At 44.6% G+C, this 259,558-nt stretch overlaps 7 protein-coding genes across 9 annotated transcripts in view; 4 read left to right on the top strand and 3 right to left on the bottom strand.

Moving 5' to 3' along the window:
• Positions 1-20,339: 20,339 nt before the first annotated feature.
• On the bottom strand, positions 20,340-23,628 carry LOC129836190 (mRNA decay activator protein ZFP36L2-A-like). The gene is made up of 2 exons (XM_055902045.1): positions 23,314-23,628; positions 20,340-23,068 (listed from the first exon to the last, which is right to left on the bottom strand). The coding sequence occupies exons 1-2, from the start codon at positions 23,362-23,364 to the stop codon at positions 21,884-21,886; spliced, it is 1,236 nt and encodes a 411-aa protein (XP_055758020.1). The 5' UTR covers positions 23,365-23,628; the 3' UTR covers positions 20,340-21,883.
• Positions 23,629-26,033: 2,405 nt separating this feature from the next.
• Positions 26,034-128,892, bottom strand: thada (THADA armadillo repeat containing). The gene is made up of 38 exons (XM_055902044.1): positions 128,738-128,892; positions 127,868-127,947; positions 127,664-127,773; positions 123,213-123,346; positions 122,750-122,904; positions 122,628-122,660; positions 122,455-122,503; positions 122,012-122,205; positions 121,613-121,707; positions 121,233-121,456; positions 120,352-121,070; positions 118,920-119,068; positions 117,035-117,190; positions 116,765-116,872; positions 116,523-116,646; positions 116,240-116,388; positions 115,713-115,944; positions 115,379-115,514; positions 115,164-115,300; positions 114,858-115,010; positions 114,377-114,537; positions 105,707-105,816; positions 102,201-102,333; positions 101,031-101,153; positions 100,508-100,630; positions 100,253-100,344; positions 96,528-96,617; positions 92,636-92,767; positions 88,993-89,161; positions 68,102-68,205; positions 62,715-62,797; positions 56,755-57,176; positions 53,483-53,607; positions 47,212-47,284; positions 46,965-47,115; positions 46,489-46,611; positions 26,991-27,160; positions 26,034-26,785 (listed from the first exon to the last, which is right to left on the bottom strand). Exons 2-38 carry the CDS (start codon positions 127,938-127,940, stop codon positions 26,444-26,446), a joined length of 5,856 nt encoding a protein of 1,951 aa, XP_055758019.1. The 5' UTR covers positions 127,941-127,947; positions 128,738-128,892; the 3' UTR covers positions 26,034-26,443.
• Positions 128,893-129,077: 185 nt separating this feature from the next.
• On the top strand, positions 129,078-200,949 carry plekhh2 (pleckstrin homology domain containing, family H (with MyTH4 domain) member 2). Of its 3 annotated transcripts, none has more exons than XM_055902043.1 (30): positions 129,078-129,251; positions 146,102-146,251; positions 173,118-173,180; positions 173,938-174,087; positions 174,324-174,407; positions 174,641-174,722; positions 174,808-174,987; positions 179,886-180,766; positions 180,847-180,922; positions 181,030-181,124; positions 181,257-181,437; positions 181,640-181,773; positions 188,095-188,208; positions 188,711-188,797; positions 188,969-189,127; positions 189,642-189,722; positions 189,829-190,008; positions 191,569-191,677; positions 191,850-191,962; positions 192,170-192,349; positions 192,941-193,038; positions 193,174-193,351; positions 193,877-194,032; positions 194,622-194,719; positions 194,838-194,979; positions 195,354-195,499; positions 195,836-195,965; positions 197,450-197,536; positions 197,655-197,804; positions 198,013-200,949. In XM_055902043.1, exons 2-30 carry the CDS (start codon positions 146,129-146,131, stop codon positions 198,196-198,198), a joined length of 4,443 nt encoding a protein of 1,480 aa, XP_055758018.1. In that variant the 5' UTR covers positions 129,078-129,251; positions 146,102-146,128; the 3' UTR covers positions 198,199-200,949. The 3 variants fall into 3 exon arrangements, with proteins under 3 accessions (XP_055758018.1, XP_055758015.1, XP_055758017.1); XM_055902040.1 differs by having other exon boundaries at positions 181,637-181,773; XM_055902042.1 differs by lacking the exon at positions 129,078-129,251 and having other exon boundaries at positions 145,939-146,251; positions 181,637-181,773.
• A 5,448-nt stretch (positions 200,950-206,397) lies between these two features.
• Positions 206,398-211,124, bottom strand: LOC129836187 (tumor-associated calcium signal transducer 2-like). Its single transcript, XM_055902039.1, has 7 exons — positions 210,821-211,124; positions 210,210-210,311; positions 208,001-208,259; positions 207,700-207,765; positions 207,449-207,611; positions 207,058-207,297; positions 206,398-206,879 (listed from the first exon to the last, which is right to left on the bottom strand). Exons 1-7 carry the CDS (start codon positions 210,876-210,878, stop codon positions 206,856-206,858), a joined length of 912 nt encoding a protein of 303 aa, XP_055758014.1. The 5' UTR covers positions 210,879-211,124; the 3' UTR covers positions 206,398-206,855.
• Positions 211,125-214,381: 3,257 nt separating this feature from the next.
• si:ch73-105b23.6 (fibrillin-1) lies at positions 214,382-237,718 on the top strand. The gene is made up of 25 exons (XM_055901622.1): positions 214,382-214,399; positions 216,816-216,867; positions 217,050-219,137; positions 219,442-219,564; positions 219,740-221,776; positions 222,968-223,101; positions 224,119-224,286; positions 224,401-224,580; positions 224,765-225,368; positions 225,536-225,685; positions 226,131-226,345; positions 226,550-226,625; positions 227,465-227,764; positions 228,158-228,391; positions 229,496-229,648; positions 229,853-230,031; positions 230,207-230,405; positions 230,654-230,773; positions 232,109-232,228; positions 232,373-232,393; positions 232,522-232,589; positions 232,811-232,997; positions 233,350-233,478; positions 233,765-233,927; positions 236,632-237,718. Exons 1-25 carry the CDS (start codon positions 214,382-214,384, stop codon positions 236,789-236,791), a joined length of 7,878 nt encoding a protein of 2,625 aa, XP_055757597.1. The 3' UTR covers positions 236,792-237,718.
• An 11,846-nt stretch (positions 237,719-249,564) lies between these two features.
• Positions 249,565-254,168, top strand: calm2a (calmodulin 2a (phosphorylase kinase, delta)). Its single transcript, XM_055902036.1, has 6 exons — positions 249,565-249,673; positions 250,632-250,662; positions 252,913-253,056; positions 253,135-253,241; positions 253,321-253,456; positions 253,547-254,168. Exons 1-6 carry the CDS (start codon positions 249,671-249,673, stop codon positions 253,573-253,575), a joined length of 450 nt encoding a protein of 149 aa, XP_055758011.1. The 5' UTR covers positions 249,565-249,670; the 3' UTR covers positions 253,576-254,168.
• Positions 254,169-258,985: 4,817 nt separating this feature from the next.
• Positions 258,986-259,558, top strand: part of LOC129836183 (protein STPG4-like) — a 9,216-nt gene continuing 8,643 nt past the window's right edge. The window contains exon 1 of the mRNA XM_055902034.1: positions 258,986-259,307. Within this exon, the coding sequence (XP_055758009.1) occupies positions 259,233-259,307 (75 nt within the window). The 5' untranslated portion in view covers positions 258,986-259,232. The remainder of the gene's footprint in view (positions 259,308-259,558) is intronic.

The following is a 259,558-nucleotide window of genomic DNA, read 5'->3' as shown; positions in this document are numbered from 1 at the left end:
TGTTTTGTCTCTGCTTTCTCTATAGTAATAACTCCCACATCCACGTGAGCTGTGTTCCATTACCCAGACACATGAGTATGGATAATGTGGTGCAACACAATTAATAATCATGCATTGTAGCAAGACATGAATAACTTAACAGATTACGAGTGTTGGAGGACAGGGTCAGACAGGGTCAGATAGACCCAGACCAATGCTGTTGGAACACTGCGACGAATACCGTGGAAGCTTGTCTCGATCACTGAACTCCAGACAGACCCTTCTGAGGAAACGTAGGCCACGTAGGTGAAGAGGTGACTTTCTGTCTGCAGCTGTGCAGATGCCCCAACCGTACAGGATGAGATGAGTCAGAGCTGAACGGACTAACCACGTCAACTCCCCCCGAGACAGTTTCAGTGTGTGTTGCGCGCTAACACAATCCAAACACACATACAGTATATATGAATAGACCTGTCTGACGTCATGCCATGTCAGACACTGCACAGCCACGGCTGGTTAACACATCATGATGTGGAAAGGGTGGGAAATGGGTTTGCATAACACAATTTCTCTTCTCTCTATCTCTCTCACACACCTTTATGCACACACACACACCAGTGGAGGCTGCTGAGGGGAGGACGGCTCATATTAATGGCTGGAACGGAGTGAATGGAATGGCATCAAACACCTGGAAACCATGTATTTGATGTATTTGATACCATTCCACTGATTCCGCTCCAACCATTACCACGAGTCAATCCTCCCCAATTAAGGTGCCACCAACCTCCTGTGACACATACACATATCACCACCACAAAGATGATTCTTTATCTGCATTTTTCTTATAGTAGAATATGCACACGCACCCACACACACACTGGAAACACTGCCACTCATATGTTGCATGGCCCATGGGTCAGTGACAGGGGTCATTTCGGGTCGTAGTCTAGATATGGGGTGGTCTATGATCACTAGCCTGTCTTTGTACTGTACTGTAGCACCCAGTTAAAAAGATTAAGCACAGTGTCCACCAGTGGTGTAAAGTACTTAGGTAAAAATACTTTAAAGTACTACTTAAGTAGTTTTTTGGGTAGCTGTACTTTACTATTTATATTTTTGACAACTATTACTTTTACTTCACTACATTCCTGAAGAAAATAATGTACTTTTTACTCCATACATTTTCCCAAAAGTACTTGTTATATTTTGAATGCTTAGCAGGACAGGAAAGTGGTCCAATTCACACACTTATCAAGAGAACATCCCTGATCATCCCTACTGCCTCTGATCTGGCAGACTCAATAAACACACATGCTTCGTTTTTAAATGATATCAGAGTGGGGATTTTTAACAAGAAAATGGTACCTTCTGGTTTGCATAGCCCTTTGCGGCAGTCAAATAACCTAGTGGCCTCATGGGTGGAATGGTATTAATATTTTACATAATTTCAAAATTAATTAAAATAAAATAAAACACGCTGAAAATCCAGTGTTCTTTGTTTACGGTTTTGTTATATTTCAGTCTTCTGTGATGTATATAAAGTGTAATATTGGGATGCAACTCAAAATGTAAAACATTTGAACTGTATATATGACATGGTACAGGTGTCTTATTTTTGTTAAGCCATGTGTGTGAGGTGTATACTTTTGTTTGAAAGTAGATTTGTTTAAGACTACCAAAGAATACTTTGTGTGACCCTGATTTAGCACACTACAGTAAAAGGTTATTAATATAAGGAATTTGAAATGATTTATAATTTTACTTTTTGATACTTAAGTATATTTTAGCAATTAAATGTACTTGATTTACAAATAAAAATACTACAGTTTACTAATAGAATACTCTAGCACTATAGTACTTGGAATACTATACTTCACACTGTTGTATCCCTCAATCGTGTGTAATACTTACTACAGAGTTATGTAGTATACTGTAGAACACTATACTATACACTGACTGTAGTATACATTGATCATGTAGTGCTTACTATAGAATTTTGTAGTATACTGTAGAATAAGTCATTATCTTCAACATTGTGAACTTCCATTATAGAGCTTTGCGTTGGTGTGGATTTAGGCCAATACAGTTTTCCTACATTATATTCACCTTTCATTATTTCTATTGTGGATTGTGTTTCTGTGCGCCAATGGAACGCCTACAGAACTATGAGCAAACCTTTGTATTGAATACAGGGAATTCGATTGTGATCCTGCAGGAATAATATAAATTTGATGTGTATGAAATTGTTTGGTGAAATATGCATAAAAGGAGAGTAATTGAGAGTAAATCTGCACCTTTGGATAGTTGTACTTCCAATTTTGATCATCATCATTTTTAAGAAAATGTATTTATCTACTGGGATTTTTAAAACACAGACTAACGTTCTGTTTTGTCTGCTTGGACTCTTTTGATGAATGTATTTGTATTTTTGATGGTATAATATCTTTTTTTATGAAGCTATTTATGTTTTGAGAAGGCAATTACATTTTGAAAACGCATTTGCTGTTTTGCAATATACCACATAGTTCTGTGTCTTGTCAAGTAAAATAAGATGAAATTCATCACACGTTTCATAGACTACAGGTGTAGGCTAACAGTGAAATGCTTACTTACAGATTATTTTCCATCAATTGCAGAGTTAAAGATAAAAATAGAAAATAATGAAACAAGGAATAAATTGTGAACAACTAATAACAATAACGAGTAAAAAATAACATGGCTGTATACAGGGAGGACCAGTACCGGGTCAATGTGCAGGTGTACAAGTGTCACGCCCTGGCCTTAGTTATCTTTGTTTTCTTTATTATTTTAGTTAGGTCAGGGTGTGACATGGGGAATGTTTGTGTGTTTTGTCTAGTCTAGGGTGTTTGTATTGTATAGGGGGTTTTGTAGAGTTCATGGGGTTGTGTTCATTGTAGGTGTTTATGTAAGTCTATGGTTGCCTAGATTGGTTCTCAATTAGAGACAACTGTCTATCGTTGTCTCTGATTGGGAGTCATATTTAGGCAGCCATAGGCATTAGGCAGGTTGTGGGTAATTGTCTATGTTTGACGTTAGTAGCGTGTGTCTGCACTTTCGTTTGTAGCGTCACATTTTTTGTTTAGTTTGTATAGTGTTTGTTTTTTCATCTTCTCTAATAAAAGAAGATGTATCTATATCACGCTGCGTCTTGGTCCTCTCTTTCACCTAAAGACGATCGTGACAAGGTAATTGAGGTAGCTATGTATATATAGGCAGGGTTTTTGTGTGTGTCTGTGTCTGCACAGAGTCAGTGTAAGAGTTGATGCAAAAAAAGGGTCAATGCAGGTATGGCCTGGCGGCACAAACTGTTCAGGATCCTGTTGGTTCTAGACTTGGTGTACTGGTACCGCTTGTCATGCGGTAGCAGAGGGAACAGTCTATGGCTTGGGTGGCTGGAGTCTGACAGTTTTTTCGTCCCTTCCTCTGAAACCACCTGGTAGAGGTCCTGGATGGCAGGGAGCTCGGCCACCATGATGTACTGGGCCGTACTCACCACCCCGTGTGTGTGGACCATGTTATTTCCTTAGTGACGTGGACACCGAGTAGTGGACTCCGTTTAGAAGATCGACGTTGTTCCTAAAAATGCTTGTACAGAAAAAACATTTTTTATAGCACTTACTATACAATTTTATACTACATTGTAATAGACGGTCCCATAAGAAATTTTACCATAGTATACTGTAGTATGTACTATAGTTTACTACAGAATAACTCGTAAAAATGATACTGTCTTTTATACAATGTTAGGCTTACAAATAAATGTGTGTACTGTGGTAACTTTGTGAATAATGGCATTTATTCATCCATATTACTCTAATGTGCAATGGCCATCATGTACACAAGTAATGTGATGTACATCACTAATGTGTTGACCTTAACAAGGGCCCCAGGACCAGTGGATGCAAAATAGTCCCATAACATCACAGATCCACCACCCTATTTTACAGTAGTTATCGAGGTATTTTCTGCATGCACGTGCATCTTTCTTTCGACACCAAACCCACCACAGAGGGTAGTGCGTACGGCCCAGTACATCACTGGGGCCAAGCTTCCTGCCATCCAGGACCTCTATACCAGGCGGTGTCAGAGGAAGGCCCTAAAGATGTGCCAAAGACTCCAGCCACCCTAGTCATAGACTGTTCTCTCTGCTACCGCACGGCAAGCGGTACTGGAGCGCCAAGTCTAGGTCCAAAAGGCTTCTTTACAGCTTCTACCCCCAAGCCATAAGACTCCTGAACAGATAATCAAATGGCTACTCATTTACACTGCTGCTACTCTCTGTTTACTATCTATGCATAGTCACTTTAATAACTCGACCTACATGTACGTATTACCTCAATTACCTCAACTAACCTGTGCCCCCACATATTGACTCTGTACCGGTACCCCTGAATATAGCCTCGTTATTGTTATTTTACTGCTGCTCTTTTAACTGATCTATTTTTTACTTAACACTTATTTTTCTTAAAACTGCATTGTTGGTTAAGGGCTTAAGGGCTTGTAAGTAAGCATTTCACTGTAAGGTCTGTTGTACCTGTTGTATTCGGTGCACATGACAAATACAATTTGATTGATGTGCGTGGCCAAAGAGCTCTATTGTCATCTGACCACAGCACCGCCTAAAGTTTGTTAAATGGCATTGGCACTGGAATTGGAACCGGTGCTATGATCAGATTACATGAAGATAGAGCTCTTTGTCCATTCACACCAGTGGGCTGACACTTGGCTGCAAGTGGATCTTCCAGCAAGACAATAACTCCAAGCACACATCCAAATCCACAGATAAATGGTTAATTGACCACAAAATCAACATTTTGCAATGGCCATCTCAGTCTCCAGACTTGAACCCCATTGAAAACCTGTGGTTTGAATTGAAGAGGGCAGTCCATTAGAGCAGACAATGATATCAAGGATCAGGAAAGATTCTGTATGGAGGAATGGTCTAAGATCCATCCCAACTTGTTCTCCAATCTCATAAAACATTTTCAAAACAATTGTGGCACCGATCTTTTATAGATAGTTCAAAATAAAACATCTTTCTCTGAGCAATAGTATTAGTATTAAATAATACAATATCCATTTTATTTTGCATACAGTTGTAGCGGGGTGCGTAATTGGCGGTAGAGAAGTCAGGCGCAGGAGAGCAGAACTGAGTAATAACCGGATATTTACTAAGCAAAACATACAGAACAACAAGATAAATGGGAACAAAAATAACCCGTCGTGCGCTCACGGGGAACGTGCACAAGCACAACAATAAACAATCCCACACAAAGACATGGGGGGGGGGGGGGGGCAGATGGTTAAACACACAACAAGTAAATGAGGGAATTGAAACCAGGTGTGTGGAAAAACAAGACAAAACAAATGGAAAATGAAAGGTGGATTGACGATGGCTAGAAGACCGGCGACGCTGAGCACCACCCGAACGAGGAGGGGACCTGACTTCGGCGGAAGTCGTGACAACAGTATAGCTCAGTATTTGCATTATTTATTTTATAAAGTATTTTTTGTTCATCTTAATCTGACTGTATATTGACAGTGGGCTAGTTGTTACTTTTAGATGGCCTCTTTAAAAGCTACATTCAGGTTGGCAACAAGGCACTCTACACAGGAGATTTACAGTATGTCTGCTGATTATATATATAATATGACTCTGTTGCATGTTATTGTCTATTCTCTTTGGAAGCAGTGCAGGGTGTCTGTGTGTAAGAGACCAGGAGACTAAAAGTCTAATGAGTTTATAACACAAACTAAATTACAACCTGTAATTTAAATGGATTTTTATTTGGATTTCATGTAATGGACATACACAAAATACTCCAAATTGGTGAAGTGAAATGAAAAAAAAAATACTTGTTTCAAGAAATTCAAAAAAACTAAAAATGCAAAAGTGGTGTGTGCATTTGTATTCACACCCTTTGCTATGAAGCCCCTAAATAAGATCTGGTGCATCCAATTACCTTCCAAAGTCACATAATTAGTTAAATAAAGTCCACCTGTGTGCAATCTAAGTGTCACATGACCTGTCACATGATCTCAGTATATGTACACCTGTTCTGAAAGGCCCCAGAGTCTGCAACACCACTAAATAAGGGGCACCACCAAGCAAGCGGCACCATGAAGACTAAGGAGCTCTCCAAACAGGTCAGGGACAAAGTTGTGGAGAAGTACAGATCAGGGTTGGGTTATAAAAAAAATATCAGAAACTTTGAACATCCCACAGAGCACCATTAAATCCATTCTTAAAAAATGGAAAGAATATGGCACCACAACAAAACCGCCAAAAGAGGACAGCCCACCAAAACTCATGGACCAGGCAAGGAGGGCATTAATCAGAGGCAACAAAGAGACCAAAGATAACCCTGAAGGAGTTGCAAAGCTCCACAGCATAGATTGGAGAATCTGTCCATAGGACCACTTTAAGCAGTACACTCCACAGAGCTGGGCTTACAGAAGAGTGGCCAGAAAAAGCCATTGCTTAAAGAAAAAAATAAGTAAACATGTTTGGTGTTCGCCAAAAGCATCATGCTGTGGGGATGTTTTTCATCGGCAGGGACTGGGAAACTGGTCAGAATTGAATGAATGATGGATGGCGCTAAATACAGGGAAATTCTTGAGGGAAACCTGTTTCAGTCTTCCAGAGATTTGAGACTGGGATGGTGGTTCACCTTCCAGCAGGACAATGACCCTAAGCATACTGCTAAAGCAACACTCGAGTGGTTTAAGGGAAAACATTTAAATGTATTGGAATGGCCTAGTTAAAGTCTAGACCTCAATCTAATTGAGAATCTGTGGTATGACTTCAAGATTGCTCTACACCAGAGGAACCCATCCAACTAGAAGGAGCTGGAACAGTTTTGCTTTGAAGAATGGGCAAAAATCCCGGTGGCTAGATGTGCCAAGCTTATGGAGACATACCCCAAGTGACTTGCAGCTGTATTTGCTGCAAAAGGTGTTGTCACGTTCCTGACCTGTTTTCTGTTGTTTTGTATGTGTTTAGTTGGTCAGGGCGTGAGTTGGGGTGGGCATTCTATGTGTTGTGTTTCTATGTTGGGGTTAATGTGTTGCCTGATATGGTTCTCAATTAGAGGCAGGTGTTTGACGTTTCCTCTGATTGAGAACCATATTAAGGTAGGCTGTTCTCACTGTTTGTTTGTGGGTGATTGTTGCTGTGTCTGTGTATGTCGCAACACACGGTACTGTTTCGTTTCGTTCGTTCGTTCGTTCTTTTCTTTCTTTTCGTGTGTTCCTTCCTGTTCGTGCGTTCATGTTATATGTTCTCTCGTTCAGGTTTGGTCACATCGTTTATTGTTTTGTAGTTCAAGTGTTCTTCGTGTTTCGTCTTTGTTTAAATAAATCATCATGTATTCATCACCCGCTGCGCCTTGGTCCGCTCATTCACCACAAGACGACCGTTACAGGTGTCTCTACAAAGTATTGACTTTGGGGGAGTGAATAGGTATGCAAGTTTTCAGTTTTTTGTATTATTTCTTGTTTGTTTCACCAAAAAAAGTATTTTGCCTCTTCAAAGTGGTAGGCATGTTGTGTAAATCAAATGATACAAACCCTCCCAAAAAAATCTATTTTAATTACAGGTTGTAAGGCAACAAAATAGAAAAAATACCAAGGGGTGTGAATACTTTCACAAGCCCCACTGTACGTGCTTCAGTACCTGTCGGTCCCGTTCTGTGAGATTGTGTGGCCTACTATTTCACGGCTGAGTCGTTGTTGCTCCTAGACGGTTCCACTTCACAAGAACAGCACTTAGAGTTTACCGGGGCAGCTCTAGCAGGGCAGACATTTTATGAACTGACTTGTTGGAATGGTGGCATCCCTATGACAGTGCCACGTTGAAAGTCACTGAGCTCTTCAATAAAGCCATTCTACTGACAATGTTTGTCTATGGAGATTGCATGGCGGTGTGCTCGATTTTATACACCTGTCAGCAACGGGTGTGGCTAAAATAGCAGAATTGTCTTGTATATACAGTGTATCTCACCGGACAAAGCATTCAAGCGAGCAAAACAGTGCCCCTCTGTCTCTGTATGTGTAAGCCATCTATCTGATGCTGTCTGGTCATAAATAGTATGACATTGTTGCAGCCCATAGCGTTGAATGCAAAGGAAGCCAGCGTGCATTTGGCCTCCCTTAATAAAAAAAAGCATAAAATAGCCAATCAGCGTTGAGCTAAACTGAGTGAGCTCAACTGTGAATGATCCTGGAGCACCCCAAAAAATTGTCATAAGGAAGCCAGTTTGGATTTGGCTTCACTTCAATCACATTGCATCAAGAGAAATACGTCATTGACAAAAACAACTTGAATTGTTACATCTCGTTGTGTTGTTGTCCTCCGGTGGCTAGCTAGCTAAAATTGTGCCTTTCCTAAATTAGCCATGGATGGAGATAGGGATTTGGACATGTGGTTTTACTTAATTCTCTGTACTGCCCCAATGATTATAACAGCGATTCAACCATGAATTCATACATAGTGCCCATGGACTGAGAGGATGGAAGTTCAATACGCACCTAGATGTAGAAAGTGTACACATTGCCCATGAAAGCAGGTTAGGCTAGCGAGCAAGCATTTTATCCTGGCATCCTCGGACAGAGTCATAGACCGTTTCGTCAACATGAAAGAGAGGATAATGGCATTGTCGTTTCTCTACAAGTAGTGTGAGTCTACATGCTTTTTCTACTTGCACGAACACACGCACACACACACACAAATCAGTACAATGGAAAGCCACATCATATTTAGCTTACGTTGATTGGACTAAATAGTTTTTGGTGTCTTTTAATTGTTACTGTATTAGACTAAGCATAGATGATTTGATGATGTTAAATTGTTGAAGTTGAAATGGTGCTGGAATAGAGGAGGCAGCTTGTTTTCGTTGCGACGTGGGGTAACTCTCTGTGGTTCTAAATCAATAGTTGTTTAGTAGTCCGTAAAAACTCGCTTGACCACGCTGTAGGTCATGTAACTGTTTGTTACACGCAATATGCTTTGTGGACTTCAGCGGACAGAGGTTGCTTTCTGGTTTGTCATTTAACAAAGGTGTGGTTGAATTTATTCTAACACTGTGTCTTCTTATTGTCTCGGCCTTTAGGCCTATATATCACAGTGTCAAGGCATATGAACTAACAGGTTATAGAGCAAACAACACAATTATCACCACACATAGGTTGTAATATGGCTATTTTTCTGACTTGTTTTCCTCAGTGATTGTATCCACGCACCGCTACTGAATGCACTAAGGCCTGCTGTTCCTCCAGCCTGACCCCTCCTGTGTTTCCATGGTCTCATGATCAATTAAAACACAGTGGGCCAGAGAGCGGTGGCCTGGTAGTGACGTCCACCCTGACATGGGGTTGTCATGGTAATGTCTGGCGCAGCCTTTGAGTTTTTTTTGCCTGAACGGCGATTGAGAGTGGTTGAACGTTGAGCCGTGCTGGCTGCTTAGTCAGAGGGAGAGGGAGAGGGAGAGGGAGAGGGAGAGGGAGAGGGAGAGGGAGAGGGAGAGAGAGAGAGAGAGAGAGAGAGAGAGAGAGAGAGAGAGAGAGAGAGAGAGAGAGAGAGAAAAAGAGAGCGGAGAGAGAGAGAGAGAAAAAGAGAGCGGAGAGAGAGAGAGAGAGAGAGAGAGAGAGAGAGAGAGAGAGAGAGAGAGAGAGAGAGAGAGAGAGAGAAAAAGAGAGCGGAGAGAGAGAGCTCTTCAAAGTATCCCAGGTCCATGTTTGCTCTGCGTCAGTCGGTGTGGTGTAGATCATGTGCTTGGTGTTTATGGAGAAGCGATGCGGTCAAATGATGTTCAACACCTCTTTATTCAACAGAGCACCTCACCTCTGACTGACTTATGACACAACAAGCTCCATTATGACACAGCCACCCAGTGTTACATCATTCCAGTTATCATTATACGGTGATTTAGAGCTTTTCAGAGTGCATTTAGCAGTTTAACCCATGCATCCATCTCTCATAGATCCCATTAGCAAAACAAAACAGGTTTCTTTCTCATCTCTCCCTCGCTGTCTCTGTGTCTGCCCTCATGATGTTTACTCCCAGTTAGGCCAACAGCTTGGCTGCCTTAAGCTGTTGCTCAATGTTTGTCCATGTTTCCTGCCTGCTGAGAAAAGAAAGGGGGAAAAGAAAATGTGTGTGTGTGTGTATCTTGAGGTGACTAAATTGCTGTGTGCAGTGATCAGCTGTGGCCCTGTGGCTAGGAGGAATTCCTCTGAGGTTGCACAGCTCTGCCTGGCTGCCCCTCTTTCTCTTTCTCTCAGTCGGATGAACTCTCTCACCTCTCTCACGCCACTGCGGCACGTCACAACGCCACGCAAGGTCCTTGGGGTGACAGGAGGGGACAACATGGCAATGAGGGGGACTGAGGTGACGTGGAGTGGGCCCCTATCAGGTGGCAGGGCCCCTGGTGGAGGTCTGGGGTCTGGAGGGGTTCTGGAGGTGGTGGCTGACAGGCTGGCTAGATTCCAGAGACGATGGTGTTTACCCAGGATGCACCAGGCCTTGTGTTTTTATAGTGGCGACAGCTGCATGGGGTCTCCTGTTAATCCACTTCTCTGAACCCTCTGAAATACCACATGCTGCCTGCCTCTCTGACGTGAATGGAAAGTGTGTGTTTGGGTTTGTGCGTGTGTGTGTGTGTGTAAGCCACGCAAACCATTTAGGGACTGGATGCCCATTCAGACTAAAATAACACATTAACACCACATTGCAAGATTCATGCAATTCTCTGTAACAGCCATTTGTTCTACTGCAGGAACACTTAATCTTGATGGTCCCATGGGCAGAGGTGGACGGAGAATGCAGTGTCACCCGGTGAGTAAACAGGATGGGTCCTTCTGTGCTCAGGCAGCTCTCAGACACAAACTAAGTCTCCCAATCTCTCTCTTTCTCTGCTGGCTCCGTGCTGCAAACTTCCTTCCCCGAAGCGGCACTAACCAAAATAAAACGCTGAGAACAATCGCTGGCTCTGACAACACTGGGCGCCTCCGGGAAACGTTTCATTGTCCATGAGCACAGGGCCGCTGTCAACTGTGAAATCTCCACAGATAGGTGGAGAGAGAGATGTCCCCTGCAAGTGATAGTGAAACCCAGTGGTCCCGAGGACATTGATGAGTAGATTTGTAACATTAAAGACGAAGATGACATCACCAAGTGAGGGAAATAGATTAGTTCCCTGATAAAGAAAATGAAAAAGCGCCGGTAAACATATGTTTGGGGTATGCATATCACCCTCCTGATTTCCATAGCAAATTGTAAACCTAGTGTAGAAAGTAAAACAACGACAGTACACAAATACAGCACGAATACTGCAATGTAGCCAATTCTATTTCTAATGGGTAACGTACAGGCAACTGTATCTGGCTAGCAATGGCATGGAAGGGTGCAGCAAGGCTATGGGTGAGAGGTCAGGGTCGAGGTAGTTGCTGTGACGTTAGAGAGGCAGGATAGTGTAGGTGTGAGGGACGGGGGGCGTGTCTCCAGATGTTTCCATCTGTTCTTGTTCCCTACCTGGCGCCCAGGTTATTGGGGGAGGAGTCAGCCTAATGATACACACACACACTGGGCCCTGACATCATAGGCGGTCATTTATCACCGACGCACTGGCTTATGTTCTTTACTCCTGCACACACATTATTTATACGCTCAAATATAACAAAGACATACACACAAAGAGAGTGTCACGGTTTTCTTGTGGTGAATGAGTGGACCAAGGCGCAGCAAGAGAGAAATACATCTTCCTTTTATTAGACGAAGACGTAACACGAAAACGAAACACTCTAACAAAACTAACAAAACAATAAACGATCGTGAAGCTATAAACGAAAGTGCACACACAAGCTACTAACGTTCAACATAGACAATTACCCACGAAAGCCTACTGTCTATGGCTGCCGAAAATATGGCTCCCAATCAGAGACAATGAATGACAGCTGTCTCTGATTGAGAACCATTCAGGCAACCATAGACTTGCCTAGACAACTATACTAAGCCCAACCCCATACACTCAACAAAACCCCCTATACAATACAAACACCCTAAACTAGACAAAACACACAAACATCCCCCATGTCACACCCTGACCTAACTAAACTAATAAAGAAAATCAATATAACAGAGGCCAGGGTGTGACAGAGAGACTGCAGTGTTTAGATAGGTTCAGATAAAGCTCCTCAGGTCACTGGCTGAACAAGACTAAGCCTGTGCTGAATCACACATCCCACTCAAACATGATGCCCTTGGGTTCGAGTCCAGGCTATGTCGCAGCCGCCCGCGACCGGGAGACCCATGGAGCGGCGCACAATTGGCCCAGCGTCTTCCGGGTTAGGGGAGGGTTTGGCCGGCAGGGACGTCCTTGTCCCATCGCGTACTAGCGACTCCTGTGGCGGACCGGGCGCAGTGCACGCTGACACGTTCGCCAGGTGCATGGTGTTTCCGCCGACACATTGGTGCGACTGGCTCCCGGGTTGAGTGGGCATTGTGTCAAGAAGCAGGGTTATGTTTCGAGGGGACGCACGGCTCTCGACCTTCGCCTCTCCCGAGTCCGTACGGGAGTTGCAGCGATGAGACAGGACTGCAACTATCAATTGGATCCCACGAAATTGGGGAGAAAAAGGGATAAATAAATAATAAAATACATGATGCCCTTAAACCAACTCAACCGTGTGTGTGCGTGCGTGCGTGCGTGCGTGTGTTTACCATCAGTAGGAATGTACAATATTTGGTCATGTGAAAAGGAACCTTAGTGGTTGAGGTGCGTACAAACACACTCCGTTTTATGGGATGGAACAGAGATTCCAGTGAGTACACACAGGCGGTAGTGCCGGAATTGACTTAGTACCCTAACCCCCAGTCCAAGTCCTTCACATTCAGTAGTATTGGGCAAGACTATTGCTATTTGGATGTTGCCGTGTTATCTTTCGATAACTAGGCCTATGACTCGAGGCAAGATAGTAACCCGTTTGTCGATATTGAGATTAGATTTTCACTAATCCATCCATGGGAAAGGTGATAACAGCTTTATCTCCTGAGGTATTATCCTATTTTTCATTACTGGCAGATAAAGTACAACCTATTTGCAACCTGACTAAACACAAACCTGAACTGATGAGAAAGTGAGTGAAAATGAGTGTATTTGTATCCAGTACATAGTAACTTCATATCTTCCAATTCAATCATCTGAATTGATGCAGTACGAGTTAGTGTGTAGCCTTGTTATTTCCCGGAGTGCCTGGCCAGAATGGTGTTGTGTGTTGCTTGTGTAATGTTTACTATTACTACCTGTCAGGGCAATGAGATTTTGACTGTAACCTCATTTAAATATCTTGGAATTTCAATTGATGATGGCCTTTCCTTTAAATTGCATATTCAACAACTTACAAAAAAATGAAGCTGTAGTTGGGATTTTATTTTAGGAATAAGGCCTGTTTTTCTTTTGAAGCCAGAAGGAGGCTAGTATCAGCTACATTTATGCCTTTACTAGACTTTGGGGATATTTTATTTATGAATGCTTCCGCTCAGTGTTTGAGATCAATTGACACCCTTCACCATGGCACTATGAGATTTATTTTAAACTGCAAAACCCTTACTCACTTCACCACTGCACTTTGTATACCAGGGTTGGCTGGCCTTCTCTAGTCACTTTTAGGCTCAGTCACTGGTATACTTTTATTTATAAAGTCATTTTGGGTTTACTACCATTTTATTTTGGCATTTTTATTGTTCAGAAATGTGGTGGGTACTCTCTTCGTTCGCTGGACTTTATCCTGCTAACTGTTCCAAATGTCCAAACTGAATTTGGTAAAAGGGCTTTTATGTACTCTGCGCCATCGTTTTGGAACGCCTTACAAAATACTTTTAAACTGGAAGAACTTGTTCCGATTGGTGTGTTTAAATCACTGATGAAGGATTTTGAGACAGATTCCCTGACCCGTCAATGTTTATGATTTTGTTATACTCTTGTGAATTCTATGGTTTTTACTAGATTACTTGAAGTTTTTCATGTTGTTTGTCTGTAATTGTGTAATGACTTGGTGCTGCCTATCTTGGCCAGGACGCTCTTGAAAAATAGATTTAAAATCTCAATGAGCCCTTCCTGTTTAAATAAAGGTTAAATAAATAAAAATAAAAATACCTATCCTCTCATTAAGCCTGATAGAGGGAGCAAGAAAACAACTTTACCAGTCCTAGTAGAAGACCTGTTTGGTAGGTCAGAACAGGCCCGAGCTGCTATCTCGTCCTCCGCCGCGGGGAGAAGTAGGTCAGTGTCGCAACCCCCAAGGTCTAGCTGCTGCAGGTGAAATATTGACACAGAGATGAAGAAGGGAACTCACTCAACAGGTAACCTGGTTACCACACCGCTCCGGGTTGTCAGGGCAACGCTGAAGGCTATTGTACATCATGAGGCGAGATAATCCCTCTAAATACCACATGGGATGGAGAGAGAGAGAGACAGAGAAAGAGAGAGAGACAGACGGAGAAAGAGAGACAGACGGAGAAAGAGAGACAGACGGAGAAAGAGAGACAGACAGAGAGAGAAGACAAGAGAAGAGATTGAGAAATAGAAAGAAGAGAAATAGAGAATGAGGGAAAGAGGGAGTGAGACTCACAGCGAGAAGAGGAGAGAGAAAAAGAGGGAGTGAGATCGCGGTGCAAGAAAAAGACAGAGAGAGAATGAGAACCATAAATGAAATGGAGACAGAGAGAAAGAGAGGCTGATGAGTTTAACAGTCAGGCCAAGGAGGTGAAGATAAGCGAGATAGTGAGTTGACTACTCTTCCTCATGACTCACACAGCGAACTTGTTCACAGATCATACTGTTTTCCCTTAGAGACCAAGGTGCTGACAACCAGGCCTCTTCTCAAACTAGGACTATGTGTTTCGCCCTTCTCCAGGAGAATAAAACCCTGTAAAGCCACTGCCATGGAAACGACTCCCATGAACATGACTCTATATCTGAGATATTTGACAGGAATTAATGTTGACCGAAACCAGCCAAAACACTCCACCTGTAAAGAATCAGATCATATACTTTTCCAGAAATAAAAAAGCAGGAGCATTTTCATAAACAGTTTATCTAACTCTTCTCTCATAAACACCAAACTGAATGGCAAACTGAATTACTTCCAGCCTTAAAATGTAAGTAATCTGAAACACATCGCTGGGGCTCGACAGCCGTGTAACGTGCAGTTAAAAAAACATACTGACAGGTTGGAACTTATCGAGGGAGAAATCTTAACCTCTCATTTCCTTAGGCGCCTCAGGAGTCCTTTTGGACCGAACCACTGGGGGGGATCAATCAGGAGTCCTTTTGGACCGAACCACTGGGGGGGATCATTCAGGAGTCCTTTTGGACCGAACCACTGGGGGGGATCAATCAGGAGTCCTTTTGGACCGAACCACTGGGGGGGATCAATCAGGAGTCCTTTTGGACCGAACCACTGGGGGGGATCAATCAGGGGTGATTTTTGGACTGAACCACTTTGAAAACAAGGGAAGGGGGGCAAGGTAAATATGCTTTTTGGCCTTCGGTTGAAACTGAACTAACTCTGTGGTTAGAAATGGTAATAGCCTACAGTTTAGTCCTTGTTACAATCTTACAGTGTCTGCTTTGAACAGTCGAGACACGTGACTCCTAGCTGACTAAGGCCATTAACTTCAGTGAGTAAATGGGTTATAGACTCTAAAAACAGTCTGCCAAGCAATTAGACCTTACATACGGTCTGGCTGTAGGTAAATAGATCATGCACTGTACTGTACACTGATACAAAACGTGAGAGATCCTCTGATTCAGGTCAATGCATCTGTGAATCACAGTCTAACATTACCACAACGTTAAACAAATGTTCCAAACTCCCTCTTACTCAGTCGACCTGGCGCAATACGACGGCTGTGAACATTTCCCAGTAACCCCTAAATTATTAATTGAACAAGTCTAGTTCTCAGTCTGCCCCCAAAGCTAAACAAAAGAGCAATTCTTCTCCAGAAGTGATGTAATGTGAGAATACATGGGAGTGTATGTTAGCGGGCCACACAGCACTGTGTATTTGACCCACTTTGAGCCATCAGAGATCACACACTGTCCTCGTGAGGAGAGGGTGAGAGTCATCTTTACTCTGACCTCCCATGTATTAGAAGGCACAGTGGCACACACCCATTGGCCAAGGACCCATATTGTACATGCTACATAGACATGTTATAAACTGTCTGACATAGCAGTGGTATGAGAGTACATGTAAATGTTGAGGGGAGTATAGTTTGTTTTAGCGATTGAATTTCACTTTAATGTGAGTTCTGTTTTCTATGTGAAATGTATCTTTATTGACAGTATAGTTCTGTGATGTTAGTGTGTGTGTGGTTGTGTCTGTGCGTGTGTGTACATGCGTGTACTCATTGAGAGTGTGCAGGCAGCTAAAGGTGGGCTGAGTTCGAGTCCACAGATGGGGGGTTTATTTGCTCGGTCCACGGCCGGGCGTGTGTGAGCACACAGAGGCCGCTCAGAATGTGTGCGCCATGGAGTGTGTGTGTGCTCTCCTGCACTGCTCCCATGAATGAGCAGCCTGAACGTGTAGGATAAAGGTGGTCTGTGCCTGGACTCTGCCCCTGGTCCTCTGACCCTTAAAGGCCTTATTGATGGAGGTGCAGCAGTAAGGCTTAGATGAGCTGAACGGCCAAGGGCAGAAGGCTCCATGTAAGGGAAGAGACTCTGTCTGAACCACACAAACTAGAACTAGACGTCCCAGCCAGAGGGGGTGGTCGTGTAATACCGGTAGTATCTGTTTAATAACACAACGTGTGTGATAGACACAGTCCAAAACGTGACTCAGATTACAACAATCTGGTTAGTGGTACGGTGAAGGCCGAATGGTGACACCCCCACTATACCGATGATGACTCGTGCCTTTCTCAAAATTCAACACGCTTTATATTGTACGGGGGTAACTCACCCCACCACGGCCAATGTGTAGCACCCATTTGGGCAGTGGTGTTGTAGAGGGTAGACACTTCTCCAGGCACCACTACTCCACTGCATTTTGGTGATGCAAGGCAGCCATAGTTCACCAAAACACTCACCACATTGTGGGTCCAAAGATAAATATTAGTTAGGCGGATATGGATTTTCCAAATCCACAGACCTGACCACAAAAAAAAGAAAGTGTTTATATGAATGCTCAACCAGTGTGTGCATGGGTATGCAAAAGCCTAACATAATACTAGCCTATACGTGTGGTTAGGTAGAAAAATGGGACATACCAAAGGAAAAACAGAGAGAATTAGGAAGAAATATAACATCATTAGCATGTACAAACAGTCATTTCCTGCCCTCTGTAAGGAGATTGTATCAACACAGCCTTTGTTTAAAACCCAGTGATATGAAATATGGACGTGAGTAAAAGCACCGCCCTCTCTCTACCAAGCAGTCGGTCAGTCTCCCCAACCAACATCCGTCTGTAGACAACCTTTGACCCCTTTAACTTCCTCCCAGATGCAGGTAAAACCTCAAAGGCTGTCTCGCCCCTTTTTATAGAACCGTCTCTCTGTGGCCCTCGTAAAATATACCTTTCCAGCTGCATGACAATTCCACACAGCCTGCCTGGGTAATCACTGAGCGGGAACACTTCTTCACGATGAGGCTCTCCTATACCACACCACCGCCACCCATCATAGCTACACTATTTGTACAGTATAAACATTTTGGATGATTATATGTAATTACTAGTGATGCATAAACACACATCCACGGATGCACACACACACACACACACACACACACACACACACACACACACACACACACACACACACACACACACACACACACACACACACACACACACACACACACGGATTTCTGTTCCATGCTACAAACCCTTTCCTCAGTAATATCGTTAAGTGAAAGGAGTCATGGACTTAAACGCTGCCAAGAACTCCCCCATATGAACACCACTCATTAAATATTTTCAACTAACACTTAAGGTGCTATTCCACTTAAGGTGCTATTCCATAATTCTAGTGTGTGTTTGTCTCAGTGTGCTCAGTCCACAGCAACCATAGTCAGGGTTAATGTACTGAAACAGCACGTATTACCTGCCTCCTGTTCATTGCTCTCTAGTTCAATACGGGCCTAAGGATGTGCACAAGACTTCATAATGAACATAAGTGGATCCTACATTCACACTCACAGTGGCATTCCTTTATAGACCACACACCCTGTCAGCTCACTGACACCTGCATATCGCCATGCTCGCAGATGTCAATCACGTGTGAGCCACAACCAATCGAAGTGAAGCTTCACTGAGGTGGATAGGCCATGTCACATTTTACAGCTTCACCAAATACCCAAGGCCGTGACCCTCCCTTCTCTGTGAGATTCACACATACCCATCATGTTTGGCTGTTATTTGTACATGTGTTAAGACAACATGAATAGAACACAGATAGGGGATTATTTTACATTTACTCTCATATTGGGTCTCTCCATACAGCGAACCATGCTGTGTAACTCATACGGGCTATATCATTTGGACTGTTGGGTAATCTGGAGTATTGGTAGCAGAGGGGTGGTATAGAGCCCTTTTAATCGGTTATGAAAAGCCAACTGACATTTACTCCTGAGGTGTTGACCTGTTGCACCCTCGACAACCACTGTGATTATTATTATTATTATTATTTGACCCTACTGGTCATCTATGAACATCTTGGCCATGTTCTGATAAAATCTCCACCCGACACAGCCAAGAAGAGGGCTGGCCACCCCTCAGAGCCTGGTTCCTCTCTAGGTTTCTTCCTAGGTTCTGGCCTTTCTAGGGAGTTCTTCCTAGCCACCGTGCTTCTACGCCTGCATTGCTTGCTGTTTGGGGTTTTAGGCTGGCTTTCTGTACAGCACTTTTGTGACATCAGCTGATGTAAGAAGGGCTTTATAAATAGATTTTATTGATTGATAATAGATGTTGTCAGCGCTCGATCTGCTCCATCCTCAGTAAACACTACCCTCTCTCAGATGTTCTGGAAATAAGTTCCATGGTAATTAATAGTCATGATGTTGCTCACGCCTTACTGAGCATGACAAAAACAATGCCAGGACAAGCCAAGCTGCTCTCAAGCAACGCACTGCTACAAAAATAGGAACCTTTAGAAGCAGCCATCCAACGGACCGGTCAGAAGGAAAATAAAAGGATACGAACAGCAGGGGAGGTGAGGAACTGGGCTCTTCCTGCCGTAATCAGAAGTCAGAGTGTTTCCTGTCATTGTAGGAGCATGCACCCCCCCCCACCACACACACGCCACCACACACAGGTACGTGAACCCTACTTGGCGCATGCATTGTGGACCCTTAAGCTCTCTTCTTCATAAACACTTCATTATGAAAACCTGAGGACTCTGTATATATTTGCTCAGCCTTATCACCCTCCCTTATCTTGGCGTGAACTTTCCGCACTACATGGCTTCCAGGGCTTTATTTTCTTAATGACTTTGTGGGTTCTGATAACTACAAAGAATAGGCAATTGAAAATGGGTGGAGCGTTCCTTGAGGGGCTCCTGAAAAACAAATAGTGCTGCAATACCTTGTAAATGGGTTAACAACTCTCACTTACCCTGCCCGTTTGACTTTTATCTACCTGCTCCAGACCTGGCAAACAGGTGTGAGAGACCTCTGCAGATTTATTTCAAGACTAAATCATAAGAGGTTATGGCTACTCTCATCCATACAGATGAAACATACCATGTGGGGATGACATCCACATTTGGTATGATCATCCTAATTTGGCATCCTATTAGTGAAGTATGCATGGAGACTGCTTTATCACTTAACACTACGCCCTACCTACTTACAATTCAGATTTGGTCCAAGATCTGACAAGTATAATAAAACGAAGTCACATAAAAGGCAGGATCCTCAGCCTCACCTCCCACTAGTGTCGGGGTTGGTGGTTGTGCTGTACTGTGGAGGGTCTACTCTAGTCAACACAAAGCCCCATTGGCCCCTAGCCAAGACAAAGTCAGAGTAGGCCTCCGAGGCCAGCCATTTGGTAGAGCTATGCCAGAGATGGGTGCGTTCACTAATGACTCAGACCTTTCCCCCCTCAATAATGCTGGGTGAGTCAATGGGGGGAGAAAGTGATTTATTACAGTGTTTTTGTCAGGAGCATGGCAAAGCTGAACATGCTAGTGTCTTTAGGAGGCAGTATCCTTCCTGTAGTATGAATGATTGAGAGGGTGTAGTGTCGAAAACAGATGACACTAGAGAAAGATCTTCCCAGAAATTCCAAGACCCTTGCGTCATTCATTCTGTGAAGGATAAGACCAAGCAGCACAAGACTCTTTTCAAAATCATTTTATTGGGAGAACTACAAAAGAAACTGTACAGTACAAAGTCTCACACTCAATTTGTAGTGAACTGACTCTCCAAAAATAATTATATTACAACTCAGGTTGTCTTTTTGTCCGTTTTAGTTACATTCAAAAAGCTTTACTTCTGATAAAAGTAGTCAAAAAAATACATAGTGCGCATCCCCTGAACTAGTCAATATCAAACAAAATCAAAAGTAGAGGAATGGGGAATAAAAAAAAAAGTATGGTTGTCCCAGGGTCTTATGATAAGTGGTAAAAACCTTCAAAAGTAATTCAGCTCCAACACTACATTCAATTAAACTTGTGGAAAAGATACATGTAGGAAAAATACTTTATTTGGTTAATATTAAGGCATGTAAGATGGTGAACCCTGTAGGCACTACACAATAATACTGGGAAACAAGGGATTGCTACATTCTTTAGCGCGTGGCTGGAATCACAGTGTGACCTCGTACAAACAGAAAACAAAAAATACTTTTTTGGTTAATTTATTTACTTGGGTTCTTTGTCACCGAGTCTGATCTATGAAAAAAAAAATGAAAAAAAGCAAGGCTAGCTCAGGTTTGGACGGTCTGCACAACCACATTGTTTATACATTCTACAGAAACATCTAGATAAGGATTCTCAATACACCTTCCACAGCTCTTACAAGCAACCTCAGAACAGCAAATCACGCAAACTTGTTTTAATAAACGTAAACAAAATTTAGGAAATAAATATCACATACGTTCTCTTAAATTAAGATTTCTTTTTTTTTTTTTACTAATTTACAATAAAAATAACCAAGTGAAGTTACAAAAGGAGACCAAAAACAATATATATATATATTACTGTGAAAAGGACATACACTCCACTTTCTGCAGATTAATAATGGCGATCATAATTTAAACATAAAAGAATATAGATCTATTGCTTCATCATACTTGATAAATACAGTATGGACAAATTACCAACATATAGCCTATACTTTTCACAAGATAATAAATAAGTTAAATATTTCATAGCCAGTTACGCACTGCTATGTAAATCACTCAAAACAGCTAAAAATATTGAAATATATTTTCAACCATCTGCAGTGATTTCCCCAAACAAACCTAACTCAGAGTGCCTCAACTAAGCAACAAACTATACTACTCAAACAAACCACTGCGTGGCGCTGTGAAAAAAAGATTAAAGTTCTGGAATGGAAGTTTAAGCTTTCAGAAAGGAACACATACTTAGAAGAAGAAAACTTTTTTTTTTTTTTTTTTTACATTGTATCAAGGCATTTCTTGGCAGGATGGAGGAAATCTGAAACTGCTTTACAGTCTCGTGTCAAGTTTTGTACACATCTATCCCAGGGAAGTGTGGCTTGCCTGAGACAAATACTGCCCTTACTTGCAGCTCAAACGTGTAAGTCACCGATGGAATGCCTTCTGTTGATATCTACTTCTATACAACCATCATTACAAAAAGGAAAAACTAATGCCATGTCAAGGACAAATTTGATCCATTGAAAATAACATGGGATGTTTAGTCATCAGAAATCGACAGCCTGCTGAAGATTGGCAAACGTTTCCCAGCATCCAAACTCGGAGACTCAGAGCCGCTAAGACTCCCAGAAGAGCTGAGGGACCCGCTCGCATAACTCTCCCGGTCTGAGAGGGAGTCGGGCGGGCTAGAAGGGGAGTCGAACACCGGTGATTCGTTGAGGCGGCGCAGGGACTGCAAGTGGCTCATGTTGTATGAGGGGGGAGAAGGGGGGCACATGTTGGCATGAATGTTCCCGTAGTAGGCACCATTGAAATGGTTGTTGCCATAGCCGTTTTGCGTATGCAAGGCCAGGGGAGCAAGTAAGGCTTTCAGGTCATGTCCAGGAAAACTGAATGCACTGTTCACACAAGACATGGAGTTGGGAGACCGTATGTCCTCATAATAGTTGAGAGAGCAAGAGGAGTTTGAGGGGGGTGGTGGTGTGCGCGACGTGGGGCTCTCGAGTAGTGGCGACTCAAGTCCGTGGTGGCTGGAAAAGCCTGAAAAACTCAGGCTGTGGTGAAGCTTTGGTCTGTCCCTGTTGTACCCAACTTGCTGCTGCACATCGCCGCTTTGACCATAGCCGCAGAGCTCGTGAGCTGATTTGGGCTCCCCCTGCACGTTGGCGTTGCTTGGAGCGGGTCTGCGCTCATCAGCGTTGTGGATAAAATGACAGCGGGGACCGTAGGGGCAGAAGCCAATAGTGTGGAAAGTGCGACAGGGCTCGGTTTTATACTTAGGGTGACGAGACAAATTTCTCAGCTCATGGTAGCCGTGCGCGAACTGGCATTTCTCTCCGTATTTGCACGCTCCGTTCTCCTCGAAGGGCCTGCAGAGTTCGGTCTTGTAGCGGGTGGAGTTGATCTGGGAGCCTGGTTTCTGCTGCACAATCTGCAGCTGCTGGCTGCGGTCCCCATTCTCGCTGTATGTCCGGTCGCGGAACTTGTTCTCCTTGTTCATAATGGCAGTGCTGCTGCTCGTCGCGTTCTCCATCAAATTACTGTAGGAGTTGGCAGAGTACTTGTTGCTGTTGTTGGTCATTGCTTCCATGTTGGTGGTCGAGTTTCTACGGAAAAATCCCGTCGCGAAAGAACTATTGGAGCTATGTGTGTTCACTGGAGAACCCACCGCTTTCTTGTCCAGTATGCTATTGATGTGATTCACAGCGTTCATGTTCATATCTTGCTGTTGAGAGAAAAGACAAATTAGCAATGCATTTCCAATAACGCGCTTTGACGAATACATGCATTCGGATAAAACAAGACTGCAAACGTACACTTTGTTACAAGTAAAAACTGTATGCGCGTGCCAGTAGCATGTTATTGCTTACTATATGTAGTTGTAACCTACTGAAAATGTATGTTTCAAGTTAGCTATCCATCAAAACTGGTAAAACATATTTTCCAACTCCAAACAATGGGGAAACTTACCTTGTAAAGCATGTCGATATCGTAGAAAGCGGACAAGATGGTTGCAGACATCTCTTTTTCGGAAGTTCTGTCGCAGTAACGTTACAGTAGCTCTCATAGAGGACCAAGCAGGATCCTTCAATGCACGAGGCAACTGTTGTAAATGGTGCCACGACTGGTTTTTTAGAGCGTTAAAGAAAAAAACGAATGTGCAATTCCAGTGGTGGAGATTAATCAACAAGTAGGTGAACGTTCCTTGTGTGTTGCAGGTTCTTCCTTAGAGAAGCGCTGAGCCAGACTGCTTCACTAACTGCTTTTCCTCTGCACATGGATATAAATGCTTCGCGGTGGCTCACGTGGGTGGAGTTTTCTGAAGTTGTAGCAAAGTTTTTTTTGCAGGGCACGCCCCCGGTATTCAATAGTCACTGGTTGGCCGCCATTATCATACAGCCGCCTTGAAATTGTACCCCTCCAAAATTCTATCACACCACGAAATTGTGTAAAGTTCCATAGATTTACTAATTAGAATCCTAATACTGGTAATTTAATAGGAGCTCTATGCTTGAATCTAGCAATAGCGTACAGTAGTAGTTGCTAGAAAAGTAATTTCTTTGTACGGGTTTAGGCAAATACAAAGGACCACTGCTCTCTCTCTCGCACGCTTGAGAGGGACAGCAAGCTTTTGGCGAATCGTATGAATGAATGCAGCCAGAATACAATGTATTTTTTGTTTAGATTTGTTCCCGAGTGGTTGCATAATGATAATCCACACCCCCGAATTTATGCCCCAGTTCAGGGCTCTAAAACCATGTTCCTGGAAAACTATTGTCCTATAGATTCACTTCATCGCTAATTTCTAGCGCACCTGATTCAAATAGTAACTTGATTCCGTTTATCAACAAGCTAACAACTGGGATTGGAGATGAAACCTACAGCTCTCCTGGATCAGGGTTGGGGACGCCCTGTGCCTAGTCTCTTACGAATTACAAAATATCATTTTCCACTCCAACGTGGACTCAAAAAAATACATTACATAAGTTTTCAATTGTTGTGCAGCACAGTTCATTTACACATAATATGGCTAATTGAAATATAACAAGGACACACGAGCTCAAAGTAGCACTCATGGAAGCCACTCGTTATACACAGAGAGTTCAGCCATCGATTCTATACTGTGGCTCAACCGCACACAACCTCAGAATACTGCACTGAGACTTGACTGAAGGAATGTGAATCTCTGTAAAAAAAAAAGCAGTGAAACACTGCCCCCCTGAGAGCAACGCTCAAAATGAATTTACAGACTTGAGCGCCACCTGCTGAGGTGCAAGGCATGATTTAAATTTAAAATAGCCTATTTTGTCAGTGTGATGTAACAAACACTAACACCATCTGAAAGCTATGAAAGTGTTAAAATGAAAATACTCTAATTTGGAGCCAAACCAAGTTCACAGCCACACCATAGAAAGACTGCATAATTAGCAACGAAGTGCAGAGCAGCAGGGCTATACTAGGGTCCCACAAGGGATATATTTTTGTTTGGAGTATGTTACAATTCTGTAGAAAACATATCACCAAAAATTGCAGGTTTCTGTGACACCAGTTACCATCAAGTCTTTCCCAATTGCCCAAATCTGAAAGTGCATCATTTAATAGTCATGCTGAGAGCTGGATAAAAAAAAAAAAACTAGCAACAGCCGAAAACAAATGACAACGGGTTGGAATCTACTACTACGAACCTTTACATTTGAGCGTTTATGATAACTAGTCCAATGCCAAGGCAAGCCTCGTACTGAGAAATCCCCATGTCCTCATCCGCAAAAAACACTCTCCCATCACACAGTGCTGTTTTTATTGGGGGATGTTCAAGCGTTCCAAAAACATGACAGAATTCTTACAGTAACAGGGAGCGCTGCCAGTACTACAGAGCGAGACTGCCCAGCTGTCTGCACGGGTCGCAGGCACGGGACAGTGGACCATTGTATTGCCCTCCTAATTACGTAACCTAGGACACCAAGGGGGCATAAAAACCTAATCAAATGGTGGAGAAGAGTCCACTGGAAAACGTGTTAAATATATGAAAATGACCTATCTTACAACATATCCGAGGACAGCTGTAAACAGAACAAATTGAATTACGAGGGTAATTTAGGGTAAACATCTACGTTAGCAACCCCATGCATTGTCAACAGATTTACTCCCTCCTTCCCATTAAAACCACACTGTTGGTGCTTCTGTTTTTGAGGCCCTTATGACTCCGGACATTTGGATTAAATCACCACAACATCCGAAGTGCACAACATCCTTGGAGGCAATGTTTATGTAGGGTAGAGTGCTCTGTATACATGTCACTGGTTCGAATCCCCAAGGCCGGCAAGGTGTATACATTTGCCGTTCTGCCCTTGAGCAAGACAGTTGACTGCTCCGCTGGCGCCGATGACGAGGACATCGATTAAGGCAGCCCACACCTCTCAGATTCAGAGGGTTTAGGTTAAATGCAGAAAACACATTTCGGTTGAATACATTGTTTATTCAACTGACTAGCCCTTTCCCTTTCCATGTTACAGTGTAGTGTATATGAGAACAGTACATGAAGTGTTCTTTTTCACATGTACAGCTAAAGGAATACTATGTCCCAGCACATAGGTTGAAGCCTCAGTGCTCAGTCCTGTTGTACAAGTTGCTGTGAGGACACATACACACACATAACGCCATGTGGTTGTTTTCAAAAATTACGAGGCACATGAATTACGCATCTTTAATTTGAAACACAGAAACAAAACTCGATCATAAACACTTTTCCGCAGTACATTCCCTTCTAAAACAAATACATCCGCCGCTGATTAAAATGCTAGTCGTTAAAACGTGTACTGCTTGCATAATTGGTCAAATCAAAATATGTATTGGAGTAGCGAGACCGTTGATGCATTTCCAGGCACTAAGTGATGTCTCATAGCTAAAAAATGTAATTCCATAACTGTGGTTAATAGATCATACTCCACCCCCCTTTTCACCATCAGTTATCTTGACAAGTGAAGACTTGACAGAACTCCAACCTGCATATCTATCGAGATGGTTCAATCTACAATACCAAATCCACCTTTACTCTGGTCTTGACCCCGGAAACCCACCAAGAATGTTAACTTACTAGTGGCTATGGTGTCTTAGACCAACATTGATCTTCCCTGGTCCTCAGCCTCCCCAGTATAGCCAGAGCCAGTGTGGCCCTCTCCTGCTGTAGGGCCAGCCGGGCATGCTCTATGGTGCAGGAAAACTGGGGCAGGGCTGGGAGGCCCTCTAGAGCCTGCTGGGTGGCCAGGGATAGGGCCTCTGTCTGGGCTGAAAGTCTGAGCAACTCTGCCTGGTTCTGGCTCAGAGCCGTCAACCCTGGGGCCTTGAAGAGGACACCCAGGTGTCTGTGTAGTAGCCGTGCCCACTGGACAGGCTCGGCCCAAAGGTTCAGATCGCCCTTCTCAAACAGGAAGTCCTCTTCATCCTGAGCAGAGGAGATGAGAGTGAATGGAAGAGGGGAACTATTGTGTTCAAATGGAACAGGGTAATGGTTGAATGAAGTACATTTTATTCTTTAATGCATTTCAGAGATTGGGATGAAGAAGATACTCTGCCAAAGGGCATAGACTCCAACTCATCTTATCCAGTCGAATCCCAACTCTTCGGGAGGTGTGTGTGTGTCTCCTTACCAGGCCAGTTGCCTCTGCTGTGGATGTCTCTTGCTCCTGGTCTCCCAGCAGCCACTCTGTCAGGGTGAGGATGCCCATTGGCACCTGCCCCCACAGCTGGAACAGCTGGCATAGCAACCCCACACCCATGTCCAGGGCAACAGGTGGGCACACCGAGACACAGGCCACATCTAGGGACACAGGGGACAGAGTCAACAACATGAGGTTGGGGGTTACATACATACTTTCCCATTCTGAGAATCTGGAGAGAAGAGAGAGGGGTAAAGTATGGTTTGGAGAGCAGGGGAGTCTTTAGGGGTAACAGGCACCAGAACGAGAGGCACTGTACTAGTACAGCAGCACTGACGACGCTACAATGTGGATGTTCTTTAAGCTCATAGCATCCGTCACCATTAGGCCCAAAGAACACTAAATAAGGAACAGGAGAAGAAAAAAACAAGTCTGCTCCCAATCTGTTGTCTGACACAGGATCAATGCCAAGCTTTTACACAAGATTGATGCGCTTCTGTCTTTATGTTCCAGACCAAGTGTGCGTTCTCTTCTGAACCTGGAACCTATTATGGGAAAGACATTTTAAATAAAAACACACCAAGGATTGAGCTGGGAAATAGTATGGGAGAGAGCACAGGAAGAGCGTAAGTGAAGAGAGAAGAGACGGCACTTTAGGCGGGAAGACATGACAGTATTAACGCTCATCCAGCAACAGCCTCTAGCCCTAGATGTAATGATTCCACGCATCAATGTGAAAGCTCTCCGCAACTGTGTGCGTGTTCGTGCCTTATTATCCCTTGACCATGCCCTGCACAGCTGATACCTGGAGATAACAAAAGGGACTTTAAAAAGGGGGGCGTCACCTTAACCCCCATCAACATCCCCACACACCATCCCAAACCACTCCTTAACCACCACCATCCCAAACCACTCCTTAACCACCACCATCCCAACTGTGCTGGGGATAGTGGCTGTTCAGGAGGATTGGTTTTCCCTTCTAAAAGGGGGTGTCAAACCAAGGACTTGAGATTCAAGGAAACCCACTCCGAACCTAGGAAGTTGGTAATTGTACGGTATTGTCAGGGATTTTGTGTGTTGAGCCGGAGTGGCATGTTCTTTTCTCAAACCAAAGTGTTGTGCCGCCCCCTCTCTGGGTTGTCCAGGCTCTGGTGTCACCCCAGCCATTCATCCCAGAGGGGGAGAGAAGGTGACAGGCTTTACCGCTGGACCTGGGCCAGCGTGCTTCAAAACACAACCAGCCCCAAACATTAAGGCATAATGGGAAACTAGCCACTTTTCAATTGATTAACTTTTGGCAGGTTTCACACTTCACTAACACGATTTCCCCTGGTCTGTCATCGGCTTACAGTACTCAACATCCACTACAGTCTTCTCAGGGGATTGGCTTTCCCCTGCTATTAGTCATGTGTGTGTGTGGTGGGGCAAGAGTGTCTGTGTTAGAGTGTGTTGTTTATGTGAGTAATACTGTTAATCTAACAATCTTATCGGAGAGAAGACAGGGCAGTGCCACCATCTTCCTGTTGCTTAATGGGGCTGGCAGGGAGTGACTGACCCACCACTACAGTTGGCACACTAAGCCTGTTGGCATTCAGTGGATAGAATAGAAAAAGAGTGTGAAGAACAATCCAGGAGTATACACTATACAAAGTATATGGAGTCCTACAATTAAAAATCTCATCATAACCTGCTCAGTAAAACCATACCATGACACGATGAAAGGTACTGTAGGGCATTGTATGAGCTACAGCTGCACTGGAAATAGATTTAGACTCATTTCAGAGAGATCAATGCCTGTTCCAAGTACTGCCCTTCAGTCCCGTCAACGGTATTTCGGGGGGTGAATTTTTCCCATCCGCCTCGTTTCTGCACCGTTACACAGCCAGCAAGCTCTGTGCCATGTTTCGCTATGAAACAGAGCCAAATTCCGGCGGGAAAGGAGGATGTTTAACTCCTGAAATCAATATGTGGTGGGAGTCTTGGGCTGGAACTAATTAAAAAAAAAAAAAAAAAATGGAAATAAGGAAAGAGAGAGGGGAGCTTTGGTGTTCCGCAAATCCGGGACATAGCTTCTGCAGCTGGGGGGTGTCGGGTGTACCAATGACAGAGGGCTGTAATGATAGTGGTAAAATAAGAGATATTGGTGGACCCTCCTGCCTTCCTGGCGTCATCATACTGTGTGTTGGAGTGTGAGGGGGAGCTACACGCCCACTCCATTCCGCTGCTCAGCCACCCACATCAGAGAGATAGGGGGGCACAGTACGCCACTTCTATGCCCAGTTTTAATCCACCTGGACCCCTAACCTTGGGAACACACAGGCCCCTGCCCCAGCCCCCTCCACCTGCATTTCTAACAAGGCCCCGCTTAATCTTTCGCTTCTCACAGATCAGAGAAACACGTTTTCAGTGCTGATACACAAATGGTTAATATCTTGGTTTACTACGTTGTAGGCTTTTGTATACCTGTACCTATATGCTCACACACATTCACTGGCAGTAACACACACACACACCAGGGTTTCGTGACCGAGAAAATTAAAATTTACCGTCCATTTGAGAAATTTACCAGACCCATATATGCATTGGGTGTGTAATCCATTAGGGCATCCACCCAAGATGCTCAGAACAGCAGAAATTACACTTAGATTATGGTAATCTTAACAGAACATGCAACACCTGTAATGAAGCTGCCACTAAAGTGTCATTTTCAAACATTTTCCAAAATGCAATTCGCAGGGAAACACAATTTTAAACAACGCACCTGATGCAAGCGGTTCCATATGTGACAGAGATGAAAATCTGTTGTGAATCTAAAGCCGCATCAACTAGGACAGTTTGCTAATATGACTAGGGTTGTGCTTTTGGCTTCTGGACAACGAAATAAAGTTGATATGAAAACCAATAGAACAGGAGCGAGATGCTGGTTATGGCATATGAGGAGGTCTTTATGAAATAATTGCCTCCAGATTTCAAATGGTGGGATTTTGCCTCGGCTACTTTGAAGCAAGGTAAGATATGCTTCATAATATGAAGTAAAACGTTCAGGTTTCAAACAATTAAGTATCAGTTTTCAAAATGCATGCCTCCAGCTCACATTGCAAAGGGGTGGGTGATGCGCTGATAGCCTACCGTTTCCTATGTACATGAATGGTGAATAGAGGCCGCTTCAATTACCAGTTTAGAAATAAAAATGGTGGCCATCAAAACAAGTTAACATGTAAATTAAATTTAGAATTGCTGTGCAATGACTGGGATAATGTAAAAGCACGTTTCACTCCAGCAGCAATGAGGTGAGGAGCTGCAGCAGCAGCACTCACTGAGGTGATATTCCTCTCAGAATAGGCTCTTTATATTGTGCGCGTGTGACAAATAAGATACACTACATGACCAAAAGTATGTGGACACCTGCTTGTCAAACATCTCATTCCAAAATCATGGGCATTAATATGGAGTTGGTCCCCCCTTTGCTGCCACAGCAGCCTCCACTCTTCTGGGAAGGCTTTCCACTAGATGTTGGAACATTGCTGCGGGATTTGCTTCCATTCAGCCACAAGAGCATTAGTGAGGTCGGGCACTGATGTTGGGCGATTAGGCCTGGCTCGCAGTCTGCTTTCCAATTCATACCAAAGGTATTCGATGTGGTTGAGGTCAGGGATCTGTGCAGGCCAGTAAAGTTCTTCCACACCGATCTCAACTAAACCATTTCTGTAAGGAACTCGCTTTGTGCACGGGGGCATTGTCATGCTGAAACAGGAAAGGGCCTTCCCCAAACTTTTGCCACAAATTTGGAAGCACAAAATCGTCTAGAATGTCATTGTATGGTGTAGAGTTAAGATTTCCCTTCACTGGAACTAAGGGGCCTAGCCCGAACTGTGAAAAATAGCCCCAGACCATCATTCCTCCACCAAACTTTAGTTGGCACTATGCATTGTGGCAGGTAGCATTCTCCTGGCATCCTCCAGATTTGTCCGTCAGACTGCCAGATGGTGAAGTGTGATTCATCACTCCAGAGAACGCGTTTCCACTGCTCCAGAGTCCAATGGCGGTGAGCTTTACACCACTCCAGCCAACACTTGGCATTGTGCATGGTGATCTTTGGCTGCTCTGCCATGCAAACCCATTTTATGAAGCTCCCGACAAAGAGTTCTTATGCTGACATTGCTTCTTCCAGAGGCAGTTTGGAACTTGGTAGTGAGTGTTGCAAACGAGGACAGACGATTTTTTACGCTCTACGCGCCTCGGCGTCTTTTTCTGTGCACTTGTGTGGCCTACCACTTTGCAGCTGAGCCGTTGTTGCTCCTAGACGTTTCCATTTCACAATAACAGCACTTACAGTTCACCAGGGCAGCTCTAGCAGGGCAGAAATTTGACGACCTAACTGGTTGTCATCCTATGACAGTACCACGTTGAAAGTCACTGAGCTCTTCAGCAAGGTCATTCTATTGCCAATGTTTGTCTGTGGAGATTGCATGGCTGTGTGCTCGATTTATACACCTGTCAGCAAGGGGTGTGGCTGAAATAGCCAAATCCACCAATTTGATCACAAACTTGTGTATATAGTATACATGTAGACTAACGGAAATAAACGCGCCAATTTAGTTCCACTGAATTATGCAAATGACCGATACGCATGACGTCAAACGTATTTACATCTACTGGTATTTCCATCAGTAGCTAGGTTTCTATCCAATTGGGCGACAGATTTTCATGCGAATATTCAAAAATGTCCATCAAATTGACTTGTGGCAGATAAAAGGCCGTGCGTGATGACGTAGTGCACATAAAAATACCTTGTGTGGTTAAATTTCCATGTACCTTTTCCCCCTCATCATGTACCAACAAAGAAATACAAGTTAAACGGGTTTCCATCACATTTTCAACTCTACTGATGGTTTTCTCACAAAAAAAAGTGCGTTATGTAGCGAGTACACACTCTGGTATTGGGACATGCACTCTAGCCAAGAGCGCACTTTATCTGTGCACTGTTGGCTAGAGCGCACATTTAGCCTACTCGATATGACGGTTATTATATCAATATTTGCCCACCGACATGTCTCCCATAATTAATTTTAGACACAAAAAGATCCCAACTTGTCTAGTGTATTTTGTTTTGTCGACATTTGGAATGTTTCCCGAAAAATTTCATCGGGACTTTATCCGACATGTACTTCACCTGCATAAAAACGTTAGATGAAAACTTGGTTAATGAATAAAAAGCATTATTTTACAAAATGGCAGTGTTTTTTTCTCCCGTTCAATTTGGCCCGCAACAATTAAAATGTATCGGCTTTTCATATAATATTTTGCTAAAAGCCATCAAGGGAAACCCTGACACACACACTGGAGATTGTGCAGAGGTGCGGAGACCAGGACGTGTTGACGTGTGTGTGTGTGTGTGTGTCAGAGAGAGGGGTGTTGGTGTGTGAAATAAAAACACTTTAGAACACCAACTTCCTCCTATAGCTCAACGAGAACCAGTGTGAGAGATAAAGACCAAAGCCTCACAAGAGCCTCTACTCTAGTAATCAATAACAACAATCATGAACATATAAAGTCAGTTGTGTCACGCCAGTGCTGGTGGGACTATCTGGCCATCTCCAGACCAGTCTAAAGTAACACTGACACTCAGGAGTGATTTCAGTTCTAATTGTAGGTGATTTTTCTCTGCTTTGCGGTGACAACTACAGAATATTACTTCACCTCAAAGCTTTTTCTTCAGTCGTTGTCAGTAAACTAATCTGGGCCTCAGATTTGACAGAAGGGTGCTTCCAGGCTTAAAAATAAACTTGATAGTTACATATTGGGATGTTATTTTTTTATGATATATTGTATCGTTTTGACAATATACTTATTTTGCTAGTTGGCTTTACCTGAACCAAAACGCCAGTATTTTTCCTTCATAGCTTGTTCTCGTATTTCTTTCAAAATAGGCAGCCAATTTGTTTTGACCACTTTTATTTCCATGACTGATCAAAACTAGGTTCTCATGGATCTCTCTTGCCCCTCTGCAGCAGACATACGGTGAGCAATGTTTGAAACACCGATTTGCAATAAAATCACAGCATCGAATCGCAATACATATAGAAAGGGGAAGGGGATACATAGTCAGTTGAACAACAATGCAGTGGGGGGCTGACTTAATAGATATGCACATCATCGGCGCCCGGGGAGAAGTTGATGGGGGTTAACGGCCTTGCTCAAGGAATTGAAATACATATCGTATCGGCACCTAAGTATCGTGATAATATCGTATCGTGAGGTCCCTGGCAATTCCCAGCCCTAATGCATGCTCCATTCATAAACTACCAACCCAGGTTTAATGACTGAACGATTCCCAGCCCTAATGCACACTCCATTCATAAACTACCAACCCAGGTTTAATGACTGAACCATTCCCAGCCCTAATGCACACTCCATTCATAAACTACCAACCCAGGTTTAATGACTGAACCATTCCCAGCCCTAATGCACACTCCATTCATAAACTACCAACCCAGGTTTAATGACTGAACCATTCCCAGTTTAAACAGAAAACGTGGTTTAGAGGTGTAAAATCCTCTGCTACGTCTGCATATCCTCCTACCATCATGCTGCTGTAAATGATTGGACAGAGCGGCACACACACTACATAATATTGAAGTTAATATTGACATAGGCCGAGAGTGTGGATTCAATGATGGTTCATTGAGAATGGCCTAGATAAAAACAGACAGGTCAGCCTGTCTGCATAGCATGTTAAAATAAACTTCAGCTGGCTTTACATACAGTTGAAGTCAGAGTTTACATACACTTAGGTTGGAGTCATTAAAACTAGTTTTTTAACCACTCCACAAATTTCTTGTTAACAAACTATAGTTTTGGCAAGTCGGTTAGGACATCTACTTCGTGCATGACACAAGTCATTTTTCCAACAATTGTTTACAGACAGATGATTTCACTTATAATTCATTGTATCACAATTCCAGTGGGTCAGAAGTTTACATACACTAAGTTGACTGTGCCGTTAAACAGCTTGGAAAATTCCCAAAAATTATGTCATGGCTCTGGAAGCTTCTGTTAGGCTAATTGACCTCATTTGAGTCAATTGAAGGTGTACCTGTGGATGTATTTCAAGGCGTACCTTCAAACTCAGTGCCTCTGCTTGACATTAAAAAATAGATGGCATCATGAGGCAGAAAAATGATGTGGATATATTGAAGCAACATCTCAAGACATCAGTCAGGAAGTTAAAGCTTGGTCGCAAATGGGTCTTCCAAATGGCCAATGACCCCAAGCATACTTCCAAAGTTGTGGCAAAATGGCTTAAGGACAACAAAGTCAAGGTATTGGAGTGGTCATCACAAAGCCCTGACCTCAATCCTATAGAATTTTTGGGGGGCATAACTGAAAAAGCATGTACGAGCAAGGAGGCCTACAAACCTGACTCAGTTACACCAGCTCTGTCAGGTGGAATGGGCCAAAATTCACCCAACTTATTGTGGGAAGCTTGAGGAAGGCTACCCGAAACGTTTGACCCAAGTTAAGCAATTTAAAAGGCAATGCTACCAAATACTAATTGAGTGTTTGTAAACTTCTGACCCACTGAGAATGTGATGAAATAAATAAAAGCTGAAATAAATAATTCCCTCTACTATTATTCTGACATTCACATTCTTAAAATAAAGTGGTGATCCGAACTGACCTAAAACAGGGATTTGTTTTACTGGGATTAAATGTCAGGAATTGTGAAAAACTGAGTTTAAATGTATTTGGCTAAGGTGTATGTGAACTTCTGACTTCAACTGTAACTATTCAGACCCTTTACTCAGTACTTTGTTGAAGCACTTTTGGCAGCGATTACAGCATTGAGTTTTTTGGGGTATGACGCTACAATCTTGGGACACCTGTATTTGGGGAGTTTCTCCCATTCTTCTCTGCAGATCCTCTCAACCTGTCAGGTTGGATGGGGAGCGTTGCTGCACAGCTATTTTCAAGTCTCTCCAGATATGTTCAATTGGGTTCAAGTCTGGGCTCTGGCTGGGCCACTCAAGGTCATTCAGAGACTTGTCCCGAAGCCACTCCTGCGTTGTACTGGCTGTGTGCTTACGGTCGTTGTCCTGTTCACCCTAGTCTGAGGTCCAGAGTGCTCTGGAGCAGGTTTTCATCAAGGATCTCTCTGTACTTTGCGCCATTCATCTTTGCCTCGATCCTGACTAGTCACCCAGTCCCTGAAAAACATCCCCACAGCATGATTGTGCCAACACTATGCTTCACCGTAGGGATGGTGCTAGGTTTCCTCCAGACATGACACTTGATATTCAGGCCAGCGGGCTGTCATGTGCCTTTTACTGTGGAGTGGCTTCTGTCTGGCAACTCTACCAAAAAATGACTCATTGTTGGAATGCTGAAGAGATGGTTGTCCTTGTGGAAGGTTCTCCCATCTCCACAGATGATCTCTAGAGCTCTGTCAGAGTGACCATTGGGTTATTGATCACCTCCCTGACCAAGGCCTTTCTCCACAGATTGCTCAGTTTGGCCGGCTGGCCAGCTCTAGGAAGAGTCTTGGTGGTTACAAACTTCTTCCATTTAAGAATGATGGAGGCCAATGTGTTCTTGGGGATCTTCAATGCTGGAGAAATGTTTTGGTACCCTTCCCCAGGTCTGTGCCTCGACAGGATCCTGTCTCGGAGCTCTACAGACAATTCCTTCGACCTCATGGCTTGGTTTTTGCTCTGACATGCACTGTCAACTGTGGGACCTTATATAGACAGGTGTGTGCCCTTCCAAATCATGTCCAATCAATTGAATTTACCACAGGTGGACTCCAATCAAGTTGTAGAAACACCTCAAGGATGATCAATGGAAACAGGATGCACCTGAGCTCAATTTCGAGTCTCATAGCAAAGGGTCTGAATACTTATGTAAATAAGGTATCTGTATTTTGTCATTTTGGGGTATAGAATGTAGATTGCTGAGGATTTTTTATTTATTTAATCCATTTTGGAATAAGGCTGTAATGTATCAAAATGTGGAAAAAGTCAAGGAGTCTGAATATTTTCCGTAGGCACTGTATACAAAAGTATGTGGACACCACTTCAAATTTGTGGATTTGGCTATTTCAGCCAGACCTGTTGCTGACAGGTGTATAAATCAAGCACATAGCCATGCAATCTCCATTGACAAACATTGGCAGTAGAATGGCCTTACTAAAGAGCTCAGTGACTTTCAGCGTAACACCGTCATAGGATGCCACCTTTCCAACAAGTTAGTTTGTCAAATTTCTGCCCTGCTAGAACTGCACCGGTCAACTTTAAGTCCTGTTATTCTTAAGTGGAACAACAGCTCAGCTGCGAAGTAGTAAGCCACACAAGCTCACAGAACGGGACTGTAGAGTGCTGAAGTGTGTAAAAATAATCTGTCCTCGGTTGCAACACTCACTACCGAGTTCCCAACTGCCTCTAGTAGCAACAGTTATCTTGCCAAATTTTTAAGGAGTTTTGTTTACACACCTCCTTGACGGCATATATATATTTTTTAACAGAACTGTTCGTCGGGAGCTTCATGAAATGGGTTTCCATTGCAGAGCAGCCGCACACAAGCCGAAGATCATCATGCGCAATGCCAAACGTCGGCTGGAGTGGTGTAGAGCTTGTCGCCATTGGACTCTGAAGCAGTGGAAATGCGTTCTCTGGAGTGATGAATCACGCTTCACCACCTGGTAATCGGACGGACGGATATGGGTTTGGCAGATGCCAGGAGAACGCTACCTGCCCCAACGCATAGTGCCAACTGTAAAGTTTGGTGGAGGAGGAATAATGGTCTGGTGCTGTTTTTCATGGTTTGGGCTATGCCCCTTAGTTCCAATGAAGGGAAATCCTAACTCTACAGCATACAAAGATATTCTAGACGATTCTGTGCATCCAACTTTGTGGCAACAGTTTGGGGAAGGACCTTTCTGGTTTCAGCATTACAATGACCCCGTGCAGTAGCATAGCTTAATCATGATGGGCCCAGGTGCCCAAACAAATTACGGGCCCCTATCCCCACCCATATTTCCCTTAAAATTAAAGTAATTTTGCTGGTAAGGCTGTGTGGTAATATTACTAAACATTGTAACAGCAGAGTCGAACCTAATCTAAGGGCACATTTGAAGCAGTTACCAGAGAAGCCGCAATATAGCCAATACATTCAGCACCATGGACGCTGTCAGAAATTAACCCATGTAAGTCGATCAGCACCACAGAAAGCACAAAGCGGTCAAAAAACACCCGATTTTATCTGGGGAAAAAAATAGGCAATAGCCTATATTATAAAACATAAATATACAGATCAATCTCTTGACAGAAACACAGAAACATAGCCAATGACCCAGTACGTGCTCGCTGAAGTTATGCACGGCGGCAAAACTGACATACCGGTATCTCAAATGATCTGCCTCCCGCAAAGGCCTATAGCAGAAACACCAGCAAATCAATCAAGTGGACTATTCAAACAGATTGCTTAAATGGCAGCGTGCCTTTTAACAGTATGCAATGCGTATGTGCTTACTATTATTCTTATAGCCTAGTTAAACGTATAGACTATGATGACAACGATGTGGCTCAGTTTCCAAAGACAGATCTAGCATAGTCATAGATTGACAAGCAATGTAAATGAATCTCAATAAAGCTTGATTTATATAAGCTGTCTGGGTAGCCTACCCTGTAAAAAAATATAAGCTTACTCACTCATTTCATTGGCATTTGACGTGCCTTGCGCTCTGTGAAGTCGTTGACTACGGCATTCAAATCCATGGTCCTGGCCCTGGTGTTTTCAATGGACAGAATGTACAAGCCACTCAGTCTCTCCTGTCCCATGCTGCTCCTCAGGTATGATTTAATCATTTTCAGTTTGGAAAAGGCGTGCTCGTCACTGGCTACCGTTACAGGCAGTCATAAAAAGGAGCATCGCTGTAACTACGGTACTTCCCCAAATGTAGCAGTGACTGAATTGTAATCCACAATGAGCATCTTGGCCAGGTCTTTCACTGTAGTGTGCTTTGCTATTTCCTCCTTAAAACAGGCCCTGAAAGAGAGTAATTGGCCAGGGAAGCTTGCTGATATATCTTTGCTGTAATGTTCAGCCAGCCGGCTGGCGGTCTCGTAGAGCGCATCATCTGCGTTGGCCAGGGTAGTGGGATGGATGGAGTCAAACAGACTCAACGTTGCCCGCTGACTTTTAAATCTGTTTGACAGCTGGTGGATAATGATGTCAAGGTTTGCATTAAAGACATTGACACTAATACTACTCTCCCCATCAGGCAGTCGTTCGTCCTCGCATTGCTCATCAAAATGACGCCTCGCCTTCCTTCTCCGAGTGTCTTCAAATGTGTTCTGAGCTCCCCATTTATCGGCAAGGGTCTTTGCAGTGACTTTGGCCTTCTCAAAATCCTGTCGGGATCCAGACAGGACCTCTATAATGTCCTTGAGTAGGCTAACTGCCCTGTGCAGGTCTGTGTCTTCAGCCTGTAACATTTTGGAGACGACGTTCACATTTTCTAAAACCGTAGTCTGCAGAACGACGAAAAAAATGTCAGTGCTGCTGCATCATCCCTCTCGTTCTTCTTGTCACTTAAAAGCACAATCTTGGTGAGGGCCTTCATTACGTCCACATATCTGTATCTCAGGGCGGCAAGGGACTCATATCTAGATCACCAGCGGGTGGGACACAGTCGTTTTAGTGTTACATTTTCTTTTTCTGATGCAAAAACAAATACACCACTCAACATGGATCTCTTTATGCTATGCCCGGAGAAGGTGTATAACAGTTCAACAGTCTCATAAAACTGTTTAAACTCTGGCACATTTTTGACAGAGACGTTGAGCCAGGTTAAGATTGTGCGCTGCGCAATGCAGAACAGCAAGGGGCTCTTTTTCGGATATTCTGGCTTGCACACCCGAATAGACCCCGCTTATGTTAGCAGCTCATCATACCTCTGCCCAGGACATTTTGAAATATCCCACCCATTATCCTCTATGCTGCCCAGGACTTTATGTTGAAGCTCAGCCGCTGAGGTGTCAGCAGTCTCCAGAAATCCCCAAAACGACTCTGTGATGGTCAGATCTGTGGCGACATCATCTGCATCCCTTATCACTCTCACAAAGCGATGAACTTGGTTTAACTGGTCTACTTTGGATACATCCGGTGTGGTGTCCATAATAATAGAAAAAAAATGGGGCTTCCTGCATCTCTCCCTGAATGTCACACTTCATTCACTCGGTTAAGATATAAATCAGCTCATTTGGATTTGAGGACTGAGATAGTCAATTAACAGATCCTGCGGGGCATTCTAAAAGTCTTTCAGAACTGGGTCGTAAAATCACAGTTCAATTATACTGAGATGATTCCCACTGTTGGCCTGCCCCAACTTTTCACGATGCCCCTAACTATGCGCTCCAACACCTGTCGCCAGAAATGTGCTGCATTTCTGCGTCAATAACGCCATTGAGCTTCCATTGCTCATATACAAAAACAGGCACCCATGTGAATCTGGGATGTCTCATGACATGCTATTTTGTATGTTAGATGGCGCCAATCTCTCACCCCATTCACCCACGCATCAGAGAAGAAAGGGGCACTCCGATCTCCGAACAGCCAACAAGGCTCACAATACGCCCAATCTAGCTTGGCCGAATAACATAGCCATGTACGTGGTAATTTGATTCCAGCCTTGGTTGTAGTGGGGTAATACGACTCTGAAAAACACAGCCTTTCGTCATCTCTTGGGAATGGGCTAGAAGGCTTACACGAGCCTAATGCAATAACGTGCCGTTTAACCTTTGCATCCACATTTGTTGCATAATGCCCCCTGTCAGTTGGATAGGTTCAAAGGCCACCAGTCCCACTTCCACCTGTTTCCTCAGCCGCCACGATTCTAGCCCCGCCCTGCTCCTCTTCCTCCCTGCTCGGCCCAGGGATAGTTTGTCCGGCCTGGCTTGTGCTCAGGGTCATATCCGCCGATACCTGACACCCTGTATCCTCCTCTGTCAAAGTTGCTTCTTCTGGCACGATGGCCTTGACCCGCTAAAAGCTGCTGCTGGTGATGATAAACCTACATCCTCTTCTGGTCCTGCTACATTGCTTGTGTTGGCAATGGCTGCACTTGAACTGCATTTGAAAAAGGTATCTAATTTAACTCATTTTGATACCTCCTTTGTTTTCTCATTTTTGGCCTTCCTCTTTTGGGCTCCACTTTTGTGTTGATACATAGCTTTAAATCCTTAATTTTCTATTCTCGACTTTCTTAATTTCCTCCCCGGCCGTTGTCTCTTGATAGCTAGCTCAACCGTTGCTTTAAACAATGACAGAAACAACAAGGCATGGAGAGTATTTGCAAAATCCCAGAATGCATTTCATTATCTTAACATGGTATTGAAACTATTGAATAATATGATTTATTTATCAAATTAATTTGTCAACTATACACTAAAACATCATGCTGACTTTTTGTTGGTGAAACCATCAGTGGGATCATTTATCATATAGCCTATGTTAAAGAAAGATCTCCTCAACATATCTTAGAGGTGATGGACTCACGTCAACAATTAATACTTGGGCATGGTGGGGTGGTATTCAAATTACATAGGGGGCCCGCGGCTCCACAGAGCCGGGTCCACCGGCTGCACCGGCTGAAGCTACGGCACTGACCCCGTGCACAAAGCAAGGTCCATACAAAAATGGTTTGTCGAGACGGGTGTGGAAGAACTTGACTGGCCTGCACAGTGCCCTGACCTCAACCCCATCAATCACCTTTGGGATGAATTGGAACGGAGACTGCGAGCCAGGCCTCATCGCCCAACATCTGTTTCTGACCTCACTAATGCTCTTGTGGCTGAATGGAAGCAAGTCCCCCTGCAATGTTCCAACATCTAGTGGAAAGCCTTCCCAGAAGAGTGGTCTGTTATAGCAGCAAAGGGGGGACAAACCCCATATTAATGCCCATGATTTTGGAATGAGATGTTCACATACTTTTGGCCACTTAGTTTAACTGTATATACCAGTAACATTATTTGATACTCTCTCATACTTCTAAATGCATAACTAACTTGTAGGGGGGGAAAAGAGGTGCTGCTAGGATACAAAATAGTAGATCTTTGTAGATAGAGAATGTGCTCTTTGGTAAAAGGGTTAATAGATCATTAAAAAAAACGAGGACATGACTAACTCTCCAAGTCAATTGACCATCTACTGTGCTTGTGTTGACAATCGACCATTCCATCTATTGTACTACATTGTAAGTACACCCTATGTTTTTGGCTACCAACTCAAGCCCTCTTCCTTTATATACCACCCCTACGTTGAAATACGTCTGTGGATATGAAGTAGAGGTAGAATAGCTACTTGGGTCTACTGGGGCGAAGGGATGGTGTCTGATTCACTTCCATATCAAAAGGCAGAGAGCTGGTCATTACATGGCCTTGGTTTGACACCACCACTACTTTAACCTGCCACGTTAGGTCGTAAACATGCCCCCATCCCCATTACAGTACTCTGTAGGCAGACACGGTGGCTGGGCTGAATGTAGACACGACATCAACACACAGTGTCCCTTTGGACAGCAGAATAATGTACTCTCTGTAGAGTCCATGAAGAACTCTGACGCCCACACATCAGGGTTGAACTCTCAGGAAATGACTAGTGTGGTGAGGAGGGAGAAATGACAGGGGATCCCCAGGACACACACACACATACCAATTATGTTAATTTTATTCCCATCCTGTTGTAGCAAAAGCATATCAGTCTTAGTCATCTGGTTCGTATCTGACCCTGACCCCAACGTACACATTGTTGTATAGACGTGGATGTTCTTTTTATTAGAGAACAATGAGGTGATGTTATCAGTGGAGGCAGATGCAGGGACAATAAGGGTGGCTCCTGTGTTTTCACCAGGAGAAGAAGCTGAGAAAATAGAGGAAGTGTGTGTCTTGAGGAAAGAAAGTCACACTGAGCAGACAGATGTCAATACCAGAGGTTGGAGTCGGTTCAGGGAACAGAACAAAAACATGTTTTGTTTTTTTGAGGAACAGAATCAGAAACTGACAACGAAAGAGATCTATACTGTTCCGGAACAGAACAGTTATTTAAAAAGCGTGGAATCCGGTTTCATTTTTTTTTAATTCAACCTTTATTTAACTAGGCAAGTCAGTTAAGAACAAATTCTTATTTACAATGACGACCTAACTCGGCCAAACCTGAACGACGCTGGGCCAATTGTGTGCCGCCCTATGGGTCTATTTTTTTTTTTACCCAGTCCCACAAAAAAACGTTTAAAAAACTAAGCGCATATGTAAACCCTCACTGTCACTCAGAAACATATTCCAGTGTCTGCCTGCCTGCCAGCTGAAAATCTTTACCAGTGTGTGTGTAGACTACCTGTTCCTCCCCTCCGACCGTGAAATGAATGGTCTACTGTAGCTACTGATGTTACAGGCATGATTCAGAAATGAGGGAAAGAACATTTTTTATAAAGAGAACAACGGATACACTTTTTCAATGCTAGTTAATAACCCTTTAGAACCCATTGCGGCCGTCGACGGGCCTTTCTTTAAATTACTATAGCGGCTTCGAAAGGCCTTGTTTTTCTAACAATAATATCTGTGTCAATATCGCAAAATGTACTTGCTAACAATCTGTTGTGGTATTTGCGTGGCTGTTGTTATCAACCAGAAACCAGAAACAGGGTATTCTGTCATTTCACTTCTCACATTTTTTATTTATTTTTTTACTTCATTACTCAAAATGACGGCGCCAAAGCAGACACGACTTTTCACTGTGAAAGCGACTGTATCTATGTTGGTTGATAATACGGATTCGGCCCGTCCTTACACTTTGAGAAGATTTAAGATTTTTAGATTTAGATGCACTATTGTAAAGTGGCTGTTCCACTGGATATAAGGTGAATGCACCAATTTGTAAGTCGCTCTGGATAAGAACGTCTGCTAAATGACTTAAATGTTAAATGAGAAGCGATGATGTCGAGGTGAGTGAAATAAGTAAACAGCAGATATACAGGGCTGTGAAAAAGTATTTGCCCCCTCCCTGATTTCTTATTTTGTTGCACATTTGTTACACTTCAGGTTATCAAACAAATGTTAATATTACACAAAGATAACCCAAGTAAACACACAATGCAGTTTTTAAGTGATGATTTGATTTATTAAGGGAGAAAAGCTATCCAAACCTTCATGGCCCTATGTGAAAAAGTAATTGCTACACCTGCAATAACATCTGTTAAATATGAGTATATGTGACCAATACAATTAGATTTGATTTTGATTTAATGCTAACACTAAAGTGACAGTGTGAAATACAGTATGAATTTGTCCTACAAATCTTTTGTCTCTGAACAGTTGTGGTTTCGTTTGTTCTCTTTTTCGGTCTATCTAATACTTGTTGCATTCACTGAATTGTTAAAGTAGGCTGCTATTTCCACATTTTGTTTCAGGCCTTGGTCTGTACTAAATCTTCAATGAGAGTGGTTATGAAATATTCAAACAACTATTCAGAGACTTTTTACATTGTTACAGAAGTAAAAATCGTTGTCAATCCAACAGCCTACTTTGTGAGGGTTTTGAAATACTTCCTGAATATTGTCCTTTGGTCACATTTTGGATAATTGTATTTATATGTAAATAATATTTATAAGTGTAATATATTATACCTGGTACATTTTGAGTAAGTAATTTAGTCAAATGTACTACAATTGAAATACTCTAGGGTGTTTTGTTGTGTTGAGTGTTAATCGTTTGTTGATAGTGAGTGTCTTTACACAATGGAAGACAAAATGAATGTTATTCCTATTGACATGAATGTGGTGTCATATTAAAGAGGCTGTGCTCTTAAACTAAGTTAACTTGTTCTTTGTTTTTGAGATATGTCTGTTTGTTTGAAATGTGTGAGAAAATTAGCTTTTAAATTCTCAGTAATCTACAGCAGCATTCTAGAATTCTATTGGGGTCTAAAGGGTTAAGGATACTTAATACAACGGGTGGGTCTAATCCTGGATGGTGATTGGTTAAAATCGCATTCCAGCCGGTGTCTATTCCACAGGTTACCACCGGCTAAAGCTATGACGTTGAAAGGCCTATTTACTCTGTTCCATCTCACTGCCCAGCCAGGCAATTTATAAACTTGATCTCCACTATAAAAAGCATCAAGACATTTTCTCCCATTTCTTTTAGACTAGTATTTGATTTTCAACAGCGGAGATTTGTATAAACCTTGCAGTCTGTCCAACATTTGCAACATAGTTTTGTATTGAAATTCGATGTCCAGCTGGTCCATAGTAATGAATGCGTCGGGAGACGGGACGAGACAGACAGGCAGCTTTTTTCAGCCAGTCGAAATCATGAATCAGCTGGGATCATTTTTATGGATATAAACAATGAAATGTCAATAGAACACAGGTACAATGAAATGAAATGCAGCTAGTTTGCAGTCGTTCCAGCTTCAGTTTGAAGTGATTGTGTTGTTGGCTAGCACCTCTGAACAACAGTGTGCTGACGAGAGAGCACATCTTCTATGCCAGGCAAAATCACACCTCATTAGATCATTGTTATGGATGGATCCAAATAAATGTCACTAGAAGAAAGCTTAAACAAACGCAGCTACTTTGCTGTTATTCTGGCTCCACTGTTTGACGTGACTTTAACTTCGCCGTAGTTGGCTGGCTGGCTAGCAAGCAAGGGTTAAGAACGTTGCCAGCCAGTATGGCAATGGAACAATTAGAATGAACGACCGGGTCGCGTCCATAGATACAGAACAAAAATACTGAACGACTGGGTCGTGTCTCTGACAATCGAACTGATAGAACGAACAACCAGCTGTCTTGTGGAAGGATGAAATAGTATGAATAAATTCACCAAATTAACGTTAATGAAAAATGTCAACCATTATTTGAATAGGTTGGTAACCTGTTGTATAAAATTGATAATACCCTCGAAGCCGATGTTGGGTGGATATATTGGGCCTAACAACCGTGCAAATATATCCTCCAAACACAGGCTTCTCTTGCATTATCACTTAAATAGTTATCACGTTTCACATTGGATTTATTAACTACAAAATGGTAAGATGTGTTTTTATTTTAATTTGGGTGCCACTCTGCACACACAAGCTTGATAGCTAGCTAAGCTTGTTACCTATCTCTGGTCTAGCGCTCGAAAGCTCTAGGCGGCATTATGTGTAATGTAATGGAACTGAGAGTCATGATCAAGGGCTAGCTCTGGTCCAATGTTAGTTAAGACAACTCTCTGAAATGAAAAGACATTCAAAGTTCCTTCATAGAAGCCGCTCCTCCGTAGGCCTAATTCAGATAACGCATGTCATAACAACAAGATGCCAGCGCTCTCCTCAACCGCAAACATTTCAGCAGCATGTCACACCCTACACCACACTTGTCTCTCCAATACATGGACATAGCTTGCCTGCTCCATAAAGCTGCTCTATCGACTGGTGAAGTAATTTCATGTTGAGATAAATGTGAAATAAAATATATTCAGACGTTTAAAAAAACCCAAAAAAAACAGAAAGGAACGATATAAACTGCTAGTTTTTTTGTTTTGAACCGGTTCAGAACTTTATTCTGCTGGACGGAACAGTGGAACTGAACAAAAAAAAAGTGCTTCTGTTCACAACGAACCAATTGGAAAATAAGTTCAGTTCCAAACCCTAGTCAAAACTCCGGTGCTGTGAGTGCCTGCCTGCGCTACAAAAGGGGTGCTTTTGAGTGGTCTCATATTTCAGTGAGTGGGGCAGTGTGTGTGTTAGCCTGAGAACGCAATCTGGAGGCGAAGGAAACGCACACCTGTTTAGGCGAGGTGCTGGCTAGCGGAGTAAAACACTTGAAAAACAAAAGGAGAGCCGCGCACTCTAGGAGCTGAGATGCAATCATTTAATAACCTAATATCCAACGTTTCACCCGATGAAGACAGCTTGTCTGTCGAAACGTTGGATATTAGGTTATTAAATTACTGCATCTGAACTCCTAGAGTGTGCGTGCGGCTCTCCTTTTCAAGTTTGAGAGCGCATCCATGTCCCAAGAGCTGGAGTCACAAAATACTTTGCAAAACAAAGAACAAACGCTTCAGAGCTATGACGAATCACCACACACACAAATGATATCCAGCACCGGTGTACCCCCCCCCGCCAAACTAGATTTAGCACCCCTCATTCCGGGAACCCTCCCCAATCTTAGCGAGAAACAGCGTCAGTGCCCCTCCCCAACACATGTGTGTGTTTGACACTGTGACAGAGACGGTAATAGAAAGATTATGGGGTAACTGTATATGACCTCTATATCTAAAGCATTTACAACACATCCACAAGCGCTAACTAAACATGATGTAACAGCTGCATGTAGTGCTACTAAAGCACATTTCTTTGAAAATGTCGATTTCGAACCAGATGGAATTTGGTTAAGCAGCCCTTGTGTGTGTTTCAGTGCGTGTCTGTGCTGAGGTGCTGTGCGTACCTGGGTTCAGTAGGTGTGTAGGGAGGTTGGAGATGAAGTCAGCAGCTCTGTCTCTGACATCCTGGTCCTCGTCCTGCAGTAGAGTGAACAGACCTCTCCACAGTGACACTGTGTGGGACACACCTGGCACAATCAAAACTTCATTAGGACACAGACAGATGTATGAAAACATATTAAAACTGCATTCGCATTCGTCACAGTCCGTTTTTGCCTGTTTAAAGTTCAACTCATCTATTTTTATTTTTCGGACGGGTTGCATATGCACAAAGGTTTTTTTGGCGGACAATAATCGCCGTTGTCCAGCATCCTTCCGCAGATGACTCCAATTTAAAAAAGCATTGTCTACCTGTAATCTTCATACACACAATCTGTGTGGCTGTGTCCTTACAAACACAACCAGAAACTACCAACACAAACCAAAAACAAACAACTGTAGCTTCCACAAATACATTCAACTTCCATATAGGCCTACTCACCCAATGGTAGGTTGGGGCTGGTCAAAAGGGTGGGTGTGGCGTTGACCAGTACCTCTGCAGCCATCATCTTGACCTCAGCATTTTGCTCCACACCGCAGGACTGAGACACCAGCGCCCCCCAGCGCCCCAGACACGCTACTGCAGCCACACCCTGATCGGAGAAGGACATAAACACAGACAAACTTATGTCACTGCAGGGCATGGTAGACGCACACAATTTCCCAGCTGGATCATTGGTGGTTCTTACCTGAGGGTCACTGTGTACTAGGTGCACCACCAATCTAGAGGCCAGGGTCAGGGAAGCACAGTGCAACTCCACACTGGAATACAACACACAAACACATTATGACAACAGTAAAACACAAGGAGAGTGTGAGATCTTTACCAACGCAACACTGCAGTAACACACTGCACAAAGAAAACGAGCCCCTACACATCACCATTCAGTAAGCTGTGTGTAAAAACACACACACAGAGCTGACGTATCAAATATTTGTCACATGCGCCGAATACAACTGATGCAGACTTCACCGGGAAATGGTTGCTTAAGAGCCCTTCCCAACGACGCAGTTTAAAAATAATTCATAAAATAGTAACAAGAGGAATAAAATAAAAGACACAGAACAAAAATATAAACACAGCATGTAAAGTGTTGGTCCATGTTTCATGAGGTGAAATAAAAGATCAGAGAAATATTTAATATGCATATAATAGCTTATTTCTCTCAGGTGTGGCATATCAAGAAACTGATTAAACAGCATGATCATTACACAGGTGCACCTTGTGCTGGGGACAATAAAACGCCACTACAAATGTGCAGTTTTGTCACACAACGCCACAGATGTCTCAAGTTGAGGGAGCATGCAATTGACATGCTGACTACAGGAATGTCCACCAGAGCTGTTGCCAGAGAACTGATTGTTAATTTCTCGACCATTAGCCACCTCCAATGTCGTTTTATAGAATTTGGCAGTACGCCCAACTAGCCTCACAACCGCAGACCAAATGGCGTTGTGTGGGCGAGCTGTTTGCGGATGTTAATGGTGATGGGGTTATGATATGGACAGGCATAAGCTACGGACAACGAACACAATTGCATTTTATCTACGGCAATTTGAATGCACCGAGATGCCATGACAAGAACCTCATGTTTCAGCATGATAATGCACAGCCCCATGTCACAAGGATCTGTACACAATTCCTGGAGGCTGAACATGTCCCAGTTCTTCCATGGCCTGCATACTCAGACATTGGGGATGGTCTAGATCGACGTGTACGACAATGCGTTCCAGTTCCCGCCAGTATGCAGCAAATTCACACAGCCACTGAAGAGGAGTTGGACAACATCTCACAGGCCACAATCAACAGCCTGATCAACTCTATGCTACGCTGTGTCACGCTGGATGAGGCAAATGGTGGTCACACCAGATACTGTGATCCACACCCCTACCTTTTTTTAAAGTTATCTGTGACCAACAGATGCATATCTGTATTCCCAGTCATGTGAACGCCATAGATAGGGGCCGAATACATTTATTTAAATTGACCGATTTCCTTATATGAACTGTAACTCAGTAAAATCTTTGGAATTGTTGCATGTTGCATTACCAATCAATGTGCAGAGGTATGAAGTATTTGAGTTAGATACAGTTCCTTCAAAAAGCATTCACACCCCTTGACTTTCTCCATCTTTTTTTGTGTTACAGCCTGAATTAAAAAAATGGCACACGCACACAATACCCCATAACGTCAAAGTGGAATACTATTCTTTTTTTATAAAAAAATGTTTCATAACTTTTAGTTTATTTTTTACAAATGAATAAATACTGAAAAGCTGTAATGTCTTGAGTCAAGTATTCCAAGTATACCCCTTTGTTATGGCAAGCCTAAATAAGTTCAGGAAATTAGCTTAAGTCACATAATAAGATGCATGGACACACTGTGAGCAATAATAGTATTTAACATTATTTTTGAATGAATAACTCATCTCTGTACCCCCCCCCCAAACAATTATCTGTAAGGCCCCTCAGTCGAGCAGTGAATTTCAAACAGATTCAACCACAAAGACCAGGGTTGTTTTCCAATGCCTCGCAAAGAAGGGCACCTATTGGTAAAAAAAACAAGCAGATAATGAATATCCCTTTCAGCATGGTGAAGTTATTTATTACACTTTGGATGGTGTATCAACACACCCAGTCACTAAAAGATACAGGTGTCCAGAGGAAGGAAACAAGGGATCTCACCATGGTGACTTTAAAACAGAGGTGAATGGCTGTGATATGAGAAAACTGTGGATGGATCAACAATATTATAGCTACTCCACAATACTACCCCAAATGACAGAGTGAAAAGGATGCCTGTACAGAATACAAATATTCCAAAACTTGCATTCTGTTTGCAACAAAGCACTAAAGTAATACTACAAAACAATGTGGCAAAGCAATTCACTTTTTGTCCTAAATACAAACATTTATGTTTGAGGGCAAATCCAATACAGTACACTACCAATCTCCATATTTTCAAACATAGTGGAGGTTGCACCATGTTACGGGTGTGCTTGTAATCGTTAAGGACTTTGTAGTTTCAGGATAAAGAAAATGGAATGGAGCAAAGCACAGGCAAAATCCTAGAGCATAACCTGGTTCAGTCTGCTTTCCACCAGACACTGGGAGATTAAGTTCACCTTTCAATCACGTCCAGAAGCTCTTTTCGGTCATAAGAGATTGTAGCAGCAACATTATGTACAAAATGAGTTACAAACAATGCGAAAAAAATAACAAAATAGCACAGTTGGTTAAGAGCCCATAAAACAGCAGCCATCCCCTCCAGCGCCACTATTATAAGCAGGACAATAAGCAAAAACACAAGGCCAAATCTATACTGGAGTTTTGAAAAAGTATAAATAAAAACAAAACCCCCCCGGAAATATCACATTTACATAAGTATTCAGACCCTTCTCAGTACTTTGTTTTAGCACCTTTGGCAGCGATTACAGCCTCACATCTTCTTGGGTATGACGCTACAAGCTTGGCACACCTGTATTTGGGGAGTTTCTCCCATTCTTCCCTGAAAAACATCCCCACAGCATGATGCTGCCACCACCATGCTTCACCGTAGAGATGGTGCTAGATGTCCTCCAGATGTGACACTTGGCATTCAGGCCAAAGAGTTCAATCTAGGTTTCATCAGACCAGAGAATCTTGTTTCTCATGGTCAGAGTCCTTTAGGTGCCTTTTGGCGAACTCCAAGTGGGCGGTCATGTGCCTTTAGGGCTGTCATGTGCCTTTTACTGACAGGTGGTGTGCCTTTCTAAATCATGTCCCATAAATTGAATTTACCACAGGTGGACTCCAGTCAAGCTATAGAAACAGCTAGGATGATCAATGGAAACAGGATACACCTGAGCTCAATTTTGAGTCTCATAGCAAAGTGTCTGAATACTTATGTAAATAAGGAATGTCTTATTTTTTTTTTTAAATACATTTGTAAAATGTATTTTAATTTTTTTTCTTTGTCATTATGGGGTAGTGTGTGTGTAGATTGATGAGGCAAAAAATGATTAAATACATTTTAGAATAAGGCTGTAACGTAACAAAATGTGGAAAAAGGGGTCTGAATTCTTTCAGAATGCACTAGTCTATTGAGTGTGCGTCGGGTCACTGCAAGATAGTTTGGGTATCATTAAATGACTATTTAGCAATCTGGCTATTTAGCAGTAGTATGGCTCTGGGGGTAGAAGCTGTCTCTGTAGTGCTTTGCGGTCAAAGGCGGTGCAATTAGCCACACCAAGGGGTTTTTCAGGCAGTCAAGATGCTCTTGTTGGTGCAGCTGTATAACTTTTTGAGGATCCGAGAGCCCGTGCCAAATCTTTTCAGACTCCTGAGGGGAAAGTGGTGCTGCCGTGCCCTCTTCACGACTGTGTGGGTGTGTGTGGACAATGTTAAATCCTTAGTGATGTGGACGCCAGGGAACTTGAAGCTCTTGACCCACTCCACAACAGTTGCTGTCCGTCAGCCACAACATGCTTCATACAGATTGTGGCATGGTCATTTTATTATAATTATTTATTTTATTTTTTACAGAGAGGCAAGTCTTTGTAATTTAATCCTTATTCTCTTCTCTCACTGTTAAAACAGTGGTGTGTGTGTGTGTGTACAGAGGTGTGGGATGTCCCACAGGTACTGGGAGGGGGACACAATTCAGTCCCATTCAAAATCCTATTTTCCCTAACCACTAACCCCAAAACCTAACCTTAAAACTAACCCTAATTCTAACCATCACTCTAACCTTAACCCCCTAGAAATACCATTTGACCTTATGGGGACTAACAAAATGTTGTCAGTTGGTAAAAATGTTGTTCATTTACTATTCTTGTGGGGACCAGTAAACACGTCAACGCGCACACACACACACACACACACACACACACACACACACACACACACACACACACAGTCGGCCAGATCTCCACACCTGTCGCCAAGTGCACGGGCCAGTCGGGCAGCTAACATAAGACCCGGAGTGAAGGGAGAGCTGGGTAAGTCTATCTCCTTAATCCCCGGCTTTGGCTCTGAATACAGGAGTGGCATCCTCACAACCACAGGTATGTGGGTCCTTTCATAGACGGACAGAGAGCGAGAAGAGGGAAAGAAGGGAGGCAGCACCTCACCTACTGTGCTCCCACCTCTCCATTCTAGCCTGTACATCAATCATGGATGGCTTAGGCCTGTTTTGGCAGCAGGCTTTCACTGCTAGTCCACATCTGTTGTTTACAAAGCATGTGACAAATAACATTCAATTTGAGGACAGGGCACCATTACCAGCGGCCATTTTGAGGTCATTCCTAAAGTTACCTCCCCTATTTCCCAACGTCCTTATAACATAAAGTGCCTTACAAAAGTATTCAGACCCCTTGGATTTCTTCAATGTTATTGTGTTACAAAATGGGATTAAAATTGATTTGTCATTTTTTGTCAACAATCTACTAAAAAATATATATATAAAAAAAAAGATGAATACGTAACTATAATAGTCAACCCCTTTATTCAGGCAAGCCTAAATTAGTTCAGGAGTAAAATTTGGCTTAAGAAATCACATAGGTTATATTGACTCACTGTGTGAAATAATAAGGGTTGACACGATTTTTGAATGACTAACCCTTCCTCTGTCCCTCATACATTCATCTGTAAGGTCCCTTAGTCAAGTATTCATTTGAAACACAGACTCAAATACTAACACCAGGGAGCTTTTCGAAAGCTTCATAAAGAAGGGCAGTGATTGGTAGATGGTTAACAATAACAAATCAGACATTGAATACAATGGGTGTACAAAACATTAGGAACACCTTCCTAATATTGAGTTGTACCTCTTTTTCCCTGAGAACAGCCTCAAACGGGGCATGGACTACAAGGTTGTCGAAAGCGTTCTACAGGGATGATGGTCTATTTTGACTCCAATGCTTCCAACAGTTGTCTGGATGTGTTTTGTGTGGTGCACCATTCTTGATACACACGGGGAACAGTTGACCGTGAAAAACCCAGCAGCGTTGCAGTTCTTGACACACTCAAACTGTTGCACCTGTCACCTACTACCATACCCTGTTCAAAGGCACTTTGAATCTTTTGTCTTGTCCATTCACCCTCTGAATGGCACACATACACAATCCATGTCTCAACTGTTTCAAGCCTTAAGAAATCCTTCTTTAACCTGTCTCCTCCCCTTCATCTACACTGATTTGAAATGGATTTAACAAGTGACATCAAATAAGGAATAATAGCTTGCACCTGGAGTCACCTGGTCAGTCTATGTCATGGAAAGAATTCCTAATGTTTGTACATCTTTAAGCATGGTCAAGTTATTTATGCTATGGATTATGTATTAAACCACCCAGACACATCAAATTCAAATTCATCCTCTTTTCTATTGACTCAGGAAGCTGAATACTTATGCCATGACAAATTTCTATCAAAAATCTAATCTTCCACTTTGACAGAGTATTTTGTGTAGATTGTTGACAAAAATGTACAATTAAATCCATTGTAATCCCACTTTCTTACAATGAAATGTGACGAAATACAAGGGGCATGAATACTTTTGCAAGGCACTGCACAGCTGGAAGAGAGTGTGACCTGCTTATGTCACAAAGTCTCACAGGCTGGACTGGGAGAAGTTCAAGAGCACTATTGAAAGTAATGGAATCTTAGGCTGATGGGATAAGAAGAGAAAGCACTCAATGAGTCAGTGAGGTGGACGTGCTGTGGCTTTCTGACGGCGATCCTAACCCATCCTAAGCCCAACTTTTGTGTGCAGTTAGACCCGAATCACACTAGCGTGCCGAGTCTGCTGACCTGAACCATTACTGTGCTGGTTTTCCACATTGCCTTTCAAGCATGGCTTCAACAACTGTGGAGGTGGATGCGCAACCAGGCCAGCCTTGGCGTGATTGGCTTGACTCAGCTCAGTAGTGTGAAAAGGGTAACAGTGTATTGATGTTTCAGGCCCTTGGTGGGTGGGCTCACCTGTGGGCAAAGTCTTCAGCCAGAGTGAGAACCCGCTCCAGGACCTCTGCCTGGGTCAGAGTCCGCAGACCGTCCCTCCACAGCAGGTCAGAGTTCACGCTGAGGACAGACAGCACCTGCAGCACCTGAGGAGAGAGGGATAGAGAGGGAGAGAGAGCGAGAAAGAGGAGGAAAAGGAGAGAAATAGAGTAAGAGGACTGAGCAGCACCACATCTGAGTCCTCAAATACTCGATTCAAGGTTTGTATTCGATTACTAATAATTGAATACAAGTAATCGAAATTACTGGTTCAATCCCAGGCTGTGTCGTGACCGGGAGTCCCATAGAGCGGCGCACAATTGGCCCAGCGTCGTCTGGGTTTGGCCGGGGTAGGCCGTCACTGTAAATAAGAATTTGTTCTTAACTGACTTGCCTAGTTAAATAAAATAGAGGTGAAGTGAGAGCAGGATTTTTTCCTGACTAATGTCTAGTCTTGAACATGAACAACTGGGTCCTAGCTTCAGGCCCACAGCTCTGGTGTCTGTCCTGTGTGAGTTGGCACTCTGCCCTGGAGATATTTTTACCCCTCTGGATGTTCAGATCCTCCCAGCTAACCCAAACCACGGGCACACAGCTGACACACACACATCCTGTACCTCTGTGTGTGTTTCTGGCTTTCATCCCTTTCGCTCACTCTCTGCCTCATCGCTCGATCTGTCAACCCGTCTGTCCTTCTCTCCCTTTCCCCTTATCCACTTTCCAGGACCTGACTACATCTCCCTTCCTCCAGTCCCACCTCAACTGAGGGATCGGCCGAGCGAGTCGATGGAGGAAGGAGTTGTTTTCCCTCAGAAACCACAACACCTGTTGACATTCCTTCTGCATATTTCTTTGATGATCATTTATTTTTAAAGCATGGAGCTGTTATTGAAGCTTTAAAATGATCCCTGTATGGGGTTAGAAGGATAGCAGTGTGAGTGGGTGTCAGTCTGGGCGGGACGTGAGCAGGTTCTACGGCTTCTGTGGCCGTCAGCTTGTGAGAGTGCTGCCGTCTCAGACAAATATTAAAGTAGTACGATTTTTTGCCTCTGGTCTCTCTGCTGCTTCATGGCTTTTCATTTTTACTACCCCCTTTAATGGGCTCCTGTCTCACCATGTACTGAAATCACACACTCCTAAAACACACACATAGCCATAACAGCAACCTCCCTGACACACACAAACACACTAGGGAAGTGCACGGTTATTTGAATATCTGAACAGACGTTAGTGTGAGTACTTGTGTGTATTTATTTTTTATGTTAATTTTTAATGTTTATTATTTTTTATTTGACCCCCTTTTCTCCCTAATGCAGTTCCGATCTCATCTCATCGCTGCAACGGGCTCGGGAGAGGCGAAGGTCGAGTCATGCATCCCCCGAAACATGACCCGCCTAACCGCGCTTCTTAACATCCACCCGCTTAACCCGGAAGCCAGCTGCACCAACGTGTCGGAGGAAACACCGTTCAACTGATGACCGAAGTCAGCCTGCAGGCGCCCGGCCCGCCATAAGGAGTCACTAGAGCGTGAGCCAAGTAAAGCCCCCCGGGCCAAACCTTCCCCTAACCCGGACGACACTGGGCCAATTGTGCACCGCTCTATGCGACTCCCGGTCACGACACAGCCTGGGATTGAACCCGGGTCTGTAGTGACGCCTCAAGCACTGCGATGCAGTGCCACTCGGGAGGCCCTTTATAGGCCTATTTTAACACTGAAACGGCTGTTTCTAAATGAAATTAAAATATCCATGTGACACTGATACATACAAGGATATACCATGACATTATTAATTTTATAAAACAAACTTCTCAATATCGGTTTTATGACATGAGCCCCATACAAAAGGCCGGTAGCCGACATGTGTAGCTTGGCCAATCAAAGTAGCAAAGAGGCTCAAGTGGGTCGCAAGTGGAGTGAGAGTTCACTAACGCAACGCAAGATGGAATAACATTACGGAATTAAAAGTTACAGAAATGAGAAGTAGCAGGCTACAACGAGCAACTAACAGGTAGGCTGTTTTATCTGAAAGGGCTTGGGGAGAAAGCACAGCATGTGGCCTTCGTTAGCCTAGCTAGCTTCTCAAGGCAACTCCAGTCAAGACCGGCACTGTTATACGGGATGATAAACAACATTACAAGTTAGCTATTCTTGGCTGTAGCTGAGCAGCGTTGCTCTGCTCTGTCTGTCTGCTTGCTCCCATCTCAGCGCCACCTCCGTAGCTACAGCAAGAGCTCCAGCCTCACCCTCATCGCAGCAGTGCTCAGGTTAAAACCGAAAGTTAAAGTAACTGAACGTGTATTTTGAAGATCCAGATATCCGACAAAAACATTCATGATACTCTTCCGAATAGTGGAATTATTTCAAACCCTCATACCCCCCCCACACACACCTTACTCAGCAAATAGCAGTTCCGTCTGAGACTTTTAAAGCACTCTAAAGCTGTAAAGTGAGAAACTGGGCTGAGGAGGATTGCAGGTCAGTCTCACAGGAAGCTGAATGCCCTGCTCCTGCTCTTTTAAAGGCCAACAGATCCAACCCGCAGAGGAAGTCGGGCCCGAACGCAGTGTTTTCTTCCAGAATGCTTTACTGGAGCAGAGGGCTAGCCATGGAAACGGTGTCCTTGGCGTGGAGAGATGCGGCTTAACGGACCGGCTGGTTAAACATTAACGGCTGGGCAATAAAACAGCTTTCAATGAAACACACACATGCGCGCACGCACACACCATTCCCAGCAGTGACGAGTCTTGTCAACTCTTACACAGCTTCATGATAAGAATGGCAGGGCAAAGATTTGGGTAATGGATGGCTGTCCAGTGTTTGAGGAATTGAAATCTGATTCTAGCTGAAATAAACAGGTTGCCTTTTCACTTAAACCTCCACCGTGTGCAGGAGGTGCTGCCTGGTGGAGGAGTGGAAAGTTACCAAACCGAGGAGGGACCGAGGAGAGAGGAAGGGAGGGGGAGAGAGGTTCTCTTGGCGTAGCCATATGGCGCTAGAAGACTCTCACGCAATACTAAAGAAAACAGATTTCTACACGTAATCAATTTGTTATGTTTGTCTTGAGAGGGATGTTGAACACAATTGAGAAGGGTGGACTTGTAGGTTTGATTCCTCCCCAACAGGCTTCATAAAACACCAGCTACATGACTAACTACCGAATAACCATATCAACATGTTTAAGAGCCCTGGAGTTCATGCTTAAAACATGACCAGACCAGAGGGAAAAACTCTGGTCCTCCCCATGTTGTCTTACCTTGGCCAGAGACTGAGGGTGGGCCTCATGCAGGGCCAGGGTAGTGAGGTTTGAGATGATGGTCTCCTGGGGCCAGTGAGAGCTTCTCTCCCCCTCTCCATCCCTCTCCCCCTCATCCCTCTCTCTTTCCAGCCTCCTCAGGACCTCTTCCAGGGCCAGCTCACGGACTTCGTAGTGCGGGCACTGCAGCAGACACCCCAGGAGCAGGGGTCCTCGCGATGTGGTGCCATCCTCCCCCATGCCCCACAGCAGTGGGCTTTCCACGCTGGCGCTGAGTGCCAGGCGTGCCAGGCTGAGGAGATACTGGGTGGTGCCGGGGGGGCCTGAGGGACCACACACAGCAGAGGGGCCTCCAGGGGTCACCAGCTCAGAAGCCATCAGGAGTGCCAGCGTTTCCTCACGCAGCTCCTTTAGCTCGGAGTCTAAGGAGAGACGGAAAACAGGTAGAGGACATTCGCATGCACACAAACACACACACTTGAGGGAGGTGCTGCCAACCTCTGGGGTTGAGGTGTGACAGGTGACGGATGTCCCGCCTTGTTGTACTCTGTTGGCCTGACTCCTCATTGTGCCAGTCACTTCACACCTCCACACTCAGTCCGTCTGCCCTGTCTAGGCTCCAGTGGTTGATAGACGTACAATGACCTCACACGTACCCACACCAGTTCTCCCTGAAGCACAGCTTTACCGCGCTACCAGGACGTTTTTTGGTAAGTCAATATCTTTCTGTAGCTCCATCCCCAACCCCCTCCCCTACTACAATGCTTCAAAATCCAAGACACCTCACAGGGCCTCCTTTCACAGCCAGCTTAATATTAACACACACCACCTCACTCCACCCCCAAGAAGAAAAAAAAAACCTGGCCCCCGAGCGCCACTCAACATGGGCCAGACAAAAAGGGAAATGCTGCATTCCCCCGGGGACGGTCTAGGGTTACCGCGGAGATGGGCCGGGTTACCGTGGAACCAGATCCTCAAAGGGTCCGGCGGCCACATGAGCGGCCCGTAATGGCCATAATGGGAGGACAGTAATGACAACGAGACGAGAGAGGAGGGACCGGTGGGATGAGGATGACTGGAGACAAATGGGGGCTTGTCACACAGAGAGAGAGAGAGAGAGAGAGAGAGAGAGAGAGAGAGACAGAGAGAGACAGAGAGACAGAGAGACAGAGAGACAGAGAGACAGAGAGACAGAGAGAGAGAGAGACAGAGAGAGAGAGAGACAGAGAGACAGACAGACAGAGAGACAGAGAGACAGACAGAGAGAGAGACAGAGAGACAGAGAGACAGAGAGACAGAGAGACAGAGAGACAGAGAGACAGAGAGAGAGAGAGAGAGAGAGAGAGAGAGAGAGAGAGAGAGAGAGAGAGAGAGAGAGAGAGAAGAGCCGCATGTCTGCATTTGGGGTAAGGACACTGCAACCCTATCTGGGTGGTCAGGCCTTTCCTCTCAGTTAAACCCCATGTAGAAGTAGCCACACGTGCACAAACACTCAATCCAGATCTTACACAACTCTACCGTACCAGTGTTCCACAACCCCAGAGGCAGGACGGAGCAGCAGGGAGACGGCAACTACCCAAACAGAGCTGGAGGGAAGTGAAGCAAGTCAAACAGGGAGCAGCCCAAACTCCTGACTTCCCTTTCAACTAGGTCAGGAAACTGATGTTAGGGAGGGAGAGAGAGAGGGGGAGACAAATAGTGAGAGGGGGAAAACATAATTAGGCTGAGAGCAGCGCTGTTTTTATAATGACATTCATCAAAATAGGAGGGGGGGGCACAGCCGGGATTCAGTGAGGAAATTAAAGGCGTCCCACCACAAACTGGCTGTGTGTGTGTGTGTGTGTGTGTGTGTGGACACCGGATGCCAAAGGCCAGTATCTCTGTGTGTGTGTCTTTCTAACGACTTCTCACTTTCGTAACACATGACCAGACAGCAGTCAGAGGAAACACACAGTCGGTCCTACAGAAGAACCACAGTACGACAGTGGACCACACTCAAAAACAGGCCCGGGGCACATCGACTGACCACTGGTTCTAAAATGACCCAATAGCCTGTCCAGTTTGGCAGTGGGCCTTACAAATACTAAAACATAACACAATATAACAGAAATATCCATGATACAACACCATTCTTCACCATCATGATTTTCATTCAAAAACCAGCGTTGACAAACCTGAAACACACTGAACGTGGAAATGGGAGCGTTTGTGAGAGCGAGTACGTGAGAGAATTACATCGGCACTATGTGTGTGGGTCTACTCAAAACACGTCAAATATTTAAACAAAAATGAAACCACATTTGGTTTAAATAAACTTTGCCAGGGTAACACTGCACTGCTTTAAAACGTGTAAATATCCATCCGGCATGGTGTATTTAGACTAAAAGTAAACAAACTTTTCGCTGTGTAGACTTTCATAATCCAATCCAAGATGTATCGTAAACGCCCAGTCCAACTCACAAACCATTTCCTTTCGCTCCCTCTTAGAAAGTGTCTGTGTGAAAGCAAACTTGTGTGAGGCTGTGAGGTTATACGTGTTTGTTATGTTATGCACTGGGAAGGTATGTGTGTCAGAATAAATGATTGTGCTGGTGTGTGAGTGTCTGTGTTTGTGTGTGAGTGAAATATATCCTGATATATGCAAGCCCACTATGTAAGAAAGATGTCGGGGTGTGTACATACTGCTGGAGTCATGGCCCGTGCTGACCCTGTCCGGGGTGTGTATATACATTAGGAGCCTGGTTAAAACAAAGTTATGGATAGAGTACTGTGCTGACCCACTCAATACACTCAAAACGTGTGTGTGTGTGTGTGTGTGTGTGTGTGTGTGTGTGTGTGTGTGTGTGTGTGTGTGTGTGTGTGTGTGTGTGTGTGTGTGTGTGAGAGTATCTATGTATGGCCGTACTTCAGTTTCTTGAGTTTACCAGTACACATTCACAGCTGGATTTTACATCATTCTCCCCCGTCATTACCCAAACTGTGAAAAACAAACCCCAGACGGTGTGTGTGTGTGTGTCTCTGTCTGTCTGTGCTGCAGATGTGCTCTTTCCCATGATGGAGGAGCCTGTACAACCTGCTGGCATCGCTCCCTCTAATTACCTTACAGGCCCTAGGTGGGTGGGTGGCGGAGCATGTTTTTGAGACGGTTTGTGTCTATGGGAATGTGTGTGTTGACGTTGATGATTGGTGTGTGTGATGTGCACAACCTCTGATAATACAAAACACATGTGATTCAACACTAGGATCAGATCCAGATATGTGGCTGCTAACCACTTTTGAGTGTGTGTGTGTTTAACTGAGATCGTTTAAGGTGGATTGAGTCGTGTGAATAACCCATCTGAGAGGTAAGGATAGTGCTGGCCATGGAGTCAGTGGGGTTGGATTTCAGAAACAGACAGATCGAGAGACAGAGCGAGAGAGAGACAGAGCGAGAGAGAGACAGAGCGAGAGACAGACAGAGCAAGTGACAGAGCGCTCCTACAGACGGAGACAGAGCCAGAGGGAGAGAGAGCTCCTACAGACAGAGCCAGAGAGAGAGAGAGCTCCTACAGACAGAGCCAGAGAGAGAGAGAGCTCCTACAGACAGAGCCAGAGAGAGAGCGAGAGCTCCTACAGACAGAGCCAGAGAGAGAGCGAGAGCTCCTACAGACAGAGACAGAAAGAGAGCGAGAGCTCCTACAGACAGAGACAGAAAGAGAGCGAGAGCTCCTACAGACAGAGCCAGAAAGAGAGAGAGCTCCTACAGACAGAGCCAGAGAGAGAGCGAGAGCTCCTACAGACAGAGCCAGAGAGAGAGCGAGAGCTCCTACAGACAGAGCCAGAGAGAGAGCGAGAGCTCCTACAGACAGAGCCAGAGGGAGAGAGAGCTCCTACAGACAGAGCCAGAGAGAGAGCGAGAGCTCCTACAGACAGAGCCAGAGAGAGAGCGAGAGCTCCTACAGACAGAGCCAGAGAGAGAGCGAGAGCTCCTACAGACAGAGCCAGAGAGAGAGAGAGCTCCTACAGACAGAGCCAGAGAGAGAGCGAGGGCTCCTACAGACAGAGCCAGAGAGAGCGAGAGCTCCTACAGACAGAGCCAGAGAGAGCGAGAGCTCCAACAGACAGAGACAGAGCCAGAGAGAGAGAGAGCTCCTGCAGACAGAGACAGAGCCAGAGAGACAGAGAGAGCTCCTACAGACGGAGACAGAGCCAGAGAGAGAGAGAGCTCCTACAGACGGAGACAGAGCCAGAGAGAGAGAGGGCTCCTACAGACGGAGACAGAGAGAGAGAGCTCCTACAGACGGAGACAGAGCCAGAGAGAGAGAGAGCTCCTACAGACGGAGACAGAGCCAGAGAGAGAGAGAGCTCCTACAGACGGAGACAGAGCCAGCGAGAGAGAGAGCTCCTACAGACGGAGACAGAGCCAGAGAGAGAGAGAGAGAGAGAGAGCTCCTACAGACGGAGACAGAGCCAGAGAGAGAGAGAGCTCCTACAGACGGAGACAGAGCCAGAGAGAGAGAGCTCCTACAGACGGAGACAGAGCCAGAGAGAACTCCTACAGACAGAGCCAGAGAGAGAGAGAGCTCCTACAGACGGAGACAGAGCCAGAGAGAGAGAGAGCTCCTAACTCCAAAATGTGCTGCTGCTGTTTTTACTGGCTTGGTTGGAGCAGAGGAGGGGGGAGGGATCAACTGTGCCGCCGCCAAGAGCCCCCCCCACCCTTCTCCTTCACCCCTCAGAGATGTGTTGGTTACACAGCAATGTGACTGTCTGCAGGAACTGCCCAATACATTTCCAGTTCCTACTTAGTGGATGATGCCAGTAAAAGTGAAAAAGGATGATTCCCCCCCCACCCCCCCCAGGTAAACGGCACTCTAACCCATAACAGTCTAAGCCCTGTCTACGACAAGGGAGGGAGGGTTCTACGAAGCTAAATGGAATTGTTAAGGTCATACCAAGGACCATTTTGCTATTTGATTTTAAATTTTAAGACCTCTTGAAGTAACCCCAAAAATACATAAACATTTTTGATGAAAAAATTATTTTTGGTATTACTGCTATTAGCCCCTAAAAACGCACTGAATAACAGATTCATCACTACATGAACCAAGAGATAGTCCCCTACAAAAAATCAAAAGTATTTTATGGATTTTTGTATCATTATGCTAATTAGGTAGAGGAGGACAGAGGGATGGGGCAGTTGGGCTGAGAGGGGTTTGGAGGCTGCGGTGCATTTGTTATGTAAGGGCTGAATGCAGACTTGTTTTAAACAGCCGTAAACGTTTCCACTGGCCGGGACATGTGTTGAGCACATGGACCAAAAACACACACCCCTCCGCCTTCAACTGGGTCACAGGCACAATCCCGCCATCTGTCAGAGGCTCGCCTTCGGTTTCACATTCTTCCTTTGTGGAGACCCTGATCACGCAGACGAACACACACACGCGCACGCACCCACTTCCCTAAATCACCCAGGCCACAAACCAACCAACAGTTCTGTGAATCGGTCAAAATGGAGGACAGTTGGACAGGCCATGCCAACACACTTCAGTTATTAATATTATTAAGAAAATGGAGAGGTCATTCTAAGTGATCGAAGTGAACTCTCCAGACCAGAGAGATAAGCCAGACGTTTGTTATGGCACAACATTCACCAGGGTATAGAAATCACCTTCATGAAAGGCTTGGCCAAAAATGAGTTAACAAAACCGCATTTTACCGCTATTTTTACTCCAGGGGTTTCTTATGTCCCTCCCTCCATCTCAAACAAAACTTGTTTCCATATCAAACCAACTCAAATGTGTTCCCTGTCACACTTGGAATGGTCACATTCAGTTGGCATCAAAAGAGAGAAAACCGTTTGAAAACGAGGCAACAGTAAAACCTGAACTCGAAGCACTTTTCCATTTTCTCCATTGTCTTGCCTAACGAAGGAAGTGGGAGGCAGTGCCACACATCCGTTGTCTGTCTGGTTCACTTACCTCCAACAGGAGCAGCCAGGGGTCCACACACGGCCCCCAGCACGTCCACAAACACAGCCCGGGTCACTAAACACAGGTTCTGCCTGGAAACAGGAGGGAGATGTTGAGGAGGAAGAGGATGTGCGAGAGGATGGAGGGAGAAAAGAGAGAAGAGACCGAACAATCAGGTTTCACTGTTCTTTGACTTGAGGCGTATTTTCTGCTTTATTCAAAAGATACCCATAACATTACAAGTAATCTGTTGACAAAATCGAATTCTCACAGTCAGTTGTCTGTACAAAGGTGAGCGTTAGAACTGAGCATTGCGCTAGATGTGAGTCACTGTTATTTGGATAAAACCTTCAAAATGGTTACTTTAAACTAATTTATGACATTGCTGGGAGTGTGTAAACGATTTATTTTATTACCATGTAATTTTTGAATGTTCTCCATAGTTATGTACTTGAAAATGTATAAATTGACTAATTCGGCACATTTGGGCAAACTTGATAAAACATTTTGAACAGTAATACAATGGTTCATTGGGTCAGTCTAAAATTTGCATATACAATGCTGCCATCCAGTGGCCAAAATCTAAATTGCGACTGAACTCCTAAGTGACAAACTCAGAAAAAAAGAAACGTCCCTTTTCAGAACCCTGTCTTTCAAAGATAATTTGTAAAAATTAAAAAACTTCACATATCTTCATTGTAAAGGGTTTAAACAGCGTTTCCCATGCTTGTTCAATGAACCATAAACAATTAATGAACATGCACCTGTGGATCGGTCGTTAAGACACTAACAGCTTACAGACGGTAGGCAATAAAGGTCACAATTATGAAAACTTAGGACACTGAAGAGGCCTTCTACGGTTTCTGAAAAACACCAAAAGAAAGATGCCCAGGGTCCCTGCTCATCTGCGTGAATGTGCCTTAGGCATGAGGACTGCAGATATGGCCAGGGCAAAAAAATTGCAATGTCCGTACTGTGAGACGCCTAAGACAGCGCGACAGGGAGACAGGACGGACAGCTGATCGTCCTCACAGTGGCAGACCACATGTAGCAACACCTGCACAGGATCGGTACATCCGAACATCACACCTGTGAGACAGGTACAGGATGGCAACAACAACTGCCCGATTTACAACAGGAACACACAATTCCTCCATCAGTACTCAGACTGTCCACAATAGACAGAGAGGCTGGACTGAGGTGCTTGTAGGCCTGTTGTAAGGCAGGTCCTCACCAGACATCACCGGCAACAACGTCGCCTATGGGCACAAACCCACCGTTGCTAGACCAGACAGGACTGGCAAAAAGTGCTCTTCACTGACGAGTCGCGGTTTTGTCTCACCAGGGGTCAAGGTCGAATTCTCGTTTATCGTCGAAGGAATGAGTGTTACAACGAGGACTGTACTCTGGAGCGGGATCGATTTGGAGGTGGAGGGTCAGTCACGGTCTGGGACGGTGTGTCACAGCATCATCGGCCTGACTGTTACTTTTGATTTTGACCCCCTTTTTGTTCCGGGACACATTATTCCATTTCTGTTAGTCACATATCTGTGGAACTTGTTCAGTTTATGTCTAAGTTGTTGAATCTTATGTTCATACAAATATTTACACATGTTTGCGGAAAATAAATGCAGTTGACAGTGAGAGGACGTTTGTTTTTTTGCTGAGTTTATAATGGCCTCTTGCATTTCAAAGATAATTTTTTTTTAAATGTTTTTTTTCTTTGTATTATCTTTTACCAGATCTAATGTGCTATATTCTCCTACATTAATTTCACATTTCCACAAACTTCAAAGTGTTTGATTTCAAATGGTATCAAGAATATGCATATCCTTGCTTCAGGTCCTGAGCTACAGACAGTTAGATTCGGGTATGTCATTTTAGGCGAAAACTGAACAAAAGGTTACAATCCCTAAGAGGTTTTAATCGCTCAACACGTGCCACATGTGCGCGCTCCCTCAAATCATTTGGAGAAAATATCCTTTCAATTTTATTCAGCTCTGTTCATTTGTATTCGACATACTATAAAACAATACCGTGGAATTCTAAGCAAATCTTGTCTGCTAAATGAACTAGTGTAGCCCACAGCCATACGGCATAACCAGATCAGGGCCTAACATAAGAACAACTCAGAGTATGCTATTTTGTTCTTCTGAAATAGGAAACATGAAGAAAATGTAGTCTGAGACCGGTCTATTGTGATGGTGTAGGCTATATTACATAGATTTATTAGACTTTTAAAAATGGAACATCAGTGGCTTGTAGGCTATACATGGAAACCAGGAGATGCTTAATGTGTTTATGTTGATTAACAGTCAATTACCGTGACACCGGCAGTTATCTGCTTGACAATCACCGGCTGATGAAACTTCGTGACCGCCACAGCCCTATTCAGGAAGATGATGAAATCCCAGGATAGAGGCGGTCACATGAGATGCCAAAGGGCATACACAGTCCCATCGTCTCCATGGTGTGTGTAATATGTCCGTGAGTCACCAGAGAGACTTCTGCAAATATACATGAACGTAACTGTGTGTATGTCCAACAGACACCAGAGCAGCTTGTGTGTGTGTGTGTGTTCATCAAGCGTGTGACCACAGCGTTCGACCTCAGCGCTGCGAAAGACCACAAGCGCGTGTGTGAGAACAAGGGGGCTAGTGTGTGATGTTGACGTCACATTTTCATCACTCGGATATTAAAACACACACACACACAGGAAGAGAAGAGTGAGATTTAAGTGAGAACAGATTTGTAAAGGGATGAGCCTCATCCCAACCTGGCTGTTCCAGCACTGCGAAGCTTTATTTAAGATCCTGAAGTGTCAGGGTCCTGGGTGAGGCAGCGGTCAAAAGCACTGCACTGCAGTACTGGGGTACAACCGACAGGACCGGGAGACCCCATAGGACGGCAAACAGCACCACCCGGGGTAGGGGAGGGTTTGGCCCATGGCTTTCCTTGGCTCATCATGCTCTCGCGACTATTTGTGCCAGGGTCGGGTGCCTGCAAGCTGACACAGATAGTCAGTCCAATGGTGTTTCCTCTGACACATTGGTACAGCTGACATCCGGGGTTAAGCGAGCAGTAAAATAAAAAAGTAGGAGGCTAGGTGGGTCCTGTTTCAGAGGACACGTGACTCGACCTTCGCCTCTCCCGAGCCCATTGAGGAGTTGCAGAGGTGTGCCAAGGGACCTAGTTCAGGAAGATACGCTTGTGGCCATACCCAACTAAACACGCCTGTTCAGGGTTGGGCCTAGTAAAGCGACAGATGTCAAGCCAACAATGCACTCCATATGATCCTTAGGCATTAGTAATGGCCACATCCAGGTAACTGCCAAAATAAAGCAAACACCAACATAAAGTATCTTCATAGGGCGTTGGGCCTCCACTAGTTAGAACAGCTTCAATGCACCTTGGCATATATTCTACATGTCTGGAACTCTATTGGAGGGATGCAACACCATTCTTGCCTGAGAAATTCCATCATTTGGTGTTTTGTTGATGGTGGAAAACGTCGTCTCAGGCACCACTCCAGAACCTCCCATAAGTGTTCAGTTGGGTTGAGATCCGGTGACAGACGGCCATGACATATGGTTAACATTCTTTTCATGCTCATCAAACCATTCAGTTACTACTCATGCCCTTTGGATGGGGGAATTGTCATCCTATGGGGCCATAGCCATGGTAGCCAAAATAATGGCATGCCCAGCATTAATATACATGACCCTAAGCATGATGGGATGTTAACTTCAGGAACCACACCTGTTTGGAAGCACCTGCTTTCAATATACTTTGTATCCCTCATTTAAGTGTTTCCATTCTTTTGGTTACCTGTATGAAGACACTGGTATGGTAAACCATTAAAAAGTGTGTTAGTATGGGCCTCTGTAGTCAACGTTGAATACACTGGGAGAGCAGACAGCCATTTTGACGGTCAGTAGCCTAATGCTGACTCATTCTAGCATATGAAAACTTTAGGGACCGCAAGCCTAAAAAAATTGGAGGGTAACAACTGACTCAAGCTAGAATTCAATGGTTATGCAGTCATACATTGACATACCATGGAATTGTTTTACTTTGTGTGCACTTAAGGCGTTTTGAGCTATAATTTGACTCTATAAGTTATTTGTTACATTGTATTTTTTCCCCCAATTGGTCCAGTTGGTTTCACATTGCCAAAATAAACCCCACAAAATCCGTAGGCTTTCACACCAAATTGATTTGGTGCGTTGTTTCCAAACTCTGGTGCGTTTACCTCCTAAGTTCGGTTAGTTTGGACTGGCGCACTTAACGTGGTTCGCTCAAAAAGAGTTGTCTCGGTCCGATTCAATTGGCACTGTGGTGCGGTTCGCGGCAGGTAAGAAAGCCGTATGGACCAAACAGAGGAAATGAACCAGAGTCGCGCATTAATATTGGTTGTTTGACTGCAAACACTTTATGAAATGCACGCAGCATCATCTTGAGACATTCTGTGAGTAGCAGGGCATTTATGAGTTCATTAGGGGAGACGGGGGCTATACCAGAGATACAGGCTACTGATGGCCTATTCACGTCGCAGTTAGAGCAGCTATTGCACTGTTTCCTTCTGCATGTTGTTGGAAGACCAAAGTGAAAGTAAAATGAAGATTGGGACACAAAGTGATGCTTCATGATAATCATAAATGGATTTAACGTGAGCGTGAGCAAATGACTTGCATGGACAAGTGGTTTTGTCTAGGAATTTTTGTTTGTTTGACATTTGGCAATGTGAAACCAACCAGACGAAATGAAAGAAATGCAATGCTACAAATAGTGAAACTGATTCGAACTATAGCTCAAAACCATGCGTGTGAAAACGCCCTTAGAAGATTTGTTTGCGGTGTTTGAATTCCTATTTGACAATGCCCACATCGCAATCGCTAATGTTAGGTAAAGGATGCTTCAAATGAGCTCAGTTGTAGACTGCCCCTAGGACTGTTTCCACTAGGGTGGTGGGGGGGGGGGGTAGAGTCTCTCTGCCCCACCGCCAGCGTGTGCGTCCTGGATCTCTGCAGGGGGCTGTGAAGCGGCAAGCGATCAAACGGACAGATGGTGCAGCGCCTGAGCGAACAAGTATCCACCTCGGCATCTTAATAAGGAGTCACTGGGACCAAGCGCAGCAAGCTAGCTAATCCCCTCCACACCCCTCTGTGCTATCTCCTGCTTACCTGGTCAGGCCCTGGTTTGGGGCAGAAAGATTGGTGGTTGTGGTGGGGGAGGTTGCTTCCATTGAAATGGAAGCCTGTGTGGGGTGTGAAGGGAACTGAGCCAAAGAGGGGATGGGCAGTGGAAAAATAAGCTATTCTTAATATCAGGAACGGATGGTTATCTGTGTTGCGGTGTGTGTGTGTGCGTGAGAGAGCGAGCAAATGAGTGGTGACCTGGAGGCGAGCCACAGTCGTGGGCGCAGGGCTTGGCTGATGTCACTTCCTGCCGCCTGGGGTCTGTGTGTATCCGTCTGGTAGGAGCGCAGCAGGAACAGCACCTAGACCACACACACACACACACACACACACACACACACACACACACACACACACACACACACACACACACACACACACACACACACACACACACACACACACACACACACACACACACACACACACACACACACACACACACACACACACACACACACACACACACACACACACACACACACACACACACACGTCATTTCAACTGGTTAAGTAATAACAGTGTGTGTAGCTGAACGACCGAGGCGTGAAGTGCCGTGCGTTCAACTAGGAAAACAATCGCTGAGGTTTGGAGACGATCACAAACAAAGTCAAAGTAGTTTACATTGGCCTGAAAAACGTTGTGTGCAGTTACCAAGTGGCTGTTTGGGACCAAGAAAGACATAACATAACACAACGTTTTGTTACGTGCATTACAAAATGGCTGGATGATAATATTACTCAGTTGAGATTAGGGTTGCACATTGAGGAATATTAAGAGGTGGAAACTTTCCATGGGAATTAACGGAAATATATGGGAATTTATATTAATACCATTTAAATGTAGATGTTTCCAGCATTGGATATATTTAACATATCATATGGAGAGAGAAACAAAACACTTTTACCTTGTCATAAGTAGACATAATTGCAAATGATTAAATCCATCCAATAGAAATAAAAATATTAAAATGTAGTTATGAATTGAACTTTAATTAAACGAGTTGACTCTTCACATTGGATGATTTTACTGAACAAAATAAAGGGAATATTGAATGATCCAACGTTTTCAACATAGATCTGTAAAATGATAGTCCAGAAACGAAAGCTTTGGTTGTCATTCTCTCAGGCTTCCAAGTCTTCTCCCTGGACCGCCTCAATGTTCACCTCTTAAACATCAGACTCTGAGGTCTCATCTTCACTGTCACTTTCCAACCTTGTTGAGGATGTCTCGTTGTCAGGCTCAAAAAGCCTCAAATTCCCCGGATGGCCACCAATTTTTCAACCCTTGTATTGGTCAGCCTGTTGCATGCCTTAGTGTGTGTGCTCGCAAACAAGGACCAGTTGCGCTCTGAGGCGGCTGATGTTGGTGGGATTTGGAGGCAACAGGGGAAAGAGTCTCAAATAGACAAAGTCCCTTCCACCAGGTGGCTGATGCAATATGGCAGTCGTGCCAACATATCTCATCTCCATTCCAAAGCCCTTGCTTGGAAGTGTATTTCACCAGACTGCCAAGAACCTTGCCCTCATTCAGGCCAAGGTCATCGAAACACGGTAGTGATGACACCATAGGCCATGTTGATCTCTGCACCAGACAGAATGCTCTTGCCAGCATACCTGAGGTCCAACATGTACGCTGGGGCGTGTATGGGCTTCAGGCAGAAGTCGTCACGCTTTTTGATGTATTTCAGAACTGCAGTTTCCTCTGCTTGAAGCAACAGTGAAGTGGGCAGGGCAGTATGGATTTCTTCTCTGACATCTGCAAGCAGAGTCTGAACATCAGACAGGGTGGTATTGTCTCCCTCAATCCATGCAATGGATTGCTATAGGTTTCAGGAGTTTCAGGCTGCTTACCACTCTCTCCCAAAATACATCATCCAGGAGGATCCCTCTTGATGGGGCTGTCAAATCAAATCATATTGTATTTAATATTTATTTTCATTTTACCTTTATTTAACTAGGCAAGTCAGTTAAGAACAAATACTTATTTTCAATGACAGTGGGAACAGTGGGTTAACTGCCTTCAGGGGCAGAACGACAGATTTTTCCCTTGTCAGCTCAGGGATTCGATCCAGCAACCTTTCAGTCCCTAGTCCTACGCTCTAACCACTAGGCTACCTGCCGCCCCCTTATATTGGTCACATACACATGGTTAGCAGATGTTAATGAGAGAGTAGCGAAATGCTTGTGCTTCTAGTTTCAACAATGCAGTAATATCTAGTTAGATTATCTAAAGTATTCTAACAAACTCCGCCAATTTCTTGATAACAAACTATAGTTTTGGCAAGTCGGTTAGGACATCTACTTTGTGCATGACACAAGTAATTTTTCCAACAATTGTTTACAGACAGATTATTTCACTTATAATTCACTGTATCACAATTCCAGTGGGTCAGAAGTTTACATACACTAAGTTGACTGTGCCTTTAAACAGCTTGGGAAATTCCAGAAAATGATGTCATGGCTTTAGAAGCTTCTGATAGACTAATTGACATCACTTGAGTCAATTGGAGGTGTACCTGTGAATGTATTTCCAGGCCTACCTTCAAACTCAGTGCCTCTTTGCTTGACATCATTGGAAAATCTAAATAAATCAGCTAAGCAATTTCCAAACGTCTGAAGGTACCACATTCATCTGTACAAACAATAGTACGCAAGTTTTAACATCATGAGACCACGCAGCCGTCATACCGCTCAGGAAGGAGAAAAGTTCTGTCTCCTAGAGATGACGTACTTTGTGCAAAAAGTGCAAATCAATCCCAGAACAACAGTAAAGGACCTTGTGAAGATGCTGGAGGAAACAGGTACAAAAGTATCTATATCCACAGTAAAACGAGTCCTATATCGACATAACCTGAGGAAAAAGGGGGAGGCTTGCAAGCCGAAGAACACCATCCCAACGGTGAAGCATGGCTTTTTAACAGTCTGATGGCCTTGAGATAGAAGCTGTTTTTCAGTCTCTCGGCCCCAGCTTTGATGCACCTGTACTGACCTCGCCTTCCGGATGATAGCGGGGTGAACAGGCAGTGGCTGTTGGTCTTTGATGGTCTTTTTGGCCTTCCTGTGACATCGGGTGCTGTAGGTGTCCTGGAGGGCAGGTAGTTTGCCCCCGGTGATGCGTTGTGCAGACCGCACTACCCTTTTGAGAGCCTTGCAGTTGAGGGTGGTGCCATTGCCATACCAGGTGGTGATACAGCCCGACAGGATGCTCTCGATTGTGCATCTGTAAAAGTTTGTGAGTGTTTTAGGTGACAAGCCAAATTTCTTCAGCCTCGTGAGGTTAAAGAGCCGCCCGCTTCTTGCCCTTTCACCACTCTGTCTGTGTGGGTGGACCATTTCAGTTTGTCCGTGATGTGTACGCCGAGGAACTTAAAACTTTCACTTTCTCCACTACTGTCCCGTCGATGTGGATGGGGGGGTGTGCTCCCTCTGCTGTTTCCTGAAGTTCACGATCATCTCCTTTGTTTTGTTGACATTGAATGAGGTTATTTTCCTGACACCACACTCCGCGAGCCCTCACCTGCTCCCAGTAGGCCGTCTCATCGTTGTTGGTAATCAAGCCAACCACTGTAGTGTCGTCTGCAAACTTGATGATTGAGTTGGAAGAGTGCGTGGCCACGCAGTCATGGGTGAACAGGGAGCACAGGAGAGAAATGAGAACGCACCATTGTGGGGCCCCAGTGTTGAGGATCAGTGGGGTGGAGATGTTGTTCCTACCTTTACCACCTGGGGGCGGTCCGTCAGAAAGTCCAGGACCCAGTTGCACAGGGCGGGGTTGAGACCCAGGGTCTCGAGCTTAATGATGAGTTGAGGGTACTATGGTATTAAATGCTGAGCTGTAGTCAATGAACAGCATTCTTACATAGGTATTCCACTTGTCCAGATGGGATAGGGCAGTGGGCAGTGTGATGGCGATTGCATCGTCAGTGGACCTATTGGGGAGGTAAGCAAATTGGCGTGTGTCTAGGGTATCAGGTAGGGTGGAGGTGATATGCTCCTTGACTAGTCTCTCAAAAAACTTCATGATGACAGAAATGAGTGCAACAGGGCGATAGTCATTTAGTTCAGTTACCTTAGCATTCTTGGGAACAGGAACAATGGTGGCCATCTTGAAGCATGTGGGGACAACAGACTGGGATAGGGATTGATTGAATATGTCTGTAAACACACCAGCCAGCTGGTCTGTGCATGCTCTGAGGACGCGGCTAGGGATGCTGTCTGGGCCGGCATCCATGCGAGGGTTAACACGTTTAAACGTTTTAATCACATTGGCCACGGAGAAGGAGCCCACAGGCGTTGGTAGCGGGCTGTGTCAGTGGCACTGTATTGTCCTCAAAGCGAGCAAAGAAGTTGTTTAATTTGTCTGGGAGCAAGACGTTGATGTCCGCGACGGGGCTGGTTTTCTTTTTGTAATCCGTGATTGACTGTAGACCCTGCCACATACGTCTCGTGTTTGAGCCGTTGAATTGCGACTCTACTTTGTCTCTATACTGACGCTTTGCTTGTTTGATTGCCTTGTGGAGGGAATAGCTGCACTCTTTGTAGTCGGTCATGTTTCCAGTCACCTTGCCATGAATAAAAGCAGTGGTTCGCGCTTTCAGTTTTGCGCGAATGCTGCCATCAATCCACGGTTTCTGGTTAGGAAATGTTTTAAAAGTCACAGTGGGTACGACAACGCCGATGCACTTGCAAATAAACTCGTTCTCAGGTTAGCTTTGTTAAAATCTCCGGCAACATAAATGCAACATCAGGATGTATGGTTTCCAGTTTACATAGAGTTCAGTGAAGTTCTCTCAGGGCTGTGACTATAATCGAAGTCTTGGAAGATAATTCGGTCGGCATTTGATTGTAAGGAATTCTAGGTCAGGTGAACAAAGGGACTTGAGTTCCTGTATGTTGTTGTGATTACACCATGAGTCGTTAATCATAAGGCATACACCCCCACCCTTCTTCTTACCAGAGAGACCTTTGTTTCTGTCGGCGCGATGCATGAAGAAACCAGGTGGCTGTACCGACTCTGACAACATATCCCAGCCATGTTTCCGTGAAACAGAGAATGTTACAATCTCTGATGTCTCTTTGAAAGGAAACTCGTGCCCTAATTTCATCCACCTTGTTATCTAGAGATTGGACATTGGCGAGTAATATGCTCGGAAGCGGTGGATGGTGTACTTGCCTTCTGAGTCTGACCAGGCCGCTCCGTCCGCCTCTCCTGCGGCGACCGCGTTGTTTTGGGTCGGCCTCTGGGATAAGATCCCATGTCCAGGGTGGAGGTCCGAACAAAGGACCCGCTATGGGAAAGACGTATTCCTGGTCGTAATGATGGTAAGTTGACGTAGCTTTTATATCCAATAGTTCTTCCCGGCTGTATGTAATAAGACGTGAGAATTCCTGGGCTAACAATGTAAAAAATAATAAATAAAATAATACATAAAAAAATGACCTGAAGCGAGGCGACCATCTCTTTCGGCGTCATCTTGTCCATATCGGCAGACTGTGATATGGCCATTCCTTGGAGAGACTCCTTCCCCTCCAGGAGACTGTCAAACATGATGACAACACCAACCCAACGGGTGTTGCTGGGCAGCTTCAATGTGATGCTCTTATTCTTCTCACTTTGCTTGGCGAGGTAGATTGCTGCTATAACTTGATGACCCACATACCTAACCATTTCCTTGGCTCTCTTGTAGAGTGTATCCATTGTTTTCAGTGCCATGATGTCCTTGAGGAGCTGATTCAATGCATGAGCAGCACAGCCAATGGGTGTGATGTGATGGTAGGACTCATCCACTTTAGACCAAGCAGCCTTCATGTTCGCAGCATTGTCTGTCACCAGTGCAAATAACTTCTGTGGTCCAAGGTCATTGATGACAGCCTTCAGCTCATCTGCAATGTAGAGACCGGTGTGTCTGTTGTCCCTTGTGTCTGTGCTCTAGTAGAATACTGGTTGAGGGGTGGAGATGTAGTTAATTATTCCTTGCCCAAAAACATTCGACCACCCATCAGAGATGTTTGCAAAACAGTCTGCTTTCTCTATGATTTGCTTGACCTTCACTTGAACTCTGTTGAACTCTGCATCCAGCAAATGAGTAGATCAAGCATGTCTGGTTGGAGGGGTGTATGCTGGGCGAAGAACATTCAGAAATCTCTTCCAATACACATTACCTGTGAGCATTAGAGGTGAACCAGTTGCATACAGAGCTCAAGCAAGACATTCATCAGAATTTCTCTGACTACGTTCCTCCTTTGAGTCAAAAAAAACTCCTGGTTACAGGAGGACAATGAACTGTTGCTATCGATAAGGTGTCTGATTCATCATTTTCACCTCGAATAGAAGTAGAGGGAATTTTGTCAGAGGTTGCTTGTTGTGAGCACTGAGGGAACTTTATGCACTTGGGCAGATGATTCTACATCTTTGCATTCTTCACATATGATTTGGCACAGTATTTGCAAATGTACACAGCTTTTCCTTCTACATTAGCTGCAGTGAAATGTCTCCACACATCAGATAGTGCCCGTCGCATTTTCCTGTAAAGAATGAGATAAAATTATAATAAATACAATTCCATGTACAGATTAACAGTTAGATTAAACAACTCCTTTGTAAGAGAAATGTTTTAAAATGAAACATGTATGGAAACGGGTGAATTAACACTCCTCAGTTATCAGGCTCAAGCAAGCTAAAACCAACATGGTAGCAAAAACTAACTAGCAGAAATTGTTAACAAGTTAAAAATGATTTAAACACACTTTGCTGTAGGCTACTATTTACTAGTGAACAAAAAACAATGTATGTCATAAAATATATTCACCCCACCCAGTATTGTAATCAAAACTTACCAGAACGCATGTAGTCCTTGGCTCAGACAGTGTAGTAGTGTGGGCTCAATAGCATCTCATTCGTGTGCAAGATCTTGAGAATCAGCTGTACATGTGATGGAAGAATGCACTGTGCATGCAGAGGGTTGCAATTCCATTGAATTGGGGATAGTTTAACCAAAATATGCCACAAGACCTAGAATTGCCATGTGTACCACACAAAAAAGGTTCACTGTTATAAGCAACATTTTGATGAATTTAAGCAAAATTCCCCAAATTCCCGGGCTTAACCTACCATTGAAAATTTCCAGAAAAATTCTGGAAATTTACTGGAACGTTTCCGACCCTTGCAAACCCTAGTTGAGATATTGCCAACGTTACAATGGAGAGACCAAGACAGATATTCTGAGGCTAGGTCAGATGATGTGTAGTCTGAGGCTGTATTCTGACGCAGTGCCTGTGTACTCGGCATCCTCGGTCCTCTGTGTACTCGGTGTATTCTGGGCACTAGTAAGTATACTCTTTAGCTGGGCCACAGCCACAGTGGAGGAAGCCATTCATTACACCATGCAGGGAAGGCAACGGGGGAAAACCAGGCAGACCACGTAGCACCAGACCTGGCTCCCAGCCAACGCCCACTGGCTTTCACAAACAGCCCCCGCCACACCCCTCTTTTCTCCCTGTCGCCGTCGTTCCCTGCCCCCTCCAAACTCTGGACTGGGAAGTCCCTAGTGGGAGTCTCAGCCGGATTAATCCGGACTCGATCCGAGGAAACAGGAATATTTATAGAACCCAAACCGTCCTGCAAAAAAAGTATGAGACTGAGCAAAAACCAGAGGCGGGACGAGAAGGGAGATGGGATGAGACGGAGCTAAAATAAAGAAGCCCCAGTCAGATGAGATCCATAAAGCAGAAGGGTCATGGTCCGATGTTTTAGCACAGGGAGGAGAAGGCAGATGGGGGTGAGAGGTCACTGCTGTGTCCCTGCCTGGAGATGGAACCGTGGCGGAGGGGGACCAACGTTTGACCTGTCGTTTACCACCTCTTTGGGGAAACTTTATGGAATGGTTTGGCAACGTTTGAGATGACAAAACTAAATCAAACCCTCTTTGTAAGGGTTGTTTTTTGTGAGGCGTTTTACAGTCAGTGTTGAGTGTGTGTGTTGGGTGAGTGTGTCACTTTTAGCCCGGTAAAAATAGTGGTGGTGTAGGAGGACTCTTCAGAGCCTGTTATCAGGCTGCAGTCCCTCCCACATCCACAACCAGGGACTGACCACAGGGCACGGCTAGACACACACACAAACACACACACACACAAAAGTACAGCCTTACGCAAGGACCCACCAGAAAACAAACCACACACAAAAACTTACTGAATAAGATGCTTACAACAACAACAAAAAAATGAGCATACCCTCACTATTAATTGTCACATTCACACACAAGCATTCAAAAGACACACAAACAAAACTCAAAACCAATGACAAACATGGCACCACCGACACACACACACACGTTCTGAGACAAACAAGCCCTGTGGTGTGAACACCGACATCTTCAATGTTTAATCATGACGAGTCGGAGGTCAACTGCACCCCGGGGACGTGTTGGTTATTTCCATTTGTGCAGACGGTGGAGAGGCACATGAGCAGTATGTGTGTGGTGTGTTTTGAAGGGTCCGAGCAGAACGAGCAGCTGGGGTCGTTGTATTAGAACAGTGAGCCAGAGAGAGCATGGAGTGGTGACCTGTGTTCTCAATGATCAGTCACGCAAGTAGGCTTGGGCGGTATCTAGATTGTCATACCTTTATACCTACTCTACATGACTAAAAGTATGTGGACACCTGCTCGGCAAACATCTCATTCCAAAATCATGGGCATTAATATGGAGTTGGTCCCCCCTTTGCTGCTAGAACAGCCTCCGCTCTTCTGGGAAGGCTTTCTACTAGATGTTGGAACATTGCTGCGGGGACTTGATTCCATTCAACCACAAGAGCATTAACGAGTTCAGACATAGATGTTGGGCGATGAGGCCTGGCTCGCAGTCAGCATTCCAAATGATCCCAAAGGTCCTCGATGGGGTTGAGGTCAGGGTTCTGTGCAGGCCAGGCAAGTTCTTCCACACCGATCTCAACTAAACCATTTCTTGACCTATTGACCTCACTTTGTGCATCGAGGCATTGTCATGCTGAAACAGGAAAAGGCCTTCCCCAAACTGTTGCCACAAGGTTGGAAGCACAGAATCGTCTAGAATGTAATTGTATGCTGTAGAGTTAAGATTTCCATTCACTGGAACTAAGGGGCCCGAACGATAAAAAACAGCCATAACACCACTTACAGTTGACCGGGGCAGCTCTAGCAGGTCAGACATTTGACTAACTGACTTGTTAAAAAGGTGGCATCCTATGAAGGTGCCACGTTGAAAGTCACTGTGTGCTTCAGTAAGGCCATTCTACTGCCAATGTTAGACTATGGAGATTGCATGGCTTTACGCTCAATTTTATACATCTGTCAACAACAAGTGTGGCTGAAATAGCCGAACCAACTCATTTGAAGGGGTGTCCACATACTTCTGTATATATAGTGTACATTACACAATACCGGGACATTCGGTAATACCAGCACTGAACACAAGGGCTTTTTTCAAACCCCACAATCGTTCCAAGACGGCGTAGCAGTGTAGACGTCTTTGTCCTGTCCTGTCGTGTCCCGTGTCCCTTGTATATATCTTTTTACATATTTTTCTTCGCATATCTTTTAAAAATACTTTCTTAAACCTCAACTTCTAAATACTCTCCTGCAACCCGCCTCACCCAATGTGGCGTGGATCTGCTTTTTTCTAAAGTATTTCTATTTACTTCTGATCTGGAATCCATCTACTGAAGATAGCCAGCTAACTGCCTACCAGCTATCAGTTAGCAAACCATTGCTAGCGGTCATCAGCTAACCTTTAGCTCGGAAAGCTCTGCTCTCGCTAGTTCGAACAACGTGACTAAAACCAGAGCATAACGGACCTATTTCTCTCCATATCCCCGGATTCCTACCGCAAACTCTGAACATTTTCATCTGGATCTTCGCAACTAGCTAACCACAATCCCGGGTGACCACTCCTGGCTAGCGTTTCCATCCCGGAGCAGGCACCGGAGCAGGCACCAATTAGCCTGAAGCTAATTGGCTAGGGCTCCTGTGCTACCACTGAAGCCCACTCCTGGGCTACAAGACCCGGACCCATTTACTGCCGGTACGGAGCACGGAACCCCGCCTATCCTCTACGACTGGAATACCGACATAATCTGCCCGGCGACTCCAACAGGCCCCTCAGGCGTGACGCCCGCTGAAGGCCCATTCTGCTAACCTACTAGGCCTGTTAGCTACCTAGAGCTACCTGGAACCCTACTAATTCCACGACTGGTCTATCGACGTCACCGCACGAAGAGGCAAAAACAGACTTCCCCCCCATCGCGACGTCCCCCAAAGGCTAACTTGCCTGCCCCGGTCTGCTAACTGCTAGCTTATCTTGCAGCTAGAGCAGCTAGGAAGCTAGCACCAGTTAGCAAACACAATTCTACAATTCACAACCTCTCTTTCGCCATCGCTATCCGGCTTGGATTCTCTGTCGACACGACCACGTCTGGTTTGCAGACGTGCCCTCAACCGGTGCCCTCAACCGGCCTCCGTCTGAGCAGACCCCCTCCGTCTGAGCAGACCACCCCCCCGGGCTACTAACTTTAAACGCGTGCTAGCTTAGTGGAGGCCTCACTACTCCATCTACGGCTGCCCCCTGGACACTATGATCACTTGGCTACATAGCTGATGCCTGCTTGACTGTCCATTAATTCACGGTACTCCATTCTGTTTATTTGTGTTTTATCTGTCGGCTCTGTGCCTTAACTCAGGATCTGTGTGTAGTTAATCCGACCCTCTGCCCAGTCGTCGCCATTTTTACCTTCTGTTGCTGTGTTAGCTGACTAGCTGCTGTTATTTCACCTGCTGTTTTAGCTAGCTCTCCCAATCATGACCTGCAATCACTTTATGCCTTATTGTATGTCTCTCTCTAATATCAATATGCCTTACATACTGTTGTTCAGGCTAGTTATCATTGTTTTGGTTTGCAATGGACCCCGTAGTTCCACTCTCCGTACCTCTGATACCTCCTTTGTCCCACCCCCCACACATGCGGTGACCTCACCCATTGAGACCAGCATGTCCAGAGATACAACCTCTCTTATCATCACCCAGTGCCTGGGCTTGCCTCCGCTGTACCCGTGCCCCACCATACCCTGGTCTGCACATTATGCCCAGAATCTATTCTACCACGCCCATAAATCTGCTCCTTTTATTCCTTGTCCCCAACGCTCTAGGCGACCAGTTTTGATAGCCTTTAGCCGCACCCTCATTCTACTACTCCTCTGTTCCTCGGGTGATGTGGAGGTAAACCCAGGCCCTGCATGTCCCCAGTCACCCTCATTTGTTGACTTCTGTGATCGAAAAAGCCTTGGCCTCATGCATGTCAACATCAGAAGCCTCCTCCCCAAGTTTGCCTTACTCACCGCTTTAGCACACTCTGCCAACCCTGATGTCCTTGCCGTGTCTGAATCCTGGCTTAGGAAGGCCACCAAAAACTCTGAGATTTCCATACCCAACTATAACACTTTCCGTCAAGATAGAACTGCCAAAGGGGGAGGAGTTGCAATCTACTGCAGAGATAGCCTGCAAAGTTCTGTCATACTTTCCAAGTCTATGCCCAAACAGTTCGAACTTCTAATTTTAAAAATTAATCTCTCCAGAAATAAGTCTCTCACTGTTGCCGCCTGCTACCGACCCCCCTCAGCTCCCAGCTGTGCCCTGGACACCATCTGTGAATTGATCGCTCCCCATCTAGCTTCAGAGTTTGTTCTGTTAGGTGACCTAAACTGGGATATGCTTAACACCCCGGCAGTCCTACAATCTAAGCTTGATGCCCTCAATCTCACACAAATCATCAAGGAACCCACCAGGTACAACCCTAAATCCGTAAACATGGGCACCCTAATAGACATTATCCTGACCAACTTGCCCTCCAAATACACCTCTGCTGTCTTCAATCAAGATCTCAGCGATCACTGCCTCATTGCCTGTATCCGCCACGGGTCCACGGTCAAACGACCACCCCTCATCACTGTCAAACGCTCCCTGAAACACTTCTGCGAGCAGGCCTTTCTAATCGACCTGGCCCGGGTACCCTGGAAGGATATTGACCTCATCCCGTCAGTTGAGGATGCCTGGTCATTCTTTAAAAGTTACTTCCTCTCCATATTAGACAAGCATGCTCCGTTCAAAAAATGCAGAACCAAGAACAGATATAGCCCTTGGTTCACTCCAGACCTGACTGCCCTCGACCAGCACAAAAACATCCTGTGGCGAACTGCAATAGCGTCGAAGAGCCCCCGTGATATGCAACTGTTCAGGGAAGTCAGGAACCAATACACGCAGTCAGTCAGGAAAGCAAAGGCCAGCTTTTTCAAGCAGAAATTTGCATCCTGTAGCTCTAACTCCAAAAAGTTCTGGGATACTGTAAAGTCCATGGAAAACAAGAGCACCTCCTCCCAGCTGCCCACTGCACTGAGGCTAGATAACACGGTCACCACTGATAAGTCCGTGATAATCGAAAACTTCAACAAACATTTCTCAATGGCTGGCCATGCCTTCCACCTGGCGACTCCAACCTTGGCCAACAGCCCCGCCCCCCCCGCTGCTACTCGCCCAAGCCTCCCCAGCTTCTCCTTTACCCATATCCAGATAGCAGATGTTCTGAAAGAGCTGGAAAACCTGGACCCATACAAATCAGCTGGGCTTGACAATCTGGGCCCCCTATTTCTGAAACTGTCCGCTGCCATTGTCGCACCCCCTATTACCAGCCTGTTCAACCTCTCCTTCGTATCATCTGAGATCCCCCAGGATTGGAAAGCTGCCGCGGTCATCCCCCTCTTCAAAGGGGGAGACACCCTGGACCCAAACTGTTACAGACCTATATCCATCCTGCCCTGCCTAGCTAAGGTCTTCGAAAGCCAAGTCAACAAACAGATCACTGACCATCTCGAATCCCACCGTACCTTCTCCGCTGTGCAATCCGGTTTCCGAGCCGGTCAAGGGTGCACCTCAGCCACGCTCAAGGTACTAAACGATATCATAACCGCCATCGATAAAAGACATTACTGTGCAGCCGTCTTCATCGACCTGGCCAAGGCTTTCGACTCTGTCAATCACCATATTCTTATCGGCAGACTCAATAGCCTCGGTTTTTCTAATGACTGCCTTGCCTGGTTCACCAACTACTTTGCAGACAGAGTTCAGTGTGTCAAATCGGAGGGCATGTTGTCCGGTCCTCTGGCAGTCTCTATGGGGGTACCACAGGGTTCAATTCTCGGGCCGACTCTTTTCTCTGTATACATCAATGATGTTGCTCTTGCTGCGGGCGATTCCCTGATCCACCTCTACGCAGACGACACCATTCTGTATACTTCCGGCCCTTCCCTGGACACTGTGCTATCTAACCTCCAAACGAGCTTCAATGCCATACAACACTCCTTCCGTGGCCTCCAACTGCTCTTAAACGCTAGTAAAACCAAATGCATGCTTTTCAACCGTTCGATGCCTGCACCCGCACGCCCGACTAGCATCACCACCCTGGACGGTTCCGACCTAGAATATGTGGACATCTATAAGTACCTAGGTGTCTGGCTAGACTGCAAACTCTCCTTCCAGACTCATATCAAACATCTCCAATCCAAAATCAAATCTAGAGTCGGCTTTCTATTCCGGAACAAAGCCTCCTTCACTCACGCCGCCAAACTTACCCTAGTAAAACTGACTATCCTACCGATCCTCGACTTCGGCGATGTCATCTACAAAATAGCCTCCAATACTCTACTCAGCAAACTGGATGCAGTTTATCACAGTGCCATCCGTTTTGTTACTAAAGCACCTTATACGACCCACCACTGCGACCTGTATGCCCTAGTCGGCTGGCCCTCGCTACATGTTCGTCGTCAGACCCACTGGCTCCAGGTCATCTACAAGGCTATGCTAGGCAAAGTGCCGCATTATCTCAGTTCACTGGTCACGATGGCTACACCCACCCGTAGCACGCGCTCCAGCAGGTGTATCTCACTGATCATCCCTAAAGCCAAAACCTCATTTGGACGCCTTTCCTTCCAGTTCTCTGCTGCCTGCGACTGGAACGAATTGCAAAAATCTCTGAAGTTGGAGACTTTTATCTCCCTCAACAACTTTAAAAATCTGCTATCTGAGCAGCTAACCGATCGCTGCAGCTGTACATAGTCCATCTGTAAACTACCCACCCAATTTACCTACCTCACCCCCATACTGCTTTTATTTATTTTACTTTTCTGCACTTTTGCACACCAGTATCTCTTCTTGCACATGATCATCTGATGATTTATCACTCCAGTGTTAATCTGCTAAATTGTAATTATTCGATTTATTGCCTACCTCATGCCTTTTGCACACATTGTATATAGATTCTCTTTTTTCTACCATGTTATTGACTTGTCTATTGTTTACTCCATGTGTAACTCTGTGTGGTTGTCTGTTCACACTGCTATGCTTTATCTTGGCCAGGTCGCAGTTGCAAATGAGAACTTGTTCTCAACTAGCCTACCTGGTTAAATAAAGGTGAAATAAAAAAAATAAAAATAAAAATCTTTGTAATATCAAGGTTAGTAACAAGTATATGTAAACGTATGCGAACCCTTTGGAATTACCTGATTTATGCATAAATTGGTCATAAAATTTGCTCTGATCATCTTAGTCACAACAATAGACACAGTGCTTAAACTAATAAACACACAAATTATTGTATTTTTGTCGATATTGAATAGATAATTTAAACATCCACAGCGTAGGTTGGGGAAAGTATGTGAACCCCAAGGCTAATGACTTTCCCAAAAGCCAATTGGAGTCAAGAGTCAGCTAACCTGGAGTCCAATCAATGAGATGAGATTGGAGATGTTGGTTAGAGCTGCCCTGCCTTATAAAAAAACACTCACAAAATGTGAGTTTGCTATTCACAAGAAGCATTGGCTGATGTCACCCATGCCTCGAACAAAAGAGATCTCAGAAGACCTAAGATTAAGAACTGTTGACTTGCATAAAGCTGGAAAGGGTTACAAAAGTATCTCAAAAAGCCTCGATTTTCATCAGTCCACAGTAAGACAAAGTGTCTATAAATGAATAAAGTTCAGCACTGTTGCTACTCTCTCTAGGAGTGGCCGTCCTACAAAGAAAACTGCAAGGGCCTAGTCAATTAAAAAAAATAAAAGAGCACAGCGCAGAATGCTCAATGAGATTAAGAAGAATCCTAGTGTCAGCTAAAGACTTACCGAAATCTCTGGAACATGCTAACATCTCTGTTGACGAGTCTACGATACGTAAAACACTAAACAAGAATGGTGTTCATGGGAGGACACCACGGAAGAAGTCACTGCTGTCCAAAAAAAAACATTGCTGCACATCAGAAGATTGCAAAAAAAGCACCTGGATGTTCCACAGTGCTACTGGCAAAATACTCTGTGGACAGATGATACTACAGTTGAGTTGTAAAGGAACACATAACATAATGTGGGGACAAAAAGGAACATCAATACCTCAACCCAACTGTAAAGTATGGTGAGGCATCATGACTTACCCAACTCAAAATCATGCAAACAAAAATGATCACTGATGAAACACTATACTGGTCACAAAGACAACACACAATTGTATATTTAGTCACACTCACTCCATTATTTGTTCAACTGAACACTCACAGACTTACATGGTGACACTAAATAGGCCAATTGGGGCCCTTTAGTCAGTCTTTCTTACAGTTATGTGCACCGGGTGTAACTGCTGGTACGTTAACAGTTATGGTGGTAATATTTACAAAATCAAGAGAATGTAAGGCTATCAAATCAACTTTTATTAGTCACATGCGCCGAAAACAACAGCTTACTTACGAGCCCCTAACCGACAGTAAAGTTGAAAAAGAATATGGATAAGAAGAAGAGATAAAAGTAACAAGTAATGAAGAGGAGCAGTAAAAAAAAAGATATATATAAACAGGGGGGTGCCGGCACAGAGTCAATGTGCGGGGGCACCGGTTAGTTGAGGTGGTATGTACATGTAGGTAGAGTTAATTAAAGTGACTATGCATAGATGCCAACAGAGAGTGGCAGTGGTGTGGAGAGGGGAGGGGAGGGGGGGGACGACAATGTGAAAAGTCTGGGTAGCCATTTGACTAGATGTTCAGGAGTCTTATTGCTTGGGGGTAGAAGGTGTTTAGAAGCCTCTTGGACCTAGACTTGCCGCTCCGGTACCGCTTGCCGTGTGGTAGCAGAGAGAACAGTCTGTGACTGAGGTGGCTGGAGTCTTTGACAACTTTTAGGGTCTTCCTCTGACACCGCCTGGTATAGAGGTCCTGGATGGCAGGAAGCTTGGCCCCAGTGATGTACTGGGCCGTTCGCACCACCCTCTGTAGTGCCTTGCGGTCGGAGGCCGAGCAGTTGCCATACCAGGCAGTGATGCAACCAGTCAGGACGCTCTCGATGGTGCAGCTGTAGAACCTTTTGAGGATCTCAGGACCCATTCCAAATCTTTTCAGTCTCCTGAGGGGGAATAGGTTTTGTCGTGCCAGCTTCACGACTGTCATGGTGTGCTTGGACCATGTTAGTTTGTTGGTATGTGGACGCCAAGGAACTTGAAGCTCTCAACCTGCTCCACTGCAGCCCCGTCGATGAATGGGGGCATGCTCGGTCCACCTTTTCCTGTAGTCCACAATCATCTCCTTAGTCTTGATCACGTTGAGGGAGAGGTTCTTGTCCTTGCACCACACGGCCAGTTCTCTGACCTCCTCCCTATAGGCTGTCTCATCGTTGTCGGTGATCAAGCCTACCACTGTTGTGTCATCGGCAAATTTAATGATGGTGTTGGAGTCGTGCCTGGCAGTGCAGTCATAAGTGAACAGGGAGTACAGGAGGGGGCTGAGCACGTACCCGAGGGGCCCCTGTGTTGAGGATCAGCTTGGCGGATGTGTCGTTACCTACCCTTACCACCTGGGGGCGGCCCGTCAGGAAGTCCAGGATCCAGTTGCAGAGGGAGGTGTTCAGTTCCAGGGTCCTTAGCTTATTGATGAGCTTTGATGGCACTATGGTATTGAACGCTGAGCTGTAGTCAATGAATAGCATTCTCACATAGGTGTTCCTTTTGTCCAGGTGGGAAGGGGCAGTGTGGAGTGCATTAGAGACTGCATCATCTGTGGATCTGTTGGGGCGGTATGCAAATTGAAGTGGGTCTAGGGTTTCTGGGATGATGGTGTTGATGTGAGCCATGACCAGCCTTTCAAAGCACTTCATGGCTACGGACGTGAGTGCTACGGGTCGGTAGTCATTTAGGCAGGTTACCTTAGTGTTTATGGGTACAGGCACTATGGTGGTCTGCTTAAAACATGTTGGTATTGCAGACTCGGACAGGGAGTTGTTGAAAATGTCAGTGAAGACACTTGCCAGTTGGTCAGCGCATGCCTGGAGCACACGTCCTGGTAATCCATCTGGCCCTGCGGCCTTGTGAATGTTGACCTGTCTAAAGGTCTTACTCACGTCGGCTGCAGAGAGCATGTCCCCCAATTGTAGCTCAACAGAAGTTGGTTGATGCAACAGGACAACGACCCAAAACAGAGAAGTAAATCACCAACAGAATGGCTGGAACAGAAGAAAATACGCCTTCTGGAGTGGCCCAGTCAGTCCTGACCTCAACCCGATTGAGATGCTGTGGCATGACCTCAAGAGAGCGGTTCACACCAGACATCCCGAGAATATTGCTTAACTGAAACAGTTTTGTAAAGAGGAACGGTCCTAAATTATGCAGGTCTGATCCACAACTACAGAAAACGTGAGGTTGAGGTTAGTGCTGCAAAAGGAGGGTCAACCAATTATTAAATCCAAGGGTTCACCTACTTTTCCCACCCTGCACTGTGAATGTTTACACGGTGTGTTCAATAAAGACATGAAAACGTATAGTTTGTGTTATTAGTTGAAGCAGACCGTGAATGTCTATTGTTGTGACCTAGATTAAGATCAAATCAAATGATATGACCAATTTATGCCGAAATCCAGGTCATTCCAAAGGGTTCACACACTTTTTCTTGCCACTGTACTAAATGAGCAAACCAAATGTACAACTGCAGAGCATTGAGCACATTTTAGACTTAATAGTTGTAAGATATCCAGCTGGTAAACATTTAGTTGTGAAGTCCATACTGTAACTAGATCACCTGGCGCTCGCTGCACAACAGTGAGTGACTCACAAGGCTCCGGTCTCTCGTCGTTGTGTGCTTGTAAACAAACACCACGTGACTGGCTACTACTGGTAAGCTTCATAATGAAACATTTCGACAGCTGAAACATATTGCGCAAGTTAACCGCAGGTATTTACTTAAAAAGTAGCTACAAATATTCAAATGTATTAACAAACTGCAAATAAACCGTTTCAAAGGTATTGAAAAACCATCCCGTGACTATTTCCAAATACCCCAGTATATACAGTATACCGCCCAAGCCTACATACATGTACTACTCACTACCCACACGACAGACCCTGTCCAGCGACAGTACAGCCTGGTCCCAGATCTGTTAGTGCTGAACTAGTACTACTCGCTACAGACCCTTTCTAGCTATAGTCTGGTCCCAGATCTGTTTGTGCTGTCTTGCCAACTAACTAACTCCATGGTCAACCATAGGACTTGGTAAGACAGCACAAACAGGCCTGGGAACAGATTTACGTCTCCTACAGAATAGCGTCGAGGCTACAAAAATAAAAAATAAAAATCCATGGGTGAGTCCACAGTTCAACTCCGGATTTGTGTTGTGAAAATACACAAAGGATTAATTCCCCACCGCACAACCTCAAAACACTACTGACCGCGGCAAGCGTACTGGGTAGACAGGCCTACGTGGCGTCGCTGGAGCGTGCAGGGGCGGACGTCGTGTTGTGTTAGTGCTGGTCCGCCTGTTCCGCCTGAACCCGGGAGGTGGCGTCAACAGAAACGTACTGGGTAGACCGGAGCGGTGTTGGCGAACACGGTGTTCTGTGGTGCTTTAATCAAATACTCATCTCTCGAATAACTCTAACCTGCCTGCTGATGCACGATTCTCTGGGGACGGTCTCCTGGGGACACTGCAGGTCACACGGCTAGGGGTGTGGGAGAGAAAGCCAGCAAGAGTGGGTCAATGTACTAGTAGTGGGTATAGATGGGTCTCGGCAGGTATGCTGTATGCTTGTGCACTGCCAATGGAGGTGAGAAGGGGCATTCTGGATAGCAACAGAAGCTACGTTAAATCTAGGGAAGCAGAGACTGCCACATCTGCTACACACACCAACTGGCTCCCTGACAGTGGCCAGAACACATTAACATACATTAGCCATACCCTGCAGCTGAACGCACTGCCCTCGTCATTTCAGCAAAAACAGGCCCGCAATATGCTGTGAGCACACATCTCCTTTATCTAGTGGGCCCTGGGTGATGCTCCGGTGCACACGTACGCTCCATCTATCTCTACCTCTCTCCTCCACAGTGTTTACGCCTGCATACAACCCCGGCCCTCCTCTCCTCCCCCCCAGCCAAACACGACCCAGCATATCCAAACACTCCAGTTTATCTGGGGCGCATCACGGGAAAGACACCCCTGCGCATTCAGATATACCAAGCGGGAACTGACACGCTACATTCCTGCCCAGTCTGTATCTGTGGTGCATCGTCTGAAGTGAAGTGCCCGGCTGCAAAGAGGCAAGAGCAGGCACGCATGCAAACAGATAGATGCGGGTATGTAGCCCATCGCCTCTCTCTCTCCTCCCTGGCCACAGAGACAGGCCCCCCCCCTGTCATCCTCCACACACACAGAGACAGAGAGAGACAGAGAGAGACAGAGAGAGACAGAGAGAGACAAAGAGAGACACAGAGAGACACAGAGAGACAGAGACACAGAGAGAGACAGAGAGAGACAAAGAGAGACACAGAGAGACACAGAGAGACACAGAGAGACACAGAGAGACAGAGAGACAGAGACACAGAGAGACACAGAGAGACACAGAGAGAGAGAGAGAGAGAGAGAGAGAGAGAGAGAGAGAGACACAGAAAGAGAGAGAGAGACACAGAGAGACACAGAGAGAGCAACACACAGAAAGAGAGAGAGCGACACAGAGAGAGAGAGAAAGACACAGAGAGAGAAAGACACAGAGAGAGAGAGACAGAGACAGAAAGACACAGAGAGAGAGAGACAGAGACAGAGACAGAGAGAGAGACACAGAGAGAGAGACAGAGAGAGAGAGAGAGAGAGAGAGAGAGAGAGAGAGAGAGAGAGAGAGACAGAGAGAGAGAGAGAGGAGAGAGAGAGAGAGAGAGAGAGAGAGAGAGAGAGAGAGAGAGAGAGAGAGAGAGAGAGAGAGAGAGAGAGAGAGAGAGAGAGAGAGAGAGACACACAGAGAGAGACACACAGAGAGAGAGAGAGCCACACACAGAGAGACAGAGAGATCTGTGGAAGCTCCACATATGATCACCATGACAGGAAAGAAAACAAACCCTGCTCCTCCAAAGCCTCACATAAGCCTCTGGGAGTGCACTTCCCCTGCCATCCCTCACTTTCCATCGCTCTCTTTCTGGCTCCCTCTCTCCCTCCCTCTCTCTATCTCCCGCTCACCCACTCTAACCGTTTCCATCGCTCTCTCCCCATTCCTCTCCCTCTATCCCACAGACCTCCATGAAACCCAGCCAGTATTGAAGACAAGAAACCACTATCAAATCGCAACTGTCAGATCACGGAAAGAAAATACTAAACAAAGCTGTTCATTCCTCCCCCTGACTCTTCACCACCCCTGATTTGGGCCACACTGTCCCCCATGTCCCATTAGGAGTGAGTCCAGCACCAATGACTCATCAGTGTGTGTTGATATTACTGTGTGAGTGTTTGGTTGTGTTGTCAGAATGTGTTGATAGTACTAAATATGTATTTACCCTGGACTGTCACAGTGTGATAATGGGGCTGATAGGATGTACACTGTGTGTTGACAGGATGTGTTGAGAGCTGTGTGTGTGTGTGTGTGTGTGTGTGTGTGTGTGTGTGTGTGTGTGTGTGTGTGTGTGTGTGTGTGTGTGTGTGTGTGTGTGTGTGTGTGTGTGTGTGTGTGTGTGTGTCTTTTTTCAGTGTGTCGCCAGTATCAGAGAACGGAATTGGTTCTAGACCTGGAGCAGGGTTCCGTGGATGTGGTTCTGCTGGGTTCTAGGCCCGGGTTCCAGAGGCAGGTCCTCTAGTAGAGTCTGGATGGTGAAGGGGACCTGGGTTACCATGACGAACGGGACCAGGGCCCGGGCTGCCATCTCACGGGTCCGGTAGACCGCAGAACGACCACACCTGGAACACAGACAGGGCAGGTTAGAGAAGAAGGATTCTATAAAAAGCCCTACTAACTGCCCACACACCCCCGTGTGTTTGGGTGAACAGTATACTGTATGAGAATAACTCCAAACAAATGAGTGGATTGATGTCGGAGACTGAATAAACATCCGACCTGTTCAAATAGGTATCTAGCTCTCAGGGAAGCAGGACGACCCTCTTTCACACACACACGGTCCTCTACTGTACCGTACATGGAGGTGTCAGGGAATGTGGTCCCTGTTCAGTCACCCTTAACACCTGCTAAAATTAGCCTGGTTTACTAGTGACTGTCCGCCCGTCCCGCTCCAATGTCAAAGCTTGCATGGAAGCGGCGTGGGCTGGACATGGGTGAGACGTGTGAGGGAGGTGGGAATGAGGGCCTTTCGGTTGACAGACTGACTTACATTAACAGACAGACATGGCCCCTCCATGCATCGTCTGAATAGTGAGAAGCAAGTCTCACTGGGGCTTTTTCAGCATCTCTTTCCCCAGCCAACACTGGGGGGGTTGAGGAGGGAGGGGGAATTAAGAGGTGAGGGGTAGGAGAGTTAGGGAATGTAAGGGTGAGGTGACAGGGAGCTGCTGCTACGTTGGCTGTTTGCAGCCGGGGCCTGCTGTGTCGCACTGCGCGCGCGTGTGTGTGTGTGTGTGTGTTTACGGGGCCGCAGAGGAGCCGAGTGCTTTACGAGCGGCTCAAGCAAAACAAACAGCCTCTCGCCATGCCGCTCTGGAAACTCCAGAGGAGCGTCCATCCATCACCGCGGCGGCTTATGGAACAAATTGTCTCAATTAAGATGTTCTGCTGCTCTGAGAGTTAGTGTGGCCTGGAAGATACGTTACCAAATCCCACAACAGCCCCTCCCCCTTCTCTACCCATACACGAGAATCTCACACACACACACACACACCCCTTCTCCCTGACACACACTGTCAACAAATGGCCCTCCACCTGCTGTGTCATAACTCGCAGACCGACACACAAGAGGCCCTGTGTCAAGCAGATACAACAGTTATCATTCCTCTGCTCTGAACTGTCTCTCTCACACACACACACACACACACACCCTAATGAACAACCCCTCTGCCTGCTCCCTGCCTCATCAACCGCCCAGCCCCATATGTTAACTATCAGTGCTAATTTGTCCCATTAAAACTCTTTGTAGAGGAAATGACCGTTTGGAGGGGTGTAATTTTAGAAACAGGGCCGTCCGAAGCCGTCTCCAGGGGGTCAGGACACAGACTGGGGACGGGGAGGAAGGGGGATCTGCTCTAAACGCCAGCCCAGAGGAGGGGAGGGCTAGTGGGGGCATCTGGGGCTCATTTGGGTCCTGGCAGTCCAGTTTCCTCCCTAGCGACTGTCTCTGTTAACACTAAACTAGCTCCACTCTGAGCCGTAATGGAACCCGTTAGGGAGGAATGGATACTGACTGTTACAGTGAAATGAGATAGGCAGAGGAGACGAGACCACAGCGAGAAAGAGAGGGAGGAACAGAGGGAGGGAGGAAGACATGCACAGAGTCAGAGACGCTTGGTCTGGATAGTGGAAAAACGATAAACGGTATCAGGTTAGTCAGAAGCAGTGCCAGTCAGCCAGGGGCACAAAGAGAGGGAGAGAGATAACAAAAACAGTCTGTTCATCTTCCACAGATGGAGGGAGTCACGGTAGGGAGGGACGGGGGAAATATTGCGACCCAATCCCCCTTACTGACGAGGGCAAGGCTGAGCCGATAGAGGAACGCAAGAGATGGTGAGATCGGTCAGAGAGAGGCAAATCAGAGGAAGGGAGCTGGGATGAGATGGATGGCGGGAGATAGGGATGGAAAGGTGGATTAAGACTGCTGGGATAAGAGTGGGGATAAGTCCTGGAGGTAGGGGAGGCGGTGGCAGATCGTTATCACCCTCCCAGACACATCCACACGCGCCTGGGGGAGAGAGAGAGAGAGACAAGGCCTGAGCCAGAGCAGCCAGGGCCCTGCTATATTTAACATCCTCAACATGTGGGTTTCATTTGAGGGGGATGTGCACTGCATACCTCCACTGACAAGAACCAGCCAGCCAGCACTCTGGCCCTGGAGCGGTTAACCCCCACTGTACCAGACCAGCAATCCTCTATCCATCAGGCAACATAGGGAGTTGAGCCAGAGAGGTGACTGAGCACAAAGCAGACATTACATCGGGGGAAAAAAATAAATAGGGGTTTAAATCTTTCAGGACAAACACCATAAAACATACTAGAACACAACAAAGTGAGGCCCGACTCGCAGAGTAAAGCAGCTTGGTCAGGGTACGGTTGCATAACATCTTAGAGGGTATCATGTCTTCAGCCAGCTTTTTCCCATTCAGTGGTTATTACAGTGGAACTGTGTGCACTGAGTGTGTGTGTGTGTGTATCAGCTCCTCCGCTGAACGTTATCTGGCCGGTCACAGAGCATTCCAACCTCAAGGCCCTGTCCTCCCTGACCCTGTCCTCCCTGACCCTGTCCTCCCTCTGTCCCAGGCACCGAACACGCACAGCCCTCCTCTCCTCATCCTCCCTGCCTACTTATGGTCTAAGGCAGTGTTTCCCAGCTCTAGTCCTGGAGTAGCCCCAAAAGCACACATTTCTGTTGGAGCCTGGGACAAACATACCTCATTCAACTCATTTAGGGCTGAAGGAGAAGTTGAATAAGAGTACTTTTGGGGGGTACACTGGTCTAAGGGAGTACCTCTTCAAAAGAGCATCTTAAATAAGACATCTGTCTTATCCCCCCCATAAAACCATCGACTTGCACTTGTCTTTTCATACTAGCACAGATTTTGCTGAGTACTACTTTATTGGCAGAAAAATTCTTCATACGACTGTGATGTGGATGGGCGTGGCCTTCGGCTCCTGGGCGGTTTGCAGGTGCTGCGGGGGAACATGTTCCAATAATATTTTTACGCCTTTTCTTCCAAGAAAAGAATGTGCGAGCCGATCCGCAGTTTCCCATGAGTCTGCCCGAACCCCCCCCCCCCCCCCCCCCAACACGGTCAGAGCAGCAACGATAAGGGAGTGGGAATCTGGGAACGCCGTGAGACGTGGCGAGTACACGAGTACCCTCACACATGCATCCTTTGGCACGCGCACACACACACACTCTCACAGACAGGCACGCAGCCTCCACACCCGGCTAAACACTGTCCTTTATAGACCAGAAATGAGGTCTATTCTTGGCACCGTTAGGGTTAGGGTCAGCTATGTTTGGTTAGATGTAGATAAGACATTGTTCCGATGTGGTACCGTCTACTCACATATGCTAAAACATACTGGGTGACCTACCTTATTGTGTACAGTATCAACGAAACACAGTGGCCCATGTGTGATTCAAAAGAGTATGAATTTAGCTAATCAGTGGGATGAGAACAGTGAATGACAGCACCTCATGTGAGTTATAACATGCATCCAATAGTTGTGTGTGTGTGTCCCCTTACCTGATGATGAAAGGCATGAAGGGGGCTAGACCCATGGGGGAAGAAGACCCGTCCATGGGCGAGGGGAAGAGACGCCCCAACACCAGCAGCAACAGGAACAGGCTGGGGTGCAGAATCACCTGACCCCTGTCACTGGAACAGACATACAGAGAGTTCCAGTTATTATCCGCCATCTGTAATACTTGGGGTACACGGATTTAACAGCATTTAGTCTCTCGTGACAGACTGAAACATAAAAATGTTACGTCTTATCGGGCTGTGATCATCACAAAGATGAATCCGGTGTGCTGGTTTTGAGCTGGTTTGAGATGTCACAGACGTGCCCCCACAGTTGGTAACCATGGAATGTTTGGAAGGGGAAGGGCTTTTTTGGGGGGGCATTTTTTTGTCTTCACTCGCATTAGTCCCAAAGTAACGTCCTCCTGTCCCAGAAGCAAATCCAGTATGCAGACGCGAGGTTTGGTTTTGGCTTGCCGAGGTTAAACATTCGACTTCACCTTCATGCAAGAAGATGGACAGGGTGAGGGGGGGGGGGGGGGTCATTTTAAAAAAATAGATAAAGGAAAAACAAAGGAAAGGATCCCCTAGAATAAGGGGGGTGGCAGAAAGGGGGAGTCAGTGAGCTTCATTGTAATGCTTTACTTATCAATAACCCATCTGGAGTGACGGGCTCATTGTGCAAGCATGCTATTGTGTTCAGACAACCTTTATACACATCTATTGTAGTTTCTTCCCATTTCAATCCATCTCTCTCACTAGCCCCTGTATCTCTTCCACTCTAATCCTACATCTCCCTCACCCCCACCCTCACCCTAACTCCGAATAAAAACCGCCCCTGTGAGCCAGTGGTAACCGTTTCATGGTTGGCAATGTCAATCGGAAACACCTAGAGAGAGAGAGAGGAGAAAGTGGATGAAAGAAAGCAAAGGCCATAGAAGGTCCCAAACCAGAACCCCTTCCACGCCACTCTGCCAGCTGGGCCTTATGCTTTTCATTATTCCATTCAACAATACAACCCCCCCCGCCGGCTCCTCTGGCATGGCCTGGCCATGCATTAGGAAATGTTACAGTCCGCTAATTACGGCCCCTGCGTAATGTGTTTAGCATCCGATTTCAGTCAGGCACGGCCACGAGTGATGTCATGTAGCACCAGAGAGGAATTGTTAACATATGAGGCTCTGCTGGAGACGGAGGGAGAATCAGAGAGACCTGTTGCCACAAGGGCAACCAGTGAAGAACAAACACCATTGTAAATACAACCCATATTTTATGTCGATTTATGTTCCCTTTCGTACTTTAACTACTTGCACATGGTTACAACACTGTATAGAGACATATGACATCTGAAATGACTCTATTCCTTTGGAACTTTTGTGAGTAATGTTTACTCTTCATTTTACTTTTGTTTATCTATTTCCCTTGCTTTGGCAATGCAAACAAATGCTTCCCAATAATGCCATTTGAATTAAATATAGAGAAAGAGTGGTTCAGTACCAGAATTGTTTTTACATTTCGGTACTAATGTGTCTCAGAGAGCAAGCCTGTGTACCAGCGCTGCCGACCCCTTAATGTCGCCCGCACCGCACCGGCTCCACTTACTCATTTGCTAGCCGGCACTGGGATTCTGGGCTGCATCATGTTAGTTCCCCACTCATGCTGCACAAAGTTAACACACTTGAATAACGTGACACGGCACATCGCTAGGAAATGTTGAAACCGTTAATTACTGTTCGCAAAACATACATGGCAATGCAGGCTAGAAAACTTTACAACGCAAGAAGATACTGGTGGCGTCCAGCTTTGCAGGCTAACTTCCCTTGCTAGCTGACGGCTAAAGCTAACACCAATTCACCACCCTAGTACTTTCAAACCATCACGCAAAACATGCCGACTGCCACCAAAAACGTTATTAATCCACTTATTTCGGTCTCTCTCACGTCTCTCCCAAAGATGATCTATTATCTTAGCCACCTGACTGCGCCCCCGACGTGAACGACGTCATTACTTGTTAAGAGAAGTCCCAAATGGAAGGGAAACAGATTGTTTGTCATCTGTAGCCTCATGAATATCAGCCAAAACCAACCTCAATATATCAGAGATTTACCATTACAATACATGATTACCATTTTTGTTGTTGTGTAGTTAGATAGGTAAAAACACATTGATTGTATGAATGTATAATTGATTCATTAATGCATATACAGCTGTCTGAAAAATGTTGACATAATTCAAATGTAGTAATATTGAACTAAAAATCCCAGTGATTGAACAGAGTAGCAGCAAAGTTTTTGTGAATCAAGTGCCATTCTGTGACTTTGGCTAAAATGGCTTCTTTTTTTTGCGGGGGTATCTTTTTGCTATCGTTTCAGCATCGCCGTGGTATCGAGTATTGTGATACTAAACCTGGTATCGAAGTCAAAATTCGGGTGTCGTGACAACACTACAAGAGATGGAGGGATTGAGTGGGACAGAGAGGGAGTGATGGAGATGAAAGGTAAGGGGGATGATAAAAAAAGGAAGGATAACAGGAGATGAGAGGAAAGAGAGAGTGAGGGTAGAGGAGGGGGGGGTAAAAGAGTTCACGAGCCTCGCAATTACCCTGAGTAGGACTGACAAGCGGACAGGTTAACAGAAGAGAAGAGGGGAGATGTGTCTGGATGGAGTTGGGCCTGGGAAGCTCTGGGTTTGTCACGCCTCTTACTGTGAAGCACTGTACCACGCCCTATACGGGCTCCACAGAGCAGACGACCCAGCTCTGCTCCATCACCGACTGTATTATATGATCTAAACAGACGTTACACATCTGAGAGAAGTTTACAGCCCCAGTCTTTCTATTTGGAGGTTGAGGGGGCCGAGGTTTAGTTTCGTGGGAAACTTCATGACTTCTACGAGAGGCAATGGAGGGACTGGGAGTGAAAGGTGAGAGTGATAGAACAAGAGAGAGAACAATATAGAGGGAGGGAGGAAGAGATGGAGAGAGTCTGAAAACACATCCAATTAATTTGATCCATATTAAGATAACATTGACTGGAGGGCTTGTTCACAGTCCAAAAGCTTTTAGGGGGAAGCTAACTGGTAGAGATAAGGCCAAGACTCTTCCAGAGAGGAGTGAAGGAGTCTGCCCATTCCTCCTCCGTATCTCTCCATCTCTCCCAGGAAACTGTCCATCAGCCCGGCCAATAGACTTAACGAGCCTAATGAAGCAAGGGTTTCATTTAGGGTCCCACAGAAACCAGAGTAGGGTGAGAAGAGAAGACAAGGCTGCTGTGCTGTCCAATGGTGGGGGGGGGGGGGGTCCCACCTTCACCTCGGATGCCTGATTCACACTATACCTGGACTACAGCGAGCTCCAAAAGTACTGGGACAATGACACGTTTGGTTGTTTTGGCTCTGTACTCCAACACTTTGGATTTGATACAATGACTATGAGGTTGAAGTTCAGACTGTCAGCTTTAATTTGAGGGTATTTTCATCCATATCAGGTGAACTGTTTAGACATTGCAGCACACTACACAGTACACCAATTTTAGGGGACCAAAAGTTCACTTATGTGTATTAAAGTAGTCCAAAGTTAAGCATTTGGTCCCCTATTCATAGCATGTAATGATTACATCAGGTTTGTGACTCTACACATTTATTGGATGCATTTTCTGTTTGTTTTGGTTGTGATTCAGATTATTTACTGCCTAACAGAAATAAATGGTAAATAATGTGGAGCTCACAGTATACTATGCTGGCTTGTATATTGGATTTCCTTTCCATCAGATTCAAGTAACTGTCTGGTGGATGTGGACCCAGGCCAGTACAGCTCGGACTGTCCTCTCGGCATGGCCCTGTAGCGTGAATCAGACATGAACGTCCCTCTCGGTGCAGCTTGAACCCTAACTCTCACCTGTCCACTGACGCTGCAGCCTCCTCCAGCTGGCTCAGGAGGAAGGGATAGAGCGCCGGGAAACGAGTGAAGAACTCCCGGCCCGTCATCCTAGGGAGAAGGAAAGAGGGACGAGGAGGAGAGACGTTGTACAGGAGTATTTCAACTGACGTGTCCGTGTACAGTAAAACATCAGCCACATACTAGATACATCTACTGTCTTATTTGAACAGTTGTGTAACATCAGCAGTGGATGCGCCCTACCCAGCTCTGTAAACCATTTGATAATTACATAAGTTCCCTGTGCAGAGAAAAGCAAAAGGAGAGAGAGAGAAACACTTGTATAGAGAAAGAAAACAACCTCTCCAGCGCTGTCTGGCTTCTAAACCACTTCCTTCCATTTCAAAGCGTTACAAGCCAATAAAAAGCTAATTAGGAGCCGGCCAGCAGGGTCGGCTTCTCTGGAGGCTCATGCCAACTAGCAACCACCCCGGACCCAGAGGGAAGCACACTTCACTTCAGCCTGCATCGTTTGTTTATCCCCAAGACAGGCAAGGCAAGCAGCGTGTCTGGAAATAAATGATGTACTGTGGACACTAGTCTGACTTGGTCACTTTATGTGCGTGTTTGGAGGGGGGGTAGTGTGTGTGTGTGTGTGTGAGAGGGGGTGGGGGTAGTGTGTGTGTGTGTTTGAGGGAAAAAGTGTGTGTGCCTGCGTGTGAACAGCATACCATGCATAAACTGACAACATTGAACTTTGGCAGTGTAATCTCCAAAAGCTAAATGCCACCATTCACGTCAAGCCAATGTTTTTTTTTAAACTCCTAACATCTAAATCAATTGCCCTGAAACGTAAGGGGACAGAACAGCTAGAGTAGCCTGCAAAGCCAAACAGCATAACCCAACAGCGTAAAGAACGGAGCTCACATAAACTTCCGCCAAAACTGCGACAAATACTTTTTCCCCTGAAAGGGATACATCCCATCCACCCCACTCTCCTTTCCTTTCCTTTCAATTCCCTCTCTCCCTCCCCACCACTAACCATCCCGTCCCAGGCCTGGTCTGAGTGAGAGCCAGGGCACCGTCAAGGTAACGAGGTGTGTCTGTTCTGTCAGTGGAGCCCGCATGAGGCGGCAGCGTCAACGCGCGACACGGAAAACGCTCCCCCGATTGCGACTGGGGTGGGCCAACGGGGTAGCAGTTACATGTTGCACAAATACCACTATTCTTTCACTTAGGGTTAGCGTAGTCTTCCAGCCAGGCTAAACAGCTTGAGCACAGATAAAAACAGCAGAGCCGAGGAGGGCATGCCTACAGACCTGTCCATTACAGGCCTCTGAACTATGCCACGTAAATCACCTTTGACCCCTAGACACACGCACAAGCGCACACAGCTGCGCGAATGCACACACACTAACCCCTTGCCACGGTACGACTCGCCTTCCTTCTGTAAGCCCTTGAGGCTTTTCTAAGATGTCAGCTATCTCACAGGTAGATTAAACCCGACTACCTACAAGATTGACTTGCACTTCTTCCAAGAATTCAAAGAAGAGGGCCTTAGAGATGGCAGAGGACTGTAAAAGTAGACAAGACAGACCTCTCCTCTCCTCCCTCCATAATGAGGCCCTCGCAGTGGGACGTCTCACTCCTCCATTCGACCCTTCCATGGGGTCAGAGGTTAGAGGTCATGTCTGGGCAGATTAGCCAGGTCAGGGTCAGTGAGGGGGGTGAAGGTGTCTGAGGACAAGCCCCGTCTCGTCTGCCTGCCGGGGCCAGCAGGTCTCACAAAATAACAATGATTACGTAACAAACGCAGGAGAAGACTGAGGACACAGATATTCTGTAGCTGTTGGCTTGGGTTTGCAAAAGTCTCTTTATGAACTTTGTCTGTGTTATCCAAATAAAATCCAGACGCAGAACGGATGTAAGAAAAGAAACGAAGAAATAACCATATTATAAACACAACAATCACCTTCAGATTCAAACCTCGTACAATTAAATCTAACACACACACAAACACACACAGGCCAGTGGTCAGCTGGCCTGACGGGTCCGATACACTTCACCTCCACTGGAGCCATGGGAGCCAACCCAACACACATACACAGACATCACAGGCAAAACGCACACAGCAGTCTGACCAAACAGACCAGCAACCAGCCAGCCATTGGATTGGACAGCCTGTCACAACGCATCGACTGTTGCCAGAACACACAGCCAAATAATCACAGTAATAACACGAGCCAGACCAAGAACACACGAGCAGTACAGACACAGCACACACACACACACGTCTTTCTCGCTCCCCCACACACACACGTGCACACAGCAACAACATGAGACAGACTAACATACAACGACAAATAAAATAAAAACTCCAAAACAAGTGACTTCTTGCCACACAAGCTAATTAAACTAAATGAAAACTGTGCGGTTGGACGGGCCAAAACGACCTTGATTGGACTTCATCATGAGAAGGAAAAAATGTCTTCAGATCAACTCCTCTGCCCCCATGGGTATCTGTCACTGTGGATAAGAGCTCAAATAACCCTATCACACACACAGCATCTACACAGGAACAGGCTTTTAACCCGGGACTGTAAGACTATCACTGTAAACAAGCAATCAAACCCTTTCCTCTAAGCCTCAGCAAGTCTCTACCCACCCTTTTGCTCTCCCTCTCCCCCTCTCTCTCCCTCCAATCCCCACTCACTCCAGATGTGACCTCTCTGTCCATATCCACAATGCAGTGTTCTGTCGGGGCACTCGCTCGGCGCTGTCCTTGGCGGCTAATCTCGCCCTTCACGGGACAGAGTCGAGCGAGCGCCCCCGCTCTGTCCAAGCTCTGTATTGTGGGTATGGACAGAAAGGTCACATCTGGAGTGAGTGGGGATTGATGACAGTCGAGTAGGGCGGAGGGTGAACGGAGTGAGCGCTGCAGGGGGTCCTGTCAAAGACTACCCCCCCACACAGTAACAAACACACACACACACACAGGTCAGAGGTGAAGGCCAGCGGAGCAATGATTGGAGAGCGAGTAGGGGTGCGCGAGGTCGGTGCTAGACAACAGGAGCTTTGCTGTCAACTGGTGGAGGTGTGGGGCTGGGGGGAGTGAGAGAGAGAGAGCATGTCTGTTTTGTGTGATTGTGTGCCACTGATCGTGCATGTCCATTTGTAGATGGGTGTACAATGTAGCCTACATGCACTAGACTTGATTGAAACAAAATGTCAAAATCATTCCAGAGCCAAGACTCCTGGATATCAGTGAGAAAAAGTATGAGAGTGAAAGAGCAGAACGGAGGTAGAAGAAGAGAAGGAAAGCAGAAGGGGAGTTGGAGATTGCAGAGCATCTATCCTCTCTGAAGACCGTGTGAGAGTCTTGCAGGGAATAGCAGCATTCGACTATGCTTGAAGAGTATGGCAGGAACAAAGAGAACGAGAGAGTAGAGTAGGACTGAGGACTTTTGACTGGGGCCGAGGGGAGGCCTGGCTGGTGTGGACACACTGCCCCCTGCTGGTACGGGAGAGAACCCACAGGGCAGAGCACAACATACCAGTAGAGATCAAAGGTCAAATCATAACTCACAACACCCTTTGGCTATAAATGCCAACGGGAGATTTGCACTAAAATATGTTAGCTAAGGTCCAATAGAGAAGGACTGAGGGTGAGCAAGCAGGTGTGGGATACTGCTGCTTTACTATGGCAGTCAGAACTGTTGTCTAGGAGACTTGCGAGGGATCCAGACCTGTTCTCTTTGGAGTGCTCGTCCTTCCCTTTCTTCACTCCAAATATCCTCGTGATCAGAGTGCTGAAAAGTAGGGTGGAGGAGTTCCTCACCTAAGACGGAGAGAGAAGAGGAAGAGGAGAGATGACATTCATAAGACTATCGTCTTGCAGGACAGTAAGGACGAACAAAGAGCCAGAAGGGATGACGAAGAGGAGTGGGTGGTATCGTCTTGCAGGACAGATTCAGAGTGGAGAGAAAGGGGGGGGGACTCACAGCCCAGACGGGGGAGGTGAAGCCCAGGACAGCAGCCTGCATTCCCTCAGAGACAAAGGGAATGATGTTCTCTCCCAGACGAGTGTCTCTGTACAGAGCCCTCAGGATGTTGAGAGCATGAACCTAGAGAGACAAACAGGGACGTCACTATACTGCACGTGCAATCATACACGTAACCGCTACAATATATATTATGCAATATGACATTTAGCAGAGGCCTTTATCCAACGTGACTTAGTTACACGTGCATACGTTCTTCGTGTGGGTGTCCCCAGGGGGAACCGAAACCCACAACCCCTGGGTTACAGGACAGGCACTTAGCCTATAGTTACTGGACAGAGTCAGTGCTAGGCTCAGAAGCTCAGAACGGTTCAAATGTCACCCAGGGAGGATTCCAAATCCAACAAGCTCAGGTAGAGCCGAATTCAATTACAGCCACTTCCCCCGCCCATTGTAACGTGTGATCCCCCCCAGTAACCGTTGCCTCGGGTGACAAACTGTGTTCAGTCGTAGTGTTCAGTACCTGAGGGACAGTGGTCTGGTCAGTGGCTCCGTCAGGAGAGGGCATGGCCAGGGCGGTCAGCTCTCTCATGGTCATCTTCAGCAGGCTGCAGCTGGACGACTTGGGCTCGGATGACAACAGGGCCTGGACAGGAGACAAGACCGATGCAATGAGGCCAGACAGGCCACAGTGGTGCGTCAGCCTGCATGCCAATAGTCTGGACTCTAAACGCATCCTTTCCTTCAGCAGCGGCACTAATCAGGAAGTCACTGGTTCATGGAATAGCAGCCCTCTGATAGATCTCCACTATGTTACCATCGGTGCAGAAGAGGCAAAAGAGACAAGGAAAATAAGTCACTTGGGCTGCGTTTACACAGGCAGCCCAATTCTGAACTTTGTAAGACTAATTGGTCTTTTGACCAATAGATCAGCTCTTTTGCCCTTAATTAGGCAAAGGATCAGAATTGGGACCTCTGCCACTACACTGTCATTAGGTAACACAAGCCTTTGTGCAAAACACCTCTGGCGTGGTGACGTCATCCGCGTGCTGGCCGGCTGTAGGTGCTGATGAGAGACAGCTGTGTCTCTGGCCTGGGGGCAGAGGGTCTGGGCTGGTTCCTGTGACGTCTGTCCCAGGCCAGCAGGACCAGCAGCACACCGGCCAGCCCTTTCCGGATTTCACCGCAGGAATGGAATGCACAAGCCTGCCAAGGTGCAGAGATCAGCCTCCTCTCTTTACCCTCTCCTAATATCGCTCTCTTCTCTTGCTACCTCACAGTACCTACTTCATCTTCAATCTCTCTCTCTTCCTCTCCCGCAGTCCACGTCCTCCCTCATTCTCTCCCTCCCAACCACCGCTCTCCTTAAAGTTTCCCTCTCCCCCCTCTAATATGTGATCATGACAGACAGACAAAGAGAGACCGAGACAGAGAGAGACCGAGACAGCGAGAGACCGAGACAGCGAGAGACCGAGACAGCGAGAGACCGAGACAGACCGAGACAGAGAGAGACCGAAACAGAGAGAGACCGAAACAGAGAGAGACCGAGACCGAGAGACACAGAGAGAGACCGAGAGACACAGAGAGAGACCGAGAGACACAGAGAGAGACCGAGACAGAAGGATAACTGCTTTAGCGGCATGAGTGCTTTAGAGGCATGCCAAGAATTTCCTTTCCAAACATAAACACACACCTGGATGTAGAATGGGATACCTGCGCTGCGGCGTGTGGCACACAGTTTGGAGGAGGGGTCGCTGGACTTGACCTCCTGTAGGACCTCCGTGAGCCAGCGACCAGGCAGCTGCTGCAGGGTTCTGCTTCCACTCCTAAAAGAAAATAAAAAAACGCTCATTAGAGGCTCTTAATTAGCCACGGCTGAACGGCGATGTCAAAAACATTTACAAAACACATGCACTAACACATAATATTTGCAAATATCCTGTATGTGGCATTAAGCTGTATAATGCACTCACACAAAAACGTTGTTTCACTAAAATCCTAACAGCGACTACGTTGCGGTTCTCTAGTCATGTAACTCTCTCTGACAGAGTGTATTGCTGTTCCAGAAAAGTTTAGCAGACCTAACATTAATTCATATCACGATAAATGTCACTATTTTGTATGATAACAAACACAACAAAAAACATGTTTAACAGACAGTTAATATTTACGGCAGGGCTCTAGAGACATTTTTCCAGTGACAAGTTAGACAACTGAGATGGTAGCCTAGTGATTCAAAAAGTCAGCTATTTCATCCAACACATCCAGGTGATTGATATTTTGATGCTCGACCTGTCAAAACAGGACCCAGAATGACACGATTTAGGCTCGACTCGTCGGAGAATTTGCCGACATCTTTGTGCATACTGGCCTATAGCAGGGGTCTCCAACCTTTTCTAGCGCGAGAGCTACTTTTAAATTAGGAAACATGCCCTGAGCTACTCATTCATTTTCCCCTAGCATTCAAATAGGCACTCTTTGTATTTTCCCGAGATTCCGTTTTCTCAGTTGTATTTTTCATGGTTTTGGATGTTTTCGTTTTTCACTCTAAAAATGACAATTATTTATAGAGGAACAATTCCATTTCTGAGCCTATGTCAATGCTTAAATAACATCAGAAGACAATTTGAGGGCAAAATAAATAAATAAAAAACAACCCTTTAAATTGTGCATTTTGCAAGAGTTTGCAAACAAAAGCCCACCCGAATGATACAAACAAACATGATATTATTCTGTCAGGTACAGTTGACATTTAAATTGAGAAGGTTTTGGGGAAAGTCTGTCTACCCTGAAGACAGTTACCATTATCACTAACAGCCTACACAAAGTAAATGATAGACACACTAGAACCACAGACATAAAAGGGAAACATTGCTAGAAATTAATTGCAAGATGTGTTACTTTTTAATGTAATTGTGCTTAACTAGGGGTGCGATAATGTCAATGTGGATTTGATTGGATAGTAGGCGGGAGCTTAAGGTGTCTGATACTTGTGATATTTGTTCATGACAGTTTGCGGTGGAACACGTGAAATAAATCATGTTTTCCGAGCTACTCAGGTGGGCTGCGAGCTACTCGTAGCTAGTGATCGATCTGTTGGGAGACCCCTGGGTATAGGCTATATTATTCACCACCTGAGGAAGTGCCAACTCAAAACAATTCACTAGATTTCAAACGCTAAATACATTGTTGCTAGCCATGTAGGCTAATTGATTAAATCGATCAGTAAATGTAGATAATGTCCTACAAAAACTTTCCAGCTCTTGGCCTAGGCAAACAGTCAATAACACAATAGGAAAAAAAGTCTATATACAGTGTGTGTTAATGGCGAGAGGTAAGGCAATAAATAGGCCATAGTAGCGAAGTAATTACAATTTAGCAAATTAACACTGGAGTGATAGATGTGCAGATGATGATGTGCAAGGAGAAATACTGGTGTGCAAAAAATAAATAAAAACAATATGGGGATGAGGTAGGTAGATTGGATGGGCTATTTACAGATGGGCTGTGTACAGCTGCAGTGATGGGTTAGCTGATGTTTAAAGTTAGTGAGGGAGATATAAGTCTCCAACTTCAGCGATTTTTGCAATTCGTTCCAGTCATTGGCAGCAGAGAACTGGAAGGAAAGGCGGCCAAAGGAGGTGTTGGCTTTGAGGATGACCAGTGAGATATACCTGCTGGAGCACGTGCTACGGGTGGGTGTTGTTATGGTGACCAGTGAGCTGAGATAAGGCGGAGCTTTACCTAGCAAAGACTTGTAGATGACCTGGAGCTAGTGCCGAATATGTGAGGGGCAACCGACGAGAGAATACAGGTCGCAGTGGTGGGTGGTATATGGGGCTATGGTGACAAAACAGATGGCACTGTGATAGACTGCATCCAGTTTGCTGAGTAGAGTGTTGGAGGCTATTTTGTAAATGACGTCGCCAAAGTCGAGGATCGGTAGGATAGTCAGTTTGGCGGCGTGAGTGAAGGAGGCTTTGTTGCGAAATAGGAAGCCGATTCTAGATTGAATTTTGGATTGGAGATGCTAAATGTGAGTCTGGAAGGAAAGTTTACAGTCTAGCCAGACACCTAGGTATATGTAGTTGTCCACATATTCTAAGTCAGAACCGTCCAGAGTAGTGATGCTGGATGGGTGGGCAGGTGCGGGCAGCGATCGGTTGAAAAGCATGGATTTAGTTTGACTAGCGTTTAAGAGCAGTTAGAGGCCACGGAAGGAGTGTTGTATGGCGTTGAAGCTCGTTTGGAGGTTTGTTAACACAGTGTCCAAAGAAGGGCCAGATGTATACAGAATGGTGTCGTCTGCGTAGAGGTGGATCAGGCAATCCCCCGCAGCAAGAGAATGAATCAGCAGCCGAAAGCAAAACGGGGACAGGCAGATACTTTCATGGCAGGAATCAACATAATGTATAGTCTATTACTGTTGACCAAACTATGGTTTAAGAACAATCTGTAGGCCCGTTGTGTAGCTAAATCACCGGAAATTACAGACGTAAGCAAGATGCTTCGGAAAGAGGAAGGCAATGTCAGTGTCGGTCATTTTAAGTTTATCGTCCCAGCTCTATTCTATTTGTTTAAAAACTGCTCCCAGACCAGATCTCCTATCGGTTCGATTTTGTGCCATAGAGCGAAGCAATGAACCTGAAAAGCTTTGGAGAACATCTTGCCCTTTCAAAAGCAAAGCGTATATGCTAAATAAATACATCTAAATAACTGAGTGATTTGATGAGGGGAAGGTTCTTGTAGGTTGGTGTCGGAACTAGGGTGTGTGTGTGTGTGTGTGTGTGTGTGTGTGTGTGTGTGTGTGTGTGTGTGTGTGTGTGTGTGTTGTGAGCCAGAACGCTAGGGTGGAAACAGGAGTTTGGATTATATACACGGAGTAGGGTTTTGGGGTTGTTGGTTATGGGGTGCCTAACTGCACACCTTTTGAAGCTCAGTTTTGTTTCTGGGTTGGTATGTTCTACTGGGCTCTGGGATATGGCAGGGTGTGTGTGTGTGTGTGTCAGTCTGTGTGTGGTGTGTGTGCCTTGTCCTCTGCCCCTCCTACACAGTGGATTGTTTGATCTGGCCAGCTTGGTCCACTGCCCCTGGAAAAACAGCAGCCCTTTTCACAACAGGAGGGCACATTCCTCCCCAGCTGCACCTCCCAAGTGTGCGCTTTGGTATTGATATAGATAGAGTGTCTCTGTAACTCACCTGCACAGCATGTCGGTGAGGCGTACAAAGCCCACGTAGGCCAGCTCAAAGGCCCCTCGGTGACGAGACTGGAGGAGCTGCTGACGGAAGTACAGGCCCACCCCCTCCACCTGAGATAGGAGAGCGGTATAGAGCGACAGCGAGGTAGAGAGAGAGAGAGAGAGTGAGCGTAGAAGGGAAGAGAGGTATGAGAAGAGAGAGAGGGTGTGGCATATGGGAACATAACACATTTGTTCATTCCTCTGGATGATTTACAAGTGGTTAGGTAAACAAACATACAGAAGTTCGTCTTGATTGACATATTTCACTAGCATTAAAACAGATAAGTCAGTAATTAGCTACAACATAAAATGACATGTGGTCATGTAATTAACTAAACCAGCATAACGTTACAGCATATCAACACAGCCCACACGTGTTGCTGTAGTTAGTCAACATGTGGGGGTAAACCAGGTGAGGTAGAGCAGGGTGGAGCAGGCTGAGGTCTCCTCGCCCAGTCATTACACTGTGGCATCTGGACCCTGGCGCTATGCCAGCCTGGGGTGGCACAGAGGGCACAGGGAGGGACGGAGGGGTGGGGGGGCGCAGCTAAGGCTGTGGTGGCCATGACAATTTTGTCAGCCGGTAACTGTCACGCAAATAACTGCCAGTTCTCACAGCAATTGACCTTTAATTAGCATAAATACGTTTAGCACTTTCTGGGTCCACGCATAATCTACAAGCCACTGATGCGGTCATTTGGAAACCTACGTTTAAAAGAAGTCAAATGAAATCATTTAATATGGTCTACACCATCACAAAAGATCCATTCTTTATTTTCGGCAAATCTAAAGAAACAAGAAAATGTAGCCTATTTCAGAAGAACAGAATAGCATATTCTGAGTCGTCCTTATGTTAGGCCCTGATCTTGCTATGCCATATGGCTGTGGGCTACAAAAAAAAAAGTCAGTGCGGTTTCTTACCTTACGCCTCGATCACACCTACAGCGTCATTGCGCAAAATGGTACGCAGCATCTGGATATGTGTGCAACAAAAGTTCAACAATCACCTTCTGCTCCCATTTCTGTCAAGCCGTCTATACATACAGTTTGAAGCATACGTTCAATAAATCCAACGTATGCACCACACAGAACGCAACTGCCTCTGCAACGCAACACTGCAAGGCAAACACAGCGGTCCATTGGAAATGAATGTACTTCTGGTGTAGCAAAACGCAACGACGCTGCAGAGGTGTGATCGAGGCACACACTGGGCATCATTCACAAGTGCTAATATTCTCACCCATCAGACTACTCTCAATGTAATCTCATCTTTACATATACTAAATGATGTGTGTGAAGTTTTTAGTTTTTATCATGCACCGGTCAGAACAGGGGCAGGTGGTATTAAAGACTTGGCATCTGTATGCACTTGAATAGCGAACAGAGGACGCTTTTCCCACGGTCAATTTTCATGCCAGCCTGGTAAGCTACTAAGGTTTTAAAGCGAAGCAATGTGGTTAATATTAAGGAAGTTGAAAAATAAATATAGCAAGCCTGTAGAAAGCAGGTGGGATCCTCCTCTTTTTAATAGAGGCCATCAAAACTGTTTTCTTACGTAATTGCATAGCCTATAGAAATGTTGCGCAACATGGGCTTGGGCTTATAGGAACACTTATTTCAATCTATGCAGCAACCATCCATGATGAGCTGGCTCTCGCTGCAAAACAGGTGATCCTATTCCATTCAAACTCTTAATGCCAGGGCTCTCATGAAGTGTTTGATTTGATTGCATTGATGTCCAATCGATTAGGGGGACAAGAAAGCTGAGTACCAGGCCACTAGCAACTGGCCTTTGCAAGTTTGGTAGGCTACTAATGACCATCAGCGGCTCAGAACGCAGTGTGGAAGAAGCCCAGTAATAATGACTCAACGGTAACGTGGAATTTGACTGCGGTCATGACACATGACCGCCGGTGTGGCGGTAATAGTGTCACCATACCAGCCCTAGGGCCAGCTCTGTGGGAGTGAGAACAGGGTACTTCTAGAATTCCACACACCCTCTTGAGTTTCATCCACAACCTGGTTGGGCTTATCCCCTCTAAAGCCAGAGATTTGGACAGGCATCTTTTAGCACTGCCCCAAATAAGGACCCTAGTTCTCTCTCCTTTTCACACGTTTATAAAAACCAGACACACTACAAAATAACCCCCAACAACACGCCCTTTCATCCCAGGCCAACTTGTTTTTTCAAGTGTATTTTAAATGGCACGTCTCAACTGTGATAAACTAAGTTTCACACATCATCATAGCTCGAATATTTATCATCCAATATGATAAAGTAGTACTCCCGTCTTGACTGCATCAAACCAGGAGAAGCGAATTGGCTAAAATAGCTAGCTACGTTAGCTAGCCAAATTGAGTCTGCATGCACTTTCTTCCTCTCCTACAGTTAAATAAGAATACCTTTATTCAGATTTTTAAATAGCAGCCTAACTGTTGGTTCTTGTTCGTTGTAGCCTACAGTTATCATAAAACATTATATTCCAGACTTTTAATTCTATCTTCCATCGATTAGATGTTCTAACTTGCTTTGCCACACACGGAGGCCAACAACAAGCTCCACACGGCACTCTGCAGAGGCTATTCTCGTTGAGCAGTGGAAAACATACGGTTCACTTTTTATCCACAATCTGTGTCCATCGCAGTTGTAATCAAGTTGTGAAGCCAAAATGTTTCCAAACTTTAAACGATGGTTTAAATCGATCCCGCCACCTACAAAGTTTCCGGGTTGCACCTCACAAAAGGACAGTTTGAAATCCGCCAGTTAAAATGTGAATTTTGATTACATTGTGTGCATAGGCTGTAGTTGTTTCAACGGAATAGCCTACAAAAAAAAATTCCCAGCTCAGATTTACTCATGAGGCAATAGCATACAACGCAGTGTAGGCAGAGCCTATAGGCCTAGTGTTATGTATTCATTCGGGTTCAGTGAGAACAGAGGTCCCCGTAGCGAACAATTCAGTACGAATATGCGTAGCGTTACAGCCAATGTCAATGTTGAGTATTTCTTTGGTCTTACTTCCTTGATTGCTCTGCTCTCTTAGCCTGTTGCATAATCCCCACGGGCCCTCCAGTCAATGGCATCAGATCAACAACAGTAGCAGTAGCGCATCAGCTACAGTTTTCCCTCCTTAAGGCTCTCATACCCACCGCCAGTCCAGGCCCCAAGGCCCGGCAGCCTGCCCAGTCGTCAGGAGGAAAAGCAGCTATTTGGGTCACTGACACAGCCCTGTGTAATTAGGACGTTGGGAAACAAGGAAGCTTTTCTAAGAAATGGGCGCGTTGCAAACAGGAAGTGTCCCATCTAAATTAAGTTCCCCCACCAACCAGGAACCCCAGTGGAAATTTAACAATTACACAAACGCCTTGCACCTTAAATAGCTGCCCCACTCTCGGCCACAGCGAGGGCCCAGCTTAGCACCGCACGGCGGTTAGGTCACTGCCCTCCCTGAATGGCTTTCACTGGAGTTTTACTGCAGTGAGGTCAGCTCTGTCCTCAGGTTGCACTCTAGACTCAGGGTTGTGAATGAGTAGATCTGATGGGACACTCATTGGGTTCGTACTGCAGTGGTTACGTTGGTAATGCACTGCTATACAGCAGGGTGTAGGATCACAGTTTGGGGCAATGAGGTCAGATGGGTTGATGGCACATTCTTTTATTGGGTTTGTCATTCTTGGGTTGAGTTTTTTTTTAAAGTACATTTCAGTGAATGCGCATGATGGAGTAGATACAATGCTTTACACCAATGTCTTAGTGTGGAAAATATCCCACCAACTCTGTCCACAACATTTCCAGGAAAGCAAAGATAAATAACTCCCTTACCCTTACCCTTGTTCCTGTTTCTTATAAAAACGGTGTCTGGGGAAACATGAGCCACACAATAACAGATGTTATCAGCAATAGTAAAATGCTAAAAGAGAGAACGAGGGGAAGTGTCACAGTCCAGAGAGGCCACACTGATGGCTGTGTCTCCACTGAAGACCAAACTGTACATCTATTCCAGGCCAGGACAAACAAACACCACAGCTGTAAAACCACGGAGGACCTCAGATTCACACCGGCACCAAGCGCACAGAAAGACGAGCGGTTACATCACCACCAGGGTCCCGTCTCACAGAACACACATCTCTACAGACTACGGGGGCCTCCCAAGATGGAGGAGACGTATCCCAGAAGTCCTCCTGGCTCGGTGGACTGTCTCTGTCTACCATCTGAAGCCCAGGCAGTCCCATGAATATGAAGGATTAAACACCATCGGCCAGCCACTATGACTAACGTTTAAGTTGCTATGGTGCCGACCAGGCACAGAAACATCTGCCACGTCGCCGTGGCAACCGCAACGCAAAACAGTGCGGAGGTTAACTAAACGAGTGTTAGAAAGATTTATCAGACACACACACACAGTAGTATTGACTGAGCGTGCCAATCTCTGTGGCAGGTTAGACAGGGTTTCTGTCTGCGCAGACAAGACCCATTCTACAAACACAGAAAACTGGATTGAACTAGGCAATGTCCTAAAAATCTAGATTTTTTCAAACTTGTTGGCAATATTTCGCTCTCTCGGCTGTCCTTGACTAAAAATATATCTTGGTCCACCAAGAGTCGTCCTGTTCTTGACAGCGAGTGCCTGTGTGACTGGCGCATGTTGTCTCCCTCTACTCCCTACTGCAACAAAAAGGCACCACAGCGCAGCTAGTGTTTATTGCTCTGTCCATGCTGAAGCTGCTACATCATTTCAGCCATTTACTTTCTTACTTGTTTTGGACTGAAAAGTCCCATTTCCGAAATCCCTCATTTGTTAAGGAAAAAACATTCCCTAGTCCCTCAAGCCTTGCGCTCTTAACGTGAAAAACATTTACATGAATTGCGGTTCATTTATTGTTTAGGCTAATTATTCAAATCTATTATTTAATTTAACTAAAATGCTTGATTTCATTTCAAAGCATCAATGTCTACTATGCTGTGTGATGGCATGAACGAATGACTGATTGATTGATATATTGAAATAGGCCTAAGGAAGTTACGGTATTAAGACTAAACAGGACGGGCTCTTAGTCCTACAGCTCGAGGGTGGTTATAGAAGGATACTAATACCAAGCCTACTAATGATAACGACTGACCTTCATGTCTTAAAGTAATGGACTGTCATTTATCTTTGCTTATTTGAGCTGTTCTTGCCATAATATGGACTTGGTCTTTGACCAAATAGGGCTATCTTCTGTATACCACCCCTACCTTGACACAACACAACTGATTGTCTCAAACACATTAAGGAAAGAAAATCCACAAATTAACTGTTAACAAGGCACACCTGTTAATTGACATTCATTCCAGGTGACTACCGCATGAAGCTGGTTGAGAGAATGCCAAGAGTGTGCAAAGTTGTCATCAAGGCAAAGGGTGGCTACTTTGAAGAATCTCAAATATAAAATATATTTAGATTTGTTAAAAACCTCTTCAGGCTAGGGGGCAGTATTTTGACGTCTTGATGACAAGCGTGCCCAAAGTAAACTGCCTGTTACTCAGACCCAGAGGCTAGGATATGCATATATGCATATACTAAAATAATGTCTGTGAGTATAACATAACTGATATGCCAGGCGAAAACCCGAGGACAAACCATCCAGAAAACTAAAAACAAATTCAGCCCACCATTGATTCATATGGCTGTCATTTTTTATATGAAGGGAAAACCTCCCAGATTGCAATTCCTAGGGCTTCCACTAGATGTCAAAAGTCTTTAGAAAGAGTTTCAGGCTTGTTTTTGGAAAAATGAGCTAGAATTTGTAGTTTTTCTAAGTGGCTCCCATTTTGGCTGTAGTGTTTGTTTTTTTTGTTTTTTTTTATCCCATTTTCTCCCCAATTTTCGTGGTATCCAATCGCTAGTAATTACTACCTTGTCTCATCGCTACAACTCCCGTACGGGCTCGGGAGAGACGAAGGTCGAAAGCCATGCGTTCTCCGAAGCACAACTCAACCAGCCGTACTGCTTCTTAACACAGCGCGCCTCCAACCCGGAAGCCAGCCGCACCAATGTGTCGGAGGAAACACCGTGTACCTGGCCCCCTTGGTTGGCGCGCACTGCGCCCGGCCCGCCACAGGAGTTGCTGGAGCGCGATGAGACAAGGATATCCCTACCGGCCAAACCCTCCCTACCCCGGACGACGCTATGCCAATTGTGCGTCGCCCCACGGACCTCCCGGTCGCGGCCGGCTGCGACAGAGCCTGGGCGCGAACCCAAAGACTCTGGTGGCGCAGTTAGCACTGCGATGCAGTGCCCTAGACCACTGCGCCACCCGGGAGGCTTGCTGTAGTGTTTGTTACGCGTACTGGCGAATGTGCATACTTTGTTGTTTATCGCCAGTAATTCTCCATCTTCATTTTTATCGTTTATTTACATATTAGGGTACCTGAGGTTTGATTATAAACGTTGTTTCACTTGTTTGGAGAAGTTTATTGGTAACGTTTGGGATTCATTTTGTATGCATTTTGAAGGAGGGAAACCAGTGGATTATTGAATGAAGCGCGCCAGCTAAACTGAGTTTTTGGGGATATAAAGAAGGACTTTATGGAACAAAACGACCATTTGTGATGTAGCTGGGACATTTTGGAGTGCAAACAGAAGAAGATCTTTTAAGGTAAGTGATTAATTTTATCGCTATTTCTGACTATCGTGGCGCATCTACCTGGTTGGAAAATGTTTTTAATGCTTGTGTGTGCTGGGCGCTGTCCTCAGATAATCGCATGATGTGCTTTCTCCGTAAAGCCTTTTTGAAATCTGACACAGCGGCTGGATTAACAAGAACTGTGTTACTGTTTCACTCTCGCCAACAAGAAGTTAAGCTTTTAACTGATGTATGACACTTGTATTTTCATGAATGTTAAATATTAACATTTCTGTAATTTGAATTTCGCGCTCTGCAATTTCACCGGAAGTTTTCGAAATGGGACGCTAGCATCCCACTGATCTGCAAGAAGTTAACTATTTTTTGGTTACTACATGATTCCATGTGTTATTTCATAGTTTTGATGTCTTCACTATTATTCTACAATGTAGAAAATAGTAAAAATAAGGAAAAACCTTTGAATGAATAGTTGTGTCCAAACTTTTGACTGGTACTGTATATTTAAGCAATAATGCACGAGGGGGTGTGGTATATGCCCAATATACCACGGCTAAGGGCTGTTCTTATGCATGACGTAATGTGGAGTGCTGCATCAGATGACCTGGCCTCCACAATCCCCGATCTCAACCCAATTGAGATGGTCTAGGATAAGTTGGAACACAGAGTTACGGAAAAGCAGCCAACAAGGGCTCAGCATATGTGGGAACTCCTTCAAGACTGTCTGAACAGCATGCTAACCTGTCCACTTCAGATTTCAAAATCAAGATGCCTACATTTTGTCTCAGAATGTGGAGGTACCAAGTCCTTACATTTATAAAACACATACTAGACAGCTAGTATAACAGTATTTGGCTAAAATGCTGCTAGGGGTAGATGGAACCGCAATGCTGCGGGCCACAACCTAAGCATTCATTTTCCAGAATCAATGTTCATTAAAACTTGTTTTAGTAGTGTCTGCTCTGCGCACTATTTGAGGAGCTGAGACAAACAGTTTATCACTAGAAAGTGTGTCTTCTCATCTATAATAGTAAAATAATGCCTCAATGTGTTTCAGTGCCCATGTGACCGATTCTGTTGGACCAAGCCTCAAATGCAAGTAGCGAGTTGAAACCGCTCGTCAGAGAGGAAGAAGTGATCTCTCAACTTTGTTGGCGTGAGTGGCAGGGGCAGGGACTTGGTGTGTGTGTGTGTGTGTAAACTGAGAGGAAAAAAGCAAAGCGAGAAGTTTCACTCTCGCCAAAATCTGTCTAAAATAAGTCCAATGTGTTTCTTTGGGCTTGCTTTGGACCTAAGCTTGTCGCCTGCATTCCCGCCTTTGGGATGACTCCCATTGTTAGGGCTGAGACATGAGCATCTCTTCATTATATTCAGATCTCTGGTGTAAATGGGAAGGTGCACACAGCACAGAAGGAGACGAGACCAAAAAGAGACAACATGAGATCAAGCGGACATAAACGGGGACATAAACGCTACAGCCTATTTGACAGTGCTGGCCTGGGGTAAGGGAGTGAGGTAAGGGGTGTCTGAGCACTGAGCAGGCTGTCTGTTGGTGTTTTGCTATGTGGCCAGAGAGAACAGGGGGGTGGGAGTGGTTTTAGCGTTTTATCTATTCAGGAGAGGGTCGGGCGGTAGTGGAAGTGATTTGGAAAGAATGCGAGGAAAGTTGGGAACCGAGGCAATCGTGGCCGTTAAACAGCAGGTCGTCCTAAAATGAAAGCGTTCCGCTAATGAGGGCGGATGCTAATTGAAGATTTTCACTACAGTAAACATGCGTTGCCATCCCCAAACACATCCTCCAGGCCCACGTCCATGCTGGGAAAAGCGGAGTGTGTTAACGTGTGTATGTGTCTGGATGTAAACAACAACACACAGTTAAACTGGGAGTGTGTGTTTTACTGGTATTTTGTTCAAGCATGTATTCACTGGGTGTCAGGCTGTCTTTACATGCTAGGGTAAAAGAGATGGCATTGAGTTCACGTTTAAGTGCGTGTCCGTCTCTCACCTGCTCCTCGGTGATGAGCCCCTGGTCAGAGTTTTTGCTGGAGGTCTGTAAGGGGAGGCTCTGACACACTTGACCCAGCACCATGGACACCTCCTTCATACTCCTCCAGCAGCACACCAACACCATCTGAGCGGTCACCCTGTAGCCAACACCACTACCACCTACAACACACGCAGATGCGCACTGAAAATACACTGGACACCACAACACACAACCCAACCAAAAGCTTTCTGGAATGGGTTCTGCCAAACAAATAGTATTTTCACTGTTTGTTGTATCCACTATTAGTGCATAACGCCTGTCCCAGCAGGTGAGGGGTGGTGAAACACAGATGGCTGTAGTATCGGTTCTGTCCTGATGGGGGCAGTGTTTCACCCCTCATCTGCTGTGTTTGATAGAACACAAAAGACACAGCAGCAGCACAACATATTGACATGATATATCCTAGTTCAGTGAGTTAGTGGAAATATGTATTGCTGACCTGTGCTGTCATGCTGTGGTCTGTCTGTGGGGGCCGCAGGTCCGTTCTCCTGTCCAGACGGCTCGGTGTCCAGCTCTCTGGCGCTGGTGAAAAAGTCGTTGGTGTCGCGAGGCTGGATCTCCTGCAGGATCCTCTGCAGACCAGCAGACGTTTCTGAGAAGAGGTACACACACACTTTTAACATACTCCTTTAAAAACACACCATCTGCCTTGTGCAGGGTCAGGTGTTTTTCCCTTACCAAAAACCAACTCTGGGCACTAGTTATGAGGCATCATCACTCGCTAATCTAGACCAGAGGTGCTGACCTGAGTCGGTATCCATGGGGATGAGGCCTTCGGGGGAGGAGCTCTGGACGACAGGTGACACTACTTCAGACATCCTATAGGACACTGTGATGAGCTCTGACACCACACTCCTCCACTGACCTGTCAGAGTCAGACACCTGGACACACACACAAACAGGATAAACAATACACACAGACTGGCTAAGACAAATGTGTGTGTGTGTGTGTCCCCTCACCCGGTGTTGAGTTGCTGTAAGGCAGCAGTGATACAGTGGGCTCGGCCGTAGAGAGGGTAGGAGGCTGCTGCCAGCAGGAGAGACGACTCTGCCTTCACCACATCGGCCTTCAGACACAGCAACAAGAACTGCACCACTGAAACAAACACACACAATCACACAACAGCATAGCATGGTAATGTCAATTACTGCAAGCACTGAGCAATATCTGTGAGATGAGGAATATGACAGCCGGTGCAATTAGCGTTTGGCACAAAAATAACTTCAATGCAACCCCATACAACGTAAAGTGCTTTGAGTTTAAGAAAAGAAACAAAATCAATATCAGCATTACCTGCCAGAGTGTTAGTCTCCAGGGTGAGGGCCTCAAAAGCCTGGGGCTGGGTTAGAGCGGGAGGCTGGAAGGAGAGGCCCTGCTCCTGGGCACAGAGCAACAGGGCCTGGGGCAGGGCAGGCTGGTGGAGGAACAGGTTGAAGAGGTGGGAAGCCGTGACACTGTCAAAAGGCTTGGTGCTGGTGCTGAGGTCCAGAGCTGCCTGGAGCAGAGACTGCATCCTGCCTGGCTCCTATGGGGGAGGGGGGGGTAATGGATAAAGCAGCCATCACCACACCACAACTTCAATCTGACACACACATTCAAGATCTCCAGTCGACCAACTCTTTGATTAAACCAGGATCTCTAAGTTTCAATCCAGACTTGAGTTTAGAGGTACAGGTTAATGTCCCACTACCCAGTTCACTGCAATGTGAAGGTGTATGTGTTGTGTGTACCTAAAGTGAGATATAGCATAGAGTACACGACTCTGCACGTAGAGTGACCAAGGGCAGGTCTACGGAACCATCGAAGCTCGTCTCACTGACCTGCAGCCCCACGGCAGATGGAGGGAGTTGCCGTAGCAACGCGGAGGCCAGCTGCTTGACCTCCAGGAAGTTGCTGGCGACGCAGTAAAGGACATTCTGCGCGTGTGCAGGGGTCACCACCTCTCCCAGAGCAAACACATCATCAGACCCTGAGAGAGACAGAGAGAGAGACCGAGACAGAGAGAGAGAGAGAGAGAGAGAGAGAGAGAGGTGTATGATTACAGTGATAAGAATGATAATGATGGAGAAGTAATTGATGATGTAAAGTGTGTGTGTACAGTACCAGTGTTGAAGGTGAAGAGGTGGGCCAGCTGGCACAGCAGGTGGAGGGCTGTCAGACAGGTGGAAAAGGAGGCCCCGGGGAGAAGCACACCGAACAGGCTCTCACACAGCCAGCACAGGAACTCCTGAGCACACATTCACACACGTTGTATACAGAGCATTGTAGGTTGAAACTCTCCCTCCCATCTCCCCAAACATTCCCATCGGTGTCTCCCTATATAACTCAACATGATCATAGTGTACCTTGTACGTGTCCAGTATGTGTTGGTCTCTGTCCTTCTGTCCCTGGTCTCTCTCCTGGACCAGCCTCCGCTGCAATGACTGACCACTGTCCTTCACTCTGCACAGCAGCTACACACACACACAAATCAATAGATATCTACTTGTCAGTCTACAAGGACTTTCAATAGGCAATTCATTGAAAGTGTTTTAGTCCAGGAGCATGCATAATCTGGGTCTCTGCAATGCCCATTGATGTATAACACAATACTGGATTAAAAAGCAGTGTCTGACCTTTTTGAGCAGGCTGACAGTCAGCTGCCTGACTCCTGGTGATTGGCTGTTTAGACTGGAGGGCAGGAAGTGATGAAGCAGCTCCATTTCCTGCGAGGTCAGAACCTCTGTGCGACGATGACTCTCGCACAATAACCCAAGAGCGTCCATTCGCACCTGAGAAGACAAAGAATGACGTTATTAACACACACACACACACACACATGCATATATATACACACACACATACAAAGTTGAAGTCGGAAGTTTACATACACTTAGGTTGTTTTTTAACCATTCCACAAATTTCTTGTTAACAAACTATAGTTTTTGCAAGTCGGTTAGGACATCTACTTTGCGCATGACAAGTAATTTTTCCAACAATTGTTTACAGACAGATTATTTCACTGTATCACAATTCCAGTGGGTCAGAAGTTTACATACACTAAGTTGACTGTGCCATTAAACAGCTTGGAAAATTCCAGAAAATTATGTCAAGGCTTTAGAAGATTCTGATTGACTCAAATGATTTCAATTAGCCTAATGGGGGTGTACCTGTGGATGTATTTCAAGGCCTACCTTCAAACTCAGTGCCTCTTTGCTTGACATCATTGGAAAATCAAAAGAAATCAGCCAAGACCTCAAAAAAAAAATTTTGCAGACCTCCACAAGTCTGGTTCACCCTTGGGAGCAATTTCCAAACGCCTGAAGGTACCACGTTCATCTGTACAAACAACAGTACGCAAGTATAAACACCATGGGACCACGCAGCCGTCATACCGCTCAGGAAGGAGACGCATTCTGTCTCCTAGAGATAAACGTATTTTGCTGCGAAAAGTGCAAATTAGTCCCAAAACAACAGCAAAGGACCTTGTTAAGATGCTGGAGGAAACAGGTACAAAATTATCTATATCCACAGTAAAACAAGTCCTATATCAACATAACCTGAAAGGCCGCTCAGCAAGGAAGAAGCCACTGCTCCAAAACCGCCGTAAAAAAGCCAGACTACGGTTTGCAACTGCTCATGGGGACAAAGATCGTACTTGTCCACTGGTGTGATGAAACAAAAATAGAACTATTTGACCATCGTTATGTTTGGAGGAAAAAGGGGGAGGCTAGCAAGCCGAAGAACACCATCCCAACCGTGAAACATGGGGGTGGCAGCATCATGTTGTGGGGGTGCTTTGCGGCAGGAGGGACTGGTGCACTTCACAAAATAGATGGCATCATGAGGTAGGAAAATGATGTGGATATATTGAAGCAACATCTCAAGACATCAGTCAGGAAGTTAAAGCTTGGTCGCAAATGGGTCTTCCAAATGGCCAATGACCCCAAGCATACTTCCAAAATTGTGGCAAAATGGTTAAAGGACAACAAAGTCAAGGTATTGGAGTGGCCATCACAAAGCCTTGACCTCAATCCTATAGAAAATGTGTGGGCAGAACTGAAAAAGCATGTGCGAGCAAGGAGGCCTACAAACCTGACTCAGTTACACCAGCTCTATCAGGAGGAATAGGCCAAAATTCACCCAACTTATTGTGGGAAGCTTGTGGAAGGCTACTCAAAACATTTGACCCAAGTGAAACAATTTAAAGGCAATGCTACCAAATACTAATTGAGTGTATGTAAACTTCTGACCCACTGGGACAGTGATGAAAGAAATAAAAGCTGAAAGAAATAATTCTCTCCAATATTTTCTGACATTTCACATTCTTAAAATAAAGTGGTGATCCTAACTGACATAAAACAGGGCATTTTTACTAGGATTAAATGTCAGGAATTGTGAAAAACTGAGTTTAAATGTATTTGGCTAAGGTGTATGTAAACTTCCGACTTCAACTGTGTGTGTATACATGATACATACATACATACATACAAACATACATGCATACAGCTCTCTCCTCACCTGGTCATGTTTGTGAACCAGAGCCTGACGAAGCAGAAAGAGGGGTACAAGTCCCCCCCATAGCCCCTCTGACTGGACGACCCCCTGGGCCCGTGCTGCACGCAGACACGTCATCAGAGCACCCAAAGCACCCCTACTGCCCGGAGGTCCTAAACATACACCATGATAAAAATTCTATCAATGTTTCAGAAAATATTGACATTTTGTATATATAGGGACGTGTATGCATGGGTCACATTAGCTTTCAGAAATGTGCATTTTCAAAACACAGACAAACAAAATAATCTTTGTTTCTAACTATTTCACCTGCATTTCATATTGACAGTCAACAGTGTTTTTTGGCTTAAATAGAGTAATAAGGGTAGTGCGTCTCCAGTTTTCCTTCACACAAAATAAATGAAGCGCAACACATTCAGCAGAAAATCGTTTATCAGACGACACAGCTATTTGGCTAGCAGCCACACAAATGTACTTACGATGAAAAAGCACGTTTTTTTTGTTGTTGAAAAAACGATTACTGGCCTTCATAGTTCTAATGTTTATCATAGAAAGAATTTAGCCAGCTACATTTCCTAATGTTTCCGTTAAAGTTACCTGCATTTTAACTTGCTACCCGAGAATAGTAGCATAGAAAACTATCCTACACGTGATGAGACCTCCTTTGGCTGCCTTTCCTTCCAGTTCTCTGCTGCCAATCACTGGAACGAATTGCAAAAATCGCTGAAGTTGGAGACATATCTCCCTCACTAACTTTAAGCATCAGCGATCTGAGCAGCTAACCGATCGCTGCAGCTGTACACAGCCCATCTGTAAATAGCCCATCCAATCTACCTACCTCATCCCCATATTGTTTTTATTTATTTTTCTGCTCTTTTGCACCCCAGTATTTCTACTTGCACATCATCATCTGCACATCTATCACTCCAGTGTTAATCTGCTAAATTGTAATTACCTGCTACTATGGCCTATTTATTTCCTTACCTCCTCACGCCATTTGCACACACTGTATATAGACTTAATTTTTTTTCTCTCTACTGTATTATTGACTGTATGTTTGTTTATTCCATGTGTAACTCTGTGTTGTTTGTGTCAAACTGCTTTGCTTTATCTTGGCCAGGTCTCAGTTGTAAATGAGAACTTTTTCTCAACTAGTCTACCTGGATAAATAAAGGTGAAACAAAATAAATAAATAAAATAAGAAATAAATGTAATCTCTGTGGAGAAGTGCAACTGAAGCACGAAATGAGTCCTTCTACATTTATGATTTGGAGTGAATTCTAACAGAAGCCGAACAGAATTTACAATAAGAAACGTTTTATATTTGCGTTTATAAAAACACAGCAACATATATATCTTTCCATTTCTGAGTGAAAAACACTGAATCCTGCGTTAACACGACCCCTGGGATGTGTGTGTGTACATGTATATCTACCTGCGCTGCAGGGTGGGGTGTCCTGTAGGGCCTGTACCATGTGGGCCAGACTGGAGGGAGAACAGCGCAGCAGCTTGGGAAGGAAATAGTCCAGGATATAGGTGGTCTGGTCCAGCCTGGCTCTACAAAGCACCTGAAGCAATGGAGTCACCCAGGTCTGGTGCCACCTCTCCATGCCCGCCTCTGTGCCCCCTGTGCCACCTTCCTCAACCAGCTGGGCCTTATGACTGACAAACAGCCTCTCTAGCAGGTCGCTAGCGTAAGGTGCCAGGGTCTGGTCCCCCATCAAGCCCAGGAGACGTGAGGGCAGCTGGGGGTCCAGAGCCAACAGGTACCCTGCCCCTAGGAGCTCAACCAGGCAGGCCAGAGAGCCATACTTCCCTCTCTGGTGCCACTCCAGGCCCAGCAGGTTGTGGGTTAGCTGGGTAAAGTATGGGTCCCTGTAGGGGTCAGAAAAGGCTAGAGGGCTGCTGTGCTGGTGCAGGAGGAGGAGGTTCTTGAAGAGGGCGCGGGTCTGGTGGCGGACCCCATCCAAGGGGTGCTCCCAGTGGGTGTAGACGTGCTCCAGCAGGTGCCCCTGGAGCTCTGAGCCCCCGCGGAGGGAGTCGTGAAGCAGGCCTGGGGGAGACGACAGCCCACCCTGCAGGCTGTCCAAGGCGGCTCCGCTCCACAGGGTCAGCACGCGGGCTACCACCATGGCTGTGCTAGACTCTTTTACACTACAAACACACACACAGAGAGAGACAGACAGAACAATAGTCAACCAAAATGACAACCATTTGGGTGTTAGCAATCGCACAAGTGTGTGTATGTTTGCATACGTGTGTGTCTGTGCGGCGTGTCTGCGTGCTAGCTCCTGAGTGCATGTGTGTGTGTCTAACCTGGTGTCCAGCGCCAGCAGTGTTTGAGGAACCAGCAGCAGCAGCTGTTCCCTCTGTGGCCCCTGGGTTGCCCCTCTCCAGTTTAGCATAGCCAGGGCCCCATGACACAGGTAGAGGGACACCCCCGCGGGACGGCCACGGTCATACAGCACCGTACAGCTCTGTCTCAGCCACACGGGGGCGCACTCACCACTCTGCTCTGAACCTTGCAGGAGACCTGCCACCTGGACAGGCAGATGGACAGAGACAGAAAAACATACAGAAATAGACAGACAAAAAGTTCCATCATTCAACATCATGGCCATTACTAGTATAAATGAACAACACAAAATAATTCATTCAGGGTACTTGTGAGTGTATCGGGTGTAGGGGTCACTCACCACCGCGGCCACTCTATCTCCACTCCCCATGACAGAACGGGTCAGCAGGACCACTGCCATGCCAGCCGTGCTCTGGACCGCCTGCAGAAAGTTCTCTGGTGGGGGGGGGACAGACGAGAGAGAGGGGAGATAATGAGAGATATGGAAAGAGTCAGATGCTCAGTGTCCAGACTTTATGAGCTGATGTTGAGTAACGAGGGACGTATTCATTCAGACCAAGCCACAGCAAACAGTTGCAAAACGTTTTTCAACGGAAACGGTTTACTCCAAACTGACAACGTTTTGCAACGAAAACAAGAGTTTCTATTGGAAGAATTCAGGTAGGTCCCTCTTTGTTTCGTTCTGTTGGCTTCTGTTTGGTTCCTTGTGAATAAACCCCTAGTGTAACACGGTCCTCACCATCTGTGAGGATGTGTGTGTAGCAGTCCAGTAGGCCACTGAGGGTGAGCTGCAGGGTGCAGTGAGGATGAGCTGCCTGTAGGGCGGCGCTGATGAGCTCCTGGGACCTCTGCACCACCAGCATGGAGGCCTTGACCGCAGCCAGACACGAGTGCATGAGCTGGGCCTGGACCACATGGCGACCTGCTAGACCACTGTGGAGACAGCAGGGGGCGACAAGCACACATCAGTCAGTCAGAGGGCATGTGCTACATGTTTTTCAAACCTGATACTTGGGGGGGTGCAGGCTTTGGTTTAAGCCCAGCACTAACACAGCTAATTTAACTAATCAACGAATGAAGTCCTATATTAGTTGAACCAGGTGTTTTAGTACCGGCCTGGAAGAAAAGCCTGCCGTCCTGTGGGTCACGAGGACCAGGATTTAGCAGCATAGGCTGTCTTACCTGTTTAGTTGGAGGTATTCACTCAAGGCCTTATGGAGGAACGGTAACACTGGAGAGAAGAACAGAAGGAGAGGCATATTATCCAAAGACATCAACGAACTACGTTTCTGTGTTTGAGCTCACCGTCCTGAGCAGGCTTGATAAAACCTAAAACAGATCAACAAACCACTCACCCTCTGCTAGCAGCCTGTGTATACACCTCTCACCTGAAAGGCAATAGAGCATTAAAACGTCTATCTTATTCAAATGATACCAAACACAAGAGATAGTCTAAACGAGGGGATTCCATACGTACCGAGAGGGAAGGCATCTAGACAAGCTGTGATAGAGTCTATTAGGTGTGAGTATGAGCTGTGGTCTGAGCCCACAGTGGACAAGCTGTCCGACAGGCACGCGGACAGACAGCTGACAGTCTGCTCCTGCAGCCAGTCCGGTACAGAGCTCAGGGCACTGCCGAGAGAGAACAAGTAGATTCAGTGTTGACGTTATTGTAGCGATTCTATACCTTGTTTGCTAGTCTACTTTTAAAAAATACATAAAAAATAAAAGAGTAGAGCCGTGTTCACAATCCTTGGTCCTGGATGTGTGGGCTTTTGTTTCACTTCCAACCCGGCACAAACACACCTGTTCAACTCATTAAGGTGTTGATCAGCAGTTGAATCGGTTGTGGTCGTGCTGGGCTGGGACAAAAGCCTGCACACCCTGTAGCTCTCCAGAGACTGAGGGAGAGGAAGATGTGCTGAGGAGAGGAGGTGTACCTGGCGCTGGCCCTACGGAGGGGGTTCTTGGCCAGCAGGGAGGTGTAGATGAGGGCCATGGTGTGCAGACAGGCCTGGAGGAGAGGCCCACGGGAAGTTTCCTCCTCACTCAGCAGCTCCAACTGAGATCCTGCCTGGAGAGAGACACACTGACATGATTAGACCAGCCAGGAGAACCTGGGAGGGGTGGCCAAACATGCAGAGATAGAAACACATGTGCAGGAGTTAATTGGATGACAGTATTGTAGGCCTAATGGTCTGTGTCATGTAGGACTTGTGGTTGACAGTCTCATCTCAATATTGGCGTCTTCTCTGTTGCAGTGCAGGTCGAGTTGACCTGTTTCTGAGCCAGTTCTCACATCTCTGCCTGTTTATGTCAACCCAACCCACAGACTACCAAAGGTGTGACTAGGCCTGTGACGATACTACTATTACAATATTTTTTTCATGGCAAAAATGAAAACAAAGCAGACCAAACTTCTTGGCCCATTAAAATGCAGCTGCGTGTAAAATAGTGTGCTATAGCTTGGAAAATAAAGAAATACCGCCCCAACAGATGACACAATCTTAGAGTTCATACAAGGTGATCAGTCATTAGGACCTAATCGATGGATTTCACATGACTGGTAATATAGATATGCATCTGTTGGTCACAGATACCTTTAAAGAAAGGTAGGGGCGTGGATCAGAAAACCAGTCAGTATCTGGTGTGACCATCATTTTCCTCATGCAGCGTGACACATCTCCTTCTCATAGAGTTGATCAGGCTGTTGATTGTGGCCTGTGGAATATTGTCCCACTCCTCTTCAATGGCTGTGCGAAGTTGCTGGATATTGGCAGGAACTGGAACATGCTGTGGTACACGTCGATCCACAACATCCCAAACGTGCTCAATGGGTGACATGTCTGGTGAGTACGCAGGCCATGGAAGAACTGGGATATTTTCAGCTTCAAGGAATTCTGTACAGATCATTGCGACATGGGGCTGTGCATTATCATGCTGAAACATGAGGTGATGGCGGCGGATGAATGGCATGACAATGGGCCTCAGGATCTCGTCACTGTATCTCGGTGCATTCAAATTGCCATCGATAAAATGCAATTGTATTTGTTGTCTGTAGCTTATGCCTACCCATACCATAACCCCACCATCGGGAACTCAGTTCACAACATTGACATCAGCAAAGCATTCGCCCACACGACGCAATACACGTGGTCTGCGGTTGTGAGGTCGGTTGGACATACTGCCAAATTCTCTAAAACAGCTTATGGTAGAAAAATGAACATTAAATTCTCTGGCAACAGCTCTGGTGGACATTCCTGCAGTCAGCATGTCAATTGCACGCTACCTCAAAACTTGAGACATCTCCGGCATTGTATTGTTTAACAAAACTGCAATTTTTAGTGGCCTTTAAAATTGTCCTCAGCACAAGGTGCACCTGTATAATGATCATGCTGTTTAATCAGCTTCTTGATATGCAACATCTGTCAGGTAATGGATTATCTTGGCAATAGAGAAATGACAACATTTTAGAGAAATAAGCTTTTTGTGCGAATGGAACATTTCTAGGATATTTTATTTCAGCTCAGTTAACATCGCGCACACACACACTTTACATGTTGCGTTTATATTTTTGTTCAGTATAGTTCGTGCCTAAAGAAAGTATTCACACCCCTTGACTTTTTGTTACAGCCTGAATGTAAAATCTATTAAATTGAGGCTTGTTTGTCACTGGCCTAAACATAATAGCCCATAATGTGGGAATTATCTTCTTAGAAATTCTTAAAAATGAATAAAAAAGGAAAAGATGAAATGTTGAGTCAATAAGTATTCAATGTACTTTACAAGTCACATAAGTTGCATAGACTCACTGTGTGCAATAGTGTTTAACATGATTTTTTAATGACTACCTCATCTCTGTACTCCACACATACAATTATCTGCGGATCGATCAGCAACATTATAGTTACTCCACAATAATAACCTAATTGACAGAGTGAAAAGAAGGAAGCCTGTACAGAATACAAATATTCCAAAACTTGCATCCTGTTTGCAACAAGTGGCAAAAAAAAAGAAAAAAAAGTGGCAAAGCAATTCACTTTCTGACCTGAATAAAAAAGTCTTATGTTTGGGGAAAATCCGATACAGTACCACTCTCCATATTTTCAAGCAAAAGGTGATTACAAGTATTGACTCAGGGGGTTGAATTCTTTAGCCTTTTATTTTTCATAAATCTTCTACAAATTTTTGAATTTTTCTTCCACTTTGACATTACATTATTTTGTGTAGATTGTTGACAAAAGATGACAAATCAATTTTAATCCCACTTTCTTGCCTAGTCACTTTATACCTACCTAGATGTACAGTTCATTCGGAAAGTATTCAGACCACTTGACTTTTTCCACATTTTGTTTACGTTACAACCTTATCCTAAAATTGATTAAATTTTTATTTCCCTCAATACCACATAATGACAAAGCAAAACATTTTTTTTTTTTTTTTAGCTCATTTATAAAAAATATCACATTTACATAAGTATTCAGACACTTCAATCAGTACTTTGTTGAAGCACCTTTGGCAGCGATTACAGCCTTGAGTCTTATTGGATATGACACTACAAGCTTGGCACACCTGTATTCTTCTCTGCAGATCCTCTAAAGCTCTGTCAGGTTGGATGGGGAGTGATACTGCACAGCTTTTTTCAGGTCTCTCTAGAAATGTTTGATCGGATTCAAATCCGGGCCACTCAAGGACATTCAGAGACTTGTCCCAAAGCCACTGCTGCATTGTCTTGGCTGTGTGCTTAGGGTCGTTGTCCTGTTGGAAGGTGAACCTTCGCCCCAGTCTCAGGTCCTGAACGCTCTGGAGCAGGTTTTCATCAAGGACCTCTCTGTACTTTGCTCCATTCATCTTTCCTTCAATCCTGACTAGTCTTCCAGTCCCTGCAGCTGAAAAACATGCTTCACCGTAGGGATATTGCCAGGTTTCCTCCAGACGTGATGCTTGGCATTCAGGCCAAAGAGTTCAATCTGGGTTTCATCAAATCAAATGATATTTGTCACATGCGCAGAATACAACAGGTGTAGACCTTACAGTGAAATGCTTACTTACAAGCCCTTCACCAAAAATGCAGTTAAGAAAAATAAGAGTTAAAAAAAGATTTACTAAATAAATAAAAATTAAGAGCGACAATAAAATAACAATAACGAGGCTATATACCGGGGGTACCGGTACAGAGTCAATGTGTGGGAGTACAGGTTAGTCAAGGTACTTCAGGTAATTTGTACATGTAGGTAGAGTGGGGTAAAGTGACTATGCATTGATAATAAACAGCTCATAGCAGCAGCGTAAAAAAGCGGAGTGTCAATGCAAATAGCCCAGGTAGACATTTGGTTAGCTGTTCAGCTGTTTGTCTGGTCGGCCAGCTCTGGGAAGAGTCTCGGTGGTTACAAACTTCATCCATTTAAAATGGAGGCCACTGTGTTCTTTCAATGCTGCAGAAATGTTTGGTACCCTTCCCCAAATCTGTGCCTCGACACAATCCTGTCTCAGATCTCTAAGGACAATTCCTTCAACCTCATGGCTTTTGCTCTGACATGCACTGTCAACTGTTGGACCTTACATAGACAGGTGTGTGCCATAATACGTTGCATGGACTCACTCTGTGTGGGCTGTCATGTGCCTTTTACTGAGGAGTGTCTTCTGTCTGTGTGCCTTTCCAAATCATGTCCAATCAATTTAATTTATCACAGGTACACTCCAGTCAAGTTGTTGAAACATCCCAAGGATGATCAATGCAAACAGACTGCACCTGAGCTCATATTCGAGTCTCATAGCAAAGTGTCTGAATACTTGTATAAAAAATGAAAAACAGAAATACCTTTTTTACATATTTGCAACAATTTCTAAATACCTTTTTTCGCTTTGTCATTATGGGGTATTGTGTGTAGATTGATGAGGAAAAACATTTATTTAATACATTTTAAAATAAGAATGTAACGTAACAAAATGTGGAAAAAGTCAAGGGGTCTGATTACTTTCTGAATATATCAACCTCCATTACCTTGTACCCCTGCACATCAACATACCCCGTGTATATAGCCAAGTTATCGTCACTCATTGTGTATTTATTCCTTGTGTTATTATTTTTCAATTATTTATCTTTCTTCTTCTGCATTGTTAGGAAGGGCCCATAAGTTTACACCTGTTGTTTACGAAGCATGTGACAAATACAATTTGATTTAATAAATGTGACTGGATGATGATGTCTGTTTCCAACATTTGGGCTGTTTTTCTAAAGAAGTTAAATACGCTTTGTGTTTTGTTTCCTTGCCACGATCCTAACGAGCATCGGCATATTGGTATCGACCCGGCCCTAGGTGTGACCCAAATCTAAAATATCAAACACTATCAGTTAGTTGAGGTAATGAGAGGGAGAATGGACACCAACCTTCTTGACCAGTTGGATCTGCTGCATTGGGTCAGTCAACGCCAGACAGTCCTGCAAGGTCTGGGCAAGCTGTCTGATCCACTCATCTCCTCCATCCACAGAGAGAGACACTGAAAAACACACATACAGAGAATCACTTTACATACAGAAAAACACCACCACAGTTACAATAATCAGTAGCTAACACCAATTCCATCCTCTCACCTATCAACTTATGAAGCCTGTCCTTGTCCAATACCACAGCCTCCACTTTCACCGTTTTCTTCTTTGTCACCATGACTCCCCTGACAGGACAACCAGTTAAAGAGTGAAACAGACAGCACAGTGCACACTCTGGATGTAGCTCTCCAGGGACAGGATTGGTGACCACTGCCATACATTGGAAATGCACCCAGACACTTTCTAGAGAGCGACTATCCTAGTGAATAATGTGGTGTTCATAACCAAGTGGGAAGTTGGTATTTACCTCATACAAATGGGAAAAATCCTCATTCACGCCCCTCCAACTGGTAATTATTAGTGGGAAACGTATCTATAATTCCCTGAGCCCCAACTTCTCCCACATGCTGACGTCAACTTCTAAGGGTATGATCTCAATAACAGCATTTTGAATAAAAATATCTATTAATACGGTTTCTGAACACTATCATTTGTTTACAAACATGATAGCTGTACTTTTATTATGGTTGACCAGCTTGTTGACCATTAGACAATCGGCGTTTCTCAACCAAAACAAACAAAGCACGTGAATGCATCCAACTGGTAATTAACGCTTCACAACTTGTAATTACCACCTTCCCACAAGGTTAGGAACACAGCACAACTACCTAGCTAGCTAGGTCTTCTTAATTGCAAGACAAGTATAGCTATACTTTTCCGTAACATGTTATATTTGATAACTTAAAAAAACAATTGTCGTTAGATATCATGCATAGCTAGCTAAATTATGCTCAATGAAACATATATGTAAGTTCACTTTACCCATGAGCTAGAGAGGTAACGTTAACGTTACACGTTAGCATGCAAAAAGAGAGGGAGCTACTAAAGCTAACGTAGCGTAAAATACCCACTCACCAGAATTTGAGTTTTTTCACGTTTAGGTTAGGACTTTTTAATAAACATGCAAAATTTCAATTAACAACCTGATATCAACAAAAAATATTTTATGTGGCTTCTCTCAGCTGCTGCTAGCCACCATCATGCTACACGTGTATAACGTCAATTCCGGAGTTTCCATAACCCCGCCCTGAGGATTCACTTATTGGCCAATAATTTTGTTGGAACAAACATGACAGCGTTCATTGGTTGAAAAATATGTCGATCATATTGGATACATTACTTGTTTAAATTTACATGGCCACGCTTTTACAACATTCGATTGGACGAAGTTGTTGGAAAACACGCCTTGGAGCCAGAGCCAACCCTCTTTCGACTTAGTGATGGAATGAAAACTTGGAAAGGAAGAAACTCTTCGAATTTATTTCGTAATTAGGATAATACGACATGAACAACAAGGGGAATATGGATGGAATAACTGATATGGAGTAACATCTCTCTCACCGTCTGTCTTTCGTCAACCATTTTCAGGGTAAGACAAGAATGTAGAAGAATATTGATGCTTTTTTCTCTTTATTGGAGAGATAGTGGGAGAGCTATCAATCTGAGTGTCATTTGCTCTCTAGCTATATCTGGCATTGTAGAACTGTACTGTAGGAATGAAGTTTTGATATATATTTATTTGAATGATCACAGTTTTGTGTATAGAGTAGCAAGCATAATGAGATAATTATACAGTGCCTTCAGAAAGTGTCCATAACTCTTGATTTATTACACATTTCATTGTTTTACAGCCTGGATTCTAATTGGTTAAAATAAAATCTCACCCATCCACAAACAATATCCCATAGTGACAAAGTGAAAACATGTTTTTAGAAATGTTTGCAAATGTATTGAAAATTAAATACAGACATATTTAATTTATATAAGTATTCACACCCCTGAGTCAATACTTTGTAGAAGCACCTCTGGGGGTGATTACATCTGTGAGTCTTTTGGGTAACTATGTAAGAGCTTTGCAACACCTGGATTGTACAATATTTGCCCATTATTCTTTAAAAAGGCATTTTCAAGTCTTGCCATAGATTTTCAAGCCAAAACTGTAATTAGGCCACTGAGGAACATTCAATGTCATGTTGGTAAGCAACTCCAGTGTAGATTTGTCCTTGTGTTTTAGGTTATTGTCCTGCTGAAAGGTGAATTAATCTCCCAGTGTCTGGTGGAAAGCAGACTGAACGAGGTTTTCCTCTAGGATTTTGCCTGTGCTTATAGCTGTATTCCATTTATCTTTATCCCCAAAAACTCCCTAGTCCTTGCCGATGACAAGCATAACCTTAACATGATGCTGCCACCACCATGCTTGAAAATATGAAGAGTGGTACTCAGTGATGTGTTGTTGGATTTGCCCCAAACATAACACTTTGTATTCAGGACAAAAAGTTAATTTCTTTGCCACAATTGTTGTAGAATTACTTTAGTGCCTTGTTGCAAACAGGATGCATGTTTTGGAATATTTTTTATTATGTACAGGCTTCCTTCTTTTCACTCTGTCATTTAGGTTAGTATTCTGGAGTAACTACAATGTTGTTGATCCATCAGTTTTCTCATCACTACCATTAAACTCTGTAGCCGTTTTAAAATCCCAATTGGCCTCATGGTGAAATCCCTGAGCAGTTTCCTTTCTCTCCGGCAACTGAGTTAGGAAGGAAGCCTGTATTTTTGTAGTGACTGGGTGTATTGGTACGTTACACATAAGCTTAATTAATAACTTCATCATGCTCAAAGGAATATTCAGCATCTTTTTCTATTTTTACAAATCTACCAATCGGTGCCCTTGTTTGTGAGGCATTGAAAAACCTCCCTGGTCTTTGTGGTTGAATCTGTGCTTGAATTTCACTACTCAATTGGTAGTCGTTACAGATAATTTTATGTGGGCAGTACAGAGATGGAGTAGTCATTCAAAAATCATGTTAAACATTATTATTGAACACTGAATCCATGCAACTTATGTCATTTGTTAAGCACATTTTTATTCCTGAACTTATTTAGGCTTGCCATTACAAATGGGTTGAATACTTATTGACCTAAGACATTTCAGCTTTACATTTTGTAGTAATTTCAAAAATGTTCGACAAACAAAATTCCATCAGTGACAAAAAAAATTCAGGCTGTAACACAACAAAATATGGAAAAAGTAAAGGGGTGTGAATACTTTCTGAAGGCAATGTATAGCACTAAAGCTGCCGAAATGTGTTTGTTTAAATACCCTAAATCAAAAGTGATTTGACATGATCGATGAATGTATGAGAGTAACTAACTCAGTAACTTTTTTTTTAAACTGTTTTTAAATGGGTTTTGCTAGTGTTTTCTGACTTACTGTAGGATGCCCTATGGATTCAATATAATAATACACAATCCAATACACAATGATTGTACACAATCATTAGATACTCATCATAGTCAACACAGTGTCATAGAGACTAATGTTATTTCAGTAAATATTATTACATGATACTTAAAATAAAAAAAACGTTGCCGTACAGAGAACGTTCTTCAATGACATCTTGGATCAATGTAAGCACCAGATCTCTAACTGAAAACTACGAACAAGGCCTCAGTATGTGCACCGATGTCACTAATGGTGTACTACATCATCACTTGTCTTTCTCTGGGCTGCTCTGGCTTTCCTCACAGGAAGCGAGTGGAGATAGAGAGAAAGCTCTCCTCCCTTTCCCTGGGGGCCGAGGGTCAACTGTCCTTTGATGTCCTCCGCTCCCCACATCACCTCATCACACACGCACACATACACAGACACGCAATGTGGAATTGAATGAGGGAGTGAACGAGAGAAAACACGGGAGTGAAGGAGAGAGGGAAGGAGTAAAGGAGAGAGCGCCAGAGAGTGAAGGAGAGAGGGAAGGAGTAAAGGAGAGAGCAGCAGGGAGTGAAGGAGTAAAGGAGAGAGCACCAGGGAGTGAAGGAGAGAGGGAAGGAGTAAAGGAGAGAGTGCCAGGGAGTGAAGGAGAGAGGGAAGGAGTAAAGGAGAGAGTGCCAGGGAGTGAATGAGAGAGGGAAGGAGTAAAGGAGAGAGTGCCAGGAAGTGAAGGAGAGAGGGAAGGAGTAAAGGAGAGAGTGCCAGGGAGTGAATGAGAGAGGGAAGGAGTAAAGGAGAGAGTGCCAGGGAGTGAAGGAGAGAGGGAAGGAGTAAAGGAGAGAGTGCCAGAGAGTGAAGGAGAGAGGGAAGGAGTAAAGGAGAGAGTGCCAGGGAGTGAATGAGAGAGGGAAGGAGTAAAGGAGAGAGTGCCAGGGAGTGAAGGAGAGAGTGAAGGAGTAAAGGAGAGAGCACCAGGGAGTGAAGGAGAGAGGGAAGGAGTAAAGGAGAGAGTGCCAGGGAGTGAAGGAGAGAGGGAAGGAGTAAAGGAGAGAGTGCCAGGGAGTGAATGAGAGAGGGAAGGAGTAAAGGAGAGAGTGCCAGGAAGTGAAGGAGAGAGGGAAGGAGTAAAGGAGAGAGTGCCAGGGAGTGAAGGAGAGAGGGAAGGAGTAAAGGAGGGAGCAGCAGGGAGTGAAGGAGAGAGGGAAGGAGTGAAGGAGAGAGCAGCGGGGAGGGAAGGAGTAAAGGAGAGAGCACCAGGGAGTGGAGAGGCAGAATCAGTGAGACGCGGTAAGAGTGATGGAGAGGAGGCAGACACATGGAAGACAGATTTGTGATGTGAGGACAGATATGGGAAGCAGATATGGGAAACGTCATAGCTCTTTGGGGAAATGGGCTTATCAGGCTCATCAGAAAGTATTACCAAGCAAGAGCCATGTGGAGGCCAAGGATTATTATGGATTGTTTTAAGAGGTGCAGGCCTATGAGAGAATAGGATTTAGGTGTTTCTGTAAGGGCTTTTAGGAAAATGAGTTTTTAGATGTTGGTAATACACACTAATTGTTCTTCTTTGATACAGAATAACAGAAATGGTATGTTATTCTTCTTTCACTGGCACATTATGTTGTTTTCTTTCAGACTGATACAGACCCAAAGTCCGGGTCTTAGTCATTGTTTACCACAACATACACCCAACAAAAACAGCCAGTGGAAATGAGTTAATTGCCTTCCACACATGTTTGTGCTCCCTTTGTGTGGAGCCCAAGGCTATAATGAGAGATTATTATAGTATAAAGTTACTTAGTCTTTCTTACTCACTCTCTCTTTTTCTTTCTCTTTTTTTTTCTTTCTTTCTTTCTCATTCTATCTCTCTGTCTCCCTCTCTTGCTCACTCACTCTCTCTCTCAATCCCTCTCTCTTTCCCTCTCTCTTGTCTATCCCACTAACATGAGTTTTTCATGATAAGGGTATTTCCATCGAATAGGACCCAGGAGCACCAACATGTGAAGTTCATAGAAGCATATCATATCGGGTGTCAAATTAAAGCTAAGTCAATGTTTTTAGAAAATGAAGGCGTAGATACATTTTTCAATAATTTCCCATCTTAAAAATTTGACGTAAGTAAAGGCTTTGATTTCTGGATAAATACTGTAGGTGGAATAGGTCTTAAAAGGTATCAGAAATACATCAAAACACAATAATGTTGACTTAAAGACCCCTGCCAACTATTATCAAAATGTATATTTTATTTTTGGAGAAATTGTTTATCTTCTGTAAGTTTAAAAAACATTGTAATGCCTTGTAATTCCGTTACCAAAAACCCACAAATCTTTAAGATATTGTTTTGTTTCTCCCTCACGAGGAGGGAGGATAATGAAAGTTCACAGAAGTAACACATAGTGGTACACCTACCAAATAGTTTTTTTTTACTGATATCTATTTTGTTTATGAATGATTAAAACTCGTAATTCCGTTACCAAATTGGTCCCTAAAAAAATCAGTAACGAAATTACTGCAAATGAATTGTCTACAATGGGAAATCCTAGTAGTCACATAGCACAGTTAGGTCACCTGCTACTGTCTTACATTCCACTGGCATACTGTTGTTATGTTAATCTCAGTTTTCTTTGTCTTTCTGTTGTCTAGTGGTCAAACCAAGAGTGTTGCGGTTTGATTCTGGACAACCCCTCCCTCTCTCTGCCTGTCTCTCTCACTCTCCAGTGAATGTCACCTCTCCCAGCTCTTGTCATGCCTCTCTTTCCACTTACTGTAACCAGCATCCTCACCCACTGACCACTGACTGACACTGGATGTCCATTGATGTTGAAAAGTATTGGCAATTAAACGTATGTTTCACAAGTTTGGATTAGGGCTGGGCGATATGGCCAAAATATCATATGGTATTTTTCAAATTTTTGACGGTATTTGACAGTATTTGCTTTATGAGTAGTGCATGACCCTAGGGTCACACATATATTCTAAATTATTTCAATGGGTCTTTCTTCATTCTGATTGTTTTATACTTTTCAATTCAACTTCAACCTCAAATTATTTCCTGCATTTCCATCAATTTCTGCATTTCCTGCACTCATTTGAGATCATTTCCACACTGCCACGAAATGGGCAAAAATACTAGGCCTTATTTTTAACCAAATGTTGCAATTGCGATTTAGATCAAAACACTTGGGTGAACTTTTGGAACCATTGAAATAGAATGTTGATTCTAATTCTATAGTTAGAATATAAATAATAGTGGGCTCTTTGAAAACAGTGTTATTTGACATGACAACGAATGAAAATGCCATGGACGAGTTATTGTGACAGGTAGGAACCAAGTGATGTTCAGTGTTTCCTGGGGGACCCTATAATCTTTGGCTACATTAAATATATATACATGTAGGCAAAATGTTGATGCTTCGGCTATTCCTCTTTGATTTAGAAGATACGGTTGCACAAACAACATGCAGATTTAAGCCTCCACCAGTATTTGTATCTGGCTGTATTAGATAGCGACATTTGCTCTGTCTCAGTACTTTTATTAGCTAGTTAGTTAGCTAGCGATTAGCATTAGTGGCTAACAAGATTTAGCTTAACTTGCTAAGAAAATGCAAACTAGCTGTTTGCAGATGTAAGAAACACAAACTAATATTGTAATTATAGAACGCTTGGGAATTGATATTAAGATCAAAGTAGAACATTATTGCAACATTATTGCATGTGCTGCACTGACCATGCAGACTGAACGAAAGTGTCTCGTGGTCAAGCAACAACAAATGCTCTTGTGGGACTAGGTCTGTGGAAAGCGGCATGGAGAGAGAGAGAGCGGTGAGGGATGCATCAAGTAGCGGAGTAAACTATACAAATGGCGTCTCACATTTAACAAACCAAACATTCAAATACCGTTATAGAAGGTGAAGTTAAAAATCCTAACGGGTCAGTGCATCAATACCGGTATATTATACCGCCCACCGCCCAGCCCTAGTTTGGACAGTACAATACAGAACAGTGAGTAGAGCACAGTACACTACAGCACAATACTGTAAAGTGAGTACACAGTAATAAAAAGTGAGTAGAGTTTGCAAACACCCTGCATGATTCAGAATCCATTGAAGAGCTTGAACGATTCATTGATGAGAGATACTTACGAGCTCAAAGAAACATGACCATGGTTAGGAGGATGCAAGCATTGGTAAGGACAACAAACCCAATCAACAAACCAAAGCCAAGTTGGCTAAGCGGTATCAACGATGGAACCAAACCATCCCCAAGCAAGAGGGCGCGTGGGGAGAGGTTAACATTGTTGAAATCCATCAATGAAAGGCTTGCCAAACTTGATATCTTGGATATACTACGAGAGGACATCAATGCATTATCTGCCAGTCTAGAATTCAGCCAATGTCCGATTGATGATCTAAGGAAAGGGAACAAGGAGCTGAAAGGTACTGTAGACTATTCATGGCAAGGTGGAGGTGGTGCAAAGGGACAACAAACAACTTAAAGAAACCTTGCTTGATGTACAGTCGATCAATCAGGGATACTGGAGAATGACCACAGCAGAAGCTGTGAGGACACTGCCCGAGACTTTATGTCAACTCAAATGAAACTGCCCACAGATGTCGTGCGTAATGTCACTTTCTCCAGAGTCCATAGAATGGGTAAGGAATCTGGGAATAGGCCACTGGCTATTATTGCATGTTTTGACCATTTTAAGCAAAAGGAAATGGCGAAGAGCAGGGGCAGAGAACTCAGAAACACTGATTTTGGAATGAATGATCACTTCCCCACGGAGATCAATGAAAGGAGAAAAAAACTGTATCCCGTCATGAAAGAGAAGCGTTACCTGAACCAGCGAGTCTCCATGGTGATGGATAAACCTTACATCAACGGGCAACTGTATCAGGACTCTAGAGTAACTCCCTGGCTATTTTAATGTTCAAATCTGAGTTTGTGTTGTAGTGTATCATAACATCAACTATAATGAATACATGCTCTATCGATCTCCACTATAATGAATACATGCTCTATCGATCTCCACTATAATGAATACATGCTCTATTGATCTCCACTATAATGAATACATGCTCTATTGATCTCCACTATAATGAATACATGCTCTATTGATCTTCACTATAATGAATACATGCTCTATTGATCTCCACTATTACATTTAAATTTAAGTCATTTAGCAGACGCTCTTATCCAGAACGACTTACAAATTGGTGCATTCATCTTATGACATCTAGTGGAATAGCCACTTTACAATAGTGCATCTAAATATTTTAAAGGGGGGGGGGGGGGGTCAGAAGGATTACTTTATCCTATCCTAGGTATTCCTTAAAGAGGTGGGGTTTCAGGTGTCTCCGGAAGGTGGTGATTGACTCCGCTGTCCTGGCGTCGTGAGGGAGTTTGTTCCACCATTGGGGTGCCAGAGCAGCGAACAGTTTTGACTGGGCTGAGCGGGAACTGTACTTCCTCAGTGGTAGGGAGGCGAGCAGGCCAGAGGTGGATGAACGCAGTGCCCTTGTTTGGGTGTAGGGCCTGATCAGAGCCTGAAGGTACCGAGGTGCCGTTCCCCTCACAGCTCCGTAGGCAAGCACCATGGTCTTGTAGCGGATGCGAGCTTCAACTGGAAGCCAGTGGAGAGAGCGGAGGAGCGGGGTGACGTGAGAACTATAATGAATACATGCTCTATTGATCTCCACTATAATGAATACATGCTCTATTGATCTCCACTATAATGAATACATGCTCTATCGATCTCCACTATAATGAATACATGCTCTATTGATATCCACTATAATGAATACATGCTCTATTGATCTCCACTATAATGAATACATGCTCTATCGATCTCCACTATAATGAATACATGCTCTATTGATCTCCACTATAATGAATACATGCTCTATTGATCTCCACTATAATGAATACATGCTCTATTGATCTCCACTATAATGAATACATGCTCTATTGATATCCACTATAATGAATACATGCTCTATTGATCTTCACTTGACAAGGAAAGGGTTGCATATAGCTCAGGTTAATGTATGTAGCCTTCCTAACAAAATACATGAGGTTTTTAACTTGGTCAACAGAAATAATATTCATATTTTAGCTTTGACCGAAACACATTTGGATGCATCTGTAAATGATGGACAATTGAACATTCATGGATATAGTCTACTTAGAAGGGACAGGAATAGGAATAGTGGGGGTGTAGCACTGTACATTCAGAATCATATACCTTTTAAGAGGAGGGATGACCTTAATGTATGTCAAATAGAGGCACTATGGGCTCAAGTACATCTGTCTCACCAGGCAGCCATATTGGTAGGATGTGTGTGTATAGACCTCCTAGCTCTAAGGTGTCCTATCTGGGTTTGACCAGGCCACAGATAGTAACAGAGATGTATTTATCTTGGGGGATTTTATTATAAATTAGAAGGATCGTAATAATTCAAATAAAACTAAATTGAGCAGATACGCCGAAGGCTGTGGTTTGAAACAAATGATAATGATACTACTAGATCACTAAGTAAGTTAGGTCACCGTTCATACACATGCATTGATCTGATCTTCTGTAATATACCATTGCAATGCTTAAAAGCCAGATCATTGCCAGTGGGCTGGACAGACCATAATATTGGGACCATAACCATGAACACCAAGGTTCCAAAGAAACCCCCAAGGATTGTGGTCAAGTTACATTTTTAAACATTTAATCATGAGCTATTTCAAAATGATTTGGCTGCTGTACCCTGGGAGCTGATTTATCTAGAGGAGGATTTAAATCACGCTACAGAATGTTTTATTGATATGCTCTCTGAGGTAATGGACCATCATGCACCAGTAAGAAAGAGTACTGTTGGGGCTCGTCCATCTCCATGAATTGACGATCAACTGCATGGGTGAGGCATTTTGTCAAAGAAATCTGGCAAAAGTCTTAGCTGGCAAATCTAAACCAGAACTTGATTGACATAATTGTAGAACACTGTAATCATGCAGTTAAATGAAATCGTAAGAAAACATTTTTTTTTTACAAAATGCTTTTATTGATTGTCAAGGGTTTACTTGGCACATCTATTTCATCATGCCCATCTAGTGTGAAGGTTGACAGGGGGGAACAATAACAAAACCAGCTGATATTGCCAATCATTTTGCTGATTTTTCTTTTTACAAAGAAAATTAATTTACTGAGCGATAATGTAAACACCCATTCTTCCAAACAAGCTATTGTCCAATAGATTGATGATCATATTATGAGCCAGAAAAACTGCTCTTTTAGTCTACAAACGGTGTCAGTGGAGGAGGTGTTAAACCTATGGAAGTCATTACCTGATGGTAAATCTACAGGTTATGGTCTTATGGACAATGTTTTTACTTCGCTATGCTGCTTCCCAGATTGCACCTCCACTGAGATACATATTTAATTGGTCACTGGAAAAGGGGACATTTCCAAATGTATAGAAGCATGTTAAACTGTCCTATCCCGAAAGACAGCAAAGAACCCATTACATTTACATTTACATTTAAGTCATTTAGCAGACGCTCTTATCCAGAGCGACTTACAAATTGGTGCATTCACCTTATGACATCCAGTGGAACAGCCACTTTACAATAGTGCATCTAGATCTTTTGGGGGGGGGGGGGGGGGGGGGGCAGAAGGATTGCTTTATCCTAGGTATTCCTTGAAGAGGTGGGGTTTCAGGTGTCTCCGGAAGGTGGTGATTGACTCCGCTGTCCTGGCGTCGTGAGGGAGTTTGTTCCACCATTGGGGTGCCAGAGCAGCGAACAGTTTTGACTGGGCTGAGCGGGAACTGTACTTCCTCAGTGGTAGGGAGGCGAGCAGGCCAGAGGTGGATGAACGCAGTGCCCTTGTTTGGGTGTAGGGCCTGATCAGAGCCTGAAGGTACTGAGGTGCCGTTCCCCTCACAGCTCCGTAGGCAAGCACCATGGTCTTGTAGCGGATGCGAGCTTCAACTGGAAGCCAGTGGAGAGAGCGGAGGAGCGGGGTGACGTGAGAGAACTTGGGAAGGTTGAACACCAGACGGGCTGCGGCGTTCTGGATGAGTTGTAGGGGTTTAATGGCACAGGCAGGGAGCCCAGCCAACAGCGAGTTGCAGTAATCCAGACGGGAGATGACAAGTGCCTGGATTAGGACCTGCGCCGCTTCCTGTGTGAGGCAGGGTCGTACTCTGCGGATGTTGTAGAGCATGAACCTACAGGAACGGGCCACCGCCTTGATGTTGGTGGAGAACGACAGGGTGTTGTCCAGGATCACGCCAAGGTTCTTAGCGCTCTGGGAGGAGGACACAATGGAGTTGTCAACCGTGATGGCGAGATCATGGAACGGACAGTCCTTCCCCGGGAGGAAGAGCAGCTCCGTCTTGCCGAGGTTCAGCTTGAGGTGGTGATCCGTCATCCACACTGATATGTCTGCCAGACATGCAGAGATGCGATTCGCCACCTGGTCATCAGAAGGGGGAAAGGAGAAGATTAATTGTGTGTCGTCTGCATAGCAATGATAGGAGAGACCATGTGAGGTTATGACAGAGCCAAGTGACTTGGTGTATAGCGAGAATAGGAGAGGGCCTAGAACAGAGCCCTGGGGGACACCAGTGGTGAGAGCGCGTGGTGAGGAGACAGATTCTCGCCACGCCACCTGGTAGGAGCGACCTGTCAGGTAGGACGCAATCCAAGCGTGGGCCGCGCCGGAGATGCCCAACTCGGAGAGGGTGGAGAGGAGGATCTGATGGTTCACAGTATCGAAGGCAGCCGATAGGTTTAGAAGGATGAGAGCAGAGGAGAGAGAGTTAGCTTTAGCAGTGCGGAGCGCCTCCGTGATACAGAGAAGAGCAGTCTCAGTTGAGTGACTAGTCTTGAAACCTGACTGATTTGGATCAAGAAGGTCATTCTGAGAGAGATAGCAGGAGAGCTGGCCAAGGACGGCACGTTCAAGAGTTTTGGAGAGAAAAGAAAGAAGGGATACTGGTCTGTAGTTGTTGACATCGGAGGGATCGAGTGTAGGTTTTTTCAGAAGGGGTGCAACTCTCGCTCTCTTGAAGACGGAAGGGACGTAGCCAGCGGTCAAGGATGAGTTGATGAGCGAGGTGAGGTAAGGTAGAAGGTCTCCGGAAATGGTCTGGAGAAGAGAGGAGGGGATAGGGTCAAGCGGGCAGGTTGTTGGGCGGCCGGCCGTCACAAGACGCGAGATTTCATCTGGAGAGAGAGGGGAGAAAGAGGTCAAAGCACAGGGTTGGGCAGTGTGAGCAGAACCAGCGGTGTCGTTTGACTTAGCAAACGAGGATCGGATGTCGTCGACCTTCTTTTCAAAATGGTTGACGAAGTCGTCTGCAGAGAGGGAGGAGGGGGGGGGAGGGGGAGGAGGATTCAGGAGGGAGGAGAAGGTGGCAAAGAGCTTCCTAGGGTTAGAGGCAGATGCTTGGAATTTAGAGTGGTAGAAAGTGGCTTTAGCAGCAGAGACAGAAGAGGAAAATGTAGAGAGGAGGGAGTGAAAGGATGCCAGGTCCGCAGGGAGGCGAGTTTTCCTCCATTTCCGCTCGGCTGCCCGGAGCCCTGTTCTGTGAGCTCGCAATGAGTCGTCGAGCCACGGAGCGGGAGGGGAGGACCGAGCCGGCCTGGAGGATAGGGGACATAGAGAGTCAAAGGATGCAGAAAGGGAGGAGAGGAGGGTTGAGGAGGCAGAATCAGGAGATAGGTTGGAGAAGGTTTGGGCAGAGGGAAGAGATGATAGGATGGAAGAGGAGAGAGTAGCGGGGGGGAGAGAGCGGAGGTTGGGACGGCGCGATACCATCCGAGTAGGGGCAGTGTGGGAAGTGTTGGATGAGAGCGAGAGGGAAAAGGATACAAGGTAGTGGTCGGAGACTTGGAGGGGAGTTGCAATGAGGTTAGTGGAAGAACAGCATCATTACTCCTGCCAATAGTCAACCAATTAGTCTACTCCCTTCACTCAGTAAGATATTGGAGGGTATTGTGAGTAGACAAATATGGGAGTACATGGAAAAGAATAGTCTGATCGCAGCCAATCAGCATGCTTATCGCAAAAAAAAAAACACTCTACTGCCACTGCATTGGTTGACATGACTGACCAGTGGCTCAATGCTATGGATAACGGTAGGTTTGTGGGTGTATTATTTTTAGATTTAAGTGCAGCATTTGATTTCATGGATCATTTAAATAATTTAGAAAAAACGATTGCATTATGGGTTTAAGGAGGCAGCATTGAATTGGGTACAGTCATATCTAACTGACAGGAAACAGTCATATCTAACTGACAGGAAACAGTCATATCTAACTGACAGGAAACAGTCATATCTAACTGACAGGAAACAGTCAACCTATATCAATGGGTTGTTTTCTTCCCCTCATGCTTTAGACTGTGGAATACTGCAGAGCAACTGCCTTGGGCCAATTCTTTACTTAATATATACAGTTGAAGTCGGAAGTTTACATACACCTCAGCCAAATACATTCTAACTCAATTTTTCACAATTCCTAACATTTAATCCTAGTAAATATTCCCTGTCTTGGGTCAGTTAGGATCACCACTTTATTTTAAGAATGTGAAATCTCAGAATAATAGTAGAGAGAATGATTTATTACAGCTTTTATTTCTTTCATCACATTTCCAGCGGGTCAGAAGTTTACATACACTCAATTAGTATTTGGTAGCATTGCCTTTAAATTGTTTCACTTGGGTCAAACGTTTCGGGTAGCCTTCCACAAGTTTCCCACAATAAGTTGGGGATGAGTTTTAATGACTCCAACCTAAGTGTATGTAAACTTCCGACTTCAACTGTATATTTAAATGGTTCTAAAGTATTTTTTGAATGTATATATTGAAAGGTTTCTGGTTTGTTCAGATAAATTATTCCATTTCTTTATTGCTCAGAATCTAAATGTTGTTTTTCCTATTTCTCTTTTCTGTCTGGATAACACATAGGCATAACATAGTTTGTACAGCTGAAGTCTGAAGTTTACATACACTTAGGTTGGAGTCATTAAAACTCGTTTTTCAACCACTCCACACATTTCTTGTCAACAAACTATAGTTTTGGCAAGTCGGTTAGGACATCTACTTTGTGCATGAAAAGTAATTTTTCCAACAATTGTTTACAGACAGATTATTTCACTTATAATTCACTGTATCACAATTCCAGTGGGTCAGAAGTTTACATACACTAAGTTGACTGTGCCTTACAACAGCTTGGAAAATTCCACAACATGTCATGGCTTTAGAAGCTTCTGATAGGTTAATTGACATAATTTCAGTCAATTGGAATGTATTTGGCTGAGTTGTATGTAAACTTCCGACTTAAACTGTGTGTGTATACATACATACATACATACATACATACATACATGCATACATACCACACAGCTCTCTCCTCACCTGGTCATGTTTGTGAACCAGAGCCTGACGGAGCAGAAAGAGGGGTATGTGTATGTAAACTTCCGACTTCAACTGTAATACATTGGAAGGTTGAGCAGGACTATGGTAGATGAAGGAATCAATCTCTCTTTTCAGATTGTTAGAGTATTTATCGAGGTCAATATATTAGTGTATTATGTCTGTTTGTAACAGTGTGTTATATGTGAAAATGTGATCATATTATAAATTGTATTTTAATGTTTAAGGACTCTTGGAAGATTAGTCCACATGAGGACTAAAAGAGATCCTAATCAAATCGAATCAAATCACAGTAGAGTACAATACACTACAGTACAGTCAGTAGGCCACCGTAGAGAACAGTATAATACAATACAGTTGTACGGTTCAATACATTATAGTAAATACAAGTAGTGTAGAGTATAGAATATTGTACTGAATTATTTACTTTACTGAACTCTACCGTACTGTACTCTACTGCACTGTACTCTACTGCACTGTACTCTACTCTACCATAGTCTGCTCAGCTGTATTGTACTTCACTGTACTCTACTGTGCTCTGCTGTATTGTACTGTACTCTACTGTGCTCTGCTGTATTGTACTGAACTGTACTCTACTGTGCTCTGCTGTATTGTACTGAACTGTACTCTACTGTGCTATGCTGTATTGTACTGCACTATACTCTACTGTGCTCTGCTGTATTGTACTGCACTGTACTCTACTGTGCTATGCTGTATTGTACTGAACTGTACTCTACTGTGCTCTGCTGTATTGTACTGCACTGTACTCTACTGTGCTCTGCTGTATTGTACTGCACTGTACTCTACTGTGCTATGCTGTATTGTACTGCACTATACTCTACTGTGCTCTGCTGTATTGTACTGAACTGTACTCTACTGTGCTATGCTGTATTGTACTGCACTGTACTCTACTGTGCTCTGCTGTATTGTACTGAACTGTACTCTACTGTGCTATGCTGTATTGTACTGCACTATACTCTACTGTGCTCTGCTGTATTGTACTGCACTGTACTCTACTGTGCTATGCTGTATTGTACTGCACTATACTCTACTGTGCTCGGCTGTATTATACTTCACTGTACTGTGCTCTGCTGTATTGTATTGCACTATACTCTACTGTGCTCTGCTGTATTGTACTGCACTATACTGTGCTCTGCTGTATTGTACTGCACTATACTCTACTGTTCTATGCTGTATTGTACTGCACTCTACTGTGCTCTGCTGTATTGTACTGCACTATACTGTGCTCTGCTGTATTGTACTGCACTATACTCTACTGTTCTATGCTGTATTGTACTGCACTATACTGTGCTCTGCTGTATTGTACTGCACTATACTCTACTATTCTATGCTGTATTGTACTGCACTATACTGTGCTCTGCTGTATTGTACTGCACTATACTCTACTGTTCTATGCTGTATTGTACTGCACTCTACTGTGCTCTGCTGTATTGTACTGCACTCTACTGTGCTCTGCTGTATTGTACTGCACTATACTCTACTGTGCTCTGCTGTATTTTACTTCACTGTACTCTACTGTGCTCGGCTGTATTTTACTTAACTGTACTCTACTGTGCTCTGCTGTATTGTACTGCACTCTACTGTGCTATGCTGTATTGTACTGCACTATACTCTACTGTGCTCTGCTGTATTGTACTGCACTGTACTCTACTGTGCTATGCTGTATTGTACTGAACTATACTCTACTGTGCTATACTGTATTGTACTGCACTATACTCTACTGTGCTCTGCTGTATTGTACTGCACTGTACTCTACTGTGCTCTGCTGTATTGTACTGCACTGTACTCTACTGTGCTATGCTGTATTGTACTGCACTGTACTCTACTGTGCTATGCTGTATTGTACTGTACTGTACTCTACTGTGCTATGCTGTATTGTACTGCACTATACTCTACTGTGCTCTGCTGTATTGTACTGCACTCTACTGTGCTATGCTGTATTGTACTGCACTATACTCTACTGTTCTATGCTGTATTGTACTGCACTCTACTGTGCTCTGCTGTATTGTACTGCACTCTACTGTGCTATACTGTATTGTACTGCACTGTACTCTACTGTGCTGTGCTGTATTGTACTGCATTGTACTCTACTGTGCTGTGCTGTATTGTACTGCACTGTACTCTACTGTGCTTTGCTGTATTGTACTGAACTATACTCTACTGTGCTCTGCTGTGCTGTAATGTCCAAAGTTGTAAAACATGAGAATGACGTTCATTTCCATAATTATACATTTCTGTGTAGTACAATCAGGGACCCATGATGTAATTCTGTTGCCATAATTCCACTACCAGGTGTAAATCCACTTCACTTACTGTAGTTCAATAACCAAAATAGATGTTTTCAAACTCAAGATGCCATGTCATAGCTGAATAGCTGACCTCCCATTCTTTCTGCAGACATCTGTGAATCTTAATTTAGAGCAGATATTTAACCGTTTTGGGGAAATATGGTCGCATAAAAACCTGAGGGAGATTTTACCATATTTCTCTTACACAGTTTGCGTCTTGTAGTGGTAGAATTTGGGGTGAGCTGTGTTCACTTCTCAAGGGATATGTTCTGTGTTGGACTGTGATGTTATTGTAACGCTCGTTGTTGGAAGGATTGGACCAAGGTGCAGCGTGGAAGGCGGTCATCATGTTTATTAATGTGAACCAGCAACAAAACAATAAAGAGTAACAAAACGAACGTGCAGCTTTGTAGTGCAAAAAGGCTACAATACAAAACAAGATCCCACAACAAACAGGTGGGAAAAGGCTGCCTAAGTATGATCCCCAATCAGAGACAAAGATAGACAGCTGCCTCTGATTGGGAACCATACCAGGCCAACCTAGAAACGAAAAACTAGAATGCCCACCCTAGTCACACCCTGACCTAACCAACTAGAGAAATAAAAGGATTTCTAAGGTCAGGGTTGTGACAGTTATGCCTTTCATGGACTCCTGGTATGTCTGCACCCTAACACAAGGCCATTTTGTTCCTGAACTGTTGCTTGTATAAAATAACAATATGATTGTATTATCACCTCCCACTATATAAGGGACATGTTACCATTTACTCTTGGAGTTCTTCCCTGTGAAGCCAGAGATAATGTAGGTCTCCCTCACAGCTGCCTGATTAAAGAGTGTTCTACTATACAATTAAATAATCTTTGTATCAAGTTTTTATGTTGTTAAAAGTAGTCCTTGTTTGGCGTACATTTTAAATTAAAAAAAAACTGAGTCAAAGTGTAAATCTGTAACCGTGGAATTGCCCATACACGTTTCTCTCACATTGCTCTGTTTGACTGTTGTGTCCAGTCCAGCCTAGTCAAGCCCAGCCTTGGAACATTTGAGGGGTGCCAGATGGGAAATACAGTTACAGTTTCAGAACAACAGCTACACTGTGTCTATCCGTCTCAGCTGCATGCATCTCATCCACCCTCTCTTTCACAGTCCACGACGTAGGGAAAGGATCTTAACGGAAGGACGATTCTGCCATTCTTATCAGAATTCCCAAGTAACTAAATAAAGGTGACTGCACCATTGTCAGTAATGTATCTTTCTCTGTGTTCCACAGGGGCTGGAGGGGGCAGGGACAGGGGCCATGGCAGAGGCAGAGGAGGCCCTGGGACAGGAGGACTGGAAGGAGAAGTGTTTCGTCCTGGAAGCCCTGCTCATGAAGTTCCGGGTGCAGATCATCAAGATCCGAGAGCTAACGGCAGACAAGGTTGGTCCTAAGTAACAAGTTGTATCAAATTCTAACAAATCTAACCTGTACGTTGTTAAATGATCCCAAGCAGCCTTACATCCCAGGCTCTCCTATAGGAAGCAAACTAAAGCAATCGCACCAGCAGTAACGCATCTGCTAAAGAAGAAGACCGTAACACTCTCAAACCCCCCCCCCCCCACCCCAAAACAGTCACAGAAATATCATCCATTACCATTCCAAGCAGCCAGTCCTTCATCCTTTCTCATTAGCACTCTTAACTGGCCGTTCCACAGCTTATCTCATGCTGACTGAGCAAAATATTCCATCTCAACCACTTCCCCTCATTTGGAGCTGTTATTAACTGCTACTGGTACAGAATAAGGAAGTGTTTGTTATCCATGGGTTTCCTCCCACGTTGGAGAGGCACATCCTCTTGCCCGAGGATCTCTGGTTGGAGCCTGTCTCTAAATGAACTGCCATCTCTATTACAGTCAGTCAGACGTTGAAGCGTCTGTTGAGTATCTGCTGTGGGGAAAGGGGAGAGCTGTTCTTTCCTAGGCTCTCTCTCTCTCGTACACAAACACGCTCTCTCCATCTCTCTCTCTTTGTGTTTAAGTGCAGAATCTCCTTAAACACCAATCCTTGTATGGTGTGGAATAGTGTTTTACTATCTAGGTTATGGAGTGGTGGGGTGTGGTTTATGTGTGCTTGTGTGTGTGCAGTAATGTAGAACTGTGAGAAAGGTAGAGGGAGAGAGAGCAAGAATGAGGTAGGATGACGAAGACTTGGTTATGTGGCAGGCGGCAAGGCTGTGTGTGTGTGTGTGTGTGTGTGTGTGTGTGTGTGTGTGTGTGTGTGTGTGTGTGTGTGTGTGTGTGTGTGTGTGTGTGTGTGTGTGTGTGTGTGTGTGTGTGTGTGTGTGTGTGTCATTCCAGGAAGCCATGACACCCACCATCTCAGAATGTTCTGAAATTGTTTCTATAGTTAGAAACAGATAAGATTAGCATTCCTGAGACATTATTTTGTTGAAATATAATTTCATATGTGAGAAATTAAGCCAATTGGTTGGAGCCAAATTGGCCATTTTTAATTCATAGGATTCATATAATGTTCAATAAATATTGTACTAACATCTGATTTGGACCAAACTTTTTCTTACAATGAGTAAGACATGAGGAATTCAAAGAAGTTGTGAAAAGCCACCCACGGACCCCCCCCCCCCACGCCAATCCCAAACCAAGAACAACAAGACAGTATCAGTTCTCTATGTCTGACTAGTAGTATGGAGTTGTGGCTCGGGAATATTGTTTGTTCATCTTATGTAATGTAGTGATTTTGGTGATGTTTTTTTCCCCACCTGTTCAGAGAAATTTGCCATTGAAGTTGTTAGGTTTATGTCCCATTCTTACATGCTGATATTACCAGGTTCTGACCACTAGATGGTGATGTTCCTGCTATTATCTGGTGATTTTCTTTTAAGAACCCCCCCTCAACATTAAAGGGATAGTGTACCCTAATTGGTTTCCTTCAAATGCTAACTTTTTAGCCTTTATCTAATCTAATTGTGTTTGTCACATGCTTCATAAACAACAGACGGTAACAGTGAAATGCTTACTTACTGGTCCTTTTCCAAAAATGAGTTAAAGATATATATACATTACTGTTCAAAAGCTTGGGGTCACTTAGAAATGTCCTTGTTTTTGAAAGAAAAGCACATTTTTTTGTCCATTCAAATAACATAAAATTGATCCGAAATACAGTGTAAACATTGTTAATGTTGTAAATGACTATTGTAGCTGGAAACAGCAGATTAAAAAAATTAATTAAATAAATAAATGGAATATCTACATAGGCTTACAGAGGCCCATTATCAGCAACCATCACTCCTGTGTTCCAATGCAATGGCACATTGTGTTAGCTAATCCAAGTTTAGCATTTTGAAAGGCTAATTGATCATTAGAAAACCCTTTTGCAATTATGTTAGCACAGCTGAAAACTGTTGTTCTGATTAAAGAAGCAATAAAACTGTCCTTCTTAAAACTAGTTGAGTATCTGGAGCATCAGCATTTGTGGGTTCGATTACAGGCTTAAAATGGCCAGAAACAAATAACTTTCTTCTGAAACTCGTCAGTCTATTCTTGTTCTGAGAAATGAAGGCTATTCCATGTGAGAAATTGCCAAGAAACTGAAGATCTCGTACAACACTGTGTGCTACTCCCTTCACAGAACAGCGCAAACTGTCTCTAACCAGAATAAAAAGACGAGTTGGAGGCCCCGGTGCACAACTGAGCAAGAGGACAAGTACATTAGAGTTTCTAGTTTGAGAAACAGACGCCTCACATGTCCTTAACAACTCAGTTTCATTATCTAGTACCCGCAAAACACCAGTCTCAACTTCAACAGTGAAGAGGCGACTCTGGGATGCTGGCCTTTTAGGCAGAGTTCTTCTGTCTAGTGTCTTAGTTGCAAAGAAAAAGCCGTATCTCTGTCCAGGTTCTGTGTTCCTTTGCCCATCTTAATCTTTTCTTTTTATTGGCCAGTCTGAGATGGCTTTTTCTTTGCAGCTCTGCCTAGAAGGATATAAACCTATCAACTTCAATGAGTAATTTCTCTGAAAACAGCAGGGGAAAAAACATGACCAAATTCACTGAGAATACTTTACAGAGGATAAGGAAACAATACTCTGAGCTGCATCTCCATACTACTTGTCAGACAGAGAACTGATACTGTATACTTGTTGTTGGTGGGGGATATGTGTGGGGGGGGGCTGTGTTTTTTGTTGTTGACCATTCCTTTGGATTCCTCATGTCTAACTCATTGTTAGAAAAATGTTAGGAACATTAGGAACACCTGAATCCAGGTGAAAGCTATGATCCCTTGTTGATGTTACTTGTTGAATCCACTTCAATCAGTGTAGAGCAGGGTTGCCCAAACCTCTTCCTGGAGATCTGTCTTGTGGGTTTTCAGTCAACCCTCTTCCTGGGGATCTACTGTCCTGTGGGTTTTCAGTCCAATCCTCTTCTTGGAGATCTACTGTCCAGTAGGTTTACAGTCCAACCCTCTTCCTAGAGATCTACTGTCCTGTGGGTTTTCAGTCAAACCCTCTTCCTGGAGATCGACTGTCCTGTGGGGTTTCAGTCCAACCCTCTTCCTGGAGATCTACTGTCCTGTGGGGTTTCATTCCAACCCTCTTCCTGGAGATCTACTGTCCTGTGGGGTTTCCATTCCAACCCTCTTCTTGGAGATCTACTGTCCTGTGGGTTTTCAGTCCAAACCTCTTCCTGGAGATCTACTGTCCTGTGGGTTTTCAGTCCAAACCTCTTCTTGGAGATCTACTGTCCTGTGGGTTTTCAGTCCAAACCTCTTCCTGGAGATCTACTGTCCTGTGGGTTTTCAGTCCAAACCTCTTCTTGGAGATCTACTGTCCTGTGGGTTTTCAGTCCAAACCTCTTCCTGGAGATTTACTGTCCTGTGGGGTTTCAGTCCAACCCTCTTCCTGAAGATCTACTGTCCTGTGGGGTTTCAGTCCAACCCTCTTCCTGGAGATCTACCGTCCTGTGGGTTTTCAGTCCAACCCTAATTTAGCACACCTGATTCTACCTAAATAGCTACTCAACAAGACCATAACTAGCTGAATCAAATATGCTAAATTAGGGTTGAACTGAAAACCTACAGGACAGTAGATCTCCAGGAAGAGGGTTGGGCAGCCCTGGTGTAGATGAAGGGGAGGAGACGGGTTGAAGAAGGAATTTTAAATCTTGAGACAATTGAGACATGGGTTGTGTATGTGTGCCATTCAGAGGGTATTTTTTTTACGTTACAGCCTTATTCTACAATTTATTAAATACTTTTTCCCCCCTTATTAATCTACACACAATATCCCATAATGACAAAGCAAATACAGGTTTTTATTTTTTGGGGCATATTTATAAAAAATAAAAAAACTGATATCACACTTTGTTGAAGCACCTTTAGCAACGATTACAGCCTCAAGTCTTCTTGGGTATGACACTACAAGCTTGGCACACCTGTATTTAGGGCGTTTCTCCCATTCTTCTCTGCAGATCCTCTCAAACTCTGTCAGGTTGGATGGGGAGCGGTGCTGCACAGCTATTTTCAGGTCTCTCCAGATATGTTAGACCGGGTTCAAGTCCGGGTTCTGGTTGGGCCACTCAAGGACATTGAGACTTGTCCCAAAGCCACTCCTGCACGGTCTTGGCTGTGTGCTTAGGGTTGTTGTCCTGTTGGAAGGTGAACCTTCGCCCCAGTCTGAGGTCCTGAGCACTATGGAGCCGGTTTTCATCAAGGGTCTCTCTGTACTTTGCTCCGTTCATCTTTCCCTCGATCCTGACTGGTCTCCCAGTCCCTGCCGCTGAAAAACAGCCCTGCAGCATGATGCTGTCATCACCATGCTTCACCGTAGGGATGGTGCCAGGTTTCCTCCTGACGCTTGAAATTCAGGCCTCAGTTTGTCCGGGCGGCCAGCTCTAGGAAGAGTCTTGGTGGTTCCAAACCTCTTCCATTTAAGAATGACGGAGGCCACTGTGCTCTTGGGGACCTTCAATGCTGCAGAAATGTTTTGGTACCCTTCCCCAGATCTGTGCCTCGACGCAATCCTGTCTCGGATCCCTAAGGACAATTCCTTCGCTCTCATGGCTTGGTTTTTGCTCTGACACTCAACTGTGGGACCTTATATAGACAGATGTGTGCTTTTCCAAATCATGTCCAATCAATTGAATTTATCACAGGTGGACTCCAATCAGGTTGTAGAAACATCTCAAGGATGATGAATGGATGGAAACAGGATGCACCTGAGCTCAATTTCGAGTCTCATAGCAAAGGGTCTAAATACTTATGTAAATAAGGAATCTGTTTTTTTTATTTGAAAAAAATTCTAAAACTTGTTTTTGCTTTGTCATTATGGGGTATTGTGTGTAGATTGATGAGGAAAACATTTAATTTAATCAATTTTAGAATAAGGCTGTGACGTAGCAAAATGTGGGAAAAGGGAAAGGATCTGAATACTTTCCGAATGCACTGCCTTTCGAACGAGGAATGGTAGTAGGTGCCAGGCCCACTGGTTTGAGTGTGGGTTTTTCATGCTCAACAGTTTCCCGTGTGTATCAAGAATGGTCCACCACCCAAAGGACTTCCAGCCAACTTGACACAACTGTGGGAAGCGTTGGAGTCAACATGGGCCAGCATCTCGGTGGAACGCTTTTGACACCTTGTAGAGTCCACGACTGGCGAATTTTAACTAATATTTCAACAAAATAATGTTGAAGGAATGCTAGCTAATCTTATCTGTTTCTAAGAACAGAAACTATTTCAGAACAATCTGAGAAGGTTGGTGTCAATTCTCTTTCTTGTGCTTTTGAGGTGGAACGACCCAGAGAGAGAGAGAGAGATAGAGTGAGCGAAAGAGAGAGAGGGCCCAAGCCATGGTCTGGCCTGCATGGTGGGGTGGGCCTGCTTGGCCCCTGTAGTTTGCTGGCCTAGTTCTGAGGCCTGAGGTCTCCAGGGAGGCCTGATTAGAGGTTAATGTAAACAGCAGCCTGACCACAGGGCTCCATCACGCAATGCATTCTGGGATGCCACTGACTTTGTTGAATTACAGTTACCGCTCAGTTGTTGAGCCAAACAATCTTTGGGAAAATGCTTGTGCTTTTGTTTAGGCCTATGGTATATTGAAGTTGATCGGGGGCATTTTGAAGAATTTAACTATTTGAAAGAAGGATACCTTTCTTATATTTCATCATTAACCATGTAATATACAGTGGCTTGCGAAAGTATTCACCCCCCTTGGCATTTTTCCTATTTTGTTGCCTTACAACCTGGAATTAAAATTAAGGGGGGTTTGGATCATTTGATTTACACAACATGACTACCACTTTGAAGATGCAACATTTTTTTTTTAATGAAACAAACAAGAAGAAGAAAAAGAAAGAAAATGTGAATGTTCATAACTATTTACCCCCCAAAGTCAATACTTTGTAGAGCCACCTTTTGCAGCAATTACAGCTGCAAGTCTCTTGGGGTATGTCTCTATAAGCTTGGCACATCTAGCCACTGGGATTTTTGCCCATTCTTCAGGGCAAAGCTGCTCCAGTTCCTTCAAGTTGGATGCGTCCTGGTGATGTACAGCAATTTTAAGTGATACCACAGATTCTCAATTGGATTGAGGTCTGGGCTTTGACTAGGCCACTCCAAGACATTTACATGTTTCCTCTTAAACCACTTGTGTTGCTTTAGCAGTATACTTAGGGTCATAGTCCTGCTGGAAAGTGAACCTCCGTCCCAGTCTCAAATCTCTGGAAGACAAACGGGTTTCCCTCAACAATTTCCCTGGATTTAGCGCCATTCATCATTCCTTCAATTCTGACCAGTTTCTCAATCCCTGCTGATGAAAAACATCCCCACAGCATGATGCTGCCACCACCATGCTTCACTTTGGGCATGGTTTTCTCAGGGTGATGAGAGGTGTTGGGTTTGTGCCAGACATAGTGTTTTCCTTGATTGCCAAAAGCTCAATTTTAGTCTCATCTGATCAGAGTACCTTCTTCCATATGTTTGGGGAGTCTCCCACATGCCTTTTGGCGAACACCAAACGTGTTTGCTTATTTTTTTCTTTAAGCAATGGCTTTTTTTGTGGACACTCTTCCGTAAAGCCCTGCTCTGTGGGGTGTACGGCTTCAAGTGGTCTTATGGACAGATACTCCAATCTCTGCTGTAGATCTTTGCAGCGCCTTCAGGGTTATCTTTGGTCTCTTTGTTGCCTCTCTGATTAATGCCTTCCTTGCCTGGTCCATGAGTTTTCGTGGGCGACCGTCTCTTGGCAGGTTTGTTGTGGTGCCATATTCTTTCGATTTTTTTTTTAATAATGGTTTTAATGGTGCTCCGTGGGATTTTCAAAGTTTCTGATACTTTTTTATAACCCAACCCTGATCTGTACTTCTCCACAACTTTGACCCTGACCTATTTGGAGAGCTCCTTGGTCTTCATGGTTGCCACTTGCTTGGTTGTGCCCCTTGCTTAGTGGTGTTGCAGACTCTGGGGCCTTCCAGAACGGGTGTTCCTATACTGAGATCATGTGACAGACCATATGACACTGAGATTGCACACAGGTGGACTTCATTTAACTAATTATGTGACTTTGGAAGGTAATTGGTTGCACCAGATCTTATTTAGGGTCTTCATAGCACCACTTTTCCATTATTTTATGAAAAAAATAATAATGATAATTTCACTTCACCAATTTGGACTATTTTGTATATGTCCATTACATGAAATCCAAATAAAAATCCATTTAAATTACAGGTTGTTAATGCAACAAAATAGGAAAAACGCCAAAGGGGAGGAATACTTTTGCAAGGCACTGTATATGTAACGTAGGCCTCATAACAGTGTAACTCCCCTTCTAAATTAAGAATTTGTTTTTAACTGACTTGCCTAGTTAAAGAAAGGTTAAATAAAAATCTCAAATGAAAACACCAGAAACGTACGCCAGGGTTCAGGGGTAGGGTTGAATATCGGATAACGGGTTAACGAGATATACCAATATTTCCCGCCCAAACCCACTCCCTTTTCCCGGGATAAATAATTGCAAGAAACTGGTAAATTACAATAAATTATTTATATGAACAGCATGATGTGAAATGGAACTGTTAAATTATATAAGATGTCTAAATCTGGCTCCTCTACGGCCATCTCTCTGCATGATCAATCATCAACTCTCAGGGTGGGAACAGACAGCGCATCTCAGGAGGAGCGCGGTTCACAATGCATGTTTCATCTCATCATGGTCACTTTTTTTTCTTGTGACAGGTAGGCCTATATTTGCTGCAGCATAGCCTATGATACCGTAATATAATGACTGAATGAATGTCTAATTTACACATCTCCATCTGGTTTTCGGGAGCCACCTTTTTATTTTTTTATTGTACATTTATTTATTTCACTCGAATATAGTTGCTTTAAATCTGTGCATACGGTATTTGGTATTTTATTAGGGGGTCCACACAACATGAAACATGACATAATACAGAACATTAATAGACAAGAACAGCTCAAGGACAGAACTATGTAGATTTACGGGAGCACGCTCTCGCAGTCTTTCTCTCTCTCCAACAATTCCATTCAAATTGCATCCAAAATAGATCATCCTTTTCATATAGATGTTCTAGCCTACCTCTTTCAGGTAATTAATTCTATGCGGTATTAGCCATATCTAATGAATAATGGGCTATGCATAGGTGAATAGCCTCTGTCTCTTGTGCAGTACACCGCTGGACTTAAAAAATGCTCCTTAGCTCTTAGTCCCACGAAAAACTAGACGAGAATAGCTTGCTGGAATTTGTTCGTGTGCATTTCTTATAGCCTACTAAAAGGCTATTAGAAAAAGGATGCAAGCTCTTGTTCTCAGCAGCTAGTGGAACTCATAGGGAGAAGAGCGAATGCGTGATGGCTGTGTCCGTTATTTATTTAGACCCGTCACCCAGAACCATTCAATCTTCGTGAAGAGAAGTGAAAGCCGCCTGCATCTTGTTCGAGTCCTTAATTATTCAAGCATGTCATTACAACGATGAAGACGAGGACCACGAAACGTATTTCATTTAACTGTTTAAAGCGAGGAAGGAATGAAGCAACAATAGAGAGAGAAGGAAGTAGTCTAATACGCATTTACCACAATAGGGGAAATATTATGAAAGGTGCCCTAGATATGCGCCAGCCTACTAATTATACAAATGGGCCCTGTTATATTTACAAATGAAATCAAATTTTCTAGCCTATAATTGTATCTTTGTAGGCTGCATGTCCTGCACCATCTTTGCATGTTCTCTCCCAGCTTGATGGTTTGGACAAGGTAGTAATTTCAGTCATATAATACAGTATAATACAGTACAGCAATACAGTCCACCTTAATAAAGATTAGCCTACTGGAGCTTGTGTCATTTATTTACCCAAGAGAGCATAGCTACATCTATGGGCTTCTATGTTTTTCGGTTGTAACTTGTGTGTGAAGTGTGGTAGCCTATATATTATAGGCAATGTAGGCCTATTGGATAATGGCACAATCATTTGGGCTTTTTTGGGCTTGGGCTCATAAAATGTCTTTAATGTAGGGCTAATAAAACGTATTTAATGTATGGCTCGTCAGGATCAGGTAGCATCAGGCTTGAATTTTCAAGCCGATAAAAGCTCAAATCAAAACCCAGATATATGTATATGCTTTAGAATGACACTTCTGGTGTTGGCGGGAAATACCGGGTTACCCGGGGGGAGAAGTGATTTATTCTTGGGATGGAACATTTGTAAATGATCAGGGAAATATTTAATCAGCCCTAGTCAGGGCTGACAGGTCACTCTCACTAGTAGAGTCTGACCTCATTATCTTCCTTCCCTCCCTCTGTGGTCCGGCCCTGAGTGGAGTCAGCCTGGTTTTCCTCCTGTGACCTTTGACCTCAGTCCTACTGGATTTCCTTCTGCGGCGAGATGAGCTCATCAAGTGAAAATGCCCATGCAGTCATCCCAGTGTGTTTTTGTTCCTCTGTACTGGGCTCGCGGTGCCTGTTGTTTTAAACCATGCATCAGTGTGTGGGGGTGCACGTATACCTCCAAGAATCTCATTCATCTCCCACTTTCTCATCTGTTTGGTGAATTGCAGGCACCTAAAGTGCTAAAGTGTGTGTGTGTGTGTGTGTGTGTGTGTGTGTGTGTGTGTGTGTGTGTGTGTGTGTGTGTGTGTGTGTGTGTGTGTGTGTGTGTGTATTTCCATTTTTATATTTAGCAGACACTCTTATTGAGAGCGACTTACAGGAACAATTAGGGTTAAGTGCCTTGCTCAAGGGAACATCGACAGATTTTTCACCTTGTCGGCTCGGAGACTCTGTCCTGCGACCTTTCGGTTACTGTCTCTAACCGCTAGGCAACCTGCCACCAGTTTGTGTGGGGGTGTGCGAGCTAGTTTGCTGAGTGGGCAGTGGGTGGGTGCAGTATTAATGTGGCCCAGGTTGAAGGTGTGTCTCTTTTTGTGGTACAGTGCTCTACAGTTGTGTTAGCGAGACGTGAGTAGAGTGGAGCTTTTCTCTCATTAATCGAGGACTTGAGATCCGGAGTGGTGTGCTGGCAAGGTGGAACGAGATGACGCATGACGATAAAGAAAGACCACCAAACATACTGATGTCATCACCGATACCAGAAAGCTCTGAGTATCTCACTAAGGGAATAGAGAGAAGGTACAAATTAGTAGGAAAACCTGGGACGTTGGTCAAGTAGGAGAGAGTTAAGGTAAAGAAAGAGGGAACGGAGAGACTGAGTAGAAATAAACGCTCTTGTAATCATTTGTCGGCCCAGGGGAGGAAATTCCTGGGTTTGTAAACAGAGAGCGTGTTGCACAGGAAGTGACCGAGGCAGAGAGAGAGAGACAGTCTACACTTCTCCATGTTTGGAACGATGGAGGGATGTGGGTCACAACTAGTTCTTCTCTCTCTCGCGCTCTCGCTCTCGCTCTGCAGTCTTTTTTTTCTCTCCCTCCTTCACCCTCCCACACTTACATTTTCTTCTCACTCTATTTTGACTTAACTTTCCCTCACTCTCTCCCTTTCTTCTCTCACTCTCTGTAATGCTCTCCTTTCGCCCACACCTTGCCTGTGGTATTTTGGGGAGGTAGTGGAGGGCTAGGTGGGGCGTTGGTTCTGGCTCCTGAACTAGCCAGCTGGAACAGTGGTCCACACAGCTCATACTGGAGACAAAGAGACCATGTGTGTTTTATTTTCCCATGATGCTGCTTTACACCCTCTCTCCCTACCCCCTTCAGTCTCCCTACCCCCTTCAGTCTCCCTACCCCCTTCAGTCTCCCTACCCCCTTCAGTCTCCCTACCCCCTTCAGTCTCCCTACCCCTTCAGTCTCCCTACCCCTTCAGTCTCCCTACCCCTTCAGTCTCCCTACCCCTTCAGTCTCCCTACCCCTTCAGTCTCCCTACCCCCTTCAGTCTCCCTCTCTCCCTACCCCCTTCAGTCTTCCTACCCTCTTCAGTCTCCCTACCCTCTTCAGTCTCCCTACCCTCTTCAGTCTCTCTCTCTCCCTACCCCCTTCAGTCTCTCTCTCCCTAACCCCTTCAGTCTCCCTACCCCCTTCAGTCTCCCTACCCCCTTCAGTCTCTCTCTCTCCCTACCCCCTTCAGTCTCTCTCTCTCTCCCTACCCCCTTCAGTCTCTCTCTCTCTCTCTCCCTACCCCCTTCAGTCTCTCTCTCTCTCCCTACCCCCTTCAGTCTCTCTCTCTCCCTACCCTCTTCAGTCTCCCTACCCCCTTCAGTCTCCCTACCCCCTTCAGTCTCTCTCTCTCTCTCTACCCCCTTCAGCCTCTCTTTCTCTCTCTCTCTATCTCCGCTTCTCTCTCTCTCTCTCTCTCTCTCCGCTTCTCTCTCTCTCTCCGCTTCTCTCTCTCTCTCCGCTTCTCTCTCTCTCTCCGCTTCTCTCTCTCTCTCCGCTTCTCTCTCCCTCTCTCTCTCCGCTTCTCTCTCTCTCTCCGCTTCTCTCTCTCTCTCTCTCCGCTTCTCTCTCTCTCTCTCCGCTTCTCTCTCGCTCTCTCTCTCTCTCCCAGACTCTATTTTCCTTTCATACTCTCACTCTGTCTCCTATACTCAGTATCACTCTCTCTCACAGGCTAGGCCCTTTTTAATACTACTACGACTCTCTGATGTCGCCTTCTTACTGCACGAGTAAGTCCACTCACCACTAGAGTAGAACCCTGAGCAGTAGAGTCGACACAGAAAGTGAGGATGAAGTATTTGGGACCTGGACGTTCACAATGGCCTACTTTTATGGTCCAGATCCCCACACACACATGTTAAAAGACAGGAACCACATTTGGGGTGGAGAAATGTGCTCTGGTTTTAGCGTTCCCCCCACTTCCTGCCTTTCACTCCCAGATTGATTCCACATTTATGTGGGTGGTGGCCTCCTGTGGGGGTGTTGGGGTTAAATGTCACGTGGACCAAGGGCATGTCAATCACACTCAAGGCTTTGAAGTAAGTCGAGTGGACCACCATAGTTTACCTTACCGGTGGCCAGACTGTTGTACTTACAGTAGGATGGCAATAGCATCTGCAAACTCAGTGGCAAAAGAGTAGTCTGTTATTGTAAACATACACACACGCACATATAAACACACAAACAAACATGCACACGCACTAACACAAACACTCAGAGAGAAAAGCCAGTTGTATCTCTTTAGTAAGACTGTGCTGCCTCGCCACACCTCCTGCAGTGTTCACACAGACATATGCTTCCAATTTCAGAGCAGGCCCAGCCGCCACCAATCTCAAGATGGGATTCCGCCTACGTCTCTAACATTGAGATATTTGCTCGGTTCTCCACCGGTTTCCTCCTCACGACAGACGTGTGTGTGTGTGTGTGTGTGTGTGTGTGTGTGTGTGTGTGTGTGTGTGTGTGTGTGTGTGTGTGTGTGTGTGTGTGTGTGTGTGTGTGTGTGTGTGTGTGTGTGCGCGTCTATGCATGTGTGTGCGTCTATGCGTGTGTGCTTGAATGCGTACGTGTGTGTGCGTGTGCATTCATACACTGTATGTGAGTGCGCGTGCATGTGAGCGCCGGCGTATGTATGAGCGTGTGTGTGCTTGAGTGTGTGTAGGTGTGCAAGTGTGTTTGTGTGAGCATATGATGTGTGTGTTTGTGCATGTGTGTAGGCGACTCAAAGGGGCTCTGTGTCTGCTGTAATCACTGAGATGTGTGAGGGCTACAGTTCTATCCCCTCAGCACAATTCTCCCTCTCACCAGTAGTCAAGTGTCTGCTGTGTGGAAGGACTCTATATCTGATGGAGCCACTGCACGGAAATCAGTTATTACCATTGCTTTACTGTAGTGTTTAGCTGCTATGATGTTGAGCTACTACGGAGTAAATATGTAGGCCTGGTGTATACAGAGGGAGGCTTTGTGAGCTGGCTGGGCTGTGGATGGAGGGTTGTGTGTGTGTGAGTTGGGAGGGTGTGTGGGGTGCTGGTTGGCTGGTTGGCTGGCCACAACGAGGCAGGCCCGGAATTCCAGGAATGGTAGGCAAACTGGAGTTTAGATCCAGTGAGGAGGTTGAAGGGTGGAGAAGGGTGGAGTGATGGAGAGATGTCAGGGGGTATGTGCATTGACATGGCTTCTGTTGAGACCTTTTTTTTGTGTTTCAAGTGTGTAGACATTGTGTGTTCACAATGTGTGGTCGGTCGGTCGGTCGGTCGGTCGGTCGGTCGGTCGCCCGGGCACATCAAATGAAAGCTAAGAATCCATTTTTTTTCTTTTTTTTAAGGCACATATAAATTGTTCAACCATGTTCCATCCTACAATAATCTGTAACAGAGTGACTGCAACTGAATTGACTACAATGGGGAGTCATAGTAGTCATAAGCCAAAGTTGGTTCACCTGCTACCAGTGTTGTAGGAGTCCGGTCTCCACACCACATATTGAGGGTCTTGTGTGGGTGCCAGGCGTGGCAGCCCAACCAACCCACAGAGAGAAGGGAGTCACCATCGTAAGTTCGAGTCTAGGGTGAGATGGTGGCTGGAAGAGTGCTCTTAATTAAAATGGAAAAGCGTCGTGGTAGTTTTTGGAATAAGAAGAACTTCAAGACGAAGCAGCTGCTTTATAAGTGGGATCCAATGTTGAGCGCTATATCTTGAGGGGTTCGTGCTGACTGTACGTAGATTGTGTCAGCCGGTTAAATGGTGTCCCTTGAGAAGCCAAGAACAAGATTTATGTCAGGAGAAGTGCAGTATTATCATAAGGAGGCGTATACTTGGAATACAGAGGAGGAATGGAAGGGAAAAAGAGGGGCAGATGAGGTCTGAGAGAGAGAGGGAGGAAGAGAGAGTGAGCTTGAAATGGTGGGAAAAAGGGAGATGGTTTGTTAAAGAGGAATGGTAGAAAGTGTAAGCTGAGTGAGTGAAGACAGGAGGAGAAATGGAGGTGTATGAGGTCAAAGTATCGGAGGTGGTAGGTGTGGTGAAGTTCTCGGAGCCCGAGGCTTGAACCGAGGGTCAGGATAAAGATGCGTCTGTGATAGTAGGAGTGAAGTTTTTGGAAAAAGTGGACCCTTGCCTTTTGGCTGATCTATTTGTGGTTTGAGGGTGGATGAAAACTGAGTTGGGTGCTGTGGAATCAGTGTGGGTAACCAGAAGTGGTCTTGTAATAATGATTTGTGTTTCTGCTGGTCAGAGGGAGAAGGCACTCTGCGTTAAACGAATGCGGGCAAAAAATGTGAATTATTTTGCTCTCAAGAAAATGGCGCCATTGAAAGGAGTGGTTACTGGGGTAGCAGTAAATGTAAATGTAAAAGTTGACCAACTGAAGGGGAAGATTCCCTGTGTTTGTGATGCTCGTCGTTTGGTGCGAAGCAGACAGAGTGGCGTGAGTGGTGAAACGGAAGAGTCATGTTAGGATATATAAGTTATCCCGTACGAGAATTTGTGCCGAATACATTACGTTGTTACAGGTGTCAAGCTTATTGGCATGTGGCAGCAGAATGTAAGATGGAGGTTCCTAGGTGTGAGAAGTGTGCAGAAGGGCATGAGACAAAGGAATGTGTAGTGGTATGTGTTAATTGTTGGCAGCAACACATGACAGCATGGTAGCAACACAACAAAACAACAACATGGTAGCAACACAACATGGCAGCAGCACAAAACATGGTACAAACATTACTGGGCACAGTCAACAGCACAAAGGTCAATAAGGTAGAGACAACAATACATCACACCAAGCAGCCACAACTGTCAGTAAGAGTGTCCATGATTAAGTCTTTGAATGAAGAGATTGAGATAAAACTGTCCAGTTTACTGAAGAAAGTAGATGAAGATGGGTCAAGGGGGAGAGATCCTGAGAGGAGTGGTGTGAGAAGTAGATGTCCCAGTATAGAGGGATAGGCCAACAAGTGATAGATGTTTCAGTAAGATTGGATTTTTAGCATTTATAGCAATGGTTATCAACTATACTGCAGGGATGAAATGTAAGTCACAGAAAATTGAGGTTGTGGTGGCAGCTGCAGAGAGGTATTTGGGTGTGCGAGACTTGACATCAGAATAGTTTCAGGGTGTGTTGAGTGGTGGTGTCCCGTCCTTTCAGGTTGTTGGCCTGGGGTAGGACGACTTAGATTTAAATAGTGTAGTAGGATGGTGTTATTTTCTATTATTTAAATGTTTTTGTGAGTGTGTTGTTAGATTGTAGGGTATTTGTAAAAAAAAATCTATATATTTTTTGTATAATGGAGTTGTACTCCAGTCTAGTAGGTGGCGGTAATGCAACATCTATTGGATGTCAACCGCCGTTAGAACTCATCGAAGAAGAAGATGTCTGCGTGTCAGATACATTTTTACTTGGTCTTGACTCGGTATCGGACAGTGAGGACCCCTAATTTCTTCCCGAGACCAGCGAAGTAAAAAACTCAATTATCAGCTTCCATTCAGTCAGCGCATAAAAGCTCTTCGCCAGGACAAATATATTCACTCCTTTCTTGAAACATGAATATGTTATGGCCTATTGAAACCTGGGATTCCTACTTTACTCGTAACATTACTGTCCTTTACTTTAATTGAAAAATATCCTTTGTCCGAATTTCCTTGACTCGCTGGTAGGGAAGAGTGGGGGAAAGTTGTGCGCTTACTAATAGTAAACAGGGAAATTGTAGATCTTTATATCTATTATAGACATGTATGTGCCGTGGCGAACCTTTTGGACATAGGCCTTCAGCGTGTGACAGGCTCGTGATGCTAAAAGGACACCAACCGTAAAACCAGCGCACTCATGTAGTGAGGACTGGCCACCCCTCAGAGCCTGGTTCCTCTCTAGGTTTCTTCCTGGGTTCCTGCCTTTCTAGGGAGTTTTTCCTAGCCACCGTGCTTCTACATCTACATTGCTTGCTGTTTCTGTATGGCACTTTGTGACATCGGCTGATGTAGAAATGGCTTTATAAATGTGATTGATTGATGTAGGAGAGTGCACTTTTGTAAAACAAAGGAAGTGGAGGCTATACACAGGTATAAACGGTATACCCACTTTTTTCAGTGGGCATTGCTATACTCACTTCTTAATCCCTTATGTTGTGTATCAAAGTAGTGTAATGGAGGCATACAACTTATTCATTATGTAGTCTAATTAGGGTTGGAAACTTTATGGTTACAGAGTTTTTCCGGAGATCTTCGGGAAGTTAAGCCCTGGAATTTGGGGAATTTTGCTTAAATTCATCAAATAAGTTAGCTTATAACAGTGAACCTTTTTTGCGGGATACACATATGGCAATTCTAGGTTTTGTGGCATATTTTGGTTAAACTATCCCCAATTCAATGGAATTGCAAATGCAAAGTGGATTCTTCCATCACATGAGCAGTGCACTCTTCCATCACATGTACAGCTGATTCTCAAGATCTTGCACACGAATGAGATGCTATTGAGCCCACACTACTACACTGTCTGAGCCAAGGACTACATGCTTTCTGGTAAATTTTGATTACAATACTGGGTGGGATTAATATATTTTATTTGACTGTTTTTTGTTAACTAGTAAATAGTAGCCTACAGCAAAGTATGTTTAAATCATTTTTAACTTGTTAACAATTTCTGCTAGTTAGTTTTTGATAGCATGTGGGTTTTAGCTTGCTTGAGCCTGATAACTGAGGAGTGTTAATTCACCTGTTTCCAAACATGTTTCATTTTAAAACATTTATCTTACAAAGGAGTTGTTTAATCTAACTGCTTAACTATTTATTTGTACATGGAATTGTATTTCATTTTTTTTAACAAAATTGTTTCTAATCTTTACAAGACAATGCCACGTGCATTATCTGATGTGTGGAGACATTTCACTGCAGCTAATGTAGAAGGAAAAGCTGTGTACATTTTCAAATACTGCTCCAAATCATATGTGAAGAATGCAAAGACGCAGAATCATCTGGCCAAGTGCATAAAGTTCCCTCAGCGCTCACAAATAGCAACCTCTGACAAAATTCCCTCTACTTCTATTCGAGGTGAAAATGATGAATCAGACACCTTATCGATAGCAACAGCTCATGGTCCTCCTGGAATCAGAAGTTTTTGTTGACTCAATGGAGGAACGTAGTCAGAGAAATGCTGATGAATGTCTTGCTCGAGCTGTGTATGCAACTGGTTCACCTCTGATGCTCACAGGCAATGTGTATTGGAAGAGATTTCTGAATGTTCTTCTCCCAGCATACACCCCTCCAACCAGACATGCTTTATCTACTCATTTGCTGGATGCAGAGTTCAACAGAGTTCAAGTGAAGGTCAAGCAAATCATAGAGAAAGCAGACTGTATTGCGATCCTCTCTGATGGGTGGTCGAATGTTCATGGGCAAGGAATAATTAACTACATCATCTCCACCCCTCAACCAGTATTCTACAAGAGCACACACACAAGGGACAACAGACACACCGGTCTCTACATTGCAGATGAGCTGAAGGCAGTCATCAATTACCTTGGACCACAGAAGGTATTTGCACTGGTGACAGACAATGCTGCGAACATGAAGGCTGCTTGGTCCAAAGTGGAGGAGTCCTACCATCACATCACACCCATTGGCTGTGCTGCTCATGCATTGAATCTGCCCCTCAAGGACATCATGGCACTGAAAACAATGGATGCACTCTACAGTTGAGCCAAGGAAATGGTTAGGTATGTGAAGGGTCATTAAGTTATAGCAGCAATCTACCTCACCAAGCAAAGTGAGAAGAATAAGAGCACCACATTGAAGCTACCCAGCAACACCCGTTGGGGTGATGTTGTCATCATGTTTGACAGTCTCCTGGAGGGGAAGGAGTCTCTCCAAGACATGGCCATATCACAGTCTGCCACATCAAGAGGATCCTCCTGGATGATGTATTTTGGGAGAGAGTGGTAAGCAGCTTGAAACTCCTGAAACCTATAGCTGTGGCCATTGCACGGATTGAGGGAGACAATGCCATCCTGTCTGATGTTCAGACTTACACGCCGCAGCATACATGTTGGACCCCAAGTATGCTGGCAAGAGCATCCTGTCTGGTGCAGAGATCAACAAGGCCTATGGTGTCATCACTACCATGTCTCGCCACCTTGGCCTGGATGAGGGCAATGTTCTTGGCAGTCTGGCGAAGTACACTTCCAAGCAAGGGCTTTGGGATGGAGATGCAATATGGCAGTCATACCAACATATCTCATCAGCCACCTGTTGAAAGGGACTTTTTGGATCTGAGGCTCTTTCCCCTGTTGCCTCCATCATCCTCCAAATCCCACCAACATCAGCCGTGTCAGAGCGCAAATGGTCCTTGTTTGGGAACACGCACACCAAAGCATGCAACAGGCTGACCAATACAAGGGTTGAGAAATTGGTGGCCATCCGGGCTAATTTGAGGCTTTTTGAGCGTGACAATGAGCCATCCTCAACAAGGTGAGGATGAAGATGAGGCCTCAGAGTCTGATGTTCAAGAGGTGGACATTGAGGAGGTCCAGGGAGAAGACTTGGAAGCCTGAGAGGAAGACAACCAAAGCTTAGGTTTCTAGACTATCATATTGCAGATGTATGTTGAAAACGTTTTTGAGAGTTGCGATGGATCATTGGGGATCATTCAATATTCTCTTTCTTTTGTTGTTCAGTGAAAGCATCCCATGTGAAGAGTCAACTCATTTAATTAAAGTTAAATTCATAAATAATTCGTAACTTTCTTCTTCTGTTGGAAGGATTTAATAATTTGCAATTGTCTACTTATGATAAGGTTAAAGGTTTATGTTTTTGTCTCCATATGATATGGTAAATATATCCAATGCAAGAAAACATCTACATTTAAATGGTATTAATATTAATTTGCATATATTTCCGTTAATTCCCATATATTCCCCTTAATGTCCACGGAAAGTTTCCACCTCTGAATATTCCCCAAAATGTGCAACCCTAAGTATAATAGAGAAATCATGCGCAAAGTAGCCTACACAATCGCAAAGCACGTGAAATATATTCAACTGCGTTCAGCACACATAGTCTAGTTTCAGCGGAATGTCATCTGCTGGCAACAATAGTGCGCAGCGCTCAACCGTTTGTCGAATTTAGCAACTCACAGAAGAATGACATCGGTAGGAAAGACGTTTCACCCTATGATATCTACCAGTAAATGCGGCAACCATGGCTATGCAAACCATGGCTAAGGCAACCATGGCTATGCAAACCAGGTATTGAAAAATATTTTTCCTTAGTCTTGGTTAGTAGGCTATTTGCAATGTGCAATCCAGTCATCATGGCCTGTCATCATGAACATTTCTACAATCTTTCCCAAAAAACCTTCCCAATGAAATGTTGACTGCAATGTAGGCCTACCTGACAGAATGATATAATGCTGATTTGTATCAATGGGGAGGGAATTTGTTTTGCTCAATTGAATTAAAGGGCAACTACACCCTCCCAGACATTATTTTATTTTTTTTCTCCCAGACCTGAAAACGATCTGCTGATGTGGTTTAAGCATTGTTTTGGACTTAGAACTTAAAAATAAAGGAGAGCCGCACACTCTAGGAGCTCAGATGCAAAAATGTAATATCCAACGTTTTGACAACAAAGCTGTCTTCATCAGGGTATAATCACAAACACTGCGGGGTGACTCGCTTATATAGTGTCAAAAGACACACAGGTGTCTGTAATCATGGCCAAAAGTGGCCTAATATCATTGGTTAATTCTCAAATATTAAAATGGCATACAAAGAACAGCATACAAAAAACAAATGGATAGCATACGATCATAGATTCATTTTAGACTACACAAGCTTACAAACATTTACAATGGCAAAGTCACAATAATCACAAGAATGGCTTCAGATCAAAGTCTATGTTGAGACCGAAGGGAGCAAGGGTCTTTAAGTTAAAGATCCAGGCAGCCTCTCGTTTTAACAATAAATGATCAAGGTCACCCCCTCTCCTAGGGAGGGTGACATGTTCGATGCCAATATAACGCAGAGACGAAATCGAGTGGCCTGCCTCCAAAAAGTGGGCCGCAACTGGGTAAGTCAAGTTTTTGCACCTAATGGTGCTACGATGCTCTCAGATACGTACTTTTAATTCGCGCTTTGTTTTACCCACATCATTTTTACCACAAGGACAAGTTATAAGATAAATAACTGCCTTAGTGTAGCACATAATAACACCTTTGATTGGGTTGATTTCCCTGTTTGTGGGTGTTTAAAGGATTTGCATTTATAAGTGCCATTGCATTGAGCACAGCCATTACACTTATAATTTCCATCCAGTAGGGGTGCAAATAGACGTTGTTCAGGAATATCTTGGGGTGGTAAATCAGAGTGTACCAATTGGTCTCTGAGATTTCTGCCCCGCGAAAATACGACCAAGGGAAGGTCCGAAAACACATTACCGAGACTATCATCAGATTTTAGAATGTACCAATGTTTGTGAATGATTCCCTTAATTTGTTCAGAGCGCTTTGAATAACGGGTAGTTAGAATGCAAGAATGCGTCTTTTTGCAAGACTGCCCTTGAAAAAGGTCATGTCTCGTTTTGTTTTGAATTTTCTCAATGGCAATATTAATCTGATCATTTTTGTACCCCCACCCCTTGAACTTTCTTTGACTCAGCCATATTTCTGCGAAATCTGATTGTTTTTTGCAAATTCTTTTGATTTGACAGAATTGGCTGTAGGGCAAACTATTTTTCAAGGGAAGTGGGTGACAAGTTAACATTTTAGATTTTTTTTTAAGTTTGATTTTGAGAGTGGAAATCTGACAAATCTATAGGAAAACAGCATTTTTCACACAGGGTGCCATTCCTTCACACAGGACCCACTTCCCCAGGCACCACTACACCACTGCATAGGGCCGATGGAAAGACAGCATTCCATTCACTCTGACATAATAAGCCAGTAGGTCCCAATCATAAGAATACAAAAACACAACCATTAAGCTAAGCGTTTCCCAATCGAAATGTACAACTAATACTTCCCATTGCAAAAAAACATTTCACGTTTAGCACACAAAGTAACCGGTGATCTAAAGTTTAAATGCAACTTTGTTTCACACACAAGTTATTTTCAAAGAGATGTGAGCAGCAATAAAAAATTACAGTTCCACTCACCAGATGATGATCATTTGAAACGTAACTTTTTGTTGAAAGTTATTCTTAAAAAGAGAGAAGCTAACAAATTAGCAACAACATCCTCTTCGATAACACCTGCTGCAGCCGCTGCAAACTAGCCTACAACAAAAGCTAGCTAGCTAGACCGTGGGAAAACTACTGCTCGCTATTGCACAGTGACTTGTTGGCCTTCGACCTGTTGGCCATTTAGAAGTCAATGTGATTGGTTGATTCCAATGTCGCTCTAAAAAATGTCCCCATATACAGTTGAATGGCAGATGCCTTCTATCAAGCTTCTGATGGCCTAGCCAATGGCTGACTTAGCTAGCTAAATGTATCTACCCAGAGACTGCCAAAGAAAAATTCTGGTTGAATATTTTTTGTCTTCAACGTTAACCTTTTCCTTTCTAACAACACTGAAGCGATTAAATCAGAACATAATTGAAACTAATAATCTATAATTCTAATTATTTTTAATTATTTTATAAATCCTTAACATTTCTCTGAAATTGTAGAAGGGCGTCATTGTTCCCCTGTCACGTTCCTGACCTTATTTCCTTTGTTTAGTATGTGTTTAAGTGGTCAGGACGTGAGCTGGGTGGGCATTTTATGTTATGTGTTTCTATGTTGGGTTAATTGGATTTGCCTGATATGGTTCTCAATCAGGGGCAGGTGTTTTACATTTCCTCTGATTGAGAACCATATTAAGGTAGGCTGTTCTCACTGTTTGTTTGTGGGTGATTGTCTTCCGTGTCAGTGTATGTACCACACGGGACTGTTTCGTTTGTCTAGTCTGTTCCTGTTCGTGCGTTCTTCGTGTTCTGTAAGTTTATCATGTTCAGGTCGGTCTACGTCGTTTGTTGTTTTGTAATTTCTCAAGTGTGCTTCGTGTTCGTCTTGTTTCAATAAATTCATCATGAATTCAACCTACGCTGCATATTGGTCCGATCCTTCTCGCCTCTCCTCGTCCGATGAGGAGGACGAAATAGACAATCGTTACATCCCCACTGTGTTTGGGTTTGTAAAAATTTGTGGAGTGGTTGTATTTGCCCTCAGCATGCATTTTTTTCACCATTCTGAATGACTAGAGAATCCATATGTTGTTCTGAAATATGAACACAGAAATACAGGACATTTTGAACACTTATTATGGTAATAATTTGACAAAATGACAGTCATGATCTTGAATTGGACTCGCATTTTTCTGGTATCGGTCTTAACTCTGTCTCTGACTTCTGTTCCCCCTTCCGGTCTCGGTCTTGACACGGTCTCGCCCCCTCTGCGGTCTTGAATCGGTCTCGAACACAACACTGCATCCTACTGTCCTGCCTTCCACTGGGATAATGTTATATTCAGCTCATAACGGTTTTCTTTCTCTTTCTGTCGCGTGGTGGTCAAAGAGAGTGTGTGAAAACAGTTTGAACAACCCGTCCCTCTCTCTCTCTCTCTTTCTTCTCTTCAGTTAATGTCACCTCCCCCGGCTCTTACTGGCACCTACCCATGAACCCTCTCTCTTTCCATTCACTGTAACCAGCCCTGTCACCCACTGAGTACTGACCAAAACCAGGCTGAACTGAACTCTACTCTGCTGTGCTGTACTGTACTTTACTGTGCTGTACTGTGATGTCCAAACTTGTGAAACATAGACGTCTATGATTGGTACAGATTTGATGCGGTCCGGACCAACCAGATTTGGTATTGTTTTGGGGTAGAATAATACCAAAACATGCAAAGGAGGATATTGCATGTGTCTATGTTTGTGTACCGATTCAGGATACATAACCATGAAGAGATTGACATTTATAATTATGCATTTGTGTATAGTATAGATCAGGGATGTCATTTTATTACCGGGTGTTAATCCACTTCACTTACTGTAGTTCAACCAAAATACATTTTTAGAAACTTAAGGTGTCATGTCATAGCTGACACCCCATTCTTTCTGCAGGCATCTTTGAATCGTAATTCGGTGTAGATATTTAACAGTTCTTGGAAAACGTGGTCACAATGGAGGGAGATTTTCACTGGAAATTGTTAAAAGTAGTGCTTGTGCATGGAGTTGTATGGCTTGTGCATGGAGTTGTATGGCTTGTGCATGGAGTTGTATGGCTTGTGCATGGAGTTGTATGGCTTGTGCATGGAGTTGTATGGCTTGTGCATGGAGTTGTATGGCTTGTGCATGGAGTTGTATGGCTTGTGCATGGAGTTGAATGGCTTGTGCATGGAGTTGTATGGCTTGTGTAGCCCTTTATACTCGTACCCATATATGGCTTGAAAATGGCAGATTTGGGCTCTGATAAACGCCTAAATTAGAACGCAGTGGCTGTACAGTAACATGCTATACATCACGTCAGTGCTCTGGCTCTGAGCTTCACGGCGCTGGATGGGTTTTGACTGACAGCTCTTCTGAACTTGAGCACCTCGCGGGTCAACAAATTGCCCCCATCCCTCCTCCTAATTGGGCAACGTTTGCACGTTTTGTTGTCTGAGTGAGGAAAATGCTGTAAATGAAGAGGACTCTATGTATTTAGAAAGATGAGACATTGAGGATCAATAAATACCGCCTTGATGTCATACAAGCAAAACACCTGTGAGTCCAAATGTCCACATCACATTTCCATATCATAAAACTAATGTTATATCCAGTGTGAACGTTTATGATCACTATGTGTGATGTAGAGTTACAAGATGACATGGCGTCATACCCTGGGTTGTTCTGAACAGAATGAGCCTGGTTGATGTAGAGTTACAAGATGACATGGCGTCATACCCGGGGTAGTTCTGAACAGAATGAGCCTATGTTTGTCTGTTGCGAAGGACATTTGCTGAATGCACTCACGGTTTCATTCTATGTGCACCAAAATGTTGATCTGTTTCCCTGAATTGCATTGTGAAAGCTTAACACTGTGACATGGTATCTTATAAATGGACAATAGAACAGGCTTTTTGGAGAGGTGTGTGACCACTTGGAGACGCCAGTTAGTCCTCTCCCTGAGAACCCTTGTAATTATTTAGTCTTTTGTTGCACAATTGCTACCATGTTTATGCATATGCTTTTTATATTTTTTTCTGTAAGAAACATCACAATTTAGCCCTATGCATATCGGCCAATTCCCACGAGTGTAAAGGGTTAACTTTGCAATCGATGGTTTTTGTTTGGCATACTTTTAAAGTGAAAAATCGGAGTCTCAGCCTCATTATGCCACCATGGAATTGCCTGCCTGTAATTACAGTTCTATTCTCTGCCTGATGCTATATCTGTGCATTGAGAGAAAGCTGTGGGTTGTCATTTGTGGACGGCCTTGGGCTCTGGAGAATCCTTCCTAAGAAGATGTGGCTATGTGTGTGTGTATGTGTTCGTGAGTGCTTGCCTGCCTCTTTGTGTACATGTGCGTGTGTACATTTGTATGTGTGTGCAAGGCTGACCCTAAGCGAGATTTGGTTGGAGAGCCCCCATCTAGTGGGCGAAACATTTAAGTGGCCCCTCTCTTGACAAAGTTGTAGCTTAAATTTCCTGCAATTCTTCATATTTTGTCATAGTTCATGGATAACATTTTGCACTTTTAAAGCAAGTTTTCTGAAGTTCTACATATTTTGCCATGGGGTGGGAGAACATTTCGCAAATGTATAACTCATTTCATGCAATTATACTCTCTATATACTTTGCCATGGCACGGAGAGATAAATGAGCAGTTTTACATCCAATTTCCTGCACATTTTGCCATGGGGTGGGGAGAAATTGTTGAAGTTTTAAAACTAATTTCCTGAAATTTTGCCATAACTTATGCCATATTAATGTGATATCGGAGTGAGAATGACTAACAAAGTCATTCAGGGCCCCTGAGCACGTGCCCGGTCTGTTAATCTGCCATGATTACTTTTAGATAGCTAGCTAGACCAATTTATCAATCTAGAAATGAGTTGAAACCCTGACTGAGTAAAAATAAGTAGCAAAACAAATGATGTCGCTTATGCCCTGTGTGTGTGTGGGGAAAGGGGTCAGTTGCATAACTCAATGCATTCAACCAAAATGTATCTTCCACATTTAACCCAACCCCTCTGCAGATTTCATGTGTGTTTTTGATCTGAACACACCCTTTGGTCCAGCTGGCACACCACTGGCCACAGTTAGGGTAGTGTGTGTGTACAATTGTGTACAGTCTGCCCCTGCTGTGAATAGGCTCCAGGCCTTCCTTCCCTCAGCCGGAGTTGGAAGACAGAGTGGACCCGACTGGTTCAGACAGGATTTACTGTATACCACTGGCTTCACTGACTGCCCTTTTAAAAAATTTCACTAGGCTTTTAGGTCTACTGAAATGTCCATAAAACAACGTACTTGGTTCTTGCTCCCTATGTACACACACACACACACACACACAGACAGACAGACAGACAGACAGACAGACAGACAGACAGACAGACAGACAGACAGACAGACAGACAGAAAACCCATACATACAGTTTTGATCCACATAGAAAGTCTTCCAAATGTATTATTCTCCTGCAATGGAAACTCTGAGTGTGTGTGTGTGTAAGGGCATAGCATCAGCTAACCTCTGGGCTGGGTCCATTTCCCAGTTACTAGAACTAAAGGGAAACACATTGCTGAGTAGAACCAGTGCCAGAGCAATGAGAGTCCAACAGCAACTCTGGAGCCAGCTCTCCAGTCCATACAGGCTCCACTATAGCCACACCATGATGTCATGATCCCAGAGTACTGGACTGTGAGTGTGTGTGTCGGATAGAATGCCACTGCTGTAATGGGACGTAGTGGAAGGGTGGTTGTCTTGTTGCCGCACATTCAAAGGCCGTGTTTGTCAGAGGCCTTGGGATTCTTCGTGTGCCTCCTCAGAAGACATTGGTTTCTCTGCCACTTCCGCCACTTTGAGCTGAGGCATTTGAGAGGAATGTTACTCATAAAGTCTTCCACATTCCCCGTTCCCACAAAGCGGTGTCTGTGTGCGCGTCAGTGAGTTATTTCCTTTGTATGCGTGTGCGTGCGCGCCTGTGCGTGCGTGTTTCCACTGTAATTGTGACCAAGTGGCGTGCGAAGTGCAATGGATCTGTTAGGCGTCTCGTTGCAGTGTAAACAGTGGTGTTCTCTGGTATTAATGGCGCTCTCTGTGTTTCTGTGGTTTAACACGAGCCTGACAGCTTTCTTAGAGTCCTCTCTGGTCAGGGCACACAAAGGACCGGCTGTAAACGTGAGACTTGACACCCGTGCACTTTCGCGTCCCAACCAGACTTCCGTGTAACACACTGTAGCCGTAACCAAGAGGGGCAGTACAACAGGAGTCGAGTCTCACATAAGTAGGCAAAGAGTTAGTCTTTACTATACAGGTTTAGTAGTTACAAGTGATGACATAGAAAAAAATATATATTAGTCACAAAAACTTTATACAAAATATATTTGACAATGGATGCTCAATGCAAGAGCATTTGGGGAATGTAACTGTTCCCTTTTCCATTTAGGAACATAAAACAGGCAGTGTTATCAGTAATGACACTCACTATGTCTAGTATGTACTACCTCCCATTCTTTATTTGGATGTAGTTGTTGCATTTGGGCTTGAGCGGAGGGGGATATTTCTCCTCTGAGACTGTATGAACATTGTTTTCATGTGTTCGACCAAGAGGGAAATGAAAGGTTTCGTTCACATCATTCAGTGCAAGTGAGGGGAGTGGGACTGAGGATGTAGTCAGTGACTGTGTATGTAAACATGGAACATAAACATGATGTGTCCATCATTCTCCCTCTTACAGATTCAGCAGCTGGAGACGCAGGTGTTAGAGGCAGACAAATGTGCCTTCAAAGCTCACCAGCAGGTAAATGAGAGGTGTGTGTGTGTGTGTGTGTGTGTGTGTGTGTGTGTGTGTGTGTGTGTGTGTGTGTGTGTGTGTGTGTGTGTGTGTGTGTGTGTGTGTGTGTGTGTGTGTGTGTGTGTGTGTGTGTGTGTGTGTGTGTGTGTGTGTGTGTGTGTGTGTTACATGTACAGGTAACTGCTAAAATAAAGCAAACACCAACATAAAGTATCTTCATAGGGCGTTGGGCCTCCACTAGTTAGAACAGCTTCAATGCACCTTGGCATAGATTCTACATGTCTGGAACTCTATTGGAGGGATGCAACACCATTCTTGCCTGAGAAATTCCATCATTTGGTGTTTTGTTGATGGTGGAAAACGTCGTCTCAGACACCACTCCAGAACCTCCCATAAGTGTTCAGTTGGGTTGAGATCCGGTGACAGACGGCCATGACGTACGGTTAACATTCTTTTCATGCTCATCAAACCATTCAGTTACCACTCATGCCCTTTGGATGGGGACATTGTCATCCTATGGGACCATAGCCATGGTAGCCAAAATAATGGCATGCCCAGCATTAATATACATGGCCCTAAGCATGATGGGATGTGAATTGCTTAATTAACTCAGGCGCCACACCTGTCCTTTTGACATACTTTGAATCCCTCATTTACTCAGGTGTTTCGTTCAAGTTACCTGTATATTTCTTGAGCACATTCTATTATGTGTGATGTGTGCGTATGCATACTGTTCATAGCAATGTGTGTGTGTCTCTCTCAGGTGCAGTGGATGGAGGAGAAGGTGAAGGCTCCCGACGGTCAGTCAGGTGACTCCGAGGTGCGGTTGTTCAAACGCTGTCAGGACCTACAGTCTCTCCTACAGGAGAAGGATGATGTCATCACCCTGCTGGAGACACAACTGGAGGAGCAGGTAAACAGTTGTGCCTCGACTTTCTCCCTTAATGGTTTAAGTTTAGGATTGTGGGGAGGGTAAGCTGATCCTAGAACAGTGTTTGTGACTACAGCTGGAGGAGTAGGTAAAGAGCTGCCACTAGACAGTGATCTAAGGTCAGTTTTGTTCTTTCCCCCCGTGATGGTTAAGGTTAGGATTGTGGGGAGGGTATGCTGATCCTAGATCAGTTTTTTGATGTCTCTCTCCCTTACCAGAAACAGATCCGAGCCCAGGATGCTAAGACTGTGGAGGAGAAAGCAGCCAAGATCAAAGAGTGGGTGATGCTGAAGCTGTGTGAGGTACAGTACATGAAGTGTGTGTCCTCACAAGGACGGGAAAACAAGGAAAATATTTTGCCGGTCTCGACAAGGAAAAATGCTATTTTAGGGTTGCAATTAGGGTTAGAGAAATAGGATTTTCAATGGGAATCAATTGTTTGGTCACCACAAGGAAAGTAAAACAAGCGTGTGTGTATTTGTATAGTATTAGTGTTGATGCTTTTTGGTGTTACAAGAGTTTGTGCTGTTCCTAGTTTGAGGTGGAGAATGCTGCTCTGAGAGAGACCAACATTCAGCAGGAGGCTCAGATCCAGGAGTTACAGAAGCAGATGCAGGGTAAGGACCACAGAAAAGACACACACACATACCCAAGTCCCCTGGCTAGACATTTTAAAGTCTCTGTTTCATGTATGTGTTCCAGCCCTGGAGCAAAAGCGAGGAGTTGGTGTCCAGTCTAAGCCCGGGGAAGCCCAGCGTCTCAGCAGCCTGACATTTGGCTGTTTCCAGGTACGAGGGAAGAACCCCCAGGTTCTAACAGGCCCCGAGCCCGTCCAGAGGACCCTCAGAACCCAGCCCGAGGCCGAAGGGGGGAATAACACTGGTCAGTCCCTACCTCCTCATATCTACTGGATGACCATCATGGATCATTTCTATGACTATCAATGTCGTACTACAGATGAAGGATCTTAATTTGAGCCTGTTTTCTACAGCAAAACAATTGTCCTACAGCAACAGGAAATGTGAATTATAATTCATGGAGATTTTTGTAGCGGTTGATACATTTTTTGTCTAGGCAAATCACGTCTGACATTTAAGTGGAAATTACAAACTTTAGAAGCCTTTTTAAACTTTGAATATACTACACGTTTGCATTTCCTGCTCTACAGGACAATTCTTAGCAACAAAAAAGTGATCAAATTAAGATCCTACATCTTATGTTCTTCACTTCTGGTCCAGGAGAACCACTAACTAGTCCAGTGGATAGGTGAAATGATTGTTCCATTTTATGATACAAGTATCAAACTTGGTACACTAATACTAGATACCTTAAGGAACATTTTAAAGATTGAGGCTGTCTGGGAAGCCTGTCAGTCAATCAGGGTGGCCATTTTAATAAAATGACTGCCATGTGGATTTCCTGGTAGAATAAAACATGGTAATATCATGCCAAACAATAATGTTACCTACCAACTTTTAAAAAACACATAATATAGACAATTCTGATCATAGAGTGCACTTAAGATCTTAATAGGGGTAATTTTGAGGTAATTTTGACCATAGTCCAGCGGATACGTATTATTATTTGTCATGGAGCCACCGAATTTCACACATCTGTCAGCACTCTGACAATGGCGTCGGAGGGGATGGCTGCCGTTTTACAGGCTCCTAACCAATTGTGCTATTTTGTGTGTGTTTTGGCATTGTTTGTAACTTATTTTCTACTTCTTTTGTACATAATGTTGATGCTCTTATGACCGAAAATAGCTTCTGGATATCAGAACAGCAATTACTCACCTTGAACAGTACAAAGGTTTTTTCTTTAATGAGTCGGACGCAAAGGATATAATGACAAGGCCCAAATCCCCGTCATTCACATGAAGAAAATAAGGAAATTAAAGGGGGCGGAGATCAGGGTGCCTTGTGAGAATTAGTTGGCGAGTAGGGTAACCCGCCTCCACCATCCGTTCTATTGGCCAATGTGCAATCACTGGAGAATAAACTGGATGAGCTCCGTTTGAGACTATCTTGTCAACGGGACATTAAAAACGGTAACATCTTATGTTTCATCGAGTTGTGGCTGAACCACGACACGAATAATATACAGTTGACTGGGTTTTCCATGCATCGGCAGGACAGAACAGCTACGTTCAGTAAGACGAGGGGTGGGAGTTTGTGTCTCGTTGTCAATAACAGCTGGTGTGCAATGTCTAATATTAAGGTAGTCTCGAGATATTGCTTGAGGTAGTGTGGTATATATAGACTTTTCATCTATATTTTTCTTAGCCATCTATTTACCACCACAAACCAACGCTGGCACTAAGACTGCACTCAAGGAGCTATATAAGGCCATACGTAAACACGAAAATGCTCATTGAGAAGCGGCGCACCTAGTGGCCGGGGACTTTAATGCAGGCGAACTTACATCCGTTTTACCTCACTTCTACCAGCATGTGCAACCAGAGGGGGAAAAAACTATAGACCACCTTTACTCCACACACAGAAACGCATACAAAGCTCTCCCTCACCCTCCATTTGGAAAATCTGACCATAATTCTATCCTCCTGATTCCTGCTTACAAGCAAAAACAAAAGCAGGACGTGCCAGTGACTCACTCAATACAGAAGTGGTCAGATGACGCGGATGCTAAGCTACAGGAGTGTTTTGCTAGCACAGACTAGAATATGGCATTGAGGAGTATACCACCTCAGTCACCGGCTTCATCAGTAAATGCATCGACGGCGACGTCCCCACACTGACCGTATGTACAAATCCCAACCAGAAGCCAACATTCACAAGGCCGCGTGCTTAGTCCCCTCCTGTACTCCCTGTTCACACACGACTGCGTGGCCAAGCACGACTCCAACCCCATCATTAAGTTTGCTGACGACACAACGGTGGTAGGCCTGATCCCCGACAACAATGAGACGGCCTATAGGGAGGAGGTCAGAGAACTGGCAGTGTGGTGCCAGGACAACAACCTCTCCCGCAACGTGAGCAAGATGAAGGAGATGATCGTGGACTACAGGAAAAGGAGGGCCGAACAGCCCCCTTCACATCGACAGGGCTGTAGTGGAGTGGGTTCAAATTTCAAGTTCCTTGGTGGCCACATCACCAACAAACTATCATGGTCCAAACACATCAAGAAAGTCATGAAGAGGGCATGACAACGCCTTTTCCCCCTCAGGAGACTGAAAAGATTTGGCATGAGTCCCCAGATGATCGAGAGCATCCTGACCAGTCGCATCTCCACCTGGTATGGGAACTGCTCGAGCATCTGACCGTAAGGTGGTCAGTGGGGCCAAGCTTTCTGACACCCAGGACCTATATACTAGGCTGTGTCAGTGGAAGGCCCAAAAAAGTGTCAAGGACTCCAGCCACCCTAGTCATAGACTGTTCTCTAATGCTACCGCACAGCAAGCGGTACCGGTGCGCCAAGTCTAGGTCCAAAAGGATCCTTAACAGCTTCTACCCCCAATCCATAAGACTGCCGAACAATTAATCAAAGGGCCACCCGGACTATTTGCAATTACACTCTGCTGCGACTCGCTGTTTATTATCTATGCATAGTCACTTTACCCCTACCTATATGTACAAATTACTGCACATTGACTCAGTACCGGACCCGATGTATATAGCCTCATTATTGTTATTTTATCGTGTAACTTTTTTGTTTTTGTTCCAGCGCAGATTGTGTCCATATTTATTAAATTACTTGTGGTTGGATTGATGTGTGGATCTGCAACAAAGGAGAGACCTTGTAAGCAGGTTGCATAACGTAAAGGTGATGAGGATGAATCTATTAAACCAAAACATCTCAAATAAGGAAATTACATGACCTCTTAATGTTATAACTTAACTAAAATAGACATGGAAAATAGGAAACAAACGTACTCTTTACTTGGACGCACACAACTGGAAAGAAACTGAGGAATGGCTTGACAGGATTTAAATACCAACTGAAGGTGTGAATGAGCCCATCAGGGCAGGCCTGATAATTAGTGACAGGAGTGTGGCATTGAGAGGGAGTCAATAGGTGAAATCGACTTGGTTGATCAAGTTCATCTCAGTAGTATGCTGCTCCACTCAGGGCTTTTGTACAGCTGCCAACCAGCTGCATTTGGCCGTATTGGACAAGATTCACAAAGCCATATCTCCATAACACTCTACTCAGCAAACTGGATGTAGTCTATCACAGTGCCATCCGTTTTGTCACCAAAGCCCCATTCACTACCCACCACTGCGACCTGTGTGCTCTCGTTGGCTGGCCCTCACTACATATTTGTCGCCAAACCCACTGGCTCCAGGTCATCTATAAGTCTTTGCTAGGTAAAGCACCGACTTATCTCAGCTCACTGGTCACCATAGCAACATCCGTAGCAAGCGCTCCAGCAGGTATATTTCACTGGTCATCCCCAAAGCCACCACTTACTTTGGCTGCCTTTCCATCCAGTTCTCTGCTGCTAATGACTGGAACGAATTGCAATAATCACTGAAGCTGGAGTCTCATATCTCCCTCTCTAACTTTAAGCATCAGCTGTCAGAGCAGCTTATCGATGGCTGTAACTAGCACCCCCTACTACCTCATCCCCATATTGTTATTTATCCTCTTGCTCTTTTGCACCCCAGTATCTCTACTTGCACATCATCATCTGCACATCTATCGCTCCAGTGTTAATGCCAAATTGTAATTATTTTGCCTCTATGGCCTATTCATTGCCTTACCTCCCTACTCTTCTACATTTGCACACACTGTACATAGATTTTTCTATTGTGTTATTGACTGTACGTTTGTTCATGTGTAACTTTGTGTTGTTGTTTTTTTGTCGCACTGCCTTGCTTTATCTTGGCCAGGTCGACGTTGTAAATGAGAACTTGTTCTCAACTGGCCTACCTGGTTAAAGAAAGGTGGAAAAAGAATCATCATAATAATATTTGGTTCCTAAAGCCCAATGATGGCTTAAAATGTTTGAGGGGGTCTGGAAAACACAATAAAATGGCCCAAAGATGCCATATATACATATCCTTTATTTATTTTTTGTTGAAAAGTGGGGAAAATGTGTGCCAACTTAATGTTTTTTTAAGGTTTTCATGGATAGTTCCAATAATTTACAGGTGAACACTCTAAAAAGTAATATGTGTATTCCCTGAAATCTACTGAATGCAATGATATACAGTATAATATGATATTCTGTTTTGTGTACATTTTAAGTAATTTGACTGGAAACCTGCCCTGTACACGTCACTTTAAGTCAAATCCCATAGGAATGCATTATTTCCAGCTGAGAGACGGGTAACTCATTAAGACCTTTCAGTCTTTACACAAAGTGAGTAAACTGCTACATAAAGATGTAATAATCTATTATACTCTGAAAGACCCCATTTCCAAAATGACCGCCAACCAGCTACTTTGGTTCTAGTTGGACAGGATTCACATGGCCATATCGCCATAAATAATTGGTACATGTACAGCCCAATGATGGCTTAAAATGGTGGGATGGGAGCGTCCCATCTGGCCAACATCTGGTGAAATGTTGAATCTTTTTTGGTTACTACATGGTTCAATATGTGTTATTTCATAGTTTTGCGCTAACACGCCCTATGAAGCTTAACTAATCATAATTCCTTTGATTAGTTGAATCAGGCGTGTTAGTACTGGGCTGAAACAAAAGCCTGCACAGCATAGTCTGTGGGTCCCCAGTACCAGGGTTGAAGAACATTGATTTGGTATATTATTTGGTACATGATATTGACATGGAGTGTGTTTGTTTACTTTGACAGATAACGGCACTAACCAGACATCAGTCTCCTCCGGGGCAGAGAGTGGAGGCCACAGACCAGCGGACGCTACCTCAGAGGAGGAGAGTGTGTGTGAGAGCGCAGGAGGGCCAGAGTTTCGCTGTGTGTCCTCTGTGCTCTCCATTGCTGCTTCAGAGGGCGAGGGTGGACGTTTCAGTGAGGGAGGGGGGTGTCCGCTGAAGTACACCCGTCCCGGCAGCGATACCTACCTCACGGCGTCCGATGACAGCAGCTCTCTGTTCGATGATGACATGGAGCGTACTAAGCGCCCCCACTTCCACCTGCCCGGGTCCGGGGAGGGGGGGCTGGCGGAGAAGGACGGGGTCAGGGAGAGGAAGCTTGAGGACTGCTCCTCGGACGAACTCAACAAACGCTTCCAGTCCCAGAGACTAGACTCTTCGTCCTCCTCCAGTGACCCCTCCAACACCCCTAGCCCCATCCTCACCCCCACCCTCACCCCCAAACGCCCCACCTCCACCCAGGACTCCAGAGACCTCCCTGCCTCCCCCAAGCAGCCCCGCCTGCGGACGACTGCTGGATTTGGCGTGATGAGCGTGGCCCTGGCCAAGAGACACCTGAGCCAGCCGCCAATCAGCACGGAGGCGGCTCATGGACGGACGCGCAACGCCATCAGCATGCTCCGCCCCCTTAGGCCCCAGGAGACCGACCTGGATCAGGAACAGGAGGTCAGCATGGAGACGAGTAGAGACACGCCGCCTCAGCCAGCCACCAAGCCAACCTTGCGCACCTCACCAGCCTCACTCGCCACGGACGAAGAGGAGCCCCCAGAGAGCCCAGACCCCCCTCCCACGGTTCCAGGGAGCAAGCCACCAACACCCCCTCTACACAGGTTCCCCTCCTGGGTGAGCACTAAGTTCTATATACCTTTTATTGTACATACTTTGAGTGTTTTATGCTTTACTTGTGTTGACTGTACCTTTAGGAAAGCCGGATATATGCAGTGGCTAAGTCTGGCATCAGGCTGTCAGAGACCTCATGTACAGACCAGACAAGCAAAGGTGAGCGAGAGATGACAAAATTACCGGGTCAGTACCGTTCTGCCATTGGCCCCGTGTTTTGGAGAAGGCTCTGTGATTGGCTGATTGAACTGTCATCTCTGTTCCAGACCCCTCCCTCCAGTCCTCGTACCCTGCTTTTGTGCTCTACACATCCCTCATCTATAAGAACATGACCACGCCTGTTTACACTACGCTGAAGGGGGTAGGTGTGTGCGTGTGTACGTGCGAGTGTGCAAATATACTGTGTGTGTGTCACCCACAGAAGTCCTGTTTTAATGTGACCCTCAAGTGTGTGTGTGTGTGTCAAGCTGATGGTGTATATTACCTTTTCTAGAAAGCCACTCTGCTGAGCAGTAGTCCATTCTCAGAGGAGTCGTGCAGCTCAGAGGAGTCGTGCAGCTCAGAGGAGTCGTCTAGCTCAGAAGTAGAGGAAGCATCTAAATGTAGCTCACACCCCTCTAGATCCGGCCCCCGCAAGAACAGCAACCCCGGCAGCCCCCGCTCCCTCAAGAGAGGTACTGCGCACACTCACGGACACTTCATAAATACAGACTCACACACACACACGGTCAGATACCTCACACACACACACACACACACTACAAGAAAACTCACACAAGAGTATGCATCTCACGTTGCTTCCTATTAAAACCAAATCCATACGTGTTTATTACCATGTTCTCATGACTGTCTGTGTTGTCCCTGCTGGTCCAGCAGTGTCCATGTCGTCCATGACATCAGAGAGTGACTATGCCATTCCTCCTGATGCCTACTCTACTGACACAGAGTGTTCTGAGCCAGAGCAGAAGCTGCCCGAGACCTGCTCCAGCACCCGCGACAACGGCAAGAGTGTAAGAACATCGTCTTTTTGTTGAGCACAAACCACGTTTCTCTCTCTATACCTAGGTTTCCATCCAACTGGCGACAGATTTTCATTCCAATATTCTAAAAACGGCATGGAACAATATGCCACCAGAGGGGTGTTTCCATCCAACTGGCTCGTTGCGGATAAAAAGGCGGCGCGTGATGACGTACTGCACATAAAAAACACTTTAGCAGTTGAGTTCCCATGTATGTACCAAGTTCTATGTGTTTCCATTGCATTTTCAACTCTACCGATGGTTTTGTCTCATCAACTGTTCCAGTAATACAGCGAACTTGCCCAATCTGGTTTTGGCGCATGCTCTCTTGACAAGAGTTTGCTGATAAAGTGGACAGGTTATGTGATGAAATATGGATAATCATCTTATTTGATAATTGGCAACCAAGCAGCGATCATCATGTCACCAGCAATCACATAATAGCCTACCCTCGATATTTAACCTATTGGAGATTTGTATGATCACCGTTAATCACCGTGTGAAGTCCGTAATTTATTTAATCTGCTGCATGCTTTTCCACATCATGGTGGTAGGCCGACACCGACACAAAAAGATCCCACCATGTCGAAATGAACAAATTGTCTGTTAACATTTATCACATTGTACCGACATTTCCTGTTTCCATCAGCCCTGTCGTGACATTTTTTTATAAGTCCGGTAATTCATGCGCATGAAATGGTTGGATGTAAGAACAGTGACAGTTTTTTTCTCTCAATACAGTGACACAGCCAACACAGAGTGCATTCAGAAAGTATTCAGACCCCTTGACTTTTCCCAAATTTTGTTACGTTACAGCCTTATTCTAAAATTGATTAAAATAAATAATCAGCAATCTACACACAATACCCCATAATCACAAAGCGAAAACAGGTTTTTTGAAATGTTAGCAAATTTATCAAATTAAAAAAATAGGGGCTTTACTTGGCTCATCGCTCTCTAGTGACTCCTTGTGGCGGGCCGGGCGCCTGCAGCATGTCTTCGTTGTCAGTTGAACGGTGTTTCCTCCGACACATTGGTGCAGCTGGCTTCCGGGTTAAGCGAACGGGTGCGCGACTTTGCGGGTCATATTTCGGAGGACGCATGACTCGAACTTCGCCTCTCCCGAGCCCGTTGGGGAGTTAGAGCGATGAGAAATTGGGGAGAAAATATTTTTTATAAAAATATACCTTTTTACATAAGTATTCAGACCCTTTGCTATGAGACCGGAAATTGAGCTCAGGTGCATCCTGTTCCCATTGATCATCCTTGAGATGTTTCTACAACTTGATTGGAGTCCGCCTGTGGTAAATTAAATTGATTGGACATGATTTGGAAAGGCACACACCTGTCTAAATAAGGTCATACAGTTTACAGTGCATGTCAGAGCAAAAACCAAGCCATGAGGTAAAAGGAATTGTCCGTAGAGCTCCGAGACAAGATTGTGTCGAGGCACAGATCTGTGTGACATTAGTGCGAGTACGAACTTGGACCCAGGCGCAGATAAACACAGCAGGCAGAGGTAAGGGTAAAACAACAAAGCAAGGGCACACGAGAACACTGAACAAAACATGAGAGTTGAGCAACTGGCCCAGTCCACAGAGGAACCTAAATAGTCATCCAGCATGTGATCCCAATAAGCCCAATCAGGGTCACCTGGATACTAGAATAAACCCAAGGGTGCTCTCCAGTGGCAACCACAGGTAGTACACTCAAGGGAGAAACCCTGACCTGTGACAGGACCCCCCCCCCCCCCCCCCCCCCCCCCCCCTTCAACGGCTCCCGACGTTCCACCACGAGTAGCTGAACGTCGACGGAAGACCCGCTTGAGTCCGGGGTCCAAAATGTCCCGGGCCAGAACCCAGGAACGTTCCTCAGGCCCGTAACCCTCCCAGTCCACGTAATACTGAGTCCCTCGCCAGCACTGATGACTGGAGAGGATTCGTCACACCGTGTAGGCTGGCTGTCCCTCTATCGTGTGAGGCGGAGGTGGAGGCCGAGTGGCCGGAACCAGAGGACTGAACACCACAGGCTTGAGTCTAGAGATGTGGAAGGTAGGATGATTCCTCGTGGACCGGGGAACTCAGACGATAGACCACTGGATTGATGCGCCGTAGAACCTTGAGTGGCCCAACGTACCGGGGAGCCAACTTCCTAGATTCCACATGTAGAGGCAGATCCCTCGTAGACAACCAGACCATCTGGCCTGGACGCAGGAGGGGACTCGGGCGGCGATGGCGGTTGGCCTGTCGTTGAACCCGAGCTGAGGACATCAGGAGCGCTGACCGAGCCTTCTTCCAGGTCCAGCAGCAATGAGAGATGAGGCGTTGAGCGGAAGGAACCGTCACTTCAATCTCCTGATCTGGAAACGAGGGGCTGGCAACCGTACAACACCTGAAATGGTGACAGGCCAGTGGAGGAACACTGAAGAGTGTTGTGTGCATACTCCACCCAGGGAAGGTACTGACTCCAAGTGGCGGGGTTGGTGGACACACAGCACTGTAAAACGGTCTCCAGATCCTGGTTCACCTGCTCAGTTTGACCGTTGGACTGAGGGTGATAACCTGAGGACACACTGGCTGATGACCCCAGAAGAGGACAGAAAACATGCTGAATGACTAGCTGAGCAGTCTCACGGGCAAATGGAAGCTTAGGCAGTGGAATGAAATGTGCCGCCTTGGAAAAGAGGTCCACAATGACCAGGATGACTGTGTGTCCCTCTGAGGATGGAAATCCATAGAGAGATGGGACCAGGGTCGAGAAGTTGTTGGCAGCAGGTGAAGAAGCCCCAGGGACTGCTGACGAGGAGACTTGTTCCGTGCGCATGTCGGACAGACAGCCACAAAGGTCTGAGTGTCCAACCTCCGCCAAGAGCCACCAACAACTCCTCCTCAAAAACTCTAGCATTCGCTGCCCTTCCGGATGAGAGGTGAGATGCGACGAGTGAGCCCACTGAAGTACCTTGGACCGTGCCCCAAGAGGAACAAAAAGTAGGTTAGGTGGACAGCCGTCTGGAACTGCCTCCCTACCTTGCGCCTCCCTCACTACAGTCTCTATACCCCAGGACACCGGCGCGAAGATCAGCAACCTGGGAATGATGGATTCAAGCAACCAATCCTCACTGGAGCTGGGGAACTGGTGAGAAAGGGCATCCGGCTTCATGTTCTTAGACTCCGGATGGTAAGATAACGTGAATCTGAACCGAGTGAAGAAGAGAGCTCAACGAGCCTGTTGGGGGTTGAGGCATTTAGCCTCCTGGATGTAGGCCAGGTTCTTGTGGTCAGTCCAAACCATAAAGGGATGTTCCGAGCCCTCCAACCAGTGCCGCCATTCCTCCAAAGCCAGTTTGACCGCAAGAAGATCCCGATTGCCGACATCATAGTTCCTCTCCGCTGGAGTGAGACGCCTGGAGAAGAAGGCACAGGGATGAAGCTTTTGGTCCTTCGCCGAGCGCTGAGACAGAACTTCCCCGACCAACATCAGAGGCATCCACCTCTACCAAGAAGGGGAGAGAAGGATCTGCATGAACGAGAATGGGTGCAGAAGAAAAACAATGTTTCAGGTCCTAGAACGCCTTCTCAGCAGCAGGGTTCAAGCATACATGCCCAGCTGAGCCCTTTTTGAGCGTTGTCAATGGCGCCGCCACAACACTGAAATTTCTTCCAAATCTCTGGTAGAAATTAGCGAAACCCAAAAAACGCTGAACTTCCTTGACCGTGCTGGGTCGCGGCCAGTTGACCACCGCTCCTACCTTTTTGGAGTCCATCAGTACACAGCTCTGTACCCCAGGAAGGAGATCTGAGGAACGTGAAAATCACACTTTTCAGCCTTCATGAACAGGTGATGAGCGAGGAGTCTTTGAAGAACCTGCCGGACATGTTGGACGTGTTCAACCATGGACTTGGAGAAGATTAGGATGTCATCCAGGTACACAAACACGAACTGGTGAAGCAAGTCACGCTGCACATCATTGACCAGGGCCTGGAAAACGGCTGGAGCATTAGTAAGTCCAAACGGCATGACTTGGTACTCATAATGTCCATTAGGAGTGTTGAACTCTGGCTTCCACTCGTCTCCCTGTCTGATGCGCACCAGATTGTAGGCGTTCCGTAAATCCAATTTAGACAAAACTCCAGGGGAGTCTCTCAAAAGCTGATGACATAAATGGAAGGGGGTAACGGTTCTTGATGGTAATGTTATTTAAACCCCTGGTATTCGATACAGGGACGTAATCCCCCATCCTTCTTCCCAACAAAGAAAAAACCCGCTCCTGCAGGTGGATGGCTGAATAAAATCAGCTGCCAGCGCCTCCTCAATATAACTGTTCATGGCTGCAGTCTCTGGACCTGAGAGAGAATACAGCCCTCTCGGAGGAGTGGTGCCGGACAGGAGGTCGATGGCACAATCGTAGGGCCTGTGAGGAGGTAGTTTGCTGGCCCTCTGTTTGCTGAAGACCTGACCCAAATCCCAGTAATCCTGCGGTACAGGAAAGATCAGGCTTGTCATTCCCAGCCAGAGGAACAGGAGGATCGGAAGTCTCCAGACGAGCAGGACCGGAAAGGTGTGGAGAGAGTTGCTGGCAGGTGAACTAGCATGACGGATTCCATCCCAGAACTCTTCCCAAATGCCAGCCGGTAGCCCCAGAGTCTATGAAAGCCGGAATGTCCAACTGTCCATTGTCCCACCGCAGGTTGGCCGGAAGCAAGGTGCGTACAGTATCGGCCGCAGGAGACTGTATCGACTCTCCAGAGCGGAAAGTGTGGTGTCTCCCAATTGCATCGGCTCCTCTGAAGGATATGAAGGAGAACCATAGCCAAATTGAGAACCCTGACGGGGCACAGGTCCAGCATACGGCAGTGGAACAGATGAAGAATCGACTCCCTCAGCGGGGCCCGAAACACTGGGACCGACTCGGGATCCCTCCATCCGCTCATGACGACGTTCCCGAAGCCGGTTGTCAATCCGGATGGCCAGAACGGTAAGCTCCTGTCACAGGTCAGGTTTTCTCCATTGAGTGTACTACCTGTGGTTGCCACTGGAGAGCACCCTTGGGTTTCTTCTAGTGTCCAGGTGACGCTGATTGGGCTTATTGGGATCACATGCTGGATGACTATTTAAGTTAATCTGTGGACTGTGCCAGTTGGATACTAGAATAAACCCAAGGGTGCTCTTCAGTGGCAACCACAGGTAGTACACTCAAGTGAGAACCTGACCTGTGACAATCTGAAGAAGGGTAACAAAACATTTCTGCAGCATTGAAGGTCCCCAAGAACACAGTGGCCTCCATCATTCTTAAATGGAAGACTGAGCAATCGGGGGAGAAGGGCCTTGGTCAGGGAGGTGACCAAGAACCCAATGGTCACTATCACAGAGCTCCAGAGTTCCTCTGTGGAGATGGGAGAACCTTCCGGAGAGTGGTCAGACAGAAGCCACTCCTCAGTAAAAGGCACATGATAGCCCACTTGGAGTTTGCCAAAAGGCACCTAATGGACTTTCAGATTATGAGAAACAAGATTCTCTGATCTAATGAAACCAAGATTGGCCTTTGGCCTGAATGCCAAGCGACATGTCTGGAGGAAACCTTGCACCATCTCTACGGTGAAGCATGGTGGTGGCAGCATCATGCTGTGGGGATGTTTTTCAGCGGCAGGGACTGGGAGACTAGTCAGAATTGAGGGGAAGGTGAACAGAGCAAAGTACAGAGAGATGAAAACCTGCTCCAGAGCACTCAGGACCTCCGACTGGGGGCGAAGGTTAACCTTCCAACAGGTCAACGACCCTAAGCACACAGACAAGACAATGCAGGAGTGGCTTCAGGACAAGTCTCTGAATGTCCTTGAGTGGCCCAGCCAGAGCCCGGACTTGAACCCGATCGGACATCTCTGGAGAGACCTGAAAATAGCTGTGCAGCGACGCTCCCCATTCAACCTGACAGAGCATTGAGAGGATATGCAGAGAAGAATGGGTGACACTCCCCAAATACAGGTGTGCCAAGCTTGTAGCGCCATACCCAAGAAGAATCGAGGCTGTAATCGCTGCCAAAGATGCTTCAACAAAGTACTGAGTAAGGGGTCTGTATACTTATGTAAATATAATATTTCAGTTTTTTATTTCTAAAAACCTGTTTTTGATTTGTCTTTATGAGGTAATGTGTAGATTGATGAGGGGAAAAAACTATTTAATCAATTTTAGAATAAGGTTATAACGTAACAAAATGTGGAAAAAGTCAAGGAGTTTGAAGACTTTCCGAATGCACTGTATACCATACAGCTGATACTATACACACACACCACTCCCCACCTCGTGGGTTTCTAGGAGCCCATGGAGAAGTCAGGGTACCTCCTGAAGATGGTGAAGACGTGGAAGAAGACTTGGAAGAGGCGCTGGTTTGTCCTCAAAGATGGAGAGCTGCTCTATTACAAGTCACCGGTCAGTTAAAGAAAGTCACACAGTCACACACACTCGCTCAAATCACGTATGCCAACTGTCCTCAAGAGTTTGCTTTGAAATGAATGTGGACTGACACTGTTTGGATCTGTTATTTATGGGTTTGTGTAAAGCTGAGGTTATATTTAGTGTGTGCTTTTCTGCCATGTCTCCTTGTACAGGCTCTAGTCTACAGAAAACTCATCTTAATTTGAGCCAGTTTGCTAAAATAAACCTGTAGCAACAGGAAATTTGAATTATTATGTGGATTATAATTAATATTTAAAAAGTTGATACATTTTTTGTTTGGCCAAATTCCATTTTAAAGTGGAAATTACCAACTTTAGAAGCCTTTTTAAAGCTTGAATACAACACACATCAACAAAAGAGTGATCAAATGAAGATCTAGGTCTGTAGCTCTCATGACTGGTCTGATGATTTGGTTCAGTGAACTGTAACACTCACTGTCATTTACTGAACAAGCCCATGTTATTGGTCTTCCCAGAGTGACGTCATCCGGAGACCACAGGGTCAGATTGAGGTCAACGCCACCAGTAGTATCGCCCGCGGTGACGGGAAGCAAGTGCTCCAGGTACTACTGTGTGTGTGTGTGTGTGTGTGTGTGTGTGTGTGTGTGTGTGTGTGTGTGTGTGTGTGAGAGACAGAGAGAGCAGGAGAGTGTGTTCATGTGGATATTTGCTATCATAGTTAACTATCATTTCCTGTATGTGTTTGCGTGCGTGCTGTGCATGTGTGATCTCAGATTGTTACAGGGAAGAGGGTATACTATCTGAAGGCAGACTCTCCCAACCTGCTAGAGGAGTGGCTGAGGGTTCTACAGAGTGTTCTGAGGGTCAAAACAGCCAGCCCACTGTTCGCTCAGCCTGAGATACGACCTGGGATGAAGGGCCACCTCATCAAGGTTCTGACTTACATCACTAAATATCCCTGATAGCCATGAACTTTAAAGGGGCTACATCCATTGTGTTACTTTTTAAAATTCATAATATATATCCATTGGTTCTTGAAGAATATAACTTATGCCTCATGAGCTTAGTTCAACTGTCTAACCCAATCAGAACCCACAATATAAGCTTTTTTTTACTCCTTTGTTTATAAACAATACCATTGTAAACAAACCTTGTATAGCCTCAAAACGTTGTTAAAACTATCATTTTGATATCATGGATGATCAGCCCTTGCATCCATAGCTCTGTCTATTCATTTTAGAGGGGTTACATTTCTTCAGCCCTACACCTCATTTCTGCAGCCCTGTTTACCAAAACAGTGGCCAGGTTTGAACTGCAGATTGACCCTTAAACTCTACTTGAACTATGACTCTATGAGTTGAGTGTTGGCATTTGGTTGACTAAGGTGGTTACCAATGACCAGTGCCTCATTGTAGTGAAGGTAACTTTTTTTGGTATCTCTGTCAGGTGAAACATGGCTACTCCAAGCGGGTGTGGTGTGCCCTCATCGGTAAAACACTCTACTACTTCCGCAGTCAGGAAGACAAGGTACACAACTCATTCCCTTATACTCACACGCTCTACCCTCATCTATCTTCCCATTCATCATACCAACGCGCAGTGTGCACGTGTGCGTGCTTGTGTGCCCCCTCAGTTCCCCCTAGGTCAGATCAAGCTGTGGGAGGCTCGGGTGGAGGAGGTGGACAGGTCACGTGACTCGGATGAGGAGCTGAAGTCATGCGGGAGGGGCTTAGAGGCCACGCCCCACACCATAGCTGTCCATCCCCAGGAGCAGGGCCCCACCTACCTGCTCATTGAATCCCGACATGAGAAGGTATGCGAGGAGCCAAAATCAGTATGGATGCATGGTAGAGAACATCCCATGATAAAAAGCCAATACAGTATGGTCACACAGACACAAATATTACCTACAGTGAATACATTTTAGTACGTGTTCCACATGCTACAATCAAACCCACAACTGTGGTGTTGCAAGCACCATGCTTCACCCAACTGGTAGATACTGCCGTATTTAGCCAATATATACTGTACAGTGCCTATCATAAGTACCCCCCCAGATTTCTTCACATTTTATTGTGTTACAAAGTGGGAAAATGGTCAAAGATCTACACAAAACACTCTGTAATGTCAAAGTTAGATTTTGTTTTGAATAAAACACACATTTAAATAGGTATTCTAAGGTATTTAAGTCAATAGATGTTAGAGACACCTTTGTCAGCAATTACAGCTGTAAGTATTTTTGGGTAGCTAAGTCGCTAAAATCTTTGCACACCTGGATTGTGCAATTTTTGAGCATTGTTCTTTTCAAATACTTCAAGCTCTGTCAAGTTGGTTGTTGATTATTGCTAGACAGCCATCTTCAAGTCTTGCCATAGATTTTCAAGTGGATTTAAGTCAAAACTGTACTTAGACCACTCAGGGACATTCACTGTCTTCTTGGTAAGCAACTCCAGTGTATATTTGACCTTGTGTTTTAGATTATTGTCTCTAGACCTTGCCGATGACAAGCATACCCATAACATGATGCCGCCACTATGCTTGAAAATATGGAGAGTGGCACTCTATGGTGCGGTGTTGGATTTGCCCCAAACATAATGTTTTGTATTCAGGACAGAAAGTTGATTCCTTTGCCACTTTTTAAAATTGTTTTGTATTACTATACAGTATTACTACTGTATTACTATAATGCCTTGTTGTAAACAGGATGCATGTTTTGGAATATTTTTATTCTGCATAGGCTTCCTTTTCATTTGTATTATAGAGTAACTACAATGTTGTTGATCGATCCAGTTTTCTCCCATCACAGCCATTAAACTCTGTATATGTTTTAAAATCACTTTTGGCCTCATGGTGAAAACCCTGAGCGGTTCCTTTCTCTTCGGCAACTCATTTTGGAAGGACACCTGTGTCTTTGTAGTGACTGGGTGTATTGATACACCATTCAAAGCCTAATAACTTTACCATGCTCAAATGGATTTGACACTGCAGCTCAGTGATAGGGCGGCACACAATTGGCCCAGCGTCGTCCGAGTTTGGCCGGTGTAGGCTGTCATTGTAAATAAGAATTTGTTCTTAACTGACTTGCCTAGTTAAATAAATGTTTTTAAAAAATGATTTGTTAAGCACATTTTTACTCCTGAACTAATTTAGGTTTGCCATAACAAAGTGGGTTAATACATTTATTTTTTTATACATTTGTAAACATTTATATAATTTTCTTTTCACTTTGACATTGGAGTATTTTGTGTAGATTGGTGACATAAAATCACAATTAAATACATTTCAGTGTGAAAAAATCCAACGAGGATGAACACTTGATAGCCACACCGCTAAAGCTATGTAAAAGTTCTGTCCTGTCTTCTGGTTTCTTTAGGATGCTTGGCTGTATCACCTGTCGGTGGCAGCGGGCACCACTTTGGGCAAGGTGGGCACAGAGTTTGAGCAGTTGGTGGGCAAACTGCTCAATGTGGAGGGAGAACCAAGTGAGTGTCATACTGCTCTTCCTGACTTTTGTCTGTTTCAGTATCTCAACAGTTATTCACTTTCAACAGCTGAAGAGCCTATAAGTCGGGCGTGCAAGACTTCTCCTCAGTATGTCAATAGTTTTGACTGCGCTTTCCTAAAATGCTCTTTTTCTCTTGCTTTTTCGTTCAGACTCTCAGATCTGGAGACACCCCATGCTGTGTTTCAGTAAAGAGGGTCTGGTCTCTCCGCTCACCACCCTGCCCTCTCAGGCCCTGCAGACCGAGGCCATCAAGTTGTTTAAGGTAGGATACACACACACACGCGCACACAAACACTCACGCACACATACCAACAGACATGTACACGCAAAGAGAGTTAGTTAGCTTCGCAATCGTTTGACAATAAATAATATTCAAAGAGCTATGTCTGTTTTTTCCAGTGACTCTCTCTCCTCCTTTCTCTTTCTATCTCTCTCTCTCTTTCTGTCCCCCTCTCTCCCACTCTTCCAGACATGCCAGCTCTTCATCAACGTGGCCATCGATGCTCCAGCTATTGACTACCACGTGTCCCTGGCCCAGAGTGCTTTGCAGGTGTGCCTGACCCACCCAGAGCTACAGAACGAGTTGTTCTGTCAGCTCATCAAACAGACAACCAAGAGACAGCCCCAAGGGCAGCCCTGGCCCTTACAGGTACATCCACACTCTTACACCACCCGGGGGCAGCAGGAGTACATGTAAAACAACATACAGTCCACACCTGACAAACCCAATGGCTTGTGACGGTCATGAATAGATTGTTGTGAATGCGTTCAACTGTAGCATGCAGAGTATGTATTTGAATATGAACTCGTGAACTGCAATGGATTTAAACAGAGTTTGCCCTTATCCACTGAGTGTACAAAACATTAAGAACACCTGCTCTTTCCATGACATAGACTGACCAGGTGAATCCAGGTGAACGTTTTGATCCCTTATTGATGGCACTTATTACATCCACTTCAACCAGTGTAGATGAAGGGGAGGAGACGGGTTAAAGAAGGATTTTTAGGCCTCGAGACAGTTGACACATGGGTTGTGTATGTGTGCCATTCAGAGGGTGAAAGGGCAAGACAAAAGATTTAAGTGCCTTTGAACTGAGTATGGTAGGAGGTGCCAGGCATACCGGTTTGTGTCAAGAACTACAATGCGGCTGGGTTTACAATGCAATATTAGGAAGGTGTTCCTAATGTTTAGTAGACGGAGTTAACACATCGGAGTGTATGTTTGTATGGTCTTCTACAGGGCTGGCAGTTCCTGGCTCTGTGTGTGGGTCTCTTTCTGCCCCAGCACCCCTTCCTTTGGCTGCTGCAGGTACACCTTAAGAGGCATGGAGACTCAAGGTGAGCATACACACACACACCCACACATGCACGCATGCAAATTGTCCCTAGTCTGACTTCCTTAGTCGCTCATTTGCTAACCCAACCCTGTGTTTACCTGCGATTTGACTGTACTTTCCCCTGTGTCTCTCTCAGAACAGAGGTGGGTAAATACGCTATCTACTGTCAGAGGTCGGTAGAGCGGACACAGCAAAAGGGTGAGCGTCAGGCCAGGGCGTCCCGTATGGAGATCCTGTCTATCCTTCTCAGGAACCCATACCACCACTCACTGCCCTTCAGTGTACCTGTTCACTTCCTCAACAATACATACCAGGTACAACACATAGTCTCTCTACCAGTTAGTGTACAGAGGGAGAGAGAGACAGGTGTGCATGCTAGGGTTGCAAAGCTACCGGTAATTTACCCAAGTTAACGGAATCCTCTGTAATTTTGGTAATTAACAGGTAATATATGGCCGTCTATGGTAACTTTGGTCATTTATACCTAAATAACTTTTTAACTCTGCAACACTTTCAACTATTTACTTTTTTCACAACTGCCACCAGTTTGGTATCAAAACATTTACAACAAAGAAATATATTTCATGCTGAACCCCTCATATTAAACACCAATGGTATTCACAAAATAATCTTATTTGATTATTTTATATATTCTACATGTGATAAGGCCACACAGTGATATAATTACAGACACCTGTGATAATCTGAAGTACCCAAAAGGCCACTAGATGTCACCTGATAAAAAAAATAAAGTTTCAGGTAATATACCCTCCCTATGCAACCCTAGTGCTTACACACACACACACACACACATTTACAGTGTATTTTACCCCGTACAGGTAGTGGGCTTTGATGCCTCTACCACAGTGGAGGAATTTCAGTGCAGACTGAACCAAGACACAGGCATCAGGAAAACTGGTCAATCAGGCTTCAGCCTCTACACGGACGACCCTACTGGACGAGAGCTGGAGCACTGTCTACAGGGGGGCATCAAGGTCAGACTGAATAGCTGGCCACATTCACAGAATCAACACACAAATAAAAAAGAAAGGAATTTTCTCCACTTAAAGATTTGGGACAATATCTGCTGTGTTTATTAGAAAAGCACTTAAAGGGCAATTCCGCCACTTTTCATCCTCATATTCATTATCTCCAGCACTATACCCGTGTCTACATATGTAAAAAAAAAAAAAAAAAAAAAAAAAAAAAAAAAAAAAATGGTGTGTTTCTATGATCTGTGGTTAAAAAGATCAGATTAAAGGTCCTATAAAATGCTTCTCTGATTTTTTCCCCCCAAAGTTTCTCGCCAGAGGGAGGGTATTTTCTTGCTCCCCACGTCAACGCGAATCTCATTGCGTTTGAAAATCACTGTTTTTACAATGTTTCAACTTTTGATAATGTCATTGGGCAGAACTTTTTAACCTGGTATTTGTTTGTACAAATGTAAAAATGTACCGTTTTCACATATGTAGACACTGTTATTGTGCTGGAGAAATTGGTGGAATTGCCTTTTCAGGGTTCTTTATTCATTTTTCTTTCAACAAAGCCTTTGTCACAAAAGTTGCATGTCTTCCTCTCTCACAGATCTGTGACATCATCTCCAAATGGGAGCAGGCCTCCAAGGAGCAGCACACGGGCAAGTCTGAGAACACCAGGACTGTCAGGCTCACCTACAAGAACAGGTAGATTTGACACTTTACATTCACATACTGTTTGTATGTAGAGATCTCATTCGCCACCAGTCAACCTTTTGTAACACTCTACCTGTGTCTGGGTGTGTCTCTGTCTGTCTGTGTGCAGGCTCTACTTCTCTCCTCAGGTGAGAGGTGAGTCCGAGAGAGAGAGGCTGCTCCTGGCCTACCAGGCCAACGAGGCCATCGCAGCAGGACACTTCCCTGTCAATAAGGAGCTGGCTCTGGAGATGTCTGCCCTGCTTGCCCAGGTCTGTGACGTCTATATGCCTACTGTATATCATCACATCACATCAAGTTATACACACCATTGGTGTATTTTCTCTCTCCTCACTGTCTGCCCATTGTAAATGACGTATCATCTATTCTGCCTTTGTCTATGTGTTGAATGGGGAATTTGCAATTGTATTGAATGCCTTTGCGGTACCCCTAGCCTGGGTGTGAGCAGTTTGCCAACTTGTCATTGTCTCACCTTGTTTTGAAAGTCAACAGTGTTGTAAAATATAGACAGCTTTAATGGGAACCATTTAAAGTATTCCCACTCAGTAGTGGATATTAGACGGTATCGCACTGTAAAGCCTAGCGTCTCCTTTTTAAATGTTAATGTCATTGGTTTTGGTTTCAGGTGGAGTTTGGAGATTTTGAGCGTCCGTTCTCCACCCCAGCCAGCCCCAACTCAGCCCAGACCAAGTCCAACCAGACCCTGAAACAGGTACTGGAGAGGTTCTACCCAAAACACTACCGCAGGACATCCACCGAGGAACAACTCAGGTAAGCTGCTAGAATGTGTTATATTAAATCAGACCTGGGTTCAAAAACGTTTGTCTGGACTTGATTGACGCAATGGAACCAATAGAATAGTTTTAAAGGTGCAAAGCCCGTCCATATGACACTCAGGGCACACTAAAGCAAATGCTAAAAGCATTTGAAAGATTTCAAATAGTGTTTGGACCCAGGTATGCTATTATTTCCTTCTTTACCCAAGTTATACACACCTCTCGAGGGGTAATTATTATTCTCTCTTGGTCTGATTCACATACTTTTAGTTATTTATTCATCCCCCTCACACACTCTGTCATTGATGAACTACCCTCTCCCACCCCCCAGGCAACTGCGCCAGCGTCTGTCCACCCGATGGGCATCACTTAGGGGTCGAAGTTCATCCGAGTGTGTACGCATCTACCTGACTGTGGCCAGAAAGTGGCCCTTCTTCGGGGCCAAGCTGTTTGAAGCAGAGGTGTGTGTTTATGTACTGGACAAAGACCAATGATTTTATTTAAAAATACTTCCACATACACATTTACCTATTGAACATTTACCTATTTGTTGACATTTTGGGCTACCTCATCATTGGCCACACTGAGCATTGGGTTTTTTCTATTACTTGCACCACACAAAGAGACAATGTGGTGGTGCACACAATAATATTGGCACTTTTAGAAACAAAAAAACACCACAGAAATGGCTGTGTGTTGTGTGTGTGTGTGTGCTGGCACAAAATGAAACCCATACATCAACCAGCTGGACAATATACTGCAGGTACACACTTAACCTTACAAGGTACAAGTTAGCCTTTATAAAAGCCATGATTTAGTCAGCAGTGTGTTTTATCGTCCAATATCAATCAAACTTTACTTGTCACATGCTCCAAATACAACAGGTGTAGACCTTACCGTGAAATGCTTACTTACATGCCCTTAACCAACAGTGCAGTTCAAGAAAGAGTTAAGAAATTTTTTACCAAATGAACTAAAGTAAAAAATAATAAAAAGTAACACATTAAAAGGCTCCTTAACAGCTTCTACCCCCAAGCCATAAGACGGCTGAACAATTCATCAAATGGCCACCGGACTATTTACATTGACACCCCCCCTCCATTTGTTTTTACACTGCTGCTACTCGCTGTTTATTATCTATGCATAGTCACTTCACCCCTACCTTTATGTACAAATTACCTTGACTAACCTGTATCCCCGCACATTTACTCGGTACCGATACCAAATAAAATCAAAAGAATCAAAAGTAACACAATAACAGAACAATAACGAGGCAAAGTATTGCCTTGCGGTAGCAGAGAGAACAGTTTATGACTTGGGTGACTGGAGTCTTTGACAATTTTTTGGGCCTTCCTCTGACACCGCCAGAGGTCCTGAATGGCAGGAAGCTTGGCCCCAGTGATGTACTGGGCCGTACGCACTACCCTCTGTAGCGCCTTACGGTCAGATACCGAGCAGTTGCCATACCAGGCGGTGATGCAACCGGTCAGGATGCTCTCGATGGTGCAGCTGTAGAACCTTTTGAGGATCTGGGGACCCATGCCAAATCTTTTCAGTCTCCTGAGGGGGAAAAGGTGTTGTCGTGCCCTCTCCACGATTGTCTTGGTGTTTGGACCAGGATAGTTCGTTGGTGATGTGGACACCAAGGAACTTGAAACTCTCTATCCGCTCTACTGCAGCCCCGTCGATGTTAATGGGTGGCCTGTTCGGTCCGCCTTTTCCTGTAGTCCACAATCATCTCCTTTGTCTTGATCACATTGAGGGAGAGGTTGTTGTCCTGGCACCACAAGGCCAGGTCTCTGACCTCCTCCCTATAGGCTGTCTCATCATTGTCGGTAATCAGGCATATATATGTGTTCCTTGCATTGATTGAAGATGTTAACCACCTATCGCTCTTTCTCTGTGCTCTCCCCTGATTTGTCTCTCTGACCCTGTGATCGTTCAGTCCATCACGCCCTCTCCAGAGCAGGGTGCCCGCCTGTGGCTGGCAGTGCACGAGGATGGCATCAGCGTGCTGGAGCACAACTCCATTGTAAGCATTTCTACAACCATCTTTTCATATTTTGGTTTGTGCATGGTTTCCTGTGTTTTCCCACTAGTCTCTCCGCTCACTACGCCCATCACTCTCCATGTTGCCCTTTACTGTGTAGAAACTGCTGGTGTCCCACCCTTATAAGAACCTGATGACGTTTGGAGGCTGCAGGCAGGACTTTATGCTGGTGGTAAGCCAGAGCATTGGCAGTAATGCTACCAAAGACAAGCCCACAGAGAAACACCTGTTCACTATGGCCACCTCCAAGGTTAGTGTGTGAGGCACACAAGAACACACTCTCCCTATCCCCCTCTCTCTCTCTCTCTCCCTCGCTCTCTCACTCACTCCCTTGTGCACTCTCACTCTCCTACTCTCTCTCTCAACATCCATTTCCGATTTCAGAGGCTCAGGTTAACTATGTGCAGGTAGATTTGCACTTATGTAAAGAGGTGAAAAGGTTCTGTTTTGTTTTGCAGAACAGGGAGATGACTCTTCTCATCTGCAGTTACATCAACAGTGCCCATCAACAGAAAGCCGCCACCCACCACCTCTCTGCCCCTGCCTTGCTGGTGGCTCAGCCTGTCAATCTCAAGAGCAAAGAGCTAAGGAGTAAATCACCACCAGCGGCGGGCAGACCTAGCAAGGCACCTACTCTCCTGTGATCGCCCTTCTACAAGCTGCAAGTACAGCTACATACATTTAAATCAGGCCAGGGGATCAGCAGAGAACATGGAATCAGGGTTGTGTTCAGTAGGTACGAAATGGAGTGAAACAGGGGGGTACAATCTTAACCAGTCCAAAAAGAAACAACCATTTACTTTTCCCATGGCAAAATGTTGTGCTACGTTGTGGCATAATGACGCCACCCAGTCTCGTCTCTGATCACGTGACAGGGGACTGACGAACTCCAGTGCAGAGACTTATGGCATGGTACAGTGGGTACATGGTACAATGGTCCATAGTGAGCTTTTTCTCATCCCTGTGCACTTTAATTCATCCGCTGTAGATTCTTCTGTTCGCTCACCAAAGAGCAAGGTCAGTGTTATTTATTGACAGACAGCCTTAAACTCTAAAGCCTTCTCTAGTTTAAGCTTCTCAGTATTTTCTATTGCTTGTTTTATATTCTTTGTAACTTTGTACACAGTTTACTTCCTGCCTTTTAACTTTTGTACCTCTGTTATTATAATAATAATTTTTGGGGGTGCTTATATTTGTCCTGTTACACACAAGTGTGTACTCCAAATGTTTGTTGCATATCCCAACTCCCCATTAGACACCCACAAGGAGTGGGGTCACGGCCAGGGTCGCCGTTGTATAGCGCCTCCAGATATTTTTCTTCTGTTATTACTGTGACGTATAATGCCAGTTTCCAACAGAGGACCATTTTTTTTGTTCATATTCCTGGGTGTGAAATAAGGTAAAGGAAACCAACACGATCAGCCTATGACATAGCCTTAAAAACAAGTGCCATGTAGAACAGGATTACTGAAAGGATATAGGATAACATAGGATGTTGTGGTTGGCTGCTGTTTTAGCCAACTGGTCCATTATGGTTGGAGTGGAGAGATGAATAAGCTTACTTCATGCAAAGTTGGTTGCATGTACAGTATTGAGAAAGACTGCTTTATGAGTAGTTGGTATGTTAAAAGTCCAATGCAGCTGTTTTTTAAAATCTCAATACCATTAAGTACCTTACTGTGATTACATTTTTTCAAGGACTTTCTGGGAGTGGCCTGAGTGAAGGGCCTAATTGGAGGGATGTGTAACCTTAAAACCAGCCTTTATTGACAGAGATGAGGGCAAACTCTCTTTGTTATTGGTCTATTAACTTATCTCGCCTGGTGATGTCACTTGGCGGTGTCAAATCCCACCCATTCAAACAAGCTGAAATGTCAGGTGGCCTTTTCAAACAGCCCTTACACTAAAAGGGCATTTTCACAATTTCACAGTATTATTCCAACCTTTATAGTGTGGAAATATATCAAACACAGGAAAATCATGTTTTAGACTGCACTGCCCCTTTAAAAGATGGCCGCGCCCTATGAAGTGGTGAGGAAATACTACATAAATACTGCATCAACTTCAAACTCCCTTGCTAGTTATATACAATCATGTAAATAAGAAATTTGCTGGAAAGTAACTTCAAAATGATTTATTGTTTTGTTGAATAGTCATGACTGGTTCAAAATATCTGTCTTAAGATGGCGGTGGCGAAGGATATTATTGCTACATTCCAGCGAATTTCTTAGTTATATGATTGTATAACTAGCAAAGGGATTTTGAAGTTGCATTATTTATGGACTCCCGAGTGGCGCAGCGGTCTAAGGCACTGCATCTCAGTGCTAGAGGAGTCACTACAGACACCCTGGTTTGAATCCAGGCTGTATCACAACCGGCCGTGAGTGGGAGTCCCATAGAGCGGCGCACAATTGGCCCAGCGTCGTCCAGGTTTGACCGGTGTAAGCCATCATTGTAAATAAGAGATTTGTTCTTAACTGACTTGCCTAGTTAAAATAAAATGTATTTATTATGAAGTTTGGCAAACCAGCTCGGGCCAGGTGCGCATGTGCGCCAATGCACACTAGGCTAATTCAGGAGACTGCGAAAATGTTGATTAAACAGTTCAGAGACTGACATTTTTTTATTTTATTTTACATTTAACCTTTATTTAACCAGACTGAAATGAATAAATCAGATGATTTTTATTTAAGGAGAGAGAATCAATGTTACAATCCTGAAGTCAGCTATAACTGTCAATAGTAAAACAAAGCTTAAAACAATGTTAGAGTGAACCCTGAATACAGAAAATGAATGGTGAAGTCTCTACCGGACACGGTAGACTTCTACTCACCACCACCCTTATCACCTATTGGTTAATGAGTGGCCTGTTGTGTGGGGAAACTGAAATGGTCCAAAACTCAACCTAGATTACTGGTAGGTGACCAGTGACCACCATGTTGTTTTCGCTTATCCTTTCAGAACAGCCAGGATGAAGAATGAGGGAACTACTTACCAGTATTCAGTATATGTGTTGTGGGCCTGTGAGGGGGGAAAAAGTAAAGGAGTGCAGTTTTTTGTATTACAGTGCAAGGAGTTTGGGAGGGTGTGACAGTTGACAAATTGAATTTAAAGCAAAGCATGACCCATTTGTTCAATTTTGCATGACGTTACTTTAAAGATGAACTGGAAAGCATATTTTTCATTCATTAGAATCTGAACCCGTGTTGAACTGTATGTTAGTTGTTCCTTATGTGTGTTTTTGCTGTTCATGCTGCGAGTCCTTCCCAAATACAAGCTTAGGTATTAGGTATTTATTTTGATATGCCATACATTTATATAAATATATGTAGAATGCATCTTTTGAAATTGTCATTATTGTACAAATATTTAAATAAACGCCATTGGCAAACTGACACCATTAGAGTTGTGCTTCTGACATGCATTTGGAATCCCCACAGAGATGGTCCAGGGTTAACTGACTGCCTGCAGCCATTTTGAACAGTGTAATTATCCTATTAAAACAGGCTTCTTTCAAAAAAACCTGTTCCAAAATATACGAAATCTCCCAGTAGTATTGACTGTTGTTCTCTCTGTGGCTGATGCTGTGGAGGTTTCAACAGGGCCATTCTGGGAACTGACACACCCTCATTCCAGGAACAGTGGGCGGAAGGGGAATATATGACACCCAAACCTGTCTAAACTAGTTAGAGGCACTTTGTGTTGCTTAGGAGAGGAGGATAACAGAAGAAGAGTTTAATGGGAAACATAGGGAAAGCAATTTGTAATGACTATTGAAAATGTCAACTGTACATTTTTAAGGCTATTTTTGTATATTTGTGTAGTATTTTAGTTCTTGTTTTAAGGAGTAAGAGAAACTCCAGTGAGAAAGGAAGTCCTTTGTCAATAAGTCATGTATCAAATGCATGATTATAACAGTTTTACAGACAGGTGTCCAATTCATTGGTTAATCGATGTTGACACCTGGAAACACTTATGACAGTGACACATCCAAAAATGCTACTTATTCGTAGCCATACTGCTAGTAAAAGAAGAATCTCCAGAACCAAACACCAAACCCAACAATGTGAGTAAGCTGAGACAGGTTTTCCATAGTTCGCTTCTAGTGTTAATAATGTGGAAATTATCTCTTGCCCTGCACCTTTCAAATGCAACACTGTTTAAGAAGGTCAATCGTAACCCTTGGAATTTTGGCTAATAATCTTTCTCTCAGATGGAGATTCACTATTCAAATCAAATGTTATTTATCACATGCGACGAATAGACCTTATAGTGAAATGCTTACTTAACCAACAATGCAGTTAAGAAAAGTACAACTTTTTTTTTTTACAAATAATTCAAGAGCAGCAGTAAAATAATAACGAGGCTATTTACAGGGGGTGCCGGTACAGAGTCAATGTGCGGGTGCACCGGTTAGTTGCGGTAATTGAGGTAATATGTACATGTAGAGTTAGTTAAGTGACTATGCATAGATAATAACAGAGAGTAGCAGCAGCGTAAGGTGAGGGAGGGGCAGGCAATGCAATTAGTCTGGGTAGCCATTTGATTAGATGTTCAGGAGTCTTATGGCTTGGGGGTAGAAGCTGTTTAGAAGCCTCTTGGGCCTAGACTTGGCCGTGCAGTAGCAGAGAGAACAGTGTATGGACTAGGGTGGCTGGAGTCTTTGACAACTTTTAGGGCCTTCCTCTGACACCGCCTGGTATAGAGGTCCTGGATGGCAGGAAGCTTAGCCCCAGTGATGTGATGCAACCCGTCCAGGATCCATTTGCAGAGGGAGGTGTTTAGTCCCAGGGGCTGTGGTCCAAACACTTAAAAGACACACCCTCGTCCACTTACCCTCGCCTTATTCCCTTAGGGGAATCCGCTAAGAAAAGTCTGCGAAAACTTAAAAACATCATCAATAGAGAAGTCAACATAGAAGTAGAAATAAAAATGAATGCAAATAAGAAATTGTGCTACTAATGCTACTAATGCACATGACGGCACAAACACGTCTCGTAAAAAGTAAATATGTTTTTGTTAGTTATCTTTTGGAAATTGTAGAAATAAAACATTTAACTTCATAAGTCCCAGCTAGGCAGGCTAACCTTAGTTAGATAATTAATTTGCTATCTATCTACAGTAGGCATATATTAATAATTATATATTTAATATAAATAGACCTGCACTCAGAATTAACTGTAGCGCATATAAAGCACCCACAAGCTACCGGTGGCTGAAAACACAACTCATCAGACGTCATGATACGTCATCAGAAGTGTCCACTTAATTTGAGAGCTGAGTGTCGTTTAAGTGTTTGCACCGCAGACAGGGTCCTTAGCTTAGTGATGAGTTTTTAGGGCACTGTGGTGTTAACCAGTCTCTCTATGCATACAGGCTAACTACAATTCTACTGATGTGCTATGACCTTAGTGTTTGACTTGACATTCTGACACCAACAGCTCTGACAAGAGAGCAGTAAATACAGTTTACCATCCTGAGATGGCATGCCTCACACAAACTCAGTCCACCTCTTGGTTAGTAATAGCATACCTATTCATAGAGAATTATGTGGACCTAAACTTAACAAACAGGGTCAAACAGTTTCAGAGGTTGACTAACCACGTTCATTTTATCCAGAGCAATAAGGGTTAAGTGCCTTGCTCAAGATCACAAACAGATTTGTTTACCTATTCAGCTTGGGGATTCGAACCAACGACCTTTCGGTTACTAGCCCAATGCGCTTAACTGCTAAGCTACCTGCTGCCTCATGAAACAGGTGGTGTCATATCTACACACAGGCCCTTCTCAATTGACTGGCATGAAAATACATTCTCAATTGAAAGTAATTTATATGAATATTAATACAAGCTCAGAGATAATAGATATTTCATAAACAATTCACACATTTGAGCGTTCATGGTCATAGCTCGTCATCTGTATGTAATGAATATACCTGGAAAAATACAGGCATACTTTCAAAAGCCCCCACAAAAAGTATCAATGATGCCATGATAGCAAGGTCTATAAAGATCAGACACTCAGTGGCATTTCTAACAGAGCACAACAGATACTGAATGTGTGACACACATGGAGCAGAGACCAGAGGTGACCACGCCCTATTGAGTCTTTTCACCTGGGGAGAATAACAAAACTGTCTCAAAGTGACAAAACTGTAAACAAAGTGAAATAAAACCACCGTTAGCTTTTCTACTGGATTGACTGACATACTCAGGACTTGTGGGATCAGAAAGAGTAATAGTGGCACTACAGAGAAAGATGGAAGCAATGTCCACATAACATGGATTAACAGTCCTATTTGGTAACCTATCCAAATACACACCCAGAAAAGAATTTGTACAGTGTTCAAACATGTTATCTGAAGTATAACACAATGTGTATAAACATGCTCAGTGATTCCCGTTTCTTCACTGCCTGAGCTCAGCTGGGATCAAGTCAGAGGTGTGTAAATGGGCATGGCTGAGTTTCAGTAAAGTGCCATTTTTACAAAGACCAACACTAGCCATACAATTATGTTGAGGTAACAATGTTTACATATACTTAACAATATAAACGCTGACATGCAACAATTTCTACGATTTTAGTGAGTAACAGTTCATATGAGGAAATCAGTCAATTTAAATAAATTCATAAGGCCCTAATCTATTCACATGACTGGGAATACAGATACCTTAAAATATATGGACCTCAGGATCTCCTCATGGTATTTCAGTGCATTCAAATTGCCATCGATAAAATGCAATTGTGTTTGTAGCTTGTCTGCCCATACCATAACTCCACCGCCACCATGGGCCACTCTGTTCAAAATGTTGACATCAGCAAACCGCTCACACCCATGACGCTATACACATGGTCTGCGGTTGTGAGGCCGGTTGGACGTACTGCCAAGTTCTCTAAAACGATGGTGGCTTATGGTAGAGAAATGAACATTCAATTCTCTGGCAACATTCCTGCAGTCAGCATACCAATTGCACGCTCCCTCAACCTTGAGACATGTGGCAATGTGTTATGGCATATTTGCTCAAATAGAAGTTTCGTAATATTTAGCTTGTGTACTGATACAGGACATTCGACATCCTGGCAACTTTGAAAAGATTAGAGTTTTCGAGATGGCTATGCATATTCATGTGGCAAGTAGCTCTCCACTGAACACAGGCAGCTAACACCCCTCAAATTCAAACAAGATGTATCCACCAATCCAAAGAGGAATAGGCAGGCGCTTGACAGCCCGCCATTCTGCTCTGGACAACGAATCCCTATTGCTAGGGTGGCGACAGACCATTATATACAGTTGAAGTCGGAAGTTTACACATGTTGGAGTCATTAAAACTCATTTTCAACCACTCCACAAATTTAACTATAGCTTTGGCAAGTTGGTTAGGACATCTACTTTGTGCATGACAAGTCATTTTTCCAACAATTGTTTAGACATTTCACTATCAGAATTCCAGTGGTCAGAAGTTTACATACACTAAGTTGACTGTGCCTTTAAACAGCTGGGAAAATTCCAGAAAATTGTCATGGCTTTAGAAGCTTCTGATAGGATATTTGACAATCAGTCAATGAGGTGTACCTGTATTTCAAGGCCTACCTTCAAACCCAGTGCCTCTTTGCTTATGGGAAACTCAAAAGAAAAAAATAACAATTGTAGACCTCCACAAGTCTGGTTCATCCTTGGGAGCAATTTCCAAACGCCTGAAGGTACCACGTTAATCTGTACAAACACCATGGGACCACGCAGCTGTCATACCACTCAGGAAGGAAACGCGTTCTGTCTCCTAGAGAGGAACGTACTTTGGTGCAAAGAGTGTATATCAATCCCAGAACAGCAAAGGACCGTGTGAAGATGCTGGAGGAAACAAGTACAAAAGCATCTATATCCACAGTAAAATGAGTCCCATCAACAACCTGAAAGGCCACTCACGCTCAGCAAGGAAGAAACCACTGCTCCTAAACCGAGTCTGAATTTGCAACTGCACATGGGGACAAAGACTGTACTTTGGTGATATGTCCTCGTCTGATGAAACAAATTTAACTTTTTGACCATCGTTACATTTGGGGGAAGCTTGCAAGCCAAACATCCCAACCATGAAGCACAGGGGTGGAAGCATCATGTTGTGGGGGTGCTTTGCTGCAGGAGGGACTGGTGCACTTCAAAAGAGATGGCATAATGGAGGAAAATATTGAATATAATATATTGAAGCAACAGTCAGGACATTAAAGCTTGGTCGCAAATGGACAATGACCCCAAACATACTTCCAACGTTGTGGCAAAATGGCTTAAGGACAACAGTCAAGGTATTGGAGTGGCCATCAAAGCCCAGACCTCAATTCTATAGAAAATGTGGGCAGAACTGAAAAAGCGTGTGTGAGAATGAAGGCCTACATATCCGACTCAGTTACACCAGGAGGAATGGGCCAAAAGTCACCCAACTTATTTTGGGAAGCGTGTGGAAGGCTACCTGAAACATTTGACCCAAATTAACCAATGCTACCAAATACCATTTGAGTGCATGCAAACTTCTGACCCACTGGGAATGTGATGAAAGAAAAAGCTGAATTTAAAAAAGTTGACATTTCACATTCTTAAAATAAAGTGGTGATCCTAACGGACCTAAGACAGGGAATTTTTACCAGGATTACATTTCAGGAATTGTGGAAATCTGAGTTTAAATGTATTTGGCTAAGGTGTATGGCAACTTCAACTGTGTGGATATATATACACACATCAAATCTGAATCTGCACAGTAATTTTCCATTGAGACCTTACAATAAGGTATACCTGGCTCAAATGCTGAAACGCTTGTTCTATGTTATAGAGGAAAAGACAAAATCAAGGAGAATACATTTTAAAATTCATACTTTATTAAAAAAAACATAAAATCTATCAAAAACAAAGTTCATATGAAACTGTACAATCTACAGCAGGGGTATTCAACCTGCCTACAAGGTCTGGAGCCTGCTGGTTCTGTTCTGGTACCCCAGGTCTAAATCAGTCCCTAACTAGTGGAACATTTTTTATTTTTTTATTATTAAAGTGGAACTGGTGCTGATGTTCAGAGTCAAGTGTGCGGGATCTACAGCATTCAAACATCTTCATTTAAATCAAAAGGTTAAACATTTAAATCAACAGCTCATAAATAAAAACGCTGGGCGGTAGTAATAGTGCTAAATAGAATTTGACCAATCCATTACAAAACGGCATCCCTCAAGTAACAATATTAAACAGCACGTTATATTAAGGCACTATAAAAAGGTTTTAATATTTCAGTGTAGAACCAGCTCTGTGGTTAATATTTGTCTACATGGCCTCCATCTCTCTGGGCTGAAAGAGACAAGCAACAAAACATTAGGCATCGGGGGGAAATTGTTTTTTTTCAACAGGTTAGTATGATTTTGATGATTGTAAACTGTAGTAATGACAGAGGGTTGCAGTAATAAAAGCCATGACCACTATACACATTTCAAGCGCTTAAATCAATGAGACCTATTGGACCACTCACCTCTGCTTTGCTGTAACCCCGCTCTCGCCTCCTCTTAAGGTAGAGGACCAGCAGTCCGGCAGCCACGGCCAGAATGACCACCACGATGACAGCGATGACTCCCCCGGTCAGCCTCTTCATGGTGAAGGTGGGGGCCTCCTCGTCTACATAGTAGACCAAGATCTCCTCCATCTCCAGCTTCTGACCGTCCACAATGGGCTCAAACTTAGCCTGGTCCTTGAACAGGGGCAGCACCTTAACCTGGGAAAGACATGGAATATTCACAGGTACATCTGGGTTTTGACAATGTTTATTTTAAAATCGGGAAGTTCCATTGAGGTCAGACGGCATCTTTCCAGCCTTGATCTTTGTTACTTTAGTGAAATCCCAAAGCAGAGAGGTCATGGCTTACGTCTTTCTCCATGTAGTAAGCCATACGAGACAGGTCGGCCTTGCGGTTTCCCTTCTCCTTCTGGACATCGACGACGATCAGGCGAGCCTCAGGGTCGTACTCCACCTCCTTCACAAGGGTCTTGTCAAAGCTGTAACGGTTCTGGATGGCAGTTCCTATGGCACTGCATTAGGACAGAAGTTCAGTTATTCCACACAACAATTTACAAGTGTGCTATAACATTAATTCTATAAAAATAGACGACTACTTACGCCTGCAATTTAGCAGCATCCACAGCGTTGTTCACTGGCTTGTGCTTGAGCTCCAGGCGAACCCAACTAGAGGACAAAGGGACAGGGGGCTAGATTAGATTTAAATACCTGGTACAATGGGCCAAGTAATCAGAATTGAGATGAAGCCTATAACTCTTTGGCATCTCTTACTCATCCAGCATGTACGGTTCACATGTGTAGCGTAGGCTGTACGTCAAAGCCAAAAACACATCCTGCATGAATGATGGTAACCCTCTATTCTAAAATGCATGAGGAATGCCAAGACATGATAGGAACTTACTAGGTCTCCACCAACTTCTCACAGCGAAGGCTCTCGTCTCCCTTGTCGGTTCTGCGCACGCCAGCACTGTTGACACACCAACACGCCTTAGTGTTATTGCACTGCTTGGCCCGGAAGGCACCAGTAGTCTCACAGTCAGGGTCGTAGATGCCATCGTTGTCCACAAAGGCGGTCTTGACTGGCTTTCCTCCGGTACGAGTGGACAGGCCATTCCTAGCACGGTACATCTCTGCCTTCATCAGGAAGCATTTGGGGATCACTGACAGGAGAGGGATAATAAATAATATTCAGTCAAAATAACATCCAGGGACTAACACTATTCTACCTATGTCATTGCAGTATTCGAAACAGGAAGTATAGAAAATGGCCAATGCAGTCACCGCAATATCAAATAATTTCTGGGTAACAAGTGTGTTCAATTAAAAATGCTCTAAAGAAACAAATAGCTTAGCAAAGAGTAATTTTTCAAGCAAGCATGTAGCTAGAGCGGTCTGGGAGTGGTGAAAACTGAACGGTCGTTATTGGCAGAGGTTTTGAAAGCAGTAATCGTTTGAAGATGGCGGGGGAAAAGGAGGTGGTTTGTCAAAGAATGGTGGAAAGTGTCAGCCGCACACTGGATCAAGGTCTGAGGTCAAATGAAAGTGAATAAGGGTAAATTATCAGAGGTGGCGAAGTTCAGAGCCCGAGGCTTGCACTGATGGTCAGGATAAAGATTAGTGACAGTAGGAGTGACATTTTTGGAGAAAGATGACACCTGCCTTTCAGCTGATCCACATGTGGTTTCAAGGTGGCTGAAAATGAGTTGCTGTGAACTCTGAAGGTAACCTGAAGTGGTCTTGTGATAGTAGTTTGTGTTTCTGCCGGTCAGAGGGAATGATTACTGCAGTTGACAGGATTGATTACTGGAGCAGCCATAAAATGTAAAAGTAGACCAACTGAAGGGGAATATTCCCGGTGTTTGTGATGCTCGTCGTTTGGTGCGATGCAGACTGGGTGGCCTGAGCAGTGAAACGGAATTCTGTTGGATCTTTGATGTGGAGTTATGGCCGACAAAGTGATGTTAGGATTTTCAGTTAGCCCATACAAGTTGTGCCGAATCCATTACGTTGTTACATGTGTCAAGCTTATGGGCATTTGGCAGCAGTGCGTAGGAGGGAGGTTCCAAGGTGTGAGGAGTGTGTAGAGGGGCATTAGACAAAAGAAAGTAGTGGTACATGTTAATTGTAGGGGTGGCCATGGGGCTGGGGATCAGAAGGGTCTGGTGTTTAAGGCACGTTGAGGTGACCAGGGTGTTGTATGCTGAGGCAGTGAAGAAAGTGTCAAGGGGGAGGGATCCAGAGAAGATTTGTGAGTAAATCTGTGCCAGTACAGAGGGATACACTAATAAGTGGTATGCTTCAGTAAGATTAGCTTTTTAGCATTCAAAGCAATGGTTATCAACTGTACCACAGGGATGGAACATAAGTCGCAGAAAATGTAGGTTGTGGTAGCAGCTGCAGAGAAGTATTTGGGTGTACGAGATTTAAAGTCAAATCTAAATTTGTCACATGTCTACTACACCTGTTGTATTCGGCACCTTACAGTGAAATGCTTACTTACAAGCCCTTAACCAACAACGCAGTTAAGAAAATAGCTATATAAAAAAAGAGATAAATATAGAGCAGCAGTAAACAATAGCAGGCTATATACAGGGGGTACTGGTACAGAGTCAATGTGCAGGGGCACCAGTGTCGAGGTAATATGTACATGTAGGTAGAGTTATTAAAGTGACTGCATATGCAAATAGGACAGAAGAGTTAAAGGGTGTGTTGGTGTCCCATCATTCCAGGCCAATGGCCTGAGCTTGACCAGACAGGTTTAAATAGTGGAATAGGGTGGTGGGTTTTTCATTTGTAGGGTATCCCCCTCTTTGCCACACAAAGTATAAGATTGTATAATCTAGTAGGTGGCGGTAACGCAGCATTAATTGGATGCCAGCCACAGTGAAACATCAATGAGGTTTGGAACTCATTGGTCAATTAACAAATGTGCTGCCCGGCAGGCCAAAACGGGCTGAATTTTTAGGCCATCTTTTCAAACAGCTCTTACAAGGGCATTGTCATTTTACCAGAGAGAAAGATATGTAAAATAACAGGAAGAATCATGTTTGACTGCACCTTTAAAAAGTTACAAATAGATGAATGTGGCCCGTTATTGATGAGGTACTTACATTTAGAACAGTTCAGGTTTTGCTTCTCACCAGTTCCCACCATAACGCTACACTGGCAAGGGGTGCCATCACATGTAGCCCACTTAAAAGTCTCACATGTGCCTGTGGAAGACAAATTAAACCGGTCAAGTCTACATGAGGCTAACAGGTGATGTAATTGACATGTCTGCTAGAAATAGCCATTATATGCTAGAACGAAGTGCCAAAGGAATCCCCATGGAGGGTGTAATTAAGCCTACCGGTAGAGAACTCGACCTGGGCGTTGGTTACACAACAGACCTCTCCCCACCCCCACTATCCTTTGCGCACCGAAACTGATGGTTTGAGTGTAACTAAAATCATACAATTACGTCATTGTAATATTTAAGCTAACGGTGTTATACCGAAAAGCTTGATTAGGCCTGGCTGCCTATACGTAGGCAGTTTAGAGCAGAGGGCAATACAATTACCCACAGAATCTACACATTTTAGCCAACAGCCTCCAACTATCAAAGTTGGCTAGAGGTCAGGGCTACCGTAAACATTATATGCATTTCTGATAGAAAACAATGATTCGAATACATTTACCTTGTTAAAATGCCTATTTATTTATTTATTTTAAATCAACTTACATTGAGCTGATGCACCCACTGCGAAAGTCGCAAGAAGAAGTGCAATCCAAATCTTCATAGCGGAATTTGAGAAAAACCGAGAGAACAAAGATGGAGTAAACACCTGAACGACACAAGCGTACTCTTTTCCTCACAGCTACGGTTCGTTCAACCAGTTTAGACACGCCAATGATATCTAGTTCCCCAAACGAGCGATGGTATGTCTGCGTATCACCTGTGTAACCACTTACTGTTGTAACGTACGTGCTATATGACACTGTAGTTAAGAATCGCTTCATTTATAAGAAAGGTCAGTCTCATGACGTCGGCTAATTTACATAACGAGGAAGGGGTGTATGGGGTATTACCTGTCTCACCTTTTTTTGTCTTGACCATATTAGGAAACAAGCTCTCTCTCAATCTCTCTCCCCAACCCCCCAACCCCCCTCTCTCTCTCTCTCTCTCTCTCTCTCTCCTCTGTGTGTGTGTGTGTGTGTGTGTGTGTGTGTGTGTGTGTGTGTGTGTGAGAGAGAGAGAGAGAGAGAGAGAGAGAGAGAGAGAGAGAGAGAGAGAGAGAGAGAGATGAGAGAGAGAGAGAGAGAGAGAGAGAGAGAGAGAGAGAGAGAGAGAGAGAGAGAGAGAGAGAGAGAGAGAGAGAGAACAATAATGAGTCAAGGGGGAGGGATCTTGAGAGGATTCATGAGAGTAGATCTGTGCCAGTACAGAGGGATATGCCAACAAGTGTTATATGTTTCAGTAAGATTGGCATTTTAGCAATGGTTATCAACTACCACAGGGATGGAATGTAAGTCGCAACAAAACAGAGGTTTTGGTGGCAGAATATATATATATATAATCAAACTAATAGCAATGAAAAATGAGATGAGAGGTAATTAGAATATGTAGGCTTTACTGGTAAACTGTTTTGAGAACAGAATCCAGATTTGTAAAAAAGGATACATTTATTTTCCCTACAATGCTCACCCCCTGCTGTTCTCTTCTACACATGCCTTGCAAAATACCAGTTGTACAATAGGTTTTCAAACGACAGGCTTCATTGTTGATATTTATCATTAGATTCAGTATCATTGAAACAACCCAGGTAAAGTTTTCACACAAAACTGAACCAAAGCTTGAAACAACACTGATCAGTTTTGCTGATGCACTGACTCAAGTCTCCACGGCGATGACTCATTTGTCTATGAGTCATATTTCTCAGATGCATCAGTAAATGCAGTGTGGAAAGTTATGTACTGATCCACCAGTGAAAATATATTTCGATATTAAATAGAAATGTATTGTACAACTATTGTACGGCATGACTAATCATGATCTTTTTCTGAAATACGATAATATCAAAGATTTTTATTGATCAGACAATAAAAATATCATATCAAAACACTCTATTCAAGTGATTGTTCCACCTGGGAATGGAACTGATAAACCAGACAGGTAATTTCCCTTTAAATGGCCTTATCAACACAGTTGACTTTCTTTATTACCGAGCATATATTATCTAACTGTAGCCTTTATCTCACCACACAGCTGATTAACAGGTTTACGAGTGAAGTACCTGCAATGTGTTCACAAAGCATCTCAGAGTAGGAGTGCTGATCTCCGATCTGTCCTGATCTCATTCCTTATGATCTAAAAGGCTAAACTCATCCGAAATCAGCACTCCTACTCCTACTATTTGGACTCCTGGGGCCGTATTGACAAAGCGTCTCAGATTAGGAGGACTGATCTCAGATCCGTTTTGCCTGTAGACCTTAATGAATAAGAAGAGAGACCTGGTAGCCTAGTGGTTATAGCGTTGGGCCAGTAATTGAAAGGTTGCTAGATCGAATCCCCGAGCTGACAATGTAAAAATATCCTTCTGCCCCTGAACAAGGCAGTTAACCCACTGTTCCTAGGGCGTCATTGTAAATAAGAATTTGTTCTTAACTGACTTGCCTAGTTAAATAAAGGTTAGATTAAAAAAAATACTCTGAGGTGAATGTGGGCCCTGATTCCTAGAGGCACATTCTGTATAGTTTATTACATTTACATTTAAGTCATTTAGCAGACGCTCTTATCCAGAGCGACTTACAAATTGGTGCATTCACCTTATGACATCCAGTGGAACAGCCACTTTACAATAGTGCATCTAAATCTTTTAAGGGGGGGGGGGGGGGGGGTCAGAAGGATTGCTTTATCCTATCCTAGGTATTCCTTAAAGAGGTGGGGTTTCAGGTGTCTCCGGAAGGTGGTGATTGACTCCGCTGTCCTGGCGTCGTGAGGGAGTTTGTTCCACCATTGGGGTGCCAGAGCAGCGAACAGTTTTGACTGGGCTGAGCGGGAACTGTACTTCCTCAGTGGTAGGGAGGCGAGCAGGCCAGAGGTGGATGAACGCAGTGCCCTTGTTTGGGTGTAGGGCCTGATCAGAGCCTGAAGGTACTGAGGTGCCGTTCCCCTCACAGCTCCGTAGGCAAGCACCATGGTCTTGTAGCGGATGCGAGCTTCAACTGGAAGCCAGTGGAGAGAGCGGAGGAGCGGGGTGACGTGAGAGAACTTGGGAAGGTTGAACACCAGACGGGCTGCGGCGTTCTGGGTGAGTTGTAGGGGTTTAATGGCACAGGCAGGGAGCCCAGCCAACAGCGAGTTGCAGTAATCCAGACGGGAGATGACAAGTGCCTGGATTAGGACCTGCGCCGCTTCCTGTGTGAGGCAGGGTCGTACTCTGCGGATGTTGTAGAGCATGAACCTACAGGAACGGGCCACCGCCTTGATGTTAGTTGAGAACGACAGGGTGTTGTCCAGGATTACGCCAAGGTTCTTAGCGCTCTGGGAGGAGGACACAATGGAGTTGTCAACCGTGATGGCGAGATCATGGAACGGGCAGTCCTTCCCCGGGAGGAAGAGCAGCTCCGTCTTGCCGAGGTTCAGCTTGAGGTGGTGATCCGTCATCCACACTGATATGTCTGCCAGACATGCAGAGATGCGATTCGCCACCTGGTCATCAGAAGGGGGAAAGGAGAAGATTAATTGTGTGTCGTCTGCATAGCAATGATAGGAGAGACCATGTGAGGTTATGACAGAGCCAAGTGACTTGGTCTATAGCGAGAATAGGAGAGGGCCTAGAACAGAGCCCTGGGGGACACCAGTGGTGAGAGCGCGTGGTGAGGAGACAGATTCTCGCCGCGCCACCTGGTAGGAGCGACCTGTCAGGTAGGACGCAATCCAAGCGTGGGCCGCGCCGGAGATGCCCAACTCGGAGAGGGTGGAGAGGAGGATCTGATGGTTTATGCAAAAGCCTTCCTCCGAGAAAACAATAAGTAATCATGATAAATGTAGAATGTAACCCAAATGTAAAATGCCCACATCATCATATAATTGTGAACTATTCTCAGTAGAATAACACTGTAAAACTCTTCTAACACTTCTTTACAGATGAACCTATCCCGACCAGTGTTCCTTGTCTATTTGACTCTATCCCTTCACAGTGAGGAGGACAAATGAATGCCTCAGGGGACTTGTCCAGTTATTGTGAGAGGAATGATACATAATGAAAAATATGGGTGTTCCCCTTCTCAGCGGTTTAAGATGTCAGAGGGCTCTCAGGTATGGTAGAACTCCTATTGTTTTGGGTCCCTCTGGGAGACAAGAGACAGGAGTGGAGGAACTGAACGGGCACACAGCCTGGGTAAGGAAGGAAAGGACACGGTCACATCCATCTCAGAGAGACGGAGAGACACACACCTTACAACCGAGAGAAGTCTGCACTCTCAGCCCCAATGAAAGCCTCGTAGACTCTGAGAATATAGAAAAATATGCGGTGAGTAAATCTCTGCTATGATACCTGTAGCTACAAATGTCTGATGGCCTTTTTGAGTCATGTACATATATATTTATTTTTTTATGTGACTTGTTGTTGCGCTCTGACTGACTTTTAGACACACAAGGGTTTCTCAATGATACATTTAGGAAAGGTTCCTAATTGGTCGTTTCATACTTATTTTCTGTGATCTAGAAACATTTTGGATGGTCATTTTAATCATTTATTGCCAAATTCTTCATGTACTCCGGTGTTTGTGATACTGAGCAGGAAACCCAATATAAAGACCTTGTCTGATGACACACTTTTCCCTAGCAAGGGGGACAGAACATTTTCAAAGGCAATCCTTACATCGAGTGATTTAATAACTTGGTTTATGATGGCTGTGATGTTAGAGTTGTTCTGATCTAATGTACTTGCGATTGTATCTTGTTATATATATTTTTTATCTTTTATGTCTCAGGGCACCACTGAAAATGAGAACCTGGTCTCAATTGATCTCCCCTGATTAAATCAAAGTGAATCCATATCATTGGTCCTTGGCCATATAGTCTTCTAGATTTTTTAACAATCTATACCCGTTCTTTGGTACTCAGTAAACGTATCCGTAAGTGAAGGCAATGGTACATGCATGTCTCTTTCACCTTCATTTGCCAAGTTGTGATATAGATCACTTGGGTTTCAACATTGAAACGGGAATGTTGTATTTGAGCAAATACATTCTAATAGATTTCAACTTGAACTATTTCTGGACCTGAAAACAAGTAGCTGACACTTCATGGCCCAGTAACTTAACCATAGAGAACAGTGGATACTGCACCTAATGTTGAAATGTAGGGGTTTGGTAAGAGGCAAACATGACCTTTTAGTTTACTGTAACTGTATAACTTTACTGTGTAGAATAAGGTCTGGGACTTACAGTAGACTGTATTTTTATGCAAAACAACTCACCACCACCCAGGTTTATACGTATGAAACTCTGTCCCCACAGTCCTCCACACGGACACATTGAACCTGGCCTAAAGGGAGTCTTTGCATTTAGCTTGTAACCCAATCAGAAAACAGGGATTATTCTTATCCGTTTCCTCTATTCAGTGGGATATTGTTAGGGGACTTGTATTTCCAACCCCTCTGGACTTAGATGTCTCACCTATTTGGAAGCTCAACAACACAGCCAAGGACATTCTTTGCACAAACAATAATGGATTCCAGTTCAGTGTCCCTTTTTTTCTAAGGTTGTTCATTTTGTGGCCTAATCAAGGAAACAGCAGTTAATGCCAAATGATTAGTAAAAACATACAGTAGCAGTCAAAAGTTTGTACACACCTACTCATTCAAGGGTTTTTCTTTATTTGTACTCTTTTCTACATTGTAGAATAATAGTGAAGACATCAAAACTATGAAATAACACATATGGAATCATGTAGTAACCCAAAAAGTGTAGCTACTTTGAAGAATCCAAAATATAAAATAGATTTAGATTTGTTTAACACTTTTTTGGTTACTACATAATTCCATATGTGTTATTTCATAGTTTGATGTCTTCACTGTTATTCTACAATGTAGAAAATAGTAAAAATACAGAAAAACCCTGGAATGAGTAGGAGTGTCCAAACTTTTGACTGCTACTGTATACTCAAAATCACGTTTTATCACCAGAGAATATCAAATACTTTTTTGGAATGTCTTGACAAAATTATGTATATTTCCAACCCAAATATGAATAGCAGCAACCTCTATAATTTTGTTTCGTTTACTCCCTATTTTATCCCATCAATGTTTAATAATATTCTGGTTATAATTGGATAATAATATCAGTAGCTTTTCACTCATCTCTCGTGGTAGGTTGATTCTTGTCTCAAAAATAAAAAGCTTCATGTTAAGGTCATAGTAGACCCTGTACCATTGTTTGGAGTGGACGTGGGTTACGCAAACTAACAAAAAGGATCCTAACAAATTGAACAAATACCCTACCACCATTAAGCAGAACAAGGAATTGACCTACTATCCCAGAGCTGAGCTCTATGATATAACATTGTCTCCGTGACTCATACAAATTCAAGGGATGAAGGTTAATGCACTGACAAATAACAGGACTTCCAGAGCCTCCAAATTAGTCTTAAGGCAGTGTGAAATACATTTGTCAACTTCTATGTTACGCATTTCAATGTCACCATTTTCACTGTACTCTTTTTCTTGCAGGTTACCACTGCTAAGACTGGTGTGTCTTTGTGCAGTGCTGGGATACTGCTCTGTAGGTGAGTCTGTCCACAATCTGGTTGCATGTCCTCTTGACTGTAGTCATCTCTCTCTTTATCAATTACATTTTCTTTTGGTCTAGTATAGTATATGAGTTCTAAATAAACTAACTGCATCAATACGTTTATCTCTATTCTAATACGTGCTTCTCTCTCCTCTTTCTCCCTCTCTCTCTAGTTGCTGATCTGAGTGACTGTGAAGCGGTGGGAAGTAAATGCCACACCCATGCCGAGTGCCTCAAGGCTAAAGGCAACAACTTTGTATGTGTGTGTCGGTTTGGCTACCATGGAGATGGACTACTGTGTGTGGACATTGACGAGTGTGTTACCGGCCTCCACGGCTGCCACCCAAAGGCTCGTTGCTACAACACACTGGGCAGCTACAGCTGTGTGTGTCTGGATGGCTACTTCGGCGACGGAGTCCAATGTGACGATGTCAACGAATGCCAGACAAGGAACGGTGGCTGCCACGCCAGTGCCCTCTGTACGAATAGAGAAGGAGGGCGAGACTGCAAGTGCAAGGGAGGCTTCAATGGCAATGGGTTTCAGTGCACGGACATTGACGAATGCACAAACAGTGGCATCTGCCACTGGAATGCCACCTGTATTAACAACCCTGGCTCCTATATGTGCACCTGTAACACAGGCTATAAGGGCAATGGGAACTACCTGTGTCTGGATTTAGATGAGTGTTCAGAGACTCCCGGTGTATGCTCGGCCTCCTTAGGCTACAAAGGCTGTAAGAACCTGCCTGGATCGTACCAATGCACTTGTAGTATTGGTTACCAGAGCAATGGACAAACCTGTGAGGACATTGATGAGTGTGCTGGTAACATCTGTAGTTTCTATGCTGACTGTGTCAACACGCTGGGCTCGTACCGCTGCTCCTGCTTCGATGGATTCAATGGGAATGGGCTGGCATGTAGGGACATCAATGAGTGTAATGGGGAGAATACATGTGACCCCAACGCTGCCTGTATCAATGTGCTGGGCAGCTATGACTGCTCCTGCCGCACCGGATATCTAGGGGATGGCAGGAAGTGCACCGACATCGACGAGTGCGCCACCCTTAATATCTGCCCTGCTTCGGCCGCGTGCGTCAACACCAGGGGGTCGTTCTACTGCGACTGCGGCACGGGCTACATCTTTAACAACTCCAAGTGCATGGACCTGGATGAGTGTACCATCGGGCGCTGTAGCCCCTTCTCCATCTGTGCCAACCTCCCGGGCTCCTTCACCTGTGAGTGCAGGGCAGGGTACAGGGGCAACGGCATCACCTGCGAGGACTTGGACGAGTGCTCCTTGGCACAGCAGTGCCACTCCAATGCCCTCTGCACCAACCTTGCGGGCACGTTCAACTGCAGATGCCAGGTAGGCTACTCCGGGGATGGGGCGATCCAGTGTGCGGACGTGAACGAGTGTCTGGTGGACAATGGAGGCTGCCGGAATAAAGCCACCTGCGTCAATAGTAAAGGTTCCTTCTCCTGTCTGTGTCTTCCTGGGTTCAACCTGGTCAACCGCACCATATGCCAGGATATAGACGAGTGCCAGGCCATGGAGAAGCCATGCTACCTCAATGAACGCTGCTCAAACACTGAGGGGGCGTATGAGTGCCCCTGCCGGGTGGGCTTTGCCCGCCCCACAGCGACCAAGGCCTGTACGGATATCGACGAGTGCAAAGTGAACAACCCCTGCCACGTCAACGCCACATGTTTGAACACAGTGGGCTCCCATACCTGTACCTGTAAGCACGGATTCATAGGCAATGGCTCCAGGTGTGAGGATGTGAACGAGTGTGCTGAAGAAGGCACATGCCACTCACGGGCACTGTGTGCCAACATACCCGGGGATTTCTCCTGCTCCTGCCAGCAGGGCTTCTTTGGGGATGGCTTCCGGTGCCAGGATGTGGATGAGTGTGCCCTTTCCAACGTCGCCACCTGTCCCCCCATCTCAAAGTGTGTCAACTCTCCCGGAGCCTACGTCTGCTCGTGTATGAACGGCACAGTGGCCTATAATGACACCTGTGTGGCCCCCAGTCCCCGGTGTGCCCCTGCCTGCCACCGTCATGGGCTCTGCCACCCCTCGCCCGCTGGCTTCCAGTGTGTGTGTGACCTAGGCTTTGAGGGGGATGGACTCGCCTGTTCGGATATAGATGAGTGTCAGAAGAATGTGTGCCCTCGGAATGAGAATGTGTGTTTGAATATTCCTGGCTCTTTTTCCTGTCTCTGCAAAGTGGGCTACAGACAGAACGGGACAAACTGCGTTGGTAAGAGGATTTGATTTCGTCACAAAAACTACCAGAACTACTCAATATTTCTCAATAAACACTCATTTGCAAAATCCTATATGTTTTCTTCAAAATCTGGTGTTACAAATTATTTAGAATATGTTGTACTATAAAATTGTAAGATGTTGATGTTGTTCAGGGGATTTTCTCTCTCTCTCTCTCTCTCCGCTTCTCTCTCTCTCTCTCTCTCTCTCTCTCTCTCTCTCTCTCCGCTTCTCTGTCTCTCTCTCTCTCTCTGTCTCTCTCTCTCTCTCCCTCTCCCTCCCTCTCTCTCTCTTCTCAGATGTGGATGAGTGTGTGTCTGGAGACAAGGAGTGCAGTGAGTTTGCCCAGTGTGTGAACACAGTAGGGAGTCACCTCTGTTTCTGTCTCAGTGGCTTCACTGGCGACGGGAAGAACTGTTCTGGTAAGCGCAACATTTCTCTTCGAATTTCTATCATCAGTAGACATTACATAACTCTGTTAAGACTGTTCACGTACACCGTACCTGCTCTACTTTTGTGTGGATTCTCTTGTGAGCTTTCTTTTAGCAACTTGTGGGGCTGTTTTCCTGACACTGTCCCATTTTGGATGAATTATAGACATTGATGAGTGCCAAAACCAAAATGGAGGATGCCACCCCATTGCCAGCTGCTCAAACACTGCCGGATCGCACAACTGTATCTGCCCGTCTGGCACCGAGGGCACTGGCATGGAGTGTCAGGATGTTGACGAGTGTGCCGACAACTCCGCCGAGCCCCACAACTGCAGCCGCCTGGCCCAATGCAACAACACGGACGGCTCCTACCTCTGTCTGTGCCAGGAGGGGTACCGGGGGGACGGGTTCGTCTGTGAGGACGTGGATGAGTGTCTCTCACCGTCCACCTGTGGGAGGAACTTGACGTGCCTCAACACCCCCGGGGGGTACAACTGCACCTGCATCCTGGGCCTAGCCTACGAAGCAGGCACGTGTGTGAGCGTGGAGAACTGCCTGAACGCCAGCCGGGCGTGCCACCCTCACGCAGCGTGCCACCCCACCAAGGGCTCCTTCTACTGCCACTGCCAGGATGGTTTCCATGGCAACGGGGTGGCCTGCTGGGATGTGGATGAGTGTAGCCAATCGGGGCGGGAGTACTGCCCGAAGTTCTCCTACTGCTTCAACACAGAGGGCTCCTATACGTGTGACTGTTGGGATGGTTACCAGGACAATGGGACACACTGCATGGATGTGGATGAGTGTGAGATGGCGAACTACACCTGTCCTGACAACAGCACCTGTACCAACACAGAGGGCAGCTACCGCTGCCCCTGTGATCTGGGCTTCCTGGCTAGTAACAACTCTCAGTGTCTGGATCTTGACGAGTGTGTCTTGGGGCTGGCGCGATGCCCGGATAGCTCAGATTGCCAGAACACACCCGGCTCCTTTGTCTGTAACTGCTGGGACGGCTACCAGGGCAATGGAACAGGCTGCCATGATATCGACGAGTGCCTGGACAACTCCACCTGTCTTGAGAACAGCAACTGCGTCAACACCTATGGCAGCTTCCTGTGTCCCTGTAACGTAGGATTCCTCAGTTTAAATGATCGGTGTGAGGATATCGAGGACTGTTTGGACCCCGACCTCGGGCCGCTTTGTACCAACGGAACATGCATGAACACCATTGGTTCATTCTTCTGCTTATGCTACGTGGGCTTCTGGAGCAACGGAACTGAGTGTGTGGATGTGGACGAGTGTTCTGAGGTGTATTCCAACTCCTCTAGCTCTGTCTCTGTCTGCCAGCCCTCCTCTACCTGTATCAACCTCCCTGGCTCCTATCAGTGTCCCTGTAATAGTGGCTTCCTCCTGAACGGCACAGATTGCCAGGATGTAGACGAATGTAGCGACCCGGAGGGCGCCCCCTGCCCTGATCACTCCGTGTGCAAAAACACTGTTGGCTCCCTCCTTTGTCCCTGTCTGGACGGGTATGAGCCAGGGGCACAAGGCAATGACACGGTGTGCAAGGATATTGACGAGTGCCTCTTTAATACCACATGTCGCGTTGACCAGGTGTGCACTAACTTGCCCGGGACGTACCACTGTGACTGTCCCGGGGGGTACCATGAGGATGTGGGAGCGTGTGTGGATACGGATGAATGTGGGAATAGTAAGGGTGCCAAGGTGTGTCACCCCTCGGCGCGCTGTTGGAACACTCCAGGCTCCTACACATGCCACTGCTCCCAGGGCCACACGGGCAACGGCACCTGGTGCGAGGACGTGGATGAGTGCGCCGTCCTGACAGCACCCTGTCACAAACGCGCCCTCTGCTACAACACGCCCGGGTCATTCCTGTGTGTGTGCCACCCAGGACTCCTGGGCATCGGGGCCCTGTGTGTGGACCTGGATGAGTGCCAACAGAATAATGGAGGATGCCACTCTGCTGCCACCTGTTCTAACTCTGCGGGGGGGTTCCAATGCCGCTGTACCAGTGGCTGGGATACCAGGGGGGAGAGAGGGGGGCATGGGGACAGAGGGTGTGTTGACCAGGACGAGTGTGTGTCGCCCTCGGCATGCCCCGCCCACACGTCCTGTAGAAACTACCCAGGGTCCTTCAACTGCTCCTGTGCCTCTAACAACACTGTTTGTACAGAGCTGGCTAAGGGTGGGCTACTCCTTCATAAAGCTACCCTGCATGTTAACTTTGCTCTGTGTTCTGTATGTGGTTAGGGAATGAATGTCTCTGCATGTACACTACCATTCAAAAGTTTGGGGTCAGAATTAGAAATGTCCTTGTTTTTGAAAGAAAAGCACATTTTTCGTCCATTAAAATAACATTGAATTGATCAGAAATACAGTGTAACATTGTTAATGTTGTAAATGACTACTGTAGCTGGAACGGATTATTTTTAATGGAATATCTACATAGGCGCACAGAGGCCCATTATCAGCAACCATCACTCCAAATGTATCATTTTAAAAGGCTAATTGATCATTAGAAAACCCTTTTGCAATTATGTTAGCACAGCTGAAAACTGTTGTCCTGATTAAAGAAGCAATAAAACTGGCCTTCTTTAGACTAGTTGAGTATCTGGAGCATCAGCATTTGTGGGTTTGATTACAGGCTCAAAATGGCCAGAAACAAAGAACTTTCTTCTGAAACTCATCAGTCTATTCTTGTTCTGAGAAATGAAAGCTATTCCATGCCAGAAATTGCCAAGAAACTGATGATCTGTTACAACACTGTGTATTACTCCCTTCACAGAACAGCGCAAACTGGCTCTAACCAGAATATAAAGAGGAGTGGGAGGCCCCGGTGCACAACTGAGCAAGAGGACAAGTACATTAGAGTGTCTAGTTTGAGAAACAGACGCCTCACAAGTCCTCAACTGGCAGCTTCATTAAATAGTACTCGCAAAACACCAGTCTCGACGTCAACAGTGAAGAGGTGACTCCGGGATGCTAGCCTTCTAGGCAGAGTTGCAAAGAAAATCTCAGACTGGCCAATAAAAATAAAAGATTAAGATGGACAAAAGAACACAGACACTGGACAGAGGAACTCTGCCTAGAAGGCCAGCATCCCACAGTCGCCTCTTCACTGTATTTCTGATCAATTTGATGTTATTTTAAAACAAGGACATTTCTAAGTGACCCCAAACTTTTGAACGGTAGTGTATGCTGAACACATACTAAATGTGTCTAGTGTACACTTGAAGTAGTTGAAGTGCTAAATAGTGTAAAAGAGCTTGTTTACTTCTTCGAATATTCTTGCAGCATATATAGTAATTGGCATTTTGCATATTTTCTGTGTGAAAAGTGTGTCAAAATGTCATAATTACAATGATGTAATTCACAGAGAGTGATTTGTACCCGTTTGGTGACGAGGTGGGAGATATAGGAGTGTGGTTGGACACAAAAGATGGGAACTCTCCTTACATCACACCACCTATGGGTTTCCCCTTCATAGGCAAGCTGTATGATCGGGTCTATGTGAGTATCCACATCTTTACTCACTCCTCTGAGACTGGCCCTGAACTGAACACAGCAAGATAAATGATTAGTACAATTTTACAATTCTACAGTGTTTTATTCGATGCAGATGCAAGAAGATGTACATCAGTGTATTTTTTCTCTGAAATGGCCTTTGCTGTGAAACTCTATCTGCAATATTACAACTGATCTACCCCCCGCCCCCCCCCCCCCCACCCCCCCACCAAAAAACAACAACAAACAAACCACTGATATATGTGCAAAACTACAACACATACATTCACCAAAATATAATCAAATCAAATCAAGTTTATTTCATATAGCCCTTCGTACATCAGCTAATATCTCGAAGTGCTGTACTGAAACCCAGCCTAAAACCCCAAACAGCAAGCAATGCAGGTGTAGAAGCACGGTGGCTAGGAAAAACTCCCTAGAAAGGCCAAAACCTAGGAAGAAACCTAGAGAGGAACCAGGCTATGAGGGGTGGCCAGTCCTCTTCTGGCTGTGCCGGGTGGAGATTATAACAGATCATGGCCAAGATGTTCAAAATGTTCATAAGTGACAAGCATGGTCAAATAATAATCAGGAATAAATGTCAGTTGGCTTTTCATAGCCGATCATTAAGAGTTGAAAACAGCAGGTCTGTAATATAATAATCACCATTGACGGAACTAAGGATAAGCAATACTCAAAGAAGCCGTAGGATTGGTTCTACAGTACAGTGTAAAGCCAGATTGGGAAAGACTTGTTCTACCACAACATTGAAATGCATTAATATGACAACAAAGATGTGCACCATTACAGTGACAGTCTGCTTGGCCAAGTCAGTACCAAGATTGTGATCGATAATGCTTTCTCATTGGTCAATTTATCTTTCCAAATGTTATAGTGAAGGACAAATCAGAATAGTTTTGACAAGAATGCATGTTTCATAAGACATACTGTAGGTTTGGCAATAAATATATATATATACATATATATATAAATCAAATACATCAATAATTCTCTCTGGCTTAGTTCTCAGATAATGGACTCATTCAGTTCCAGTCTATCAGTCAGAATGAGCAGTTCCTGCTTCCTGTCCCTTTCCCTACGGGTTTCCGTGGCAACGAGGGCCTGGCAATGCTGGCCGTGTTCTGGGACGATGCTGACCTCACCCTCGGGGAGGGGAAGCTGTTCTATCAGGTGAGATGTCAAGGGTTAGGGTTGAGGGGTGAGTTTGGGTCAGAGTGGAGTCAAAGTGGGGATGACAGTCATTGGACTAATCCCATCTAATCTGAATGACTTTCTCTCTCCTAGGAATACCACAAGCTGAATATGTCAGATAGATATTCCCAAATTGTCTTCAGCCGTACAGCGGACGATGTGACGCGGTTTGAGGAACGGAACGACAAACCTGCGTTCACCCCAGCCTGGATTCTAAAGATCACTTGGGATCATGTGATGGCTGTCTCCTATCAGAAAATCAACCACTCTGAGGTATGTGGGTTATTGGATGGTACAGGGTGTGGTATTGTATGCCCGGATGTCTGTCCTAGATTAGCATCCATTGTTGCTCAAGTGTTAGCTGGGAGAATGTAACCAACCTGATTCATCAGTCCTCACATATAACTTCTCTCCCCATCTTTTTGTTCTTGTGGTGCCACCTTGTGGCCTGTTCCAGACTAACACCTTCCAGTGCATCCTGACTACGGACGGGGAGCGCTCCTTTGCCCTGCTACGCTTCGGGGAGATGTACTGGGGTCCTGGCCAGAGGATCCACCATGACGCCCTCACAGGCTACACCGACGGTGGAGCCCACTTTTTCAACGAGACCACGAGTTCAACAAATCTGTTTGGCCCAGGGGGGCGGTATAGGCCTCAGGAGGTGAGGGGGAACACAGGTAAACTGGGTCAGCTGGTGTATGACCTGACAGGGCCCACAGAGCGCGAACAGGACCCGAAGATGAGGTGCCAGGTGTGGGCCCTAAAGGAGCCTGATCCGAAGGAGTGGGCCAAGGGGGTGTCATCGTGCCCCTGTACCCGCGCCCAAGCACTGGAGGACCTGGCCTTTGGGCCTGAGACCCTGCCCCCCAACCAGCAGGATCGGGTACGGCTGAGGGAGCTACGGGGGCTGCGCTGGGGGGGCATTGGGGGTCACGTATTCCAGTCCATCCTGTCCAATCGGCACGGCTCAGGGAAGAGATGTGTGTATGACCCACAAGGTCCCCTGCTGGCTGGATACAGTGAGCGCTACTTCTCTGGAGCCACTGCACAGAAACACATAGGTACCGTCTCATTTACGTCATATAGTGAAAGCTCAACCTGCCATTCGGGAGGCTGTTCAAATCAATAACGGCATTCATTGATGTAATCACCAGCTGCATGTCTTTTAAACTAGCAAACTCATCCATATTGCCTGTTGTCGTCTTATTTCTCCACCCTCCATCTTTAGATGAGGATCTCCTTCCATTCCAGTGGTGTTGTATCCAGTCTCCTCTGTGCCACCTCTATCTGGCCAAGAGACCCCTGGACCGTTGCCAAGGTTACGGCTGGGTGAGCCCCGACTGCTGCATAACCGCGGCCAAGGCAACACAGGGCATTGGTGAGAGCTTACCTATACTCAGAGGAATGGGGGTCATTTACTTTCAACTCCTGTCAAGTCATTGTATTAATTATTATTGTGTCAGAGAATATACTCTATTATAAACTGGATGGTTCGAGCCTTGAATGCTGATTGGCTGACAGCCGTGGTATATCGTATATACCACTCTGCGTTGCGTATGCGTAAGAACAGCCCTTAGCCGTGGTATATTGGCCATATACCACACCTCCTCGGGCCCAATTGCTTAATAATACATAATTTTGTCACTGTTTGTCAATGATATGTAGCCCACATGTTTGGTCCCATTATGTGATAGTAGACAGATCGTTCACTGTGTGCCTGTCTGCTTGGACCCATTAGTGTAAATGAGTGTAAATGTCCTGTGCAAAGTCTCGGTTAGTGAATTGTTTCCTTCTCATACAGTACGTACCTGTTTCGTCCGCAGGCATGGTGTACGGCAGCCTTCATTTCATCACCTTCGATGGGACTGAGTACTCCTTCAAGGCCCTCGGCGAGTTTGTCATTGTGCGCCTCTCCTCCTACACGGGCTCCAATATCTTCACGCTGCAGGGTGAGACGTGCGAGCTGGAGACGGACGGACAGGCTAGACGGGTCCCCACGGTGGTGAGGATGGCTGCTTTTCACCAGGGCATCGGCAAGGTCAGTGTGGTGTGTGTGTGTGTGTCTGTCTTATGGGTTGTATTATGGGCTGTAGATCTCACGTGCTTGATTGTCCTCACCTCTGTGTGTGTGTGTGTGTGTGTGTGTGTGTGTGTGTGTGTGTGTGTGTGTGTGTGTGTGTGTGTGTGTGTGTGTGTGTGTGTGTGTGTGTGTGTGTGTGTGTGTGTGTGTGTGTGTGTTCAGGTTGAGTGGCGGTGTGCAAAGTCAGGAGAGGGACTGGAGGTCCTGGTGGATAATGTGAAGGTCCCAGTTTTTGTCGGTAAGAAATCTAAGCAGTACACAGGCCTACACCTGGCCTACCATAACAAACAAGGCACAGAAACAGGACGATTACTATTCAACATTTTACTACTATTCCACCTGACTAGACAATGCAATTTAGGAATATAGTTAATCTCTATACAACTTTACAAACGACCTGGAACATCATTCTCCAACCCTTGTTACATACAATATTACAGTAGCGTCTTCTTCTTCTATGATATCATGGCGGTTCCGCAAACAAACGCTGAAAGTGCGTGCCGCCACTTACTGGGCCGGAGTGTGTGGTCGATCACAGTTTACAACATTACACTCCGCATTTCTAAATCCTCCTACCTAACTCAGTACCAACGCAGTCCAATCTCTTCAACCTTTCCCTCTCTTCAACATACTTACAACAATTTGACAACGCGTGCTCCACCGTTTCCTCCACCGCACACTCCAGACACAAACCATTCACATGCTGGCCAACCGGATGAAATGACGAGTTCAGTGTACAAAGTCCTAGGTGCAATCGAACAAACACCACCTCTTCCTTCCTAATCTGACCTTTGAATCTTGGTCTACTGACCTTTCTATCGAGAGCACATAAAGGCCGGCCCTTGGGCTCAGAGTCCCATCTCTTCTGCCACATATCCATCAGAATGGTTCCGATCTTACATTTGGCCTCGCTTCTAACCAGTGGAAGATGAATATGAATTATATGGCTATCTGGTCTACAATTTCATTCCCTTCCACACCCAAGTGGGCTGGGACCCAGCATATTGTAGTAGCAATAGAATGCTAGCCTCATATCCCCTTAAAATGACATAACAGTGCCCTCTGCTGTCCTTGCAGGTGTGGTGCACATGGGCAAGGAGGGTTTTGCGGTGCGCTGTACCTCGGCCAGTAGCTGTGCGGCAGTGTACGCCGGGGGGCTCCACGTGGTGGTGTGGAGGGTGGGTGGAGGTGGTGGTGCACAGCAGTTGGCCGCCCTGGTGGAGGTCCCCCAGACCTTCTACAGCCGCACCGTGGGCCTGCTGGGCCTCTGGAGCTCCAACCGCACCGATGACTTCCTGCAGTCTGACGGGAAGCTGATGATCTCCCCCAAGAATAACCCTCCCCCGGAGGAGAGCCTGCGCCAATTTGGCCTGTCCTGTGAGTGAGGCTTAGGTCAATAAGTTACGTTGAAGGAGTTGGCGGCACATTGAATGTCAATACTAACATACCACTTAGAATGCATGTCCAATACATTGCTTCATTCTAGGTAGCATGCTAGTGTGGTCCCTCTACCCTAATTCAAATATAGTGTATCACGCAGATTAAGTACCCCTAACTCCACTCATGTATAAGTAGCCATTCACAGACATTGCTAGGTGTTTAAAGGAGCGGTCTTTCACCCTTTCATCCTTGGTCTGATAAGTGGGTACGAATTCACACAGAGCCCCTCGGTTACATATAAGGTCCTGTCTGTACAGTCACTTTGTCTCATGTCAAATATGGTGAGCTATCTTGAGGGTTCTGACTGATGTCTTGTAATGTGTTCCGTAGGGGCTGTGCCTGTTCCAGAGAGCCTGCTCTTCTCCATCCCACCCCCTGGTCGGTTTACTCCAGCCTCGACAGAGGAGCTGATGTCAGTGAGTCCAGCTGTACAAGACAGACTGAGGAGGACATGTCAGGGCAGTTTGCAGTGTGTTCATGACATCCTGGCTTCTAACGACACTGGACTGGGTTTGCAGAGTCTGGAGTCCCAGGAGCTGTACCACAAGCTGGCTATGGTGTTTGGTGAGTCAACTGTTATGTCAGCCAGAGGATCAAGAATTTGTATCTTTATTGTAGATGTTGGCACTTCCTCTTCGAGTCACATACTCTGTGCTCTGGGTCAAAGTTGCCCTCTGGACAAAGATCTAGGATCAGTTTTCCCTCCCCAATTACAGAGTCTAATCTTAAAATATTAGCCTAGTTGGGCTAGTTTAGAGGGATAAACACAAAACTAACCTTATATCAGTGTCTATCAGTGGTGTAAAGTACGTAAGTAAAACTACTTGTGTATATGTACTTTACTATTTATACTTTTGTCTACTTTTACTTTTACTTCACTACATTCTGAAAGAAAATAATGTACTTTTTACTCCATACGTTTTCCCTGACATCCAAAAGTACTCGTTATATTTTGAATTCTTAGAAGGACAGGAAAAAGTTTCAATTCACTTACTTATCAAGAGAACATCCCTGGTCATCCCTACTATCTGATCTGATGGACTCACTAAACACAAATACCTTATTTGTAAATGATGTCTGAGGGTTGGAGTGTGCCCCTGGCTTTCCGTAAATAAATAAAAACTAGAAAATGGTGCCGTCTGGTTTGCTTAATATAAGGAATTTGAAATTATTTCTACTTTTACTTAAGTATATCTTATATATTTCTACTGATACTTAAGTATATTTAAAACCAAAAACATTTTTACTTTTACTCAAGTAGTATTTTACTGGGAGACTTTCACTTTTACTTGAGTAATTTTCTATTGAGATGTCATTACTTTTACTCAAGTATGACAATTGGGTACTTTTTCCACCACTGGCCTGTATGTGCAACTTCATCCTACTCCACAGTATTCTGCCATTCGCTCCGTAACAATTCATTGAATGCAGTGTAGTGTTGATTGAGGTCAATTGACATGTTTCTCTATAGGTCAGGTGGTATTCAACTCTTATCCTACGAGGTCCAGAGCCTGCTGGTTTTCTATTCTACTGATACTTAATTGCACCCAACTAGTGTCCCGGGTCTAAATCAGTCCGTTATTAAAGGCGAACAACGAAAAAAAGCAAAGGAACTGGCTTCGAGTTCCAGAGTTGAGTTTGACATGCTTCAATTTCTCTCCTATGTAGGGAACATGCCTCCCATCGTGACTGAGCCCACGGTGATCCGTTGTAAGGTCAAATCCACTGTTCGCGTGCAGATCAGCACTCAAGACACCAACCTAGACCCTATAAGCTTCTCACTGCTCTTCCCCAGACCACCACAAGCATCTGTTGGGAAAAGTGAGCTAGAAACACACACACACACACACACACACACACACCCACACACACCCACACACACACACACACACACACACACACACACACACACACACACACACACACACACACACACACACACACACACACACACACACACACACACATGCAAACCCCCCTCGTGGCAAAGTTTTCTATAATTCCTTAATGTGTCTCTCCCTATAGGTGATGGCATATTGACCTGGACACCACTCAACATCCAGCCTGTCTACCTGACCATCAGAGTTGATGACCAGCTGTTCAGCTCTCAGTTCACCCCCATCCTGCAGGTGTGCGACTGCCTCAACGGTGGCACCTGCCAATACAACAGCATCGTGGACAACCATCTGCAGGGGAGATTTCAGGTAAACAAACATGCAGACAGACTGACAGACAAAACAGTAAGGGGGAGTATTTCTACATGGGCTTGGGTGTTTTCTCCCAGGGTGCAATATGAACTAGTCCTGTGTTTTGAGTGTGATATGATGTTCCCATGCCGATCAACCCCACACACCCTTCCTTTGTGCCTTGTCCTCCCAGGTGGTAGGGTGTCTGTGCCCTAAGGGTTTCAGTGGGATATTCTGTGGGGATACCACCGACGTGTGTAAAGGGAAGCCTTGCTTCCCAGGAGTGCAGTGCCAGTCTCAATCCCAGGGTGAGCCAGACCAGTTCACCTGTGGAGAGTGCCCCCCACCCACCATCTACGAGGACAAGCAGGGATACAAGTGCTTTGAGAATGGTTGGTATACTTTGGATAAGGGTTGTGTTCATGAGGCACTAAACGGGAGAGAAAACAGGTTGGGGCTACCTGCTCGTTTTGCGTTGCGTGCCCTAATGAGCACGACTCAGCTAGCAACTTCTTTACCTGTATTCAGGAAAGTATTCATTACTACTAGTCAGGAATTTTTCCTCATCCAGATAAACTCCTGGCACTATTCATGACCATTGAGCTGTTCTCATTCATGTTTCTCCTTCTTTTCCTCTCAGACTTCTGCCTCCCTCCCTTCCCCTTTCCCTGTCACACGATGGCTGACTGCCTCAGCTCAGGGTACAACTACACCTGCAGGTGCAAGCCTGGCTTTACTGGGGACGGACGCAACTGCACAGGTACTGACTCTTGACCCCTAACCTCTGGCATAAACATACTGTGTTGTAGCAAAGTCAGGGGGTAGTCCTGACCGGGGCTTGAACCCTGGACTTTGTGACTGTCAAGCCAACACCATAGCTTTCACGCCAAGAGATCCAAACCTCTCGACGACGCCGTAGGTGTTGAGTTAAGGTCACTACAGTATACATACATTCTGAAAACAATGTAAACTACACTACATTGCCAAAAGTATATGGACACCTGCTCGTCGAACATCTCATTCCAAAATCATGGGCATTAATATGTTGGAACATTCCTGCGGGGTCTTGGTTCCATTCAGCCACAAGAGCATTAGTGAGGTCTGGCGCTCATGTTGGGCGATTAGGCCTGGCTCGCAGTCGCCGTTCCAATTCATCCCAAAGGTATTCGATGGGGTTGAGATCAAGGGGCTGTGCAGGTCAGTCCAATTCTTCCACACCGATCTCAACAAACCATTTCTGTATGGACCTTGCTTTGTGCACCAAGGCATTGTCGTGCTGAAACAGGAAAGGGCCTTCCCCAAACTGTTGCCACAAAGTTGGAAGCACAGAATTGTCTAGAATGTCATTGTATGCACATGGGGATCTTAGGCTTGTGTGCGGCTGCTGGGCCATGGAAAACCATGACCAACTATGCTGTAGAGTTAAGATTTCCCTTCACTGGAACTCAGGGGCCTAGCCCGAACCATGAAAAACAGCCCCAGAACATTATTCCTCCTCCACCAAACTTTACAGTTGCCACTATGCATTCGGGCGGGTAGCGTTCTCCTGGCATCCGTCAAACCCAGATTCGTCCATCAGCCTGCCAGATGGTGAAGCGTGATTCATCACTCCAGAGAACGCATTTCCACTGCTCCAGAGTCCAGTGGCGGCGAGCTTTACACCACTCCTTCAGCACTCGCCGGTCCTGTTCTGTGAGCTTGTGTGGCCTACCACTTCGCGGCTGAGCCATTGTTGCTCCTAGATGTTTTCACTTCACAATAACAGCACTTACAGTTAACCAGGCCAGGTCTAGCAGGGCAGAAATTTGACGAACTGACTTTTTGGAAAAGTGGCATCCTATGACGGTGCCACGTTGAAAGTCACTGAGCTCTTCAGTACGGCCCATTCTACTGCCAGTGTTTGTGTATGGAGATTGCATGGCTGTGTGCTCGATTTGATACACCTGACAGCAATGGGTGTGACTGAAATAGCCTGAATCGACAAATTTGAAAGGGCGTCCACATACTTTTGGCCATGTAGTGTATCTCTGAGCCATATTGCAGTTGTTTTCTGAAGAGATTACAGTACATCATGATAATATTCCTCCTGATTCAGACATAAATGAGTGCCTGGACCCATCGGCCTGTCGTAACGCCAAGTTTGAGTGTGTGAACACGCCAGGGTCCGTCCGATGCTCCTGTCGCTACCAGAGCACTGAGGAAACCGATGGCTGTGGTACGTACACAGAACGGCCCAGTAACGAACGATTCCAAGTATAGTACTGCATGAAACAGTATTTTCTGCAGGGCATTGTGAAGTAAAGTGCTAACCAGATTATCTCTGTATAATGATGATACCATTTCATTTGTTCCTTTGCAGGGGACTCTGCCAATCCACCAGGTAAGCATTCTATTTTTCAAAAGAATCCCCCAATACTGCACAGCAAGACATGACTACTGTGTCGCCATGGTGATCATGACCACATTGTGGAGTGTGAGGTCATTTTATGGCCTTGTTGTTGTTGACAGGGTTCAATGTCTTCAACGTGTCCTTGGGCTGGAGGAACCAGGGGTCTGGAGGAGAGGGGCTGAAGCAGGTGAGAGAGGGAGTGTGTGGAACACATAAAACGAGCTATAGGGCCATACGTTTTTCCAGACCACATGACCTGACCAGGGATACCAGTCCAGAAATGGAAAGGGAAAACTCTGGCTCCTATTATTGTGTGTGTAAATGTAGATCATGGCTGAGTGGGGTGATATAATGATGTGATGATATGTGTGTTTATACAAAATGACGACAAACTTCTCCGTCCTACAGCTGGAGGAGATTCTGTCAATGGGCTTCCAGAACAAGTTCTACAACGCTGTGATGAAACGGCCGATGCAGGGCTCAGGTCTGGATGAGTACAGGATCAACGTGTCCAGTGACACACCCCACTGGTACATCAGAGACTACCTGACCCGAGTCGGTGCTTACTACAGCATCAGAACCGCTGAAGTCGGAGGTAAAACAATCATGGAGTTTCTCTGTTAAACTATACTGTATAGTCACGAGGAGATGTCAGACTGAGAATGTATTGATTGTAATAGTAGTAGAACAACTTTATTATCCCTCAGGGCATTGACGGGCGGCCGCCACACGATGTAATGTAAAACAATGCTCTCAGGGGAAGCATAACTTGAACCAGGACCACACATTGTCATGTCAACAATGATGATAATGGGGATTATGATTCCTGCAGTTGTCAAAGATGCAGTCGGTGTTTGCCAGCAAGAATTGAGATGGTTTTGTACTACTTTATCCTCTCGTCTCTTTGTCCTTATTGTCTCTTTTATCCTCTCGTCTCTCTCTCACAGACTTGGATGAGTGTAAATCTAATGAGGCTGTGTGTCGGCAACCTGCCCTTTGTGCCAACACGTACGGAGGGTACAGGTGTGTGTGCAACGGGACCACCGACGTCGACTACACCCAATCCTGCATTTTAGGTGAGGCTGTGGGAAAAGATGGGTCGTTGACCGTATACCATTTCATGCAAATACCCAGGGTGTGATGCTGTTCCTGGTCATTTCACGTCGTCATTTCATACTATGGTTATGGAAAAGAGTTTCCACTAAGCGTGTATTCTCTGAACCCAGAACCAAATGCACTGGCCAGCTACTAAATGCTGTTAACATGGGAACTGACCAAGATGTTTTGGGGGCCCTAAGTATGACATAATAATGTGTTAATGGCCTATTAAACCTAACGTTCCACTGTTGGCCCACTGTTTAGACATGGGTGGTTTGAACAGGACGGGGATAGCCGTGGCCCAGATGGCGGAGGATAAGAAGTCCCTGATCCTTGGCCTGGTTTTAGGCATCGGGATCCCTGTCCTCCTCCTCCTGTCTGCCTTAGCCTGCTTCTGCTGTGCCCGCAAGAAGACCATCACAGGAGAGTGAGTAGCCTGAATATCCTCACAGACGGTACCATGGTGTATACAACATTCACACAGACTTAATAGTATATAGTACCTTCAGAAAGATACTGTAACCACAATATATATATATATATTTACAGTAACAGATGCATAGTTTATCCTCAGTTCAGATACAATGTTTACCGTTATTGCAGCAGAACTACAAGGCAGTACATAATCACAAAAACACAAGATTGGGTAGAAACACAACACCAAGTTTGTAACGAGAGTCTGGAAGCAAGTACAGGGAGTGAGTTTTTTTATAAATAAAACAATAAACACGAAACACAAACAACACACCGACATGAAAACAGAGTCATTAACACCTGAGGAAAGAACCAAGGGGAGTGACAGATATAGGGAAGATAATCAAGGAGGTGATGGAGTCCAGGTGAGTGTCATGAGGCGCAGGTGCGCTTAACGATGGTGACAGGTGTGCGGGATAATCAGCAGCCTGATGACCTAGAGCAGGGGTGTCAAACTCATTCCACGGAGGGCCTAGTGTCTGCAGGTTTTTGGTTTTTCCTTTCAATAAAGCTCTAGACAACCAGGTGTGGGGAGTTCCTAACTAATTAGTGATGTTAATTCATCAATCAAGTATAAGGGAGGAGCGAAAACCCGCAGACACTCGGCCCCCTGTGGAATGAGTTTGACACCTGTGACCTAGAGGCTGGAGAGGGAGTATACGTGACAAACTTCATGAACCGACAACCTCAATATACTAGCTAGACACTACCTGCACTTGTAATCGCATCAAATTAAATCCACAGTAGTTCTCAGAAGCAGAACAAAACCTTAAAACTGTGTTGGTCTACCTGACCTCTGCAGGATAGTTGAGGTACATCTGGTGTCCGTATGTCCATCAGCTCTGTTTGTGTATTATCTCCATGACTGCAGTACTATAGTCTGCAGATGTACAGCATCTGGAGCAGGTGGCAGTGGACTAGAGACACATAATCCTGCCGAGTCCTGGCCCTGCTTTATACTGTAAACCACAGTGTAATGTATGAGTCGTTCTATTTGATTTCAGTTTTTGACCGCACCCCATTTTACGCATATGTTGTAGCTTAGACCCTATTGTACATAATCTGAGGTGTTTGTGTTGTGCCCGCCATCGGTTGAGACAGCATGCTCTTGAATACAGGGATCTCAGCCGGTTGTGATACAGCCCAGGATCGAACCAGGGTCTGTAGTGACGCCTCTAGCACTGAGATGCAGTGCCTTAGACCGCTGCGCCACTCTGGATCCCTAATGGAAAGCCTTCCCAGAAGAGTGATATATTCGACGAACAGGTGTCCACATACTTTTGGTCATGTAGTGTATGTCATAACAGCTGCATTAACTTGTCATAACCATCCATGGCTATATTATAAACAGGTTATGACACCTACATAAGAGTGTAAAAACCCACACAACCTACCACTCAAGGCAAAACATTCCAAAACACCATAGCCTATATGTCAATAGTATGTTTGTTACGTACAACAACAACAAGAACTGACCATATTAAATGATCATTGTTATTGCACACACATCAGACATGCACCTACCCCAATGCTCTGTTGCTGATGACTGGGATAAATGCAGGAGCAAATTTCAGATGCCGGACATGACACCCTCTTTTTGATTGATGACTGATATAAGGGCATGTACATACGTAGGCCTATCTGGCTTGTATGATTATGATGGTCATAATGCTTCTTGACAGCGTCATAGATTGCATTTTCTTAGTCCAAGTAAAGTGACACAGGGTGGTCATAATGCTTCATGACAGTGTCATAAAGTGTCTTTTCTACAAGTTGTTTAAAATATGATGAGGAAAACATGACTGTAAAGAATTGATAACAGCAACAACATATTGAAGAGAATTTGAAGCGAACAGAAACTTCTTGGCAGGGATAAAACTAATTTGAAAAAATGTGGGTTCTGACACTCTTAAGTAGGTGTCATAACAGCCAGAACATAACGCAATAGATGTCACAACAGGTGGAAATATATGGGTCATGACAGTGTTATGATCATATTATGACAGGTTATGACAATTATGCCAGCTGTGTCATAACACGCCCAGTGTCATAGCTGGGCATCAAGTAAAGTGTTACTGAAATGGTAATTGAATTGAAATGTTAACTTCCAATTACTACCACAAAGATGGCCACCAGTCCACCCACTGTCGAATGTCAACTTAAATGGGAATGTCTATTCTATTATCTAAATTTCAATAGGTTTCCTATGGAAGATTGACAGCATCATTTAAAACAACTGATCTTTACACATTTTATCAACAACGACAAAAGAATGAACCTCCATCTCCTGAATGTTTAACTTTCTGACCACTTCCTCCATGGGCAAATATGTATGGAACGTTTCATTCAAATCAAAAGGGCTTCGGTCAGAAAAGAATACAACTCAAATGGAACGACCCATATACCCTATGGACTTAAGGCTCGGGGAGGTGATTGGGGATGTTGTAGAATTAGCTTATTATAATGATAGGAAATAGGCCACTGTCGCATGGACACACACAGTGCTATTCATCTGATAGAGATTATGCAACATATTTGGATTATGTCTGTGTAACTGTATCCATGCCTAATAGCATAGTGCCCTTTTTAAGTCAGTGCTGAGTGTGCCAGATGTTACTGTTGGACAACTCTCATTCCGTTGTGTTGTTTCTGTGCAGAATTCCTCAATTGTTACCAGAATATGTTCAGGAGCAGTACAACCCTCCGCCCTTCAACTACTCGGACCCGGCTCTACACTACAACGTCCACGTCAGCCCGCGCGTCATCGACGACCTTACACCCAGGAAGCATCGCAGTACAAACTTCACACACGCTTAACAGCGCTATTATGATTGTACATGTCAAAATAAAACAAAGTCAATCTATGATTTACACTGTAATAACCAATTGCTTATAGCTGAGGGACTTTCAAAGTCCATTGCATTTCAGAAAAGAAGAAGTGGACACAGAAATTGATACAGAGAGAAGCTAAGCATATCTCGTGCTGTGATTCTGACAAGCACTCCTAGCAAGTACGTAAAAGTAAAGGCTGGACGGCTCTGGGCGAAGGAACTTAATAAACCTGTAATACATGTGTATTAATATTACAGAGTGAGCATTGCCACATATTTGTACATGCAATGGATTAACACAGAGACAATTGTAGTCATTTTATTTATCAGACAACATGTTGTGGGGTCCTCTTCTTAACCTTCAGCCCATCAGCTGTTTTACTTGAGAGCATAATGTCTACAGCTTTGTGTTGGACTTTGCACTGTGGTGGAGGGTACTGTAGGGTTCTGAGTCTTGATGGCTATGAAGATACGGAGAGAGAACGAGAAGCACTTGAATCCAATTCAAGGTTTTCTTAACGACCGGTCGGTAAGAGTAGTATACACCGAGCATACAAACTTTATCATACATGGGTCTCAAACACTCTTATATAAGCTATGAACGGGCTGTCACCATTATCCTGAGTGGAGAGCACAAAAATGAAACCTCATATCGATCTACAAGACCAGAGGGAGTCAGCAGCTACAGAGAAGTCGCAGTCAGTCGATGGCTGGGATGGCGAGGCATCGGTGAGACGCCTTGTTGACCACATCCTCCCTCTGCTCAAGCCATGCGGTTCCCTCTTGACTGTCACTCCATCTTTTGGTAGCTTGAAATCTTTTTTAAAAAACGTTCAACTCTGGCTGAAAATAGTCATCCAGACCTGAATCTATATAGCTGTTTTATTTGATTCTTGTTTGTTTAGCTTTTTCAAGCGCTTTGAGACTCTTTCTGTAATGAAAAGCGCTATAGAAGTTAAATAAATAATTATTGTCATGTACATTGAAGAGAGTAGTGTCCTTTGCCTTAAACCTATGGAATACATGCAATATTAATAATGGTACATCTCAATGTTCTAAAAGAAAGTAAATGCATGATGTAAACCAGATCTCCCTTGGAGAAGATGTTTTAATCGCTGAAGTCATGAACCAGACAATGGCATGTTTACAAGGGGATACATGTTTCATGATTGGCACCTATGTTACAGAGAGGCACAGATGGTGAAACATACACTACATGGCCAAAAGTATCGTCAAACATCTCATTCCAAAATCATGGGCATTAATATGGAGTTAATTAATTAATATGATCCCCCCCTTAGCTGCTTTAACAGCTTCCACTCTTCTAGGAAGGCTTTCCAATAGATGTTGGAACATTGCTGTAGGGACTTGCTTCCATTCAGCCACAAGAGCATTAGTGAGGTCGGGCACTGATGTTTGGCGATTAGGCCTGGCTCGCAGTCGGTGTTCCAATTCATTCCAAAGGTGTCCGATGGAGTTGAGGTCAGGGCTCTGTGCAGGCCTGTCAAGTTCTTCCACACCGATCTTGACAAATAATTTCTGTATGGACCTCGCTCTGTGCACAGGGGCATTTTGGGGCTCCGAGTGGCGCAGCGGCCTAAGGCACTGCATCTCAGTGCTAGAGGCATCACTACAGACCCTGGTTCGATTCCAGGCTGTATCACGACTGGCCGTGATTGGGAGTCCCATAGGGCGGCTTACAGCGTCGTCCAGGTTAGGGTTTGGCCAGAGTAAGCCGTCATTGTAAATAAGAATTGTCATGCTGAAACAGGAAAGGGCCTTTCCCAAACCGTTGCCACAAATTTGTAAGCACAAAATCGTCTAGAATGTCATTGTATGCACATGGGGAGCTTAGGCTTGTGTGCGGCTGCTGGGCCATAGAAAACCATTTCAAGAAGCTTGCGACGAACAGTTCTTGTGCTGACGTTGCTTACAGAGACAGTTTGGAATTCAGTAGTGAGTGTTGCAACCAAGGACAGGTCATTGTTCCGTGCTTCAGCACTCGGCGGTCCCGTTCTGTGAGTTTTTGTGGCCTACCACTAAGCGGCTGAAACGTTGCTCCTGGACGTTTCCACCACAATAACAGTACTTACAGTTGACCGGGAAAGCTCTAGCAGGACATAAATTTGACGAACTGACTTGTTGGAAGGTGGCGTCCTATGATGGTGCTACGTTGAAAGTCACTGAGCTCATTAGTAAGGCCATTCTACTGTCAATGTTTGTCTATGGAGATTGCATGGCTGTGTGCTCAATTTTATACATGTGGCTGAAATAGCCGAATCCACTAATTTGAAGGGGTGTCCACATACTTTTGTACATATAGTGTATCTACCTGGCTGTATATTACCATCAATATTTTACAGTACCACCATACTTTGACCATTCCCATCCTGTGGAGGTGTTATACCTTTTCCAATCATTAGGTGTCAGCAGCGAGTCACCCAGACAGTGGCAGCAGAGAGGCTGATCAATCACATTGCTTGTGGGAGGTTGAGTTGAGCTGAGTAGCACAGTAGCACAGCAGTCACCTGCTCAGACTGCAGCCCTGGCTCCTTAGAAAGTGGCTGCAGCGTGCCGTGTGGTGCCCCCTGCAAGATGAGATCATCTGAGTGCGGTGCACAGTGCAGCTCTGCAGTTCCCAGCACCGCAGAGAGGCAGCAACACTAGGGTCAAGGGCAGGACACTGCCACCGCACTACCCAACCCACTTCCTGAATGTGGATCCCCCTCCACCCCACCCACCACACCCTCCCCCACACTATCACTGCATAACCTCTGCAGTGCCACAGTTCCTCTTGATTTCATCCCGTGGAGGAAGCGAACACAGATAAGGTCGAAGTCCTCTTCAGAATATGCATAGGAAAGTGCTATAAAGAGTAATTGAGAGATGACATGGCAAGCAACACAGCTGACACCTGTGCATGAAGAAACAACATCAGGTCGAATGAAGAAATACCAGAATAACTCACCTTTGTAATAAAATGAATGAAGCATTGAAGATGAAAATATGACAAGCACTTAGCCTACTTCTATCCTGCATAGTTTAATTAGGAGCTCAACTGAAGGCAGCGTTTGAACAGGAATCCTACTTTGACTGCAGCAGACACCTGGAGGTACGCCAGAAGGAGGAGAGAGAGAGCGGAACGCTGAGATCAACAGCAAGGATTCAGTTTGACAGTTTCTAAGTGGTGGTGTCCTTCTGAGCACCTCAGATTTAAGAAACAAAGCCAGCCGATGACTTGAGCTACAAAAATACTCACAGATAGACAGAATTAGAAGGATTAATTTGGATTCGACACTGAGCATGTATGTTCATATCCATTTCATCAGAACATGATTGAAATAGCTTGGGAATACCAGCCATGCTAAATCCTCTTATCAGATTTGAGGGCATCATATTTGGCTCATGATAATGCAATTGTGAAAACAACAAGTCATTGCTCTGTAACAGTTACCTATGGATGGATCTGCTTACTGTTTAACTGGTATAGAAGGAAAATAAAAAAAATGATCCAGGCATGATGTCACAGTACATTGAGCAGTGACACTAATTAAAATGGAGTGGTGGACACAGAGTCCCTGACTACAGCCCGCCTCCCCTACACATGACCCTGACCTTGTGGTGCGAGACCAAGAGCTAGTGTTTTCATTAATAAAAACAAACAAGAAAATTGTGCCGTCTGGTTTGCTTAATATAAGGAATTAGGAATTATTTCTACTTTTACTTTTGGTACTTAAGTACATTTTAGAAATTCCATTTACTTTTGATACTTGAGTATATTTAAAACCAAATACTTTCAGACTTTTACTCAAGTAGTATTTTACTGGGTGACTTTCACTTTTACTTGAGTCATTTTCTATTAAGGTATCTTTACTTTTACTCAAGTATGACAATTTAATACTTTTTCCACCACTGCCAAGAGCAGCTGTCTGGAGGAGTGTGTTCGGGGATGGGTTGCCTGTTGCAGATAAGGTCTAACTCTCCGGAGCAGTTATATATTCACACATACTAGCAATGCTTGACTTGGCTGAAATAGGTGCTGGTACTGTTTACATTTATGTGCAGGAGCTCCACAATAGTTTTGAGGTAATATTCTGTAAGAAGAACAGGAGCCCAAGCAATAGAGGTGCAGATACTCAGCTCCTGCCCAAGTCAAGCACTGCACATGCATACCATACAGATGAGAGGTGGCATGACAAGAAAGGGGAGGTTACTGGGCTAGCGCATAGACGTATATGTGCACGTGTGCACAATCGCGCGAGCACACACATAGGCACACACACATACTCCCTCTCCCTCCCCTCCCCTCCCGGAGGACCTGAGCCCTGGGACCATGCCTCAGGACTACCTGGCCTGATGACTCCTTGCTGTCCCCAGTCCACCTGGTCGTGCTGCTGCTCCAGTTTCAACTGTTCTGCCTGCGGAACCCTGACCTGACCTTGGAACCTGCTGTTTTCGACTCTCTCTCTCTACCGCACCTGCTGTCTCGAACTCTGAATGCTAGGCTATGAAAAGCCAACTGACATTTACTCCTGAGGTGCTGACCTGTTGCACCCTCTGTTGCACCCTCTACAACCACTGTGATTATTATTATTTGACCCTGCTGGTCATATGAATGTTTGAACATCTTGGCCATGTACTGTTATAATCTCCACCCGGCACAGCCAAGAAGAAGACTGGCCACCCCCCAGAGCCTGGTTCCTCTCTAGGTTTCCTCCCTGGTTCCTGACTTCCTAGGGAGTTTTTCCTAGCCACCGTGCCTCTACATCTGCATTGCTTGCTGTTTGTGGTTTTAGGCTGGGTTTCTGTTCAGCACTTTGTGAGATCGGCTGATGTAAAAAGGGCTTTATAAATACATTTGATTGAACATTTGATTGACACATACACACAATGAGTAAACTATTGCATGTAAATATATTGAAACCAACCAATAAAACCCATACATATATATATTTATATACACCATTTGTCACACCGAGTTCCTTTAAATACGGAGACAAACATTTTCGTCACAAAGTTCATGATCATAAACGCCTCATATGGTGCATTTTCACACCGAAACACACTCACACACAGATCCCAGCTTATCTGGTTCTTGTGACAGATTTAAGCCTTTGCACCGTCTCCTTCAGATTTACATAATCTGCACTGAGAGTAAAATCCTGTTGCAGGAAAACACCGTTCACTGAATACACTCCAGCATGTTCCAGATTAGGTAGAGAAAAGCCGGGGAGGTGACATTGAATCTGCTCACAAGATCACACATCACATCTACAACTAAAGCTCTGTGAACAGCATGAAATGAAAGAGAATAGAGAAGACATGTGTTGCTCTTTCTGCTTTCATTTACAGTATGTCACCAACCCAAAGGGTCTAACAGAAGACTAAGAGAAACAACAGGCAGCATTTATGTTCCTTGTCAGGTTTCAGGTATGACTCGGATGCAGTGTCGAAGAAACAAAAGTTTATTTCTAGTACAGGGACAGGCAAACAACAGGTCAAAGGCAGGCGGAGGTCAGTAGTCCAGAGAGGGTGCAACACGTCCAGAACAGCAGGCAGTCTCAGGGTCAGGGCAGGCAGAACGGTCAAAACCGGGAAGGACTAGAAAACAGGTGCAAGAACAGACAGGAGCAGGGGAACAAACGCTGGTAGGTTTCACGAAACAAAACGAATTGGCAACAGACAAACAGAGAATACAGGTATAAATACACAGGAGATAATGGGGAAGATGGGCGACACCTGGAGGGGGGTGGAGACAAGAACAAAGACAGGTGAAACAAATCAGGGTGTGACATTCATAAGGAAATTATCTCAATGTTTTCTCTAGGAAGCAGTGGTGGAAAAAGTACCCAATTGTCATACTTGAGTAAAAGTAAAGATACCTTAATAGAAAATGACTCAAGTAAAAGTGAAAGTCACCCAGTAAAATACTACATGAGTAAAAGTCTAAAAGTATTTGGTTTTAAATATACTTAAGCATCAAAAGTAAATGTAATTGCTCAAATATACTTGAAAGTAAAAGTATAAATTATTCAAAATATTAAGCAAGCCAGATGGCACCATTTTCTTGTTTTTTTAATTTACGGATAGCCAGGGGCACACTCCAACACTCAGACATAATTTCCAAATTAAGGATGCATGTTTAGTGATCAGAGCCAGTAGGGATGACCAGGGATGTTCTCTTGATAAGAGCATGACTTTGACCGTTTTCCTGTCCTGCTAAGCATTCAAAATGTAACGAGTACTTTTGAGAGTCAGGGAAAAGGTGTGGAGTAAAAAGTGCATTATTTTCTTTTGGAATGTAGTGAAGTAAAAGTAAAAGTTGTCAAAAATATAAATAGTAAAGTAAGTACAGATACCATAGAAAACGACTTAAGTAGTACTTTCAAGTATTTTTTACTTAAGTACTTTACACCACTGCTAGGAAGAAGAAACTTCATTAGACCTTTGACTGTCAGTGAAAGAGTCTGAGAAAGGTGACTTGAGGTGGAGAGATAGAGATTCTGTTACATTCTCAATGGTTCTTCAAATCCTCCTCAGCCGAAGAGTTTCCATCTTCCCCCTGCCTTGTGGTTCCTGTGGGACAGGGACAGAGACAGAGACAGGTGGCCAGTGGGAGACAGGAGAGCAGCCAAGCATAATAAATCGGGCTATCAGATACTCCCATCCACACTACCAACGCAATTAGCCCTGAGAATCCACAGTAAGCTGACAGCCACTGACTGCTGCACACCTGGTCACGTCTGTTATCACACATCAGAACCCACACACACTCACATGCACACACACACACGTATGTTTATAAAAAACTATGAATTTCTGTTGATGAAAACTTCATTTCATGTGATGTTGGAGCTCCAGTCCGCCCACACTAGTCTCCGCTCAACTCCATCGTAAATCGTGGAGTTGAGTATAGTCAGCTAACTCAAATATGGCTGTTTAACCTCTGCACTCATGTCTGACCTATTATCTCATCTAGCGTATTTTATTTATTTTTATATTACCCTTATTTTACCAGGTAAGTTGACTGAGACCACATTCTCATTTAGAGCAACGACCTGGGGAATAGTTACAGGGGAGAGGAGGGGGATGAATGAGACAATTGTAAACTGGGGATGATTAGGTGACCGTGATGGTTTTGAGGACCACTACTCTTACGATAAGTGCCATGGGACCTTTAGTGACCACAGAGAGAGTCAGGACACCCATTTAACATCCCATCTGAAAGACGGCACCCTACACAGGGCAATGCCAATCATCACCCTGGGGCATTTTTAGACTTGAGGAAAGGGTGGCCCTCCAACACCACTTCCAACAGCATCTGGTCTCCCATCCAGGGACCGACCGGGACCAACTCTGCTTAGCTTCAGAAGCAAGCCAGCAGTGGGATGCAGGGTGGTATGCTATGGGATTTGAGTAAAGAAATATTATAGCTTTATACAGTTCATTTGGAAAGCATTCAGACCCCTTGACTTCTTCCACATTTTATTACGTTGCAGCATTATTCTCCTCATCAATCTACACACAATACCCCATAATGACAACGTGAAAACAGGTTTTTAGAAATGTTTGTAAATGTATTCAAAATAAAAAACAGAAATAGCTTATTTACATAAGTATTCAGACTCTTTGTTTGAGACTTTGAAATTGAGCTCAGGTGCATCCTGTTTCCATTGATCATCCTTGAGATGCTTCTACAACTTGATTGGAGTCCACCTGTGGTAAATTCAATTGATTGGACATTATTTGGAAAGGTATACACTTGTCTATATAAGGTCCCATAGTTGACAGTGCATGTTACAGCAAGAATCTTCCAGAAGGACAACCACCTCTGCATCACTCCACCAATCACGCAATCAGGCCTTTATGGTAGCGTGGCAAGACGGAAGCCACTCCTCAGTAAAAGGCACATGACAGCCCGCTTGGAGTTTGTTAAAAGGTTGGTAAAGGACTCTCAGACCATGAGAAACAAGATTCTCTGTTTTGATGAAACCAAGATTTGACTCTTTGGCCTGAATGCCAAGCGTCACGTCTGGAGGAAACCTGACACCATCCCTACGGTGAAGCATGGTGGTGGCAGCATCATGCTGTGGGAATGTTTTTTAGCGGCAGGGACTGGGAGACTAGTCGGGATCGAGGAAAAGATGAATGGAGCAAAGTACAGAGAGATCCTTGATGAAAACCTGCTCCAGAGCGGTCAGGACCTCCGACTGGGGCGAAGGTTCACCTTCCAACAGGACAACGACCCTAAGCACACAGCCTAAACATCGCATGAGTGGCTTCGAGACAAGTCTCTGAATGTCCTTGAGTGGCCCAGCTAGAGCCTGGACTTGAACCCGATCGAACATCTCTGGAGAGACCTGAAAATAGATGTGCAGTGACACTCCCCATCCAACCTGACAGAGCTTGAGAGGATCTGCAGAGAAGAATGGGAGAAACTTCCCAAATACAGGTGTGCCAAACTTTTAGTGTCATACCCAAAAAGACTCGAGGCTGTAATCGCTGTCAAAGGTGCTTCAACAAAGTACTGAGTGATACTTCAGTTTTTTATTTGTAATACATTTGCAAAAATGTCTAAAAACCTGTTTTTGCTTTGTCAATATGGGATATTGTGTATAGATTGATGAGGGCGGAAAACAATTTAATACATTTTAAAATAATTCTGTAACGTAACAAAATGTTGAATACTTTCCGAATGCACTGTGTGTATGTGTGTATATATACTGTATATATCAACAAAAAATGTGTGTGTGTGGGGGGGGGTTGGGGGGGGCTAACTCAATATACTTTAAAATGACAAATGTCAAAATTGTGTAGAAATGATAATGGACCTACATTCATACAGTTTCCAGCTCGCTAATAATCACTGAAATAAAAGCTAGACAGTCAGGAAGCATAGAAAATTCAAAAAATGATGGATAGAGGACAATTTTTTGCCAATTTGGACATTTAAGACTAACTGGGCCTGATGGGATAGCAGAGCTGCTATTTTCTGTCCATATATATGTAGTTCTCTTGGGTGGGAGGAAGATGCAAGGATCAAGGAGGGAGGGTGTGGTTAGATCAAGACATTTCTCTGCTTAAATGTGGCTTTAAATGTAATTTTAAATGTGCTCTAGGGCAATGGTTCCCAACCTTTTTCGGTTACTGTACCACCAACTGAATTTTGCTCTGCCCGGAGTACCCCTGAAGTACCCCCTCATGTGCATTTTACCCGTAGGCCCATGGTCTCATGAGTCTTCTCAAGTACCCCCTGTGGATAGGCCAAGTACCCCTAGGGGTCATAGTACCCCTGGTTGGGAACCACATGATTTTATTTTAAACAAACTTTAGAAGGATAAAAGAGAACTAAAAAATTAGATAAGATAGTAGATGATTATAAAGTCAATAATATTAGATGAATAGGGAGGGGTGGGGGAGAGGACACGGACCGGATTAGGGTAACGGGCGGGGGTAGGTTTAGAGCAGGTATTCCCAAACTGGGGTACTCTCAGGGGTACGCGCAATGCCGTAGGAGGTACGTCAAATAAAAATGTGATTCACATTAAAACATGATTCACATATTATTAATATTTTTTTAATGTTTTTTTCTTCACATTTTCAAACGGTACATTTATATTTTCCAACGGGACTATACATTTGTTTGAGGTTTTTTTCTCGCCCGAGTAGCCTCGTTTCACTGCCAAAAAATACAATTAAAACCATCTAGTGTTCCGCAAAATAACAACACAATGTCCAATACAGGTAGCAAAGTCAAATAATGAACATCCAATCACATTAACCGTTACTCTCTCGCGAGAAACCTTCACTCTTGCGCAGACATTTAGAAATGAAACATGACAATTAGAAAAATAAGCCATGGGATTTTTTTGAGCGAGAATAAAGACGACTTTCGAGTAGTAAAACATGTATAAAAGCAACCGATACCATTAATAAGAAGGGGCTAGAAGCGTGTTATATGGTGAGCTACTGAGTGGCTAGGACAAGCAAGCCCCATACCATTGTGGAGGACATAATTCTTCCTGCTGCAGCAGATATGGCTGGGACAATGCTAGGGGAAAAGACCAAAAAACTATACAGACAATGCCTTCATCAAACAACCATGTTTCAGGACGCATCAGTAACACAGCAGGAGATGTTTTGAAACAAATACTGCTTCGCATACAAGCCAGTAAATTCTATGCATTACAGCTGGATGAGTCAACAGACGTGGCAGGCCTGGCACAGCTCCTGGTATATGTCCGTTATGTTTATGGGGGGTCAATTAAGGAAGACATCCTCTTCTGCAAACCACTGGAAACCAGGACAACATGAAAGGATATTTTGAAAGTACTGGACAACTTTGTGACATCAAATGGACTTTGATGGTCAAGATGTGTTGGTATCTGTACTGATGGCGCAAAGGCCATGACAGGGAGACATAGTGGAGTGGTAACGCGCGTGCAAGCAGTTGCTCCCGATGCCACTTGGGTACACTGCAGCATCCACCGAGAGGCTCTTGCTGCCAAGGGAATGCCTGACAGCTTGAAAGACATTTTGGACCCTACAGTGAAAATGGTTCACTTTGTTAAAGCAGGGCCCTTGAACGCTCGTGTATTTTCTGCATTATGCAGAAATGGGCAGAAACCATGTAACGCTTTTACAACATACAGAAAGAAGTGAGCTGGTTATCAAGGGGCGAAGTATTGACACGTTTTTTAAAATTGAGAGACGAGCTTAACGTTTTGTTTACTGACCATAATTTTCACTTGTCTGACCGCTTGCATAATGACGAGTTTCTCTCGCCTGAATGATCTGAATCTAGAATTACAGGGACTCTCCGCAAATATATTCAATGTGCGGGACAAAATTGAGGCTATGATTAAGAAGTTGGAGCTCTTTTCTGTCTGCATTAACAAGGACAACACACAGGTCTTTCCATCATTGTATGATTTTTTGTGGGCAAACGAACTCAAGCTTACGGACAATGTCAAATGTGATATAGCGAACCACCTGAGTAAGCTGGGTGCGCAATTACGCAGGTACTTTCTCGAAACGGATGACACAAACAACTGGATTCGTTATCCCTTTCATGCCCTGCCTCCAGTCCACTTACCGATATCTGAACAAGAGAGCCTCATCGAAATTGCAACAAGCGGTTCTGTGAAAATTTAATTTAATCAGAAGTCACTGCCAGTTTTCTGGATATGGCTGTACTCAGAGTTTCTTGCCTTGGAAAATCGCGCTGTTAAGACACTAATTCCCTTTGCAAACACGTACCTATGTGAGAGTGGATTCTCGGCCCTCACTAGCATAAACTAAATACAGGCACAGACTGTGTGTGGAAAATGATTTAAGACTGAGACTCTCTCCAATATAACCCAACATTGCAGAGTTATGTGCATCCTTTCAAGCACACCCTTCTCATTAACCTGTGGTGAGTTATTCACCATTTTTGATGAACAAATAAGGTTTTATATGTAAGATGGCTAAATAAAGAGAAAAATTATCGATTATTATTATATTATTATTTGTGCCCTAGTCCTATAAGAGCTCTTTGTCACTTCCCACGAGCCGGGTTGTGAGAAGAATTCACACTCATTCTTATGTTTAATAAATGTATCGTATAGTGTGTGTGTGGCAGGCTTACAATGATGACAAAAAAACAACATTTGAGAGTGCGCTGACCCTGGTGCTAGCAGCTGGAAGCAGTTTGAAGGTGTACGGGACTATAAAAAGTTTGGGAACCACTGGTTTAGAGGATAAGAACCCATATTAGGGTAAGGGTAGCAAATAGGGGGAATGGTTAGTTATATTAATCATCATACAGTTTAGTGCTAAAGGGATAAATGGCATTTTTAAGATATTTATAGTAGGTTGTAGGCCCTAAATAAATGTAAAGTAGGGAAATTAAAGATAGGTAGTAGCCTATCTAAAATTTAAGTTAAGTGAAAACTAAATATAAAGAGGAAAAGATGGTCATGTGTGGTTGGAGTCCGTTCTGTTTGGCTTGGTGGGGCTATATTAGAGATAAGGGTTTGTGTTGGTTGAAATTTTGAGTGAGGAAATATAACATATTTTCAGTGCGGCCCTCTAGACCTCGTTAAAGACATAATGCGGCATCCTAGGGCAAAACGAGTTTGACACGCCTGATCTAGAATCTCTTCCCCAACATGTTTCACTGAATTGGAGATGTAATAAAATATAATACAATGTGTTGATTCTGAAAGCTGTGGCACTACCTTTTTTGAAAACGGTCCCACCAGAAAAAGTGGATAATGGAGTGTGTGCAATGTATACTATAATGAGCAACTCTCTGAAACGGAATGCATGTCACTTCCATCTACAGCCATATGTATGATATTCAATCTACGAGATCATTCCTACACTACAGACTGCTACGTCTTCTATCCTGTGCCTGTGGCAATTCCATGTCTGTGTGGACTACAATGCAGCCGCAGCCCAAATCCAAGCAGTGACGCATTGCAGGTACAAATACACCAATCAGAGCTAGCTATTTCATCCAACTACGTCTTGTACTTTTTCACTGACTAGCAGAAAGTATACATGCGCACTTAGCTAGTTCAGTATGCTACAGGCACTTTTTTGTTTAGATATGGGATATAAATTAATGTCGGGAAAATATTTACAGAGTTTAGGTAATTTTACATTTCATATAATTTTTGAATGCTGATAAATGCGTGATTTTACTAATTGAGTAAATGGCGAGAAACGAAGTTGGCGGAGGGATAGCAAATGGGGGAGGAGTTGAAGAACAACCGTTAAAGGCGCGTCAAACTGTCTGCCAGACAGTGCGTTCGGTGAGGTTGCAAGTTTAGTGACTGAAAATCGTTTGCTATATCCTGCTGTTACTAGGTATATCGCAATGGTAAGTGAAGCAAATTCCGATTTTTCTCTTTTATGGTTCAGCATTTATCCTTACGTCTTTTTCTCGACAAAAGAGTGGTTGCTTGACAGCCATACTGCGTTTGAATGGGCAAACCTTGTTTTGTCAACGCGGAAATTAATGAATAGGTGAATAGCATTCACCTATTCAAAGAAATCTAATATCTTGCAGTATTATACAAACTGTTGTAGTCACTGTACACTGTTTGTTATATTAGTTAGCTAACTGGTTAGGAAAGTTTACTGGCAAGACTTAACGGTAAACAAACAATTACCGCCAATTTGCGGTTAGTTTGGCAAATTACTGTACCTAGTTAATGCTGTCATTTACAATGTAATTTACCTTATGTATGCATCAAAACGAGAGCGACCTGGCTAAATGGGGGTACCTGGCTAACATGCCAACTAGAGATGTTAGCTACAGTAACTAGCTAACTTTAACAGTTACCGCAACTAGCTAGCTGACGTTATATGGATCACGGCCGATATAACAGCTATCGTTACGTAGCTAAAGTAACGTTCGCTAATGTTGCCGTGAACGTTAGTCTTGGCGATGCCCTCGCAAGTCAGCAAAAACTTGATTATTTTACCTAGTTTCCAGGATTGTTCATAGATAGTTGGCTAACTACTAACCCGGCCACTCAAGGGTTGAAGTATAGATCATGCCAACGTTAATATATGGTTTAAGGTTGCTTCTGGCATTGGGTAGCAAGCTGGATGGGAAATTTTAGTTAGCTACGAGCTAGCTTCATAGCTAGCAGTAGCTATATGCATTTCTGAATGTTGGCTGATGTGACTATACATAGAACCGCAGGTTTTTGTAGATGGCCAGTTGACAATGGCTTCCCATAGAGCTAACGTTAAGGGTGACTCAGTAGTCAACTAGTCTTAGCTACTTCACATGTGGCCCAGTTTTAAATTCCCTCTCCTTTCCCCCCCAGGCTGATCAGTTAACAGAGGAGCAGATTGCCGGTAAGACAGCATTGTATTCTTCTGGTCCCTACCCTGACACGTGGCCCACTGTGGCTCCCCCCACCTACCCTGGCATTGGATTTATATTTTTGCCTTTTAAGGCTTTCGTTGGACAAGCTGGTCATAAAACAAGAATTAGACAGGCCTTAAACCCCAGTCTACAGGACTCACTCATGGAACGTGACACACTTTGCATTTTTATGGTTACCGTGTCACAAATGATCTAATCAGAAAGTGATCGTAAGGTCCCATGCCTTGATCAACTGCCAGACTGCTGGCGGCAGCCTTTGTCATGGGCGTGTCCTCTCGCTGTTGAATGGAATGTGGTTAGCTAGTTAATTACAGGAATGCTGACATTCATGCCTATTTTGCCAGTAAAAATGAGCTCCTACCATAAATGCCAGTATCGAGGAACTTAAACTTGTGTGGTCTTCTGAGAGATTTCCCTGTAGTGGCTCCCCTCCAGGACAGTGATGAATCATGGGGATGTCATGCCTCAATTGAGTAGTGGTTTTCACTTCACTAGCTGCTTAAGTTGACATGACACCTGTTTTGGCCTTCAACTTTCAGAAAATGCTGACTGCTTTATTTCGTAGTGGTGTAAAGAGAAGCACATTTTGGTAAATCTTACTGCTAACTGCTTAGACCCAAAATAAGGCTGTAGAAAATGACTGGTTAGTCAACCTTTCCCTTTGCCTCTTCCACTCCAGATACTATGCATGCATACATACTGCACATTTTCCATTAACAGCTTAATGGAAACAGGCTGGTTATTGTTTTACAGTCAAGGCTATAGTCTATTATTGAACATGCAATTTGTCAATTTCAAACACTGCCAAGATGCAACTTGTGGAGCCCTGGTGTAAACAGTGTGACTAATGCTAGCAGTTACAGATGAGTCTGCTGAAAAGGGGGAATCTAATGGCAACTATGATGGGTTTCTAATGACTAGGAAAGTTGCTATGAAAACCAATAACAGGACAGAAATGCTGGTTAGTGGCATGAGGAAGTCTGTATAAAATTGTTTCTATGGATGGATTTTTGCACGGTAAGATGCCTCATTATTTGAAGTAAGACATGTTCAGGTTTCAAATGATTCTACCGCCTCAGGCTGACACTGTAAAGTGGTGGGTGACGTGCTGATAGTTGACGGTAGGCAGGCTATAGCCTGTGCATTCGACTAGGAGGCGTGCTTTACGAGTTGACATTGAGAAGTAAGAATGGGTCCTTTATAATCGTGGCCAGAAGTTAACACGTGATAGCATTTATAATTATTTGTTGTGCAATGACTGGGCTTACAAAAGCAGAGATCACCCCAGTAGGCTTTTTGAGGAGCTGCTGTCGGACACATCAAACTAGGCTCTGTTTGCGTGTGGTAAATTAAAATGCATGACGTCTAACAAATACACACGTGCCAATATAATTCTGAAAAATAACCTATAGACTGATAAGCATGCCTGGTCAAATGTATTTTTCAGCGGTTAACCACTATCATCCCTATTGGCGTAAGCTTTCAAAGTCTAAATCCTGGTTCATGGTGTGATCTAGAACATCATTTAAACTGTCACTTGTAGGCAAGTGTCCCCTGAGATACTGTGTTGTACAGTGTATTTCAAAGGACTTCACTAATAACTTTTAGGCTCTGTTTCTTCTGTTTGGTGGAGGCAATTAGGGTGTTTTTGTTTGTAGCCCCATAAGGGTTTCTTGAGTGGCAGGAAGTATTTTTCTCACAGTACCCCTGCAACAAAGGAATTTCCTCTATTGCAAAGTACTTTCAACTGCAGGCCATGTCTTGGTTTTCACAATTCTGACAAGCTGCTGCATGCCACAACTGTTCAGCAAGGCCCCTGGCTCTCCTGGCAAACAGCTTGTCATTCATTCTGCTTCCTACCCTGACTTTGCTGTTTATTTTCATGCCGTCTGTCCTTTGTGTGTAAACAAACGGAGCAGTCGGTGTTGGGACACCCAAACGCTTATGGTAATGCAGCTAGCTGGTTTGTCATCTGGAATGTTTTGGGTGTTGAGCTGACAGGGTTCAGGGTGGGGTGTATTGATGCAGAGTATTGTCAAGGAGTTTATATTTATTCAGAACCAATTTTCTTCCTGGCAATATTGAGTTTAATAGTGGCACTTAATTATTTATTTTTTTTAATTGTATTTTTTTGCAACTGATCTTTGTGGGTTTCCTGTCACGTCTTCCTCTTGAACTGCCAACAGGGGACCTCACTTTCTCTTTCACTCTCTCTGCAGAGTTCAAAGAGGCTTTCTCGCTCTTTGATAAGGATGGTGACGGCACCATCACCACCAAAGAGCTGGGAACCGTGATGCGCTCTCTGGGCCAGAACCCCACAGAGGCTGAGCTGCAGGACATGATCAACGAGGTGGACGCTGATGGTGAGGAGCCAGCTCTGACGCAACACCTCTTATGGCACTACACACAAGATTCTTTAAGCCTGTTTGTTCTCTCTCCAGGTAATGGAACGATAGACTTCCCAGAGTTCCTGACCATGATGGCGAGAAAGATGAAGGACACAGACAGCGAGGAGGAGATCAGAGAAGCGTTCCGCGTCTTTGACAAGGTAACACGCCATCTGCCTTCATCCTGATAAAGTTCGGGTGTTGGGTAATGCTCTTCAACCAACGTGTGCTCTGCTCTAGGATGGGAACGGTTACATCAGTGCTGCTGAGCTGCGCCATGTGATGACAAACCTTGGTGAGAAGCTGACCGATGAGGAAGTTGACGAGATGATCCGAGAAGCAGACATTGATGGAGATGGCCAGGTCAATTATGAAGGTTGGTACAAAATATGTATTTAACAGATTGAAGAACCTACTTTTGGACATTGGAAGAGTAACATTGGCTCTTTATTTCTCTCCCTTGCAGAGTTCGTACAAATGATGACGGCGAAGTGAAGGCCTTGTACAGATGTTGTATAAATAACTTGCCTTTTTTTTCTGTGGAATTTATCTGTAAAATCTTAATATCCCCCCTCCCTGCTGTCCAAAGGAACTGCATGTAAACTGCATAGGCTCTTGAGTCCCCATGTCCCTTTCTTTTGCTGTCCTCGTGTTTTGGAGTGACGGGGTGGTTGTACAAACGGGTGCCTGTCGCAGCCCCAGGGGTTGGAGTGCGTTTAAGAATCGTCACGTCGGCTCCGTTCTGGATCCGTGGCAGCATTGGTGACCTGTCACTTGGGGCAGCTATGTTGCCATGGAAATGGCCTAGAGGAGTAACTCTGCATGGACTACGGACAAAGTGTATATGGAAATCTCTCAGCATTGCACTACTGCAAAGAAAATAAAAAAAACTACACAGGTGTATCTTCTAGGTACACTTAAACTCTTTTTGTATCTGCTGTTCTTTACCAGAAAACAACTTTGTTTTAATCTTACTATGCTTTTTAATGTTTTACTCACTACTTTTTTATGGCCTTTGGCCATGCTTCAAATAATCCATTCCAAGTTGTATATTTTTGTTTTCCAATAAAATTTACAATTTACCCAGATTTGAAAATTGTCTTTTCTCAACCGTAATGGATTGTTGCCTTTGTGTAATAGTTAACTTTTTGTATGAAGGAAAGCTGTTTGTTTTGATAAACATTAATTTTGCATAGGACTTGATATGAAAGATACTCACTAAAGTGACCAGGTAAATTCCACGAGCACAGAATGTCTCAGCCAATGCCTCTTAACATTCAGCTAAGCTCCGATCAAATTTGTAGTCCATTAAAAATAAATGGAGTTGGTGGCTCAAAGGATTATATTAATATTACTCCATTAGATCACCAATTTACTGTCCAGGTCTTGCTAACTGGCTGCATTATCTGATCATATTGGCTTGGTACTAGGCAGAGGCTGACTGCCTCGTGTCTTTGGCACAAGTCTTCAACACGAGATGCCTGAATTGCAGGTATGCATGTCGGCACACTAAGGCTGTAAATCGATCAGTGCTCATTTGTTAAATGTTGACTTTGTTAATTTGCAGAGATGCTAACTTTGAAGATGAAATAAAGCTCTTGTGTAACTCACCTGTGCTTCTTGATCCTCTGTACCTGTCACCATGCATGGTGACTTACTGAAGTTCTAGCTATTAACGGTCAATCAGGAAGTACCATACAGCACTGAGTGGGCCTGGAAAGGTTGCTCTTTGCCAGCAAGGCAATAGGATTACTCACAATAACATACTTTTGAGAACCCCATGTATTATGACCAAATAGTGCACAAAAAATGCATTTGACACGTTTCTCACCTTGAGAGGCTATTATATGGTGCGAATTGCTCTAACGATCATAAACTTGTTTTTCCTTCTCAGTAAGGTGTTGAGTGTGACTTGTTATACACAGTTCAATGAGATGCAAATGGTCTTGTAACAGATTTGACAAGATCAAACATCGGATCATGTGTGTTTTTTAGTCTCATATGACATTGTGCCGACCCAGAAGATTTGATCTTGCTCTCCGAGGCCAAAGTGACTTAAGTCCTAATCAGGTCAATACCCCCAAGGCCATGGACAAATGAAGGCTCAGAGGAAGGAGAGGACCATCAGTGAATTTCATAAAAGAGAAACATTAAAATGAACCTTTTTAGATAATACTATACCAAATGAATCATGTCACCAAATAATTTAAACACTTTTGCAATAAAGGTCTACATTAGCATCAGCAGCACTCTGTAGTGTAGCACCATGGTGTAGCCAGAGGACAGCTAGCTTCCGTCCTCCTCTGGTTACATTGACTTCAATACAAAACCTAGAAGGCTCATGGTTCTCACCCCCTTCCATAGACTTCCATAGTAATTATGACAACTTCAGGAGAACGTTGCAGCATGAACTGACATGTTGTCCTTCTAATCAAAGGATCAGATAATTAATCTTGTACTGAAAGCATAAGCTACAGCTAGCTAGCACTACAGTGCATAAAGTGTGGTGAGTATTTGACTCAAAGAGGAAGACAGTATTTGAGCAGTTGTGAAAAATTCAAGAGAAGCTAGACAGAGCTTGGTTGTATTTAAAAAAAAAAAAATCTTTCACTTAGCTAGTGAATGCAGTTATCTAGTTTAGCCTACTCAAACACCCGGCTCAAACAAAATGGGATGCTGAGCTAGGTAGCTGGCTATGGATGGCCAACACTGGAACTCTTCTAAGTCAAAGGAAGCTTTTGGTTTTATTAATTTATTGCCACCGGGGCCCAAAAAACTGATATACTGCTTTCTGACTGTACACCGTACTGCATGATTGTAGCGGGTTTACTAACGTGTTAGTTCTAGTTTGTTGACTATGACATGACAATCATGTAGGCTGTGTGTGGCTGTTAGCGGTCATGATATTAAAATGCCAACTATTAAGGTTTGGAAAGGTTTTTTCGACTGGTTACAGACAGCTGATGTGTTGTGCACTGAAGTCCACAATCGAAGGGAAAAGGTGAGAGGAGAGCGCATAGATGGTTGCGAATTATATATTCAACGAGCAGTGATCATGTTGTTTTTATGTGGCTCCTATGAAGGTGAACTGTGTTTGTGTGTGATCAGCGGTGTATTCACTATGCCGATTCTGTTGAAAAATGTAAATAGGATTAGGATTAATTGGGATTAATTGTTCAGCAGTCTTATGACTTGGGGGTAGAATCTGTTAAGGAGCCTTTTGGACCTAGACTTGGCACTCTGGTACCGCTTGCCGTGCGGTAGCAGAGAGAACAGTCTATGATTCATGTAGTAGCCTAAACCTATCGATTGACAGTCATCCAATATGCTGATATAGAAATAAGGCCATGCTCATAAAAAAATTTAAAATATCAACCTCCCTCATCTTAAACAGCACCGACCGCCACTGCCGCTGGCCCGATGATATTCCAGGGTGCGTTCCCAGAGCATGCGCAGAACGGCTGGCAGGTATATTCACGAAAATGTTCAACCTCTCCTTGTCCCAGTCTGTAATCCCCACGTTTTAAGATCACCACCATCATTCCTGTCCCCAAGAACTCTAAGGCTTCGTGCCACAATGACTACTGTCCTGTAGCATCCGAGAGGCTGGTTATGGCACACACCAATTCCATCATTCCAGACACCCTAAACCCACTCCAAATAGCATACTGCCCCAACAGATCCATAGAGAACTCCATCTCAATTGCACTCCACACTGCCCTCAACCACCTAGATAAGAGCAATACCTATATGACAATGCTGTTGCATTGGCTACATCTCAACACCATTGTCCCCTCCAAGCTCGTCACCAAGCTTAGGACCTTGGGACTGAACACTTCCCTCTGCAACTGGACTGTGGACTTTCTGACGGGCCAACCCCAAGTGGTGAGGGTAGGCAACATCACCTCCGCCACACTGACCCTCAACACGGGGACCCCACAGGGGTGTGTACTTAGTCCCCTCCTGTACTCCCTGTTCACTCACGACTACAACACCATCATCCACATCGACGGGGCTGCAGTGGAGCTGGTCGAGAGCTTCAAGTTCCTCGGTGTCCAAATCACACACAAGTTCTGAAGTTCTACAGCTGTACCAACAGCTGTACCATTGAGAGCATTTTGACTGGCTGCATCAGTGTTTGGTATGGCAATAGCACCGCCCTCGATCGCATGGCGCTACAGAGGGTGGTGCGGACTGCCGAATAACATCCCTGGGGCCGAGCTCCCTGCCATCCAGGACCTCTATATCAGGTGTTGTGGAAGGAAGGCCTGGAAAATCGTTAAAGACTCCAACCACCCAAGCCATAGACTGTTTTCGCTGCTACCGCACGGCAGGCGGTTACTGGCGTATCAAGTCTGACACCAACAAGCTCCTGAACAGCTTCTATCCCCATGCCATAAGACTGCTAAATAGCTAACTAAATAGCTACACAGACTATCTGAGTTGACCTTTGTATTTATTCTTGATTTTGCACTGTCTCTATGTATCAGTGTTGCTTGCGTCCCTCCCCTCGCCCCAGTGACAATAGTCACCTTCAAAGCATCGTTATCTTTCGCCCCACAAAAGCCGCGACCCTTGCAGAGCAAGGGAAACAGCTACGTCAAGGTCTCAGAGTGTGTGACACCACCGATTGAAATGCTGTTAGCGCGCGTCGCTAAATAGCTAGCCATTTCACACCGATTACATCTATAGGGCCCTACACGCTATGCACACTGATACTCCAACACACATACAAACACTCACTCTATAATTTGCTGACACACACACATAAAACGCACATACATTTATACTGACTCTACACACACCCACTCACATACAATCATCATATAGGCTGCTGCTACTCTGTTTATCATATATCCTGATGCTTAGTCACCTTACCTCTATACATATCTACCTCTATGGATCCAGTATCCCTGCACATTGTAAATATGGTACTGGAACTGACCCTGTGTATAGTATGTTAACTTACTTTATCGTGTTCTTCTTATTTCTTATTTCTTATATTATTTCTTATTGTGTGTTTTTGTTCTACCTTGTTATTTTTAGTCTTACATTGTTATTGATTAATGCATCGTTGGGGTTAGAGCTTGCAATAAAGGCCTTTCACTGTACTTGTGCATGTGACATTAAAAACATGAAACTTGAAATGAGACTCCCTTGACAAGCAGTGTAAACATGAATTCCTGGCTACTTGAAATCATATGCTCCATGTAGCTTAGCAACGGGGCAGAACATTTTGCTACTGCTCCCACAAATATCTTAGCCGGCTCTCCAGTCTAGATTATGTTTTTTAGTTCTAGTGTGTTGCACAGCACTTACACTGCATACCACTCAGCTGTACGTGCTATGAGGCGAAGAGAGTTTGGACTAGGCCACAAGTGCTTATAATATAGGGGCCCCTTACTTGAGTTATTCAACCTGGCCATAACCCTCTGAGAAGAAATCTGATATAATGTCTAATAAAAACGTCTAACTTTATTTTATGAAGGGTTTTCATACATACGTGATGTGTCTATATGACCACCCAAATTTGTTTGGTAGAAGTGTGCTATGCATCTAGTAATAGCTGCATACCACTCATTCTCACTGATACTCTGTGGCTGCGTTTAGACAGGCAACCCAATTCTGATCTGTTTTTCACAAATTGGTATTTGGACCAATCACATCACATCTTTTTCAGAGCTGATCTGATTGGTCAAAATACCGATTAGTGAAAAAAATATCAGATTTGGGCTGACTGTCTCAGCACAGCCATTCACACTTATTTAAAGATCCAGATGGGATTACAACTAACCTACCAAAAAGTAGCCTAAAGATGATTGTCGCACCATAATATATTATCCTATTGTGACATGCCACTAGAAAACCATTTATGACACATTTTTAACCTGGTCGTGCAGTAGGCCTGTGTGACGTTACAAAGGAAACACTGTCACAGTAACTATGACAATATTCATTTGTGTCATTATCAACATCTTAAACTTCGACCTGGGTCACACAGTGTCCGCTGCATCTCACAGTGTCAGCTTGTTGAAAAATGGATTGTTGGTGGGGCTGCTACTAGTAACAGTCACGGTCTGAGAAGCTGTAACTCTATCGCTGTTGAACAAACAGCAGACGGCAAAGTGCATACACACAGTACTGGGAAAACAATGACCGTAGGAAAAAATATTTCCAAAGTTAGTGACATATCCCGCGATGATGCGTCATGCAGGACAGAGGAGAGGGTAAGCTTGAGACTAGTCAGTGTTATTTTGTATCTTTGTCATGAAAAAATAGGTTTGTTGAGAGCAGAAATAGGCTGTGAAAAGTGTTATCGTCTTTGCACTCAGGAGGAGTTGGCAGTCATAGGATATTATGACTGTACACTGAAGTTGGATTCAGTCTCTTGGCAAAGAAATACAATAGCTATAGGTATTCATGACTAAAATGTCACTAAAATGTAGATGTAGAAATAAATTGAGTCGGTTATTTTGTC

The sequence above is a fragment of the Salvelinus fontinalis genome, chromosome 37 (assembly GCF_029448725.1).
Source record: "Salvelinus fontinalis isolate EN_2023a chromosome 37, ASM2944872v1, whole genome shotgun sequence".
Classification (NCBI taxonomy): Eukaryota; Metazoa; Chordata; class Actinopteri; order Salmoniformes; family Salmonidae; genus Salvelinus; species Salvelinus fontinalis.
This window is presented reverse-complemented; position numbering and strand designations above follow the sequence as displayed.

Bases quoted from the DNA above. Each gene is read 5' to 3' on its own strand.
- LOC129836187 (XM_055902039.1), bottom strand. From the start codon at position 210,878: ATGAAGATTTGGATTGCACTTCTTCTTGCGACTTTCGCAGTGGGTGCA. The intron at 207,766-208,000 runs GTAAGTTCCTAT...TTTGTCCTCTAG, and splicing joins GAGAAGTTGGTGGAGACCTA to TTGGGTTCGCCTGGAGCTCA. The intron at 206,880-207,057 runs GTGAGTGGTCCA...TGTCTCTTTCAG, and splicing joins GGGGTTACAGCAAAGCAGAG to CCCAGAGAGATGGAGGCCAT.
- si:ch73-105b23.6 (XM_055901622.1), top strand. The intron at 219,565-219,739 runs GTAAGCGCAACA...GATGAATTATAG, and splicing joins CGACGGGAAGAACTGTTCTG to ACATTGATGAGTGCCAAAAC. The intron at 230,406-230,653 runs GTTGGTATACTT...TTTTCCTCTCAG, and splicing joins ATACAAGTGCTTTGAGAATG to ACTTCTGCCTCCCTCCCTTC.
- calm2a (XM_055902036.1), top strand. The intron at 250,663-252,912 runs GTAAGACAGCAT...CTCTCTCTGCAG, and splicing joins AACAGAGGAGCAGATTGCCG to AGTTCAAAGAGGCTTTCTCG. The intron at 253,457-253,546 runs GTTGGTACAAAA...TCTCCCTTGCAG, and splicing joins TGGCCAGGTCAATTATGAAG to AGTTCGTACAAATGATGACG.
- thada (XM_055902044.1), bottom strand. From the start codon at position 127,940: ATGGTGACAAAGAAGAAAACGGTGAAAGTGGAGGCTGTGGTATTGGAC. The intron at 117,191-118,919 runs GTGAGGAGAGAG...TTGTCTTCTCAG, and splicing joins TGGTTCACAAACATGACCAG to GTGCGAATGGACGCTCTTGG. The intron at 26,786-26,990 runs GTAAGGAGACAC...TCCTCTGCTCAG, and splicing joins CAGCAGAGGCAACTGGCCTG to GATGAAGAGGACTTCCTGTT.
- plekhh2 (XM_055902040.1), top strand. From the start codon at position 146,129: ATGGCAGAGGCAGAGGAGGCCCTGGGACAGGAGGACTGGAAGGAGAAG. The intron at 180,923-181,029 runs GTGAGCGAGAGA...TCTCTGTTCCAG, and splicing joins TACAGACCAGACAAGCAAAG to ACCCCTCCCTCCAGTCCTCG. The intron at 197,537-197,654 runs GTAAGCATTTCT...TTTACTGTGTAG, and splicing joins TGCTGGAGCACAACTCCATT to AAACTGCTGGTGTCCCACCC.
- LOC129836190 (XM_055902045.1), bottom strand. From the start codon at position 23,364: ATGTCTGCAACCATCTTGTCCGCTTTCTACGATATCGACATGCTTTAC. The intron at 23,069-23,313 runs GTAAGTTTCCCC...TTCTCTCAACAG, and splicing joins ATATCGACATGCTTTACAAG to CAAGATATGAACATGAACGC.